This window comes from Lepisma saccharinum, chromosome 26, assembly GCF_977018435.1.
Source record: "Lepisma saccharinum chromosome 26, izLepSacc3.1, whole genome shotgun sequence".
NCBI lineage: Eukaryota > Metazoa > Arthropoda > Insecta > Zygentoma > Lepismatidae > Lepisma > Lepisma saccharinum.
Genome location: NC_139254.1, coordinates 53,898,922 through 54,187,279, shown reverse-complemented (window position 1 = coordinate 54,187,279; position 288,358 = coordinate 53,898,922). Strand labels below are relative to the sequence as shown.

At 37.7% G+C, this 288,358-nt stretch overlaps 2 protein-coding genes across 2 annotated transcripts; one reads left to right on the top strand and one right to left on the bottom strand.

Annotated features, from left to right (window-relative positions):
- The first annotated feature begins 39,976 nt into the window (after positions 1-39,976).
- Positions 39,977-63,028, top strand: LOC145979668 (adhesion G protein-coupled receptor L3-like). Its single transcript, XM_083112633.1, has 11 exons — positions 39,977-40,194; positions 41,015-41,421; positions 44,257-44,437; positions 45,723-46,035; positions 47,202-47,492; positions 50,038-50,153; positions 51,917-51,983; positions 57,011-57,149; positions 57,942-58,057; positions 59,876-59,957; positions 61,767-63,028. Exons 1-11 carry the CDS (start codon positions 39,977-39,979, stop codon positions 62,000-62,002), a joined length of 2,166 nt encoding a protein of 721 aa, XP_082968759.1. The 3' UTR covers positions 62,003-63,028.
- Positions 63,029-156,461: 93,433 nt separating this feature from the next.
- LOC145979813 (para-nitrobenzyl esterase-like) lies at positions 156,462-276,848 on the bottom strand. The gene is made up of 12 exons (XM_083112831.1): positions 276,588-276,848; positions 255,831-256,073; positions 253,438-253,590; positions 236,709-236,853; positions 201,112-201,297; positions 181,411-181,601; positions 177,913-178,090; positions 171,814-171,906; positions 165,310-165,413; positions 163,097-163,232; positions 159,960-160,074; positions 156,462-156,900 (listed from the first exon to the last, which is right to left on the bottom strand). Exons 2-12 carry the CDS (start codon positions 256,023-256,025, stop codon positions 156,741-156,743), a joined length of 1,656 nt encoding a protein of 551 aa, XP_082968957.1. The 5' UTR covers positions 256,026-256,073; positions 276,588-276,848; the 3' UTR covers positions 156,462-156,740.
- Positions 276,849-288,358: the final 11,510 nt, after the last annotated feature.

Sequence of the window (288,358 nt, the reverse complement as noted above, 5' to 3'; positions counted from 1 at the left end):
TAAGTAATAACCGTTTCAAGATTATTAGCTGGATGTCTTGCATAAACGAATTCAATAGCGACACTAAATTGGAAATGCAATATTTACGTCTTTTGTCATTTGGTTTGAGTTGGTGTTTTAAGTCCACTTTATGCACAGTAAAGCTAATCGGGACTGGACCTACAGTTTAAAGTGGGATCCGAACCACTTGTGCCTCCACCGGGTATCGAACCCGGGACCCCTTGATTACAAGGCAATACGTCTTTTGTCATTTTCACATTTTTAAACGTAATTGGAAAATTATTGTCTTCCTTTATTTCCCTCAAATTCCTGCCTTGCCTCTCTAATAAATTCTGACGCTTGAATTTTGAAATACGAAAAGTCTAGCATATTTCACTTACAGTAGTTTTCGGGGTGATAGTAAACTTTCTTTAAGTTCCTTAGCAACGTCCGTTTCCATGGTGAACAACAAGTACCGGAAACTCTCTAAATATTTGTTTGTTATTATACCTCTAAACATTTAATTAAAACAACCACGATATAAATATATTCGCATTGAGTTTACTAATATAAGTACCTATACGTAATTGTACCTGGGCTGAAACTGCTTATGTAGTAGATGTCACCCTTGTTTGAAGCACCTTTTTTAACCAAAAGTTGATTCATCTTTTGTTGATCTGTGAGAAATATAATGTATCTCGACAATTAAGAATTGAAGGAAACAATGTGTGCTGAAAAAAATGCCCGTGGCAACGGTTGCTAAGGACGTGAGAAAGGGCATTTTCACCCTTAAGGAAGGGCCGATTGAGCGATTTTTGAATTTTCTCGGTCTTTTGGAACGATTTCATGGGGGGTCGTAATCGGGCGTTTTTCGCCTCCGGGGCTTCCTTCATGGAGAACATTTATGTCAGTGAGTCAGTGAGTCAGTGGTGGGATTGGGGCTATATATATATTGGATGAAAAGGAAGAGAGGACAAGAAATTGAAACCGCTTGGCATCAGAAGAAGTGTGCAGCAGGGGCATTCTGCCACAAAAGAAGTGATGTAAGTCAGGTGACAAAAATAAATTTTATAAAGAATATGGAGGACAGAATAAAGAAAATATGCAGGAAAGAATGTGAAAAAGAAGGCAAAATAAATAGCCTATGGAAACAGCTGGAAAAGAATGGTTATGAGAAGCAGGATAGACTGGACATAAACAGAAGAAGGAAGAAAAGGGGCAGGGGAGAATTGGAAGAGAAAGAAAAAGAGAGGAGGTTTGGAATAAGGAGTATGGGGAAGACCACAGAAAAGATATGCAAAGTACTTAGGAAAGCGGGCATTAAAACTTACAGGAAGGGAGGGAGAAGCATCTTAGGAATAGCGAAGAATGCAAACAAGAAAAAGGAAAACAGAGAAGAGGAAAAGGAAGGGATTGTCTACGAAGTGAAATGTAAAGAATGTCAGAGTGTGTGCATAGGAGAAACGAAAAAGAGGCTGAAAGACAGGTTGAAACAACATAAGGATGATGTACGACTTAAGAGAGAGAGAAATGCGATATTTAAACACACGAGAGAAACAGGACATGACATAGAGTGGGATGAGGCTAAGCAGATAGGAAGGAAGAAGAGAATAGTAGTGAGAAAATGGAATGAGGCCAAGGAAATAGAGAAGAAAGGTGAAGAAGACACAATGAACTGGAATGGGGGACTGAAGTTAACCAAATATGGAAGAAGGTGTTGCAAAGAGCGGATAGGACAAGAGAGAAAGAGGAGAGGAGAAGGATGAAAAATGAAGGAAAAAGAGCGTGAGATAAAGAGTCCAACCAAATTCTCTTTCAGGTGAATGTACAGTTGACAAGGGAAAGCCACCTGCTAGAAAGTTCCAGAACAACTTTCTAATAGTCTGGAGGGAGTAATGTTTGTGTATATATAATGCCCTGTTTTTGTACCTTGTTACATTTGTACTTGGTGCAGAGTCTGAAGAAGACCTTGCTAGAAGGTTGAAACGTTACGTTTAGTTTATGTTTTTAATAAAATAAATTTTCGCCTTGGTCACCATATTTAGTTTTTCACAACTTACATGAGTGTTGTGATAAAGCACTTACTTTTACTATTCTGCCTCGGCACATAATCAATGAGGAAACTGAATATAAATATTTGTGGCCGATTTTGTTCGCTAATCAATCAATTTCAGGACAGCAAGTTATCATGTCTGGCACCTTCAAGTGAATCATTCATTAAGTGTTGACACGAGTCTCTTTCCTGTAACGGATGTCTCTGTTAGATTATAATATGGTACTTATGATCCCGTCACCTAACACGATCTTAAGAGATGATACAAAGAATATACTGCGATCCCAATCTTAACATCGTGACGGTGGTGGAACGTGCTGTGTTATCGGTTCAAGAACGCACCAACTGAAGTTCCAATTTCCAATTTTGGTGTGGGTATAGGTGTTCCTTAGGGAGTGTCCCTTCATTAACTTCATACAATTCTCATCGCCGAGACAAGAGATGTTCAGCCTCCGGAGGCCTTGCCTCAGCATCAGTCTCGGCCTCCGGGAGCCTTGCGAGGCTGAGGCCGTGTGAGACTGGAGGCCGAACTTCAACTAGGAGGTAGTGTCTCGCGACGCCGAAATCAAATGGACATCTCTGGCCGGGACTAGTCAAACAAGTGACATAAGAAGATGCAAAATAACAATGCAAATCCGAGCAGATTTGCACTAGGTCGGCAGCACGAAAGCAATTTAAATACAAATGCAATTTTAATAATCGCATGCGATTGCACCTGTTGCAAAAGGCAAAAATTGAAATAAATAAAACTAATACATTAATGGCGATATTCAATTTAATTAAGGAGATTTAAGCCAGAATAAAAATTTAATTTAAAATATAAAGAGAGGTCCTTATTATTATATAAAATGTATTATATTAAATTAAATTATAATTAGAAATTATCTCACGAAAATTTCCTGCTAAAAAAAGACCTGTTAAAATTTGAATTGAAAGACATATCCCTATAAGTGAACCAAAATTTCATAGGGAACGAATATTGAAATGAAAATGTGCTAAATATGTAAATACATATTTAGTTATTTTCACAAAAATGTGGAGTTAAAGATAGACTTAAAACTATTAAAAATACCATATTTAATCATATAAGACACTACACAAGCTACAGTAATATACATTACGCTTACATTGATATTAATTGTAAAACCACAAAGTGTGTTTTCATCTTCTATTTCTATAAAAATCAATAACACAATTTTGTTGTAATTGTTCTAACGTCAATCTCCTTCTGTCGTCTATTAAGATAGATTTATATTAACCAAAACTGTGTTCAATATCGCAAGAAGTAATGGGAGTGTATTTACAAATAAAATTAAAAAATAAAATAAAAGTTGAATGTTTCGAGTATACATGTCGTGATGCGCCATGTTAACAGAAAACACAACTGACATCAAGTGTATACATAAATATGTATTTACATGTAAATCCTTTCCCTGCTAATAAATATTTGGAGGCACAGAAACTTGAAGCATGGAAGAAAATATGTGTGTGTATGTATGCACGTACACTTCTGTTCAGATAAAGTGGCACACTCGTTTGAGTTCAAATTCAGCTTCGGTGGCAATCGAGTGTGGCGGTACACCCGAAGTAATTTTTTTTCGGAAAACAGCACTCTGCAGTGTTGCTGACTAGAAAGCTTTTCACCGAATGTAGAGAATTTTACGACTTGCCGAGTGTAAGGAAACGGTTAAGGAAAGCCATGAATTGTAATTATTAATGCAATACAGTGTCGAATTTTACATTTAAAATACAGGGATAAGTTCCGAAAAAATGCTTGAAAAATTAAATATGCAATAACAAAATTTTAAAAAAAAACTTACTCAATTTCTTCACTTGTTGGATAGTGTTGCCCACGAGATGAGACTTTGGCCAGTCTCGTCTCGTGGAGTCTCGTGGAAATGCTGTCTCGTCTCGAAAATATTCGTTTGTCTCATGACACATGGTCAATCTCGTCTCGTTTCGAATTTTTAAAAGCCTGTCCCGTGGACAACACTATTGTTGGAAAAGCTCATCTTTTTTGGAAGCAGATGGGAGAGGATGATGGTTGTATTAGCCCCTCCCCCGCTATTATAAAGTAATTGTAAAATCGAAATTCAAGATGCGAACGGGAGGAAATAAACAATAGTATCCATAGGCGTAGTTAGGTAGGGGCTAGGGGGGGGGCTAAGCCTACCCAGAACCAGTCATTAGCATACAAAAGGCATGTTGACATATGCATAAAATAATTAAGAAAAGAGAAGCTGCACACAAAAATTAGATAATTCTCATGAATTATTAGGACCCCACACATTCTCGATCTCGGCCATTTTGAAGGTGGTGTGATAAAAAACCCAAAAATGTAATTAGTATCTTTGTTTACAGAACTCTTGTATAACACTTATACTCCATGAGGCCTTAAAAAGATCGCTTCGTGGGCTTGCAGCAGACGACAATATGGGGGTGTGTCTGCGAGAACCAATCAGGTCCGCGAATGAGGGAGCCCGGTTGCCACAGCTAGCTCGCTGCACCCTTCTGGAAGGGTGAGTGACCTCTGCCTCTTGCTACCTCGGCCTGTTTGTTCGGCTGAGGAGCAGACGACACGAGAGTATCGGCAACAGTGTGCGAGCGACGTCTGCTGTTAGCCCGCGAAGCGCTCTTTCTAAGGCCTCCTCCAGTATAATTTCTTTATCTTAAATATTACATGTCCATCCTTATGCCTCTTTCACATATATGTTATGTTCTACGTTATGAACTATAGTTCATGCGGGACATTTAACTGCAATAAAAGATTGAGTCTTCGCCCCCGGTGACAAGAAGCTCGGTTTTCGGTCTGCAAACGGAAGTAATGTGGCCTATCCTGACCCTATCTCACAGAACTAAATATAAAAGTATATTTTGTGAAAATACCAATAAGATATCAATTTGACGGAACATTAGTTAAGATTCAACTATTTATCGAACCTTAAGACCTCCTCTTTCAAATGTTAAATAGATCGATCACACACGATCAGGAAAGATGATCGTATGAAATTGAGTCTCATTTTTTAATCATGCTGTATTATGATAAAATTATCCTCATTACAGTCAGTTCGTAAAAATAATTAGTAAACAGATATTTCATATTCTGATTAATACCCATAGAGCTTCTTCTTGAGAGGCTTGATGTAGTTTCTGTGCTTTGCATAAGTATATAAGGAAAAACTGGATAATATTGGCGCTAAAGAGATCATGAAATATTTCATTGAAAGTTGTGATAGAAGGAGAACCACCTTCAGAAAAGTCGAGAAGTTGAAATGTGCTACTTCATACTGCATTTCTGTGGCTGGAAGTTATATTTAAATATAGGTAAATAATGTTTAAAAATAACACGTGAATGTGTATAGTGTGAGCATGTTTGAAGATATTAAACTTCAAGAAAGGGCTGTGGGAACAAGTATTATAAATCGAATGTGATAATCAAATTTTCAATGAAAAGTTACATATAAAGTATTCTATTATATAATCACGTATGTAGTGAATTATTTGACTGTCTAATAAAGATATGTGTTTGTGTTGTCAGAGCTAGTAAATGTTATTGCAATTTTTCAAAGGTTAACTCACGTGTGTTCATTCTTAGGTCCTATTTCTGGACAAAAGCTCCCCATCCCCCCCCCCCCGGGCAAACCGAAAAAATCTTTATTTATATGCTTTGGTTAGCTTTGGGCCCTCCGAAATATCAGAAGAAATCTGCGCCTATCCTCTCTGTATCTTTCATCAATACAGTTGCTCTATCTTTCTCTGTTGGAAGTGATAATACAATTATGCCTTGTTTCCATGATAACCAAAAATTCAATATGAGCAGAATTTATTTTATTTTAAAACATAAAACTAAATGTTACGTTTCAACCTTCTAGCAAAGTCTTCTTCAGACTCTGTACCAAGTACAAATGAAATTAGGTACAAAATAGTGATGCATTATCTCATTCCACAATATATATATACAAAACATCACTCCTCTCCAGACACAAGATTATTAGAAAGTTGTTTATCTGGAACATTCCTTTCCAGGTATTCCAGCAGGTGCCCTTCTCCTGTCAACTGTTGTTTCACCTGAGGAGTCCAAGCATGTTGGATCAAACAGTGATTTGGAATGAGATGTTTCGTTCCCGAATGAACTTTCATCAAGATCTTTGGCCCCTCCCTAATCAGAGGGTTTGCGCACGCCTGTGTTGTAGACAATAACTGGAATGGTAACAAAGCCTTGCTGCTGGAGGCCGCCTTCTGCTTACAGAGATCCTAACGATGTCCATCTTCTGTCAACCTGGTAAACAACCACACCAGTTGGGCGAGTGACAAAAGTACAGGGTGTCCCAACAGAATGTGATAGTTATCAAACCAATTTAGTTAGAAAGTAGTTTGCAGGAAGAAAGTAACATCATAGAAAATCCTATAGAGGTTTAACGTTTTGAATATAACATCACTTTAGTGCCCACCCTGTCAATCTGTGGATAAAATCACCCATGTTAGCAGCAATATATAATAAAATTCCATTTCATTGACACTCAATAATGGACACGTGAAGAGCGACAGGGCTGGTGGATTGTAAGCTTCCATTGTTGTAAATATTTTCACCTTTTTGGAACTATTTTAACTGTTAGTCAGTCAACAGTTTTCTATGGAATGGCGGAGACGTGCTTGTACAGTCTTATCGAAACTTACGCTTAATTTAATTACATATCAGAGAAAAACTAAATATGCTGACCAAGGCAGTAATTACTGCCTTGGTCAGCATATTTAGTTTTTCATATCATGGAAACAAGGCTTAATTGTGTTATAACATATCAGAGGTAAGGGGTAATTATAAGATATTAGTACTGATTTTGTTAGTATTATAATTTGATGGTTATGACATATCTCCCCGTGAAGTTTGATATCCTCCAGCAGGAAAGTGGCTAGATTCAACATTGGATGACACACGCCCAGCTCATATTAACTATTGCCAATGAATTTCTAATATAAAATTGACAATTTGCACTTTATAAAGACGAAAATCAGCAAGCATAAGATAATATGGATAAGATTCAAGTATTTAGATGGGCATCCAGGGGCTGCGGCAGGGGTTGTGAACGGGTACTTGCGCACCCCTTAACTTTCTTCCGCACCCCGTTTTCAAAACCTATGTTCAACCGAAAACACTAATTCTTACAATGTCATATTATATCATGTCGTCATATCGAGCGTTGAATGCTAGATTTTCAAGAGAGTCCCTTGTTATTGTATAGAACAGGCTATTCTGTAGTCTGAATGGCCACATTTACTTTTCCGTATTGGCGGCAGTCGCTATGAAGATTAGCGGCCGCTGTCTTTCTGTTGTCGCATTGTTGTTAAGAATTGGTTATTCAAGTGATCTGTTTGCATTTTGGATATTGTCTATAGCTGGGGACTTCGATTTTTTGATGTAATTATTTTTTAAAAAATCGGTGTTATTTTTCCTTCTTTTCGGTGAACAGTTCGCGTTTATATTTTAGTATTTTTTACAGTCAAATATAGCTACACAAAACTATACCTTCATCCTGCTTTTAAAGTAGTATTTTTAATTGTTCGCCATGGTTTCATACACTGGAAACGACTTTTTAGGAAGTAATTTTCCATTATTTCTCGCGCGACAGATACCGATGTTACGGTTCCCGTGTGACGGTAAGTGGGCACTCGATCTCCGCCAGAAGCTTACCACTTCCCTCCGTAATGCAAAACCTCATCGTCGCGATTAGCTAAATAACAAAAATCAAATAATGTCAAATCTTCAGTTTCATTATCATATTATCAGATGCCTACTAAAAGTTGATTGATATTTGATGTAACGGTTAAAGGTTGCATGCGCATTTCATGCTTTCCTTATTTTCAACATTGCACCCCCAAAATGTTATTCTGAACCTCCTCAGCACTAGATGGTTAATCCTGGCGCCGCCGCTGAAGGCATCACTTTTATCTCTTTACTTTGATTTATTGAAGCAATTCCTGATTATTACTTCCCAGCCTAGAGCGATAAGCATGGTAATATCGTCACTCAATACTCACTACTTAGACAGTGCCTGGTGAAGGGAATTGTGTCTTCAGAAGCTCAGAATGAAAGAGTGGCATTAGTGCTATGTTGGTGAAGAAAGCATCAATTGAAGATTTCACTTGAAATTTTTACATTAAAGTCATACATAGAACTCGAGGATATTGACTTGTGCCGATTTTCATCAAAGCCATACAAAGATTGAGATTGACTTGTTCCGAGTGTTTGTTTTAAAGCAATACAGTCACTCTTAATAACTTGATCAGCACATGATGGTGATATGGTAGTGATGTGATTTTTTATATGTGCAGAAGCTTTACACTAAACTATAGCACCGCAGAAGTAAGTGTGCAGTGATAACACAAGAACCAAGATGGCATTATTACATTCCAGTGCAAATGCACTTGCACTTGTGTGGATCCTACTTCTATACCCCAGCACACATGGCCAAGGTTAGTAGTAACGAGGACCTATGGACAGCCAGAGTGACTTGGCAGATTTACGCTACCAGCATCAAACCTAACCTACCTAACCTATCCACGTTGGCACATAATAGCATAAATAAGCATGTAAATAGGTTAGGCAGGTTAAGTTTTGCTTGTTTAAGCCTACTTGGATAGGTTAGGCAGGTGAGATTTGGCGCTGTTAATATTTCCAAGTTGTTAAGGCTGTCGCTGGCCGGTCGTTAGTAGTGAGTTTTAGTTTCTGAAACTTACAGTGGAGTATAAAAAAAATAGATTTGTGAAGAGCACGATAATGTGATTGATTTGTTATCATAGAAGATTGAAAATATAGCAGTAGCGAATTCAAGTGAGGCCAGTGGCACTTTTGCCCCCGCACTATCATAAACCTTATGTACCAAGGGAAATTAAACTCTAGTTCTGGCACCTTCCCCCCCTCAGTTTTGAAACCCAATCGCCGCCACTGAGTCACGCTATTAGGGGCTACAAATGTGTGAGGTTAGGCGCATCGATTAAGTCACTTAAACAGAAGCCACCGAGTATATTTAACCCACACATGACAACATTGCAATTAATGCTGAATTATTGCTTTAATCTAAGAAGAGCTAAGAAAAATACAAAAACTTCACCGAAAAATTATTCACTTTAAATTAGCTAATCTTTATGTTTACATATTTGGAGCATGCCTTTTTATTGCAATAATCTGTGAACTTCTAAGAAGTTATGTATAACACAAGGACTCCCTCCCGTATGGTATAATGGTCAGCACTTTTATATTTGGTGTAAATGATCCTGGATTCGATTCTCGGCGGTAGCCCCAAAACCAAAATTTTGGCTCTGATCCACCGTCAACAATTGGGGAACTACTTGAAAAGAGGAAGTACCGGGCTTCGGTCTCGAAAGCCAGAAAACAGCGGCGATGGGACTCGATACGCTGACGCAAGCATTTTGACTTATCCTAACTGTCGTAAATATGGAGTTTTTACGCTGAATTCTAATAGAAGCTAATTCGTAGAATAAGATATGGAATTTCCAGATTTTTGGAATAACTCGAGAGAAACGTTTGCATAAGAACTTTCCATGCACGTGAATTCTAGTACAGCAAGGCCAGTAGTGCTGGCCCACAGAATTACAATTGCAAAATATTTATTTTTGCTTGTAATGTTGTTATAATTATTCTCTACCATCCAGTGTCGGGTCTACAAATCTTGGGCCTCCCCGCAAAATATTACCAATGGCCCCTCTACATACCATTACTATATATATATATAGTGTGTGTGTGCGTGTGTGGGTGTGTGAGTGTAATTCTTGATATCATGTTGACAAAGACACATATGAGGACATAGAGGGTGATTCAAAGTTCCTTTACACCCTCTATCAAAAGTAAAGGAGTTAGGTTGGGTACAATTGGTCATGATAGAAACAGTTTAGGCTTAAAGGGAACCACATTTGTGGCCGCCATATTGAATTCGACTCAAAATTTGCAAATGGGAAAGGGGTGATGTGATATACATATGACACTGTTTTTCCACACCTGGAAAATGATACATTTGTTACAATCATGCAGCCATAACTTTCTCCTCATTATTGATAGGTTGAAGAAACCTCCATCACTGCATTTCTCGCGAAGCTCTAGCCTGACTACAGGCTTTGTCCCCGCATAAAGCGGCTATAGGGCCCACCCAGCCTCAAATCAAATGGTACCCGAGGGTGGAGGATAAGGGCGGCCGCAGCGGTACTGATCACATCACCTCCAAGTTGGCCTACATCGAAAATATGTGAGGCCCTACCCCACATACCATAAATACGCCTTCATGGCACGGTGTTATATGTACAGGGAACATACCTTTACCTGTATACATTGTATTCGTTTCTGTGCCCCTGAGTAACTATGTTTATTTTTTACATACGCATATACGAACCCTCTACTATGTCAATGGTTTAGGGCCCCCTAAAGGCTTACTTGCATCAGCATCAGTATTGGGTTATGACCCCCACCAACCCCTCCTTGGGCACTCCACTGAAAGTAGGCTATTTATTTTGGAGGGTCAAAGCTGGTGGGATATATTATTTTTTGTTTCCTTTATTTTCCACGTATTGTTTTGTTTGTTTGTTTGTTTTTCTTCAAGAAAAGACATTCGTTGAAGTAGATGTGAGGCATGCACAGCAGAAGAATCAGCATGTTTTGATAGGATGTGAGTCAAGCCCGGAATTGATCTGGGCATGGAGAATCTGCTGTCATTCTTCCTTTGCCTAATATGCCGAGAGTAGTGACTTGTAACTTGTAAAAATGTTCGTTATCTATGACTGGAAATGGAGTGTTCTGTAGGATTTTTAACTGGAGAGGACTGTCTTAATCTTAGCAAACTTAGTGAATATGATAAAATACTTCTTAGGTCAAGACTACAGGTTAAACAAAATATGCAAAAAGCATTGAAAAAGTTTTTTATATGGTAAAGTATGTTGTGATCTTCAGATCTATGTACCTATTAAAGAAAAAGTTAAGAAAGGGGATTTTTTAATCAATTTTCATCATATGGTAAGGCAAAAAAGTGTGAAGTAAGCCTTGTACCAGTTAAATCAATATGCCTGACATATTGGAGTAAAATTTTCATATCTGGAGAAAGTGACTCACTTAAATGCCAGAATGCAAATGATGTCTTTGTGCCACCCCAAGTAAAACTAAAGGAAATGCATGAAGTCTGTTCTGTTTTTGATGTATATTCTGTCAAAAAAGTGCCGGGAATTGTTAAATAAAACGCACAATTTTAATTTATTCATCACTGTTTATTTTGTCGCCTTCAAAGTAGGCCCCATTTGATGCAACACACATATGCCAGCGTTTTCTCCAGTCTTGGAAACACTTTTTATAGGCGCTTTCCGGTATGGCCTTCAGCTCCTTCCACAAATTTTGCTTTATGGCTTCAATCGAGTCAAAACGTGTACCCCGGAGCGGCAATTTTAGTTTTGGAAACATAAAGAAGTCACACGGAGCCAGATCTGGTGAATACGATGGTTGTTTGATGGCATTTATTGTGTTTTTGGCCTTACATTCGGTCACAACTGTCGCTCTATGCGATGGCGCATTATCGTCGTGTAAAATCCACGAATTGATCTTCCACAAATCTGGCCGTTTCTGACGGATTTTCTCACGCAAACGCTTCAATACGGCCAAATAGTATTCCTTATTGACCGTCTGTCCCTCTGGAACGAATTCATGACGCACAAAACCACGAATATCGAAGAAAACAATGAGCATCCCCTTGACTTTTGAGTGACTTTGACGTGGTTTTGTCGGTTTCGGTTCGTTTTTTGTCCTCCATTCTGATGACTGTTGACTTGTTTGCATGTCAAACTCGCAGACCCATGTCCCGTCACCAGTTATGATGCGTTCCATGAATGTGGGATCAGAATTGGAGCGATCCAGCATGTCTAAACAGACTTGCTCACGGTACTGTGTTTGAAGAAAATTCAGCTCTTTTGGAACAAGCCGTGCGGCGACGCGTCTCATGCCCAAAATATCCACCAAAATCGAACAAACAGACTCGTGAGAGATGTTAAGGTCAGTAGCTCTCTCTCTTAAGCTGGAATGGCGATTATCGAGCACAATTTCCTTCACTTTTCGATGTTTTCATCGGTTGAAGAGGTCGAAGGTCGTCCAGAACGAGGCATGTCTTCGACGATCTCTCGGCCCTCCTCGAACGCTTTGTACCACTCGTAAGCCCGTGTTTTGATAAACTGATTCACCATAAGTCTTTTCTCACATTTTTAGCGAGTCAGCACACGAAATTCCGTTCGCAACACAAAATTTAAGGCCAACTCTTTGTTCAATGATTTCGTTCATTGTAAAAATCGTGATGCACTACTGAAGTGGACTGAATTAACCTGCTGGTGTAAACAAACTGGTTGACAGATCGCGCTCATGTTTGGCATAGTAATTAAGTACAGAGCTACCAACTTACGGAAAAAAAATATTTTTAAAAAATCATTTGCGCGGGCCTTTTAAATTACAAATTCCCGGTACTTTTTTGACAGAAGGCTGTTTCAATGCTGAGGAGGCTGATTGCAGGAAAAAAACAAAGTGCTCTTACTCAAAAAACTATTCACATCATACAAGGAGTGCAAAGGAAACTGAAAGTTGCTTTTCACAAAGTATTAGAACTGAAGAAAGGGAAGGCAAATTATAAGAGGGAAAATATAAATTAGCGAAAACTAATGTTGAAAAGGTGAGAATCATCAGATTGATTGCTACCAATTGATCAAGAAAAAATATTTGTGATGAACTGAAGGTTTCTAATAATTTACTTAGGAACTTAGTGAAAGAACAAAGAATTCAGCCTGATTTGACAAAGAGAATGAATAGGAAACTGGAGCTGACAGCACCAACTGGTCATGGGTACCTAATAAGTCAAACCTTTTGCAATGAGATTTCGCAAATCTTAGCAAACTTAGTGAAAATGATAACACTTCTTAGATCAAGATTACAGGTTAGACACAATATGCAAAAAACATTGAAAAAAGTTTTTTATATGGTAAAGTATGTTGTGATCTTCAGGTGTACCACTTAAAGAAAAAGTTAAGAAAGGGTTTTTTTAAAATCAATTTGCATCATATGGTAAGGAAAAAAGTGTCAAGTAAGCCTTATAACAGTTAAATCAATATGCCTAACATGTTGGAGTAAAATTTTCAACTGGGCATGGGTACCTAATAAATCAAACCTTTTGCAATGAGATTTCGCAGATTTTCAATTGTCATACCTTGTAATTTCAATTTATGGTAAGTCAAGTATTAACACCTTATGTTATTATACCTTCTGAGGCTTTAGTTAACCCAAATTTAATAAAGAAATAGAAAATACTTCATTATTCTAAGTAGGTATGGGATGTAGTTTAACCATACTTTGCAACGTCAGAAATTAGGTGACATACTTTACCTCATATTGACCAAAACGAGTTGAATCTAAAAGTTTAGATTTTTACTGTGAGTTAGGTGCATGCAGGGCTTCTTTTGTGCCTATTTCAGAATTTTTCAAGAGGACCCATCTGAGATATTTAACCCAGGAAACTGTCAAAATTCAATGAACGGCCATGTTTTGAGCCCATGCTGTAAAAAAGGGTTGCATTTCCAAGCAATGAAATTTTATTTACAGACACCCTGCAGGCAGGTCTACACATGGAAAAAATATCAAGCCTTAGACTAAACCTCTTCATTGAAAAAATCGGGCTTAAAAATCCAATTTTTTAACTATTGTTACCACAATTTCCACCATAATTTTTATACTTACGATGCAATTTTTCGCAAAACATACTTGAATATCATAGAAAGTATACTTCATTAGCTACAAAATGAATTTTGTTTCAGGTCTCTAGCTCTAATGGTTTTTGAGATATTAAGGTTTGTGAAAAGTGCTACATGAGCCAAAAAAGCCATGCGCCATGTTGGAAAAGTGGCTACCCCAGGAGAACTAAAGACAATACATTTTTTTGAACATTGGTTTTGATATCTAGAAACATGTACAAACGTATGTACTAAAGATGAAAATTTTCTAAAATGGTCATGCAACTAATTATTTTAAATTTGGTTGATTTGATATGAAATGACCCTACTCTTAGCACCATCTTGTAGCGATTTGATGAAACATCTGTATTTCGCCCAAGGGAAAGCAGGACATGAAAATGGGACTAAGTGACCTTGAACAATCCAATAGCAGGCTCCTTCTATGAAGGATACCTTTAATCCTCAATCGCCAGGAACTGAAAATCAGTCGCAGTACACCTGGCCTCAGGGATGTCGGAAGCGGGTGGCAGGGGGCGACTTGCCCTCCCCCCCTCAATCATCATCATCAGTCTGATATAGAATCAAAAGAGGGAGGTTTCACTTAGGATAGAAAAAAACGAGACTAGAGAAAAACAAGTATCGTCACGATATACCATCAGATCTTTGTCCTTTCTGTTTTAACGCTGCAAACTTTGGAGTGGGAAGGGAGGAACTTTCGTTTCTTGGTCATTTAGATTTATTAAAAGTTTACTGTTTGTTTTAAACTACATGTTAAGGTCTGACGGCTTAGTTTTAGACCTCAGAGAGAGGTAACAACATTTATTCTTATGTTCACGCGTGATTTATTTTTATATGGGGAGGGGTATTTGTTTAGCTTTAGGTGTCAAGGTTGAGGCATCATCGATATTTTAGACCTTTCGGGAGGGGGGGGGGGGGTACGATCGTTCCTTACGCCTTCAGTCTTAGGTTCTTCTCTCGAATCTGAAACATCTGACAGGGACATTGATGTGAAAAGACAAGTAAATTTCGGACTGATTTCATTCAAATGCCAGGTACCTAGCTGCTATGATAATTACAAATCAAAATATCTAATTTTATAAAAGGTGGCGTGGCGTGGCATTGCGATTTGCCCCATATTTGATACCCCGACGCTTTCCAACCACGCACTACATTTGAAAGTCTTCGTTGCAAAACTTTATCCTAGCAAATTCTCATTTCTTAATCTCAATCTTTGAATAGCAATCTAAGATTTGAAAATATCAGTAAAAGGTGAACGAATCTCTTTTCTAATTTTTTTTTACGTCATCTGAAATGTGATAAGAGACTACTTATCTAGTGGCTACATGAATTCCAGTTTAAAAACTCCATATTTGCTGCCGGACCCTGTGGCCGAGTGGTTAGCAAATCGCGCTGCTACGCCAAGGGTCTCGGGTTCGAATCCCGCTCGGACTTGGTTTGTGAATGTCCATTCATCAATTTCATCATTTCATCACTCATCCCCATCTTCGCAAATTAGCGAAGAGGCACAAAACGCGAAGTAAAATAAACTAAATCAATCAATCAAATCCATATTTGCTGCATTTATCGTTGTTACAGTACCTGACAAAATAGAACTTTACCTATATCGTCCATTCATCGTCATCGTCGCGATTAGCCCAAAGCGGAAGATAAACGACGAAAAATAAACTCAACATTATCTTCCTCTCACCCTCTCTTACAGGTTAGCTAACAGTAAGAATAAACCAAATCAAATAGCTAAGTCAATAGAGCATTGATTGCCTGTTAAATTTATTTATCACCGCTTGTTTGTAGTTGTTTTACCAGGGCGGAGAGGATAATAGGAGGAAGGATAGAAAAAAGAATCTAAAACAGTACCATCGAGCATTCGTCTCGGTTGAGTGTGAAATTCTAATAAAAAGTATTTGCTTGTCAGAAATGTATATTCAGTGGCGTCGCTGGAAGGGTAAGCACAGGCGCGTGGACAGGGTAAATGGGGGGGGGGGAGTTGAGATCATGTTAGAATATCCAAAAGTGTAGTACTAAATCTAACATTAAATTATTTGTTTTTAACTCGTTCATTCCTGTATATAATTCTTCTTTAGTATGCGACGTTTTTTGTTAACACTATACTACGATTTATAAAATGATGAAATGCTAAATGAGAAGAAGGGTAAAATTTCTTTGCACCACATTGATCGAAAAGTTTCAAAAACATGGATTTTCTCAATACTACTACTTTTAAAAGTAGCACGTTTTCTTTGACTGATTGATTTGTTGTTTAAAGTCCACTTTATGCACAGACATGCTATACTGCAGGAGGCCTTAGAAAGAGCGCTTCGCGGTCTAACAGCAGACGTCGCTCGCACACTGTTGCCGATACTCTCGTGTCGTCTGCTCCTCAGCCGAACAAACAGGCCGAGGTAGCAAGAGGCAGAAGTCACTCACCCTTCCAGAAGGGTGCAGCGAGCTAGCCGTGACAACCGGGCTCGCTCATTCGCGGACCTGATTGGTTCTCGCAGACACACCCCCGTATTGTCGTCTGCTGCAAGCCCGCCAAGCGATCTTTTTAAGGCCTCATGGAGTATAATCGGGACTGGACCTACAGCTTAAAGTGGGATTAGAACCACTTTGTCATGTGCCTCCACCGGGTATCGAACACGGGATCCCTTGATTACAAGGAGAGGACGTTACCACTACTCCGTCGAGGAGGCCTTGAGCGCATTTTCAGTAATGTTACTAATGATTAAAGGAATTCCTCAATACCATCGCGCGCCCGACCCTGTGGCCGAGTGGTTAGCACATCGCGCTGCGACGCCAAGAGTCCCGAGTTCGAATCCCGGTTGGGCTTGGTTGTTTGTGAATGTCCATTCATCAATTTCATCATTTCATCACTCATCCCCATCTTCGCAAATTAGCCAAGAGGCACAAAACGCGAAGTAAAATAAACTCAATCAATTAATCAATACCATCCTGCTTCACTGTATGCGAAGATCGAGTACCAGGAACGGATGGAAAATTGCGAAAATTATTTTAAGACATAATAATTCAGTTTTATTGTATTAAGATCCCGTATCACCGCTGGTGACGATACCTAAGAAATAGGTTCTTGCGTCGACCTTCTGTGCTCGAACAGTCAAGTGTGTGGCATTTAAATTTTACCGAGTTAAAGATCAAATATGAAATTAGTTATGTCGCGAAGCCTCTTTTTAAATACATTATTTATTACGTAGTTTTCCTTATCTCAATTTCGTAAAATTCACTTGCTCGCCAATTGTATGTAATAACTTAAATCAACATTTTAAAGCACAAGAAAGCTTCAACTGTTCTTCTACAGCAAAGAAATGAAACTGATCTTACATAATTTTCTTTAGAATGTCTGTAGTTTTTCGACGTACAGAGCAATGTACGTAAATTTTAACTTCGACTTTTCTAAGCTGGTCGCACTAGCCGTTTCCCCCTCTGTACCGCTCGCGCTGAACCCCGCCCCCCCCCCCCTCCACACTCCTCAGCCGTCCCTGTTTTATTTCACAATCGGCCAGTCTTCCAAGAAAACCGCATGCTGAGAGCTAGGAAAAGAAAAAAGAAGGCAGGGAAAGGTTTTGGGGGAGAATTAATGGTTTGGGCGATGCTTGTAAACAGTTCTTCACTACGCTATATCCTAATACTAAATCACGATGGGGTTGTAGTGCAATGACAACAGTGAAGGACGGGGGATTTCCCAAGTATATTGTTCACAAATGGGAAGGGCTGGTTGCACAGACTGAAGTACACCTTTACAAAGGGTTTGCCTGCAAGAGAAAAATTGTGCCAAATTATAAGTTTTTTCAAGTGACAACACGAAAGTCCATTACCAAGGAATTTTTTTGAGGGGGAAGGTGACTTTACCCAAAGGTTTTAGGTAAATATTGTGTAAATTCTATCTGGTGGTGGATTATCAACCAACCACGCAAATGAATGACTTTTTAGCTGTCGATCATAAATAAGTTCAATGAACGTTCATTGTCAGTTTGAGATATTTCTGAGGGTCAATGGTAAAAAATACTTGATGATCTGTTATGGAAATAGTGCTATTTTTAAACATTTTGAACGTCCGTTCAATTTAATTTCGAATTTGACTCCTTTCATGATTTGTAAGTAGGGGGATAAAATATATTTGCTTAATACTTTACTGCGTTTTTTTATCACCAATTACATATATATATATATATATATATATATATATTACAGTCGGACCCAAATAAATCACAACATAAGATAGTTCTGTGTCATCATATACAAAAATACTTTTAGGCATAGATCTTATGTAAAATAAAATACATTAATTATATGTTGTTTTTTCTTTTCCAAAAACATTATTTAGTGGAATAATATGACAGACTTACAATTGATAATGGCCATACAAAATACACCATAAAAATTTCATTCACTTTCAACTTTCTGGGGCCGGCCACCGTGGGGGCGTGGTTAGCACATCGCGCTACGATGCCAGGGGTGTCCCGCGTTCGAATTCCGGCTTGGCCGCGGATGTTTGTGAGTGTCCATTCATCAATTTAATCATATCATCACTTATTCCCTTCGCAAATTGGCCAAAAGTGTCACAAAAAGCGAAGTAAAATAAAGCAAATCAATCAACTTTCTGGATATACGACAAATAACACTATTTCTGTATAAGGAATTTTAGGCGTGCTCAGATCCTCCGATTATGGGGAGCATGGGCCTTGATAAGAATTCAGCTGACGAAATAAAGTCCTCATTCTATCTCACTGTTTTTATTACATTGATGGGAACAAAACAGGGTCGTGTGTGTCCCGACCCACCTAAAATCACTTTATTAGATGAATTTCAACTTCAGTGGCACCATTGTTCTCTGCTGGCGCTTTATTTTACATCTCTGTCGTTCAAAGAATAATGTACGTATAAATGTGGTTTAGTACCGCAAATTCAAAAGAACTACACATAATTTATTCATGTGCAATATATGGGCAATTTATTCTGCAGACACATACAGATAATACAACTAAAGAATAAAATATGTGGAGGTGTTAATAAGAAATTTGCTAGTGGGAGGGTCCAATTACATAGGAAGTAATACACTACCCTTTCCTTACGTAGTTAATTGTAACTTTCGTAGGTTTAAAAATAGTATTTACTTTTATTTCTATAAAAGCATAATGTTGTTTAAGAACGGTTATTAGATTCCTCTGCACTAAATTTCTAAGTGAGACCATTAAGGGGCAACTTCTCCCTTCCCCCCATTTACTCACCGTATGCAAAGAGTGTGAATACTTTTTTGCTGAAATGGGAAAATGAACCACAGCAAGAAACTAATGAAATACGTCTGTTTTTATGAACAGCTGCAGAATCATCTACAAACTTGAAATTCACAGTTTTGCTAGCTTGTACTCATTGGACGAAATACATACAGCCAGGGATGGAGCTACAAGGAGGTTAGGGGGGATGAAACCCCAACAACATATCTAAGCTCCCTGTAGTCCCCAGATTTTTATAGTACGGTAGACGCCTTGCGATCGAAAATTAAAGAAGTAGAAGCTATCTTAAGTAATATTTTACATTATAAAACTTGCTTAGGGCAAGGCCATTGCAATGTTCAAGTACATTTCCTGCTTTTATAAGATCGCAAGATTATTACAACCTGTTGTACGTAAAATCGTGGTTGGAGGTGGCAGCTGCAGATCTGCATGGATCAACAACGGACATTGATTATTTAATACGTACTAAGTAATTGTTAAATCACAAGTCTCCAAACTTGCCAAAACAATTTACAGATACTCTGCTGCCTATCTGGTAGGTGGATGTGTTCAGTGGCTGTGGGATTGCTGTTTGGTTGTTGGAGGGTCAAACGATGATGATAATACGATGCCTACGAAATTAAATGTTAACAATTATTATCCTATGTAAATCATGTCACTATTTTTGGTACGAGTGTAAAAATTAATTTTTATAAGTTGGAGGATGTTACCAATTGTATTGTGAAGGTAACACTGAGAGAACAAACATATTTTCACTGCAAATTCACCTACACTAGGAGACAAAAGCATTGACTATCAATATCATTGACATAAATCAATGGATACAGTTGCAGCTCTCGCACTGGGCAGATGTGGTTAGTAGTGAAAATAACTACCAATAGTTTTATATGTGTTTCACATCTGATTCTTCTCCATGGAATAGAAATTGGCCACTCGTCATAAATTATTTTCCAACGTCATAAATAATAATTTATTAACATGTAGGCCTAGGCTTACAAGGAATAAAACTGCCCAAGCTTGCTGATTTTTGCACTAAATTGCAATTTTTAGTTGCACAAAGGCTAATCGGGACAAAACCTACAGCCTATACTGGAATCCGAGCCACTTAATTAAATGTGCCTAACCGTGGATCGAACTCGTGACCCCTCGATTACAAAGCATCATTATTACCGCTAACCGAGGCGGGAAGATTCACTTATAATCTTTCTAATTATTAACATTTAAGAGTTAGTTAGTTTCTGTAGTCTTTTAATTCCTTAATGTCGTATTTTTGCCTCTCGGATGTTCTCAATAACAAAAATAGATGTAACGATGAAAGGATTGAAAAAACATCGCTGACAATTATGTTCATTGCAAATACTCGAATGAGAAACTACAATCAGAAAAGCTGCCCCCCGTGGCGGAGTGATTAGCACATCGCGCTACGACGCCAGAGGTCCTGGGTTCGAATCCCAGTTTGGGTATGGGTGTCCATTCATCAATTTCATCATATCATCACTCATCCCCCATATTCGCAATTAGCCAAAACTGACAGAAAAGCCATGTAAAGTAAACTAAATAAATCAATCACTACAAACAGAAAATAAACTTGACGGTTCTTGAGATGTTGAACGTCCTCCAACTTTCACACCTATTCCGGAAATTGGAAACACCATTTGCAGAGGATAATAATTTTACACATTTAACTCTATGTATAACCTATAAAACCAAATAACAATCTCACAGCCACTGAATAAATCCACCTATCAGGTAGGCAGGAGAATATCATGTCAATTTCGTGACAAGTTTGGCGACTCATGATTTAACAATTTCTTAGTTGATCCAGGCAGATAAGCAGTTGCCCTGCCCTTTCACGATTTTAGAACACATCGTAATAAGGTAACATCTTCCTGAAGTAGGAAATGTACTTGAGCATTGTAATGACCTTTTATGAAAGTTTTATAATGAAAAAAAAAATTCTCTTGTTTCGGTCGAAATGCGTCTACTGTACAATACAAATCTGGGGGCTAAACTATTTTGACGGACGGACTCCAACCCTCACTACCCCCTTTAGCGCCATTCCCGAAGTTCAAAAGTCCTCTTAGAATTTATTAAAGGAATATGAACCTTCCAAATAACTGCATCACACACAAACACACACAAACACACACACACAAACATGTCTTCACTATTTATATGTATAATTAAAAAAAAAAGAGCATATCTGAGAAAACATCGGCACACATTTATTTCTAATTCATTTACAACATGTGCTTTGGAAATAAAAATTAACCTCGTACAGTCTTTATCATTTCAGCCAGTATATCTACACAAAGGTCATATTTTATTAGTTACACTAACATATCGTGCTGTAAGTAATATTGTCCACGAAAATTTACACAACCAAAAAAGTTTAATTTCTTTGTTGCAATGTTTCCTCCTAGAAAAACTAAAGTACAACACTCGAGATTATTCCCTTATTAATTAAATAATTTACAATTAAGTCTCACGGATAAAGTTAGCACTTTTATGTATTTAAAACGCTACCGCGTCTTCTATTCACCTCCGGAGCGGAGTGATTCGGTTATTTTTTACATGCATGCTCGGATCCGGAGAGATAGTTCTCAACTATGAATAATAGGAGTGTACAGTTAACAGAATCAAGCATATCTGGAAACTAGTAAGCTGCGTGAAAACTGACATACGTGTATTTCAGGATAACTATGATAGATATGAACAAGAAACTGTATTAGCCTTATCTGCGGATGTTTGAAAAGTCCTGTAGTAAATTCACAAATTCGTCGTTCCGGTTCAATATGAGTAATATGCATTGGCTGTAAATAGTTTTAATTGTATCGAAAATGCTAAAAGTACACATTTTACTAACTACACGACTTTCCCAATGATTCCAAATGGCTAACTTGGAATGATATTCATGTGCATTAGCACTGACCTCCGTGATGGAGTGGTTAGTACATCCGGGAGTTCGAATCCCGGCATGGATGCTCTTTGTGAGTGTCCGTTCATCAGTTTCATCATATAATTCATCCTCAGGCGGAGCACAAAGCACGACGCCTTAGGTTGCCCTCTAATCACGGACGTTCGCAGATTTTTCCACAAAGGGACAAGAAAGGTACTTTTCCATGGGGCATATTACCCCGATACTAGTGCTGTCCCCTAAAAAAACAACACTTGAATTTGAAATTATCGCATTCCTGCGTCCCCATTACATAATAATTAATGTAAATTACTATGACTGAAATCTAATTATACTTGTGAAATATATACTTTTAGGTTGACCTTCGTTTTCAAAGTGTGGTCATCATTGCCCCCCTTCCAGACGTTCCATGCCCCTATATTATTATACTTTCACCTAGAAATTTAGTGGAGAGCAATATTGTCGCTGTGATTAAACAATATTATACTCTAAAAGGAAATGGCGCAACCACAAGGGGACAGGGGGGCATTGCTTATGCCTTTTCCCAACCTTGGACGGAAATCAATTATAGGGGGAGGCATACATTGAAGTAAAAGAAAGCAAGTCTAGCAGAATCTACTAGTAGCAGGACAAAAGGATACTCAAGACGGAATTAGTTTTCACGTCCATCTTGCATTATTTCTTCCAGACGGTCAGGATCACTTGCAGGGGGTTACAGAGGGACAATTGTCCCCTCGATTTTAAATTTTATACAAATAAAAATACTTTTTGTAAAATTTTCTTTCTCGCTTCGCTCGCGGTACCTGCTTTTCTTGCAGTCTTGTCAACTTCCGAGCCGTAGCTAGGAAGTAGCGGGAGTTGGCCCTGGGCGCCGAACAATCTGATTGAGAAAATTTGTAAAAGAGAATGCCATGCAGTCCCATGAAATTTTTTGCGCTTAATTAAATCAATACTGTTTTCAACTTTCAAAAATTTGGATCGAAAAATTTTCTTGCTCGCTTCGCTCGCGGTTTCTTTTCTCCAATATATTGTAGATTACCAGAGAGAAAGTAAGAACAAATAAGTAATTCAGACAGTTGCTGCTATAACAGTTTGGTTTGGAGGAAAACGAGCGCTCACATTTCAGAGACAATCTATATAATTCTTGCTGTTGGTTTGTTAAGGGGCGGATGAATAGATTACGTAATGTATTTAAATAATATGTTAATACCTAGGTATATATATATATAATATACACGCGCGCGAACACACACACACACACACATATATATATATATATATATATATATATATATATATATATATCACATCAATGCAAAATAGTAAAACAGTGAGATAAAATGAGGTTTTTCTTTCCCGATCTGACTGAATTTTCAAGGCTTATCAGAGGGTCTGCGCACGCCTATGATGTTGGTACATTCTTCTAATAATAAAAACAAATTAAAATAACTGTAATATTAAATTAATAATTAAAATATTAATTAATATTGTTATTACATGAATGGGAAAAATACGGCATAAGAATAGGAATATAACCGCACGTATTCATTATCTAGCTCATGAATAGTTCAGATCGCTTCAATTTGTATAAAATCAACTGCCCTGGCAAGGTGATTGTGAAACAGATAAGGAATTGAATATTTATTGAATAACGAAAAAGGATGTTAGATCCATTTGACGAAAAGAAAAGCTCTAAATTTAATATTTAAGCATATTACTTAAGTAGTGGTGTGCATAAATCTTATTTGATACAGTCATCCAAAGTTGTTTGACCCCAATGTAGTCCTTCCCTTAGAATATGTTTGACGGAAATAATGCTCTTTCGATTATATGACAGATGCTAAACAAAGCAAGCATATTTACATTATTTAATTTTATAACTTCGTAAGTCTCTCGTGGAAGATTCAGACTCCCCTAAATAGTCCTTGGCTCTATTACATGTAAGTTGTATTGCGATGTTCGTCAATGTGTGTTTTTCTTCTTTCAGACACTCGGAAAAAGTTTTGTCTTGTCGCAGTAAAACTGTCGGGGTAATAAGCGTGAGGGGCTGGAAAAAAAAAAGGTCCGTTATGGTCAGACTCTGGCCTGCATGAGTGGGGGGAGAGTAGCGGACAGGGAACCTTGTGGTCTGCTTCTTTCGACAGAGCAACCCTCCCAACAGCAAAGTCTCAATAGGTCTCCCACGCAATGGATTTGCCTTCAAAGGGGGAAATGGAATCAATATTGGTAAGACTAGGAAGAATAAATGACATCTGTTCGCTGCTTTTTTCAACCGACGCTGATACGGGATCTTAAGCGACGTATAATGGAATTATAAGTAATAAAATAATCCATAATGGAGGCCTCTGGACCACCTCATATGAGGCTTCGATTAAATGTATAACAATAAAATATAATAAGCCATTTAATAATAACTTGAATTTGAATTTGAATTTAAAATTTTGGGTGCGTCAGCACTAAGGCTATTTTGCACCCGTCACATTATACGAGGTCCAGCCCCTTATCGTTACAAATAACAACTCTAACGTTGCAGAACTAAAACCATAAAATATTAAAATGTTCTGACTTTCGTTAAAAGCTGAGGCTGCAAAGGGGCACTCAGCACAAATAAGGACAAAACACAGGACAACACAAACAAAATTATACTGGCCATGGGGCCAGTCGTCAGAGCCTCGTTAGTCTGCCGTCCAGGGTGTACTAACGTGGAAGTGAGGTTGACATTTGGGTGTACTACGTGGAAGGTCACCCCGTACACCCCATTTAATAATAACTGCAGTGTATATATATATATATATATATATATATATATATATATATATATATATATATACAGGGTGACCTGTAATTAGATGTATTCCATCAAAGGGGTTAAAGTAGAGACAATTTTCAATAAATTTGACCATATGATACCCCGCCCAAAAATTAGTAGTTTTCGAGATAATCAAATTTCTATTGTTTTCTTTTTAAATGACATGAAAGAAAATCCACATGAAAGACTTAGTTCACAAGACACCGGTAAACTCGCTAGAAGAGCTCAGGGAGAGGATCTTAACAGCTGGTCAACACATCAAGGACACCATCACATCACGAGTTAAGAGACCAAATGTCCGTAAAAACCTGCGTGTCTGCATTCGTAACGGAGGTGTCCACTTTGAGGAAGACGTGTAATGTTTTTTTTATTTTGTTGTAAATTGATTCCATTCACATGAAGATGAATGAAGTATTATTTCTAGAACACAAATGTGAATGTTATCAACATTTGTACCTTGTTGGATAGCTGATGACACAAGGAAGTAATTTAAGTAATTTGTACGCTTCGTGTCATACCATTTTTGTTATTAATACGTTGCCAAGTAAACTAAGAGTGTTTTTTTTTCATTACTTGTAAGTTTAGAGCCACCCGTTACTTACATGTGATTGTTATTTGGGAAAAACTTTTTTTTTAACGAACCACTTATTTGTTAGCTATCAGAAAACGCTGAAATATGTGCCATACAATGAACTGTTTTTTCTCAATTCGTATTTTTATGTGGAAAATTGTAATTTAAAAAAAACAATAGAAATTCGATTATCTCGAAAACTACTAATTTTTGGACGGGGTATCATATGGTCAAATTTATTGAAAATTGCCTCTACTTTAACCCCTTTCAGGGAATACATCTAATTACAGGTCACCCTGTGTCGCAAAACAAGTCATAAAAACAAGTAACTTTTCCTAGCGAACTTTACCTCGAAAGCGCTTAGTTTCGACGCTATAAGCGCTTAAAATCTATCCTGTATGTATGCAACCCAACAGAGCAAACGACCGCTCTGACATAACTTCCAGGGGCGCGCGGCAGGGTTGCCACTAGCGTCACTTGGCAGTCTTACCTGAGCAAAATACGAATTAGTAATGGTACTTGCGGTGGCGACTGAAATTCAAAAACGCTCATTACGAAAAGTCTCCATCGTGTTTCCAGTGTTATGCAATATGAATAATCCCAAGAGAGGCTTACGACAGATGTTGATGAAATCGATCAATGAGCAAATGCTAACATAGTATGCTATCCGCCTGGTTTCGAACTGGGATTATTCATATTGCATGGCACTCGAAACACGATGGAGACTTTTCGTAATGAGCGTTTTTGAATTTCAGTCGCCAGCGCAAGTACCATTACTAATTCGTATTTTGCTCAGGTAAGACTGCCAAGTGACGCTAGTGGCAACCCTGCCGCGCGCCCCTGGAAGTTATGTCAGAGAGGTCGTTTGCTCTGTTGGGTTGCATACATACAGGATAGATTTTAAGCGCTTATAGCGTCGAAACTAAGCGCTTTCGAGGTAAAGTTCGCTAGGAAAAGTTACTTGTTTTTATGATATCTACCAGCACGCAAGCGTTGTTGAAGTTGTTTTGCGACCCCTGTATATATATATAGGGTGTCATTTTAATGGCGGCCACGAAGGACAATCGTATAGAGGACATAAAGACAAACAACTTTTCTCCGTAACATTTTTCTCGTTGGTGCTTCGTTTCGGCGCTAGTCGTTCAAACAAGGCCCTTTACCGCCTGAATGCTGGCAACCACACACATTTGATTGCATTTGAGACGTCATTTCCTGTCGTGAAGTGATGCGCTCCAGAGTTGCGAGGAACACACATATTCTATGAAAAATGACGTAGCTACAATCAGCTACATTATGTACCGTAAAACAAAACGAGAAAATGAGTTCTGTAATTCAACAGGAAGTGAACAAACGATACAAAAAAATGTAGAAATAAAATTAATTCAAATGGAAGTGGTAATATCGAATTTTGTCTCAGCTTACGTGTCAAATATCGGGTGGCCAGAATTAAAGCTACCCAACTCAAAACCCTCTGCAGCGTGTCTGAGGCATCGTAGAACTCTGAAATTTGGTGAATCCACTATGCAGACCATGGGGAAGAGAATGGCCATAAAAAAAGTAGTTCAATTTTCCGCCATCAGGTTGAAATGTGGCGCTGTAATAATGAAGTCCTTTCGCATGACCCTAACTTCGCAGTGCAGCTGCACTATTACTACCGTTCTGATAAAACAACTTCACCAGCAATGCAAGTTGTCTCTTATTTAATGGCATGGTGATCACTTCCGAACTTTTGTTCATCACTTACGTTAAGTAATTTAGCTGAGTTATTAATTAGAAAGACTTTCGTTAGCGGCTGGAAGTTGCGAGAAAATAATCTCTCGTTTATTGCAAGATTGAAAGGTAAAGGCAAATCCATAACCAATTGGAGCAGTTTACGTCATTATTACAACCTATCATAGAAATACAGCGCCACATTTCAACCTGATGGCGGAAAATTGAACTATTTTTTTATCGCCATCCTCTTCCCCATGATCTGCATAGTGGATTCACCTACTTTCAGAGTTCTACGATGCCTCAAACAGGCTACAGAGGGCTCTGAGTTGGGTAACTTTAATTCTGGCCACCCGGTAGTTGCAAATCTCGTTGCCAATTTAGCATCTACAGTTTAGTGTATCCACCTCGTCCTTCTGATATTCGTTATCTGTAGTACACTGAACAGTTGGCAATATAGAAATGAAGAAACTTAAAATTCCAAAGGTAAGTAACACGTAACGTAATGTATATTCACGGCATTATACAGCAAGGGGCAAAAATGGTTGAAATTAAAGGATTTTAAGTAATACAAAAGCAAGCTCTCTGTCCGACGACTATGTTTATTTACGCACCAGATACACATGCAATACTTTGCAACTGTGAATATGGCAGTATATTCGCGGCTAGTTCATCATTAGGTGTTTCAGCCATAATGTAACAATGTGAACCTCGGATACTTCCGTTATCAGCACTACAATACCACAACGCATGTATCAGGACAAATGGATAGTTCAAACCTGTAGGTAGATATTGTTACGCGCCAACATAATTTATAAAATTCAATGATTAATGTGTTAATGTAAAAGAAATATTTGTGTTATTCTATAACATCATAATTTGTTTGACGCAAATTTGTAGTCTGTTGCAATGGTTTACTGACTAACCTTGAGATGTTTGAGTGTTAGATACTAAAGTGTAAATCACCAACCCTGAGACCTTCTGTAAACAAACGGTCTCACCGATTCGATGTATCACTCCGCGTCAGCTGATTCACGACCGCAATCAATCATCTGCTGTTACACTCATAGTTCGCCGCACCTATTCATTTTACATAAGAGCCTCTGAATGTGAGAACCCGCTCTCAAAACATCAGACGAATATGCAGCCGCATACATTGTTACTCTCCCGGTCATTCTCTCTTTCATAACCCTTAAAACTGCAGACACCGACACACCACTGCACTGGGATACCAACTTAACCACTTCATTTACTGGTTTCTCAGGATACCACTCACAGAACGTTACATAAATATTGAGTAGAATCTGTTTCTCACCCCTTTTCAAAGGCTGTCCTTGCTGAAGTTTTGAAAACAAGCTCGGAGAACACGGAGACCTTCTCGCACGCATAGAACTCTCAATGTTATTTTTCTAAGGATACGTCAGGCAATATTACTAAGTTGCACTACTTCCTTGCTGTTCACATGATTATTTTTAGAAAACAACCAATGTTATAAAATATCATTATGTACATGAATCTCTAAGCTCATTGAAAGTTACAATGCATATTACTACAAAATGTTCACACTTATCTTGCCTTGCCATGTCACCAAGTTATTTTACAAAGTGCACTATATTTGGTGGAACAAAAATCGTTATTAGGATGCTTGTCAAAGTTTCCAACCGCAATAAATTTACGAACTTTCTTTGTCTTGTTTTGATCATCATCATCAATATATTTATTGGACTTACAGCAATGCATATGGCTGTTTATGCCCATTATATATTTTATTTACATAAGATACAATTTACATAAAATCTACAAACAAATTTCAAATACACTCCTATCTATATCATCCTTAGAAATATACATTACCATGTTATATCATTTTGTCTAAAAAAATGCAAGTAAAATATATTCAATTCACATGCAAGAAAGAAGCCAAATTTATGGGAAATGATTACTGGTGCAAAGAGTTAACCATAAAGGTGAAGCATTAAGTAAAAAAAGGAAGAGCATTGGGTTTAAAGTGAGACGTCATTTGCGGCAGCGTATCCCATACTACAAATTGGCCATCGTTTTACCTTACGTAATGAATCCTGTAACAAGGCTGGATTTTCATGTGGATTATTTTACTTCTATAAGTTTGCAATGCTTTCTGCATGTACGTGGTTTTGTTTACAGAAGGTCTCAGGGTTTGTGATTTGAACTTTAGGTGATGTGATTTATTGATTTTGACGGCTGATGAAAGCTAATTTTAAAATTAATGTTTTAATTTGTGTACTCGAGAAATAATTTCAAGATTAATACAGTTTTACTTCTAACAAGAAGTTTATTTTCGAGTGCAAGTGTGTGATCAGCTGAAATTTTAAGGTATTCTGACTGAGCGAGATTTAAGATATTTTACATAAAAATATCCGTAAGTTATTCCAACGTCTGAAGACGCCTTATAGTAGTCTTGTGTTCTCCGAAATGGATTAATACTAGTAGTAAGTATATCTACTGAGTTTAAACCGGAAACGTGACAATATCAACAAAATTCGATATTGTGACTTCCTTTTGAATTCGTTGCTTTTTCTAAAATTTTTCGTATCGTTGGTTCTTTCCACTTCCCCTGGGATGACTGCGGGTCTTCTAGCTCGTAGGCTGTTTCTCGCAGATGTTCGGTCTACTGGACGCGTTCCTATCTTCGTTTTGAGTCATTCCATGCGAAATCAACACAGCCTTTGACCTGACCACCTCCGATTTTCATGAAATTTTGGGAAGTGGAAACTATGTATGGAACTTAGTAAATATGAAAATTTTTAGTCTCATGCGTCTTGTAATTGTTAAATTATTCAAGGTCAAAGTTCGCATAAACTGCCCTTTTTGAGCCCGCTTAGCTATACTAAATGTGCTGTAACTCCGCCCCTATTTGACCTAGAAACCTCAAATAAAGTTTATTGTACAGGGAATTGAACACGCTTTCCAATGATATGTTACAAGTCTACATTTTGGTAAAAATATAATTTTGTCACGTGACCTTGACCTTTGACCTTGAATATCTCAAAACATGTCATCTCCAAAAATCGTGAAAAAAAATATATTTGGTCCCTCATGCCATACTCTAAAACATATATATATGACGCAGAAAATGACGTCACGGATACGATCAAATATTGTGTTGGTTTGGCAGCATTCAGCCGGCATTTGTTTTGATGTCCTCCACAGTATATGTTTCTGTGGTCCGTGGGCGCCATTAAAATAACACCCTATATAATTATATAGTACATACATACACACATACATATGTGGAGGGAAGAGATTGTAAAAGATTGGTTGGTGGATTTGAAAACCTGCCCCCTCACTCCAAAATAAGTTCCGACGTTGCTGCCCGGCCTCAGAGTAAACAGTAGGAAAAAATGTTGTCCGATGGAAAATTAATCGCAACTATGGGGACGGATGACAATTAGATTAAATTGATTATGGGACGCTCACAAAGAGATAGCCATGCACAGACGAGGACTCGAACTCGAAACCTAAAGTGGAGAAGGTCATCAATAACTCTCGGCCACGAACTGGCTTGTGATTATTTGTAATTGCTAAGGAATATTTTTTGTTATATTCCTAATACCTAATAGCTTTTTTGGACACTTACTTTCTGAGTGACATTAGATTCAAAATTCGTTCTGCGCGGACTTGGTTTACATTCACTGTTTTCTTTGGGGAGGGGAAACACCTAGTTCACATCGTAGAGACAATCACGGGCCATAGTTGAAGTGTAACGTGTTAAATACTATATACGGAGATCAGTTGGACACGGTAATTGTGATTCGCAAGTTACATTTTCCCTACTCAGATTCGTCCAAATTTGATCCTAATGGATAATCTAGAAGCAACGCAAAATGTTTGTTGATTTACGTGTATTCACAATGACTAATGAAACCTGGATCCACATTTTTTTAAAAATTTTTAAAATCTTGGTGATGGAATTTGCGTCTCAATACGAATGAATTAAATATTCACTACAATGCGATCGCTGTAGAACCTTAAAACGAGTGAGTATAGAGCGACCACAAACAAAAAAACTTCGGCTAAAATCGTTTCGCGCACCTTCCCCTCGATCCGTTCAGCTCGGGCCATAGAAAAGCATGTTCACCCAGTGTTGCCACAATCTCTTGGCACAATTTCCCTCTGCAAGGAGCAAAATGTCCATTATTCGACTATTTTTTCCCTTCAACTAAGAAATCATGTTTAATAATAGTAATAATAATAATAATAAATAAGTAGTAGCTAGTATTTTCATTGGTCCACGTTCGTATTAACGAAAAATGTTAAACAATCCTGAAATCTTACATAATCAGGCCAGGTCCATAGAGTCTTAAACTCAATGCAATGTAAATAAGAAGTGACAGAAAAAAAAAAAATGTGAATCTGGAAGTAGATCTTAATATAATGTGTTTTATATAGTCTGATGTCTTCAAATTTCCCTTCGTATTTTTAATCGAAATTCCCTTTTCTCTTTTCGCTTAAAATTCGGTAAGAATTTCCCTTCAGAAAGGGTAATTTCCCTTCATGTGGAAACACTGGGTTCACCCTGCCCCTCTCCGCGTCGAGGGAGTACGGTGCACACGAGTTGAGGGTGTGCGCCGATTTCTTTGCCTGTGGTTCCACTGTAGTATTCGTATAAAGAGTGTGGTAGGAAGTCCAGTAGGTGAAAAAGTATGAAAGAAAGACGTGTAAGTTTCTATGTGAAAATACCTACCTCCGTGGCGGAATGGATCGCACAGCGCTAACCGAGTCCAGGGTTGGAATCCCGGCCTGAGCATTGATGCTCTTCGAGAGTATTCATCATCACTTATCTTCATCGTCGCTATGAGCCAAAATGGCTTAAAATCGACGCTAAATAGCAAAAATAAAGAAATCAACGTAATCATGTCTACTATTTGCTGATCTTGCAACAACACAGCATATGGTAAATAACTAACTGCCACAAATTTGGAAGTAATAAGTAGGTGAAAAAACAAGGTAAATTTCAAATTGCTTGGGAGCAAATTATGGATTTGTATTTACAGGGAAGACAAACGAATACCACTACTCATTTATTGATTGATTTAGTTCATTTTAGTCCTTTTTTCTGACACATGTTTTTGATTGATTGATATGCGTTTTAAGTCCACCTTATGCGCAGTAAGCTAATCGGGACTAGACATACAGTTTAAAATGGGATCCGAACCACTATGTGCCTCCACCGGGTATCAAACTCTGTGCCACTTGTGGCTAATCGCGAAGATGAGGACGAGAGACGGAATCGAAAAGTTTTCCAGGCCTTTAAAGCGTCCAGTACTAGTTTGCTACATAACTGAAAAGGCCACTTAAGAACCGGTCGACGACACGGGTCCCGGGTTCGAATCCCGGCCGGGAAATGGGTGCTACCTTCACCAATTTCATTATCACTCATCCTCTTCATCACGATTAGCCAAGAGTGGCAGAAAAGCGACGCTAAATAAAAATAAATATCAAAATCGAACTTAACAATTTCATGCTTACCATTATCTTTGCCGTAGACTGTACCGTGTAACCAACTAGGCGCGTGAGTGCAGAGAGCGTCAGAAACTGCAGCGAACTAGACGGGGATCAAGCTGTCCTTGAGCACGCAAAGTTTCTAACCAACCACGTATAGGATCAGTTGAAGTTATCTTTGATTTCATAATTCTTAGTAAGACATATCATTTAACAATCGCACTTCACAACAAGGTATATCCATATGAGGTAGGAACACTAAGACCCATGATATTGTGTTACAAAATGTTGGGGGAGATTTAGTTATGAAATTATTAACATGATAATCGATTATTCGTAAGCTTAGAAGTGAATAAAACTACATTATTAAATTACACTGAAAAAGAATAATCATGTGCATTAAACGTCCTCCACTAATTATTTTACTTTACCACAGATGCGTACATCAAAAATGGAAGCACAACGCCCATCAACGACGGGAGCACAACGCTCATCGACGACGGAAGCACAACCCCCATCGAAGACGGAAACACAACGCCCATCGAGGACGGGAGCACAACGCCCATCGACGACGGGAGCACAACACCCATCGACGACGACAGCACAACATCCATCGACGACGGAAGCACAACATCCATCGACGACGGAAGCACAACGCCCATCGAAGACGGAAGCACAACGCCCGTCGACGACGGGAGCACAACACCCATCGACGACGACAGCACAATGTCCATCGACGACGGCAGCACAACGCACATCGAAGACGGGAGCACAACGCCAATCGACGACGGAAGCACAACGCCTATCGACGACGACAGCACAAAGTCCGTCGAAGACGGAAGCACAACGCCCGTCGAGGACGGAAGCACAACGCCCGTCGAGGACGGAAGCACAACGCCCGTCAAGGACGGGAGCAAAACACCCATCCACGACGACAGCACAACGCCCATCAAAGACGGAAGCACAACGCCCGTCGAAGACGGAAGCACAACGCCCGTCGAAGACGGAAGCACAACGCCCGTCGAGGACGGAAGCACAACACCCACCGACGACGGGAGCACAACACCCATCGACGACGACAGCACAACGTCCATCGACGACGGAAGCACATCGCCAATCGACGACGGCAGCACAACGCCCATCGAAGACAGGAGCACAACGCCAATCGACGACGGAAGCACAACGCCCATCGACGACGATAGCACAACGTCCATCGACGACGGAAGCACAACGCCCATCGACGACGGCAGCACAACGCCCATCGAAGACGGGAGCACAACGCCAATCGACGACGGAAGCACAACGCCCATCGACGACGGGAGTACAACGCCCAACGACGACGGGAGTACAACGCCTAACGACGACGGGAGCACAACGCCCATCGACGACGGGAGCACAACACCCAGCGACGACGGCAACACAACACCCATCGACGACGGGAGCACAACACCCAGCGACGACGGAAGCACATCAGCCATCGACGACGGAAGCACAACGCCCATCGACGATGGCAGCACATCACCCATCGACGACGGAAGCACAACACCCATCGACGACGGAAGCACAACACCCAACCACGACGGCAGCACAACACCCATCGACGACGGAAGCACAACACCCATCGACGACGGCAGCACAACACCCATCTACGACGGAAGTACAACACCCATCGATGACGGGAGCACAACACCCAACGACGACGGAAGCACAACGCCCATCGACGACGGGAGCACAACACCCATCGACGACGGCAGCACAACACCCAACGACGACGGAAGCACAACGCCAATCGACGACGAAAACACAACGCCAATCGACGACGGAAACACAACGCCAATCGACGACGGAAGCACAACGCCAATCGACGACGGAAGCACAACACCCAACGACGACGGGAGCACAACACCCATCGACGACGGAAGCACAACACCCAACGACGACGGAAGCACAACACCCAACCACGACGGGAGCACAACACCCAACGACGACGGAAGCACAACACCCAACGACGACGGGAGCACAACACCCATCGACGACGGGAGCACAACACCCATCGACGACGGCAGCACAACGCCAATCGACGACGGAAGCACAACTCCAATCGACGACGGAAGCACAACACCCATCGACGACGGGAGCACAACACCCAACGACGACGGAAGCACAACACCCATCGAGGACGGAAGCACAACACCCATCGACGACGGCAGCATAACATCAAACGACGACGGAAGCACAACGCCCATCGACGACGGAAGCACAACGCCCATCGACGACGGGAGTACAACACCCATCGACGACGGCAGCACAACACCCAACGACGACGGGAGCACAACGCCCATCGACGACGGAAACACAACACCCATCGACGATGGGAGCACAACACCCATCGACGACGGGAGCACAACACCCATCGACGACGGGAGCACAACACCCATCGACGACGGGAGCACAACACCCATCGACGACGGAAGCACAACACCCAACGACGACGGAAGCACAACACCCATCGACGACGGAAGCACAACACCCAACGACGACGGGAGCACAACACCCATCGACGACGGCAGCACAACATCCAACGACGACGGAAGCACAACGCCAATCGACGACGGAAGCACAACGCCAATCGACGACGGAAGCACAACACCCAACGACGACGGGAGCACAACACCCATCGACGACGGGAGCACAACACCCATCGACAACGGGAGCACAACACCCATCGACGACGGAAGCACAACACCCATCGACAACGGGAGCACAACACCCATCGACGACGGAAGCACAACACCCAACGACGACGGAAGCACAACACCCATCGAAGACGGCAGCACAACATCCAACGACTACGGAAGCACAACGCCAATCGACGACGGAAGCACAACGCCAATCGACGACGGAAGCACAACACCCGACGACGACGGGAGCACAACACCCATCGACGACGGAAGCACAACACCCAACGACGACGGAAGCACAACGCCAATCGACGACGGGAGCACAACGCACAACAACGACGGCAGCACAACACCCAACGACGACGGAAGCACAACACCCATCGACGACGCAAGCACAACACCCAACGACGACGCAAGCACAACACCCATCGACGACGGGAGCACAACACCCATCGACGACGGAAGCACAACGCCCATCGACGACGGAAGCACAACACCCATCGACGACGGAAGCACAACGCCCATCGGCGACGGGAGTACAACGCCCAACGACGACGGCAGCACAACGCCCAACGACGACGGAAGCACAACGCCAATCAACGACGGAAGCACAACGCCAATCGACGACGGAAGCACAACACCCAACGACGACGGGAGCACAACACCCAACCACGACGGCAGCACAACACCGAACCACGACGGCAGCACAACACCCATCGACGACGGAAGCACAACGCCAATCAACGACGGAAGCACAACGCCAATCGACGACGGAAGCACAACACCCAACGACGACGGGAGCACAACACCCAACCACGACGGCAGCACAACACCGAACCACGACGGCAGCACAACACCCATCGACGACGGGAGCACAACACCCATCGACGACGGGAGCACAACACCCATCGACGACGGGAGCACAACACCCACCGACGACGGGAGCACAACACCCATCGACGACGGGAGCACAACGCCCATCGACGACGGGAGCACAACGCCCATCGGCGACGGGAGTACAACGCCAATGGACGACGGAAGCACAACACCCAACGATGACGGGAGCACAACACCCATCGACGACGGAAGCACAACACCCAACGACGACGGGAGCACAACACCCATCGACGACGGCAGCACAACACCCATCGATGACGGGAGCACAACACCCATCGACGACGGAAGCACTACGCCCATTGTCGACGGGAGCACAACGCCCAACGACGACGGCAGCACAACGCCCATCGACGACGGCAGCACAACACCCAACGACGACGGAAGCACAACGCCAATCGACGACGGAAGCACAACACCCATCGACGACGGGAGCACAACTCCCATCGACGACGGCAGCACAACACCCATCGACGACGGAAGCACAACACCCATCGACGACGGAAGCACAACACCCATCGACGACGGAAGCACAACACCCATCGACGACGGGAGCACAACTCCCATCGACGACGGAAGCACAACACCCAACGACGACGGAAGCACAACGCCCAACGACGACGGCAGCACAACACCCATCGACGACGGCAGCACAACACCCATTGACGACGGGAGCACAACACCCATCGACGACGGGAGCACATCACCCATCGACGACGGGAGCACAACACCCATCGACGACGGCAGCACAACACCCAACAACGACGGAAGCACAACGCCAATCGACGACGGAAGCACAACACCCACGGGCGACGGAAGCACCACCACTACAACAAGTCATTCTTCCGCTTCAAGTAAGCAGTGATTTTTTTGTTTTTGTGCACTAAGTATCTCTTACAATAATATCACTATTTGTGTTTATGTGAGCCTGTGGTTATCTGCCCGCTTGCTTTTTTCACCAATTTATTTTGCTTCAATTATATTATCAGAAAATTATTATATTTTTACTTTCAAATGAAATTCAAAGTTAGTTTTTTTTAAGTTGCTCTAAGAAAGCATGAAGAGTATAATTACATATAATCAAGAATATCTCATTGTATAATTGGAAACATTTTTCTCATTATTTTTTTCGTTAGTATCATTGTCGTCATCCCGTTTCTAAGTTTCATGAATACATAACAAAGCAACTAAATAAATCTCAACGGACTGTTGTCACGTAATAATTAATATTGCAGAGCTTTAATTTTCGTAACGTTTTTTAAATTATTTTGACTTGTTATACACTGATGTTTCCACAGGTACGAAAATAGTCCTCACCATTATTGTTGTTCTTATTATTAATATATTATTCTGTTACATTTCATCTTATTTGATTTGAATCTTTTTATGTAAATATTCCGTTTTGATATGTAATGAATATTTATTAATCTTTGCTGATTATTAATCTACTAATATGCATTTCCTTTCTTTTCTACATGATTTCTGCTGGGTTTTTTGATGAAGTTGAAGCAAGAATGTGGCCCTTAAATTCTTCATCTCTTACAAACCCACATTGATAATAATCGTAAAAGTATGGTCACAGTGTATCCACTATCATTACAAGTTTTACACTGTTTTACACGGCAAAAAACGAGTCTCACAACATTATGTAAATAGGTGTAAGGTGGTTTCACTGGGGCAGAACTATTCGGGCCTGTACGGCTATGCCTCCCAGACCACCTTATCGCACCAAATCACTTTTATTAGTCTGAATTCGATGTGCAGTGCATTCTGTGTACCTGACTTCTTGCGTTGTTTTTATAACTATAACGTACATTTGATGATTCTCTTTCGAACGGGAATCATTGTGATACACGTGAGTCAATAACTACCATAATCGCGAGCATAAAATTGCAGAGCAATCCCAAAGCACTAAATATAATTTTTCGATATTGTAAATACCCACAACTAATATGGACAAATTTAGAAAATGATTCAAAGCTCCTGTATTTGAGGGGCGCTGAAGTGGAACCGCGACTGTCGATGTTTCAGAACATTAGAACACATTTGGACACAAATTTATAGATAATCCCTATGAAATAATGCACTTATTCCAGCCATACCAGCAGCGTCTGTTTATACAGTGCGCTCGCTTTGGCTCTGGGCCTAGAAAGCGCGTGACATGGCGCAAATGCCGACATTTTCGTCCCGTAACATCTCGTTTATTTACGCACATATCTTTAGCATATAGACAATTATATTTATATTGCATAAGGAGTATTAACCTATGTTGTAAGAGTTGTTCAAATTTGTTCACGAGCTATCTCGGCCCAGAGCCAAAACGTACTATACAGAGCATTCCCTGACATTCGCTACGAGACTCGGCAGCAAGCGACCCGGCATCAGTGCTTGTCTTTACCGGTGAACGGGGTCCCGGTGAACGGTGAACAGTCGCACGCTACAGTCTGTTTCTTTCGCTCTCCCTGCCTTCGCTCTCTTTCCCTTTCTGTTGACGTTGCAGACTGACGCCAGTATAATCCTCCCTCGGAAGTTGTGTTGTGTCGTGTCCGTGTGTTGAAGATTGAAGATTGTGGCTTAATATGGCACCACAAAAGTTTATATTACAACAAAGGATTTATCTTGTCGAGTGTTAATTCGGAAAGAGGAATTGTGGAGAAGTGCGACGACGTTTTGCAACGAAATTTCCTGGTGTTCCCGTTCAACATAGGACCACTATATTAAACCTCGTAAAAAAGTTAAGAGTAACAGGGTCAGTTCTGAATAAAAGTGAAAACAAAAACCCACGTGTACTTACTGAGGAAAAACTCGATGAGATAGAACAAAGGTTAGAACAGTCTCCTCGAAAATCTATCCGCCGCCTCTCACAAGAAACGGGTGTTTCAAATACCACAGCATTTAGAGCCGCTAAAATTCTTAATCGGGAGAATTACAGTAGACGGACTTGAACGTGTAAATTCCAATTTCCTTCGGAGATGCCAGGAATGTGTTGCAGCAGAGGGACATCATTATCAACACCTCCTGTAGTCAAGGTTAGTACACAATATGAAAACTGTAATTTTAATAGCCGACTCTAGCGACTGTCGCGGACCCCGTTCACCGGGAAAGACAAGCGCTACTGCCGGGCCGCTTGCCGCCGAGTCTCGTAGCGAATGTCAGGGAATGCTCTGTATATACAGCTATATATATATATAATAATGAACTTGCGACCGTGGGAAATTTTCATCGGATGAGTCCTGGACTGGACATTGATGTTCCTTTGTGAGTGTCCCGTCATCAATTATCAAATCATCATTCATCCTAACCGACGTCAGTAATGAGAAGGTGCAGAAGAGCGACAAATTTCCAACAGTGGTGGAAACAGTGTGAGAAACTTGCCACGTCTCCTCCCTCTTCCAAAAACTCATTAATCCACTCTCTTCATCTTCCCCAATATTTTTAATAAAGGATTTTCCAATATTAACTCTTCGTCGGCTATTTCTACACAATTTGTTTTTATGCAATGTGACCACAAGTCTTTTTTGAGAAACATCCAGCTACTTACAGTCACGAAAATTGATTGATGAGAGATCCAAACCTGATCCTCCTAACCTAACCACATGTGTATTATTAGAACTAGGCGGAATTGTAATTGGAATAAATGCATATGTGGTTAGGTTAGGAAGGACAGATTTCTTGCTCTTAGCAATCAATTATCGTGACTGTAAGCAACTGGATGGACCTCAAGACAGACCCATGTGACTACCACATCGACAGTACTTCCGTCAGTCGAGCAAGGGCTAATCGAAACTGAATCAAAATGTGTTCGAACGGTAAAGACACTGAGACGATGACGTAAAACGGATACGAAGTTCTAAATGTATTATTTTTACATTGCAGCCCCAAAAACCACCACAACTCCTGCACCAAACGCTATTCTTTGTCCGTCTCTGACAGTTGATGCCTACGAAGAATATGTATGGGACAAGGCTCCCCCAGGAGTTGTAATTAGCGATTGCCCCAAGGGAACGGACGGACATGCCACCTGGGAGTGTGGGAACGACGGAAAATGGACCACGCCTTTCCCTGACCTAAGGTAAGATTTAGTCTGGCACACAGGAGTGCGTACACCTAACTTGGTAGTTTACCTTCGTCACCATTTTAATGTTTTACTAACTATTGGGGGTGAAGCCTTGAAAAAAGTTCAGTCTTTGAAAGAAAAATGACATTCCGACCATCACTGTTTTACAATCTTTGATGCGTACAAAACAGGGGAGTATCTACGGTGGTCAAGAACACCAAACATTTTACTTCTATGCACATTTAGTGTAACTTTAGCCGTTATAATATATATGGAATACCTTTCATGAGGAACTGGAATTCATATTTCCTTCATTTAACGCAAGCCGAAATTAAAACTCTTCTTAATTAAACTGAAGCTAAAAGTTTCAAATGGCACACGGTTTTGAACTGTATGCACACATCTATTTACAAATATTGGATAGCATATGAAACACTGTTGATGGAACATTAAAATGAACTTCTGCAGTATTGCGAAAATATCCTCGCCTATAATATTACTGTTCGTTGTAAAAACCTCCACTTTGAATCTGACACATCCAATTACATAAGCCCCTTCCCCCATTCCTTGGAAGTTCTAATATTTATTAACGGTGGTAAAATATCTCTAAACTGAATTTCTAAGTGAAAATATTACCTGAAGACAAGAAACGTAGTGCTAGAATAAGTATAGTTGAAAGCACTAGACGGTGGATAATATTAATTAGCATACAATTGTAGAACCGTTGTCACTAACAGTAAGAGAATATAATGTGTTTGTTCAGTATTCCGGACGGTCACACCTACATGAATTCCATCTTTGCAATACAATCTGATTTCCCTCAATATTATTTCAGTGGCTGTACATCTGAAGCTGTAAACAACGTAACTAATACTAATTTAACTGACTACGACAATATGGTGGAGGCAGTGGAAGATCTGAATGACGTGGTTCAACCTAATACAACCTCTGGTGACCTGGCCAACATTGTGGACAGAATAGACGACGTTCTGCAAGCGCAGGAGTCCAGGTTGCAAGACGCCAACACAACCTACGCTACCCACTTGGCCGTCACTTACACCGAAGCGTCCACCAAGCTGGTCAGCGACACTCTGGACAAGGTGACCAGCTGGCTCGGCCTTCCCGAGGGCAAGAGGAAGGAGAAGTTGTCCAACCTGCAGAGCACCATCGACAAAACGGCGGACCTTCTCGCACGGTACCTTGGAGAGGAGGGCTCCCAAAGTTTCACCAGCGATAATTTCGGTAAGTTACTAACAGATATAAATACTAAAGCCCATACTTTTTACGGTAACTTATTCCACTTATGTAACTTATTGAAGTACAACCGACAGTGAAGGTCACGGTAGGCAAGGGTGTACCTAAGGAGGGGTTTATGGCTTCAATCCTGTCAAATACTTTCAAATGAATAAGCATTTATTCTGCCACTTCTTTTGTAATGCAATATTTAAATCATAATGTTCTGAATATTCTACAAATGGACTTGACTTGTTAAGAAAACAACTGAGGGCCCTGTGTATTCTAATAAAAACTTTAGACTTTATATTCACTCAAATAATGAGAATATATCTCGAATAATTCAGAGGATCTCCTGTAGAATAAATGAAACTAATTTCATGTTGCCAATCACTATGGATGTGTGGATCATAAAATTCGGAACCGGGCTCGGAGAAGACATCTTGTCCGACATCTAGAGTGCATAACTCTCGTCAGAAGTTCCTTTTAGAATGTGTAATTTTCATTTCAAAAAGTGCAAGTCCTGATTCGAACTCAAGTTCGGTATCTTTGACATAGCTCGAGACGAAGCCGACCGGACGCGTATCTGTTTTCGAGCCAGCACCTGTTCTTCTGAGAAGCGCTGTTGTCACTTTTACCTGCTGCGTTTAGACATCCAAAACAAACTACGACGACGTTACACACCCAAGGCCTCCATGTTATATTAAAAAAATAGCACAACACAATAACACAACCTAGCAAAAGATAACCACATCCTCACGTTATGAAATCTCTAAAGAAACTGAATTGGCAACATCTTATTTACTCCACGTGGACTTAACAAGAGATGTCAGTTCCTAAAACGGACGCTATTGGTGGGAAAGATTTGAGGAGAGAATATACTGGGCTCCACGTGGACTTGACAAATGATTGTCAGAGGGAAACTGATCTTCCGTAATTTCCTTTGAAGTAAAGTGGCGTTCCAATCAGAACTTGCACCATGCCCAATCAGGCACGGCCAGCAAATCCCCTAGCGTCTTGGACTTGGTGGTAACAATGTTAACTACGACGGCACGAACGCGGTACATTACCCAGGACACCAAGAATGGCGGCTGTGACGGTTTTTCTCGTGTACTGAATTGTTGAGCGTAGTAGCTTCACAGCCGCTGGATGTAGTACACACTGTTGTTGCTTCCAAGTATTCGGGTACTTATCAAACCAGCGACGTACAGTTTTCTGATGAGCTTGCAAGCTACCGTGTCACCTATTCCCTTTTCCGATCAAGAAGAGCAACCCGTGTGTTGCAAGCGGAATTTTATCTAACCAGAGAAATGTTGCTCTTGTCATTGCCTTGATTGGGTCAGTGTGCTTGAACTGAGGCTTGGTTCGTACTTTGCCTTTTGATGCCCGTTCGCCTTCCCATGACAATAGACATATGCAAATTGTCCATCATCACGTTCATTGACTCTGTTTTCAACCAAGTGATGTCCAAGATTTGAAACTGAATCGATAATAGGCAGAGGACTATTTGGAATTTTTTAAGAGAGAGGACCATATGTGCTTGAATTCTACACTAGGATCACTTTAAGGTTTTGGACTATCTCCACTACCTACACTACAAATCAAACATCCACAAAAATACTACCTAAGTTCAAGGGGCAGAAGAATCAGCTCAAATCCGGCAACACTCAGAAAAGAACAAGACATATCGTAGATACAATGAAACTCAATAAAAGAGCCATTCACAGCCAAGTAGAGAAGCGGCGAAATAAAAGACTGACTCAAAAGGCACAGTATCAACACCATACTTCTCTGGGTTATAAGAAAAGATAACTAGAATTGGTTCAAAATTCCAACATCATTTCAGCAGTAAGAAGACACCAGAAGACAAACCAGAGAGCTCCATATAATCCAGCAAAAACTGCGAATACACAACACATCATGTGAATGTGGGGGAGCTTACACAGGAGAATCAGAATGCCCTATACAGAAAAGAATAGATGAACACAATCATTACACATCCAAATGCAAAACAGATAGGTCAAAAATAGTCGAATATGCATGGGTGTGAATCACATAGAATTCAGTGTTGCAACGTAACAGTACTACACATAGAACCAAATGAGACTCTAAGGAAAATCAAAGAAGCAGCCTTCATAGCAGCGTGTTTCCCTGTGTGTGTTAGGTTTCGATGCACAGCTGTTGTTTTTTTTTATTTCCGCACCTATCTACAAGGACATCTAGGAATGACAGACGTTTGTTTAATTCCTTTTCCATAGTAAACCTACTTGATATGCTGGAGAAAATTTGGTTGTGTCCACGTGGCCATATTACTAAAGCATTATCTACATACCTAATGCATGTCTTTGGCTTCCTGGTGCTTTGGATGAGAGCTGTCTGTCTGTTCATGTCTTGTAAAATCACAGTCTGTCAAAGGTTCGATCCCCACCAGCGGCTGAAGAAATTTGTTCACTTGAAGACCACAGAAGAGGTGTTCTCTACTGCTAGGGAATGCAGCTAAAGCACTAGACAATGAATAATGTTCAATTAACAATGCATGCTAATGTAGAACCATTGTCACTAACATTCAGAGAATTATTAAATGTTAACGATTTATATTACCTGTTCACAAGTTAAATGGGTTAATATTATATGTGTATATAATTACTTGAGTACATTTGAATTTTAAAAGCTTATATTTTAGTTCAACTGATCATTTGTACTATTCTTCCTTCTGATCTGAGTATTTTCATTCAATCAAACTGACTGAAGAAGTCGTTTGAAATTTCCCTTGCCCTGTGCATGTGTGTGTGTGTGTGTTTTATATTAATCAGTGCGAGTTTTCTGAAATGTTTAACCATCCAGAGATGACCGTTGAGAAGAAGAAACCCAGCTACTACCAGGAGAATCCTCCGACCTTCCAGCAAGAGGACAACTCGGTGCAGCTTCCGAAAGAGATATTCGACTCGATGTCCGACGATTGGGCAGGAGTGTCCTTCGTCTCGTACAAGAACTTCCATTGCTTGATGGACACAGCGTCGGCTTGGTAAGTAATTGACGGAATCAACTAAACAAAGGTTGTGTTGTTTCTCAGTGACATGTCCAGTAATTTCATTGGTTGGCAATGTTTTCACCCCTGGACATGTGCAAGAATGCCGCTCCCCCCCCCATTTATTTTTCTGCTGTTGCTGTGGACAGAGCATAAGCTATATTACTTAAAAACCGCCGTATGGGAGAGAAATCAATATTTCAACCTATCTGCAATTGATTCTGGATCAAAGGGCACTTTAAGTGCATAAAATATTACTATAATTCTTTGAATTTTCAAGCTACAGCTGCATTGTCCTAGAACATAAAGTTGAAATAAATTAAACTACAATAATCTATGGTTTTCCTACAGGCTTCTTCATTACAATCACCAACATTTACTGATTTTATAGTTTCTTGCATCTTTGTTGTTGTCAACATCGGATGATAGAGTTTCTACCCTTCATTTTAATTAAAGAGAGGAGTTGCTTGCACCCGCGAAAGCACGAGCATGCAGGGAGATACATTCTACCATCCCTCTTGGTGGATCATCTGACTACCACACGGAAGATACAGGTTCGAATCCCGGAACAGGTGATCTGGACCAGGGATTGTTCCAGTCATTTCTCTGTTTCTGCACGGCTCTGAGGGCCACCCAACCTCGTAAATGGGTACCTGCGGGGCAACCCTGGCAGGTAAAGGCGGCCAGGCGTGATGCTGATCACATCATTCCAACTGTGGTCGAGATCAAGAATATGTGGAGCTCTACGTTTTCACATCACCCCATATGCCTACATGACATGTGTGCACAGGGGTACCTTTGCCTTTGCCATCCCTCCTCTACGTAATCTTCGATGCCTCCCCTTAAATATGCCACTGACTGTCGTGGTATTTAAATAAACGTTAACGAGAGAACCCATTACGATTAAATCAACTTGATGCAACGGCTCTTAAAGTGACAGGGTCTAGTAAGAAGCTTTTTACTGGTCGTTGTATCGAGTCCCATCACCGCTGTTTTCAGTCTTTCAAGATCGTTGTTACGCACGTTACCGTTGCTTCCAGGTAGTTCTAAATTGTCTTCACGATGATAGGTCAACACCGAAACTTTGTAAGAATCGAACCTGAGACAGTTTCTACCTAAATCAAGAGCGCTAAACATATGACTACAAAATGAGCTTCATGCTATTTAACAACTTTGTGAAAAATAAGATGATGCTATGTTACCGAGGTCGATAACCAAGACATTCCACCATTATGGTCAATGTACTTTCCCCACTGAATGTTTTTCCTTCTTCCCCAAACAGTACATCCCGTCCGCAGACTGCCAACGATGCTGGGTCTTCGACGGAGCAGTTCCTCAACTCTTACGTCATTGGAGCCAGCGTGGCCGGACACAAAGTGACGGATCTCTCGGCCAAGGTGCAGCTGAAGATGAAGCCTCTCCTTGGGTCCTCCAGCGGCCGGCTGTCAGCGCCCTCCTGTCGCTACTGGGAGCCCAACATCAACTCCTGGAGCGAGGCGGGATGCGAACTCAAGAGCTACGACGACACCGGAGTGGTTTGCGAATGCAACCATCTCACCAATTTTGCTTCCATGAGTATCTTCCTCGATCCTCCCGTAAGTAATTTCTTTATCTTGCACTCTGCAGTAAGCATTTTGGAATTGAATACCTTCAACTGTTGTTTCTTGTTGATACACTTGTTAGGGGTGTAAAGGAAGGCCTTCTGCAAAAACACCCAAAAGTCCTTCACTTATTGCAGGACAACGAGGCTCTGGTGCGTGTAATCACAGCCAGAATAATCCCCTGGGGAGTCTTGTTGTACTGTGTTTGTCCTTGTGTGTGTTGAGTACTTCATTACAGCCTTGGCTTCTACCCTAGGTAAGGTGATTTTCGCCTGAGAGAGAGTACAGTTACAGTTCTTGATAAACAATGAATGAATTAATTAATTAATTTTAAGAACTGAGTAAAGAACTTTTAACTGAACTATTTTATTTTCATGTAAGAGGTTTGCTCTTAGCTTTGTTTGAATTAAGTGGCTTATTGCCGTATTGTGTGACAGGCAAAAATAGTATATCAATCAAGCTACATTCTGTTTTCATAGATCGGTTTTCACTCATCCTTAGAAACTCACATCTACGTTGTATTTCTCCTTTCTCTTTCTTCATTATCTTCCTCTGTTATTTATCCTTATTGCATTCCTCCTGTCCTAAGAGCCATATCATTGTGACCTATCGAACCTCATTATATCTACTGCTATTTACTTATTGCAATCCTTGGATGTTCATTCTTCCCCACTTATCGCGTTCTCTCACCAGCCCATATATGCGTTAATCTGCTTTGTTTTCGATACACTCTTCTCAGCTGTTGTGGGCTATATTGGCCATGAGTCGGCTTATGGTACGTTCCGAGTGAAAACAATTTTCAGCCAGTGTATGAGGCCCGTACTCGCACACCATCTCGAGGAAATCCGCGAGCTACGAATGAGTAGCGTAACCCAGTCATGGGAAACCTACAACTACTACTTGAGGTTCGTCGCGCTGACCACACATCACCCTGTAACTGGTTGAATGATCGCCCACCTCTGCTGAGGCATGTGGAAGTGAGGCCGGCAGTCGATAGGCAGGCCCTGGCCCTCATAGGCTGTTGCCACGGGATATTATATTTAATGATTGAAATATCTTAGCAAAATTTCTTTTAGTTCATGGAATATTTGTTTGCATCTTTACGTGATCAGCTGAGAACAGTTGTCTGAGATTATAAATGTTGATATTCTATTTCGCAGCCTCCGCTTCCTTGGTACATTATACTAGGCACGTCCATAGCAATCGTCTGCTTCGGCCTGTGCCTTCTCATACTGACGTTCACCAAAGGCCTGAGGAAGGAGAGGGACTCAGTGGTCTGGCACCTCTGCTTCTCGCTGTTGGTCGTCGAAGTGGTCCTGGTCTCCGGGTTGGACAAGAACGACAACCCAGCAGCGTGCACGGCGGTCGCTGCTCTGCTCCACCTCTTCCTGCTCTCCTCCTGTGCCTGGATGGGCTTTGAGAGCTTCAGCGCCGTCAGATACAGCAGCAAGGTGAGAAGGAGTTCAGAATAACGTAACACAAGCGACATGTTATTATTAGTATAATTTTGGTACTCAGGTTTGTAGCGTGTTAAATTTTCCGACTGAGAATTTATCTGCAAATGCATGTTTTTGCTGAACAGAAAACATATTTCAGAATAATGGTTTTCTCATGAGTTTTCACAGAAATGTTCCACAACAATGATAATTAATGATGATGCTGCATTGTGTACGGGAAATATCGCACAACTTGCTTTATCATAGCCTAATAGATAAAGCATATGTTGCACCAAAATCATCAATTCACCTCAAAAAGCAGAAGCACAATCTTCTATGTAACTTTAGGCAACAATGAATAACAATGGACACTTTCACTGCATCGTAGCACCCTTAGCTCCGAACACAAAGGGTAGTTCCCGAAGTATGTGATGCTACAGTATTCTTCTGTGTATGCTCGGGTGCGAGAACCAACGATAAAAGGTACTGTAAGCCCGTCGGTGATTTTCCCCTATGTTGCACATTTTGGAAATTTTTGCGATTAATGAAGATTTTGTTTCACGTATAAAGTGCATATTTTCTTAGAATTTATAAGGATTTTTACATATTTTAGCCAAATATAAGGCATGTAAAATTTGATACCAACTCTGGAATTATTCCAAGAAGCATGCCCTAAAATAACGCCTAGCAACCATATCGAATGTTGCCAACATGAAATAGGCTTCAATCACGTCGGCTAATTTTAGACACACTTCTCTGCCTACATAAACCTAGATAAACGTACGAGATTGTCTACTGTAAGTCTTGAAAAATCTTGTTGAATTTTTCAATATGTGTTACAATTATTGTATATATAGTTTTCATATAACATATACAGTTAAATGGAATGTTGAAAATGATTCGTATAGAACTAATGCTTAAAAATATACTTCATTATTTTCTATTCATGTGCCATTCTTACATTAATCAACATCTACTTTCCATTGTATTAATACTTTCGACCACATTATTTTTTTGTTGTAGTCAGTATTTAAAAGCACAGTTCGTTTTTTCAGTTAACATTAATATTTTTTCTGTTACTTATTGAAATTTTTAATAGTAATGAAGAATTATGGTTTGATAATATTATATAAATAAAATTTATTCTTCAAAAGCACATTCCCGATGAAGAAATGTCATGTGTGACGTAATGTTTCTAATATAATATAATGGTTTAGTCTACTTTGATTTTTTCCTCCATACTTTCATGTTTCATGAACATTAGTGTTAACTTTACATTATCATTACTAAATTATTACAACAGCCGCCTTGCAGCTCATGCATGCAACACGTTCTACGAATTATATAGATAACATAGAATAAAATAACTTAAAAGTAATATATATATATATATATATATATATATATATATATATATATATATATATATATATGAGAGAAGAAGAGAGATAAAGATTATATATATATATATATATATATATATATATATATATATATTGATGAAGGAATTGGGAGCATAAAAGTCGAAACATTAATTTGCCTCAAACATCGCTCAGAAGCTCGCAAGTTGAACGCTCATTCACCCCACATTCCACCGGATGCAGAGCCGAGCAACTAGAATTTTCCACTCGGCTCTGCACAGTCAGCAAGGCAACGGCCCTCGCCGGCGGTGAGTGCACCTCCACTGTAAATTTCCATCTGCATCCAGGGATACCCCAGGTGCACAGTGGAGGTGCAAAGTCCAACAACCTATGACTCAAATCCAATGTATAAAACCGCTGGAGACAGTAAATCGATCTCTCACTTCGCTCCAATATCACCACCAAACTGATCGACGAGAAGAGGACGACGGCCTGCTGAGAGATCGCGACAGTACGAGGCGGCAACAAGCGAGAAGTCCATAGCAGTCCGGATTAAGCCAACCGAAGAATCTGCAAGAATAAAACAAGTCGCCGAATTGCCTGCCGTCTCTTATCGTCATCTTCGATCTCTCCAGCGGACACCTGTCACCGTCGCCGACGCCAGAAGCCGAGGGCCAGACCAACAGCAATGGGTGAGTAGCGTTCAACAACACAGGCTCCCAACAATCCTTCATCAGCCTCCTTAAGGGTAGAGGTGGTTAGCCAAGTCAAACTTAAGACCTACTGTATTTATCTGAGCTACGTCCCGGCGTGACTCGATCCCGTACCTTACCCGACGTCACGCTACAATATATAATCTTTATCTCTCTTCTTCTCTCACATGTACTGAAGCCCACGAAAGATGATGTCGAGAAACCTTAGTCGGTAACATTTTTCATTTAAGGAAAATTTCATGAAAAGTACTACTACCTCATTTGTATTCCTAAGATAAATTCTATTTGTCATTTGGGATATTTATTATATTCTTGATATCGGTCACATTCCAAACTGGTATGTTGCTATTGGAAGCTTTAAAATGAGTATTCCTTATAGCTATAAATTGACACATCCCTCTTTCAGCAACTTGTTGAATTATTCTGTACCCTCATTTGAATATGTAGATGCTACAATCATTCACATATTTCTGTATGTCTTTCTAGGTTTTGGATGCAAAGTCCTCCATGTTACAAGTAGTCCTTGCTTATGGACTGCCTCTGATCTTCGTTGCAGTAACCTTAGGTGTGACAGAAGGGGAAGGTTATGGAACCAATGACTAGTAAGTATTTAAAAGACAACAATAATTTCTATCAATAATAATTAAGAAATGGAGCCAGCAGAGACAAATTGGACAGCGCAATGGAATAATAAGATATATCTTCTACGCAGCTCAAAGTGTAATTTGAAAAGTTCACGGTAGATTTCAACTCAACCACATTAAGAAAGAAAAGTTTCTTGTAAGTCCACTTTGAACCGAATAAGGAATGGGTTTACAGTAGTTTAAAATTAGATCCAAACCTACATTTGCCTCCAGCAGGGATAGAAGGGACCTCTTGATTTACAAGGCAATGAAGTGATATGCTACGTCATCGGAGATGCATACAAATCCGCCATATTGAAGTGCGTTGAATGTCATTGCTGAAATCAGTGCGATACTAGTCCTCCAAAGATCCTAGCTGCGTAAAAGGTTAAACCTAAACCTCTAAATCTACGACAGAGATTCGCTAACACACGTATGAGACAAACAAAGGATATTGAAAACAGCAAAGGCACAATGTATATGTTGAACTGCATTAAATTCGTGTTCTGAGCCTTTTTTAACACGAAAATTCAATATTTTGTGAGATTGAATAATTTGAATAAACAAAGCAGATATACCACATTTCAGCTTTCGATGACTATATCAATGCTCAATATGACCAATCAGTGATTGTTTTTCCAACAACTCTGGAAAATGTAGTGAATGAATTTCATGGTAGACACTTTGTCTATAATATCTTTGTCGTCCACTGTATAACAGTGTAAAAACTATTTCCTGAAGTAAAGTTCAACGAAAAGGAATGACCTTGTTGTATTACTACTTCGTGAATTGTACGTATATCAATGACATCTTCCCCAGAAAAAAATAGTTTCGGATGACTCCAAAGCAATTAGTTTATAGAGGAGCGAATGTAGTGGCGTCAATTTACAAGAAAAGTAGAGTGGGGCTACTTTCGTAACATTTCTGGTTGTTGCGCATTTGCAGCTTGAGAGGGAGTCGTAACTCCAGAAGGATCCAATCAACATGTAAGCCGCTGACGTCATCCTAAACCAGCCTCTCTCACTAACGCACTTACTCGCTTTGTAGACTCATGCAGTATATTGGAGATCAGACTCTAATTTATCCCTCAAAACAAATTCAAACAAATGCTTAGGTGTTTCACCCGTCCTGTAGAAATCATGAAATAAGTTCAAATGTCCTTCTTGGCAAGAGTAAACAATTAATGCATTTATTTAACATTATGTTTCGAAGACCAAGTCATCCCCATATTAATAATAGATTTTTCAGGGTGGTGTTAGATATCAACTCCATGATGACAGTCAATACTGAGCTCACTATGCCTCAACTATCTCAGTCAGTCATTTTTGCTTCATTATGATTTCCTCGATGCATTTTAATTCACTTACTTGTATTTAACAGAAGGCTTCATTCTGTACTTTATATATACACAGTATCTATGCGTAATATCCTCAGATAATGAGTAACATCAGTCAGACTAATACATTGCTTGACTGGTTATTTTGTAAATTAGTTCATGTCAGTAAATAAGCAAACTATTACCTGGTAAGATATGTTCAGTCAAGAAAGAATTAACGTAATACTTATTAAGTTAATTCTTTCTTTCCGTGAGGAAAAAAGGGGAGCAAATGAATAATGGGCTAGATGGTAACACACCACAAATAAATTCAAATCTATGAATAAGCGAGTATTTTAGATACATTTCATCTATAGTACGTACAGTCTATTTGATGACAGATTCATATGAACATTTTCTTTTTCAGTTGTTGGCTGAGTTCAGAAAATGGATTTGATTGGTTATTCATGGGGCCCGCTGTAGTAATAGTAGGTGTAAGTATATATAACTCATTTTCTGCTGTACATATTAAAGCAAGTGAAACATCATATTTCTTTTTTGTTTTGAAATTTTTCTTATGTTGGTTTAATTGTCTACCAGCGTAAAACTTTACCAAACTGGTATAATTTACTCAGACTTTTAATTAATTCTGTGAATATTTATGCCAAGGTAACTTAATATACTATAAGGTAGCGCCATCCGAAAATTGCCGATCATGCACGAACGCGTGACGTCATGTGGGAGGATCGGTTATGCTCGGTGCCCCTTCGGTTATGTTCGTTCGGGGCTTGGCAGAAGCAAACGGCCGCTATCATTTCTATGCGAGTTTCAGAGAGGGAAAGTGTTTCATTACTTTGAGGGGTAAATATTAATTATCATACTTCGGGATGGTACTGAGGTATTCCTTTAATGATTAGTAACATAATTAAAACATGCTACTTTTAAAAGAGGGGAAAATTGCACATGCAAAAGTATTGTAAAAATTCATTTTTCTGAAACATCATCGATATATTACAAAGAAGGTTGTCCGTGTTCTAATTAGAATTTCAGATTTCATCATTTCATAAATCGTATTATGATTTTAATAAGAAACGTTGCATGCTAAAGAAGAATTGCATAGTGAAAAAGTTACAAAGAAAGAATTGATTGACAGATTTGGTTTATTCTTGCTTTTTTAAATCGGTGTCTGTTGTCTTTTTTAAATATGAAAGGAAAACCCATAAGAGATAGTCCCCCCCCTTTCTATCTCTTTCTTTGTTTCCACAAACCGGCCTCCTTGGCGTAGTGGTTAGCACATCGCACTTCAACGCCAGAGGTTTGGGTTCGAATCCTGGCTTGGGCATGGATGTTTGTGAGTGTTCATTCATCATTTCATCACTCATCCCTATCTTCGCAAATTAGCCAAAAGTGGCACAAGAAACGAAGTAAAATGAAGCAAATCAATCAATCAATATTTGTTTTCACATATACTATCACATTTACTAAATTCTCAATTTTCCCATTAAGGACAAATCAATATCTTGCCCGATTGGATTCGAAACCGGGACCCCTGGCGTCGAAGCGCGATGTGCTAAGCACTACGCCAAGGAGATCGACAGAGGCCTCCGAGGTACTACGGGCTCACAGAAAGTCACAGGAGTACTATCGGATTATAAATTATGGATATTAGAGTTTGGATAATAAATAAATAAATTATATAATATATAATCTATAAATAAAAAAAACACCCGTTCTTTATTTATAGAATCTCAAAGAGAGCGATAGTTTGCCAAACTAAAAAACAATCCTATCTTGTTCTCACGATAATAAAAATAGAAGGCATAATAAAAAATGAATTGGTAACTATAGATTGACACAGAATTGAATAAGCTGAATTTTGATGTAACTCGTTTTTATGTGGTTCTACTGATTAACTTTTAATTGGAGTCCAAACTTGAATAACCGTAATTTCTAATGCGATAGTAGCCCGGTATAATCTATTTACAACATTTAACACAATGCAGTACAAATGCCTAATATTTAGTTTTCTGACTAAATAGTTCCTTCTTATTCATTCAGAACGTTGCAATTATTTCCAGGAACATTTCAAATTTTACATAACATCAGAAAGTATTAAAATTATACTGATATACTTAAAATCCAATCTTTACCATTCACCATAATGTAACTTTATTTTTGAAGTTATCAAGTGAAAGAAGCAATATACAATCTAGATAAATTTTTACTCTGCATTTGATACTTACTCTAAATTCGAAAGAATTCCCAACCTTCTTCATATATTTATTTACTGTACAATAATTTACGTACGGATCAAAGTTCCACATGCAAAAAAATTTTGAAAAGTTTTATGTGGAGGAAGAATGATGAAATTGTTTGTAAGATAGTAGTTTCAGACTTTGAAAACGCAATTCCAGTTTGTAATTTGCAGATATTTTTAATATCTCTGATTCAAATTTGGCTGCAAGTTATCGTTGTCATAGTTCTAAAAAGTATTTTTTCGTATTAAGAACTTTACATACAAACGCGTGCTGAAGATGAGTCAAAGTGTACAAGTACTAATTTAACTAAGTTAACCTACTCGAAATACTTGATGAGTACTAGGAACATCAAACTAAAATGTCTTAACCTACTAATTCAAGCCTATAGAAATAGATTTTTGATCACACGGTAAATGAAACGCTTTGAGAATATCGATGAAAATATCTTAGTTTAATTAAACAATACAGGAGAAAAGTTACATGAACTCACAATGATTGACCGTGCAAGTGTACGAATTAATATTCGTTAAAGGACTTTGTCCGCAGATTTTCCATTTCCATTCCCTTGTGTGTCTGAGTTGTATAACCCGAAAATATACTCCAAGGCTGATATGCGACACACATTTGTACATTAACGAAGTAACTTGCATTACACTAATCTTAGATCTTCCTCTTTTTGACAGAAATGTACTACAAAGAAATAATGTAACATCCATTGGTATATATTGAGTACAAGGGTACAAAATTATTCACAATATATTTGTGAAATACCAAAATTGAACAAAGTTGAAACATTTTGATGATGGGTGTAATATTCACTCATGCAATATTTACCATCGTGCATACAACTCTATGTAACTCGAATTGAAGATGTACTAAGTGAATTTAATTTCCAATAGCTTGGAAGTTAGTACGCGATCTTCGAAATGCATATTTCCGACAACGTTCTTCACGATAATATGAACATACAAATCACAATCAACATCGGTCTGTGTTAAATGAATTTGTTAATAATTATAAATCCGACTTACATAAAATGTACATAACAAATCAGTTAGGCTCACTACGTACTTCGCACTAATTGAACACATTTTCAAGATATTGATGACTTTTCTTGTGCTACTGTCGGTTAGGTTACGTTGCAGATTTTGGACTTCTTTATTCAGTTAAAGCAGGTTGATAGAGGTTGTTTGTAATCTTTAATTTATTTGCTTCGTTATGCAGACGTGTGTTTCTCCTTTGTAAACCATCGAATATGTTTTCCAACAACGAAACATTGCTTGCAGTTTGTGCATATACCTTCGTCTATATATTTTTCTCTTTTCTGGCAGCATAGTCTTTAGCTTCTTTAGGGCACGTCTCCTTATTGCATATCTTTCGTAGCGTACAGCTCTGCAAACCTTATCAGCACGTCCTACAAGCGAAGCATATTGTGAAGATAAGTGTTTAGGAGAACTACACCATTTCCTCAATTATTTGGTACTAAAGTTATTGGATGTAATTTTAGCGATGGCACTGCAGTTGGCTTCAGCACGTTCTTTGGTGGAAAATACAGAAATTCTGCTTTTAGATCTCGCACATAGTCTTCTTCACAATAATTGGCACTGCACACTTGCATTTTTTACATTTCGTCTACAAGCATGAATCCACTGTTTACTTACGCAATTATCGACTGGAAATTATGATATTTTATGCCAGTTCCTTTAGTTTTCTGGTTATAGTGTTCATAGCTTGCTACAGCACAATTAGACATGATTGCAGTCTACAAGTACAAAAATACAATAAAAATAAATGGAACGCTACAAAATCAACAACCTGCTTGTTCCGATTTTTGCGACGTGTTAGTAGCTAAATGTACCCCGCACCAAACTTACTGCACATAGCAATGAGCACCGTCAAACCCGATCCTCCCAGATGACGTAATGCATACGTACTTCACATAGCAACGAGCACCCCCTGATATTTATGCATATTCGCTGTGTCTAAGTTGTCTAAAATTGAAATTAAAGTAATCCTAGTAAGATTAAGCTAGTTTCAAAGTAAGGTACAGGTGGTGTTCTGTCATTGAGAGGCGAGTAATTTAAGTTCATAATGTGTATTAAATTAATCCATACTCACAAAATATTGACCAAAGAAAGTGGAATACATTCAATGTGGGACTTATGAAACTTATTTTAAATGCTTATGTTGACAGTCATGAATAGTTTTCTTTTCTTTTTCTTTTTTTCTTTGTTTAGGGAAGATAGTTAAAGGATAGTAAGTCAACGTCATGTGTAAAGGTTATAAGGATTATCATAGTTTATATTCCTCCCTTCAATCGGACTTCTCAGATTCTAGGAACCAAGAGTACCTTACTTTACACTACCCATAATGCATGTAGAAAATCTTAGGTTGATTTTAACATTTATCTGTTCGTATTCAGTTTTCATATCACATGACATAATGCAGTAATGGAGTATTGAAATAATATACTTCAAGTACGTTCATATTTTAATCTTCCGCTCTTTGAAAAATGTCAACACACTCATGCATGATAATCAATACAATTAACATCAATAACGTAAAGCACAACAAACAAAATTAACGTCAACTTACATTTTGTTTCATCCAAATTCATGCAGAAAACTTCGAATATTCTCGATCAACTCAGCAAAGTTTTATTGAACTTACAGCTTAACTTATGGCTGTTTATGCCCAGCATACATATTCTCGGTCATCATTTTGCTTTTCTTTACAGTTTTCAATACGAGTATGTAGGTTAGTCGTTGTAATGTTAAGCGTATGTCGTTAAAATAATGTGCTTGTAATACGTAATATAGTTAAAATCTTTGTGATCACTGGCACGGTCATTATAGTCAGTTAAATCATGTACAGAAATAATTCCATACGTACAGTGGGAGACAAGTATTGCATGGCAAATTGCCCATGACAATTTTCATTAATTTTTCTCTTGCATCGTACGAGTATATATCTTTAAGAAATAGATGTTTAAGTATGTTGATGCAGAGGCTGTAAGCATCTTGTTTTGGTGTTTTGTTTCAGTTCTTGAATCTCTCATTGGATAAAAGTAATAACAAGAGCATGGTGCTCGACAAGTTGTTTGGTAATACTTATGTATCACATTGTACTACCAAGTACTGTTACAATTATAAATTAGTATTCACGTAGCTATCTTTGTGTATTTCACATTAGATAGTTGTGCTGACTTGTAAAAATGAGTTGTTAATTCGGACTTCAAATACAATTTCCTATTCTCTTTTCAGACATGTGCTGTACTGCTTCTTGTAGCAGCAGGACTAGCCAGTAAATCTAGAAGAAGTATGGCCAAATATAGTAGATCAGCTTCTCTACTTCTGATGCTGGTACCTACGTGGGCCATCTGGATTTTCTATCTGCGGAGCCGTAAGCATACTGATTTTTACTGTCATTTCTAGCTTACCATGAGAATTGGAAGGGTGAGGACTGGAACTTCCCTGGTATCTTCTCACCCTCCTATTACCTACATAAAAAATTTCAGACTTCAATCATCAGACTTAAAACGCCAAGTCTTTTACCTCTGTCAACTTATGAAACAAAATGTCCTAGCTAATCCTAATATGGCGTCGTGCTCAATATTCAGTTCAGTTTCCATCTAGCAATCTCTGATTTCATCAGAGGTATCTAATCATAACGTAAGATTTCTGTTAATGTCTCGGAGTGATCGTTGGGTCGCTCGGCATCATGTGCAAGCAGTTATTTTACGTCACTTTGCTACCTCTTGGGATAATCGCGACAATGAGGATGAATTAAGAAATGGATGGTGGGATATGTCTCAACCCCATTCAAACCTGGAATCTCTTGTTTCGAATGGGAGAACTACCTTGTATTGCATGGTTTTTCTCATCTTGTAAGGTATAATGCGCCGATTATTGCCAATTATACAATCATAACAGTAATTCGTATTGTTCAAAAGCATATGAACTTGCAAGAAGTACTCACTACTTAATATTTTTCTATGAAACATCGTTATTTTGTTTTTAATTTTTTTAGGCACCTGGAGTTTCGTTTCAAAGCCTTCTTCGGTGCGTTAGCATGCCTGCATTATTTAGCTCTGTAAGGAAGTGTGTACACTAAATGAATATTTAATTAATAATAATTTAAACTCTTTACACTGGTGAAACTTCGTCAATGTAAAATCCACGCACCTTTTTACAGCAAATTCTATTCTTGGAGCTGTGTTCGCCTTCTGGAACGCTCTCCTTGGCATTTACTACATAACCTTCCACTGTGCGATGGACAACGAAGTGAGGAAGAAGATGAAGAAATTATTCGTAAGTATATAACACATGTCTAGGTTTACCAATACAATGTAGTTCAAAATACACTTACAAGTGATCGAATGTATGCCAAGATCTTCAACAAACCACGGAAACAAGCCGCTTTGTTGCTCAACAATGGAAAACAAAAACTTGAAAGTTTGGATAAAATATTTTAAAATTACTTTTGCATTCATGATAGAACAGTGGTGTGTTATGCTACTATTTAGGGTTTGTACATATAAGGTAGTTTAGACCCTCTTGTTTTATCACCCAGTTCTATATTTTGCTATCGTTTCCTGAAATAATTCTTCCTTTTATTGAAAAATTGGTCAACCGAGTAGAATTATAACCGAAAGAAGCCTAAATGTAAAAAATGTTTTCTCGTGTCCAAATAGCCTATTTGTGAAAAATATTCAGCTGGATTCCTGGTTTGAACTAACAAAACCCTTTTTTTGTTCTGATTATGTGTAATAAATATTCAGATTAGATCAAGTTGTAATTCATACGTACTATTCATTCCTTATCTACAATACTATCCTAATCAAATAAACGCGTCCAGATGTTGTCCTGTTCACGTAAATAACGTAGCACTGATGTCCGTAACATATCCAAGTGGTTCATAGAATATCCGGGAAACATTCTTGTTGGATATGAATTGATTTCTCTTAGATAGGAATGAATATGTAACGGACATAGGATGGATGTCTCCTGGATGAATATTTGTATATCTATGGGTCGGTGGGCGTTCAATGAATGTCTGCTGGATATTCCTGAATATTTATTGGATATACATAACTTCAACACGAATATCAAAGATACATCTGTTACATGTATCTTGTGTCCGTTGAACATTCTGTGCTTCGTAGTCTACTTTCAAGAACTTTGGAGAATAAAAGTTTTTGGATACAGTGGGGGGAAATAAAATATGAATATCTCAATAATAAACCAACTCAAATCATAACAAAAAATGTATGATCTTTTCCTACTAACAATGGAATATTTTTGTCAAAATATAGAGATGACATCACCTCAGAGCAGGAACACTACTTGAGAGTTTCTTCACAACCAGCAATCCCAATCGTCTCAGACACACTAGCCCCGTACAGTTCGCTAAACTTTCGCTACACCAGGAATAGTGCAGATGCATCCCAGTGTCAGGCTGGTGCAAGGAAATTGCGTTCAACGAAGTAGAAGCTGCACCAAAGAATACACCAACGCAAGTGAGTTATATGGTGCAACACCAACTCGTCTACCTCGTTGGTTTGGGGTCAAGTAGTGTATTTTGTGTCTACCACATTTGCACCAAGTTCTGGAGCGGTGCAATGTGTGGTGTATGATCAGGTGGTGCGTGCTAACTAATCAAACGAACGTTTGATTGTTTGAGTTTAAGTCCACTTTGTGCACAGTAAGGCAAATCGGGACTGGACCTGAAGTTTAAAGTGGGATCCGAACCACTATGTACCCCCACCGGGTCTCGGACCTCTTGATTACAAGGCGACGACGCTACCACTGACCCATTGGGGAGGCCCTAAAGGGAACATCTAAAGCAACAGATATGCATTTGTTGAATCCTCTGAAGTTGAACACCGCTATTCGTCTTTTTGGTTAAATGTGATTTCCTTGCAACAGCCTGATACAGGGATATACCTGCACTACACCTAGTACCAAAAAGTGCTGAGAACTAGACGGGGCTATTGTTACCATGTTAAACATGGTAGCATCTCAAAGTTCCAGCAAACATTCCCCCTCAAAACAATTTCCACTTCAAACGCTGGCTCAACGGTAATGCATACTTGCAAAATCCTAAAATCGAGATACCTTTGCTTGCAGGTTCAAATGGAATGGATGAGTGCTTATTCGAGTTCCAATTCCTCTGATGACGTTACTTCAGAAAGGCTATCCCAAAAGATGCGTGAGTATCACTTTCGTGAGTAATTCATGGAGCAAATAATAGAAAAGGTGGATTGTCCGGGAATTTTGAGTTGTGTACGAGTTATGCTCTTCTTATCGGCTACTTTCACACTTTGCCATCTTGCATTTGATGCCTTTTTCTTTTTATGTAGAAAACTGGATTAAAGTGGGAACTCTACTGCACACAAACCAAAACGTTTGTAATGATATAGATCACTAGCCAACATTAGTATAGTTCTTAATACTTTGAACAAGTACAGTATTACAAGGAACAGGAACGTATTGTACTAATTGCCGCATGGCATACAGTAAATGATATGAAACAACAACATGTTACTATTAATATGTGGTTCTTAACATGCTGATCACTTCACACACAGCTAGCTGTAGGTAATGCGGAGATTAGGCTATATGACTGGTCAGCCCTCAATTTTTCAGATGAGTTCAAGAGATTGTGTAATGCGATAAGCAGAACGACTGAAGTTGCTCTTACAATCAGAAGCTGTAAATAACATGAAAATTTCATTAAAAAAATATTCGAAATATAATTGATGTATTGCTCTTAATATTTAATTACAAACCCTATTTTGTTATAAACCCTTTTGTCCATCATATTTCTCATATATTTACATTCAACTCCTTTCACGTTGCCCGGAATTTCAGTTTTCGATTACAAATATGTCGTGAATAGCAATAATATATTTAATATAAATTTATATTTGTAATTCTATATATCAAGGAGTGCTAGATATGAACTAATTTTGGTTCGTAGATTCAGTGATTGAGTTGTTCTTTTAAGTCCATTTTATCCACAGATAGGCTAATCGGGACTGGACCTACAGTTTCAAGTGGGATCCAAACCACTATGTGCCTCCACCGAACATCGAACCCGGGACCTCTTGATTACAAGGCGGTGATGTTACCACTACGACATCGGGGAGACCTTTTGATTCGTATTAAAGCATTCCAGTCTAAAATATTTTCTTCGCTTTGTACTTTTCATGGAGAACGTTTTTATCAATCTCCTAACTTAAATTAGATTGTCAGAACAGTTAATCTTTATGGATTATCATATTTTTATTTAAAGAATCTGAGCTCCCCATAGCTAACACACTCTCGACTTCAGAGTGAGTTCTGGAAAAAACATCAAGCTTTCAAACGTTAACGTCACTTCCATCGCGTAGCATGTTCTGACTGGCGTTAGCTCTCGAAAGCTAGGAATTTTTCTCAGAACCAGTGGCGGCGAGGGAGCGGCAGTTGCCCTCCACTTTTCGCCAATTTTGCCCCCGCACTATACTAAACCTTATCTACAAAGGCAAATATACTGTCTTTGCCCCCTCCCCAGTTCTGGCACATTGGCCCCTCGGTTTTGGAACCCAATCGCCGCCACTGCTCAGAACATACTCTGAACATGAGATTGACGTTAGCGTTATGTGAGTGACATAAGGTCTCGAAACCTGGGCTTGTATTTCAGAATTCTTCCTCAACATGAAATTGTCTTTAGCCTTCAAAAGGTCACTCTGAAGATGAAAGTGAAGCTGGGTATATTTTGTCTCCAAAGCTTGAGATAATTTTCAAAATTCACCCTGCAGCCCTGAAGATAAGAATAGTGACATCAGCTCTCGAAAGCTCGGAAAGTTATCAGAACACAATCGTTCCTGAACATCATTTCAATCTTCATTTGTTTGATCTTGATTTTATAACTTTCGTGTGACATTCTTCATAACTGTGGCTCTTGTAGAAAACACATGAGTTATTTCTAGATTGGCTACAAATATCATTGTACACCAGGTTTGCCTATAATTCACAGACCGCTGGCAGCGAAGAAGTGAAGAGGACAACATAAGAAGAAACAATATGTCGTGGTCATCACCAGCGGCTCCAAATGACGACATTTTCACTTTTGGAACTGAAGACGCCGGTGGCCAGTCTACGTCCAGGAACAGTGTGAGGAATCCAAAGTTGCCACGTCTGGCGGTAATAAGCGTCGATCCAAACGGACGGAAATTCAATCTGAGTTCTTCACAAACACGAACAGGATTCTAGATGTTTGTTGCAAAACTTTACGTGTGTCAAGTGAGGAAAAAAAATGCCTTTTCTCGAAGCATGTAGTGAGGAAGAACAAACGTGCAAAGAGCAATTCCAGGGGTAACAGAGTGACAATTTAGAAGCAGTTTCTTTCTATATGATTCATGAAACATGTATTGAAAATCATAACCCAGGAAATTTACAAGCAGTAGTTTTTCTTCGTGCATGGCAAATTCTTCAGCATTACATAAAAATAAATTTCAAGGTAACAGACTGACTCACTTGGCAATTTAAGAATACATTTTCTGAATCAAAGTTAGTGGAATACAACTTGACGCAATTTTTTACCGACAATTTTTTTAAAGTTTAGAAACGAAGTACGTTCGTAATCTAAAGATGATCTCCATTAAAATAATGCACAGCACATTGCTCTTCACTGGTATATAATTTTGACATGAAGGTTGACATTTTATCTGGAATTGCTCCAAAACCAAAATCAGCATTAGTTCTGATAGTGAGTGCAATATATGCATTACATTCCATCCATAACTACATAACGTGAAATACTTCTGGTTAGGACTTCAGGCTTTAAATATTCATATGAATAATCATTATAAGCAATTTAAACAGACTTTGGGGTTTCACTGTATGATTATTTGATTTTTTAATACTTTGCATATCTCAAGCGATGCCTTGAAACAAATCGTCCTCTATATACCAATACAATTTTCAATGATTTTCGAAGATAAGCATTTCTTCCACAAGAATAGAAAATAAAACAAAATAAAGTATTCAACACAAGATAATTGTACTGAAAAATACATCTTATTTTGGTACATTACACCACGATCTATATATTGGGACTTCCGCGAAGTGTTTTCCATAATTATAAATAATTAACACTAACTTTTTATGTGGTTGAAAGTTATATTTTACTGTTCTGCACATTAATTCCATCTGCAAAGAAATAAATAAATTATAGGATTCCTGAATAAGTACGAACTTTAATTTTGAGGGTCAACTATAAATCCTCTTGTTATTTTACTATACTTACATAGCAAAGGACATGATATGTCAAAATATTTGACAAGCAGACCTAGTTGAAATGAAAATGTAGTTTACAGTTACACAGTGCAGTAGGTTAGGTACTCAATTTTCAATTCTGCGGTAAAATATTACGCGTGTTTTATTTTCTGTAATCTATATATGTATTGTTTTCAACTCCATACTGAAAATTCTGTCTACTGTTTTCAGTAGATCGATGGGTGTTTGAAACACCTATTGCTTTCAGTTGATGAACTTAACTGCTAATGTTTCCTACTCTTTCCAGTAGCCGAACTGTGTCTACTGCTTTTAGTAACTGAACTGTACTGCTAATGTTTTCTACTGTTTTTGGTAGTCCAACTGTGTCTACTGTTCTAAGTAGCTGAACCGTACTGCTAATGCTTTCATTAACATAATTGTACAACTAATGTTGTTTTATTGTGTTCAGTATATTGCTATATGAAAACAGTACCATTATCAGTAATGAATATAATTTCTTATCTATACAACTGAAAATGCAATGGAAAATCATATAAAATAAGTAAAATATGTGTATGGTAAATAATGTGGAATTTGCAACTTAGGAATACTTTAACACAATATAAAAATCAAATATAGTGAACACATTTTTGAGTGTGTAGCTTCATTGTAGTAACGCATCTGAAGAAAATTTAGAAACATACTTTTTTAGACATAAATCGACATATTGTTCTTTTTATATTCACACGAAAACAGCAAAAAGTTAATTTAATCAAAGACCTGACCCTAAATGCTCGAAAAACCAAAACAAGCAAACACTGTTGATTACGTTGATCAAAAGATTGCTCCTTTCTCCAATTACATTAAAGAGACATAACAATAATCATGGAAATTCCATGCTAAAAAAATTAACTGATGTGATTGTGTATTCAAACTAATAGCTGCTTTAAGGCTGAGTTATTTCTTAAGAAAGAGTTGTAGTAACTTATTCATTAAGATATATCGAACTTCAGTAGTATTCATTAGAAAAACAGTTTCAAAATCCAATTCATAATCAGTGAAAATGCGGTGTCAAGAATGAAACAATCTGTTCTTAAAGTCAATAAATGATGTTATAATATATTGAGCACGTATTATGCATTATTATTAATATAGTTTTCTCAGTACAGTAGCTATACAGTGGGATCCATGAGTATTACCGTGCAAATTGTCCATCACAATGTTCGTGCACTTTATTTGACCCAACAAGAGCTTCAAGAATTAAAAGAAAACCCAAAACAAGCTGTTGACAACTTCTTCATCAGCATACATAAAAATCCATAGTTTACAAACACATAGGATGTAAGAGAAAAATTAATGAAAATAGTCAAGGGCAAATTACAGTTGGGTTTCAGTACATTTCATGGTACACAGTAGAAAGCATTTGAAAACAGTAGAATTTGTCTACTAGGTTTGCTCTGTATACTGTAATTATATCTAGTCAAGTGTTAAGATATTTCAATTAAGAATTTTATATTACTAATTATGTATATAAACTTATATTAATTATTTTTGTTGTTTGCGATGTAATATGTTTGAATCATCACGTTTGTAATTCAAGAAATACAAAATACTATGTGGAATTCTCCCTTCTTAATGATTTTAATAGCACACGCTAATATAGGACAATATATTAATTTGTTTTAGGTGCTGTTCAATAATAAAAATCTGTATTTTTAAGAGGAATAACAAAAACTTGGAAAGAAAATTATGATCTGTTCCACAGTTGGTGGAATTGTATACCTAATGTAAATAAAATTATGTACAATGTACAAAGTTTTCAATTCATTTAATTCGGTTTCAAAACTCAAGGAAAAATCAAATACTCTCCTTCATTTCGTAATAAACTGACAGCGAGAGTTGTTGCTTATATCTTGCTTCTGTCAAAGCAAAGCATATTAAGGAGAATTGTATTTCTATTTTATCTGGTACCCCTCTGGAGAAAAATACTAACTTACCTAACCTAACTAACTTTCTTACGATATATGTCAACTCTTCTTTCATCTGAGTATTGATTAAACATAGCCAGATGTCGAACACAACTGGTACTGCTGTCTGTCACGATGAATGTTTTGCCAGTACATGTACATGTAATTTTAGAAAACAAACTTATGACATATGACTATGTCATAATTTGTCCCATAAATCATCTGTAATGCATAAAAATGTATTGTTCTTTTATCAATTCGAGAAATACCCACAGATCATAGCTACACATAGAAAATTATTGCAACCAACTCCATAGCTGTCTATATTCATGTTGTTTTTACTCAGTAAAAACATTTTTACTCCTTAGTTGCAGGTTTCTGCATCTTGCAACGCTACACTTCACAAATGCAATCGCTTTCTTAGTTCTTTGTCCAAAGATTTTGATTTATTTGGTATATTTTACTTTTTGTGCCACTTTTGGCTAATCTCGAAGATGAGGATGAGTGATGATATGATGAAATTGATGAAAGGATACTCATAAAGAACACCCATGCCAATATATTGATCATTTTTTATGCCTATTTGCCCGCATATTTGAGAAGTTTTTAATGCCTATAAATCTGTACACTACTTATGACTAGACCTCGGATTGAGAGTTTTTAACCTATTTTTTTCTTTGCAGGTAAATAAGAAATAAGTCATGTCATAATTTCATTAAAAAACGCAACAACTGATGAAGTTTTAAAACGCCTAAAATAACCTATTTTGCTTGTTACAACCTATTTTACGTTAATGCGCCGAAATCAAATATTTTTAATAAAGTTTTTTATGTATTTTTAAGGATTTTCGTATCACACAGATGTACTTGCTTGCTTTGGTACCGAAAAAATTCCATGACTAACGTGTTTGAAAAGAAAACTTTGTCAATTTCTAACCTTCATGATGTCTTTTCTTTTTTTTTTCAATGCTCTAAACAAAGTAAAATATCTCGCCACTGTTACCTGCATGCTCACTTTCGCGTCAGGTTAGTGCTTTGTGGCATTCACACCTTGCTACGTAACGTTTCAGTATTCAAATTTGCACCAATCACTGTTTCTGTTGGTATAAGATGGTCCTCACAGACAAAAGACTGAGTTTAATTGTGGATAACATGAAAAAGATTGTTATGTATTCAGGGTCTGTAGGACCATGATGGAATTTAACTATAATTTCCGTTTTTCAAGGCGAACTTTAAAAAAACTCAAGAGTACAAGCAGTTTTTTTCTCTATTTCAACCTTACGTATTACCGCCTCTCACCACACACAAATATATTAACAATATAAAAGGTCTGTACGATTCCAATGTACCCAAAAATTGAAATTTTGTTTTTTAACGATTGTTAAAGCCGTTTTGAACCATTTTACGTTTTTTGGAGATATTTCAGGCTTTTTCGAGCCTAATTTAAGATTTTTAGAACCTATTTTAAAATTTTTAGAGCCTAATAGAGTTAAAATAAACTGGAAACGGTCATAAACAACAAAATCTTCATAAACTATCCAAGATATTTCACTTTCTCTAGGGGGTACAGAGGGTCAAGGGTACCGATACAACCCGCTATCCAGTGATTGGGATCCCACTTTATTTGTGGGTCCAGTTCCGAGTACCCTCTCTGAACTAAAGTGGGCTTGAAACGAAAGCATACTCTGCTAAAAAAAAAACGTTATTAAAATTCTGATCTCCGGGAAACATCTCAAATTAGTTTATTTTGTTATTTTTCACATTCGTACTTACCTATTCTGCATTGCTAAGGATTCTTTAAGGTGGGATTTCGCTTTTTTCACGAAAATAGTTTCAATTTTCCACATATCGAGTAATTATTGTTCGTTGCTTTTTCGCTTGCGTTACACACAAAATGGCGGGCAAATCTTGACTAGCGTTGTCTATCATCAGTGGGTATGCAGTGTTTTCAACCTTCTACACCGAAAAATACCTACTTTCGTGTTACTGATTTTGTATTTTTTTCTCGGGTTCGAAAACTCCACGAACCATGCACGGATAGCCCCACACACAATTTACGGATAGCTCCACAAACCATTCATAAGTACACAAACCATTCATAAATAGTTCTACGAACCATGCATGGCAAGGTTATGTTAGGTTAGGTAAGGCAAACATAGTTAAAATTGTCATCTTCTTGCAAAACAACGGCGTGGTTGGGAAAACTGACCGGGGGTTACGTCATCAAACGCACGGAACATATGATTCACGTAGTGGAATGTAATGGAGGCAAGAGCTTTTGTGCATCGGAGAGACATTACTGTCGAAAATACATGATTTACCGGCCGAATAAATTGAACGAAGGGAGAAAACACTTCCACGACCTTTCAAAAGTTACAGAAACTCAGTTGCGTAAGTACTTTCTCCTGTAAAGTTGAAGAAATTCGTTTCCCGGAGATCAGAATTTTACCCAAACTTTTTACGAGTCCAATTTATGCACATAAACGTAGATAAATCGGATCAGAGCCAGTTCACTTAAGCCAGCCCCCGTGGTGGAGTGGTTAGCACATCGGGGTTCGAATCCCGGTCTGGGCATGACTGTTTGTGAGTGTCCATTCATCACTCATCACCATCTTCGCAAATTAGTCAAAAGTAACACAAAAAGAGAAGTAAAATAAAGCAATTTAATCAATCAACCAAACCAGGTCACTTAAATATGCCCCATTCGGACGTGCGTTCCCCAATATTATCATGTGGCAGCACTAGGTTGTCGTCGAGTTGCAGTACCACACAATAATAACAATACTAAAAGTATAGCATGGTGAATAATAATACAAAAATTGAAGTTATTTATCTTGTTCCAGTTCCCAGCCGGCACCTTCAAATGGTCTGACGTGAAGCATGGTCAAACACAATTTCTAACTTGTTCCAGAGTTGGGAAAATTAAAGATATTATGCTCACCGAACAAGTCGTAAATATCAGACGAGATTAAATATAAAGACATTTTACACAGCATAAAATCACCGCTTTCGATCGTCGATTCGCTTCGTCGTTCATTTGCAAAACAACACCACTTCAAACTATGGAGTTACGTGGAAAACTGCCTCGTATACTTGACTTCGCGAAGAGACATGTCACGTGATTAGAACCACGGCGAAGTAATAGTCATTCCCGGATTCTCTGGAGTAAGAGAACGCGAACTCGTTCTGGGCGCATGTTGAAGGGTGTGCGCCTCGTCCAATGAACGCGCGGAGGGGAGGGGCATCCACGGGAGGGGGCGACTCGACTGGTACATTCGCGGTCCAGTAGTTCCGTAGTAAACATGTCAGCTCGCAAGTCTAGAGGAACTCTGTATTCAGGAGAGCGCCGCATAGTGTTGAATGTGTTCGAGAACAACTTGTTTGAAAAGTTTAAAACATATGGCTTTGTTTTTTACAATGTTTAAAACAAAGTGTTTTTAACATGTTTTTCAGACTTGTTTAAAATACATTTTGATACATGATGTTTCATAGATTGTGGTTATTTGCATATTTTTTTGAAAATGTATGTTTAATTTTTTTTTTTTTTTGTTCTTCGTAGCATCAAAAGACAAATAAACGTGCAATATTGTTTGTTATTTGTGTAAAACAATACACTGGCCATTGTTAAGGATAAAAGAAGAAATTGGCAGCAGAAAGCGTTTTGCTTTACGACCGTTACACCGCGCAGCACTTCCTTTCATCCCGCAGCCTTCCCCACCCAGTCTGGCTCCGCCCACAAGGTTTCCCCTCTGCGCGTCCCTTCTCCAGAGAATCCGAAAAAGCAGTATAGAGCAGTTGTACGCAAAGTAAGTTTCTTGTTGAGGTCACCAAACAGTAAGTTCCTCGGTAACCCAAGTTCGAAGCTCGACCGCCAGACGGCGCTGATGATGTAAACAGGGCATTCTAGCGTTACGTGTGCGATATTTACACATAAAATTTAAGGTTCTAGACATGAGATTGGATTAAAATATTCATAATGAACTGATTTCATAGAATTGTGAAGTACTTTGTTGTGTCTGCTACCAAATATAACAAATGAGTATAGTTACATGGCATGATGAAAAGCATTAACTAGAATGTGTAACGCGTGTGACGCTTTAAAAATATAGCAACTTTTTACTTCATTTGTCTGTGAATAATGTAGGCTACAGATGCTAATAATTCTTGTTGGTGAAATATGCAAATTATATGAAGTCACAAACATTTAAACCTTAATGGAATTAAAAACTAATCATTCTCAGATTGACTCATTTTCTTATTTACATGAAGTAGGACAATTTTTCGTAGAATGACGCATGAGGTATCGCCAAACCGTGTGACTCGTGAATGGTCAGCATAAGTTCCCGTATTAGCCTGGGCAGTCCCTTTCTTTAAAATCTCTGTCCTAATTTGTTAAAGGTATAAAATCAATAAATAAATGAATAAGATCTTAGGTGGGCAGGCCATGTGGCACGGATGGGATACGAAAGAAGAGTTGACAGGATTCTTGTTGGGAAACCTGATGGTAAGAGACCTTGTAGGAAAGCCAAGACGAAGATGAAGGGATAACGTTGAGATGGACCTAAAGGGAATCGGTAAAGATGGAAAAGATTGGATTGATCTTGCACAGGATGTGGACAGATGAAAGGCTTGTGTTGCTCCAGCCATAAATCTTCAGGTTTAAGAAGGCTAAAGAGTTAGTTAGTTACTTATAAAACGGGACGCCAAAATATCCCTTTTCTGTCACAGTGACTTATCGGCAAGGAATTTTAGCAACAATACACCTTCTCTACAATTATTATGGCCTATGGCATAGCAACACAGTCATTCACATCTGACTACAGCGAGGTTCATATTAAAGGTCTGCAGTTATGTGGCACAATGTGCAATATTCCAATTTTCCAAAAATATTGGAGTATCTTCTCTGTTTATCTGGAACTAATGCCCCCGGTGAACGAGTGCTTTCGTAGGTGAATGATTTGTGGACAAGTGACAAGAACGCTCGTTCAGTACAAACTTTGAAAGTTATGTTGATTAATATGGTGGACTTTTATCGCACGTGTGTAAACTTTTCCAAAATGTTATTTTAAAAGAACGATGTACTGAAGAAGATACATTCATCGGCAAAGTAATAATGAATGGCTTCTAATTCTAAAGGACTGCGTGGTTGGAGTGCAGTGCATATCACCATATTATGTAAGTTATTTACACAGTATTTATTTATTAAATTAGTTTTCAAACATAAGTATTTGTGAAGAAACAGTTTTGTTAAAATGTGTTCATATTGCCAACCCGTTTGTACTTGGTCATTTTATAAATAGAATCAAGTAATGATCTCATCATTATACGTTTATCCTCGAGAAATGTCCATTTTATTGTTTTAAAAACGTGGTCGCCTTAGGTTAGCTACATGCTGAAGGTGCTGATTTCACCCCTCTCGTAGGCTGCGGACAGCTCAGTATTTCGAAAAGCATTATAACAATACGTTAGAATCATTCTTAGTATGCAGCGAAACTCTCGTATCAATAAAGGTGACGAATATTAGAGATCGAATCAAGAAAGCTGGGGGGGGGGGGGAATGCCCCTTTAATGCTGGTCATGTGCATCCGTACGACTTGGGCGACTGCTCAGGGCGCCACCTTCGGAGACGCCAAACCGTGCCTTTGAGTAACGCTAAAAACTTTCTAATTATAAAAGCTTGGCTATTTGCTTTTTAAAGAGCTGGATTTATGTAGACAAAAAATAACTGCAGCTACTGCTACATAGCATAATAAGCATATTGCAACATCATGTAGCAATCCAAGCTAAAAGGTGGCTGTTATTTTGATATTAATATGCTGGTATTTAAATAAATATTTATTTATTTATTTATTGATAGAGCTGAAGAGGCCGAGCCCAATTATAGTGCTATAATTACATAATATTACTACAATAGATTCACTGCAGTGTTCCAGTAATAGTATTTTTAAAATTGCATAAACTCATTGCAAAAATATCAATTGCGTTATTTACACATGAAATTGTGTTGAAAGAGTTGCACGCTCTCCACACCGGAGAGCTAGAAAGAATTGATGTTTTCGCTCTGTGGCAGTGGAAGATTTTGTGCTCGGGACGTGTTTTGGAAATGGGAACATTAAATGATACGGCTGATAATAAGTTGGAATCGTCTATTATACCGTTAATTACTTTATATAGAAAGAGCAGATCATTTACTTGTCGTCGGAGTGCTAGTTTGCTGAAGTTGGTCTCTTGAGACTAGATTATTGTATGAATCGAATGTTGGATATTCTCCACAGGCTTTGAATTTGAGATATCTAAGAAACTTTGACTGAATACGTTCCAGTTTATGAATTAAGTCTATTTCAGTGGGATTCCAGATTACTGACGCATATTCTAGTTTTGACCGTACGAGGGAGTAGTAAAGTATATTCACTGGTTCTATTTTCGTGAAGTCGTGTCTTGACCGGGTTATAAAACCTAAGTTTCTGAAAGCGTTGTTAGTAACAGTTTCAGTATGCTTATTAAATTTGAGCTTGGTGTCGAAGGTCACTCTGAGGTCTTTAATTTAATTTTTGCGCATGATTTGTACATTTTTAATACGGTATGGAAACACACAAGGTGCTTTGCGTTTTGTGTAGGTGGCTACGCTGCATTTTGTTGTGTTAAGATCCAACTTGTTATTTTTACACCAAGAAATAACTCTGCCTACATCTTCCTGTAGTTTCAAGCAGTCGTCAGAGGTAGTTATTTCGTAGAAAAGCTTAAGATCATCGGCGAAAAGCAACTTTTGAGAATTTTGTATGCAATTTGGTAAGTCGTTGATAAGTAATAAAAACAAAATCGGTCCTAGATTGGACCTTGGGGAACACCAGAATGTGGCGTGAAGGAACAACATTTGATTTACCTGTATATTACAGTTTGCGTTCGATCGGCTAAGTATGAAGCTAAGAAATTTAAAGTATGAAGTGAAAAAATATTGAATGATGCAATTTTCTGTAGTAATACCGGGTGTTTCAGAAGGCTTTCCCTTATTACAAGCTTTATACATATCCGATATATGCAATGCAGAGATGTGAAAGTGGTGCCAAAATGTTGGAAAACTAACCAAGTTTATTTGTTGCAGGTTTCAGTAATGTGGCTGTAGTGTAGCAGTGTCAGTGCCAAGGAATCCGGAATTAATGCTCTTGACATCGGGTGGCATCTTTCCACACAATGTTTCTTGGACTTGACAGGATTTGGGAATGAAGATAAATTCCATTTTTTTATACCAACTTATTGATGGCAGATATTCTAGACGAAAGAATTCTGTACATTTGAAAGTTCCTCTGACCGGGTCTCGTGATACCAGAGGACATGCTGAGCTTTTTCCTGATTTGTGAACATTTCCGGTTTTCTGGGCACTGACACTGCTACACTACAGCCACGTTACTCAAACCTACAAAAAAAAAAAAAAACTTGGTTCGTTTTCCAACATTTTGGCACCACTTTCACATCTCTACCTTGCATATAGCGGATATGAATAAAGTTTGTAATCAAGGAAAGACTACTGGGACACTCTGCATATATTATGGTCAATTTTGTCAAATGCCTTAGTAAAATCGGTGTATATTGGATCAACTTGTCCTATGTTATCTAGTACATTGCATGCGTAATGGGTAAAGTTAGCTAAGTTTGTTACGGTAGACCTGTTTGGAGTAAATCCATGCTGATAAGGAGAGATAACTGGATTGACGTGTGCTAACATCCTCTTGTAAATAATTTGTTCAAATATTTTAGCAAGACTAGAAAGGATTGCTATCGGTCTATAATTTTCTAAGCTTGATCTTTGGTGAGACTTGGGGATAGGACAGACTGACGATGTTTTTTATCTTGAAGGAAAATAAACATGTTCCTTAACAGTAACACTTAAAGTGTTTGAAAAATTAGTCTATTATTTATTCTAGTTAAAACCATAAATATATAGGGCATAGCCATAGGGGGAAAGTAGGGGTGGAAATGTTATATTTTACTGTGTTTAAAAGAATTGCTATAACAATTATTTTTTTTAATTATAATAAAGGCTGTCCGAATTGAAACACCCTAATTTCAAATACTTATATTAAACATAATGTACAGGCAAGAACAGTCTGGTAGTTGGTAAGTTGGTAAATGGTAGCTTAGCTGTGGAAATTTTAAATAGGTAATGAAAAGAAAAGGATTCGTTTATTTTGCATCGTCCCAGGGGGGTGAAAAGTGAAAATGACAACCAATGCTAAAAAAGCGCAAATTGTGTAGTGGTACGCAGAATTGGGATCCATTATTGCAGTTCAACGACGGTTTCGTGCAGAGTATCACAGAGGCCCTCCCGATGCCAAAAGAATCAAGGCGTGGAAAGCAGCGTTTCTAGAGACAGGATCTGTCGCTAAGCGGCATGGTGGTGGCCGATCACCAACATCAGAGGAAAACGTTCAGCGCATTACAGATGCATTTGCACGAAGTCCCAAGAAATCCGTTCGTAACGCGTCACGTGAGATTGCTCTCCCAAATTTTGTGTACGAACGGATTTCTTGCAATAATGGATCCCAATTCTGCGTACCACCACACAGTTTCCCCTTTTTCAGCATTGGTTGTCATTTTCACCCCCCCCCCCTTCCTGGAACGATACAAAATAAACGAATTGTTACTATTCATTACCTATTTAACATTTCCTTAGCTAAGCTACCATATAACACCTACCACACTGTTCTTGCCTGTATATTATGTTTAATTATAACACCATTAAGCCTTGTTTCCATGATATAAAAATTCAATATGCTGACCAAGGCAGTAATTTAATTTTATAATATAACATAAACTAAACGTAACGTTTCAACCTTCTAGCAAGGTCATCTTCAGACTCTGCACCAAGTACAAATGTAACAAGACACAAAAACAGGACGAAGAAGAAGAAGACCTTGCTATAAGGTTGAAACGTTACACTTTAGTTTATATTATATTATAAAATTAAATTACTGCCTTGGTCAGCATATTGAATTTTTATATTATGTTTAATATAAGTGTTTGAAATTACGGCGTTTCAATTCGGACACCCTGTATGATGCTATCTTAAATTTTTAAAATACTTTTTCATTGCTTTTTGGAGGTGCATGTGTGTGAATTGTACGTTCACTTGCTTTAGAACGGCTTTAGATTAAATCCTTGGCATTTTTATTAATATTTTTGCTACGATTGAGTTCTACCTTGTAAAGTGGCACATCACTATGATGTAAATATAAACTTGCCAGTCAAGAAATTACCAAGAAGTTGAATTATAGGAGTCTGTGGTTACAGATGTGATTGTGTAAGTGATTTGTTGCAAAGATAATTTTGTGTTCTAAGTTAGAATTTGAGACTTTATAGTTTACTGTTTGAATATTAGTGTCGTTCTAAATATATGTGCGACAATGTGAACATTAATTCATGAAAAAATCTAAAGGCCGTAAAGCCAAATTTGCTGGTACAAAACCAGCTGAATCCAACATGGACACGGACATTAGTGCCATGGAACTTTCCAGCAACGTGGAAATCATAACTTCTGTAGAAGAAGTTAATAAGTTGAATTCTCAGTGTAATAATATAGATTACACCCAACAGATTAGTAAATCAAGTTCCAAAGAAGTTTATGAGCAACAGGTATTGAAGTACAGAAGTAATCATTTAGGTCCGTATGAAATATTTGTGAAATCTAAACATCAGGATGCCTCAGGTGGAAATGGCAAAGGAAACATTGGTCAACTTCACATTTTAAAATTAGGCCAAATAGTCAGCAAAGAAAATATTAGAGGTTTGAAAGAGATAGATAGCCTTGGGAAAAATCTAGCTAGACTTACATTTACGACATCTAATTATGCAAATGATTTCCTTTCGAATCCATTACTGTTACAGAATAATTGGGAAGGTTTTGTTCCATCACACCGAGTACGAAGAATGGGAATTATGAAAGATGTACATCAGTCAATAAGTGAAGATGAAATTTTGCAAAATATAAATTCATCAACAGCCAAAGTAATAAAGGTAAAACGCATTGTGAAGTATAAGTACGAGGATGGTACTCGAGTTGCTGTTCCAACTCGAACGATAATTGTAACATTCGACTCGCAATCGTTACCACAATATGTCACACTGTTTTACAAAAAGTTTGATATTGATAGGTACATTCCCTTGATTAAACAGTGCACTAATTGTTTTTATTATGGGCACTTTAGGGCTAATTGCAAAAGTAAATTAAAATGCAAACGCTGTGGTGAGAATCACGAATCGTCCTCTTGCACAAATAAGATCAAGTATTTCCATTGTAATCAGGAGCACACTGCAATTGACAAAAACTTCCTGAAAAACAACGCCAAAAGGAAATAATCAAAATTATGACAGTTCAGAATGTTACGTTTAACGAAGCTATGAAGAAAGTCCCAAAAATTAACTATATGTATGGATATGAACAGATATCTACTGGCCATGTTCAGGAAATAGAAAAGACAGTAATGCCATTTAAATATGCTTCGATATCTAACAATTCGAGTAGCACCTCATATCATAATAATATAATACAAGATCAATACAGTGTATCTAATAAAAGGCCATTGTACAGTTCAAAGAAAGCTGGAAAATATTTGGAAGAGACTGAGTCTTCTCAAGGAAAACGCCAGAAATCTTCTCAAACATTGAAACCATCTGGACAAAATGAATATAAAAAGAGAATGACAAACCCTGATTATTCTTTGTCAGGATCTCGAAAAGACAATGCTCCGGATTTGTCGACAACATGCCAACAAAATAAACTATTTGTTCTTGCAGAGGCAGCTCAAGCTATCCAGCCAAATCGGGCACAAGAACAAAATTCTACAAAATTCCTAAATAATTTTTCATTATTTATAGAACAATTATGTAGCCTAGCAGGGACTTCGACATTGAACGTTAACCAGGACTGGACTTGCATTGCTACAAGTATTTTGCAATACTTATTTCAACAACCAGCATGCCAGACAAAGTCTTGAAAATATTACAATGGAATATACGAAGTTTAATTCCTAATAGACATAATTTACAACATATTTTATCTTATTTTTCTGCAGATGTCCTTCTTATACAAGAAACGTGGTTGAAAACTGACTCAACATTGAAGTTTAAAGGTTACAATTGGATAAGAGATGATCGTTTAGATGGATACGGTGGTTCAGCTATAGGTGTTAAAAGAAATATAGAGTATGACATTATTTTGTTTCAAAATATAAACAGTCAAATTCAGATTACAGGTGTTCGGATTGCTGATACGTTTTATGTATCAATTTACTGCCCTCCCACAGTGCACCTCCCTGTTACAGTGTGGCAGAATATCGTTGGGCAGCTTCCACCAAACACTTCATTTGTGCTGGCAGGGGACATTAATGCACACCACCCTATGTGGGGCTGTTCTCTAACTGATCGATCAGGTAAAGATTTGTATAATTACTTGCAAGATTCCTCAGCTGTATTACTCAACGACGGAACACCTACAATAATCTCAAGACCTACTGAACAGCCGAGTGCTCCAGACATAACTATTACCTCAAATGATATAGCTTCAAAAATCCATTGGAGTGTATTAGAGAAGTGTTACAACAGTAATCACATGCCAATTATGATAACCTTTCAACATAATAAAAATATAACGTGGTTTACTATGCGCTCTGAACAAAAGAATAGTCAATATATTACAAGAAGGGTTGAATGGCAGAAATTCTCCGGAAATGTAAACAATGCAATAAAGAATAAATTGTTGAAACAAGAAGTATCGTATGACACATTGGTGTCTCTCATTCGACAAGAACAAATAAATGCAACAGTATCTAATTTTGGATCTAGAAGAAAAGTGACTCCGTGGTGGACAACGGATTGCCAGAAATGGGTAAACGAACTACAAAAAGCATACATAAATTATAAGGAGAATCCTACCATCAATCATTTTATTAGATATAAAGAAATTGCAGCAAAAACTCAGAGGTTCTAAAGAAATCAAAATCATACTTTTGGAAGTCATTTTGTTCTACATTAACTAAAGATTCTTCTATTTCAATGACTTGGAAAATAATAAGAAGTATGTCCAATAATAATACTTGTCATTATTTTGGAGGAGATATCAATTCAGCCTGGATAAAAGAATTTCACCGCAAGTTGACACCAGATACGGTTGAAACTAATCTTTGTCAATTGTTAAACTCTATGAAATATACAGAAACATCCACGTTAGAATCGCTATTCACTATGGATTAATTAGAATATGTTGTTCATAAACGAAAGAAAACGTCTCCGGGTTTAGATGGTATTACATACGAATGTATTCAACACTGGCCTTTGAATGGATATGAAATTTTACTAAATACATACAATTCAATATGGAATAGTGGAGAAATTCCATCACAGTGGAAAGAAGTGGTGATAATACCCATATTAAAACCAGGTAAACAATGAGGAATACATACGAACTATAGACCTATTGCAATGTCATCATGCCTTGCTAAATTATATGAACATTTAATACTGAACAGACTCACATGGTGGGTCGAATATAATCAGAAATTACCGAAACATCAGATGGGATTTAGGAAAGGAACTGGAACAGTAGATGTATTAGCGACACTAATTTTAGATATATGGCTATCTTTCATCCGGCGGGAATTTTGTATCGTAGTTTTTCTCGATCTAAGTAGCGCATGTCTGTCAACCTGTAGTAGCACCATTTTGAATTCGAAAAATTCCTATGCCAGGATGATCTATGGGTTTTGTATAGTTTTGAACAACCTTTAAAAAGTTTTGAATCCGATTCAGTTTTTCGTAATAACGAATTCAAAAATGCTACTACAGGTTGACGCCTCAGTAGCACTTTCACCAAATTCAACGGAAACGATGCCATTTCGTAGTCTAGGTTATGTATCGTTTTGAACAACCTTCAGAAAGTTTTGAATCCGAAGGACAACTTCAAAAATTCAAATTCAAAAATGCTACTATAGCAGCACTTGTTTTGAATTCGAAAAATTCCTATGCCAGGATGATCTATGGGTTTTGTATAGTTTTGAACAACCTTTAAAAAGTTTTGAATCCGATTCAGTTTTTCGTAATAACGAATTCAAAAATGCTACTACAGGTTGACGCCTCAGTAGCACTTTCACCAAATTCAACAGAAACAATGCCATTTCGTAGTCTAGGTTATGTATCGTTTTGAACAACCTTCAGAAAGTTTTGAATCCGAAGGACAACTTCAAAAATTCAAATTCAAAAATGCTACTATAGCAGCACTTGTTTTGAATTCGAAAAATTCCTATGCCAGGATGATCTATGGGTTTTGTATAGTTTTGAACAACCTTTAAAAAGTTTTGAATCCGATTCAGTTTTTCGTAATAACGAATTCAAAAATGCTACTACAGGTTGACGCCTCAGTAGCACTTTCACCAAATTCAACGGAAACGATGCCATTTCGTAGTCTAGGTTATGTATCGTTTTGAACAACTTTCAGAAAGTTTTGAATCCGAAGGACAACTTCAAAAATTCAAATTCAAAAATGCTACTGTAGCAGCACTTGTTTTGAATTCGAAAAATTCCTATGCCAGGATGATCTATGGGTTTTGTATAGTTTTGAACAACCTTTAAAAAGTTTTGAATCCGATTCAGTTTTTCGTAATAACGAATTCAAAAATGCTACTACAGGTTGACGCCTCAGTAGCACTTTCACCAAATTCAACGGAAACGATGCCATTTCGTAGTCTAGGTTATGTATCGTTTTGAACAACCTTCAGAAAGTTTTGAATCCGAAGGACAACTTCAAAAATTCAAATTCAAAAATGCTACTATAGCAGCACTTGTTTTGAATTCGAAAAATTCCTATGCCAGGATGATCTATGGGTTTTGTATAGTTTTGAACAACCTTTAAAAAGTTTTGAATCCGATTCAGTTTTTCGTAATAACGAATTCAAAAATGCTACTACAGGTTGACGCCTCAGTAGCACTTTCACCAAATTCAACGGAAATGATGCCATTTCGTAGTCTAGGTTATGTATCGTTTTGAACAACCTTCAGAAAGTTTTGAATCCGAAGGACAACTTCAAAAATTCAAATTAAAAAATGCTACTATAGCAGCACTTGTTTTGAATTCGAAAAATTCCTATGCCAGGATGATCTATGGGTTTTGTATAGTTTTGAACAACCTTTAAAAAGTTTTGAATCCGATTCAGTTTTTCGTAATAACGAATTCAAAAATGCTACTACAGGTTGACGCCTCAGTAGCACTTTCACCAAATTCAACGGAAACGATGCCATTTCGTAGTCTAGGTTATGTATCGTTTTGAACAACCTTCAGAAAGTTTTGAATCCGAAGGACAACTTCAAAAATTCAAATTCAAAAATGCTACTGTAGCAGCACTTGTTTTGAATTAGAAAAATTCCTATGCCAGGATTATCTATGGGTTTTGTATAGTTTTGAACAACCTTTAAAAAGTTTTGAATCCGATTCAGTTTTTCGTAATAACGAATTCAAAAATGCTACTACAGGTTGACGCCTCAGTAGCACTTTCACCAAATTCAACGGAAACGATGCCATTTCGTAGTCTAGGTTATGTATCGTTTTGAACAACCTTCAGAAAGTTTTGAATCCGAAGGACAACTTCAAAAATTCAAATTCAAAAATGCTACCATAGCAGCACTTGTTTTGAATTCGAAAAATTCCTATGCCAGGATGATCTATGGGTTTTGTATAGTTTTGAACAACCTTTAAAAAGTTTTGAATCCGATTCAGTTTTTCGTAATAACGAATTCAAAAATGCTACTACAGGTTGACGCCTCAGTAGCACTTTCACCAAATTCAACGGAAACGATGCCATTTCGTAGTCTAGGTTATGTATCGTTTTGAACAACCTTCAGAATGTTTTGAATCCGAAGGACAACTTTAAAAAATTAAAATTCAAAAATGCTACTATAGCAGCACTTGTTTTGAATTCGAAAAATTCCTATGCCAGGATGATCTATGGGTTTTGTATAGTTTTGAACAACCTTTAAAAAGTTTTGAATCCGATTCAGTTTTTCGTAATAACGAATTCAAAAATGCTACTACAGGTTGACGCCTGAGTAGCACTTTCACCAAATTCAACGGAAACGATGCCATTTCGTAGTCTAGGTTATGTATCGTTTTGAACAACCTTCAGAAAGTTTTGAATCCGAAGGACAACTTCAAAAATTCAAATTCAAAAATGCTACTATAGCAGCACTTGTTTTGAATTCGAAAAATTCCTATGCCAGGATGATCTATGGGTTTTGTATAGTTTTGAACAACCTTTAAAAAGTTTTGAATCCGATTCAGTTTTTCGTAATAACGAATTCAAAAATGCTACTACAGGTTGACGCCTCAGTAGCACTTTCACCAAATTCAACGGAAATGATGCCATTTCGTAGTCTAGGTTATGTATCGTTTTGAACAACCTTCAGAAAGTTTTGAATCCGAAGGACAACTTCAAAAATTCAAATTAAAAAATGCTACTATAGCAGCACTTGTTTTGAATTCGAAAAATTCCTATGCCAGGATGATCTATGGGTTTTGTATAGTTTTGAACAACCTTTAAAAAGTTTTGAATCCGATTCAGTTTTTCGTAATAACGAATTCAAAAATGCTACTACAGGTTGACGCCTCAGTAGCACTTTCACCAAATTCAACGGAAACGATGCCATTTCGTAGTCTAGGTTATGTATCGTTTTGAACAACCTTCAGAAAGTTTTGAATCCGAAGGACAACTTCAAAAATTCAAATTCAAAAATGCTACTATAGCAGCACTTGTTTTGAATTCGAAAAATTTCTATGCCAGGATGATCTATGGGTTTTGTATAGTTTTGAACAACCTTTAAAAAGTTTTGAATCCGATTCAGTTTTTCGTAATAACGAATTCAAAAATGCTACTACAGGTTGACGCCTCAGTAGCACTTTCACAAAATTCAACGGAAACGATGCCATTTCGTAGTCTAGGTTATGTATCGTTTTGAACAACCTTCAGAAAGTTTTGAATCCGAAGGACAACTTCAAAAATTCAAATTCAAAAATGCTACCATAGCAGCACTTGTTTTGAATTCGAAAAATTCCTATGCCAGGATGATCTATGGGTTTTGTATAGTTTTGAACAACCTTTAAAAAGTTTTGAATCCGATTCAGTTTTTCGTAATAACGAATTCAAAAATGCTACTACAGGTTGACGCCTCAGTAGCACTTTCACCAAATTCAACGGAAACGATGCCATTTCGTAGTCTAGGTTATGTATCGTTTTGAACAACCTTCAGAATGTTTTGAATCCGAAGGACAACTTTAAAAAATTAAAATTCAAAAATGCTACTACAGCAGCACTTGTTTTGAATTCGAAAAATTCCTATGCCAGGATGATCTATGGGTTTTTATAGTTTTGAACAACCTTTAAAAAGTTTTGAATCCGATTCAGTTTTTCGTAATAACGAATTCAAAAATGCTACTACAGGTTGATGCCTCAGTAGCACTTTCACCAAATTCAACGGAAACGATGCCATTTCGTAGTCTAGGTTATGTATCGTTTTGAACAGCCTTCAGAAAGTTTTGAATCCGAAGGACAACTTCAAAAATTCAAATTCAAAAATGCTACTATAGCAGCACTTGTTTTGAATTCGAAAAATTCCTATGCCAGGATGATCTATGGGTTTTGTATAGTTTTGAACAACCTTTAAAAAGTTTTGAATCCGATTCAGTTTTTCGTAATAACGAATTCAAAAATGCTACTACAGGTTGACGCCTCAGTAGCACTTTCACAAAATTCAACAGAAACGATGCCATTTCGTAGTCTAGGTTATGTATCGTTTTGAACAACCTTCAGAAAGTTTTGAATCCGAAGGACAACTTCAAAAATACAAATTCAAAAATTCTACAGTAGCAGCATTTGTTTTGAATTCGAAAAATTCCTATGCCAGGATGATCTATGGGTTTTGTATAGTTTTGAACAATCTTTAAAAAGTTTTGAATCCGATTCAGTTTTTCGTAATAACGAATTCAAAAATGCTACTACAGGTTGACGCCTCAGTAGCACTTTCACCAAATTCAACGGAAACGATGCCATTTCGTAGTCTAGGTTATGTATCGTTTTGAACAACCTTCAGAAAGTTTTGAATCCGAAGGACAACTTCAAAAATTCAAATTCAAAAATGCTACTATAGCAGCACTTGTTTTGAATTCGAAAAATTCCTATGCCAGGATGATCTATGGGTTTTGTATAGTTTTGAACAACCTTTAAAAAGTTTTGAATCCGATTCAGTTTTTCGTAATAACGAATTCAAAAATGCTACTACAGGTTGACGCCTCAGTAGCACTTTCACCAAATTCAACAGAAACGATGCCATTTCGTAGTCTAGGTTATGTATCGTTTTGAACAACCTTCAGAAAGTTTTGAATCCGAAGGACAACTTCAAAAATTCAAATTCAAAAATGCTACTATAGCAGCACTTGTTTTGAATTCGAAAAATTCCTATGCCAGGATGATCTATGGGTTTTGTATAGTTTTGAACAACCTTTAAAAAGTTTTGAATCCGATTCAGTTTTTCGTAATAACGAATTCAAAAATGCTACTACAGGTTGACGCCTCAGTAGCACTTTCACCAAATTCAACGGAAACGATGCCATTTCGTAGTCTAGGTTATGTATCGTTTTGAACAACCTTCAGAAAGTTTTGAATCCGAAGGACAACTTCAAAAATTCAAATTCAAAAATGCTACTATAGCAGCACTTGTTTTGAATTCGAAAAATTCCTATGCCAGGATGATCTATGGGTTTTGTATAGTTTTGAACAACCTTTAAAAAGTTTTGAATCCGATTCAGTTTTTCGTAATAACGAATTCAAAAATGCTACTACAGGTTGACGCCTCAGTAGCACTTTCACCAAATTCAACGGAAACGATGCCATTTCGTAGTCTAGGTTATGTATCGTTTTGAACAACCTTCAGAAAGTTTTGAATCCGAAGGACAACTTCAAAAATTCAAATTCAAAAATGCTACCATAGCAGCACTTGTTTTGAATTCGAAAAATTCCTATGCCAGGATGATCTATGGGTTTTGTATAGTTTTGAACAACCTTTAAAAAGTTTTGAATCCGATTCAGTTTTTCGTAATAACGAATTCAAAAATGCTACTACAGGTTGACGCCTCAGTAGCACTTTCACCAAATTCAACGGAAACGATGCCATTTCGTAGTCTAGGTTATGTATCGTTTTGAACAACCTTCAGAAAGTTTTGAATCCGAAGGACAACTTCAAAAATTCAAATTCAAAAATGCTACCATAGCAGCACTTGTTTTGAATTCGAAAAATTCCTAAGCCAGGATGATCTATGGGTTTTGTATAGTTTTGAACAACCTTTAAAAAGTTTTGAATCCGATTCAGTTTTTCGTAATAACGAATTCAAAAATGCTACTACAGGTTGACGCCTCAGTAGCACTTTCACCAAATTCAACGGAAACGATGCCATTTCGTAGTCTAGGTTATGTATCGTTTTGAACAACCTTCAGAATGTTTTGAATCCGAAGGACAACTTTAAAAAATTAAAATTCAAAAATGCTACTATAGCAGCACTTGTTTTGAATTCGAAAAATTCCTATGCCAGGATGATCTATGGGTTTTGTATAGTTTTGAACAACCTTTAAAAAGTTTTGAATCCGATTCAGTTTTTCGTAATAACGAATTCAAAAATGCTACTACAGGTTGACGCCTCAGTAGCACTTTCACCAAATTCAACGGAAACGATGCCATTTCGTAGTCTAGGTTATGTATCGTTTTGAACAACCTTCAGAAAGTTTTGAATCCGAAGGACAACTTCAAAAATTCAAATTCAAAAATGCTACTATAGCAGCACTTGTTTTGAATTCGAAAAATTCCTATGCCAGGATGATCTATGGGTTTTGTATAGTTTTGAACAACCTTTAAAAAGTTTTGAATCCGATTCAGTTTTTCGTAATAACGAATTCAAAAATGCTACTACAGGTTGACGCCTCAGTAGCACTTTCACCAAATTCAACGGAAATGATGCCATTTCGTAGTCTAGGTTATGTATCGTTTTGAACAACCTTCAGAAAGTTTTGAATCCGAAGGACAACTTCAAAAATTCAAATTAAAAAATGCTACTATAGCAGCATTTGTTTTGAATTCGAAAAATTCCTATGCCAGGATGATCTATGGGTTTTGTATAGTTTTGAACAACCTTTAAAAAGTTTTGAATCCGATTCAGTTTTTCGTAATAACGAATTCAAAAATGCTACTACAGGTTGACGCCTCAGTAGCACTTTCACCAAATTCAACGGAAACGATGCCATTTCGTAGTCTAGGTTATGTATCGTTTTGAACAACCTTCAGAAAGTTTTGAATCCGAAGGACAACTTCAAAAATTCAAATTCAAAAATGCTACTGTAGCAGCACTTGTTTTGAATTCGAAAAATTCCTATGCCAGGATGATCTATGGGTTTTGTATAGTTTTGAACAACCTTTAAAAAGTTTTGAATCCGATTCAGTTTTTCGTAATAACGAATTCAAAAATGCTACTACAGGTTGACGCCTCAGTAGCACTTTCACCAAATTCAACGGAAACGATGCCATTTCGTAGTCTAGGTTATGTATCGTTTTGAACAACCTTCAGAAAGTTTTGAATCCGAAGGACAACTTCAAAAATTCAAATTCAAAAATGCTACCATAGCAGCACTTGTTTTGAATTCGAAAAATTCCTATGCCAGGATGATCTATGGGTTTTGTATAGTTTTGAACAACCTTTAAAAAGTTTTGAATCCGATTCAGTTTTTCGTAATAACGAATTCAAAAATGCTACTACAGGTTGACGCCTCAGTAGCACTTTCACCAAATTCAACGGAAACGATGCCATTTCGTAGTCTAGGTTATGTATCGTTTTGAACAACCTTCAGAATGTTTTGAATCCGAAGGACAACTTTAAAAAATTAAAATTCAAAAATGCTACTATAGCAGCACTTGTTTTGAATTCGAAAAATTCCAATGCCAGGATGATCTATGGGTTTTTATAGTTTTGAACAACCTTTAAAAAGTTTTGAATCCGATTCAGTTTTTCGTAATAACGAATTCAAAAATGCTACTACAGGTTGACGCCTCAGTAGCACTTTCACAAAATTCAACAGAAACGATGCCATTTCGTAGTCTAGGTTATGTATCGTTTTGAACAACCTTCAGAAAGTTTTGAATCCGAAGGACAACTTCAAAAATACAAATTCAAAAATTCTACAGTAGCAGCATTTGTTTTGAATTCGAAAAATTCCTATGCCAGGATGATCTATGGGTTTTGTATAGTTTTGAACAATCTTTAAAAAGTTTTGAATCCGATTCAGTTTTTCGTAATAACGAATTCAAAAATGCTACTACAGGTTGACGCCTCAGTAGCACTTTCACCAAATTCAACGGAAACGATGCCATTTCGTAGTCTAGGTTATGTATCGTTTTGAACAACCTTCAGAAAGTTTTGAATCCGAAGGACAACTTCAAAAATTCAAATTCAAAAATGCTACTATAGCAGCACTTGTTTTGAATTCGAAAAATTCCTATGCCAGAATGATCTATGGGTTTTGTATAGTTTTGAACAACCTTTAAAAAGTTTTGAATCCGATTCAGTTTTTCGTAATAACGAATTCAAAAATGCTACTACAGGTTGACGCCTCAGTAGCACTTTCACCAAATTCAACAGAAACGATGCCATTTCGTAGTCTAGGTTATGTATAGTTTTGAACAACCTTCAGAAAATTTTGAATCCGAAGGACAACTTCAAAAATTCAAATTCAAAAATGCTACTATAGCAGCACTTGTTTTGAATTCGAAAAATTCCTATGCCAGGATGATCTATGGGTTTTGTATAGTTTTGAACAACCTTTAAAAAGTTTTGAATCCGATTCAGTTTTTCGTAATAACGAATTCAAAAATGCTACTACAGGTTGACGCCTCAGTAGCACTTTCACCAAATTCAACGGAAACGATGCCATTTCGTAGTCTAGGTTATGTATCGTTTTGAACAACCTTCAGAAAGTTTTGAATCCGAAGGACAACTTCAAAAATTCAAATTCAAAAATGCTACTATAGCAGCACTTGTTTTGAATTCGAAAAATTCCTATGCCAGGATGATCTATGGGTTTTGTATAGTTTTGAACAACCTTTAAAAAGTTTTGAATCCGATTCAGTTTTTCGTAATAACGAATTCAAAAATGCTACTACAGGTTGACGCCTCAGTAGCACTTTCACCAAATTCAACGGAAACGATGCCATTTCGTAGTCTAGGTTATGTATCGTTTTGAACAACCTTCAGAAAGTTTTGAATCCGAAGGACAACTTCAAAAATTCAAATTCAAAAATGCTACTATAGCAGCACTTGTTTTGAATTCGAAAAATTCCTATGCCAGGATGATCTATGGGTTTTGTATAGTTTTGAACAACCTTTAAAAAGTTTTGAATCCGATTCAGTTTTTCGTAATAACGAATTCAAAAATGCTACTACAGGTTGACGCCTCAGTAGCACTTTCACCAAATTCAACGGAAACGATGCCATTTCGTAGTCTAGGTTATGTATCGTTTTGAACAACCTTCAGAAAGTTTTGAATCCGAAGGACAACTTCAAAAATTCAAATTAAAAAATGCTACTATAGCAGCACTTGTTTTGAATTCGAAAAATTCCTATGCCAGGATGATCTATGGGTTTTGTATAGTTTTGAACAACCTTTAAAAAGTTTTGAATACGATTCAGTTTTTCGTAATAACGAATTCAAAAATGCTACTACAGGTTGACGCCTCAGTAGCACTTTTACCAAATTCAACGGAAACGATGCCATTTCGTAGTTTAGGTTATGTATCGTCTTGAACAACCTTCAGAAAGTTTTGAATCCGAAGGACAACTTCAAAAATTCAAATTCAAAAATGCTACTGTAGCAGCACTTGTTTTGAATTGGAAAAATTTCTATGCCAGGATGATCTATGGGTTTTGTATAGTTTTGAACAACCTTTAAAAAGTTTTGAATCCGATTCAGTTTTTCGTAATAACGAATTCAAAAATGCTACTACAGGTTGACGCCTCAGTAGCACTTTCACAAAATTCAACGGAAACGATGCCATTTCGTAGTCTAGGTTATGTATCGTTTTGAACAACCTTCAGAAAGTTTTGAATCCGAAGGACAACTTCAAAAATTCAAATTCAAAAATGCTACCATAGCAGCACTTGTTTTGAATTCGAAAAATTCCTATGCCAGGATGATCTATGGGTTTTGTATAGTTTTGAACAACCTTTAAAAAGTTTTGAATCCGATTCAGTTTTTCGTAATAACGAATTCAAAAATGCTACTACAGGTTGACGCCTCAGTAGCACTTTCACCAAATTCAACGGAAACGATGCCATTTCGTAGTCTAGGTTATGTATCGTTTTGAACAACCTTCAGAATGTTTTGAATCCGAAGGACAACTTTAAAAAATTAAAATTCAAAAATGCTACTACAGCAGCACTTGTTTTGAATTCGAAAAATTCCTATGCCAGGATGATCTATGGGTTTTTATAGTTTTGAACAACCTTTAAAAAGTTTTGAATCCGATTCAGTTTTTCGTAATAACGAATTCAAAAATGCTACTACAGGTTGACGCCTCAGTAGCACTTTCACCAAATTCAACGGAAACGATGCCATTTCGTAGTCTAGGTTATGTATCGTTTTGAACAGCCTTCAGAAAGTTTTGAATCCGAAGGACAACTTCAAAAATTCAAATTCAAAAATGCTACTATAGCAGCACTTGTTTTGAATTCGAAAAATTCCTATGCCAGGATGATCTATGGGTTTTGTATAGTTTTGAACAACCTTTAAAAAGTTTTGAATCCGATTCAGTTTTTCGTAATAACGAATTCAAAAATGCTACTACAGGTTGACGCCTCAGTAGCACTTTCACAAAATTCAACAGAAACGATGCCATTTCGTAGTCTAGGTTATGTATCGTTTTGAACAACCTTCAGAAAGTTTTGAATCCGAAGGACAACTTCAAAAATTCAAATTCAAAAATGCTACTATAGCAGCACTTGTTTTGAATTCGAAAAATTCCTATGCCAGGATGATCTATGGGTTTTGTATAGTTTTGAACAACCTTTAAAAAGTTTTGAATCCGATTCAGTTTTTCGTAATAACGAATTCAAAAATGCTACTACAGGTTGACGCCTCAGTAGCACTTTCACCAAATTCAACAGAAACGATGGCATTTCGTAGTCTAGGTTATGTATCGTTTTGAACAACCTTCAGAAAGTTTTGAATCCGAAGGACAACTTCAAAAATTCAAATTCAAAAATGCTACTATAGCAGCACTTGTTTTGAATTCGAAAAATTCCTATGCCAGGATGATCTATGGGTTTTGTATAGTTTTGAACAACCTTTAAAAAGTTTTGAATCCGATTCAGTTTTTCGTAATAACGAATTCAAAAATGCTACTACAGGTTGACGCCTCAGTAGCACTTTCACCAAATTCAACGGAAACGATGCCATTTCGTAGTCTAGGTTATGTATCGTTTTGAACAACCTTCAGAAAGTTTTGAATCCGAAGGACAACTTCAAAAATTCAAATTCAAAAATGCTACTATAGCAGCACTTGTTTTGAATTCGAAAAATTCCTATGCCAGGATGATCTATGGGTTTTGTATAGTTTTGAACAACCTTTAAAAAGTTTTGAATCCGATTCAGTTTTTCGTAATAACGAATTCAAAAATGCTACTACAGGTTGACGCCTCAGTAGCACTTTCACCAAATTCAACGGAAACGATGCCATTTCGTAGTCTAGGTTATGTATCGTTTTGAACAACCTTCAGAAAGTTTTGAATCCGAAGGACAACTTCAAAAATTCAAATTCAAAAATGCTACCATAGCAGCACTTGTTTTGAATTCGAAAAATTCCTATGCCAGGATGATCTATGGGTTTTGTATAGTTTTGAACAACCTTTAAAAAGTTTTGAATCCGATTCAGTTTTTCGTAATAACGAATTCAAAAATGCTACTACAGGTTGACGCCTCAGTAGCACTTTCACCAAATTCAACGGAAACGATGCCATTTCGTAGTCTAGGTTATGTATCGTTTTGAACAACCTTCAGAAAGTTTTGAATCCGAAGGACAACTTCAAAAATTCAAATTCAAAAATGCTACCATAGCAGCACTTGTTTTGAATTCGAAAAATTCCTAAGCCAGGATGATCTATGGGTTTTGTATAGTTTTGAACAACCTTTAAAAAGTTTTGAATCCGATTCAGTTTTTCGTAATAACGAATTCAAAAATGCTACTACAGGTTGACGCCTCAGTAGCACTTTCACCAAATTCAACGGAAACGATGCCATTTCGTAGTCTAGGTTATGTATCGTTTTGAACAACCTTCAGAATGTTTTGAATCCGAAGGACAACTTTAAAAAATTAAAATTCAAAAATGCTACTATAGCAGCACTTGTTTTGAATTCGAAAAATTCCTATGCCAGGATGATCTATGGGTTTTGTATAGTTTTGAACAACCTTTAAAAAGTTTTGAATCCGATTCAGTTTTTCGTAATAACGAATTCAAAAATGCTACTACAGGTTGACGCCTCAGTAGCACTTTCACCAAATTCAACGGAAACGATGCCATTTCGTAGTCTAGGTTATGTATCGTTTTGAACAACCTTCAGAAAGTTTTGAATCCGAAGGACAACTTCAAAAATTCAAATTCAAAAATGCTACTATAGCAGCACTTTTTTGAATTCGAAAAATTCCTATGCCAGGATGATCTATGGGTTTTGTATAGTTTTGAACAACCTTTAAAAAGTTTTGAATCCGATTCAGTTTTTCGTAATAACGAATTCAAAAATGCTACTACAGGTTGACGCCTCAGTAGCACTTTCACCAAATTCAACGGAAATGATGCCATTTCGTAGTCTAGGTTATGTATCGTTTTGAACAACCTTCAGAAAGTTTTGAATCCGAAGGACAACTTCAAAAATTCAAATTAAAAAATGCTACTATAGCAGCACTTGTTTTGAATTCGAAAAATTCCTATGCCAGGATGATCTATGGGTTTTGTATAGTTTTGAACAACCTTTAAAAAGTTTTGAATCCGATTCAGTTTTTCGTAATAACGAATTCAAAAATGCTACTACAGGTTGACGCCTCAGTAGCACTTTCACCAAATTCAACGGAAACGATGCCATTTCGTAGTCTAGGTTATGTATCGTTTTGAACAACCTTCAGAAAGTTTTGAATCCGAAGGACAACTTCAAAAATTCAAATTCAAAAATGCTACTGTAGCAGCACTTGTTTTGAATTCGAAAAATTCCTATGCCAGGATGATCTATGGGTTTTGTATAGTTTTGAACAACCTTTAAAAAGTTTTGAATCCGATTCAGTTTTTCGTAATAACGAATTCAAAAATGCTACTACAGGTTGACGCCTCAGTAGCACTTTCACCAAATTCAACGGAAACGATGCCATTTCGTAGTCTAGGTTATGTATCGTTTTGAACAACCTTCAGAAAGTTTTGAATCCGAAGGACAACTTCAAAAATTCAAATTCAAAAATGCTACCATAGCAGCACTTGTTTTGAATTCGAAAAATTCCTATGCCAGGATGATCTATGGGTTTTGTATAGTTTTGAACAACCTTTAAAAAGTTTTGAATCCGATTCAGTTTTTCGTAATAACGAATTCAAAAATGCTACTACAGGTTGACGCCTCAGTAGCACTTTCACCAAATTCAACGGAAACGATGCCATTTCGTAGTCTAGGTTATGTATCGTTTTGAACAACCTTCAGAATGTTTTGAATCCGAAGGACAACTTTAAAAAATTAAAATTCAAAAATGCTACTATAGCAGCACTTGTTTTGAATTCGAAAAATTCCAATGCCAGGATGATCTATGGGTTTTTATAGTTTTGAACAACCTTTAAAAAGTTTTGAATCCGATTCAGTTTTTCGTAATAACGAATTCAAAAATGCTACTACAGGTTGACGCCTCAGTAGCACTTTCACCAAATTCAACGGAAACGATGCCATTTCGTAGTCTAGGTTATGTATCGTTTTGAACAGCCTTCAGAAAATTTTGAATCCGAAGGACAACTTCAAAAATTCAAATTCAAAAATGCTACTATAGCAGCACTTGTTTTGAATTCGAAAAATTCCTATGCCAGGATGATCTATGGGTTTTGTATAGTTTTGAACAACCTTTAAAAAGTTTTGAATCCGATTCAGTTTTTCGTAATAACGAATTCAAAAATGCTACTACAGGTTGACGCCTCAGTAGCACTTTCACAAAATTCAACAGAAACGATGCCATTTCGTAGTCTAGGTTATGTATCGTTTTGAACAACCTTCAGAAAGTTTTGAATCCGAAGGACAACTTCAAAAATACAAATTCAAAAATTCTACAGTAGCAGCATTTGTTTTGAATTCGAAAAATTCCTATGCCAGGATGATCTATGGGTTTTGTATAGTTTTGAACAATCTTTAAAAAGTTTTGAATCCGATTCAGTTTTTCGTAATAACGAATTCAAAAATGCTACTACAGGTTGACGCCTCAGTAGCACTTTCACCAAATTCAACGGAAACGATGCCATTTCGTAGTCTAGGTTATGTATCGTTTTGAACAACCTTCAGAAAGTTTTGAATCCGAAGGACAACTTCAAAAATTCAAATTCAAAAATGCTACTATAGCAGCACTTGTTTTGAATTCGAAAAATTCCTATGCCAGAATGATCTATGGGTTTTGTATAGTTTTGAACAACCTTTAAAAAGTTTTGAATCCGATTCAGTTTTTCGTAATAACGAATTCAAAAATGCTACTACAGGTTGACGCCTCAGTAGCACTTTCACCAAATTCAACAGAAACGATGCCATTTCGTAGTCTAGGTTATGTATAGTTTTGAACAACCTTCAGAAAGTTTTGAATCCGAAGGACAACTTCAAAAATTCAAATTCAAAAATGCTACTATAGCAGCACTTGTTTTGAATTCGAAAAATTCCTATGCCAGGATGATCTATGGGTTTTGTATAGTTTTGAACAACCTTTAAAAAGTTTTGAATCCGATTCAGTTTTTCGTAATAACGAATTCAAAAATGCTACTACAGGTTGACGCCTCAGTAGCACTTTCACCAAATTCAACGGAAACGATGCCATTTCGTAGTCTAGGTTATGTATCGTTTTGAACAACCTTCAGAAAGTTTTGAATCCGAAGGACAACTTCAAAAATTCAAATTCAAAAATGCTACTATAGCAGCACTTGTTTTGAATTCGAAAAATTCCTATGCCAGGATGATCTATGGGTTTTGTATAGTTTTGAACAACCTTTAAAAAGTTTTGAATCCGATTCAGTTTTTCGTAATAACGAATTCAAAAATGCTACTACAGGTTGACGCCTCAGTAGCACTTTCACCAAATTCAACGGAAACGATGCCATTTCGTAGTCTAGGTTATGTATCGTTTTGAACAACCTTCAGAAAGTTTTGAATCCGAAGGACAACTTCAAAAATTCAAATTAAAAAATGCTACTATAGCAGCACTTGTTTTGAATTCGAAAAATTCCTATGCCAGGATGATCTATGGGTTTTGTATAGTTTTGAACAACCTTTAAAAAGTTTTGAATACGATTCAGTTTTTCGTAATAACGAATTCAAAAATGCTACTACAGGTTGACGCCTCAGTAGCACTTTTACCAAATTCAACGGAAACGATGCCATTTCGTAGTTTAGGTTATGTATCGTCTTGAACAACCTTCAGAAAGTTTTGAATCCGAAGGACAACTTCAAAAATTCAAATTCAAAAGTGCTACTGTAGCAGCACTTGTTTTGAATTCGAAAAATTCCTATGCCAGGATTATCTATGGGCTTTGTATAGTTTTGAACAACCTTTAAAAAGTTTTGAATCCGATTCAGTTTTTCGTAATAACGAATTCAAAAATGCTACTACAGGTTGACGCCTCAGTAGCACTTTCACCAAATTCAACGGAAACGATGCCATTTCGTAGTCTAGGTTATGTATCCTTTTGAACAACCTTCAGATAGTTTTGAATCCGAAGGACAACTTAAAAAATTCAAATTCAAAAATGCTACCATAGCAGCACTTGTTTTGAATTCGAAAAATTCCTATGCCAGGATGATCTATGGGTTTTGTATAGTTTTGAACAACCTTTAAAAAGTTTTGAATCCGATTCAGTTTTTCGTAATAACGAATTCAAAAATGCTACTACAGGTTGACGCCTCAGTAGCACTTTCACCAAATTCAACGGAAACGATGCCATTTCGTAGTCTAGGTTATGTATCGTTTTGAACAACCTTCAGAATGTTTTGAATCCGAAGGACAACTTTAAAAAATTAAAATTCAAAAATGCTATTATAGCAGCACTTGTTTTGCATTCGAAAAATTCCTATGCCAGGATGATCTATGGGTTTTTATAGTTTTGAACAACCTTTAAAAAGTTTTGAATCCGATTCAGTTTTTCGTAATAACGAATTCAAAAATGCTACTACAGGTTGACGCCTCAGTAGCACTTTCACCAAATTCAACGGAAACGATGCCATTTCGTAGTCTAGGTTATGTATCGTTTTGAACAGCCTTCAGAAAGTTTTGAATCCGAAGGACAACTTCAAAAATTCAAATTCAAAAATGCTACTATAGCAGCACTTGTTTTGAATTCGAAAATTTCCTATGCCAGAATGATCTATGGGTTTTGTATAGTTTTGAACAACCTTTAAAAAGTTTTGAATCCGATTCAGTTTTTCGTAATAACGAATTCAAAAATGCTACTACAGGTTGACGCCTCAGTAGCACTTTCACAAAATTCAACAGAAACGATGCCATTTCGTAGTCTAGGTTATGTATCGTTTTGAACAACCTTCAGAAAGTTTTGAATCCGAAGGACAACTTCAAAAATACAAATTCAAAAATTCTACTGTAGCAGCACTTGTTTTGAATTCGAAAAATTCCTATGCCAGGATGATCTATGGTTTTTGTATAGTTTTGAACAATCTTTAAAAAGTTTTGAATCCGATTCAGTTTTTCGTAATAACGAATTCAAAAATGCTACTACAGGTTGACGCCTCAGTAGCACTTTCACCAAATTCAACGGAAACGATGCCATTTCGTAGTCTAGGTTATGTATCGTTTTGAACAACCTTCAGAAAGTTTTGAATCCGAAGGACAACTTCAAAAATTCAAATTCAAAAATCCTACTATAGCAGCACTTGTTTTGAATTCGAATAATTCCCATTCCAGGATGATCTGTGGGTTTTGTATAGTTTTGAACAACCTTTAAAAAGTTTTGAATCCGATTCAGTTTTTCGTAATAACGAATTCAAAAATGCTACTACAGGTTGACGCCTCAGTAGCACTTTCACCAAATTCAACAGAAACGATGCCATTTCGTAGTCTAGGTTATGTATCGTTTTGAACAACCTTCAGAAAGTTTTGAATCCGAAGGACAACTTCAAAAATTCAAATTCAAAAATGCTACTATAGCAGCACTTGTTTTGAATTCGAAAAATTCCTATGCCAGGATGATCTATGGGTTTTGTATAGTTTTGAACAACCTTTAAAAAGTTTTGAATCCGATTCAGTTTTTCGTAATAACGAATTCAAAAATGCTACTACAGGTTGACGCCTCAGTAGCACTTTCACCAAATTCAACGGAAACGATGCCATTTCGTAGTCTAGGTTATGTATCGTTTTGAACAACCTTCAGAAAGTTTTGAATCCGAAGGACAACTTCAAAAATTCAAATTCAAAAATGCTACTATAGCAGCACTTGTTTTGAATTCGAAAAATTCCTATGCCAGGATGATCTATGGGTTTTGTATAGTTTTGAACAACCTTTAAAAAGTTTTGAATCCGATTCAGTTTTTCGTAATAACGAATTCAAAAATGCTAATACAGGTTGGCGCCTCAGTAGCACTTTCACAAAATTCAACAGAAACGATGCCATTTCGTAGTCTAGGTTATGTATCGTTTTGAACAACCTTCAGAAAGTTTTGAATCCGAAGGACAACTTCAAAAATACAAATTCAAAAATTCTACTGTAGCAGCATTTGTTTTGAATTCGAAAAATTCCTATGCCAGGATGATCTATGGGTTTTGTATAGTTTTGAACAATCTTTAAAAAGTTTTGAATCCGATTCAGTTTTTCGTAATAACGAATTCAAAAATGCTACTACAGGTTGACGCCTCAGTAGCACTTTCACCAAATTCAACGGAAACGATGCCATTTCGTAGTCTAGGTTATGTATCGTTTTGAACAACCTTCAGAAAGTTTTGAATCCGAAGGACAACTTCAAAAATTCAAATTCAAAAATGCTACTATAGCAGCACTTGTTTTGAATTCGAAAAATTCCTATGCCAGGATGATCTATGGGTTTTGTATAGTTTTGAACAACCTTTAAAAAGTTTTGAATCCGATTCAGTTTTTCGTAATAACGAATTCAAAAATGCTACTACAGGTTGACGCCTCAGTAGCACTTTCACCAAATTCAACAGAAACGATGCCATTTCGTAGTCTAGGTTATGTATCGTTTTGAACAACCTTCAGAAAGTTTTGAATCCGAAGGACAACTTCAAAAATTCAAATTCAAAAATGCTACTATAGCAGCACTTGTTTTGAATTCGAAAAATTCCTATGCCAGGATGATCTATGGGTTTTGTATAGTTTTGAACAACCTTTAAAAAGTTTTGAATCCGATTCAGTTTTTCGTAATAACGAATTCAAAAATGCTACTACAGGTTGACGCCTCAGTAGCACTTTCACCAAATTCAACGGAAACGATGCCATTTCGTAGTCTAGGTTATGTATCGTTTTGAACAACCTTCAGAAAGTTTTGAATCCGAAGGACAACTTCAAAAATTCAAATTCAAAAATGCTACTATAGCAGCACTTGTTTTGAATTCGAAAAATTCCTATGCCAGGATGATCTATGGGTTTTGTATAGTTTTGAACAACCTTTAAAAAGTTTTGAATCCGATTCAGTTTTTCGTAATAACGAATTCAAAAATGCTACTACAGGTTGACGCCTCAGTAGCACTTTCACCAAATTCAACAGAAACAATGCCATTTCGTAGTCTAGGTTATGTATCGTTTTGAACAACCTTCAGAAAGTTTTGAATCCGAAGGACAACTTCAAAAATTCAAATTCAAAAATGCTACTATAGCAGCACTTGTTTTGAATTCGAAAAATTCCTATGCCAGGATGATCTATGGGTTTTGTATAGTTTTGAACAACCTTTAAAAAGTTTTGAATCCGATTCAGTTTTTCGTAATAACGAATTCAAAAATGCTACTACAGGTTGACGCCTCAGTAGCACTTTCACCAAATTCAACGGAAACGATGCCATTTCGTAGTCTAGGTTATGTATCGTTTTGAACAACCTTCAGAAAGTTTTGAATCCGAAGGACAACTTCAAAAATTCAAATTCAAAAATGCTACTATAGCAGCACTTGTTTTGAATTCGAAAAATTCCTATGCCAGGATGATCTATGGGTTTTGTATAGTTTTGAACAACCTTTAAAAAGTTTTGAATCCGATTCAGTTTTTCGTAATAACGAAATCAAAAATGCTACTACAGGTTGACGCCTCAGTAGCACTTTTACCAAATTCAACGGAAACGATGCCATTTCGTAGTCTAGGTTATGTATCGTTTTGAACAACCTTCAGAAAGTTTTGAATCCGAAGGACAACTTCAAAAATTCAAATTCAAAAATGCTACTGTAGCAGAACTTGTTTTGAATTCGAAAAATTCCTATGCCAGGATTATCTATGGGCTTTGTATAGTTTTGAACAACCTTTAAAAAGTTTTGAATCCGATTCAGTTTTTCGTAATAACGAATTCAAAAATGCTACTACAGGTTGACGCCTCAGTAGCACTTTCACCAAATTCAACGGAAACGATGCCATTTCGTAGTCTAGGTTATGTATCGTTTTGAACAACCTTCAGAAAGTTTTGAATCCGAAGGACAACTTCAAAAATTCAAATTCAAAAATGCTACCATAGCAGCACTTGTTTTGAATTCGAAAAATTCCTATGCCAGGATGATCTATGGGTTTTGTATAGTTTTGAACAACCTTTAAAAAGTTTTGAATCCGATTCAGTTTTTCGTAATAACGAATTCAAAAATGCTACTACAGGTTGACGCCTCAGTAGCACTTTCACCAAATTCAACGGAAACGATGCCATTTCGTAGTCTAGGTTATGTATCGTTTTGAACAACCTTCAGAATGTTTTGAATCCGAAGGACAACTTTAAAAAATTAAAATTCAAAAATGCTACTATAGCAGCACTTGTTTTGAATTCGAAAAATTCCTATGCCAGGATGATCTATGGGTTTTTATAGTTTTGAACAACCTTTAAAAAGTTTTGAATCCGATTCAGTTTTTCGTAATAACGAATTCAAAAATGCTACTACAGGTTGACGCCTCAGTAGCACTTTCACCAAATTCAACGGAAACGATGCCATTTCGTAGTCTAGGTTATGTATCGTTTTGAACAGCCTTCAGAAAGTTTTGAATCCGAAGGACAACTTCAAAAATTCAAATTCAAAAATGCTACTATAGCAGCACTTGTTTTGAATTCGAAAAATTCCTATGCCAGAATGATCTATGGGTTTTGTATAGTTTTGAACAGCCTTTAAAAAGTTTTGAATCCGATTCAGTTTTTCGTAATAACGAATTCAAAAATGCTACTACAGGTTGACGCCTCAGTAGCACTTTCACAAAATTCAACAGAAACGATGCCATTTCGTAGTCTAGGTTATGTATCGTTTTGAACAACCTTCAGAAAGTTTTGAATCCGAAGGACAACTTCAAAAATACAAATTCAAAAATTCTACTGTAGCAGCATTTGTTTTGAATTCGAAAAATTCCTATGCCAGGATGATCTATGGGTTTTGTATAGTTTTGAACAATCTTTAAAAAGTTTTGAATCCGATTCAGTTTTTCGTAATAACGAATTCAAAAATGCTACTACAGGTTGACGCCTCAGTAGCACTTTCACCAAATTCAACGGAAACGATGCCATTTCGTAGTCTAGGTTATGTATCGTTTTGAACAACCTTCAGAAAGTTTTGAATCCGAAGGACAACTTCAAAAATTCAAATTCAAAAATGCTACTATAGCAGCACTTGTTTTGAATTCGAAAAATTCCTATGCCAGGATGATCTATGGGTTTTGTATAGTTTTGAACAACCTTTAAAAAGTTTTGAATCCCATTCAGTTTTTCGTAATAACGAATTCAAAAATGCTACTACAGGTTGACGCCTCAGTAGCACTTTCACAAAATTCAACAGAAACGATGCCATTTCGTAGTCTAGGTTATGTATCGTTTTGAACAACCTTCAGAAAGTTTTGAATCCGAAGGACAACTTCAAAAATTCAAATTCAAAAATGCTACTATAGCAGCACTTGTTTTGAATTCGAAAAATTCCTATGCCAGGATGATCTATGGGTTTTGTATAGTTTTGAACAACCTTTAAAAAGTTTTGAATCCGATTCAGTTTTTCGTAATAACGAATTCAAAAATGCTACTACAGGTTGACGCCTCAGTAGCACTTTCACCAAATTCAACGGAAACGATGCCATTTCGTAGTCTAGGTTATGTATCGTTTTGAACAACCTTCAGAAAGTTTTGAATCTGAAGGACAACTTCAAAAATTCAAATTCAAAAATGCTACTATAGCAGCACTTGTTTTGAATTCGAAAAATTCCTATGCCAGGATGATCTATGGGTTTTGTATAGTTTTGAACAACCTTTAAAAAGTTTTGAATCCGATTCAGTTTTTCGTAATAACGAATTCAAAAATGCTACTACAGGTTGACGCCTCAGTAGCACTTTCACCAAATTCAACGGAAACGATGCCATTTCGTAGTCTAGGTTATGTATCGTTTTGAACAACGTTCAGAAAGTTTTGAATCCGAAGGACAACTTCAAAAATTCAAATTCAAAAATGCTACTATAGCAGCACTTGTTTTGAATTCGAAAAATTCCTATGCCAGGATGATCTATGGGTTTTGTACAGTTTTGAACAACCTTTAAAAAGTTTTGAATCCGATTCAGTTTTTCGTTATAACGAATTCAAAAATGCTACTACAGGTTGACGCCTCAGTAGCACTTTCACAAAATTCAACAGAAACGATGCCATTTCGTAGTCTAGGTTATGTATCGTTTTGAACAACCTTCAGAAAGTTTTGAATCCGAAGGACAACTTCAAAAATTCAAATTCAAAAATGCTACTGTAGCAGCACTTGTTTTGAATTCGAAAAATTCCTATGCCAGGATTATCTATGGGTTTTGTATAGTTTTGAACAATCTTTAAAAAGTTTTGAATCCGATTCAGTTTTTCGTAATAACGAATTCAAAAATGCTACTACAGGTTGACGCCTCAGTAGCACTTTCACCAAATTCAACGGAAACGATGCCATTTCGTAGTCTAGGTTATGTATCGTTTTGAACAACCTTCAGAAAGTTTTGAATCCGAAGGACAACTTCAAAAATTCAAATTCAAAAATGCTACTATAGCAGCACTTGTTTTGAATTCGAAAAATTCCTATGCCTGGATGATCTATGGGTTTTGTATAGTTTTGAACAACCTTTAAAAAGTTTTGAATCCGATTCACTTTTTGTAATAACGAATTCAAAAATGCTACTACAGGTTGACGCCTCAGTAGCACTTTCACCAAATTCAACGGAAACGATGCCATTTCGTAGTCTAGGTTATGTATCGTTTTGAACAACCTTCAGAAAGTTTTGAATCCGAAGGACAACTTCAAAAATTCAAATTCAAAAATGCTACTGTAGCAGCACTTGTTTTGAATTCGAAAAATTCCTATGCCAGGATGATCTATGGGTTTTGTATAGTTTTGAACAACCTTTAAAAAGTTTTGAATCCGATTCAGTTTTTCGTAATAACGAATTCAAAAATGCTACTACAGGTTGACGCCTCAGTAGCACTTTCACCAAATTCAACGGAAACGATGCCATTTCGTAGTCTAGGTTATGTATCGTTTTGAACAACCTTCAGAAAGTTTTGAATCCGAAGGACAACTTCAAAAATTCAAATTCAAAAATGCTACTATAGCAGCACTTGTTTTGAATTCGAAAAATTCCTATGCCAGGATGATCTATGGGTTTTGTATAGTTTTGAACAACCTTTAAAAAGTTTTGAATCCGATTCAGTTTTTCGTAATAACGAAATCAAAAATGCTACTACAGGTTGACGCCTCAGTAGCACTTTTACCAAATTCAACGGAAACGATGCCATTTCGTAGTCTAGGTTATGTATCGTTTTGAACAACCTTCAGAAAGTTTTGAATCCGAAGGACAACTTCAAAAATTCAAATTCAAAAATGCTACTGTAGCAGAACTTGTTTTGAATTCGAAAAATTCCTATGCCAGGATTATCTATGGGCTTTGTATAGTTTTGAACAACCTTTAAAAAGTTTTGAATCCGATTCAGTTTTTCGTAATAACGAATTCAAAAATGCTACTACAGGTTGACGCCTCAGTAGCACTTTCACCAAATTCAACGGAAACGATGCCATTTCGTAGTCTAGGTTATGTATCGTTTTGAACAACCTTCAGAAAGTTTTGAATCCGAAGGACAACTTCAAAAATTCAAATTCAAAAATGCTACCATAGCAGCACTTGTTTTGAATTCGAAAAATTCCTATGCCAGGATGATCTATGGGTTTTGTATAGTTTTGAACAACCTTTAAAAAGTTTTGAATCCGATTCAGTTTTTCGTAATAACGAATTCAAAAATGCTACTACAGGTTGACGCCTCAGTAGCACTTTCACCAAATTCAACGGAAACGATGCCATTTCGTAGTCTAGGTTATGTATCGTTTTGAACAACCTTCAGAATGTTTTGAATCCGAAGGACAACTTTAAAAAATTAAAATTCAAAAATGCTACTATAGCAGCACTTGTTTTGAATTCGAAAAATTCCTATGCCAGGATGATCTATGGGTTTTTATAGTTTTGAACAACCTTTAAAAAGTTTTGAATCCGATTCAGTTTTTCGTAATAACGAATTCAAAAATGCTACTACAGGTTGACGCCTCAGTAGCACTTTCACCAAATTCAACGGAAACGATGCCATTTCGTAGTCTAGGTTATGTATCGTTTTGAACAGCCTTCAGAAAGTTTTGAATCCGAAGGACAACTTCAAAAATTCAAATTCAAAAATGCTACTATAGCAGCACTTGTTTTGAATTCGAAAAATTCCTATGCCAGAATGATCTATGGGTTTTGTATAGTTTTGAACAGCCTTTAAAAAGTTTTGAATCCGATTCAGTTTTTCGTAATAACGAATTCAAAAATGCTACTACAGGTTGACGCCTCAGTAGCACTTTCACAAAATTCAACAGAAACGATGCCATTTCGTAGTCTAGGTTATGTATCGTTTTGAACAACCTTCAGAAAGTTTTGAATCCGAAGGACAACTTCAAAAATACAAATTCAAAAATTCTACTGTAGCAGCATTTGTTTTGAATTCGAAAAATTCCTATGCCAGGATGATCTATGGGTTTTGTATAGTTTTGAACAATCTTTAAAAAGTTTTGAATCCGATTCAGTTTTTCGTAATAACGAATTCAAAAATGCTACTACAGGTTGACGCCTCAGTAGCACTTTCACCAAATTCAACGGAAACGATGCCATTTCGTAGTCTAGGTTATGTATCGTTTTGAACAACCTTCAGAAAGTTTTGAATCCGAAGGACAACTTCAAAAATTCAAATTCAAAAATGCTACTATAGCAGCACTTGTTTTGAATTCGAAAAATTCCTATGCCAGGATGATCTATGGGTTTTGTATAGTTTTGAACAACCTTTAAAAAGTTTTGAATCCCATTCAGTTTTTCGTAATAACGAATTCAAAAATGCTACTACAGGTTGACGCCTCAGTAGCACTTTCACAAAATTCAACAGAAACGATGCCATTTCGTAGTCTAGGTTATGTATCGTTTTGAACAACCTTCAGAAAGTTTTGAATCCGAAGGACAACTTCAAAAATTCAAATTCAAAAATGCTACTATAGCAGCACTTGTTTTGAATTCGAAAAATTCCTATGCCAGGATGATCTATGGGTTTTGTATAGTTTTGAACAACCTTTAAAAAGTTTTGAATCCGATTCAGTTTTTCGTAATAACGAATTCAAAAATGCTACTACAGGTTGACGCCTCAGTAGCACTTTCACCAAATTCAACGGAAACGATGCCATTTCGTAGTCTAGGTTATGTATCGTTTTGAACAACCTTCAGAAAGTTTTGAATCTGAAGGACAACTTCAAAAATTCAAATTCAAAAATGCTACTATAGCAGCACTTGTTTTGAATTCGAAAAATTCCTATGCCAGGATGATCTATGGGTTTTGTATAGTTTTGAACAACCTTTAAAAAGTTTTGAATCCGATTCAGTTTTTCGTAATAACGAATTCAAAAATGCTACTACAGGTTGACGCCTCAGTAGCACTTTCACCAAATTCAACGGAAACGATGCCATTTCGTAGTCTAGGTTATGTATCGTTTTGAACAACGTTCAGAAAGTTTTGAATCCGAAGGACAACTTCAAAAATTCAAATTCAAAAATGCTACTATAGCAGCACTTGTTTTGAATTCGAAAAATTCCTATGCCAGGATGATCTATGGGTTTTGTACAGTTTTGAACAACCTTTAAAAAGTTTTGAATCCGATTCAGTTTTTCGTTATAACGAATTCAAAAATGCTACTACAGGTTGACGCCTCAGTAGCACTTTCACAAAATTCAACAGAAACGATGCCATTTCGTAGTCTAGGTTATGTATCGTTTTGAACAACCTTCAGAAAGTTTTGAATCCGAAGGACAACTTCAAAAATTCAAATTCAAAAATGCTACTGTAGCAGCACTTGTTTTGAATTCGAAAAATTCCTATGCCAGGATTATCTATGGGTTTTGTATAGTTTTGAACAATCTTTAAAAAGTTTTGAATCCGATTCAGTTTTTCGTAATAACGAATTCAAAAATGCTACTACAGGTTGACGCCTCAGTAGCACTTTCACCAAATTCAACGGAAACGATGCCATTTCGTAGTCTAGGTTATGTATCGTTTTGAACAACCTTCAGAAAGTTTTGAATCCGAAGGACAACTTCAAAAATTCAAATTCAAAAATGCTACTATAGCAGCACTTGTTTTGAATTCGAAAAATTCCTATGCCTGGATGATCTATGGGTTTTGTATAGTTTTGAACAACCTTTAAAAAGTTTTGAATCCGATTCACTTTTTGTAATAACGAATTCAAAAATGCTACTACAGGTTGACGCCTCAGTAGCACTTTCACCAAATTCAACGGAAACGATGCCATTTCGTAGTCTAGGTTATGTATCGTTTTGAACAACCTTCAGAAAGTTTTGAATCCGAAGGACAACTTCAAAAATTCAAATTCAAAAATGCTACTGTAGCAGCACTTGTTTTGAATTCGAAAAATTCCTATGCCAGGATGATCTATGGGTTTTGTATAGTTTTGAACAACCTTTAAAAAGTTTTGAATCCGATTCAGTTTTTCGTAATAACGAATTCAAAAATGCTACTACAGGTTGACGCCTCAGTAGCACTTTCACCAAATTCAACGGAAACGATGCCATTTCGTAGTCTAGGTTATGTATCGTTTTGAACAACCTTCAGAAAGTTTTGAATCCGAAGGACAACTTCAAAAATTCAAATTCAAAAATGCTACCATAGCAGCACTTGTTTTGAATTCGAAAAATTCCTATGCCAGGATGATCTATGGGTTTTGTATAGTTTTGAACAACCTTTAAAAAGTTTTGAATCCGATTCAGTTTTTCGTAATAACGAATTCAAAAATGCTACTACAGGTTGACGCCTCAGTAGCACTTTCACCAAATTCAACGGAAACGATGCCATTTCGTAGTCTAGGTTATGTTTCGTTTTGAACAACCTTCAGAATGTTTTGAATCCGAAGGACAACTTTAAAAAATTAAAATTCAAAAATGCTACTATAGCAGCACTTGTTTTGAATTCGAAAAATTCCTATGCCAGGATGATCTATGGGTTTTTATAGTTTTGAACAACCTTTAAAAAGTTTTGAATCCGATTCAGTTTTTCGTAATAACGAATTCAAAAATGCTACTACAGGTTGACGCCTCAGTAGCACTTTCACCAAATTCAACGGAAACGATGCCATTTCGTAGTCTAGGTTATGTATCGTTTTGAACAGCCTTCAGAAAGTTTTGAATCCGAAGGACAACTTCAAAAATTCAAATTCAAAAATGCTACTATAGCAGCACTTGTTTTGAATTCGAAAAATTCCTATGCCAGAATGATCTATGGGTTTTGTATAGTTTTGAACAGCCTTTAAAAAGTTTTGAATCCGATTCAGTTTTTCGTAATAACGAATTCAAAAATGCTACTACTGGGTTGACGCCTCAGTAGCACTTTCACAAAATTCAACAGAAACGATGCCATTTCGTAGTCTAGGTTATGTATCGTTTTGAACAACCTTCAGAAAGTTTTGAATCCGAAGGACAACTTCAAAAATACAAATTCAAAAATTCTACTGTAGCAGCATTTGTTTTGAATTCGAAAAATTCCTATGCCAGGATGATCTATGGGTTTTGTATAGTTTTGAACAATCTTTAAAAAGTTTTGAATCCGATTCAGTTTTTCGTAATAACGAATTCAAAAATGCTACTACAGGTTGACGCCTCAGTAGCACTTTCACCAAATTCAACGGAAACGATGCCATTTCGTAGTCTAGGTTATGTATCGTTTTGAACAACCTTCAGAAAGTTTTGAATCCGAAGGACAACTTCAAAAATTCAAATTCAAAAATGCTACTATAGCAGCACTTGTTTTGAATTCGAAAAATTCCTATGCCAGGATGATCTATGGGTTTTGTATAGTTTTGAACAACCTTTAAAAAGTTTTGAATCCGATTCAGTTTTTCGTAATAACGAATTCAAAAATGCTACTACAGGTTGACGCCTCAGTAGCACTTTCACAAAATTCAACAGAAACGATGCCATTTCGTAGTCTAGGTTATGTATCGTTTTGAACAACCTTCAGAAAGTTTTGAATCCGAAGGACAACTTCAAAAATTCAAATTCAAAAATGCTACTATAGCAGCACTTGTTTTGAATTCGAAAAATTCCTATGCCAGGATGATCTATGGGTTTTGTATAGTTTTGAACAACCTTTAAAAAGTTTTGAATCCGATTCAGTTTTTCGTAATAACGAATTCAAAAATGCTACTACAGGTTGACGCCTCAGTAGCACTTTCACCAAATTCAACGGAAACGATGCCATTTCGTAGTCTAGGTTATGTATCGTTTTGAACAACCTTCAGAAAGTTTTGAATCTGAAGGACAACTTCAAAAATTCAAATTCAAAAATGCTACTATAGCAGCACTTGTTTTGAATTCGAAAAATTCCTATGCCAGGATGATCTATGGGTTTTGTATAGTTTTGAACAACCTTTAAAAAGTTTTGAATCCGATTCAGTTTTTCGTAATAACGAATTCAAAAATGCTACTACAGGTTGACGCCTCAGTAGCACTTTCACCAAATTCAACGGAAACGATGCCATTTCGTAGTCTAGGTTATGTATCGTTTTGAACAACGTTCAGAAAGTTTTGAATCCGAAGGACAACTTCAAAAATTCAAATTCAAAAATGCTACTATAGCAGCACTTGTTTTGAATTCGAAAAATTCCTATGCCAGGATGATCTATGGGTTTTGTACAGTTTTGAACAACCTTTAAAAAGTTTTGAATCCGATTCAGTTTTTCGTTATAACGAATTCAAAAATGCTACTACAGGTTGACGCCTCAGTAGCACTTTCACAAAATTCAACAGAAACGATGCCATTTCGTAGTCTAGGTTATGTATCGTTTTGAACAACCTTCAGAAAGTTTTGAATCCGAAGGACAACTTCAAAAATTCAAATTCAAAAATGCTACTGTAGCAGCACTTGTTTTGAATTCGAAAAATTCCTATGCCAGGATTATCTATGGGTTTTGTATAGTTTTGAACAATCTTTAAAAAGTTTTGAATCCGATTCAGTTTTTCGTAATAACGAATTCAAAAATGCTACTACAGGTTGACGCCTCAGTAGCACTTTCACCAAATTCAACGGAAACGATGCCATTTCGTAGTCTAGGTTATGTATCGTTTTGAACAACCTTCAGAAAGTTTTGAATCCGAAGGACAACTTCAAAAATTCAAATTCAAAAATGCTACTATAGCAGCACTTGTTTTGAATTCGAAAAATTCCTATGCCTGGATGATCTATGGGTTTTGTATAGTTTTGAACAACCTTTAAAAAGTTTTGAATCCGATTCACTTTTTGTAATAACGAATTCAAAAATGCTACTACAGGTTGACGCCTCAGTAGCACTTTCACCAAATTCAACGGAAACGATGCCATTTCGTAGTCTAGGTTATGTATCGTTTTGAACAACCTTCAGAAAGTTTTGAATCCGAAGGACAACTTCAAAAATTCAAATTCAAAAATGCTACTGTAGCAGCACTTGTTTTGAATTCGAAAAATTCCTATGCCAGGATGATCTATGGGTTTTGTATAGTTTTGAACAACCTTTAAAAAGTTTTGAATCCGATTCAGTTTTTCGTAATAACGAATTCAAAAATGCTAATACAGGTTGACGCCTCAGTAGCACTTTCACCAAATTCAACGGAAACGATGCCATTTCGTAGTCTAGGTTATGTATCGTTTTGAACAACCTTCAGAAAGTTTTGAATCCGAAGGACAACTTCAAAAATTCAAATTCAAAAATGCTACTATAGCAGCACTTGTTTTGAATTCGAAAAATTCCTATGCCAGGATGATCTATGGGTTTTGTATAGTTTTGAACAACCTTTAAAAAGTTTTGAATCCGATTCAGTTTTTCGTAATAACGAATTCAAAAATGCTACTACAGGTTGACGCCTCAGTAGCACTTTCACAAAATTCAACAGAAACGATGCCATTTCGTAGTCTAGGTTATGTATCGTTTTGAACAACCTTCAGAAAGTTTTGAATCCGAAGGACAACTTCAAAAATTCAAATTCAAAAATGCTACTATAGCAGCACTTGTTTTGAATTCGAAAAATTCCTATGCCAGGATGAACTATGGGTTTTGTATAGTTTTGAACAACCTTTAAAAAGTTTTGAATCCGATTCAGTTTTTCGTAATAACGAATTCAAAAATGCTACTACAGGTTGACGCCTCAGTAGCACTTTCACCAAATTCAACGGAAACGATGCCATTTCGTAGTCTAGGTTTTGTATCGTTTTGAACAACCTTCAGAAAGTTTTGAATCTGAAGGACAACTTCAAAAATTCAAATTCAAAAATGCTACTATAGTAGCACTTGTTTTGAATTCGAAAAATTCCTATGCCAGGATGATCTATGGGTTTTGTATAGTTTTGAACAACCTTTAAAAAGTTTTGAATCCGATTCAGTTTTTCGTAATAACGAATTCAAAAATGCTACTACAGGTTGACGCCTCAGTAGCACTTTCACCAAATTCAACGGAAACGATGCCATTTCGTAGTCTAGGTTATGTATCGTCTTGAACAACCTTCAGAAAGTTTTGAATCCGAAGGACAACTTCAAAAATTCAAATTCAAAAATGCTACTATAGCAGCACTTATTTTGAATTCGAAAAATTCCTATGCCAGGATGATCTATGGGTTTTGTACAGTTTTGAACAACCTTTAAAAAGTTTTGAATCCGATTCAGTTTTTCGTTATAACGAATTCAAAAATGCTACTACAGGTTGACGCCTCAGTAGCACTTTCACAAAATTCAACAGAAACGATGCCATTTCGTAGTCTAGGTTATGTATCGTTTTGAACAACCTTCAGAAAGTTTTGAATCCGAAGGACAACTTCAAAAATTCAAATTCAAAAATGCTACTGTAGCAGCACTTGTTTTGAATTCGAAAAATTCCTATGCCAGGATTATCTATGGGTTTTGTATAGTTTTGAACAATCTTTAAAAAGTTTTGAATCCGATTCAGTTTTTCGTAATAACGAATTCAAAAATGCTACTACAGGTTGACGCCTCAGTAGCACTTTCACCAAATTCAACGGAAACGATGCCATTTCGTAGTCTATGTTATGTATCGTTTTGAACAACCTTCAGAAAGTTTTGAATCCGAAGGACAACTTCAAAAATTCAAATTCAAAAATGCTACTATAGCAGCACTAGTTTTGAATTCGAAAAATTCCTATGCCAGGATGATCTATGGGTTTTGTATAGTTTTGAACAACCTTTAAAAAGTTTTGAATCCGATTCAGTTTTTCGTAATAACGAATTCAAAAATGCTAATACAGGTTGACGCCTCAGTAGCACTTTCACCAAATTCAACGGAAACGATGCCATTTCGTAGTCTAGGTTATGTATCGTTTTGAACAACCTTCAGAAAGTTTTGAATCCGAAGGACAACTTCAAAAATTCAAATTCAAAAATGCTACTGTAGCAGCACTTGTTTTGAATTCGAAAAATTCCTATGCCAGGATTATCTATGGGTTTTGTATAGTTTTGAACAATCTTTAAAAAGTTTTGAATCCGATTTAGTTTTTCGTAATAACGAATTCAAAAATGCTACTACAGGTTGACGCCTCAGTAGCACTTTCACCAAATTCAACGGAAACGATGCCATTAAGTAGTCTAGGTTATGTATCGTTTTGAACAACCTTCAGAAAGTTTTGAATCTGAAGGACAACTTCAAAAATTCAAATTCAAAAATGCTACTATAGCAGCACTTGTTTTGAATTCGAAAAATTCCTATGCCAGGATGATCTATGGGTTTTGTATAGTTTTGAACAACCTTTAAAAAGTTTTGAATCCGATTCAGTTTTTCGTAATAACGAATTCAAAAATGCTACTACAGGTTGACGCCTCAGTAGCACTTTCACCAAATTCAACGGAAACGATGCCATTTCGTAGTCTAGGTTATGTATCGTTTTGAACAACCTTCAGAAAGTTTTGAATCCGAAGGACAACTTCAAAAATTCAAATTCAAAAATCCTACTATAGCAGCACTTGTTTTGAATTCGAAAAATTCCTATGCCAGGATGATCTATGGGTTTTGTATAGTTTTGAACAACCTTTAAAAAGTTTTGAATCCGATTCAGTTTTTCGTAATAACGAATTCAAAAATGCTACTACAGGTTGACGCCTCAGTAGCACTTTCACCAAATTCAACGGAAACGATGCCATTTCGTAGTCTAGGTTATGTATCGTTTTGAACAACCTTCAGAAAGTTTTGAATCCGAAGGACAACTTCAAAAATTCAAATTCAAAAATGCTACTGTAGCAGCACTTGTTTTGAATTCGAAAAATTCCTATGCCAGGATGATCTATGGGTTTTGTATAGTTTTGAACAACCTTTAAAAAGTTTTGAATCCGATTCAGTTTTTCGTAATAACGAATTCAAAAATGCTACTACAGGTTGACGCCTCAGTAGCACTTTCACCAAATTCAACGGAAACGATGCCATTTCGTAGTCTAGGTTATGTATCGTTTTGAACAACCTTCAGAAAGTTTTGAATCCGAAGGACAACTTCAAAAATACAAATTCAAAAATTCTACTGTAGCAGCATTTGTTTTGAATTCGAAAAATTCCTATGCCAGGATGATCTATGGGTTTTGTATAGTTTTGAACAATCTTTAAAAAGTTTTGAATCCGATTCAGTTTTTCGTAATAACGAATTCAAAAATGCTACTACAGGTTGACGCCTCAGTAGCACTTTCACCAAATTCAACGGAAACGATGCCATTTCGTAGTCTAGGTTATGTATCGTTTTGAACAACCTTCAGAAAGTTTTGAATCCGAAGGACAACTTCAAAAATTCAAATTCAAAAATGCTACTATAGCAGCACTTGTTTTGAATTCGAAAAATTCCTATGCCAGGATGATCTATGGGTTTTGTATAGTTTTGAACAACCTTTAAAAAGTTTTGAATCCGATTCAGTTTTTCGTAATAACGAATTCAAAAATGCTACTACAGGTTGACGCCTCAGTAGCACTTTCACAAAATTCAACAGAAACGATGCCATTTCGTAGTCTAGGTTATGTATCGTTTTGAACAACCTTCAGAAAGTTTTGAATCCGAAGGACAACTTCAAAAATTCAAATTCAAAAATGCTACTATAGCAGCACTTGTTTTGAATTCGAAAAATTCCTATGCCAGGATGATCTATGGGTTTTGTATAGTTTTGAACAACCTTTAAAAAGTTTTGAATCCGATTCAGTTTTTCGTAATAACGAATTCAAAAATGCTACTACAGGTTGACGCCTCAGTAGCACTTTCACAAAATTCAACAGAAACGATGCCATTTCGTAGTCTAGGTTATGTATCGTTTTGAACAACCTTCAGAAAGTTTTGAATCCGAAGGACAACTTCAAAAATTCAAATTCAAAAATGCTACTATAGCAGCACTTGTTTTGAATTCGAAAAATTCCTATGCCAGGATGATCTATGGGTTTTGTATAGTTTTGAACAACCTTTAAAAAGTTTTGAATCCGATTCAGTTTTTCGTAATAACGAATTCAAAAATGCTACTACAGGTTGACGCCTCAGTAGCACTTTCACCAAATTCAACGGAAACGATGCCATTTCGTAGTCTAGGTTATGTATCGTTTTGAACAACCTTCAGAAAGTTTTGAATCCGAAGGACAACTTCAAAAATTCAAATTTAAAAATGCTACCATAGCAGCACTTGTTTTGAATTCGAAAAATTCCTATGCCAGGATGATCTATGGGTTTAGTATAGTTTTGAACAACCTTTAAAAAGTTTTGAATCCGATTCAGTTTTTCGTAATAACGAATTCAAAAATGCTACTACAGGTTGACGCCTCAGTAGCACTTTCACCAAATTCAACGGAAACGATGCCATTTCGTAGTCTAGGTTATGTATCGTTTTGAACAACCTTCAGAAAGTTTTGAATCCGAAGGACAACTTCAAAAATTCAAATTCAAAAATGCTACTATAGCAGCACTTGTTTTGAATTCGAAAAATTCCTATGCCAGGATAATCTATGGGTTTTGTACAGTTTTGAACAACCTTTAAAAAGTTTTGAATCCGATTCAGTTTTTCGTAATAACGAATTCAAAAATGCTACTACAGGTTGACGCCTCAGTAGCACTTTCACAAAATTCAACAGAAACGATGCCATTTCGTAGTCTAGGTTATGTATCGTTTTGAACAACCTTCAGAAAGTTTTGAATCCGAAGGACAACTTCAAAAATTCTTATTCAAAAATGCTACTGTAGCAGCACTTGTTTTGAATTCGAAAAATTCCTATGCCAGGATTATCTATGTGTTTTGTATAGTTTTGAACAACCTTTAAAAAGTTTTGAATCCGATTCAGTTTTTCGTAATAACGAATTCAAAAATGCTACTACAGGTTGACGCCTCAGTAGCACTTTCACAAAATTCAACAGAAACGATGCCATTTCGTAGTCTAGGTTATGTATCGTTTTGAACAACCTTCAGAAAGTTTTGAATCCGAAGGACAACTTCAAAAATTCAAATTCAAAAATGCTACTGTAGCAGCACTTGTTTTGAATTCGAAAAATTCCTATGCCAGGATTATCTATGGGTTTTGTATAGTTTTGAACAATCTTTAAAAAGTTTTGAATCCGATTCAGTTTTTCGTAATAACGAATTCAAAAATGCTACTACAGGTTGACGCCTCAGTAGCACTTTCACCAAATTCAACGGAAACGATGCCATTTCGTAGTCTAGGTTATGTATCGTTTTGAACAACCTTCAGAAAGTTTTGAATCCGAAGGACAACTTCAAAAATTCAAATTCAAAAATGCTACTATAGCAGCACTTGTTTTGAATTCGAAAAATTCCTATGCCAGGATGATCTATGGGTTTTGTATAGTTTTGAACAACCTTTAAAAAGTTTTGAATCCGATTCAGTTTTTCGTAATAACGAATTCAAAAATGCTACTACAGGTTGACGCCTCAGTAGCACTTTCACCAAATTCAACGGAAACGATGCTATTTCGTAGTTTAGGTTATGTATCGTTTTGAACAACCTTCAGAAAGTTTTGAATCCGAAGGACAACTTCAAAAATTCAAATTCAAAAATGCTACTATAGCAGCACTTGTTTTGAATTCGAAAAATTCCTATGCCAGGATTATCTATGGGTTTTGTATAGTTTTGAACAATCTTTAAAAAGTTTTGAATCCGATTCAGTTTTTCGTAATAACGAATTCAAAAATGCTACTACAGGTTGACGCCTCAGTAGCACTTTCACCAAATTCAACGGAAACGATGCCATTTCGTAGTCTAGGTTATGTAATCTTTTGAACAACCTTCAGAAAGTTTTGAATCCGAAGGACAACTTCAAAAATTCAAATTCAAAAATGCTACTATAGCAGCACTTGTTTTGAATTCGAAAAATTCCTATGCCAGAATGATCTATGGGTTTTGTATAGTTTTGAACAACCTTTAAAAAGTTTTGAATCCGATTCAGTTTTTCGTAATAACGAATTCAAAAATGCTACTACAGGTTGACGCCTCAGTAGCACTTTCACCAAATTCAACAGAAACGATGCCATTTCGTAGTCTAGGTTATGTATCGTTTTGAACAACCTTCAGAAAGTTTTGAATCCGAAGGACAACTTCAAAAATTCAAATTCAAAAATGCTACTGTAGCAGCACTTGTTTTGAATTCAAAAAATTCCTATGCCAGGATTATCTATGGGTTTTGTATAGTTTTGAACAATCTTTAAAAAGTTTTGAATCCGATTCAGTTTTTCGTAATAACGAATTCAAAAATGCTACTACAGGTTGACGCCTCAGTAGCACTTTCACCAAATTCAACGGAAACGATGCCATTTCGTAGTCTAGGTTATGTAATCTTTTGAACAACCTTCAGAAAGTTTTGAATCCGAAGGACAACTTCAAAAATTCAAATTCAAAAATGCTACTATAGCAGCACTTGTTTTGAATTCGAAAAATTCCTATGCCAGAATGATCTATGGGTTTTGTATAGTTTTGAACAACCTTTAAAAAGTTTTGAATCCGATTCAGTTTTTCGTAATAACGAATTCAAAAATGCTACTACAGGTTGACGCCTCAGTAGCACTTTCACCAAATTCAACGGATACGATGCCATTTCGTAGTCTAGGTTATGTATCGTTTTGAACAACCTTCAGAATGTTTTGAATCCGAAGGACAACTTTAAAAAATTAAAATTCAAAAATGCTACTATAGCAGCACTTGTTTTGAATTCGAAAAATTCCTATGCCAGGATGATCTATGGGTTTTTATAGTTTTGAACAACCTTTAAAAAGTTTTGAATCCGATTCAGTTTTTCGTAATAACGAATTCAAAAATGCTACTACAGGTTGACGCCTCAGTAGCACTTTCACCAAATTCAACGGAAACGATGCCATTTCGTAGTCTAGGTTATGTATCGTTTTGAACAGCCTTCAGAAAGTTTTGAATCCGAAGGACAACTTCAAAAATTCAAATTCAAAAATGCTACTATAGCAGCACTTGTTTTGAATTCGAAAAATTCCTATGCCAGAATGATCTATGGGTTTTGTATAGTTTTGAACAACCTTTAAAAAGTTTTGAATCCGATTCAGTTTTTCGTAATAACGAATTCAAAAATGCTACTACAGGTTGACGCCTCAGTAGCACTTTCACCAAATTCAAAGGAAACGATGCCATTTCGTAGTCTAGGTTATGTATCGTTTTGAACAACCTTCAGAAAGTTTTGAATCCGAAGGACAACTTCAAAAATACAAATTCAAAAATTCTACTGTAGCAGCATTTGTTTTGAATTCGAAAAATTCCTATGCCAGGATGATCTATGGGTTTTGTATAGTTTTGAACAATCTTTAAAAAGTTTTGAATCCGATTCAGTTTTTCGTAATAACGAATTCAAAAATGCTACTACAGGTTGACGCCTCAGTAGCACTTTCACCAAATTCAACGGAAACGATGCCATTTCGTAGTCTAGGTTATGTATCGTTTTGAACAACCTTCAGAAAGTTTTGAATCCGAAGGACAACTTCAAAAATTCAAATTCAAAAATGCTACTGTAGCAGCACTTGTTTTGAATTCGAAAAATTCCTATGCCAGGATTATCTATGGGTTTTGTATAGTTTTGAACAATCTTTAAAAAGTTTTGAATCCGATTCAGTTTTTCGTAATAACGAATTCAAAAATGCTACTACAGGTTGACGCCTCAGTAGCACTTTCACCAAATTCAACGGAAACGATGCCATTTCGTAGTCTAGGTTATGTATCGTTTTGAACAACCTTCAGAATGTGTTGAATCCGAAGGACAACTTTAAAAAATTAAAATTCAAAAATGCTACTATAGCAGCACTTGTTTTGAATTCGAAAAATTCCTATGCCAGGATGATCTATGGGTTTTTATAGTTTTGAACAACCTTTAAAAAGTTTTGAATCCGATTCAGTTTTTCGTAAATACCAATTCAAAAATGCTACTACAGGTTGACGCCTCAGTAGCACTTTCACCAAATTCAACGGAAACGATGCCATTTCGTAGTCTAGGTTATGTATCGTTTTGAACAGCCTTCAGAAAGTTTTGAATCCGAAGGACAACTTCAAAAATTCAAATTCAAAAATGCTACTATAGCAGCACTTGTTTTGAATTCGAAAAATTCCTATGCCAGAATGATCTATGGGTTTTGTATAGTTTTGAACAACCTTTAAAAAGTTTTGAATCCGATTCAGTTTTTCGTAATAACGAATTCAAAAATGCTACTACAGGTTGACGCCTCAGTAGCACTTTCACAAAATTCAACAGAAACGATGCCATTTCGTAGTCTAGGTTATGTATCGTTTTGAACAACCTTCAGAAAGTTTTGAATCCGAAGGACAACTTCAAAAATACAAATTCAAAAATTCTACTGTAGCAGCATTTGTTTTGAATTCGAAAAATTCCTATGCCAGGATGATCTATGGGTTTTGTATAGTTTTGAACAATCTTTAAAAAGTTTTGAATCCGATTCAGTTTTTCGTAATAACGAATTCAAAAATGCTACTACAGGTTGACGCCTCAGTAGCACTTTCACCAAATTCAACGGAAACGATGCCATTTCGTAGTCTAGGTTATGTATCGTTTTGAACAACCTTCAGAAAGTTTTGAATCCGAAGGACAACTTCAAAAATTCAAATTCAAAAATGCTACTGTAGCAGCACTTGTTTTGAATTCGAAAAATTCCTATGCCAGGATGATCTATGGGTTTTGTATAGTTTTGAACAACCTTTAAAAAGTTTTGAATCCGATTCAGTTTTTCGTAATAACGAATTCAAAAATGCTACTACAGGTTGACGCCTCAGTAGCACTTTCACAAAATTCAACAGAAACGATGCCATTTCGTAGTCTAGGTTATGTATCGTTTTGAACAACCTTCAGAAAGTTTTGAATCCGAAGGACAACTTCAAAAATTCAAATTCAAAAATGCTACCATAGCAGCACATGTTTTGAATTTGAAAAATTCCTATGCCAGGATGATCTATGGGTTTTGTATAGTTTTGAACAACCTTTAAAAAGTTTTGAATCCGATTCAGTTTTTCGTAATAACGAATTCAAAAATGCTACTACAGGTTGACGCCTCAGTAGCACTTTCACCAAATTCAACGGAAACGATGCCATTTCGTAGTCTAGGTTTTGTATCGTTTTGAACAACCTTCAGAAAGTTTTGAATCTGAAGGACAACTTCAAAAATTCAAATTCAAAAATGCTACTATAGCAGCACTTGTTTTGAATTCGAAAAATTCCTATGCCAGGATGATCTATGGGTTTTGTATAGTTTTGAACAACCTTTAAAAAGTTTTGAATCCGATTCAGTTTTTCGTAATAACGAATTCAAAAATGCTACTACAGGTTGACGCCTCAGTAGCACTTTCACCAAATTCAACGGAAACGATGCCATTTCGTAGTCTAGGTTATGTATCGTTTTGAACAACCTTCAGAAAGTTTTGAATCCGAAGGACAACTTCAAAAATTCAAATTCAAAAATGCTACCATAGCAGCACTTGTTTTGAATTCGAAAAATTCCTATGCCAGGATGATCTATGGGTTTTTAAAGTTTTGAACAACCTTTAAAAAGTTTTGAATCCGATTCAGTTTTTCGTAATAACGAATTCAAAAATGCTACTACAGGTTGACGCCTCAGTAGCACTTTCACCAAATTCAACGGAAACGATGCCATTTCGTAGTCTAGGTTATGTATCGTTTTGAACAGCCTTCAGAAAGTTTTGAATCCGAAGGACAACTTCAAAAATACAAATTCAAAAATTCTACTGTAGCAGCATTTGTTTTGAATTCGAAAAATTCCTATGCCAGGATGATCTATGGGTTTTGTATAGTTTTGAACAATCTTTAAGAAGTTTTGAATCCGATTCAGTTTTTCGTAATAACGAATTCAAAAATGCTACTACAGGTTGACGCCTCAGTAGCACTTTCACCAAATTCAACGGAAACGATGCCATTTCGTAGTCTAGGTTATGTATCGTTTTGAACAACCTTCAGAAAGTTTTGAATCCGAAGGACAACTTCAAAAATTCAAATTCAAAAATCCTACTATAGCAGCACTTGTTTTGAATTCGAAAAATTCCTATGCCAGGATGATCTATGGGTTTTGTATAGTTTTGAACAACCTTTAAAAAGTTTTGAATCCGATTCAGTTTTTCGTAATAACGAATTCAAAAATGCTACTACAGGTTGACGCCTCAGTAGCACTTTCACCAAATTCAACAGAAACGATGCCATTTCGTAGTCTAGGTTATGTATCGTTTTGAACAACCTTCAGAAAGTTTTGAATCCGAAGGACAACTTCAAAAATTCAAATTCAAAAATGCTACTATAGCAGCACTTGTTTTGAATTCGAAAAATTCCTATGCCAGGATGATCTATGGGTTTTGTATAGTTTTGAACAACCTTTAAAAAGTTTGAATCCGATTCAGTTTTTCGTAATAACGAATTCAAAAATGCTACTACAGGTTGACGCCTCAGTAGCACTTTCACCAAATTCAACGGAAACGATGCCATTTCGTAGTCTAGGTTTTGTATCGTTTTGAACAACCTTCAGAAAGTTTTGAATCTGAAGGACAACTTCAAAAATTCAAATTCAAAAATGCTACTATAGCAGCACTTGTTTTGAATTCGAAAAATTCCTATGCCAGGATGATCTATGGGTTTTGTATAGTTTTGAACAACCTTTAAAAAGTTTTGAATCCGATTCAGTTTTTCGTAATAACGAATTCAAAAATGCTACTACAGGTTGACGCCTCAGTAGCACTTTCACCAAATTCAACGGAAACGATGCCATTTCGTAGTCTAGGTTATGTATCGTCTTGAACAACCTTCAGAAAGTTTTGAATCCGAAGGACAACTTCAAAAATTCAAATTCAAAAATGCTACTATAGCAGCACTTATTTTGAATTCGAAAAATTCCTATGCCAGGATGATCTATGGGTTTTGTACAGTTTTGAACAACCTTTAAAAAGTTTTGAATCCGATTCAGTTTTTCGTTATAACGAATTCAAAAATGCTACTACAGGTTGACGCCTCAGTAGCACTTTCACAAAATTCAACAGAAACGATGCCATTTCGTAGTCTAGGTTATGTATCGTTTTGAACAACCTTCAGAAAGTTTTGAATCCGAAGGACAACTTCAAAAATTCAAATTCAAAAATGCTACTGTAGCAGCACTTGTTTTGGATTCGAAAAATTCCTATGCCAGGATTATCTATGGGTTTTGTATAGTTTTGAACAATCTTTAAAAAGCTTTGAATCCGATTCAGTTTTTCGTAATAACGAATTCAAAAATGGTAATACAGGTTGACGCCTCAGTAGCACTTTCACCAAATTCAACGGAAACGATGCCATTTCGTAGTCTAGGTTATGTATCGTTTTGAACAACCTTCAGAAAGTTTTGAATCCGAAGGACAACTTCAAAAATTCAAATTCAAAAATGCTACTATAGCAGCACTTGTTTTGAATTCGAAAAATTCCTATGCCAGGATTATCTATGGGCTTTGTATAGTTTTGAACAACCTTTAAAAAGTTTTGAATCCGATTGTTTTTCGTAATAACGAATTCAAAAATGCTACTACAGGTTGACGCCTCAGTAGCACTTTCACCAAATTCAACGGAAACGATGCCATTTCGTAGTCTAGGTTATGTATCGTTTTGAACAACCTTCAGAAAGTTTTGAATCCGAAGGACAACTTCAAAAATTCAAATTCAAAAATGCTACTATAGCAGCACTTGTTTTGAATTCGAAAAATTCCTATGCCAGGATGATCTATGGGTTTTGTATAGTTTTGAACAACCTTTAAAAAGTTTTGAATCCGATTCACTTTTTGTAATAACGAATTCAAAAATGCTACTACAGGTTGACGCCTCAGTAGCACTTTCACAAAATTCAACGGAAACGATGCCATTTCGTAGTCTAGGTTATGTATCGTTTTGAACAACCTTCAGAAAGTTTTGAATCCGAAGGACAACTTCAAAAATTCAAATTCAAAAATGCTACCATAGCAGCACTTGTTTTGAATTCGAAAAATTCCTATGCCAGGATGATCTATGGGTTTTGTATAGTTTTGAACAACCTTTAAAAAGTTTTGAATCCGATTCAGTTTTTCGTAATAACGAATTCAAAAATGCTACTACAGGTTGACGCCTCAGTAGCACTTTCACCAAATTCAAAGGAAACGATGCCATTTCGTAGTCTAGGTTATGTATCGTTTTGAACAACCTTCAGAAAGTTTTGAATCCGAAGGACAACTTCAAAAATACAAATTCAAAAATTCTACTGTAGCAGCATTTGTTTTGAATTCGAAAAATTCCTATGCCAGGATGATCTATGGGTTTTGTATAGTTTTGAACAATCTTTAAAAAGTTTTGAATCCGATTCAGTTTTTCGTAATAACGAATTCAAAAATGCTACTACAGGTTGACGCCTCAGTAGCACTTTCACCAAATTCAACGGAAACGATGCCATTTCGTAGTCTAGGTTATGTATCGTTTTGAACAACCTTCAGAAAGTTTTGAATCCGAAGGACAACTTCAAAAATTCAAATTCAAAAATGCTACTATAGCAGCACTTGTTTTGAATTCGAAAAATTCCTATGCCAGGATGATCTATGGGTTTTGTATAGTTTTGAACAACCTTTAAAAAGTTTTGAATCCGATTCAGTTTTTCGTAATAACGAATTCAAAAATGCTACTACAGGTTGACGCCTCAGTAGCACTTTCACAAAATTCAACAGAAACGATGCCATTTCGTAGTCTAGGTTATGTATCGTTTTGAACAACCTTCAGAAAGTTTTGAATCCGAAGGACAACTTCAAAAATTCAAATTCAAAAATGCTACTATAGCAGCACTTGTTTTGAATTCGAAAAATTCCTATGCCAGGATGATCTATGGGTTTTGTATAGTTTTAAACAACCTTTAAAAAGTTTTGAATCCGATTCAGTTTTTCGTAATAACGAATTCAAAAATGCTACTACAGGTTGACGCCTCAGTAGCACTTTCACAAAATTCAACAGAAACGATGCCATTTCGTAGTCTAGGTTATGTATCGTTTTGAACAACCTTCAGAAAGTTTTGAATCCGAAGGACAACTTTAAAAATTCAAATTCAAAAATGCTACTATAGCAGCACTTGTTTTGAATTCGAAAAATTCCTATGCCAGGATGATCTATGGGTTTTGTATAGTTTTGAACAACCTTTAAAAAGTTTTGAATCCGATTCAGTTTTTGTAATAACGAATTCAAAAATGCTACTACAGGATGACGCCTCAGTAGCACTTTCACCAAATTCAACGGAAACGATGCCATTTCGTAGTCTAGGTTATGTATCGTTTTGAACAACCTTCAGAAAGTTTTGAACCCGAAGGACAACTTCAAAAATTCAAATTCAAAAATGCTACTATAGCAGCACTTGTTTTGAATTCGAAAAATTCCTATGCCAGGATGATCTATGGGTTTTGTATAATTTTGAACAACCTTTAAAAAGTTTTGAATCCGATTCAGTTTTTCGTAATAACGAATTCAAAAATGCTACTACAGGTTGACGCCTCAGTAGCACTTTCACCAAATTCAACGGAAACGATGCCATTTCGTAGTCTAGGTTATGTATCGTTTTGAACAACCTTCAGAAAGTTTTGAATCCGAAGGACAACTTCAAAAATTCAAATTCAAAAATGCTACCATAGCAGCACTTGTTTTGAATTCGAAAAATTCCTATGCCAGGATGATCTATGGGTTTTGTATAGTTTTGAACAACCTTTAAAAAGTTTTGAATCCGATTCAGTTTTTCGTAATAACGAATTCAAAAATGCTACTACAGGTTGACGCCTCAGTAGCACTTTCACCAAATTCAACGGAAACGATGCCATTTCGTAGTCTAGGTTATGTATCGTTTTGAACAACCTTCAGAATGTTTTGAATCCGAAGGAGCAAGAGGAGCAAGGTTTCACACTTCATGGATGGAAGCAAACGAGCAGCAAAACTTTTTGAAATGTAATTTTAGCGTTTAGAATCTATTTTGTATGTATGCAACCCACCACAGGAAACGACCGCTCTGACTTAACTTCCAGGGGAGCGCGGCAGGGTTGCCACTAGCGTCACTTGGCAGTCTTACTTGAGTTAAATACAAAAGAGTAATGATACGAGGGTCACTATTTATATTTTGAGCCTTGGCAACACTGATTGAAGTTAGGCGCAATTTGACGTTTGCACGGAATCGTCTGGCATTATTGACCATAACGTACTTCAAATGTTTTGTCAATAGCTTCATTTGTGTTGTTTAGGTTGCCTTGGAGATTGCGCGACAACAATAAAATGGAATTAACTCGTGAACATTTTCGTGCGATGATTTTTTTACGATTTTCGACGTGGATTATCAAGTCAAGAGTGCATCGATCAACTTACTTCCACATTTGGCGATGAAGCCCCTTCCTTTGCCACTGTGAAACGCTGGTATAACGAATTTAATCGTGGCCGCCATTCGCTCACCGACGAGATTCGCGAAGGTCGTCCACAATCAGTTGTTGTTCAAGAAAACATTGATGCTGTGCAAAACCTAATACTGCAAGATCGTCATGTGACATACTGTGAGATTGAGGCAACCATAGGCATTAGTTCCACCAGCATATATAAAATATTACATGATCATTTAGCTGTGAGAAAGGTATGTTCTCGTTGGATCCCACACAATTTGACAAAAATTCAAAAAGACGCTCGCGTCAATTGGTGCAAACAAATGCTCAATAAATACAATCGTGGTGCTTCAAAAGACGTATATAAGATTGTAACAGGTGACAAATCATGGATATATGCATATGAGCCGGAACGTAAACACCAGTCGACTGTATGGGTGTTTCAAGATGAATCCAATCCAACAAAAGTTGTTCGCGCTCGAAGCACATCGAAACAAATGGTCGCCTGTTTTTTAGGGAAAACTGGTCATGTGGCAACTGTGCCTTTAGAGGAACGTAGAACGGTCAACTCTGAATGGTACACAACAATTTGTTTGCCAGAGGTATTCGGTCAAATACGGAAAACAAACAAACGCCGTCGGATCATTCTTCATCAAGACAATGCCAGCTGTCACACATCTCGTCTAACAACCGACTTTATGAACAGTCAAAAAATCGAATTGATGGATCATCCGCCGTTAAGTCCTGATTTGGCACCCAATGACTTCTTCTTGTTCCCGAATGTCAAGAATAAATTGCGTGGACAACGATTTTCGTCGGCGGAAGACGCCGTTGATGCGTTCAGAAACCATATTATGGAGGTGTCTCAAGAAGATTGGAAAAACTGCTTTGGCAAATTGTTCGAACGAATGCAAAAGTGTATTGACCATAAAGGAGAATACTTCGAAAAACAATAAAGCAGTTTTCAATGCCAAATTCCTGTTTTTTCATTGTTAGGCTCAAAATATAAATAGTGACCCTCGTATTTGCGATGTTGTAAGAATTACATATTTACAGTACTTATTAGAATCAACACTCTTGACAGTGGTAGCGTCATTGCCTTGTAATCGAGGGGTTCCGGGTTCGATACCCGGTGGAGGCTCAAGTGGTTCGGATCCCACTTTAAACTGTAGGTCCAGTCCCGATTAGCCTTACTGTGCATAAAGTGAACTTAAAACACCAACTCAACCCAACTCAACACTCTTGAATTTCAGTCCTCATTTATTTGAAATCCTTTGCATTGGTAAGTTTGTAAGTACTGTAAATACTACTTACAACATCACAAATAACATTATTCTTTTGAATTTAGCTCAGGGAAGACTGCCAAGTGACACTAGTGGCAACCCTGCCGCGTTTCCCTGGAAGTTATGTCAGAGCTGTTGTTGCCTGTGTTGGGTTGCATACATACAGGATAGATTTTAAGCGCTTGTAGCGCAGAAACTAAGCGCTTTCGAGGAAAAGTATATTAGGAAAGGTTACTTGTTTTTATGATATCTACCAGCACCCAAGCGTTGTTGAAGTTGTTTTGCGACACCCTGTAAATTAAATATAAAATTGATTTAACTTCTGATTTTCCTGTGTTCAGTACTGTCCTTCACTTCTCAAAGTTCGGGCCTCCCCGATGGCGCAGTGGTAGCGTCGTCGCCTTGTAATCAAGGGATCCCGGGTTCGATACCCGGTGGAGGCACAAGTGGTTCGGATCCCACTTTAAACTGTAGGTCCAGTCCCAATTAGCCTTACTGTGCATAAAGTGGACTTAAAACAACAAATCAACCAACCAACTTCTCAAAGTTCTCTCGATCCATCCAAATAGGAGTAGCTACGTCTGTCCATCTTGAAGTGCTTCCGAGTTCTAATTTGAAGAAATCCTACTTTCAAGAAGAATTACAAAACAACCCTTTTTCTAACTCCACCTTTTAGTCTACAAGGAACTGACATGTTTCCATTTTCATACTGGTGCTAATGCAGGCCCAGACTGGCCCACCGGGACACCCGTCAAAATCCTGGTACGCTCTCTCAATGCCTTTCCGAAAACACATTTTTGTCCCCACGTTTTTGTCAACTCCTGGCAATCAGCGCCCTGTTGAGAAAAATTGCCACCGACCTCTTGGCAGCCCCAGTCCGGTGTAGTGATAATGCACGTGTTTCTGGAGAACAATTAACAACATCTTGCAGTCACGGTAGCACGTAACACATTAACAGAATAACGACTTACCTTCTTCCGTTTGGAAACTGTTTTTGGGGAAATGTTTACTGGAATGTTTTCGATTCTGTATGATTGTATTGTCTGTCTCAAAACTATAAGTAACTATCGATCTAACAACACATCGCTCTTAACAATTGGGTCGTAATTTGAGACGGAGTGGTGGACTATTGCGGTAGTGGTTTAGATTTGTCATCATTGGATATACTATATGAGTCAATAAGTTGAATTGTTCTACAACTCACACCTAGTATCAAAAAATAAAAGAGACGTTTAACGCGGCAGAGTTGAAACCTTTCAACGCCTTTACATAAATGGCAATCACACTGTATTTTTGTCTCCAGGTCTGAAACTTCTATTTTAGGGATTTCTTTGTATTGGTATGTGCGCCCGCTCGTGTTCGTATTTTACCGTATATCTTCCTGCACTCTATGGAAATATAAAAGTATCGTTCTGTTAATATTTACTACAATTGGTCCACTTTGCATGTCAAATGTACGCCTAAAAAGTATATCTGACTGTACTAAAGGAACGTGGAAAAATTCTATAGGCTGAATTGAATTAAGTAAATGTATCGAACAGAAAGCAGTGGTCATTATTCAGCTGATTAGAAAGTACTTTCGTTTCTTGTTTTTCAAATTGCCTCGATACACTTATCGCCTTTAAAGAATGGTATCGAAGGTGTCGTTATTGAGATTGAACCCAAGTCTTAGGAATGTTAGGAATGTTTCTGTTAAGTTTTCTTTAAAACGTATTGTTGAATTCAAAGAACATCCTCTGTGGGATTTTAAAAACATTATTTTAGAAATTTCAGATTCTCGCCCGCAATAGCAGAATAAAAAGTTCGGTAGGGGAGACTGTTGTCCTATGGAACACTTCTAATTTACATTTAAAGTGTATATTGTTTACAAACATTACCTTCTTCTTTAAAATAATTCAAAGCACTGTGAACATATTCTACAATATTGTGGTAGTTAGTTCACTTTATCTGCGCTCTTGTAAACATTTTTTAAAGAGATGAAAATTGTTTAAAATGGGTGTGTAATGGTGTAATATGAAGAAGTGTAGTTACTGGATATTACTTCGATTCAGTGCCGCATCTACAAGCCGCAAAACCCCGCAGTGCAAGGGGGGGGGGGCGGAGACAAGCAAGCCTTTAGGGGGCCCTCAGCCATTGTCATAGTGGAGGGTTAATATATGCATAGGCTATGGAAAAAATACAAACTTAGTTACTCAGGGGTACAGAAACGAATACAATATATACAGGTAAAAGAAAAGTTATATTCCCTGTGCATATAGCACCGTGCTATGAAGGCACATTTAGGGAATGTGGCCTCACAGATTTTCGATGTCAGCCATCTTGGAGATGATGTGATCAGCACCACGCTGCGGTTGCCTTTACTCCCCGGCCAGATTCCATTTGATTTGAGGTTGGGTGAGCCCTAGTCGCTTTATACGGGGACAAAGCCGGAAAAATTACGACATTAGATCACCCACCCTGGGTCTCCCGCGTGGCAGTCCGACTAGAATCAAATCAGGCTAGAATTTTACGAGAAATGCAGAGGTGAAGGTTTCTTCAACCTATCTTTAATCAGGAAAAAAATATGACTGCATGATTGTAACAAATGCATCATTTTCCAGGTGTGAGAAAACAGTGTACTATATACGATCAAATAACCCCCTTGCCATTTTTTAAAAAATTGAGTTGGGTGGGTGTGTGTAGATGGGTGGAGGTAGGGGGGTAACCTTTGGTAATATTTTGCGGGGGGGGGGGGAAGACTTGTAGATACCGCACTGCGTCTATTGCTTGATAAGATGTAAATTTGTTTCAGAAGACTATGCTGCAGGCCTTCTTTAACTCAGATTTTTTTTAAAATAATTTTCCGAAAGTAAATACCGTACTTACACAATTCACACAAAAGATATTGTAGGAATTTTTACTACCTATGAAATTATATATATTGTAACTTTTTGTATTCCATCACTAAGAAGAATTGATATTTTCCTCATTGTATGCATATATAAATGAATTAAAAAGGTCACATACTTTTATGAGATAAATTATTTGCAGATAGGTATTTCTATTTCAATTTAATCGCCTGGTTCAGTCCCGATTAGATTGTTTTAACAAACTTCTGAGTATAGACTCAGACGAGAACAAACACAAACAAGGAGAAGGGCCTCACCATACACAAGACGAAACGAGATTGTGACAAGTTTCGACTCGTCTCATCTCGGTAATATTTCGAATAGGTTGTGAGTTTACTATCTGAGTAAGCTTGTAGGTGTGTGCCAGTAGTTTCCAAGACACACAGGTTTCTATTAATTGAAACCTCGCATGCACTATCTCTTTTATCTATAAATTAGGTGTGCTATTAATTCCATGTTAATTGCTTAAAATCTAGTTTTGTTATCACATGGAACACAAATTAACATCATTTAAAGTTAAATTCTAAAATCAAACTATAAACATTCAAAGTTAAATTCTAAAATCAAACTATAGGAAAAATCATATAAATCTGATGATTAGACAAATGAATGGGACTGTTCCTGCAGGTCTGATGGTTAACCAGTTGCTGTGTGAAGGGCACTGGGATCCTTGGACTCGATAAAAAGAAACGTTTCTATTGATTTCTCTCATCTGATAAAGCTAGATTCATAGCATTGACCCCGCTTTCACATTCAGCTGTAGATATTGTTACAATTTCGATTGGATTCACAAAGTCTTTGCGTGTGTTGGCAGTGTGATTTATATTTTCTTTGTAAATGTGATAATATATAACATGCTTTCGCTTACATTAAACTTCACATTTTCACATAAACGAGGTACTAACATGTCGCTATAAAACACGCGTTGACGCTCATCTGAATGTTATGTATCTGCATTCAACACAAATATATCCAGAATATTATATATATATTTATTTTGTTCAGTGTCTTCAGGACATATATTACATAGTTTGTTACATATTTGCTGTTATTTATGTCACAAACCAACTTTTACTGTAGTCGGGCCCCTTGGGGGAGTAGTCAGCAAATTGCACTACGACGTCAGAGGTCCAGGGGTCCCGGATTCGAATCCTGGACTGGGCATGGATGTTTATGAATGTCCATTCATCAGTTTCATCATAACATCTTTCATCTTCGCAATTAGCCAAAAACTGGCACAAAATGAAGTAAAATAAATCAAATAAAGAAATCAACTTTTACTCTAATTAACAAATTAAAGTAAATAATTGGAGCTTTCTAATTCAATTAAGATATAAGATAACTTTATCAAACAAAAACCATAAGTTATCAAATGGTCTGCTCTTTAATTTTGGTTATCTTCAGTTTTAGTGCACAATTCACCGTTTTCGAGATATTCTTTTTTTAAATTTTCAACGTTAAATCTTGGCGCCCTTTTTCAAGATGTCGTCGAAGTTACAGATTAGAGAGTTGTAAACTCTTCAAAATCGGATTCGTCACATTTTTTTTTTTTACTATGGAGGCAGTTAGTTTCATTTCTGTTGCAATTAGTTGCCCAGACGACATTACTAGACTAAGTTCTAAGGTGTATCACTCAATGTAGCATATACTACTGTCAGATTTGTTTTATACCTGTTCTCAAATCAACCCCTAAATGAAACGTACACCAAACAGACATTACACTTAACTGTATAACATACCTTATTCCCACCAAAATTGAAGATCCGCTTTGCTAGGTATTCGAAGTCAAAGGTCACATCATGAAGTGTGAAACCTTGCTCCTCTCCTACGGACGGCTATAGTATAACTTGGGTGTCACTTGCACTTGTAAAGAAAATTTTCCATATTTTTCAAAATTGTCGCATGAATTAAACTATATACTCTAATCTGTTCCCTAAATGCTAACTTAGTACACCCTAGACTGCATTTTGCGGACTAACAAACCTTTGACATCTGGACTCAAAGCCAGTATAATAATCTAAATGATACAAATCATTCATATCAATTAATGTAATTTGCTTGGTTCACCTAATATACTAGTATAACTTAAAGAGAAAAAGTCTACAGCGAGCAACTGAAATACATGGACAGGGATACAATGAAGGCAAGGAAACTTTCATTTGATTTATTTTATTTCGTTTCGGTTTTCTGCCACTTATGGCTAATCGCGAAGATGAAGATGAGTGATGCTAAGATGAAATTGATTGAAGGAACACCTATTCCCAGGCCGGGATTCAAAACCGAGAAACGAGCTGTGCATTCCGCCACCGAGACCGGAGCTAGGGAAACTCAAGAGGGAGAGAAATAGGGAGATTATGTGAAGATTGAAACAGGAGAGATAGGAATGGTAGACAAGCTGCTTTACAACAGGTGACAACATCGAGTCCCTTCCCTACTTCTTTCTAGATTGGAATGGATAGAGATACTAAAAATGAGACAGTTAACAAGAACATTAGAAAAACGGTGAAAGCGGAAGAGAGGGCTGTAATACAATTGATTGATTGATTGATTTGCTTTATTTTGCTTCGCTATTTGTGCCACTTTTGGCTAACTTGCGAAGATGGGGATGAGTGATGAAATTGATGAATGGACACTCCAAACATCCATGCCCAGGCCAGGATTCGAACCTGGGACACCTGGCGTCTTAGCGCAATGTGGTTGGATTACAAGCAGAGGACAATGGTGGAAAAGGGTAAATAAGAAGTGATGCAGCAGCAAAGAGAAAAGGCAAAAGAAAAACAAAACAAATAGGAGAAAGAATGAGAGTAAGAGGGCCAGAGAATACGTGCTTGTAAAACTCATAAACATTATATCTGTCCACATTATTTTATCAGTATTTCGCTCCTGCAATCCGGACAAAATTATAAGGCGTGGCCCCTTTTCTAAGGTACTATCAACTTCAATATTACGTGTTAAGATGAAACAATTTCTAGTGTAATATGCACAGTCCTGAGTGTATTAAGGAATGAAAAATTCAACGGTAGAATTTGTTGAAACTTATCCTGAGTTGCAAATTTGAAGAAACGTTTTTGAATTCGTCATTTTGAAACACCGATTGGGTTTCAAAACCTTTCAAAGGTTGCTCGAAACAATACAAAATCCACAGATCATATTCGTTTAGGAATTTATCGAATTTAAAACAAGTGCTGCTATAGTAGCATTTTTGAATTTTGCTACGTCTGGTTCGTGGGTAAGTTAAGGTAAGGCAAGGCTCCACGTTATGGGCGCCACTAAATGCTACGCCCTTTGGGGGTACGTACTTGAATGTTCTTTACCACGGCTACAGATATCTTAATCTCAGGGGGATAGGTTCTTTATTCGAGAATTCCAAATAAGAAAGCGTTTTATAGCCAAGAGGATATAGTTAAATGCGGATCTATATTCTGAAAACTATACACAATACAGAGAAAATATATAGCGAAGCTTGTATATACATATATATGTGTAATCGAAAGCAAATCCTCTTCTTCTTTTCTTCTCACAATTTTGGGGAAAAGGCTTCTTCTTCTATTCTTCCTTCTAATTTGGGAAAAGGCTTCTTCTTCTTTTCTTCCTTCTATTTTTGGTAAAAGGCTTCTTCTTCTTTTATCAATCTCCTCTATGGTAATAGGAAGGCTTCTTCTTCTTTCATCAATTTCTTCTATGATAAAATATGGAAAGGCTCGTTCTTCTTTCATCAATTTCTTCTATAGGAAATAAAGGCTTCTTCTTCTTTCGTCAATTTCTTCTATGACAAAATATATGAATGGCTTCTTCTTTCTTCAATTTCCACTTTTTTTCTTTGGTAAAAGGATAATCTTCTTTTTCTTTCTTCTACCTTTTATGACAATCTCTTTCTTCTATTTACAAAATATAGTCATCCCCTTTTATTCATCGCTGTTTCTTATTTCCTCTATTCGTTGCAAATCATAAGGGAGAGGTTGGTGGACGGTAGCAGGCAAGACATCATGGCAGAATGTAGGGAGAAGGTAACGCTCGTCGCCGCACAACCGCCAGGGGTGTGGGTGGAATGGGGGAGAAAACGATATATTGATACGTGTACGTACCAGCAAAGACGTGGATTCGCCTGGTTCCTGCTAGGGGGGTGGAAGCAACACAAACTCAAGGGGCCGGACGGTCGTGCCATCTGCGCGTTATGCGGCGGAGAGGAGACGAGGGCTCACATCCTACACGAGTGTGTTTGGTCGGCACCCCTCAGACAACGCAAATGGGGGGACAGTGCAAGGGACAGCATTGAGCAGACCATCCAGGCTATATGTAGGGAGGAGAGGAGTGGTATAACGAATGTAAATATCAAAGCCCTGGGCTCCTATTTTCATGCAGTTTGGAGGGAGCGCAGGAAACTGCTGCAAGGAGTCAGTGAAAGTGAAGGGTATGGAACAGCAGGGGCTCAAGCATAGGTGAAGAGTGTAATGTAGTGTTGTGAAAATGAACAATCTCAAATGCAAGAAGAGGACCACATTGCTATTTATATATGTACATAGTATGTAATTATTTTCCAAATGTTTCTGTTTATAAATGTTTCTGAATGTATGATAAATGGGGTGCATGTTTAAGGTCGGGGTGTTTATGTAACAATATTGTAAGATACGCACAGCCGAAGGGCTCGTATCAATATCAATAAATATCAATATCAATATCAATATCAATTCTTATTTCTTCTTTCAGCAGCAATTCTTATTATCTTCTATATTCCGATGAGATATTCTTATATTCTCGATAAATTCTTCTATTTGTATCTTTCCACAGCAACTTCTTATTTCTTCTATTCTTCTTTGCCACTGGAAAAAGTCTTATTTCTCTCATTTATCGCAAATATTTCTCTATACCATATCTCTTCTCAGTAAAATAGACAAATCATTATGCTGCATTCCTTGTAGAGAATTGAACCAAAGCTATAGAGGATTTTTAGGGGCGTCTAATCTGACAATAGAGCCTCCTCCTAAAACAACAACCAAGGGAAATAACCAGGATCGCTAATAACAAGCGCTGCCGATGGCCCAGTGCGACTAATAAAGAGCGCAACCGTAAAGTGTTTCGGGGCGTCTAATTTGACAACAGCGCCACCGGGGACAAGCAACCAAAACATGGCGACGTTCTCCTCGCTAGAGATTCAAAAAGATATAAATTTCTGAATTAATTTGCTCACTTAATAACTTTCCTAATTGTTTCATATATTATCTTAATTTGCTATATATAACTTTTTATTCACTCCTTCTATAATTTTTATAATCTAACTACTAACTAACTCCCTAGCCTTCTTAAACCCGAAGGTTCATGGCTGCAGCAACACAGGCCTTCCATCTTTCCCTATCTTGAGCAACTTCTATATACTCTTTTCCATCCCTACCGATTTCCCTTAGGTCCATCTCAACGTTGTCCCTCCATCTTCGTCTTGGCCTTCCTACAGGTCTCTTACCATCAGGTTTCCCAACAAGAATCCTGTAAACTCCTCTTTCCTCTCCCATTCGTGCAACATGGCCGGCCCACCTAAGTCTTCTTGATTTAATTATTCTAATAATATTTGGACATGAATACAAATTATGTAGTTCTAAATTATGTACCCTTCTCCACCCACCTGTCTCCTCATCCCTTTTAGGTCCAAAGATTTTCCTAAGGATCTTATTTTCAAATACTCTCAATTTATGTTCTTCTTTCAATGTAAGGGACCAAGTTTCACACCCATATAATACTACAGGCAAAATTACTGTTTTGTATATTTTAACTTTTAGTTTCTTAGATATTAAACGAGAAGGCAAAAGTTTATGAAGAGAGAAGTAACATGCATTTCCTGAATTAAGCCTACTTTTTATTTCCTCTTTAATATAATTTTCATTTGTTAATATTACTCCTAAGTATTTGAATTTGGAAACTGGTTCAAACGAGTTGTTATCAATAATTAGATTTTGATTATTACCTAACACTTGGTTTCGGCCTGTAAGCATATATTTAGTTTTCTCTTTGTTAACTTCCAAACCTATCTCTTTAGCAGTTTTGAAAAATATTTTAGCATTATTCTTAATTGTATTCGCATCATCCCCCAGTAAGTCTACATCATCTGCATATGCTAACAACTGAGTCACACCATTTAATTTTAGTACTTCTTTAGTTTCTTTTACCTTCCTAACAGCATATTCTAAGGCAAAATTAAAGAGCAAAGGAGATAATGCATCTCCTTGTTTTAACCCATCATGAATTGTAAATTTGTCAGACATACTAATACCCAAACGAATTTTACTTTCTGTTTCACTGGTGCATATTTTTATCATACTAACAAGCTTCTTAGGTATTCCAAACTCTACTAATATATTATATAATTTATCTCTTTTGACCGAATCATATGCTTTTTTGAAATCAATGAATAGCTGATGGACATTTTGATTATATTCCCACTTTTTTCCAAGTGTCTGTCTGATGTGAAAAATTTGATCTGTAGTTGATCTGTTACGTTTAAATCCACATTGATAATCACCTATAATTTCATTAGCATATGGGGTTAGTCTTGTTAAAAGAATGTTAGATAATATTTTATATGTTGTTGAGAGTAGAGAAATTCCACGGTAATTATTGCAGTTCATTTTATCACCTTTTTCAAAAAAAGGAACAATTATGGATTCTTTCCACTGTTGAGGGGTTTCTTCTTTATTCCATATTAAACAAATTAATTTATGAATTTGACATATTAATGAATTTCCACCATATTTAATTAACTCAGCTGGTATTAAATCAATGCCAGGTGCTTTGTTATTCTTTAGCCTTTTAATAGCATCTTTAACTTCAGTCAAGTTAGGTTCTGGAACTAAAGGTTCTGCTGTGTGGACTTCATTTACTTCTGATTTATCTCCTACATGAACATTTAAAAGGTCATTAAAGTAGTTCTTCCATCTATTTAGAATATCGCTTGGGTCAGCTAGAAAATCACCGTCTTTATCTTTTATCAAGTTTACTTTAGGTTGCCACCCCTTTCTAAACTCATTTACACCTTTATATAAATCTCTTGATATTTTTATTTTTGCTGTTTGTTTCAATTTCGTTAATTTTGCTTTTCAAGTAATCTCTTTTTTTCTACTTCTAAACGTGCGGTTAACTTCTCGCTTTATTCTATTATAATTGCTTAGATTTGTATCATCAGAGTTATTTAGCCACCTAAGTCTAGCCTGATTTCTTATTTCTACTAGATTATGACATTCATTATCAAACCATGGCTTACTTTTTCTCGGTTTATGGTATCCTATACTTTCTTTAGCTGCTGATTCTATTGCATTACGTATGTGCTCCCAATTCTTATTTACGTCTGTTTCATTTATGTTTTCATCATCATTTAAATCCTGCAAAACATCAAATTTATTTGACAGTTTAATTTGGTAATCTTTCTTAATTCTTTCATCAGTAAACTTTCCTGTATCAAATTTTAGAACTTTTAGATTTTGTTGCTTATGATTTATCACTGAGAGTCTTTCTCTTAATTTAGCAATTACTAAATAATGGTCACTGGCACAGTCAGCACCTCTATGTGTACGAACGTCAATTATACTAGTATGCCTTCTCTTATCAATGAGAATATGATCTATCTGATTATGAGTTTTACCATCTGGAGAAGACCAGGTATATTTATGGATATCTTTATGTTTAAAAGTGGTACTTTTCACAATTAAATTCTTTGAGGTTGCAAAAGTAATCAATCTTATACCATTATTATTACTTAATTCATGAAGACTTTCTCTACCAATCGTGGGTTTAAATGTCTCTTCTTTGCCAATCTGTGCATTACAGTCACCTAACAGAATTTTCATATCATACTGAGAAAATTGATCAAAGACCTGTTCTAACTCTGTATAAAAATCATCTTTAGTATTATCATCTTTATCTTCCGTTGGTGCATGTATGTTTATTAAAATAATTTTACACCACCTACCCTGTAAAACTGCATATGATATCCTATCATTAATAAATTCTACTGTTTTAAGAGCCGAGATAATTCTATTATTTATGAAATAGCCTGTTCCAAAATTATGATTTTCAGTACCACCATAGAAAAAAGTATAATTTTTAGTTTTACAATTCTCTTCTCCTGGCCACCTAACTTCCTGGACAGCTACTACATCTAATTTATACTTAACTATCTCATTAACTGTACACTGAAATGCTCCAGGCCGGTAAAGGCTCAGAACATTCCAGGTGCCTAATTTAATATCCTTATTCCTAATGTAGATCTTATCCTTAGTCCAGGGACCTCCCAAAGTAGTCCCCACCCGGAGATCCGAACGGGGGACTATTTTACCTCCGGAATATTTTACCTTGGGAACATCCATGGCCTTATATTGCTGTTTCTTGACATATTTTTTTACAGTGCAGAGTTGTCAGCTCTTCGCCTAACCCCCAATATGAATGGAGGAACTACTACACAAGACAAACACAAACACATTAGACAGCACAATTACTACACAAGACAAACACAAACACATTAGACAACACAACTACTACACAAGACACACACACAAACACATCACAACTATAACACAATATAAACACAAACACACCACAACTACTACACAAGACAAACACAAACACATTAGACAGCACAAATTTATTAATCAGGAAAAAAAACATTGACATAAGGACTGAAGTGAAATCGCAAACATTGGTTATTGACGCAATAATACGTAATTTGATACTTACAGAAACATCGAAGGCTACTTATAGAGCAGATCAATCCGACAACTCTTCTTTGAAATAGTTATATGATGCTGGGGTCCCGGGTTCGAATCCTGGCTTGGGCATCGACGTTTGTGATGTCTATTCATCAATTCCATCATATCATCACTCACCCCACTTTCGCAAATTAGCCAAAAGTGGCACAAGCAATGCAAAATCAACCAAATCAAATCAAAAAAGTTCCATGATGCTGTCATAAAGTGAAGTTTTTCATTTGAATTTGAATTTTTGGGTGCGTCATGGTCATGGTCCATATTATCCACATCTGATTCAACACGTTTTTTTTTCACCCGAAAATAGAGTGAAATATAATAATATATAATCTTCCTTTATATATTTTTCATTTACTATAATATATATAATCGCTCTTCTCCGCCGCTAGTTTGTACAATGAGCTCAGCTCTTCTTTATATGGCGTGCTGCCATCTATCGTCGCTTCCGAGAAACCATTCCTTCTTGCAACTTTCATTGTGTCATCGAAACTGGCACGTGACAATTTGAATTTTTGAAGATGTCCTTCGAATTCAAAACTTTATGAAGGTTGTTCAAAACGATACATAACCTAGACTACGAAATGGCATCGTTTCCGTTGAATTTGGTGAAAGTGCTACTGAGGCGTCATCCTGTAGTAGCATTTTTGAATTCGTTATTACGAAAAACTGAATCGGATTCAAAACTTTTTAAAGGTTGTTCAAAACTATACAAAACCCATAGATCATCCTGGCATAGGAATTTTTCGAATTCAAAACAAGTGCTGCTATAGTAGCATTTTTGAATTTGAATTTTTGAAGTTGTCCTTCGGATTCAAAACTTTCTGAAGGTTGTTCAAAACGATACATAACCTAGACTACGAAATGGCATCGTTTCCGTTGAATTTGGTGAAAGTGCTACTGAGGCGTCAACCTGTAGTAGCATTTTTGAATTCGTTATTACGAAAAACTGAATCGGATTCAAAACTTTTTAAAGGTTGTTCAAAACTATACAAAACCCATAGATCATCCTGGCATAGGAATTTTTCGAATTCAAAACAAGTGCTGCTATAGTAGCATTTTTGAATTTGAATTTTTGAAGTTGTCCTTCGGATTCAAAACTTTCTGAAGGTTGTTCAAAACGATACATAACCTAGACTACGAAATGGCATCGTTTCTGTTGAATTTGGTGAAAGTGCTACTGAGGCGTCAACCTGTAGTAGCATTTTTGAATTCGTTATTACGAAAAACTGAATCGGATTCAAAACTTTTTAAAGGTTGTTCAAAACTATACAAAACCCATAGATCATCCTGGCATAGGAATTTTTCGAATTCAAAACAAGTGCTGCTATAGTAGCATTTTTGAATTTGAATTTTTGAAGTTGTCCTTCAGATTCAAAACTTTCTGAAGGTTGTTCAAAACGATACATAACCTAGACTACGAAATGGCATCGTTTCCGTTGAATTTGGTGAAAGTGCTACTGAGGCGTCAACCTGTAGTAGCATTTTTGAATTCGTTATTACGAAAAACTGAATCGGATTCAAAACTTTTTAAAGGTTGTTCAAAACTATACAAAACCCATAGATCATCCTGGCATAGGAATTTTTCGAATTCAAAACAAGTGCTGCTATAGTAGCATTTTTGAATTTGAATTTTTGAAGTTGTCCTTCGGATTCAAAACTTTCTGAAGGTTGTTCAAAACGATACATAACCTAGACTACGAAATGGCATCGTTTCCGTTGAATTTGGTGAAAGTGCTACTGAGGCGTCAACCTGTAGTAGCATTTTTGAATTCGTTATTACGAAAAACTGAATCGGATTCAAAACTTTTTAAAGGTTGTTCAAAACTATACAAAACCCATAGATCATCCTGGCATAGGAATTTTTCGAATTCAAAACAAGTGCTGCTATAGTAGCATTTTTGAATTTGAATTTTTGAAGTTGTCCTTCGGATTCAAAACTTTCTGAAGGTTGTTCAAAACGATACATAACCTAGACTACGAAATGGCATCGTTTCCGTTGAATTTGGTGAAAGTGCTACTGAGGCGTCAACCTGTAATAGCATTTTTGAATTCGTTATTACGAAAAACTGAATCGGATTCAAAACTTTTTAAAGGTTGTTCAAAACTATACAAAACCCATAGATCATCCTGGCATAGGAATTTTTCGAATTCAAAACAAGTGCTGCTATGGTAGCATTTTTGAATTTGAATTTTTGAAGTTGTCCTTCGGATTCAAAACTTTCTGAAGGTTGTTCAAAACGATACATAACCTAGACTACGAAATGGCATCGTTTCTGTTGAATTTGGTGAAAGTGCTACTGAGGCGTCAACCTGTAGTAGCATTTTTGAATTCGTTATTACGAAAAACTGAATCGGATTCAAAACTTTTTAAAGATTGTTCAAAACTATACAAAACCCATAGATCATCCTGGCATAGGAATTTTTCGAATTCAAAACAAATGCTGCTACAGTAGAATTTTTGAATTTGTATTTTTGAAGTTGTCCTTCGGATTCAAAACTTTCTGAAGGTTGTTCAAAACGATACATAACCTAGACTACGAAATGGCATCGTTTCTGTTGAATTTTGTGAAAGTGCTACTGAGGCGTCAACCTGTAGTAGCATTTTTGAATTCGTTATTACGAAAAACTGAATCGGATTCAAAACTTTTTAAAGGTTGTTCAAAACTATACAAAACCCATAGATCATCCTGGCATAGGAATTTTTCGAATTCAAAACATGTGCTGCTATAGTAGCATTTTTGAATTTGATTTTTTGAAGTTGTCCTTCGGATTCAAAACTTTCTGAAGGTTGTTCAAAACGATACATAACCTAGACTACGAAATGGCATCGTTTCTGTTGAATTTTGTGAAAGTGCTACTGAGGCGTCAACCTGTAGTAGCATTTTTGAATTCGTTATTACGAAAAACTGAATCGGATTCAAAACTTTTTAAAGGTTGTTCAAAACTATACAAAACCCATAGATCATCCTGGCATAGGAATTTTTCGAATTCAAAACAAGTGCTGCTACAGTAGCATTTTTGAATGTGAATTTTTGAAGTTGTCCTTCGGATTCAAAACTTTCTGAAGGTTGTTCAAAACGATACATAACCTAGACTACGAAATGGCATCGTTTCCGTTGAATCTGGTGAAAGTGCTACTGAGGCGTCAACCTGTAGTAGCATTTTTGAATTCGTTATTACGAAAAACTGAATCGAATTCAAAACTTTTTAAAGATTGTTCAAAACTATACAAAACCCATAGATAATCCTGGCATAGGAATTTTTCGAATTCAAAACAAGTGCTGCTACAGTAGCATTTTTGAATTTGATTTTTTGAAGTTGTCCTTCGGATTCAAAACTTTCTGAAAGTTGTTCAAAACGATACATAACCTAGACTACGAAATGGCATCGTTTCTGTTGAATTTTGTGAAAGTGCTACTGAGGCGTCAACCTGTAGTAGCATTTTTGAATTCGTTATTACGAAAAACTGAATCGGATTCAAAACTTTTTAAAGGTTGTTCAAAACTATACAAAACCCATAGATCATCCTGGCATAGGAATTTTTCGAATTCAAAACAAGTGCTGCTATAGTAGCATTTTTGAATTTGAATTTTTGAAGTTGTCCTTCAGATTCAAAACTTTCTGAAGGTTGTTCAAAACGATACTTAACCTAGACTACGAAATGGCATCGTTTCCGTTGAATTTGGTGAAAGTGCTACTGAGGCGTCAACCTGTAGTAGCATTTTTGAATTCGTTATTACGAAAAACTGAATCGGATTCAAAACTTTTTAAAGGTTGTTCAAAACTATACAAAACCCATAGATCATCCTGGCATAGGAATTTTTCGAATTCAAAACAAGTGCTGCTATAGTAGCATTTTTGAATTTGAATTTTTGAAGTTGTCCTTCGGATTCAAAACTTTCTGAAGGTTGTTCAAAACGATACATAACCTAGACTACGAAATGGCATCGTTTCTGTTGAATTTTGTGTAAGTGCTACTGAGGCGTCAACCTGTAGTAGCATTTTTGAATTCGTTATTACGAAAAACTGAATCGGATTCAAAACTTTTTAAAAGTTGTTCAAAACTATACAAAACCCATAGATCATCCTGGCATAGGAATTTTTCGAATTCAAAACAAGTACTGCTATAGTAGGATTTTTGAATTTGAATTTTTGAAGTTGTCCTTCGGATTCAAAACTTTCTGAAGGTTGTTCAAAACGATACATAACCTAGACTACGAAATGGCATCGTTTCCGTTGAATTTGGTGAAAGTGCTACTGAGGCGTCAACCTGTAGTAGCATTTTTGAATTCGTTATTACGAAAAACTGAATCGGATTCAAAACTTTTTAAAGGTTGTTCAAAACTATACAAAACCCATAGATCATCCTGGCATAGGAATTTTTCGAATTCAAAACAAGTGCTGCTATGGTAGCATTTTTGAATTTGAATTTTTGAAGTTGTCCTTCGGATTCAAAACTTTCTGAAGGTTGTTCAAAACGATACATAACCTAGACTACGAAATGGCATCGTTTCCGTTGAATTTGGTGAAAGTGCTACTGAGGCGTCAACCTGTAGTAGCATTTTTGAATTCGTTATTACGAAAAACTGAATCGGATTCAAAACTTTTTAAAGATTGTTCAAAACTATACAAAACCCATAGATCATCCTGGCATAGGAATTTTTCGAATTCAAAACAAATGCTGCTACAGTAGAATTTTTGAATTTGTATTTTTGAAGTTGTCCTTCGGATTCACAACTTTCTGAAGGTTGTTCAAAACGATACATAACCTAGACTACGAAATGGCATCGTTTCTGTTGAATTTTGTGAAAGTGCTACTGAGGCGTCAACCTGTAGTAGCATTTTTGAATTCGTTATTACGAAAAACTGAATCGGATTCAAAACTTTTTAAAGGTTGTTCAAAACTATACAAAACCCATAGATCATCCTGGCATAGGAATTTTTCGAATTCTAAACATGTGCTGCTATAGTAGCATTTTTGAATTTGAATTTTTGAAGTTGTCCTTCGGATTCAAAACTTTCTGAAGGTTGTTCAAAACGATACATAACCTAGACTACGAAATGGCATCGTTTCCGTTGAATTTGGTGAAAGTGCTACTGAGGCGTCAACCTGTAGTAGCATTTTTGAATTCGTTATTACGAAAAACTGAATCGGATTCAAAACTTTTTAAAGGTTGTTCAAAACTATACAAAACCCATAGATCATCCTGGCATAGGAATTTTTCGAATTCAAAACAAGTGCTGCTATAGTAGCATTTTTGAATTTGAATTTTTGAAGTTGTCCTTCGGATTCAAAACTTTCTGAAGGTTGTTCAAAACGATACATAACCTAGACTACGAAATGGCATCGTTTCCGTTGAATTTGGTGAAAGTGCTACTGAGGCGTCAACCTGTAGTAGCATTTTTGAATTCGTTATTACGAAAAACTGAATCGGATTCAAAACTTTTTAAAGGTTGTTCAAAACTATACAAAACCCATAGATCATCCTGGCATAGGAATTTTTCGAATTCAAAACAAGTGCTGCTATAGTAGCATTTTTGAATTTGAATTTTTGAAGTTGTCCTTCGGATTCAAAACTTTCTGAAGGTTGTTCAAAACGATACATAACCTAGACTACGAAATGGCATCGTTTCTGTTGAATTTTGTGAAAGTGCTACTGAGGCGTCAACCTGTAGTAGCATTTTTGAATTCGTTATTACGAAAAACTGAATCGGATTCAAAACTTTTTAAAGGTTGTTCAAAACTATACAAAACCCATAGATCATCCTGGCATAGGAATTTTTCGAATTCAAAACAAGTGCTGCTATAGTAGGATTTTTGAATTTGAATTTTTGAAGTTGTCCTTCGGATTCAAAACTTTCTGAAGGTTGTTCAAAACGATACATAACCTAGACTACGAAATGGCATCGTTTCTGTTGAATTTTGTGAAAGTGCTACTGAGGCGTCAACCTGTAGTAGCATTTTTGAATTCGTTATTACGAAAAACTGATTCGGATTCAAAACTTTTTAAAGGTTGTTCAAAACTATACAAAACCCATAGATCATCCTGGCATAGGAATTTTTCGAATTCAAAACAAGTGCTGCTATAGTAGCATTTTTGAATTTGAATTTTTGAAGTTGTCCTTCGGATTCAAAACTTTCTGAAGGTTGTTCAAAACGATACATAACCTAGACTACGAAATGGCATCGTTTCTGTTGAATTTGGTGAAAGTGCTACTGAGGCGTCAACCTGTAGTAGCATTTTTGAATTCGTTATTACGAAAAACTGAATCGGATTCAAAACTTTTTAAAGGTTGTTCAAAACTATACAAAACCCATAGATCATCCTGGCATAGGAATTTTTCGAATTCAAAACAAGTGCTGCTACAGTTGGATTTTTGAATTTGAATTTTTGAAGTTGTCCTTCGGATTCAAAACTTTCTGAAGGTTGTTCAAAACGATACATAACCTAGACTACGAAATGGCATCGTTTCTGTTGAATTTTGTGAAAGTGCTACTGAGGCGTCAACCTGTAGTAGCATTTTTGAATTCGTTATTACGAAAAACTGAATCGGATTCAAAACTTTTTAAAGGTTGTTCAAAACTGTACAAAACCCATAGATCATCCTGGCATAGGAATTTTTCGAATTCAAAACAAGTGCTGCTATAGTAGCATTTTTGAATTTGAATTTTTGAAGTTGTCCTTCGGATTCAAAACTATCTGAAGGTTGTTCAAAACGATACATAACCTAGACTACGAAATGGCATCGTTTCCGTTGAATTTGGTGAAAGTGCTACTGAGGCGTCAACCTGTAGTAGCATTTTTGAATTCGTTATTACGAAAAACTGAATCGGATTCAAAACTTTTTAAAGGTTGTTCAAAACTATACAAAACCCATAGATCATCCTGGCATAGGAATTTTTCGAATTCAAAACAAGTGCTGCTATAGTAGCATTTTTGAATTTGAATTTTTGAAGTTGTCCTTCGGATTCAAAACTTTCTGAAGGTTGTTCAAAACGATACATAACCTAGACTACGAAATGGCATCGTTTCCGTTGAATTTGGTGAAAGTGCTACTGAGGCGTCAACCTGTAGTAGCATTTTTGAATTCGTTATTACGAAAAACTGAATCGGATTCAAAACTTTTTAAAGGTTGTTCAAAACTATACTAAACCCATAGATCATCCTGGCATAGGAATTTTTCGAATTCAAAACAAGTGCTGCTATGGTAGCATTTTTGAATTTGAATTTTTGAAGTTGTCCTTCCGATTCAAAACTTTCTGAAGGTTGTTCAAAACGATACATAACCTAGACTACGAAATGGCATCGTTTCCGTTTAATTTGGTGAAAGTGCTACTGAGGCGTCAACCTGTAGTAGCATTTTTGAATTCGTTATTACGAAAAACTGAATCGGATTCAAAACTTTTTAAAGGTTGTTCAAAACTATACAAAACCCATAGATCATCCTGGCATAGGAATTTTTCGAATTCAAAACAAGTGCTGCTATAGTAGCATTTTTGAATTTGAATTTTTGAAGTTGTCCTTCGGATTCAAAACTTTCTGAAGGTTGTTCAAAACGATACATAACCTAGACTACGAAATGGCATCGTTTCCGTTGAATTTGGTGAAAGTGCTACTGAGGCGTCAACCTGTAGTAGCATTTTTGAATTCGTTATTACGAAAAACTGAATCGGATTCAAAACTTTTTAAAGGTTGTTCAAAACTATACAAAACCCATAGATCATCCTGGGATAGGAATTTTTCGAATTCAAAACAAGTGCTGCTATAGTAGCATTTTTGAATTTGAATTTTTGAAGTTGTCCTTCGGATTCAAAACTTTCTGAAGGTTGTTCAAAACGATACATAACCTAGACTACGAAATGGCATCATTTCCGTTGAATTTGGTGAAAGTGCTACTGAGGCGTCAACCTGTAGTAGCATTTTTGAATTCGTTATTACGAAAAACTGAATCGGATTCAAAACTTTTTAAAGGTTGTTCAAAACTATACAAAACCCATAGATCATCCTGGCATAGGAATTTTTCGAATTCAAAACAAGTGCTGCTATAGTAGCATTTTTGAATTTGAATTTTTGAAGTTGTCCTTCGGATTCAAAACTTTCTGAAGGTTGTTCAAAACGATACATAACCTAGACTACGAAATGGCATCGTTTCCGTTGAATTTGGTGAAAGTGCTACTGAGGCGTCAACCTGTAGTAGCATTTTTGAATTCGTTATTACGAAAAACTGAATCGGATTCAAAACTTTTTAAAGGTTGTTCAAAACTATACAAAACCCATAGATCATCCTGGCATAGGAATTTTTCGAATTCAAAACAAGTGCTGCTACAGTAGCATTTTTGAATTTGAATTTTTGAAGTTGTCCTTCGGATTCAAAACTTTCTGAAAGTTGTTCAAAACGATACATAACCTAGACTACGAAATGGCATCGTTTCCGTTGAATTTGGTGAAAGTGCTACTGAGGCGTCAACCTGTAGTAGCATTTTTGAATTCGTTATTACGAAAAACTGAATCGGATTCAAAACTTTTTAAAGGTTGTTCAAAACTGTACAAAACCCATAGATCATCCTGGCATAGGAATTTTTCGAATTCAAAACAAGTGCTGCTATAGTAGCATTTTTGAATTTGAATTTTTGAAGTTGTCCTTCGGATTCAAAACTATCTGAAGGTTGTTCAAAACGATACATAACCTAGACTACGAAATGGCATCGTTTCCGTTGAATTTGGTGAAAGTGCTACTGAGGCGTCAACCTGTAGTAGCATTTTTGAATTCGTTATTACGAAAAACTGAATCGGATTCAAAACTTTTTAAAGGTTGTTCAAAACTATACAAAACCCATAGATCATCCTGGCATAGGAATTTTTCGAATTCAAAACAAGTGCTGCTATAGTAGCATTTTTGAATTTGAATTTTTGAAGTTGTCCTTCGGATTCAAAACTTTCTGAAGGTTGTTCAAAACGATACATAACCTAGACTACGAAATGGCATCGTTTCTGTTGAATTTTGTGAAAGAGCTACTGAGGCGTCAACCTGTAGTAGCATTTTTGAATTCGTTATTACGAAAAACTGAATCGGATTCAAAACTTTTTAAAGGTTGTTCAAAACTATACAAAACCCATAGATCATCCTGGCATAGGAATTTTTCGAATTCAAAACAAGTGCTGCTACAGTAGGATTTTTGAATTTGAATTTTTGAAGTTGTCCTTCGGATTCAAAACTTTCTGAAGGTTGTTCAAAACGATACATAACCTAGACTACGAAATGGCATCGTTTCTGTTGAATTTTGTGAAAGTGCTACTGAGGCGTCAACCTGTAGTAGCATTTTTGAACTCGTTATTACGAAAAACTGAATCGGATTCAAAACTTTTTAAAGGTTGTTCAAAACTGTACAAAACCCATAGATCATCCTGGCATAGGAATTTTTCGAATTCAAAACAAGTGCTGCTATAGTAGCATTTTTGAATTTGAATTTTTGAAGTTGTCCTTCGGATTCAAAACTATCTGAAGGTTGTTCAAAACGTTACATAACCTAGACTACGAAATGGCATCGTTTCCGTTGAATTTGGTGAAAGTGCTACTGAGGCGTCAACCTGTAGTAGCATTTTTGAATTCGTTATTACGAAAAACTTAATCGGATTCAAAACTTTTTAAAGGTTGTTCAAAACTATACAAAACCCATAGATCATCCTGGCATAGGAATTTTTCGAATTCAAAACAAGTGCTGCTATAGTAGCATTTTTGAATTTGAATTTTTGAAGTTGTCCTTCGGATTCAAAACTTTCTGAAGGTTGTTCAAAACGATACATAACCTAGACTACGAAATGGCATCGTTTCCGTTGAATTTGGTGAAAGTGCTACTGAGGCGTCAACCTGTAGTAGCATTTTTGAATTCGTTATTACGAAAAACTGAATCGGATTCAAAACTTTTTAAAGGTTGTTCAAAACTATACAAAACCCATAGATCATCCTGGCATAGGAATTTTTCGAATTCAAAACAAGTGCTGCTATAGTAGCATTTTTGAATTTGAATTTTTGAAGTTGTCCTTCGGATTCAAAACTTTCTGAAGGTTGTTCAAAACGATACATAACCTAGACTACGAAATGGCATCGTTTCTGTTGAATTTTGTGAAAGTGCTACTGAGGCGTCAACCTGTAGTAGCATTTTTGAATTCGTTATTACGAAAAACTGAATCGGATTCAAAACTTTTTAAAGGTTGTTCAAAACTATACAAAACCCATAGATCATCCTGGCATAGGAATTTTTCGAATTCAAAACAAGTGCTGCTATAGTAGGATTTTTGAATTTGAATTTTTGAAGTTGTCCTTCGGATTCAAAACTTTCTGAAGGTTGTTCAAAACGATACATAACCTAGACTACGAAATGGCATCGTTTCTGTTGAATTTTGTGAAAGTGCTACTGAGGCGTCAACCTGTAGTAGCATTTTTGAATTCGTTATTACGAAAAACTGATTCGGATTCAAAACTTTTTAAAGGTTGTTCAAAACTATACAAAACCCATAGATCATCCTGGCATAGGAATTTTTCGAATTCAAAACAAGTGCTGCTATAGTAGCATTTTTGAATTTGAATTTTTGAAGTTGTCCTTCGGATTCAAAACTTTCTGAAGGTTGTTCAAAACGATACATAACCTAGACTACGAAATGGCATCGTTTCTGTTGAATTTGGTGAAAGTGCTACTGAGGCGTCAACCTGTAGTAGCATTTTTGAATTCGTTATTACGAAAAACTGAATCGGATTCAAAACTTTTTAAAGGTTGTTCAAAACTATACAAAACCCATAGATCATCCTGGCATAGGAATTTTTCGAATTCAAAACAAGTGCTGCTACAGTAGGATTTTTGAATAAGAATTTTTGAAGTTGTCCTTCGGATTCAAAACTTTCTGAAGGTTGTTCAAAACGATACATAACCTAGACTACGAAATGGCATCGTTTCTGTTGAATTTGGTGAAAGTGCTACTGAGGCGTCAACCTGTAGTAGCATTTTTGAATTCGTTATTACGAAAAACTGAATCGGATTCAAAACTTTTTAAAGGTTGTTCAAAACTGTACAAAACCCATAGATCATCCTGGCATAGGAATTTTTCGAATTCAAAACAAGTGCTGCTATAGTAGCATTTTTGAATTTGAATTTTTGAAGTTGTCCTTCGGATTCAAAACTATCTGAAGGTTGTTCAAAACGATACATAACCTAGACTACGAAATGGCATCGTTTCCGTTGAATTTGGTGAAAGTGCTACTGAGGCGTCAACCTGTAGTAGCATTTTTGAATTCGTTATTACGAAAAACTGAATCGGATTCAAAACTTTTTAAAGGTTGTTCAAAACTATACAAAACCCATAGATCATCCTGGCATAGGAATTTTTCGAATTCAAAACAAGTGCTGCTATAGTAGCATTTTTGAATTTGAATTTTTGAAGTTGTCCTTCGGATTCAAAACTTTCTGAAGGTTGTTCAAAACGATACATAACCTAGACTACGAAATGGCATCGTTTCCGTTGAATTTGGTGAAAGTGCTACTGAGGCGTCAACCTGTAGTAGCATTTTTGAATTCGTTATTACGAAAAACTGAATCGGATTCAAAACTTTTTAAAGGTTGTTCAAAACTATACAAAACCCATAGATCATCCTGGCATAGGAATTTTTCGAATTCAAAACAAGTGCTGCTATAGTAGCATTTTTGAATTTGAATTTTTGAAGTTGTCCTTCGGATTCAAAACTTTCTGAAGGTTGTTCAAAACGATACATAACCTAGACTACGAAATGGCATCGTTTCTGTTGAATTTTGTGAAAGTGCTACTGAGGCGTCAACCGGTAGTAGCATTTTTGAATTCGTTATTACGAAAAACTGAATCGGATTCAAAACTTTTTAAAGGTTGTTCAAAACTATACAAAACCCATAGATCATCCTGGCATAGGAATTTTTCGAATTCAAAACAAGTGCTGCTATAGTAGGATTTTTGAATTTGAATTTTTGAAGTTGTCCTTCGGATTCAAAACTTTCTGAAGGTTGTTCAAAACGATACATAACCTAGACTACGAAATGGCATCGTTTCTGTTGAATTTTGTGAAAGTGCTACTGAGGCGTCAACCTGTAGTAGCATTTTTGAATTCGTTATTACGAAAAACTGATTCGGATTCAAAACTTTTTAAAGGTTGTTCAAAACTATACAAAACCCATAGATCATCCTGGCATAGGAATTTTTCGAATTCAAAACAAGTGCTGCTATAGTAGCATTTTTGAATTTGAATTTTTGAATTCGTTATTACGAAAAACTGAATCGGATTCAAAACTTTTTAAAGATTGTTCAAAACTATACAAAACCCATAGATCATCCTGGCATAGGAATTTTTCGAATTCAAAACAAATGCTGCTACAGTAGAATTTTTGAATTTGTATTTTTGAAGTTGTCCTTCGGATTCAAGACTTTCTGAAGGTTTTTCAAAACGATACATAACCTAGACTACGAAATGGCATCGTTTCTGTTGAATTTTGTGAAAGTGCTACTGAGGCGTCATCCTGTAGTAGCATTTTTGAATTCGTTATTACGAAAAACTGAATCGGATTCAAAACTTTTTAAAGGTTGTTCAAAACTATACAAAACCCATAGATCATCCTGGCATAGGAATTTTTCGAATTCAAAACAAGTGCTGCTATAGTAGCATTTTTGAATTTGAATTTTTGAAGTTGTCCTTCGGATTCAAAACTTTCTGAAGGTTGTTCAAAACGATACATAACCTAGACTACGAAATGGCATCGTTTCCGTTGAATTTGGTGAAAGTGCTACTGAGGCGTCAACCTGTAGTAGCATTTTTGAATTTGTTATTACGAAAAACTGAATCGGATTCAAAACTTTTTAAAGGTTGTTCAAAACTATACAAAACCCATAGATCATCCTGGCATAGGAATTTTTCGAATTCAAAACAAGTGCTGCTATAGTAGCATTTTTGAATTTGAATTTTTGAAGTTGTCCTTCGGATTCAAAACTTTCTGAAGGTTGTTCAAAACGATACATAACCTAGACTACGAAATGGCATCGTTTCCGTTGAATTTGGTGAAAGTGCTACTGAGGCGTCAACCTGTAGTAGCATTTTTGAATTCGTTATTACGAAAAACTGAATCGGATTCAAAACTTTTTAAAGATTGTTCAAAACTATACAAAACCCATAGATCATCCTGGCATAGGAATTTTTCGAATTCAAAACAAGTGCTGCTATAGTAGCATTTTTGAATTTGAATTTTTGAAGTTGTCCTTCGGATTCAAAACTTTCTGAAGGTTGTTCAAAACGATACATAACCTAGACTACGAAATGGCATCGTTTCCGTTGAATTTGGCGAAAGTGCTACTGAGGCGTCAACCTGTAGTAGCATTTTTGAATTCGTAATTACGAAAAACTGAATCGGATTCAAAACTTTTTAAAGGTTGTTCAAAACTATACTAAACCCATAGATCATCCTGGCATAGGAATTTTTCGAATTCAAAACAAGTGCTGCTATGGTAGCATTTTTGAATTTGAATTTTTGAAGTTGTCCTTCGGATTCAAAACTTTCTGAAGGTTGTTCAAAACGATACATAACCTAGACTACGAAATGGCATCGTTTCCGTTTAATTTGGTGAAAGTGCTACTGAGGCGTCAACCTGTAGTAGCATTTTTGAATTCGTTATTACGAAAAACTGAATCGGATTCAAAACTTTTTAAAGGTTGTTCAAAACTATACAAAACCCATAGATCATCCTGGCATAGGAATTTTTCGAATTCAAAACAAGTGCTGCTATGGTAGCATTTTTGAATTTGAATTTTTGAAGTTGTCCTTCGGATTCAAAACTTTCTGAAGGTTGTTCAAAACGATACATAACCTAGACTACGAAATGGCATCGTTTCCGTTGAATTTGGTGAAAGTGCTACTGAGGCGTCAACCTGTAGTAGCATTTTTGAATTCGTTATTACGAAAAACTGAATCGGATTCAAAACTTTTTAAAGGTTGTTCAAAACTATACAAAACCCATAGATCATCCTGGGATAGGAATTTTTCGAATTCAAAACAAGTGCTGCTATAGTAGCATTTTTGAATTTGAATTTTTGAAGTTGTCCTTCGGATTCAAAACTTTCTGAAGGTTGTTCAAAACGATACATAACCTAGACTACGAAATGGCATCGTTTCCGTTGAATTTGGTGAAAGTGCTACTGAGGCGTCAACCTGTAGTAGCATTTTTGAATTCGTTATTACGAAAAACTGAATCGGATTCAAAACTTTTTAAAGGTTGTTCAAAACTATACAAAACCCATAGATCATCCTGGGATAGGAATTTTTCGAATTCAAAACAAGTGCTGCTATAGTAGCATTTTTGAATTTGAATTTTTGAAGTTGTCCTTCGGATTCAAAACATTCTGAAGGTTGTTCAAAACGATACATAACCTAAACTACGAAATGGCATCGTTTCCGTTGAATTTGGTGAAAGTGCTACTGAGGCGTCAACCTGTAGTAGCATTTTTGAATTCGTTATTACGAAAAACTGAATCGGATTCAAAACTTTTTAAAGGTTGTTCAAAACTATACAAAACCCATAGATCATCCTGGCATAGGAATTTTTCGAATTCAAAACAAGTGCTGCTATAGTAGCATTTTTGAATTTGAATTTTTGAAGTTGTCCTTCGGATTCAAAACTTTCTGAACGTTGTTGAAAACGATACATAACCTAGACTACGAAATGGCATCGTTTCCGTTGAATTTGGTGAAAGTGCTACTGAGGCGTCAACCTGTAGTAGCATTTTTGAATTCGTTATTACGAAAAACTGAATCGGATTCAAAACTTTTTAAAGGTTGTTCAAAACTATACAAAACCCATAGATCATCCTGGCATAGGAATTTTTCGAATTCTAAACAAGTTCTGCTATAGTAGCATTTTTGAATTTGAATTTTTGAAGTTGTCCTTCGGATTCAAAACTTTCTGAAGGTTGTTCAAAACTATACATAACCTAGACTACGAAATGGAATCGTTTCCTATGAATTTGGTGAAAGTGCTACTGAGGCGTCAACCTGTAGTAGCATTTTTGAATTCGTTATTACGAAAAACTGAATCGGATTCAAAACTTTTTAAAGGTTGTTGAAAACTATAAAAACCCATAGATCATCCTGGCATAGGAATTTTTCGAATTCAAAACAAGTGCTGCTATAGTAGCATTTTTGAATTTTAATTTTTTAAAGTTGTCCTTCGGATTCAAAACATTCTGAAGGTTGTTCAAAACGATACATAACCTAGACTACGAAATGGCATCGTTTCCGTTGAATTTGGTGAAAGTGCTACTGAGGCGTCAACCTGTAAGAGCATTTTTGAATTCGTTATTACGAAAAACTGAATCGGATTCAAAACTTTTTAAAGGTTGTTCAAAACTATACAAAACCCATAGATCATCCTGGCATAGGAATTTTTCGAATTCAAAACAAGTGCTGCTATAGTAGCATTTTTGAATTTTAATTTTTTAAAGTTGTCCTTCGGATTCAAAACATTCTGAAGGTTGTTCAAAACGATACATAACCTAGACTACGAAATGGCATCGTTTCCGTTGAATTTGGTGAAAGTGCTACTGAGGCGTCAACCTGTAAGAGCATTTTTGAATTCGTTATTACGAAAAACTGAATCGGATTCAAAACTTTTTAAAGGTTGTTCAAAACTATACAAAACCCATAGATCATCCTGGCATAGGAATTTTTCGAATTCAAAACAAGTGCTGCTATAGTAGCATTTTTGAATTTGAATTTTTGAAGTTGTCCTTCGGATTCAAAACTTTCTGAAGGTTGTTCAAAACGATACATAACCTAGACTACGAAATGGCATCGTTTCCGTTGAATTTGGTGAAAGTGCTACTGAGGCGTCAACCTGTAGTAGCATTTTTGAATTCGTTATTACGAAAAACTGAATCGGATTCAAAACTTTTTAAAGGTTCTTCAAAATTATACAAAACCCATAGATCATCCTGGCATAGGAATTTTTCGAATTCAAAACAAGTGCTGCTATAGTAGCATTTTTGAATTTGAATTTTTGAAGTTGTCCTTCGGATTCAAAACTTTCTGAAGGTTGTTCAAAACGATACATAACCTAGACTACGAAATGGCATCGTTTCCGTTGAATTTGGTGAAAGTGCTACTGAGGCGTCAACATGTAGTAGCATTTTTGAATTCGTTATTACGAAAAACTGAATCGGATTCAAAACTTTTTAAAGGTTGTTCAAAACTATACAAAACCCATAGATCATCCTGGCATAGGAATTTTTCGAATTCAAAACAAGTTCTGCTATAGTAGCATTTTTGAATTTGAATTTTTGAAGTTGTCCTTCGGATTCAAAACTTTCTGAAGGTTGTTCAAAACGATACATAACCTAGACTACGAAATGGCATCGTTTCCGTTGAATTTGGTGAAAGTGCTACTGAGGCGTCAACCTGTAGTAGCATTTTTGAATTCGTTATTACGAAAAACTGAATCGGATTCAAAACTTTTTAAAGGTTGTTCAAAACTATACAAAACCCATAGATCATCCTGGCATAGGAATTTTTCGAATTCAAAACAAGTGCTGCTATAGTAGCATTTTTGAATTTGAATTTTTGAAGTTGTCCTTCGGATTCAAAACTTTCTGAAGGTTGTTCAAAACGATACATAACCTAGACTACGAAATGGCATCGTTTCCGTTGAATTTGGTGAAAGTGCTACTGAGGCGTCAACCTGTAGAAGCATTTTTGAATTCGTTATTACGAAAAACTGAATCGGATTCAAAACTTTTTAAAGGTTGTTCAAAACTATACAAAACCCATAGATCATCCTGGCATAGGAATTTTTCGAATTCAAAACAAGTGCTGCTATAGTAGCATTTTTGAATTTGAATTTTTGAAGTTGTCCTTCGGATTCAAAACTTTCTGAAGGTTGTTCAAAACGATACATAACCTAGACTACGAAATGGCATCGTTTCCGTTGAATTTGGTGAAAGTGCTACTGAGGCGTCAACCTGTAGTAGCATTTTTGAATTCGTTATTACGAAAAACTGAATCGGATTCAAAACTTTTTAAAGGTTGTTCAAAACTATACAAAACCCATAGATCATCCTGGCATAGGAATTTTTCGAATTCAAAACAAGTGCAGCTATAGTAGCATTTTTGAATTTGAATTTTTGAAGTTGTCCTTCGGATTCAAAACTTTCTGAACGTTGTTCAAAACGATACATAACCTAGACTACGAAATGGCATCGTTTCCGTTGAATTTGGTGAAAGTGCTACTGAGGCGTCAACCTGTAGTAGCATTTTTGAATTCGTTATTACGAAAAACTGAATCGGATTCAAAACTTTTTAAAGGTTGTTCAAAACTATACAAAACCCATAGATCATCCTGGCATAGGAATTTTTCGAATTCAAAACAAGTGCTGCTATAGTAGCATTTTTGAATTTGAATTTTTGAAGTTGTCCTTCGGATTCAAAACTTTCTGAAGGTTGTTCAAAACGATACATAACCTAGACTACGAAATGGCATCGTTTCCGTTGAATTTGGTGAAAGTGCTACTGAGGCGTCAACCTGTAGTAGCATTTTTGAATTTGTTATTACGAAAAACTGAATCGGATTCAAAACTTTTTAAAGGTTGTTCAAAACTATACAAAACCCATAGATCATCCTGGCATAGGAATTTTTCGAATTCAAAATGGTGCTACTACAGGTTGACAGACATAAGTAGCGCCTATGATTCTGTCCTTCCAAATATACTGTTACAAAAATTGGAGAAAATGAACGTTCCACGTAATTTTATAAAAAGTATTCTTGGATTATTATTGGCACGTAAGTTATACATTCGATATGGAGGACAGTTATCCACCGCACGTTATACACATAAAGGTCTACCACAAGGCGCAGTGCTGAGTCCCATGCTATTTAATATGTACACGGCAGATTTAGGCTCAAAAATTCTTCAACACACTCGTCTATTACAATATGCAGATGATATTGTTATATACACTAGTAGTAAAAATATGCAAGAAGGGGCTCAAAAAATTCAAAAATCTCTGGATGAATTATCATCATGGTGTGATATCAATGGAATTGAAGTAAATCCAGATAAGTCTTCGGTGGTAGTTTTTAATAAGAAGAGATCTCATTCATGCATATCAATAAATATAAACGGAAAAACTATCAGTCAACAAAGAAGTCATAAATTTTTGGGACTTATATTAGATGAAAAACTTAAATGGAAGTCACAAGTAGAACTGGCACAATGTAAGGGATCTCAAGTGTTTAACATAATAAAAATGTTGACAGTTAAGAAAAAGTGGGGTGCTGATCCTAAATTATTACATCAGATCCATAAACAGATGCTAAACTCAAGACTAGAGTATGGTTCCTTTATGTACAATGATAATCTAAGTTGGGCTTTTAACACGCTATCTTCTATCCAATATAGCAGTTTATCCAGGATTTATGGCCTTTGGAAAGGAACTCCAAAACAAGCAACTTTCGTAGAAGTGGGAGATCCACCATACAAACTTAGAGTTAAATATCTTGCGAGCAAATTTTTACTTAAGAAAATTGCCAACACGACATCTCCGATCATACCAAAACTTCAATTGTTAGACTCTTTGATGCTCAACAGACGTACAGCAAAATATAAATCCAGATTACCTATACTATATTATGCTTATAAGGACATTAATAAATTTCAAGCTAATATTATTCGTTTACCTAATGCACCATGCTTCATGACAGACTACTTCAATATGATATCTCCCATGAGAATTCATTTTCCTGCCTACCCAAGTAGAGTTTTCAGAAAGACAATCCCTACAATTTCAAATAATATATATCAAGACTACATACATTCAAAATTACAATGTGAATATCACATATATACAGATGCTTCAAAATCAACGTCTGGAAAAACAGGAGCAGCATTTTACTGTGATAATTCTGCAGAATTCAAAATTTTTCCTTTGCCATCGTATCTGTCCATTTACATTGCAGAAGCTTTTGCAATACGACAGGCATTGCTTTATGTACAAAAGAAGTTAAATTCAGTTCTAATTGCAACCGATTCAGCCTCTGTGCTAAATTCTTTACAGTTTGCATCATGGTCATGTCATACGGAATGGTACATTGTTAACATAAGAATACTCACACTGAAATTAACGAGATTGGGATATGATATCAACTTTATTTGGACACCTGGACATTCTTTAATAGAAGGGAACAATATAGCAGATACTTTGGCAAAATATGCAGCGAATCAAACAATCCAACGGCCGCTTTCAATAAAGATTCCGTCCGTAGTTTTGGAATCACACACTAGAAAAATATTATTTACTGACTGGCAAAGCTTGTGGACAAATACTGGCACTCAATGCGGTAAGGCCTACTATTCTATACAAGAAAGAATTCCAAAGGATTGTTGGTTTAAACAGATTCAGCTCTCCCGGAGTTCCCTCACAACTATAATGCGCTGCAGGTTAAATCACACTATCGCCGCAGCTCACCTTTACAAGAAGAATTTAGTGACTTCACCAGTTTGTTTGTGCAACGAATATACTGCAACTCCAAACCACATTATATTTCAATGCAAACTTTATGAAACTTACAGAGAACCATTTTTACAGGAATTGTACAGGAGTGGACATCAAGCGCCACTGACACTGCCTTGTTTACTGACTTCACCTTCATCCTCGGTAATCCATATTCTTACAAAATATCTTAATAAGTCTAATATAATTCTGTAAAAGTGTAATGAAATTTGGAAACTATTTATTATGAAACGAATAATTGTGAGTAAATATTAAGTGCATACATGTATATAATACCAATTGATAAATTGTTAACTGGTGCATGGATTTTGTCCACAACCAATAAATATTTTATAAAAAAAAAAAAATACCTTGTAAAGTGAAGAAATAGCATTTTCATGTCATAGCATGTTGCACAAATAGAATCGGGTCTAATTTCCTTAGAATTTTGCGTAGCAGAACAAATCAGAAGCAAGTTCTAGGTCACGAGTGAGATGTGAACAATGTATCACTTCATATTTTTAGAAGCTGATAATTATTCAACCGAGAGGAATAACGTTACCTACAAAGAATGTGTTAGGTACAAATCAATGTCGTTTCTTAAATACACACGTTATAGCGCCTACAGCACAGGTATTGATGAATGAATTAGTCAATTTTAAAAACTGGGCAGTGGCTCATGGATGGAAATATCTCAACATACAGGTGCGATTGATGGTTATTGAATTGAATTGAATTGAATTGAATTTAAAATTTTGGGAGCGTCAGCACTTAGGCTATTTTGCTCCCGTCACAGTATACGGGGGCCAGCCCCTTACCTCTACAAATAACAACTCTAACGTTGTATAACTAAAATTATAAAATCTTCTGACTTTCGTTAAAAGCTGAGGCTGTAAAGGGGCACTCAGCACACATAAGGACAAAAGAACAGGACAATACAAACAAAATTATACTGGCCATGGGGCCAGTCGCCAGAGCCTCGTTAGTCTTAAGTCCAGGGTGCACTAACGTGGAAGTGAGGTTGACATTTGGGTGTACTACGTGGAAGATCACCCCTTACACCCCTGATGGTTATTGAAAGTTACAAAAAAATGTGTAGAGTTTCAGTTTGTGTACACGATATCTCGTCAATTACCGTATTTGCCGGTGTATAAGACGCACTTTTTTCTTTTAAAAGTAGGTCTGCAAAAAAGGGTGCGTCTTGTACGCCTATACTCAGGAAGAAGGAAAAGGCCTAGCATTTCGCAAGGTTGTGAATGAGTCAAAGCTTCATGGGATGCTGTGAAATGGTTAAATCATTGAAGAAGTGTGGCGTTAGTAATTCACTGGATGTATAGAAGACAATTTGTTGTATGACGACTCACATTCTCATTTAGAAGAGGTTTCAAGTGATTCTTCATTTTGCTCTGGAGATGAATGTCTAATGAATGTCTGGGTTTTGATGAAGATTGAAATGTAGTCTTTCCTAGTTAGATCAGGTAAGTAGAAAGTAGATGTAAATGTTATAATTATAATATTAAGTGATACTGTTTTGTCCTAAAAAAAATGTGTACAAAAAAGTCTTATGTATACGACTAATGCTCCCGTGTCTTATATGCCAGCAAATACGGTAAATAACCATTTCCTCTTTTGAATTACATCTCTTCCTCTTTAAATTTATTTGGAAGGATCATAGTGGGTTATGGTTGCACATACTGATAGAGCAACTCAATCTGAAATGGAGCTATTTTCCATCCGCTGGCCTCCTAGTGCTACGACAATCAACTTCAGGTTGGAATTAAACATAAACTTTATGATTTTCCCCATTAGTACATGCAACTCACGTTCACATAAATTACTTATGATGGGTGAAATAACAATTAGGAAACGTCAGACCATTTTGGAATTACCCTCTCTGTGCTTTTATTGCATTTTTGCTAGAGCTTTCTTTTTGATTAGTTTATTGGTGAAAGTATATTAAGTCTCTAGCATTCTTAAACCCGAAAGTTTAAGGCTGCAGCAACACAAACCATCCATCTGTCTCTATCCTGAACCAGATCAATCCAATCTTTTCCACCGATTGCTTTTAGGTCCATCTCATCTTGTGAAAGAATGTGTACTTAAATTACCTGTTCTATTAGCTGTATGGCTAAAGAGACTGCTCGCATACGGAAGGACATTGGTTCAAATTCAACGCCCAATCATCTTGACAGCGCTTTCCTCAGTACATTCATTTTTTTTTTAATGTAGCGATACTTTAAGTAAAATTAGGAACCCTTCCTTTGCTTTCTTTCCATCTGTACTCTTATCTTCTTCGTTGCGGTTAACGTAAATTGCAAATAAGTTCAGTTAATTAAATCAGTCAACGAAGTAACTTAAAGTGGTCAAATAAATTCCGGTCCCGCTTCATCATTCTTATGAATGTCATTCGATTAGGCACGAATATTTCAGGAGATCCGAACTGTTTCAGAAATAATAATAATAATAATAATAATGTTTAAATTAAAATACTTTTTGATCTATTTGCAATAATAGATATTACGTTAATTAATATTGTATAGTTATTATTGCATGAATAGGTAGAAAGACAGCATAAGAATAGAGATATAACATCACGTTACGTGTAGTTAAGATTGCCAATATTTGCATTTAAACACAACCGTCCCGGTAAGGACATTAATGTCAAAAATATTAAAAAATATTTATTGAATAACAAAAGAGGATGTTAAATCCAGTTGACGAAAAGTAAAGCTCCTGATTAATATTGTATGCATATTATTATAATTAGTAATATGCATACAATTTATTTAGAGCTGTCATTCAAAGACGTGTGATCCCAATCTACTATAATCTTTGCCTTCGTGTAAGTTCGACGGAAAAAAATAACCCTCGATTGTACAACAAATGCTAAACAAGTATATTTTCATTATTCAATTGTTGTATTTGGTAGGACTTTCGAAGGGGATCCTCTTCATAAATATCGCCTTTCCATCATTTATCCTCCTTTCACCTCTGAAAACAAAATAGAAGAGAAATAACTAACAAGATTTATGTTTATTAATATCAAAAGATTCATTTATGTAAAATGTTTTAAATACTGTACATTCGTAACACCATTATACAGTGAGCGTTATACATACACATAGACAGAAAACGAACAACGTAACTCTATATGAACGTACTCCTGACAAACAATCCATATATGCCCATCCTTATGGCAACATTTTTCACAAATCTTGCGCCTTAGCGAAGAATTGCTACAAAACTTAAGCTAGTCATTTGTTCTACAACTATCAGACACTTGTAAAATGTTTATTAAATCTTAAGCAACTTCATTGGGTCTATCGTGGAAGTCCTTCTTTGGAAGAGATTGTGTACTCCTTCTTGAAGTTCTTCTGAATAGTGAATTCCTCGTCGATCCTCATGTAAAGCTCGTTTTTCTCAGTATAGGGTAACCAGTTGGGAACCCCATTGACTGGGGTGCTGGACGGTGTAGGATCACTGCAAGAAGTAATTCAACATAAACAGTACAATTAAGAGAAAACTTGGGCCGTGTCCGAAAGATCAAGACCATACTTGAAGCGAACATACTTCGGGAATGGTCTCGCAGTTCAGTCTTGAAGCCTTTGACTGGAAGTGAAAGTCTTTGGAATTATACTTCCACTAGCAGTACTTAATACTATCAGTTGATAAAACTAGGAACACGTTGCTTTTCTTGCGCTATAAACAATTCATTTTCACAATTGAAAACACATATCAAGTTAATAAGTTCATACTCTAACATTTCCACACAATAGAAGGACTACAACCAACACCTGGCTAACTTTCCACTTCCATGATTTCAAACAAGTGAGCAACAAGCGAATGAGTCTAGGAAACAAGTGTGCACTGTCTGGATTGGTCGTTTAGTTGGAGTTATAGAACTGCACTAGGTGACGTCAGTTCCGACAAGACCATACTTCAAGCCTGCTTTTTGTACCTTTGGGACACAGCCTTAATTAGGTTAGTACATGTTACTTTTCGCTACATAAACTCGTATCGTCTCATCTAATATCAAAGTACCTAAAGGTGGAGATATACAAAACAGTACCTTTGTCTGTATACGAAACTGGTCCCTTGCACATAAATAGAAACATAAATGAAGAATGTATTTGAAAATAAAATCGTACGAGATATTTAAGCACAAAAATGGTGGAGAACAACGAGAGTAGGCGGATGGATCGAAAGAGTCAGAGCTGCCCTTGACCCAATCAAACAAGGTTCAGTACCAGGACGACAATTTACTGTTGTTTTGCGCTGGGTTGCCAAACTTAACAGCGGGAGCGCTTTAGCAATTGGGGATGAGTAACTTTATGAAATATCACACTGATCTTCCCGACCATTTTGGTTCAAATTAGAGCTGAGAGCGGATGTTGACTGGCCACGACAATCCTCTGCAGGGATAAAAATTTACCTCTGTTACAAGGAATACGATTTTCTGACGGCGGGAAATTCTTGTCAGGGGTGAAAATTTATCTCTGTTCCAAGGAATTCTGTTGGCGGGGAATTCCTGCCAGGGATAAACATTTACCTGTTCCAAGTAAAACGATGTTCTGTTGTCGGTTGAATTCCTGTATGATTGATTTGATTGATTGATTTGCTTTATTTTACTTCGCTTTTTCTGCCACTTTGACTAATTTGCGACGATGTGTATGAGTGATGACATGATGAAATTGATGAATGGACATTAACAAACATCCATGCCCAGACCGGAATTCAAACCCAGGACTCCTGGCGTCGTAACGCGATGTGCTAACCACTCCGCCACGGGGGCTGGCTGCCAGGGATGTAAATTTACATCTGTTATAAGGAATACGAAATTCTGTTGTCAGGAAATTCCTGCGAGCAATGTAAAGGTAAGAATTTACAATATAGAGAATGTCTCCCATTTCGTTAATATTTGGTATACTAACTAATTTTGGCCTTCTAATCACGAATCTGTTGTTAAAATGAGTGGGTCACGTGTGCAAATTGTACATTATTATGCATTTTATCAACAGATTCGTGATTAGAAGGCCAAAATTAGTTAGTATACCAAATATTAACGAAATTGGAGACATTCTCTATATTGTAAATTCGCTCCGATGTTAATTTACCTCTCTTCTAAGGAGAACGATGCTCTGTTGGCGGGGAATTCCTGCCAGGAATGTAAATTTACCTCTGTTCCAAGGAATTATGTTGGCCGGGAATTCCTGCCAGGGATATAAATTTACGTCTGTTCCAAGGAATTCTGTTGGCGTGGAATTCCTGCCAGGGATGCAAATTTACCTCTGTTCGCAGGGATACGAGGGACTGTTGCAGGGAAATGACTAGAGGGATTAAACTTGACCTCTGATCGCAAGGATAGCAGTCTGTTGAGGGATGTTACGTTCCCGGTGTTTATCACTAAATATACTTACTATTACTCTTTTCCGGATAACACAAGACGTTCCAGCCTACTACGAGGCCACCGCAGACGTGGGAAGCACTAAAGGGTTCTTCTTTATGAACAATATCTTAATCTTACACAGTCAGGATTCCATAAAACGTCTGCACAACTGCATTCACAAATAAAAGTCATGCTTGAGATAAAAGTGTATTAATCTAAAAAATATTGCTTGAGTATACTAACTAAATTATTCATTTTAAATTAATTTACATCAGCCATGTAGCCATCACATTATCTAGCAAACAAAATCGAAATTTGTCATACAACGACGCAGCTATTTCTTTTTATAATTAACATATTAAACATTGAATTGTGTAAATTGAGTGCGGTCGTAACACGAAGGAATACCTGGAGGAATGAAATTTACCTCTTTTCCCAGGAATTCGAGTACCTGTTGAAGATGAATGAATGAAAATTTACCTCTGTTCACAGGGGTACTATTGTCTCTTGGGGAAATCCCTGCAGAATTTCCCTATTAATTCGAACACTGCTTGTATGCTAAGTAGTTGGATACATGTTGCCTGTGTATGCTGTAAAATATTCTGCTAGTGTTGCTAAGCAAGATGAAATGAAACTGAAACAACACTTCTTCACTTCACCCATAAATTCGCTAAGTGCTGCACATGCTCCGTGATGTGGGTCTAATGTGGGGCACATCCAGGTTAGGTATTGTAGGTTAGGAATTGTTAGCTTAGAAGGGACAGGTTTAGAGCTCTTAGCAATTAGTTTTAGTGACTGTTAGCAGCTGAATGTGACCCACATCAGTCCCCATATGCGTAGCAAAGCACAGATCCAATCAATGAACTGTGAATTATGACGCTTCTGTAATATCTTATCACTCACGAAGTTGGCATTCTTGGAAAAAACAACCCTTCTCGAGCCATTAATTAATTTCCTAGAGGGAGTAAACTGTGAATGAAAAGTATTTCAAACTTGCTTATTGGACGAAGCTTTATAATACAAAGCACAGGTTGGGTTACATGCTACAATCGGTCAAAACTAGGACTGAGTTACTTTTAAAACACACTATATAATCAAATATTGTTTAAAGAAGAAATTGGTAAATTGAAGTAAATTATGATTCATTACTTACCCGTAAATAACAAAGTTAGTCCATAAATCTATGACTCTCTCTGATACCTTATCGCTTATGGAATCTAGATAGAACCATGGAAAGAAATAGGACAGCTCATCTCCATGGTCAACTCCTGTGGAAATAAACAAATGTTGCATCTCAAAGGATAAATATTAACATGGCATTTCGAAAATTGGAGCCTTAGTTTTACGATCGAACTGAATCAAGTTTCTAACGCCCTGGCATTATGGTATGCTTTAATTTAAGCAAATGATGGTTAGCTAATAACCTGGATGTTTCACTCTAAGTGAGAATCTTAATTTTTGGACACATTTGTGGTTACTGAGCAAATTTTTAAATGTTTTTTCACGAACTGGAAATTGTTGAGTTAGTATCACTGTGCTCCTTGCTCTCTCTGTAATAACTATTTGCTAAAGTTATTATGGCATGCTAGAATTGACAATACCGGAAGCCTCTATAATTTGTATTCTACTTTATATACTCACGACGGTGGTTTATCTGATGTTCACATGTTGGGGTGAAGTGAAGAAATTAACTATTGAGCTGTAGGAGTTGTATAATAATCATCTTCATTTTGGCATCCATTCTCCTTATAGAAGTATGTAAACCATGTTTGTTGACATAAACAATTGACGATCGCAATCGGTTACGCTGTCTACAGCGTTGCAAGACTGTTGACTTGAAACTGGATCGTGCAGGAATGGCGGAAGATAAGAGTAAGAAAGTTTTAATGTATCACAAATCGTGAAATGGAGTATGGAGGAGGATGGACGAGGACTAATTATGATTCAACGTAAATATATATGCGAATTTCAAATAGAATTCAACTTTTTTTAAATCATGTTTTCATTCGTATTTTTCAATGTTTTCATTAAAAGGGACTCTATAGAAAAAGGCGGGTAGCCGGAGCGTAGCGTAACGGAGCGGAGGCGAGGCCGCGGTAGCTGTAGGGGGCGGTATGTCAATTACCCCAGGGGCGGAGCCCGGAATCGGGGGCAATTAATACTACTTTTTTTCCAATTCCGATTCTTTAGTTACCTTAAATTTTACATTTATGGAATCCTTAATTCCAAAACTTTCCAACCATGTATCAAAATGGCGTCTTCCGTGTAGAAACCTTGAAGATATAGTACAAGGTGGTTATAATTAAAGTGACGGTGTTCAGAGTGCTACAGCACGGGCTGTAATGAGAGTAGCAGTCTGAAACTTCGTAGATATGCTAATGAAGCAATGCGCTCGCGAATTATGCAAAAAAAAATATAGTTCCAATTCTCGCCACCAGGGTACAAAACGGCGCTGTAAGCAGTCAAAACGTGGAATTTTCCGTAACTCTGACGTCAAAGTCGGTGAAATTGCCTAACCATTGTGAGAGCTCCCTGGTTGTTGTTGGTGACGCTTGTTGCAATTTCCTTTAGTAATGTTCATGTAATTCGAATAGTGAAATTGTAGCGATATTTTATTACAAAGAGTATTGTTTTCTGCGATTTATAGTGTTTTTCCTGTAACTATACCATGTTTTGACTGCTTACAGCGCCATTTTTCACCCTGGTGGCGAGAATTGGAACTTTTTTTTTTCATAATTCGCGAGCGCATTGCTTCATTAGCATATCTACGAAGTTTCAGACTGCTACTCTCATTACAGCCCGTGCTGTACCACTCTGAACACCGTCACTTTAATTATAACCACCTGGTACTACTAAATTAAGATTTTTCAATCGGTAAGTGATCGCAATTTAGCAAGTAGGTTAGTTTAGGTTATGTTATGTCGTGGTAATATCAAGAACATATATTTTTGGTTTTGAAACGTAAAATATTGCGATAAACATTATTTTCGTGGAAAAATCCAGAGTTTGTGTTCGGATCAGGGAGAGCTAAATTTCACTTATTTCGCAATTTCCAGACGTGACCCCTAAATTTTAACTTCATATTAGTGATTAGAAGGTCTCATTTAGTGTGTACGCGAAATATTAACAAAATCGGAGAGGCTTCCGGTATTGTCAATTCGCTCCTTATGGCAAAATGTGTTATGTGAAGATTATGGTTGAAGATGTGTTTTCTTTTTGGGAACTTTGATAAACTATGAGGACTATATCAAGGTCAAGGACTATGAGGTACTTTCTAGTGACACTGAATGAACTGAACTATATAATACCTTATTCGAAGACTGTTAACTGTGACAAGAAGCTTTACAAGGCAGAGAGAATTAAGTAAGGGTTTGTTTCAAGTTACATATATCTCAGATTTCGTGAACGCAAGGTACATTCCTGCTTCTAGCCTAGACCGAACTCAGAAATACGATTGGCAGATGTTAATACATGCTACCATTTATACAACTGGCCCCTTTTCGGAGACCGCGCGAGATCCATGTCAAGATTGTAGTATCTTCGGTACAAGTTTCAAATGTTTAATGATTTTTAGCAAGTTTTATAGAAGTATTGGGCAGTGTTTTTAGAATATTGGTAACGATTATGGGAGTACGTTTGAAGCTTGGTGAAACTAATTAGTGCAGTAAAAAGCTTCACTAAGTATTAGTTAGTGGATAAATTATGTTTTGAAATGTAGCATATGCGAGTGTCCGCAGTTTGCAGTGAGCAGACATTCTTGGTGCTCGTTCATCTCAGACACGGAGATTTGGCGGATTTTCAGGTGAGGGTCGGAAGAGGTTTCACACCCAAGCCCATATGTTACGTAATCATGTTTCGGAAGCATTTAGGGACGAAGAGCCCTCAAACTGATCCACCTAACCTAACAACATTTAGGGATATTTTATTAATGTTAAGAATGCTAAACCTGACCTGTCTAACCTTTACAACTAAAGCATTTAGCGACATACTATCACTTCGCACCTCAGCACCTCACGTACGTGTAGTGGATGGCAGCGGCAGTTCGTATCCAAGACGACAGTAATCAAATGGCTGCTAGCAAACAAAGAATCATGTATAAGTCTAGGGAAGGGAAAAATTGTTCTCCAGACAAGATACAAAAAGCAATCACTAAAACTCTGAAGTATGTGCTAGACGTAAATACAAATCGAACCATTTAATAATTAGCTGTATAGTATGTATATAATATGTACGTATAGATGTCAAGATTTGGTCTCCGCATATTATAATGATTTTTAAACATTATCTTACCTATGACGTCATATTCATTTGGCAGCCGTGGGTGATATCCGAAGTAGTCGAAGGCGTAGAAATAGGTGTCACAGAAGCGGGAGTTGATTTGTGCAGCTCTGTAAGTAGGAGCCTTCATCCAGAGGGTCCCCAAAAGCTAGAACAAACATTTGTTAAGATCAGTAAATATGTAAAACTTGAAAGCATAGTTCGATTCCAGATTCTCTATACATAATATATGATACTAGAGGTAAAGTATTTAACCAAAACGCTTTGCATTATCATTACCAGACGCCATCAGCCGCGTCGCCTGATAATGTTCGCATGAGCACGTGAACACCCATGCATTATGTTTTAAATTACGTGCATATTTAATGCACACATACATACGAGTATATTTATTCGGAAAAATACTTTTACAATTACTCTGACGCGACTTCTTTCACGTCTGATAACCTTTGTAGATGGTTGGTAACACTGACTCTCACGGTGTTCAACGGAGGGCTTTGAACACAATTGCAGTGCGTGTTGCATAAAACTGACAGCCGCAGATATATATACCCCGCAGATATTCAATTCGCTGTGCGAACACATGGTGGTGCGAACCCTGGTGCAAGCGATAATACTTCTTACATTCGGCACCAGAGTGCAGCATATACAAGGCATGTCTAGTAGGACTGGAAAAGGTCTGCGCTACATAGTTGCAAACTTTAGCAAGAAGTCGCTAAACCTGGCGGATTTTAAATTTCAGTGGGCGCTAAAAATCACGGAATAATGACGAGCGACTTTTCTTTAAAAACTAGTATGTAGGAGTTACATAATATCTTTCGAGGTTTATATGATTTACAAATGTGCGTCTAAGGACAATTCAGACTGTGCAACGTATTTATGCCAAGAAAATAGACGTATTTCATGCCAAGAAAATAACTCTCACCAACTTAAATTGCAAAGGAAAGAGCAGACTACATTGACATCAATTCAATGCGCATTTTCCTAGTAACTATACTCAATGTAGTATGGGACCCTATGGCCTAAATAGCTATTACCTTACAAGCAACCGAGCGTCGCAAATGTTATATACGCCTACATTCTGACTTGAGCGCCGCGGAAAAATATTGAAAAACTAAAAGCGTCGTGAAGCGAAGAAGTTTGGGAACCCCTGCTGTAAATTGTCAAAAATCAATCTCTCTGAACTATGTCAAAATGATGCTAGGAGAAAAAATACCAAACATGAGGGAACAAGGAATATGAGCAATGTCACATTGACTGATACTTCAATCATAAGCATCGCAACCGAGTTTTTGTGAGCGGCAGGGGGGGCATTCTGTATAATACACAAGTATCTTAATATACAAAATACATTTTTTTCTGGACTGGTCGCGTCCTCCCCTCTGTCCCGCTAAAGATGTACGTGCTTTCAATGCTGAATGAATGCCGTTGGTTAACATATGGTCCGTGTAATAAAAAGTAGATTGCGAAGTATGGTAGTTTTGCATTGAACATACCTGAGATTGCACGTTGTACTAATAACTTTGGACTAGCCATTACTAATTATAAATAACGTAATGAAAAGGGTGTTACTTGTATATAAAAAAATGCATTACTTCAAATATAGCGTGATTTTGGGGGAAAATTTCTGAAAATAAGTTGAACTGTTATTCTCACTTTTTCAATTGAAGATGAAGTTACAAGGGAGAGGAGTAAATATACAGTATAAAGAAAATATATTATTGTGAACATCCGGATGTGAACCGCACGCGACGCCACTGGACGCCATATAAAGGCGTTCTACAAACTTTGTTATATACCATTAGTATGCTGTCTGTACCGCTTCAAGAAACGTAATAACAAATAGGTAATCAGGTCTGTTGCCATTATAATTAAGTCGGACAAGAGCTGGCGTCAGTGTTTGAAATCACCATTTAGCTACTGTTAATTGTTTGATTGATTGATTTGCTTTATTTTACCTCGCTTTTTTGCGAAGAAATGATGAAGAAATTGATGAATAGCGCACAGAGACTGGGCTAGTATATGGACCTACTCATTTTTGAGAGGAGTAGGTAATGGTTAAACTAATCGTCCTTCTCACATTCTCACCCACGATGTTGCCACTACCTGGACTTTCTCAGATGAAATTTCTTCTCTGAGAATGAAGTCTGCTCGCAAAGCTTAAAGTAAAAGGTTAGAGTAATCCAGCGTATGTTGGGATTAGTATATAAAGTCGTAATACTTACATCTAAAACTCCAGGTATCAGGTCAGAAAAGTTACCATAGTGGACATTTCGGAAGTACTTCTCCGTCATGGCATCGACAAGTCCCTGTCCTGGATCCAGATAACCTACAAGATACAAATAATTATATTTATTTCCATATATATATATATATATATATATATATATATACACGTATTTTCACATAAAAACTGCATAGACACCTACATTTAAATTTCGATTTGAATACCCTTTCCTAATAAAAGGAAAAATTACTCGTATATCTACGAAATATTATTCAATTCAACCATATACACCTAAGGAAACTTGGTATCAACATATTAAACTTTGCAGAAACCCATTAATAACCCTTTTTAGATGTCGGCTAAATTAAACCCTCGCCCAAAAATACTTATATACTAAGAAGATTCTAACACCTCCATGCTGTCAATGTCATGGAGAATTTGATCATCTTCATTTTTTAATGTTGACTCTATTCAACTTCTAGTGATTCTTTCTTAAGATAATTAAAAGAAATAGGGTCATACGCCTTAAAAAATCCAAAAAATAATAACAATTATATTACTTACCAATTATATTAAAGATAAAATATTACAAAAGCATCTAAATTATAACAAAAGCCTTTTAACACCGGGGAAAATGTAACTGGTGCGAAGAAATAAATTTCGAAGAAAGAAATAAAGCATAACAAAAATCACTCACTCACAGTTCTGTAACTATGGTAAGTAGTAAATAATCAATGCCTCCCATGTACTGTTAATTGTTGTAACAATTGAATGATTAATGCAGATTTTTTCAACGCTAAACAAAGAATTTGTAATGTTGGTAACCATTGTCAGAAGTAATTTATAATTGTGAAAGCAAAAAAAATTAATATTTTTTGAAAATTTGAAAACAATCGTTTCTGCTGCCCTGTTACAAGTTACGTTAAAATTTATTAGTCTGCGTGTTAACTTACAAAAAAGTTATGTAAAAGTAAATGTTTCACATTTCGATGTTATTACTAAGCACAAAGATAATAGATAATAATTATAAATTGCAGTTGTGTGCACTATAAATATATTTTTAGGAAATGCATCATCAAGCTTGCATTAATTAGTTTATCTGTGTAATGACCGTTATTACTTTAGAAACCGTTAGGGTTATTTTTACGGTAGTTGGGTGGAAGAAGAAATTACCAGTCTTAGTCCGTGATTTCTTCAATCAACTTTACAGTATATTTCCAACGAAGATTAATTACAATTAATGGAAGGAAAATACAGATAAAATCTACTACTGCTTAAGAATAAGGAAAAGGAATACAAAGTAAGGGTAGAAAAATTAGGGTGGTTGATATATAGACCCATGTGATCCCATCATATCATAGATTTATACGTGAGGCTGAATCTACTCTAACTCTGGAAGAATTGGCGAAAAAGGGGTCTTGAGTCGTAATTCTTCTACAGTATTTCGTTCAACATACTAGTTCTGTATTGCTAAGTTAATTTTAAAAGCCTACGTAATTCTATATTTTACATATAATTGTATATATTAGAGAAGAACGTCTAAATATGGGGCCCACTTTTTATTTTGTCATTTTTGGAGGAAAAAAATAATATATCAAGCACCTGCCTTTAAAATGCATATCTATGAAATACGTATATACTTAAATGTAATAGCATGCTAATGTATAGAAGGTCTCCATTTTTAAAAAAAAGAAGCAATTTCCAAAAAATTGTAAAATGATGTATTTCAAAATTGTGGTCTAATTATGGGCTACTAGTGGCAATATCACAAAAAGCAATAAAAATTTAAAGAAACAGTCATTTATCGTTAAAACATTATAAAATTCATATTTATGAATAATCTGTTGTTTTGAAAATCACGCGGAATGGGAAAATCGAAAATAAGAAAAACATGCAAATATTTGTTGAAAATCTGATCTCAGCATTAGACCTCATGTCATAGCCCATATTTAGACCATCACGCTATTTTTCTTCTTCAATTTATTGTCGCTCTCTGTGGTACATATTTCACAAACAAATCATGGCATTATAAAAGCCCACATTTGTTTTATGTACCGCTAATATCATAACCTATACAAAGCAGATCAGAGTTTTCGGAGGTCGCAATTCTACAACATCCAAGGCAGAAACGAACCACCTTTTTCTCTTGGGAATTGGCGCCGCAACCTTTGTCCTTGACAGATAACCAGTTCCCGTAGCCTCTGCCAGACTGCAGCACCCGGGAGCGCTGATAACTCCAAAACCCATATTTAAACCTTCGCCTGCAAACATTTGAGAAGATATTGATATGATATTCCTCCGCCAAGAAACGAAAGATTTTTTTTCCCTGGATGGCTCAAAATATCACCTGCGTGTTTCGTCACACTGGGAAATTAAATATTTTATATTTTACTCACTATTATACTGTTTTGTGCAAGGTTTGGAAACTCGGTTCATTCAGCAAATTATGGATCCATTCACTCGACTACAAAGGCTGGTCCCAGCTAGTTTGGTGCACTTTTTGACTCTCCTTGCACTCTCGCGTCCAGTTAGTTGTAAAGTGTAACACAGAGTCCACTTTGTCGATTTGGTGTCGCGTAGTGTATTTTGTGTCTCCACCGTTTGCTTTTATAAACCTCTTGGAGCAGGCCTCTTCTCCAGGAAGGTATCAACTCCCCCCGGCACCTACTGACCTGTTGGGTGAGAATCAGTCAAGACAAGGACTTTATACATCTTTTCCTACTCTTCCAAAAATAGGCAGTAGTTAGGCTGGGCTTGTTAAACGTCCAGGAATTTCAAATAAATAAAAATTCCGGTCCAGGAGAGAAAATCAGCAAGCGTAAATGTGTTCTGGACCGTGAAGAACCTTTTTTCCCGATTAATTTAAATACGGTCCAGGAAACTTTTTTCCAGGATCAATTTAAGTACGGTGCAGGAACCTTTTTTTTCGAATCAGTTTAAATAGGGTCCAAGTTCCGTTTTGAAATGAAACAATACGCAATTTGGATCGAATACGGGCCTGACGATTAACAATTATTCACTTGTGAGCATGAAAGACTAATCCAGGTGCTACCCGGTGGAGGCACACAGTGGTTCGGATCCCACTTTAAACTTTAGGTCCAGTCCCGATTAGCTTTACTGTGCATAAAGTAAATACCAAACCAATCAAATCAAATAATAATCCAGGTGCTGGCTGTCTCGAGAATCTAAGGTACAAGGTAGGAATGGGCGAAACGCAAACGCTGCAGTCACGTTACCCCTCTCCATGTAGTCCCATTCTATCGCGCGCGTTCCTTCCCTTGGTTGTAGCAACACTGGCCGTCCCTGTTGTGATATCTGTTGGGAACACAGCAGCCTCACGTTACCTCATCGACGGCTCCTATTGGCTTCGGGTCCTGGATCGGAAGCCAGAGTAACACGTGATGGGTTTGTTTGAACTCAATGTGATCGCCACACTAATATAGTCCATTGCGTTATGTACGTACATGTACAGTAACTCTTCCACAAGGGAGTTTTTGAACGTGACCCATGAGAAAACAACAGCGTTACGATTTTTTTCCTGCGATACGGTTTCTACAACCGCAGTGTGACATTCCAGTGTAAACGTACTCGCGCGTATTTTTAGAAGGAAACTTTTAATCGGTCAATCCTTGTCTACGAATTGTAAATAAATCCCTGACTGGGAGAGAAAATCAGCAAACGTAAATGAGTTCTACCTAGGGAGACAGTGTATAACCTTTCCATATTTAAAGCATTTAAATTCGGAACCTTTTTCTGGATCAATTTAAATAAGGTCCAGGAACCTTTTTCAGGAAGAATTTAAATTCGGTCCAGGAACCTTTTGTCCAGCATCAATTTAATAAGGTCCAGGAACCTTTCTTTCCGCATCAATTTAAATAAGGTCCAGGAACCTTTTGTCCAGCATCAATTTAAATAAGGTCCAGGAACCTTTTTTTCCGCATCAATTTAAATAAGGTCCAGGAACCTTTTGTCCAGCATCAATTTAAATAAGGTCCAGGAACCTTTTGTCCAGCATCAATTTAAAAAAGGTCCAGGAACCTTTTGTCCAGCATCAATTTAAATAAGGTCCAGGAACCTTTTTTCAGGAACAATTAAAATACGGTCCAGGAACTTTTTTCAAATAAACAATACGCAACTTGGACCGAATTTAAATTGTGCGATAAAAAAAGGTACCGGCCCTGCAGCGGAACCCATTACAATTTATTGGTTCCTGGACCTATAACAATCCTGGGCTGGAGAGCTCATGTGAACTAACAGTTCTCTACCAATGCGTATTGGACTGTGCACCGTTTGCACGACGTCCTGGAGTGGCGTACACAGTGGTGTTTGCTAACGTTCTACATGCTAACGAATGAAATGTAAGTTGAAAGCAATAGACAGGTATTTGTTGAATATTTTGAACTTGGTTGAACACAATTTACTTGCACCAGCCTGATACTGAGGTGTTCGTTCACTACATCTGGTGTCAAAAAATGTAGTGAACTAACAGAGGTCACTATTAATCTCGTTCAGTGTAGGAAGAAAAAAATTCATATCGTAACAGATCGTTTCGAAGAGGCCGAAACGGAAACTGTACGAGCAAAGAAGATCGACTACCTTCCAGGAATAAGTTATTGTATTCGCTCAGGTGGTTGCAAGTGTCGAAGATCAATGTCGTATGAAAATTGTAGAAACTAATAAGAAAGTTTTCAGTGATTCCTGTAACAAGCTGCTCACAAGGGAGGTTTCTCCAAGGTGAATTACATCATGTCAGCACTTAGGTCAACCATGATCCAGGAAAAACTTAACTTCATCTTGTTATTAATTAATTAATCGTAATGAAACTATACGATCTCCCCTGATTAAACTTACCTTACCTTCCCTGACTAAAATTGACGTAAGGAAACCTCACTTTCTCCGACCAAACTTGACACAAGTTAACCTTACCTCTCCTAACCAAACTTGACACAAGGTAACCTTCTCTCCCCTGACCAAACTTGACACCAGGTAACCTTAACTTCCTTGAGCAAACTTGACACAACGTAACCTTACCTCCCCATGACGAAACTTGACACCAGGTAACCTTATCTCCCGTGACCAAACTTGGAACGAGGAAACCTTACCTCTCCTAACCCAACTTAAGACGAGGTAACACTACCTGCCTTCACCAAACTTGACATCAGGTAACTATACCTCCCGTGACCAAACTTGACACAAGGTAACCTTAACTCTCCTAACCAAACTTGACACCAGGTAACCTTACCTCTCCTTCCCCTGACCAAACTTCACACCATATAACCTTATCTCCCCTGAGCAAACCTGACACAAGGTAACCTTACCTCACCTGACTAAACTTGACACCAGGTAACCTTACCTGCCTTCACCAAACTTGACACCAGGTAACCTTACCTCCCCTGACCAAACTTGAGACGAGGAAACCTTACCTCCACTGACCAAACAAGACACAAGGTAACCTTACCTCACCTGACTAAACTTGACACCAGGTAACCTTACCTGCCTTCACCAAACTTGACACAAGGTAACCTTACCTCCCCTGACCAAACTTGAGACGAGGAAACCTTACCTCTTCTAACCAAACTTGAGACGAGGTAACCTTACCTCACCTGACTAAACTTGACACCAGGTAACCTTACCTGCCTTCACCAAACTTTACACCAGGTAACCTTACCTCCCCTGACCAAACTTGAGACGAGGAAACCTTACCTCCACTGACCAAACTAGACACAAGGTAACCTTACCTCACCTGACTAAACTTGACACCAGGTAACCTTACCTGCCTTCACCAAACTTGACACCAGGTAACCTTACCTCCCCTGACCAAACTTGACACAAGGTAACCTTACCTGCCTTGACCAAACTTGACACAAGGTAAACTTCTCTCACCTGACCAAACTTGACACAAGTTAGCCTTACCTCCCCTGATCAAACTTGACACAAGGTAACCTTACCTGCCTTAACCAAACTTAACGTAAAGAAATCTTATTTGCCCTAATCAAACACTACTTAAAGAAACCTTACCTAGCCAAACCAAACATGTAGGAAAACATTAAGTTAACCACCGAACTAGACTTCATTAAGAAAAGGAATACCTAAGGAATACCGAAGGTACCTAATCGCACCATCTAACTTAATGCCAGGAGTCTATCACTACTAAACTTAAGGCAACGAAACGTCACGTATCAAAACATAACGTAAGCAAGCCCAACCTAACCATTATATCTTAATCAAAATTAACTTAACACAAAACAACAGTTAAAAAATAACTAACGAAGTCTGCCACCAAAACGTATTCTAGCTAAAAGAACCAAGTATAAACCTGACAAAAGTCTATACTACCTTAATGAAACAAACATAACCTAAGTGATATAGCATACAATAATAACGTAATTTAACATAACCAAGCTAGTTCTGACTATTTGTTTTCTATTTTTCGTAGTGCATGTAAACTACCCTCCAAGCACAAAGGACTTACTCTACACTGTACCCAATGTGTCACACTTACCAACACTCCTAAGTAGAGACTCAACCAGCTCGTCTTCCAAAAACTTGCTATCGTTTCGTAGATGATTGACTTCGATAAAATCAGAAAATACCCCTGGAAATAAGAAATAAATTTGAATGAGAGGTCGATTTGGAACTAGAAGAAATGAAATGACAGATTGATCCTTCAGGAATAAATTAATGAAATTCTCCCTTGCACTGTGTAATAATTTTATTTGTTTCTATTTCGGTTCTATTACGCCGCTTGGTCTCACTGCAGAACATGGGCTGCCTTTTCCCTCTAAATAGACGAACGAAATTTATATCCCCTGAAAGTACGTACCTTCTACTTCCATTTTCTGGTGTTCCTTTTACGATTACTATTATATTATTGCCCGTAAAAAATGTTTTTCCTGCTACTAAAAGCAATGCATTTCCCCATTTGTTCGCATCCATATTGTTTACGCACTCAAGTGTTGTGCGATAAGTGAGACCCTTCGTTTTGCGGAATTCGAGTTGATTTGTCGCTCCGGATTCCACCCACAGATGCTTAGTTTCTTTCATTATTTCAGACGAGGAATGCTTACAAGGTTAGGTTAGGCCTGTTAGGTTGGGTTCCAATAGCATAAATACAATGAAAAATGTTTTTCCTGCTACTAAAAGCAATGCATTTCTCCATTCGTTCGTGTCCATATTGTTTACGCACAGTTTCTTTCATTATTTCTTCGAGGAATGCCTACAAGGTTAGGTCAGGCCTGTTAGGTTAGGTTTCATTAGCATAAATACAATGACTAATTATTATTTAGGCTAAGTAAACTAAACTTAGCTACCTAACAACACAGGCATTTTTTGCTTTCACTACATTTGTGCAGGAATATGCCTTTTCCTTCTCTGCTACGATTTCAATACCGCCCAACCTGAACACGTTTTTCTGGTTTTTGTAAAGAAAAAAAATTTTCCGCACTTTAAAACTTACTTTTCCCGATTACTAACTACAAAACGTTACCAAAAAATTATGAACCGCGTTCCTCCTAAGCAGCCCATATTCTGCAGTCTTACCCGCCGCTTTTCTACCTCATGGTGCACTCTAATACCACACAAGGTTAACCTTAGGTACCCTGAACCGCTTATGAAAGGACATTGACGGAAAAATTCGTAGTACGTGAGATCACTCATAAAGGAGTAAAGTCCCGTATACATCTATGATTATGGCACATACATTTTACGAGGTGTGATCAAAAGGTTCCCGGAATGACACTTATGATCTCGTAAAAGTAGAGATGTGGCACGTGTATCACACTTGATGATACGTGGCAGGTGAAGCGACTGTGGTGACTGCCCTAAAAGAGCAAAATCCTTACACTTCCATATGGCAGAATGGCGAAATTCAAGAAGATGCGACATCAAGTTTTGGCGGAATAATGCAGCCCATTGGTGACACAGCCGCCATAATCGCCTGATCTAGTGCCTGTACGTTTCTGGTTGTTCCCTAGTCTCGAAATGAGATTCAGCGCTGAACAACAATACAGCGTGGTTACAAATTATTGGGCGATTTCATAAGGCTATATTTTCACTAATATTGAACATCAATAAACATCTTAATGTCAATTGAGAGAGGGAAGTTTGAAGTTTTCGAATTTGTCATGTGATTTTATTTGTCTTTTTTTGTGTGTGTGTGTGTTGGAGAAATGGCTGCGCTGCCAACCGGTCGTAGCTGGTGTGTGATTGAATATGCACGAAGAGACAGTGTCGATGCTGTTCGGCGGGCATTTACACGGCAATTTGGACGTCGAGCTACCCCCGCTTCGTCAATCCGTAGGTGGTTCGAACAATTTCGCGATAGAGGATGCATCTGTCATCAAGGAAAAGGACGCGCAGGGAGGCCAAGTGTAAGTGAAGAGACCGTCGACAGAGTCCGTGAACGTTTCACACGGAGCCCTCAGAAATCAGTGCGGGGAGCAGATACCAACACGCGCTGTCATTAAGGTAGAAAGTGACAGCCCAAAAGTAAACGTGTTTTGTGCCGTTTCTGAGAGACGTGTGTTTGTCCATTTTTTTTTCGCCAAGAACACTATCACGGGAAACGCGTGCCTGGACATGTTGGAAAGTTGGTTAATGCCACAGCTCACGGATGAGGAGGAACAGGTGTTCATTTTCCAACAAGACGGGACCCCTCCACATTGTCATACGGATGTCCGGGGTACCTAAATCGACACCTGCCAGGTAGATGGATTGGTCGTGCAACGGCCGCAGACGACACATTCTGCATATGGCCACCACGTTCACCGGACCTCACAGTGTGTGATTTCTTCCTGTGGTGTTTCGTCAAGGACAATGTTTACATTCCTCCACTTCCAGCTACACTGCCAGAATTTAGATGCCATCGAGAACGTCACGACAGACATGCTTGGGAGGGTTTGGCAAGAATGGGATCACCGCCTGGACGTCTGCCGTATTACACGTGGGGCTCACATTGAGTACATCTAAAGTCAGTAAAAAAAACTTCAAACTTCCCTCTTTCAAATGACACTAAGATAATGTATTTATCTTCAGTATTAGTGAAAATATATCCTTATGAAATCGTCCAATAATTTGTAACCACGCAAGAAAATGCACTACTTACAAAAGCCGGGTTTCAGTAGTACTTCCATTGTGGTTGGAGCAAGAGGAACAATACTTCGATTAAGCTTCCATTTCGATACATTTTATGAGCGAACTTTTCATTACTACCTCGTATATGTTGTTTTGTCATTAGTATTAGGAGTTCGCTTACTGTCTACGGTATATCACTCTTAATTATGGTTTACACGTTAAAGCTAAGAAACAATGCCACATAGCCTCTACAAAACCATTCGTGGCATTGACCTTGTCAGCTTCTTTATTTTCTCTCATTAGTTAGCGAATTAATGGTGCATACACTCGACAGGTGGTATCCAATTAAACAGTTTCCCAGACCCAGATCTAGATTAGGTTGTGCAATTAATTAGTTGATCACGTAATATTATGTCAGTTGCCATCTTTGATAACCAACAATGGCCTTGTTCGTTGCCCCACTTTCCAAAGGGCATTTCCCACGACAGGTCACGAAAATGAATTTGAAGGGGAAGAGGTCCAGGATTCAACATATTTCTCTATTAGAGAAAAGTGGCATATGAGCGAAGTAAAATGAACCACATCAATCAATCCATCAATCAAAGTATCATAATTAATTAATATTAAAGAAACACAGGTTTACATTGGACTTACAATTCTGTCATGTCAAAAGGCTATGTATCTTGAATTTTCCTAAAAGAACAAAAGGTTAAATGTGTGGACATAGAGAAAAATAGCTAACAAATTAAATGAAAGTAATAACATTAGTTATTAAATTCGTGTGAGTACGCTTAGCATTAATGTATCAAGAACAAACAAGAATTGCGTTTTGATAATTCTGTAAGAAGTTACTCTCACATTTCGCTTGAATAGTGTTGCAAAAAATATAAGATTTTCGTAAACAAATATGTTGTAATTGCTGAGTTTTTAAAAATAAATATATTTTATGGAACAATAATTTCTTACATTTGATTTATAAGAAATATAATGAACTAATTCCTTGTGGTTTAAAATTCCCTCAAATATTTCGGCGTGTGAAAAGAATGATTGATTGAGTTGCTATTTAAGTCAATTTTATGCACAGCAAGGCTAATCGGGACTGGACCTACAATTTTAAAGTGGGATCCGAACCACTGATAATGCCTCCACCGGGTATCTAACCCGGGACCTCTTGATTACAAGGCAACGACGCTACCACTGCGCCATGGGAGAAGCCCGACGTGAGAATAGAGAATAGCATATTTGACTGGTGTATTACCAGCCTAAGTGTTGTTAGCTTAGGGTGTCACGAGGTTAGGGGCAATGGATTCGAATCCTGGATAATGCATTGGCGTTTATTCGTTGGGAATGTGCTGGCGATGTATTTAGAAAAGTTATGTAAAATAACCAGAAGTACAAGGGCAAGATTTGCAAACGAACATTGTATAATATTGAAAATGAATTAATGCACTGTGACTGTAATTTGGTGGGGGCACGTGCCTCTCTCAAAAAGGGATGGCGAAGTATTCTAAAAAGTACAGTCCGGCTGCCTTTGCCGAAACCATGATCAGAAGTGCGCACGCGCCAACTGGACGTGTTCAGTGTCAAAATAGGGGTGACGGCAGAAATCACAGACCTCAAATTACAGTCTGGAAACGATAAGGTTTTGTTTGAAGCCGTGCATAGTCCTGGGGCTAGAAATATGGCGGATATGCACATTTGAGCTTGATAAGTTTTCATTTTTGTGAAGAAATTATTGGTACTCATTAAAGTTGACCCATAAAAAAAAGTTCAAGTTTCCGGTCTGGTATACATGGTTACTTGGTTAACGTCCACGATCTGAAGAGAGCTGCCGCCACGAACGTGGGTTGGGGTAAAAAGCGGGCGAGTTGTTTTCGTCCAATCACACTCAACCTTCTGCCATTGGGCGCTGCTGTCATTCTGTTCGTCTACTCCAAGTGGAGTCTCAGTCACATGACCGGATACGCTGTTGCCGCTCTATCCAACTTCAATGTGGAGACCGTGGGAAGGTGCTTGTGTGCGGAGGGACAAGGTGGAGTAGAGTAGATGTGTGGCAACACTGTGCGTTGAATGTGATTGTTGCAGTTTGTGGGCGCGCTCCGTTGACTTCAAAGCCAGCCGGTCGTTAACGTAGCTAGCGTGTCGACTATACCTGGAGGTCTGTTGCAGAAATGACATTTTGGGAAGGTAAGGGTTCCGTGAAAATAGTTTGATGTGGAAACATCAATGAATTAAGTAAATATATGTTTCAAGTTATGGCCCTAAACGAAATCGGTAGGGACGGAAAAGAGTATATAGATCTTGCTCAGGATAGGGACAAATGGAAGGCTTGTGTTGTTGCAGCCATGCTCATTCGGGTTTAAGAAGGCTAGAGAGTTAGTTCAAATTATGGAAGGGTTCAGAATTAAAATAAAAACAAGAACATCTATATAAACGAAATATCACAGTGTAGTTTAGCTGGTCCTTCTACCTGCTTCCCCTCTCGCGTTTGGAATAGACGTTTCCAGTCTTCCCTGGCTGGACTGTATAGATAGCATTATGTTACAAGCAAGGTTATTAGAAGGTTACAAGGAACAAACATGTTCAAGCAATCTCTTTCCAGGCAGAACAATAAAACAAAGTTTAGCACAAATACATTAATCTGGCCTATATTTAGCACACACTGAAATAAGTCGACGTCGAAAATCAAATTCAGAACTTATTGATTACAAGGCAATAACTTTAACTGGTTAACTGATAACTAGGTAAAATATTTAAGATGTTTGTGATCTTCTCCTGAGGCAATAAATTCTCAAGCTTATCTCTTTATTTCTGTACTAAGCATTGCTAATATAACGTAGGACTACTACTATTTCACAAAAGCTACAAATATATCACCTTAGAACCAAGGGATCCTGGATTCGTTTCCTGGTGGAGGTACAGTCACGGACAGTTCTGGATTGTTCTAACTACACAATAGAAACTCAATGGATTCGCTACAACCCGTGACTGTACATTGTACAGTCAAGCCAGATTTGTTTATTTAGCCCTAAAACTGACCCCTGTAATTAGGTTAATGTGTTAGGCTGTTTCAATATTGAAAGTTCTAACTTACTAACTCTCGAGCATTCTTAAACCCAAAGGTTTATGGCTGCAGCGACACAAGAGTTCCATTTGTCCCTATCCTGGGCAAGATCAATCCAATCTTTTGCATCCTTGCCGATTTCCATTAGGTCCATCTCAACATTATCCCGCCAGCTTCGTTTTGGCCTTCCTACAGGTCTCTTACCATCAGGTTTCACACAAGAAACTCTTCTTTCCTCTCTCATTCGTGCCACATGGCCTAACCATCTAAGTCTTCTTTATTTAATTATTCTAATAATATCTGGACATGAATTCAAATTGTGAAGTTCTAATATTGAAAGGTCTACACATTATATTTCCAATATTGCATCTAATATGTTTACATATATGCTGTGCCCTTTCCACAAAAAAATCTAGATCCACCTATGTTGAATGCAATTAACATACTGACGTCATCAGTACTTACAAGACAAGTAATAGATTCCTTCGTGCTTGTTGACTCCCGCTATCAATGGCACTTTGGTGAAATTCCCGCTCTTGAACAGGAGAACAGGATCCTGTTCCATAAACTTCTTGGTTCCCGCTTTTTGGATGACGGCGCCCAAGCCACCTCTCCCGCTGTAACCACGAACTCTTTCCGCCTCCTGGGCAACAGAAACAATATCATTTTGTTAGAAACAATAAGTTGTGTCATTGTTGAATTCAACAATAATGTCTGTATAAAACTGCGAAGCCAAGGAACGCCGGACGTGCTTGATGTGATTTTGATTGAAAATGTAGTCACTGACAGTGGCGTCGCTAGGCCATCTGCTTTGGGGGGGCTGCAACCAGATACATGACTTACTACTATTGTAAATATTTTTAATGTTTGAAAATAGCAAAGTGATTAATAATACAATAATATATAACAAGCATAAGGAATTAAAACTAACATAGATTTACTGCATTAATTATTATGAAAACAGATGGATATTCTTGTTCTGCTTTTCTAATGCTGGTGAACTATGTCTTTATGTATCAGCTGTACTCTGCGTTTCAAAATTATCAATAACACAATCCACACACAATTCATGGCACTCTTCCTTTTCCGATTTTCGATTCAATCGCTTACTTCGAATAATAAATTTGTCCATTGTTGTACGAACAACAGTAAATGTCACAAAAAGCTTTGATAACAAACACACAATATCACAAACTCCGTAACACAAAACGCACCACTACCGTTTCCTCGCGTAGCAACCGTTGTTTGTTTTAACATAAGTTAGTTAACGGTCTAGTCGACAATCCAAGCCTCCTCCGAACATTAAATTTAATGCTAAGAAAGATATGTTACGCTTCAGGCAAATCACACACAACAGTGCACCAGAATTCGTCCATTCAAATTATAATAAAGTAGATGAAGTTTTTCATTAAGTATAATGTTGGAGAAACGTTGAAACGTTGGAGACTAAGCATTTCATGCAGTTCCTGTCTGCTCATCAAGAAACATGAAGAATAAACGAAATAATAAAAAAAAAGTAAAAAAAGTAAAGTTTTCTCCTGTGCATAGCACCACGCCATGAAGGCGTATAGGGGGTGTGGGAATAACGCCCCCACTTTAATTTATCCATGTCCAGGAAAGAAGCATTACAAGACGCTAGGAAATACACAAAAAGCACGCACACACCCTTACTTTCTTAGTCACGTTGGAAGCAGATTGCTTTGATTTGTGAAGTTTTATTCCATCATTAGTATTGCTTTCACTTCTTACTATGTAATATGTTCCATTCATTTGCAATGCGTTTTCGTACCATGCCTTTTTTATTTATGTCGCTGCCACCCTGAAGGGAAGACGAGCTGGCTGCACACGGCGACAACAAGCAGGTCAGTTTCGCATTCGTCAGCCTTGCAGTCTTCTCAGCTCCCAACTGTAACTTTAGTAGACCACCTGCCATACTCACCCGACCTTGCCCAAAATGACTTCTTTCTTCACACGAAGATCAAACAAGTTTTGAAAGTAAGACATTTTGATGACATTGAGGACATTAAGGCTAATAAGACGGCAGATCTGAAGGCCATTCTACAGGGTGCTCCATATGTCTTGTTACCCCCTCGAATCAATATCTTGTTATCTCTAATTCAGTGTTTCTTTTGAAGAGATGGCTGACACAAGCTCCTACAATGTAGAAGAGCGCCTTGTCAGTGTTTGGGCCCATGAACGTCCACATACCAGCAAGACCATGGAGGATGTGCGACGAGATTTCACAAGACGATTCCAAAAAAATGCACCACCAAAAGTGACAATAGTGCGTTGGGAAAAGAAACTGTTTATGTTGGGATGTATCAAAGACGAACCGAGGCCTGGAACCAACTAAAATACATAACACATGTGCAGGAGAGGAGGCATCTGTGCTTCGGTCACCACAGAAGTCACTGCGCAAACGGTCTGCTGAGCTTGGAATCCCGAAAACAACAATGTTACAACACACGAAGAAATCCTTTAAACCAGCAAGCGTCAACGAGCTCAGTGATGATAACATGCGTAGACGACATGCAGCATGTGGAAGAATGTTGGAGGTATTTACGACACTCCCGCAGCGGGCTAACCTTTTATTCTCCGATGAATGTGCAATGTATCGAAGTGCACGTGCAAGGAAGGTGTATTTCTGGTCCAAGGAAAATCCGTATTATTACGAAGAGCTGAAAAACAACCCCCCACATGTGATGCTCTGGGTCGCTATGTCCGCTAAACACTTGATAGGTCCCTGTTTCTTCGATGGCGTAGTCAATCAACACTCCTATCTCGCCATGTTACAGGCATTTTTTGTTCCACAGCTACAAAGAATGAATCTCCTGGGACATTCCTGGTTTCAACAGGATGGAGCACCGCCTCACTATGCCATCGCTGTCCGGGAATATTTAAGTGAAGTGTTTCCCAATAGGTGGATAGGACGTGGATCGGTACATCATCCCGTGCCTCTGGATTGGCCTCCCAGAAGCCCTGATCTCTCGTCTTGTGACAATGTCCTCTGGGGCATTATTAAGGAAAAGGTATCACAACAACAATACCAAAAAACAGAACAATTAAAGGACGCTATTAGGGCAGCCTTTCAGACAACAATCACGAAAAATTTGCTTCGTAAAATCTCACACAGGTCATGGCGCCGTGTCATTTTGTGCCATGAAAATAATGATGGTCATACTGACCTTTTAGATGCGTGAACAACATCCTGGTTGACACTGAATCCATACGTCTTACAAATTGTTATATTGTTATTATCATAATATAAAATTATGTAAAATTGTTGGTGTCACACGACATGTGGAATGAATGGCTACCTTATACTTCATTATATTATATTGTATTATTACAAAGTTGTATTATTATCAAGTTATGTAAAATTATGGGGGTTACAAGACATATGGACCACCCTGTAGAAACAGGGTTCCAAAATTGCTTCGAAGGGTGGAGTAGGCGCTGGCATCGGTTTATAGCTTCTCAAGGTGAGTGCTTTGAAGGTAACCACAGCGCTATTCAACAATAAGATATATTTTCTAGGATAAAGTTCGCGAACTTAATTGTCAGACCTCGTATATGTGTTTGTATATGAGAATATATATAATTATAATTATAATTATGAATGTCTTCATAGAGATATGTATCTCGTTATACTTATGTAAATATAATTTATTAGATTTATGCACTGCACAAATTTGTACTCGTAATCTTCACGCAATTATTAGTGTAGTTGTGTTTTTCTCTTTCTTTCATCTTCTGTTGTATTGTATTGTTATAATTTTAATTTTTGAGTTGTTTTTACTCTATGTACTCCTATTGTAATTGGAGCCAGAGCCCTGTTATAGGTGATAAATAAATAAATATGAATTTTCTTCTTATACAATTCGTCACGAGAGTGCACACAATACCACCCCCACCAACTCACACACACACACACAAAGCGACAAAGTAATTGAAATGGCCTACCGAATAATCCAAGGATGACTTTATCAGCCGCAGCGGGTGAACTTTCTTCAAGCACTCTCCGACCTTTTTCAAATCCTCGTCGCCGCATCCAGCCGCGCGGGCGATTTTGGTGCCGTGTGGCACAGGGTCCCGCTCGATCTCGGTGGCACCAAGGAACGACCCGCTCTGGAATATGATCCGTTTGAACAATCCTGGAATAAAAAACAAGAAAGAGCTTCTTACAAGTTGCGTAAGTGACAAACACAGGCAGGATTTGTTTATATTTTGGATTTCCTTGGTTATATTTTTTTTCATATACAAAGAAATATAACCCATGACATCTACAAGTAGTAGTCGTTCGTATGCATAGCAATTTTTTTTTCAAATGTATTCTGCTAGCACTATAATAAGTTTGAAGGTAACAGACTGACAGAATTGGTAATCAGTGAATCTGGATTTCATGAATGAAAATGAGTGGAACAGTACTTCATGAGGTAATATTTAAAGACAAATTTTAGAGTTTAGAAATAGCATACTGTATATTCTCAACCAAACGATGTTCTCCTTTACAACAATGTACAGTCAACGGCAATACTGAAATACTCGCTTCCCTGCAAGACGTTATGTGTGTTGCATAACTCTACGGCGGTGGTAGAAGTTGCCACTTATCGCCATAGAGTTAGGCAACACTCATACCGCATTGCAGACAAGCCAGTTTCAGAACCTATGTGTATCCTATTTTATTGCCGTTGACTGTACAATACATTGCTCTTCACCGATGTAAAATTTTGACCATCAAGGATGTCACTTCTCTGGAATTTCTCTTTCACGAACTAACTGAAGAAAATACATTTCTTTCCGAGAATTATGGCATTTTTCTTTAACCTGCTTAAGTCAATAAGTACCTGGTGGCCAGAATTTTACCCAACTCAGAGCCCTCTGTAGCCTGTTTGAGGCATCGTAGAACTCTGAAATTTGGTGAATCCACTATGCAGACCATGGAGAAGAGGGTGGCGATAAAAAATTCCGCCACCAGGTTGAAATGTGGCGCTGTAATAATGAATATTGAAAAATATAAATCAGGTGTACAAATCTTTATTCATGGTTTCTGCCAGTACAGCAGTGTTCAATATGCCTGCCAGCAATATTACTACCGTTCTGATAAAACAACTTCACCAGTAATGCACGTTTTTTTTTTTATTTAATGGCATGGTGAATACTTCAGAACTTTTGTTCAGCACTCACGTTAAGTGATTTAGCTGAGTTATTAAGAAAGGCATTTGTTAGTGGATGAAAGTTGTGAGAAAATAATCTCTCGTTTATTGCAAGATTGCAAGATAAAGGCAAATCCATAACCAATTGGAGCAGTTTACGTCATTATTACAACCATCATGGAAGTACAGCGCCACATTTCTACCTGGTGGCTGAACATTGAACTATGAAACGTACTTTGGTCAAAAGAACATGATTTAACTACCAGAGCACTAATAATAAGTTCACATGGAAGACTCGAAAGCATACACGTGATGCCTCTCAGGGTATGGGGTAATATCTCTCTTCGTTCGTTGGTCAAAACAAATCAAAGTCAAGTGTTCGCTAAGAGAAAAGAATTATATTTTACGTCTTAGCAAAATAAATACTTATGTGCATAAAATCCACTTCAGTCAAAGAAATAACAGCTTCTTACAATTCAACTTAACTACTCTTCTAAAACTCGAAGTCCGAACTCCTCAGTCAAGACAAAAGACACTCGTAATTGCCATGGCAACAGCTCTTAACAAGATAATTATATACAGGTTAGTCACTATCCTGACATTATCAGTGATAGGTAAATTACAGAAATTAATATTAAAGAACAATAAACATTTGCACAAGAAAAGATAATTAATAACAATAGATATTAACAATAAATATTTGTGCAATGGGAAAGGACGTGTCAATTGCCCCCTCCCAAGAAAAATCAAAATCGACGACGAACTGGAAAACTTTCAACAGTCTAGGAGATTTTGGATTCAATCTCTGGAAAACAGTCTACCATTCTTCATGTCTTTAGTTCACAGGTTCCGAGATAAAACTGGACGTTTGAAGAAAGATTCATTTTTTTTTTTAGTATAGCATGGGACTTCTGATACATCATAAATAAACTATGACACTTCATACAACTAAGAAGACCAGATCAAATAAACATTCAGCAGCCTATTCAAATATGCTCTCGTTCTATAACATGTCGTAACCACAAACTCATAGAAAACGTTTCCAGTGCCACGCCTTTCCAAAGACACCTTCCTATTGATCGTGAAGATTTCAACTTAAATCGGTACTTCGTTCCATTTTCAGTAATTTTACTGGAATCAATCTTCTTTTTCATATCTTCTGGTGAAGGAATCCATTTCTAATGGCTAACTTTAAATTTCCGGACACTTATTTACTTGTCTACGGAATTATTCTCTTCTAGCTCCTTTTAAATCGACACTCCATCCACCATTAAATATAATATTCTATGTATAAGACTGATCTCAGTTATATACTTTCGCAGAAACGATTAACCAACAGCAGCTCTTATGGTAAATCTTTAACAATTAAGATTTCCATTAGAATGATGCTTTCAGTAGTTTCGAGCACTGAGTTACACTTTCCTACAAATTCAAATTCTGAATTCTAGTTCTAGCTCACTGAATTTTTATACTTAACGATCTGCCTTAATTTACACAAATTCTGATTTGTTACAAATATCAGCATAATATCTTTGTCACCAGACTGTAAAATCTCTCTTCTTGCCACCAGTTCCCTCCGAGACTGCCTAACATAAGGAACGTTTCTATGTCAGGCGAGGGGTGAAATCCCGCACCTGGTCCAGATTAGATCCGGTGTCCCAACAGAAATTCCTCGCTACTGCCACACTACGCTGTTGCTCAGCGCTGGGATACGGTTCAACAATGTCTGTCTGCACGCCGCTGTTCGTCATTTGAGTCCTAGGAGAATTATTGTTATCTCTCGGTGGAGATAAACGTTGTTGACTTGGCGAAGAAAACCCGCTATTAGGATACCGTCTATCGTAAGGATTACCTCTGGAAGCTGGATATTCTCGTCGTGACCTAAAGCGACGCTGCTGATGATATCGATATCCATTTCTTGAATCTGAACTGTCAATTTGGTTGCTGTTGTTTTGCTGCTGAACTAGGCGAACTCTAGACGTTCTTTGAACATCTCTGCTGTTTTGTTGAGAGCCAGTTTCTCGTCTCCATGTAGACCGCCAAGCATCTTGTTCCTCTGCTTGCTCATATCTCTTAACAAAATCCGCTAAGAGATCCACGGTGTTCGGAGCATGAGCCAAGCACAATTGCTTTACTCTAAAAGGTAGCTGTCCGATGATTAGGTTAACTACTTCCTGCTCGGTGTAATGATTACTCAGATTCCTATAGGCAGAGTACACAGACCAAACGTATTCCTCCACATTGTTATCATTCTGCTTATTGTACCGCCTAGTCCTCACAGACGCCAATTCTCTCTCTTTCGCTTCTGTTGAAGCAAAACGCTTCTTGAACTCTCTGCAGAAATCGGAGTAAGTGCGGAAATCGTTCTTATGCGAATAAAACCAGTGATAGGCCTTTCCAGTTAACAAACGTGGAATGATTTCAAGCCTATAATGTTGAGGAATCTGTAGAATTTCAAGGTTTGTATTCAATTCCTTTAAATATATTTCAGCTGAAGTAGCGATAATATTGCCGTCGAACTTTCTCATAGAATTGATGTCTGCCATTCTAGGAGTTACCCCAGTGTGTAACATGCGTGAAGCAGGCTCTCTTCTGTTTCTTCTGCTGCGAGCAGTTGATTCACTGTCTGAGGAGCTGGATTCGTTCATCTTCTTGTACCTCTTTTTCCGTGACGTTTTTCCTTGTAGGTTTGAAGCTTCATCTGAACAGATGGGATAAAATGTCGATCTTCCAGAACCTTCATCAACACGGTGGATTTTAGGATGATCAGAGTTCGTCTGGATCTGTAACCTATTCAGCTGATCAGAAATATGAACAATTTCACTACAGATATGACCAACATCTGAGGAAAATTTGTCTTGCTTAGTTTCAACTGTTTTCCTCCATTCTTCGTCAGCTTTTCGGTATCCCTCGGTTTCATTTATATTCTCAGCAAGTTTCTCTGCCACTTTGTGATTAATGGTATCTTCTAACTTGTCTGTGATAACAGTTACCTGGTGATTCACATTTTCAAACACTTCCTTTCTGGACTGCTCTGTTCTTCAGCGATTTCCTTACGAAAGTTACCCTGAGATTGTTCAACCTCTTCTCTCAACAGGGCAATTTCTTTTTGCACATTTGATTTCACTTGTAGAGAGTTTGCTTCACATGTCTGACGAAAGTTAACGATCTCTATTTGAATGCTTTCTTTTATCTTCTGTTGATTTTCTTCCATTTTTACAGTCAAATTGTCCAGTCTCTGTCCCACCTCCAAAGCAGATTCTGTGAGTTTTGAATAACCCTGTGAAAACTTCTCTTCTAAGCGCCGTTCTGATTCCACCAGATTTCTACCACTTTCCTCTAACTTTAAGTTCAAACTGCGTTCCAACATGGCTACATTCTCCTGAAACTTAGCTTCCAGATTTCTGGAACTTTCTCTAATGTTTTCCTGAATTTTTGTTTCCATAGCCCTTGTACTTTCCTCCAACATAATCCGTATTGAAGAAAGCAAGTTTGCTGTAACTGGAACAGACTGCACTGGAGATTCATTTTCCTCAGCCGACGATTTACCTGCACTTCTCAACATCTTCTTATCCATATTCTTCTAGCACAGAATTTCCATCACAATCACAAATCAATTACTCTTCACGAACACACACAAAAATGAACACCACTAACGAAACAACAGATTTCGAGCCCCGCGTTGTTGCGCCAAAATATTGAAACGTACTTTGGTCAAAAGAACATGATTTAACTACCAGAGCACTAATAATAAGTTCACATGGAAGACTCGAAAGCATACACGTGATGCCTCTCAGGGTATGGGGTAATATCTCTCTTCGTTCGTTGGTCAAAACAAATCAAAATCAAGTGTTCGCTAAGAGAAAAGAATTATATTTTACGTCTTAGCAAAATAAATACTTATGTGCATAAAATCCACTTCAGTCAAAGAAATAACAGCTTCTTACAATTCAACTTAACTACTCTTTTAAAACTCGAAGCCCGAACTCCTCAGTCAAGACAAAAGACACTCGTAATTGCCATGGCAACAGCTCTTAACAAGATAATTATATACAGGTTAGTCACTATCCTGACATTATCAGTGATAGGTAAATTACAGAAATTAATATTAAAGAACAATAAACATTTGCACAAGAAAAGATCATTAATAACAATAGATATTAACAATAAATATTTGTGCAATGGGAAAGGACGTGTCAACTATTTTTATCGTCATCCTCTTCCCCATGGTCTGCATAGCGGATTCACCAAATTTCAAGAGTTCTACGATGCCTCAAACAGGCTACAGAGGGCTCTGAGTTGGGTAACTTTAATTCTGGCCACCTGGAAGATGATAACAACTATGACAAATTGTTTATGTAGTTCTTGAAAAAGTAATGAACCATGTCGTCCAAGTATCTTCCTCCTATTCATCCTGCAGTGTAGAGAGGTGGCTGAGAAAAAACGGTCCAGAATCGTCAATTTTGTCCAGCCATCCAAATAGAAAATGACGATGAGCATTTTCAAAATATCAACGACCATGTTTAACATAATTCATGGAATTTTAATATTTCAGTTTTTCTTTACATAAATACATTTATGGTGCACCTAACTGCAATTTATAACCATTATCTATATTTATACAAGATAAAACATTACAATTTAAATTAAAATTAACGGCGACGTCCCGTTTTTTTTTAAATTGACAGCAGGTGGTTAAATTTTAACGGTAGATTAGTTTAAAAGTTAAGAGTAATTTCTAACAATGTGCCTGCATGGCTATGCTTAATAATGCTGGGAATGTATTTTTCTGTTTTCATGCTTTGATGGTTAAAGAGTTATGGATTTTGAATCATTCTGTAAAATATTAAGTAGAGTTCTAAAGTTGTTGACCTACAAAATGTCTTTAAAAATGTATAAATTATTTTTTTAAAATTTAATACTAGCTGATTACCCGGCGTTGCCCGGGTATTTATTTGTCCCAATCTTCTATTAGACAGGAAAATAATGAATTCTAACTGTAGTTTAAATGTGATCGTGAATGTCACCAATTAGCTTAGCGACTCCGAAAACTATGGATTCGACACTAATGTAGGTCATTTTTGACATTTTATTTTTCACCCCCATGCGGATAGGTGATAAACTTTGAGTTGAACGACATTCGGAGTGTCACTATTCACGTTAGCGATCCAGAAAACTATGGATTCCACACTAATATCGGTCGTTTTTGATTATTTTTACATGTTAACCCTTCCCACCCCTAGGGGTGCCAGGGGTGTCTTACCCCCACAGTATTTCTTTCCAGGTTGTAAGTCATATGTGTACCAAGTTTGGTTGAAATTTGCTCCAAGAGTTCGAGAGTTATGCCGGAACAAACATACATACATATATACACACATACATCCATTTATATATATAGAAGATGTAGGCTAAACTTGAATATTTCACACATGCAGGTCCTTCTGAAAGTGCTTTATTAATTCTAGGCAACTCGATATTTGGGGGGTTTAATCTGCAGAAGGTAAGGAAAATATAATGATCTTCAACTTTGCCTTTCCTTTACTTCCTATCCCTGTTCTTAGATCTGTTTTAAAAATACAACTAAAATGCACAAATACAAAAACGGTTAGTGGCAGGTCTCTGGCTGAGCGCAATAAGTGACAGACTTTGGGTCGATCTCGCCACTGAAGTTCATGAGTTTGTATCGTGACCTGGGCATAGGTGTTCTATGCGAGTGACCCTTCGTCAATTTAATCTAATCATCACCTATCCTCACTGTCGGAATTAGCCAAAAGCGCCAGAAAAGCAACGCTTAAAATGACAAAATTACAGTGAATGTGTATATTCCCTGGTCTTGATACTGTAGACGGTAGGGCAAGTGTGACTTATACAAGTCCCTTGTACACTTCGCAACTTCTTATTTGACCGCTCTGAAAAATTTCAAAGTCCGGAATTCGTAAATTTGGCAGCATAGCTCTTCAGAGCCAACTAAGAGTAGCCAACTTTGCAACATTTCTTCTTCCTGAATGAAAACGCTCGTGAATTTTTTTTCATTCTTTCACATTCCATAAAGTAAAGATACCCTAAAGCACTAATAAAATACATGAGTAGACAAAAAAATGTTAAGTAGAAATACGAATGTTGAAAATATTTCAAGATTCCTCGCTCTGAATTTGAAAAGAGGTAAATTTATGTGCATTTTGAAACACTGAACAAGTTCTCATCCACTTGGAAAGAATTGCCGTCACATTTGAATGCAAGGAGGCAAATTCATGATGATTTTATACGAAATTTTTATGAAAGATACCTTGCACAACACCAAACGATTCTGCAAAGTGTGTCTTTTCCTTGGTTATTGGCGAAAAATGGTTCGAAACTCCGGCACAAGGTTTCTTCAACTGAGATCAACGTGCTTTACTGAGGTTTTCGTTAGAAATCTCCTGGAGTAGTTGGTTAGATGACAACACTTTTCATTTTTTACTGTTTTCGTCAAGATCGAAACATCGTAGGTTCAAATCCCACCCCTTCCTGATTATGTTTTCTTTTTTATTTACCGAATACGAAGTGTTGTAATAACGTAATATAAGATTATATGATATTACTGTAAATATTTATGCGATGCATACTCAGTGGCGGCGATTGAGTTCCAAAACTGATGGGGCAAGGTGTCAAAACTGGGGGTTTCCCTTGGGAGATAAGGTTTAGCATAGTGGGAGGGCAACTGTTCCTCTACCCCCCCCCCCGTCTAATCGTTGCCACTGTGCATGCCTCAAGTAATATTTCTACTAATGTTCTTAAACTTTCAGTGATTGGCAGGATGTAGGAAAAACTTATCCTTTCATTCAGCTGTCATAAGTTATGTTAACACATACGCGTATTTAAGAACTTATATGTCATTAATATCTGTTCTTAAACAGGATGTTGTAATCAAGGGGTCCCGGGCTCAACACCCGGTGGAGGCACGTTGCTTCGGATTCTAGTTTAAAATATAGATCCAGTACCGAATAGTCTGTCTGTGCAGCAAGTAGACTTAAAACAACAATAGAGAAACATATACAAATCAGCGGCGTATACTCTGGGTCATCTAGGTAATAGCAGATGACCCGGCTGTATTTCTTTTTTTTTAAAAAAAAATGTATATATATACACATTTCTTCCCAATTTTCTTCCAAACCAATTTCGATGCATACATTTCCTTGCTTCCAGCGCGCGAATACTTCCAATCGTTTGCCGCCGAATGTCCGGGAACCTTTCTCCAGCCGGTGGAATGTCTACAGGGAATCTCACCCTGACGTCATTCCTCCCGCTTCCCTTGCAACCCTTGGCGAGGAGGGAGGAGAAAGGAAAGAGGGGGAGGAAACATTGCTTTTCAGGCGCGGTGATTCCGTGCCCAGGGTAAGCTCCTTCTTGTGAGAGTCCACCGGTCGCACTCTCAACCTTCAGAGCCTCTCCATTCCCTCCGCTGAATAGGGAAAACATACCCGGTAGAGTGCGAAGAACAGGAAAACTGAATGACATGGGCAAACCAATTCTACGCTAATTTTCACTTTACATTTGCTTCTGTCTTGCTGATTTCTGTTACTTGAACATAAATTTATCAAAAGGGAAAAACTTAAATATTGAAGATGAAGCAAACTGAATTAAAATTCAAAGCTTAAGAAATTAAAGCACCTATTTGCTGACTCCCCCCAATCCTTGTATTTACAAAAATAGTGATTGTTTCTCCTCTCTAATCTTCAAAAGCAGCGAGAATACTTCTTTCACGGAACTGAATATTTTTTAAAGGGAAAGATATGAAAAATAAATTATATATATTAGTTAATTTAAGTTGGCTGACTACCATGCTCAAGGTCCCGGGTTCGATCCCCGGCCGGTTCAAATCCGGGAACTTTTCTAACGGTGGAAGCGGCCTCGGCGCCCACCCAGCGTCGAATAACATGGGTACCTGGGGGAAAACCTGGGGGGTAAAGGCGGTCAGGGGCGTGATGCTGATCACATCACCCCCACTCACGACCGGATCAAGAAAGTGTAGGGCGTTACCCCCACACCCCCTATACGCCTTCATGGCGTGGTGCTATGCACAGGGGAACACTTTACCTTTACCTTTGCTATATTCCGCCTGTTTAGATTAATAGTGATGAAGATGAACGAATTAAACATAAACGAAAAAAACACATCAGGCACGTAACCAGGTGGAGGACTCGGGGGGGGGGGGCTGAAACCCCCCCTCCCCGAAATCCAACAAATATCTAATTTAAAAAGTGTATAGTGATAATTAATTTTACTTCATTAGCAGGATTAAACACTTTGCATAATACGTTGTAATAATCTGAGATTCATCTTCAGGACTTCTAACCCCACTGTTTCAACTTTATGTGGCGGCTGCTAATAAGGGATGATCCCCATCCCGAAATAAAATTCTGGCTCTGACCTGCAATGATTCGAACTTTTAAAAACCTGTCATTTCGAGCTCGGAAAGGGATTTTTTTTTATCATTCATAGGGAATTTCTTTCTGAGCCAGGAGCACAACAACAGAAGTTTGGCGCGTGAAACTGAATGCGTGTAGTCGTTGGCTTCGTGTTTATTATTTATTAAGGTGTTAGTGTTTGTCGTGATAGTGCTGTGTTAAAGGGTAATGGATGTGATACAAGAGTTGCTGGTGAAACCTTTTGGAACAAGATCTTTTCAGGAGAAGTTGCAAATTGTTAATACAGGTAGGCCAGTGTCATCGCTTGAACTTATTTCTACACACAAATACAAAAATCGGGAATATGTGAGGCATATTCGCAAGCAAATTATGACAAAACACCATGGTTGACAGGAAGTATAAGTGTTAATAAGCTTTGCATTTTTGTTGGCCGTGCTTACTTTTCGGGGCTGAAAAGAATGTATGGACGCGTGGCTGATACTGTAATCTTTGCAACACTTGTGTCAAACATGAAAAATCCAAAAGTCACATAACTTCCTTTGTTAAGCTGCAATCTTTCGCAAAGACACGTATTGACGTGAACTGGACAAACAGCGTGCTTTGGATGTGGTACGGCACAAGTGATCGGGTCCTGGAGTAAGTTGAATTTTGCACTTAAATTAATATTGCGGGTTTTTATTTCACTAGTGCACGTCTTTCATTTTATATTTCACAGGCTGTTTTTTATAGCTTTATAATACTGTCTTGTTTTATTATTTGAAATTCTACACGTATAGTAAACTGCAATAACGAGAATTAATTGATTGTGATCGTAGCAATAAGACAAATATTCCGACACAATATTCCTAAATCCAATATGGAGCTTGACATAAATTGCACGGAAACTTTTGGAGTTTGAGGATCAAAAGGTCGGAGATTACCCACTCGTTAGAACCAGCATACACCACTGATACAAATAGAATGTTCTTTGCTTGGAAGTTACGAGTGAGTAGCGTAACCCGGTCATAAAAATCTTCTATAACGGCTTTGGGCTCGACGTGCTGACCCCACGTCACCTCATACCAGTTGAAGAACTCACACCTCTAGGTAGAATTGTGGGAAGGAGACTGGCAGTCGGGAGATAGGCCAAGGCCCTATATGCTCGTCAATACTCGTCAGAAATTCAATCAAATTCATTCAGCTGTGCGTCATAAGTTGTGTTAACACACATTATGAGTCAATAATAATAAGTTAAGAAATTGACAAGACGTTTCTGTACTGAAGGTAACTAGAGGTTGTTTTCTTGTAACGTCGTTACTGTGTCCAGCTCGGCATTGTGATTAAAATTACTCTATCTGCATGTTCACTTTCCTCTTACATAAGTTTTCCTTTCGCGAAAACATCGTTCCATAGTTTCCAGTTTCTCAATATATTTTTCTATGAAGTGTTGAATATAATTCTAGCCTGCTTTCCACAAGCTACACAACTTCTCTCTCTCTCTCTCTCTCTCTCTCTCTCTCTCTCTCTCTCTCACTCAGAGGTGCAATGTAACATAATTTAAGAAGGCCATTGTTGCACAAACGATAAACGAACATGTGTTAAATTCGGTAAGATCAGCAGGTAAGGGAAGCTCGATTTTAGCTGCAAATCAGTGCCTTCGTTACAGGAAAATCCCCAACAAAGCAAGGAAATAACTAATGAATGGTTATGCTTTACGATCTTTAGGGTTAAAAATAGGTGATCTAAATCTTTAAAAGAAAACCGTTTTCCAGATAGAATAGGTGTATGCATGAATAGAAAACAAAAATTAAGATATTGTATTAGCTGTGGAGTTCATTCTGTTGTAGCTTTGTGGCACATCCGGTAAAGGCACCCATTTCCAGTTCCACTTGTGTCTTTGATTAGGGTTCGAGCCTCACTTCATCTGGATATTTTTATTTATATTGAGGCCTGTAAGACAATAATATATGAAAGGTTCCAAATTATTTCTTACACGAGTGTATTTTTTTTTTAATTTGTTAGTCCTGAAAAGGACCGTTTTTGGGAAAATTGAACATTTATTTAATATCTTGTCCAGTAGCCACCTGCATCTATGACATGTCTCAGGCGTCGAGGAACGGATTGCACAAGATGTCGAATATACCTGTGCGAAGTGCACACTTCATTCCAGGCATTGTTGACGTGGTCAAATAGTTCATCACTTCTGCGAGGTGGTGGATCGGGCCAGCTTTCTTTCAAACATCGAACGACCTCGGCCCACATATTTTCAATTGGGTTGATGTCGCATCCCATGGGTGGCCAGTCAATTAGATGTATGTCGTTTCGTTCAGAAAACCAACGCTGAACGATGGCTGAATCATGGATGGAGGAGTGGTCTTGTTGGAAGTCAATATTTCCCTCGGGATACAAAGCTCGCACGCCAGGAACCATAACATGCTCCAAAATGTGCACATACTGTATCCCGTTGAGACGTCCTTCTATGCGGTGTAGGTCACCTCCGCCACCGAGAGATATCCAACCCCAGACAGGCACGCTCACGCGTCCACGCCGACGTGAGTTAGCAAAAAAATGGGGATCAAATCGTTGTCCTTGACGCCGGTAGACCAGAACCGGACCATCATTTGCAGTAGAAAATACTTTCTCGTCTGAGAAGATTACTCTATCCCAAATCCTATCAATATTTTCTTCAGCAAATGCTAGCCTATCAGTTCTGTGTGCATCCGTCAAGACCTCCTTCTTTGCTGCCCTTCGTGCCCGTAAACCAGAAGCAGCCAGCCTCCGCCGAACTGTCTGTGGGCAACCAGGAAAATCGGCCCTTGCCTTTAGTTGAGTGGCTGACTGGAATGGATTGGCTTCACACTCCGCTAGCAGCCGATCGTCTTGCACTGGTGTCGAAACACGGCCCCAGCTCTCGCGTCTTTTCCGTGATGCCTCACCAGTTTCTTCGTATCGAGCCCACCACCTCCTTGCTGTCCGTGCTGGAACGCCATACTGCTCGCCAGCTAAACCAGGTGACAATCCAGCTCCCTCGATCAAACCGATCACTCTTTCTCTTGTGGATTTGTTGTAGTGCTCCATTCTTCGCGAGGTTGAAGAAAGAAATGTTGCATGCCTCTGTTTAGAGCGTAGTTCAAAGGAAATAAGGTCTTCTATTGGTGTAGTTAATTACGTGATGCTGCAGTTGGTTCAAAGACGACTTCCAATTACATTCAGCCATGAAAAGTTTCGTACGAATTCATACCAGAAAAGGATGTCAAGAATAATAAAATAAATTTAACCATTATTTACAATTACATTACTTTCATTTAACAAATAAATAAAGAATAATTATGACAAATGTGCTACAACGAGTGCTCTTTACATCCATGTGCAAAAGTATTTGGTATTACTAAACACGCACACACGTTCGGAACATCTGTAGCGTAGTTGTAACGTTTCAGACAAGCATACATCTTCTAACGTTCATCTTTTCTCTTTGAGGTATTGGTTCAAACCCGGCTCAGCTTTCACGTTTTTTTTTTATGTAATACTTAGTAAAGTTTTTGTCACAATTTTTTCGTCCACAAAAAAAACAATAAAAACAATAATTAAACGATCTTCTCCCCAAAACAATAATTGCAACATCATATTTATTCACATAATAAATCTATTCCACTCATAAAATTGATTCCTTCGGGTCTTAATGCAACATCACCGAAACATTCAAGTTTCAATGTTCATGTTGGAAATTGAACAATAAACAGTTTTGGGGACACATTGCTTTATATAAAACCTCATGTTATTATAGAAATATACACAAGACGTCGAATGAAAGTATGCGTAAGGAATACTCTTGAAACTCTAGAGTTGTAATCATGCGATTTGTTTTTCATAGAGTAATCTGTTATATTCAAGGTTAATTATTTCAAATTTTTTGTATTCAGTAAATATCGTACTTCTGTGTTCACTTCAACAGAAAAGAAATTGAGCGGCTAGGATTTGAACCTGTGATCTTTCATTTTAGATAAAAAAAATACACGTCTTACCAACTGTTCTACAAGGAAATAGACAAAAAGTTTCCTAACATGGTTGCGGCAACAACCACCTGCCAGTGCTCCAAACATTTCTTTGCCACAGATTGTGGATAAGTTCCTCTCTACACAAATGCCCGGTATTTTGCAGTGTATTTTAGCTCAAATTTTGCCTAAACTCATGCGAACTTTGATGAAGAGGATTTACCGGGATATCAACGAGGTTATTTCTGGATAGGCTTCCGAGGTTTCGAGAGCTCTTTTATCTTCAGGGATTGAAGGGATGACTGATAACGTGCTTGTTACTGGCAAGGGTGTCGTAACTGCGATTCCTCATGCTGCCGAATTTTATTTTCGGAAGGAGTATGGCATCGGACGTAAAATATATATATACTGTTCATGGATGATCTCTCTGTGTATATCAGGAGGTGGCAGTAATGATGAAGCGTTTAGAATTTTCGGAAACCATTTCAATTATATTACTGAATCACGTGCCACGTGGAATGGCAGAATCAAGTAACGTATAAGCAAGTCTGAGGGTGGCTGTTTTGAATATTGCGAATTTGGTGGAAAGTTCGTTAGATATACTTTCTGTTGAAATAACAGTATTATTTTGTTGAAATTAGACAAGTATTTTGGATATAAAGCAGTGCCGAATTAATGATCATTCTCAAGTTTTGCATTTATTAGATGTCACGTAATATATAAATAGTTATTAGTAGATTTTTATCGCATCGGCCTCGGTCGCAAAAGGTATTTACTTACGTTTATTGGGGATTTATTATTAGATTTAGATGCATTGGAAGATCGAAGTGAGGGGAACAAGAACAGTCATTACTAAATAAACGACATCACATAACCAATCTTAGCGAATTGAATACATTAAACTCTCCCGTTCGTTACAAAAATTCAATACATCAATGTAGTGGATTATTTCCTATTATAATTGTGTGTGTTTGTGTGTTAGTATTTTGAAATAATTAATATTTTAGTTGTGGAGTGAAGAGCGTACACAATACTTATCTTAAATTCCATTACTTGATTGATGATTTGGTTTAATTTACTTCGCCTTTGTGACGTTTTTGGTTCATCGCGAAGATGAGAATGGGTGATGGGATGATGAAATTGATGAAGGAACACTTACAAAGAACACCCATGCCTGACCAGGATTCGAACCCAGGATTAAATACCATTACCTACAGCATCCTGAATGCATACATATTATATGTAAATTAGTCATAATGTGTGTTAACTCAGCTTATGACGAATAGCTAAAATACAAAAAGTTTTAACCTTAAATCCTGGCAAGCAACTGAATAAGCATTAACCTTCTTAGGGAGAAAATGTGCAGAAGAGACATCCCTTGAAGTGTGCATCGGATATTTTACAGTGTTGAAATATCAATTGTCTCTGTTTAGCACACACACACACACACACACACACACACACACACACACACACACACACACACACACACAAAAAAAATAGAGGGTGGGATTTGAACCCGCGACCTTTCAAGTATGTTGAAAAATATGGATACCAGCGTCTAACCAACTGCTCTACGTTAACTTAATGACAACATTCCCTTACAAACACGTAGATGTTTATGATAAAATCGATCTTCCTGTGTTCCAGCATGTTTTCTCCACAAGTCGTGAAATAAATGATTTATTTTAGATCTGTTCGATATTGTGCAGGGCATTGTAAATAAAATGTCGCATAAACTCCTCAGAAATTTGCCTCTTTCTACTCAAAGTTGATGGCGATTTACTCCAGGTGGAGAAAACCCCTGTTCAGTGTTTCAAACGTATGTGATATCAAGTCGAGCACGCAGAATTGTTACAATTTCGCACGATTCTCATTCTTATTCTTATTTCAATTTACTATTTCAGTTTCAGTGTGTATTATATTAGCGATTGATAGTTTATAAGTTCATGGAATGTGCGAAATTGGAATCCTTTCACCGCAGCGTTTTTCGTCTAGTTGAATGACGAACTCAAAGTTGGCTACTCTCAGCTGGCGCTGAAGTGCAATGTTGCTAAGTTTACGATTTTCGGACTTAGAATTCTTTCGGGGCGGTCAAATAAGAAGTTGAGAAGTGTACGTGTGCTCCAACTTGGCAGGAGCGTTGCGTCAACTCGGAGGTCATACACACCTCCGAGTATAAAAGAGCGAGACGCAACGTCTCAGGCCTCTCATTGCTACCATCGGCTGTCAAACGTAAAATGTACAACTGGACTTATCGAACTGGAGTCGACACGGCGGGATTTACGGCTGAGGAAGGTGAGTGAGTGGTAATTGCCTCACCGGTTACAATCCCTCCAAATAGAAAGATTATTATTTTATGTATACGGATGGATCAAAAAGTAGTGAAACTACTTTCGGAGGTATGTGCTTATGCCCTGGTACCTGAAAATTAACCCGGGGCGTCAGTTCCGCGAATTTTACCGATTCCCCCGCTTTTCTTTGATTCATCCTTTATTTTCCATTTTCATTACAATAATTCACTGTCACATTGGCATGAATGCCTCAGTGTGAAGAACCAAATTTGTTCGGTTTTCCTGAACAAAGTTGGTTTTACATCATTCTACAAGGAAAGAAGATTAAGATAAAGGTTAGTAATAGTAGGAAGTAAATATGTGTTAGTGTTTAACATTAATATTATTTATGAATACAATTCTCCATATTTCCACTACCGAACATACTAAAGTACCCGATACTTCCCAGGAAAACTCCCTACTTCTTTCCTTCCTGATGATGTCCCGGGTACCAACCGTCGTACCGATGTTCATCCCAGTCCGACCAACTCTTGCTGGTCTCCTGCAAGTCTCCCTGCATCAAGCACCACTCGTTCTTTCATATCCCTTCCTAGTATTAATACTTACATCTCAAAGCCAATAATACTGTCACTATCTCAAACATAACATACTAGACCCTGCTTAACATTCATAGAATCGTGTTAATGTCCATCCCTCATCTCATTCATCAACACTAATGTACACGACACACAATAAATCTTATCCTAACAAAACATTACCCACCCAATTACACACTTATGTAATTTCGTACCTACTATTAAATATGCGAAACGAGGCCACGGTCGTTTCATTAAGTGTTTACCAATCTCCCAGTTGCCGTCTCTATCGCCCCGAGGTAATAGGTGTGAGCGAAGCTAGGGGATGGAAAGGAACACTTTCTCTACGCCTCTAGCCACGGGCGGGGTAAGTTCCATCTTCCCTTCTGTCTTAAGCTCCGCTGCCATTCTCAAACACGATGATGTTGGGCCTATGAACGTATTTCATTTTCGTTGTTTAATTTTGATCTGGTCGTGTCCGTATCTTAATCGCAGTCCTTTGCGGGGACTAGATGAGCGAGTGCCAAGCCATCAGGGCTACGACACGATAAGCCCTGACTTGGACCTCGCGAATTCTGGTGGCTCTGAAGCGAAATCGGCGAACTTGTTGCGGACTCTCTGTGACGCGGATTGTTACTCCGTGTTTATACGTGCTCTCGGCGATCTGGTAAATAACGAAAATTTGTTCCGGGTAAGTCCGGTAGGCTAAAGGACCTCGCGCACTGAGAACGGAACAGAACGGTCGCTTCCGGCGACCGGATTTTTTCCGTCTCAGTGCGCGACAAGCTTAAGCCATGGACCTTTGTCTCAAAAAGGACAGTTCTTTGAAAATGTATCTAAAGGGTGTTCCGTATTGGACGCCGAATTAGAAAATTAAATAAAAATAGGGAAAATATCATGAAAATAGTTATATTTCACATATATGTAAGCAGTAACATCTCCCATTTGCGTATGAAAGACAATGTCAGGCATATGTCCACCACTACTGAGTCTGCATGCATTTATACGCTCCACAAAATTATTGATAACCCTCTCGCAGATGTCTGTCCCGATGCCTCCAATCACCCGTATTATTTTCAGCTTTCAGTTCCAAAAGGGTTCGTGGTTTGCTGGCGTACACCTGTGATTTCACAAACCCCCATAAGAAGAAATCACAGGGTGTAAGATCACATGACCTTGCCAGCCATTCCTGGTCACCACTTTGGTAAAATGTCTTCACAATAAGAACACGTTGCTCAATCGTAAACTGTTCTGTATCGTAACCACAACAAACGAGTCAAAACAATTGAGGCTACATTAATCGCCATGACAACAGATACCAACATTGGTAAGAACAGCTCTGCCAACCTCGAAACAAAACAATAGCACTCGATTCAAATTCGGCGTCCTCTACGGAACACCCTATAGTTTAGAAAAGCCACTACGATATGATAAATCCCGAACAATTATATGTGTTTATAATATCTTGTAACGACCGCCATGTTAGGCAAATTTCAGTCGTATATTGGCATTTATCTTATTCGTATACTTTCAAGTTAAGAACTTGGATTAAATTATTTATACTTAATTGTTTTCATAATTCATGTATATATTTGTGTTTTATCTTATGTTATAATATTATTCGCGTATTTTTGCAACATTTATTCAGAATGTATAGGCTAATAATTATCCCAAATAATATATGCAACGTTTTCATTGTTTTTCAAATCCAAAATGGCTAGGATTATTACTATCCTTATTTTCCTGTAGTTTACGGTTATTACAAGCATAAGAAAACAGTTTTTCTTTGTGACGTTTCAGGAGGACACACGCTCCCTTCATAAGACATTTATTTTCATTTTGACTAAAGATACAGTTATAACAACGGTTAGTAATTTTTTAAACAAAAAGAATCCGTTATATAACATTGACAACATCCATTATATAACGGATTCTTTTTGTTTAAAAAATTACTAACCATTGTTATAACTGTATCTTTAGTCAAAATGAAAATAAATGTCTTATGAAGGGAGCGTGTGTCCTCCTGAAACGTCACAAAGAAAAACTGTTTTCTTATGCTTGTAATAACCGTAAACTACAGGAAAATTATTCTATAATGCAAGCAATGCGTACATACAAGAAAAATTATTATTACTATCCTTCACGCAAATTTTGTTGTTTAAGCACAAGTTAAATACATTTCTTCTTAATATCGATTTTTGTTCAACAATGTACAAGATTAAAGTAATTTGTCTTCGTTATAAACTAAATCTTGATTTAATCATTTTTATGTGCAAGAGCAAATATGATTTATTTGATAAAATCAGTTTAGTTATTTCTATATAGTTTAATATTGTAATATTATAGCAAAGTATTTCTATCTCGTTTTCAATAAAATATCGTTTTCCTATTGGCTGTTTATGTTAGGAGTGGGGGAACCACGCTACGTGTTTTTGGGGATGTAAAAACTTCCACGTTGGCATTTTTAATTGTTGCCAACCTGAGCTTTAGCGTACTATCGCTAATTAACATTGATGTGTTATATAAATTATCAGTTTTTCTTGTGTTATTTTATGTTACGAGTTTGTATTATTCTAAGATAAAACAATCTGTTATGCTGCGCCTCGCGCTTGAGGTAGCAGTTGAGGTCTTGCTATTAACTGTGAAGGCGGTGCGCGGACTCTCGTGTTAAATAAGTTGCTTATCACTGCCTACGAGACTGCAGGACCCAACAAATTATAATTTTAACTTGTGCGAATCAGTATGTACGCGCGCGATTCGTGATTAAAGATTTTGGACATTTTAATTATAAAGTATTTGAATTTTATTTACTGTCACGTGTCGCAATTCGGTGGTTTCATTCCTGGAGGAAGGGTGGATCGTCTTAGTCCCGAACCCTGGGTGAGAACTCGTGCTTCCAACTGACCATCCGGAGCAAGGAGCGGTGTGTTGCCAATTCGGATCTCCATACCCTGAAGTTACGAGTGGTGGCACGTTGCAATCTTCAACGGCAAATAAATTTCCTTGCATTTAATTTAGCTATTTTGTGACAGAAAGTAAGTATACGGTACTATGAGACTATTACATTAAGCAAGGAACCTTCACTGTGCATGTGTGCAAATTGATTTACTTTTCTTCGCTTTTCTATCACTTTTGGCTAATCGCAAAGATGAGGATGAATGATGATAAGACGAGATAGATGAAGGGACAACAGAACGCAACACGAACTCCACATGAACAGGCCAAACGTTCAGTGGCACTTCGTTAAATGGACTTACCTTTTGCAAGAGGGCTGACCATTAACAGATGAGCACTCGTAGACCCTGACCCTTCTCCAACCAAGGTGACGTCATTAGAGTTTCCTCCAAAGCTGCTGATGTACTTCTGCACCCACTGCAAGGCGAGGACTTGATCCAGAAACCCTGCGTTCCCTGGAACTTCCTCCGTGTGGAGCGAGAGAAAACCTGCAACGAAAACGCTTATGATAACTGAGCGTCACCGACTGCATTTCCATTAAGTGAATGTAGCTACATTAATGTAGCCCCTTTGAAGGCGTATTTGTAGTAATGTTGTCGCCTGGTAACATGGGCGGAGTTTGAGCTTTTGCTTTGGGGAGGGGCAGACTCTGGGAGAATCATAGGCTATGATGTACCTGAGGGTTGTTAAATATCCCCTAGCTTATAAGGGGTCCGGAGACCTTCCCCCGGAAATTAAAAAACAACAACTTAAAAACTGAGTTTTAGTCCTTTTAGATTTGAAAAAGTTAAATTTCCTCGCTTAAGTAAACAAATATTAATTAGTATATTGGTTTTCATTTTTAAAAGAAGCAAAACGGTACGATTATTGCACTTTGCATTTCATTAATTTTTTATTGATACAATACTCGTATTACTTTAAAAAAGTTACGGTACATAAGTAAGCTTCAGAAATTTTAGAAAAATTACATTGGAAAGTTTTTTTGATGCCTCAGCAGTAACTATAGACTCACCACAAAGTCATTTCAAGTTTTTCTTTCTTCAAACTGTACACATCAATCAAATCGTCTAAGACCCGCTATTGCGGCGCAATTACTGCACATGCCATCATGCCAAATGTCAAGATTTGCGGTATGGCTTCATAACAAAAATGTAGTAATTCAACTTATACATGTGTTATCTTTTTAGTATTTTTTAAGTTGGGAGGCAGGCTTCCCCTGGCCCCTCCAGAACTCCGCCTATGCCTGGTAATCAAAGTAGCCCGGATTGAATGAGTGAATGAATGGTTTAAAATATTTGGGTATGTCGATTATACAACATGTGCTGTACGCGAAATCCGGTCCGTAGAGGACCATAATGAACGATGAATCCTACCCGATGAGGACCAAAATGGACGTGGATCCTGGTCGGCCGGATCTAAATGTAAGCGTACCGTTATCTTCTTGGGACTTGTAAAGAAAATACAGGTGCACACTGATAACTATAACTACGTATTATAATTTATACACACAACACGTAATCACACTTCCCTGCACTCCTGTCTAGGGAAAACTGTTTACACTAAGTTTGCAACTGGTGTCACAATAACACGCCACTAATGAAACGTAGCCACGTTAGGCTTACGCTATCCATAATTGTCCGCGACGGTTTCCGGTTGTTGTCCGAGTGGCTTCTCCACGAACACTGAAAACTGGAGAGTGCAAAGATATGGCGGTAACAAGACACCGCGCTCAGAATGAATCAACCAATGGGAGTGCAGGTTCCTTAAAGTATTTGATATACACAAACAATTGAAGTCATATGTGAATATAAAATATATAAAGACAGAACAATCGTGGTTAGTTTTATAGATAAATCTCCAACATGCGCTAAACAAGTATATTTACATTATTCAATTTTAGTACTTGCTAAGTCTTTCTGGGGGAGTCTAGACTCCCTGGCCCCCTAAATACAACCTTGAACACAGCTATACCACATTGCAGTATTGAACTAGGCTACTGGAGGGAGTACATATATTAAAATTTGCATACGACTGAAGAATATTTTCAATATAGTGAATCTTTATGACAGTTTTCAAAAATCTACAAAAAGAATTGGGTCTAATTTGGAAGTTTATGGCACATTGGAGAGCATAAGATATTCACATCATCTGTACATTACAAATACGTAACATTCAATCCATTATATTGGAATACACTTTTACAAAAGACATTAGTAGTAATAAATGTTCATAGTTGGCAATTTGAACTGCTCCTTTCGAAGCGAATAAGACAATCAGTGTCGAACACATACAAATCTGATTTTCACTTTTTAAACTGGATATGTCGAATCGTTCGATTCTGGTCGAGTATACTGGGAATTGTTCGATTTATTTTTCCTTTCCTTCTCACGTCCCATACTCTCTGCTTTTCCTCTTCTTTCTTCTCTCTCTCTCTATCTCTCTCTACTTTTCATCGCTCTCTCGCCACTGCAGCTTCTTGTTCCAGTCCCCTATACCTGGTGGCCAGAATTAAAGTTACCCAACTCAGAGCCCTCTGTAACCTGTTTGAGGCATCGTAGAACTCTGAAATTTGGTGAATTCACTATGCAGACCATGGGGTTAAAAAAAGGTAGTTCAATTTTCTGCCACCAGGTTGAAATGTGGCGCTGTAGTTCCATGATGGGTTGTACAAATAATCAAGTTAAATGATTTAGCTAAGTTATTAATGGGATAGACATTTGTTAGTGGCTGGAAGTTGCGAGAAAATAATCTCTCGTTTATTGCAAGATTGCAATAAATCAATAACCAATTGGAGCAGTTTACGTCATTATTACAACCCATCATGGAAGTACAGCGCCACATTTCAACCTGGTGGCGGAAAATTGAACCTTTTTTTATCGCCATCACTTTCCCCATGGTCTGCATAGTGAATTCACCAAATTTCAGAGTTCTACGATGCCTCAAACAGGCTACAGAGGGTTCTGAGTTGGCTAACTTTAATTCTGGCAACCCGGTACATGGATGTTCTTTGGGATTGTCATCAATTCCATCACTCATCCTCATCATAAGGATTAATTAAAACTAGAAGAAAAGTGACGCTAAATAACAAAAAAAAAGCCTAAAATGTCTCTCCTTCTATGTATCTTCTTCCTGTCTCTTGTTAGTTATATCTCTTTCTGTCTCCATTTACTATCCTTCATTTTTTTCTTAGAATCAACATAACAGTCTGGCATATCCTTTCAGCTGTAAACTAGGTTTTGAACGGTGAAAATGAGACATATTTACGGATAGGACCAAATTTCAGTTCTTCTTTAACCGACGGTTTACTCTGTAGGTCTAATCCCTAGTCCGCAACCTCTGTCTAAATATATCAAGAACTATATTTGTTCAGTTATCTGATTGAGGTGACGTGGTCTAGATGCTTTCCAGATATGTTTGCAAGGACTTGGACAGTAGAAGGTAAATACGATAACGGCTGTTGCTATTTAATATTCGCAATTAATTTGCACGTACTTATAACTAATTTTCACGTACTTAGAACTAATTTCCACGTACTTATAACTAATTTGCATGTACTTAGAATACTTTACATTTATGTATTTGCATGTTAGTAGTACAGTGCCCGGGTTCACAGCCCTCATTTGGGGCTCGAATCATCATGTGGGGCTCAGTGTTGCCAACTCACCCCACGAAAATTTCACCAACTGATATTTTGAAGTTTTTTATGATGTATTTGAGGACAGAGTTGACACTGTAGCCTTTTATGATGTATTTGAGGGCAGAGTTGGCAACACTGTGGGCCCACTGAGCCCCAAATGATGTATATTTTGAGGGGCAGAGTTGACAACACTATGGGCCCACTGTAGCCTTTTATAAGGGGGTCTAAGCCCTGTTTACATCTGGCAACACTTCCGTATGACAGAGTTGGCAACACTGTGGGCCCACTGTAGCTTTTTATGTCTGGCAACACTGCCGTAGACAGAGTTGGCAACACTGTGGGCCCACTGTAGCCTTTTATAAGGGGGGTTTATTGCCCTGTTTACATCTGGCAATACTGCCGTAGACAGTTGGGTTCACTGTAATCAAAGGACCTGAGGGGTCCGGCCCTGTTTACATCTGGCAACACTGCCGTAGGAGTTGGCCTGTGGGCCCACTGTAGCTTTTTATGTCTGGTAACACTGCCGTATGACAGAGTTGGGTTCACTGTAATCAAAGGACCTGAGGGGCCCATGCACCTGTCTGGCAACTGCCGTAGACAGAGTTGGCCTGTGGGCCCACTGTAGCCTTATGTATTTGAGGACAGAGTTGGCAACACTGTGTTATTGTAGCTTTTTATGAGGGGGTCTATGGCTTTTTTATATTTGCCTACCCACTCTACAAAAATTCTACTATATGATTTTTCACAGGCTAAGCTAACCTACAAATAGTGGCAGCACTGACGAGGCTCGAATTATTATTTGAGGCTCGAAACGAATCGCTAAATATAAAATAAAATAACAATGCCTATGAACCTGTTTGGCTTCAGGAAGCAGGCTATGGAGGTATCCGCCCAAAGCGCACCATCGCCACCTGCGAGCTGGGACCTGTTACCCTCCCTATTATCTAAACTCAACGGTTTGTTGATTATACACTTGAATAGCATCCTGACCCAGTACGACGAGGATGTGGGCAAGATTTTCTACATATTCAACAACAACTTGAATTATTACCAATTCCCCATCTCCGGCAAACTGCAGTTTGACATGAATCCCGAGAATAAAGGAGAGGCCAAAATTTCCTCCGGCAAGAACATCTATCGCATCAAACACGATAGGATGATTTTTTACTGTAAATTTTTATTAAAGGGCCTGAGGGGCCCATGTACTCTTTATGCCTGGCAACACTGCCGTAGATTTTTTGACAGTGTTGTTAACCTACTAGGTTTTTTACTGTAAACTTTTATTAAAGGGCCTGAGGGGCCCATGTACTTTTTATGTCTGGCAACACTGTTGGGGGCAGAGTTGGCAACACTGCGGGCCCACTGTAGCTTTTTATGAGGGGGACCTATTGCCCTCCTGTTTATGTCTGGCAACACTGCCGTAGATTTTTTGACAGTGTTGTTAACCTACTGGATTTTTTTACTGTAAATTTTCATCAAAGGACCTGAGGGGCCCATGTATTTTTTGTCTGGCAACACTGTTGGGGGCACAGAGTTGCCAACTCTGTGTTACTGTAGTTTTTTTATGAGGGGGGTCTATGGTTTTCTGTTTATGTCTGGCAACACTGCCGTGGATTTTCTGACAGAGTTGGCAACACTGTGGGCTTTTACTGTAGCTTTTTATGTCTGCCAACACTGTTGGGGGCCCAGTGTTGCAAACTCTGTGTTGTCGTAGTTTTTTATGAGGGGGGTCTATGGCCCCCTGTTTATGTCTGACAACACTGCCGTGGATTTTCTGACAGTGTTGTCAACCTGGGTTCACTGTAAATTTTTAAAGGGGCCTGAGGGGCCCATGTATTTTTTATGTCTGCCAACACTGTTGGGGGCACAGAGTTGGCGACACTGTGTTACTGTAGCTTTTTATGAGGGGGACCTATTGCCCTCTGTTTATATTTGGCAACGCATCCGAAGAAAATTCCACTATATGATCTTTCACTGGCTAAGCTAACCTACAAATAGGAATTGGCAACACGAGGCTCGAATTATTATTTGAGGCTCGAATTATTATTTGACGCTCGAATCATTATTTGAGCCTCGTCGGTGCTGCCTACCCATCCGAAGAAAATTCCACTATATGATCTTTCACTGGCTAAGCTAACCTACAAATAGGAATTGGCAGCACTGACTTATAAACCCACTGGGTCCTCTTGGCATGTTTTTTCATGATGTGTTGCTAGGCTATTGAGCATCTTGGCGTATACAATGTATATATTTTGAGAGGGGGGGTTATGGTTTTTTATGCTGTACGAATACTGAAAGCTTGACAGTGACAACCAACAGAGTAGGTAAACCTACATCCAGGAACTGGCAACACTAGTTTCTGACAGTGAATTTGAAATAAAATATTAAACAAAATACACTGGGGGAAATAATTGTACAACAATTTGTACCTAATTGTACAACTTAGGCTGTGTCCCCTTGTAGTACGGTTGTTACTTTTCTCGCCAGGTGCCAGCCCGAACTTCACCCACAGCGCTCTGGGGCGCAGGCGCACAGTGCGGAAGCAGAAGGTAGACGCCAAACAAACATCACAATGATTTCCACCTATTTACTAGTTATATTAAAAATGTAACGTGCTACTTTATCATTTACAATTTTTCTATATTCAGTATTATCGATAAACTGTTAAAGTATCACTGAGTTTTATATTGTTTAATTAGTAAATGTTAGAATATGGCTGCCAAGCGCAGGGTCACAGCGAGTTCAAACGTGCATCTGTCGCGCCTCTCCGCTCTCCCCTTCAACTCCACGTTTGCCGCGAATTCGGACAACAATGAAAGCACATGTTTTCACGTTCTCGTAATACTAACCTTGCTCCACTGATTTTAAATTGCTTCCATCCGCTTTTTTTTTTCTGTGTTATTTCCGTATGCACGCAACATTTGCTTTCAATAGTATTATCGCTCAGAAGCAGAAGGAGTGTTAGTATAGCAGGCTCCGAGTTTACAATTTATTAAATTAAACAATAATTTATGTAAGAATATACTTGTACTTACCGAACACAAAATAAAAAAGCACATGTGAATGTTTGCGTGTGTTTATGTTATATGACGACTGAGTAAAAAATAATGTAGGTCAAACTTTTTCAACACCCAACCATTTTAAACGTCCTCGCGTAGTAATACGATTTAGCTCAAGACGTTTAAAAGAGTACTCTTAGTCGACAAAGCTAATTGCTAGGGCCCTTATATTACTAAAATATTCTTTAATTTGCATATTTCTCATACCGCCATATGTTGTTCTAGTTGACTTCTTCCAAAAAAATGCTAATTAGCGAGAGTTAATTAAGCAAGGCAAGTAAAAGAAGCAAAATAGAACATATGTGCCGGCGTGAGAATATGTAAAAAATCGATTCAGAGGTGGATTGAATTAAAATTGGAGGATATTTTGCATTTCCCCCCCCCCCCCCTATAATGTACAAAACATTTACCGTACATAATTTTTTCTATTTACAACAGTATAAAATAAGAGGAATGTGTGACAATATCCATATTAATTAGTAAGGTATGTTGTATGCTAGGTTAGCTAACGCTGGACTTGGAAAATTTTCGATTGATGAAAAAAAAAAATTGGGTTCTATGACGACCTATGTTTATTTTGGTATGGGTGGACAGAGGACACCGAGACTCGACCGACATACTAAACCCGACCTCTCTACGCGTATTCTACGTTACCAAAAAAAATCGACAAGGGGAGATTTTTCGATAACTCTTATTTTTTGCAAAATACTTAGGTTTTTTTTTTTGATAGACGACAACGACGGAGTCATCAATGAGTAAACATCTGAACTCGGCGAACAAGTCAACTTCTGCAAATATTCCCCGAGTGTGCGTGCGTGTGTGTATATGTGACGTCGACCTGTTAAGAATGAAAAGGGGTGAGAAACAGATTCTACTCAATATTTATGTAACGTTCTGTCAGTGGTATCCTGAGAAACCAGTAAATGAAGTGGCTAAGTTGGTATCCCAGTGCAGTGGTGTGTCAGTGTCTGCAGTTGTAAGGGTTATGAAAGAGAGAATGACCGGGAGAGTAACAATGTATGCGGCTACATATTCGTCTGAAGTTTTGAGAGCGGGTTCTCATATTCAGAGGCTCTTATATAAAATGAATAGGTGCAGCGAACTATGAGTGTAACAGCAGATGATTGCGGTCATGGATTAGCTGACGCGGAGTGATATATTGAATCGGTGAGACTGTTTGTTTACAGAAGGTGTTAGGGTTTGTGATTTAGACCTTAGCTTGGATATGTTATAACTTTTTTTTTTATAGAGAAAAGAGAGAGAGGGTCATGTAACTGGTGATTTGCTTGGCTAAGGGGAATTTTCTGAGAATTTTTTCTATTCCAAATATTTTTTGTATGTGTGTGTGTGTGTGAGTGTAGAGATTTATGCGCTTATGTATGTGTGTAAACATTAAGGCATTGACTTGTTAAGAATGTTACATCAATAATACTGTCTCGGGAATGTTATGCTTTTTTTTTTCTCTATAAAAAAAAAGAAATTTGTGTTGATTGTTTGGTTAAAAAGAATTTTCTAATTATTTGTTTTGTCACAAGAATTGTTTGCATTCCAAATATTCCTAAGTGTTTGCATAAAGATTGATACATTTACAGCTATATATGTGCATTAACTTGTTAAGAATATTACATCAATAATACCGGCTCGGAAATATCATGTCCTCTTCCTCTATAGAAGGTCATATAAAATGTGCTAATTGGTTGGCTAAGGGGGATTTTCTGATTAGTAAATTGAGGTTATAAATACGTACGTATAAAGGTTTTGCTAATATGGAATGCTAAAGCTCAGTATTTGGCTCTCTCAGGGATTCGAATTCTATTAGGTTAAACAGCATAGAAAATTTCACAGCAAGACTTCTCATATTTACTGACGATATTCTTAACAACCTGTGTTGTGATTCCACTATAAACTGTATACAAAATATGCAGTTCCTAGAATAAGATGGACGAGGCTTATGAACCTCGACCTATACAACTTTGGCCTGTTTTGTTTTGTGGAAATGCTGTGAAATGCTGTCTGGTCTCGAAAATATTTGTTTGTCAAAGGGACACATGATCAATCTCGTCTCGTCTCGAATTTTTAAAAGCCTGTCCCGTCTCGTCCCGTGGGCAACACTAGCTCTGAGTACAGTTTTGTTCCAAAACAAAATGGCGCAAAATGTCCATGAGTATTTTTATTCATATTTCTTTCACATTGTATGTGCTTTTACTCTGTGGGTTTAGTACAGGTGGTATTACAAAATATACCCTGTGCTTTATCGACGGTTTTGTTTAGTTCTCGAGCCTAACATTGGGCACTCTGGATACATGTTTCTTTGGAACACGAGCGTCGTTTGTTAGCCATGCTTTCGAGTACTGCAAGGGCCTACATGTAAACTAATTGCACTCGATTTCCTAATGGGCAGAATTAGAGCACGTGATCATAAAATGCATGTTCAGCGTCTCCAACGTAGCTAATTTAGCACCCGAGACTAAATATGGCTGATAATTTTATTTCACATAAATAAGTGCGTGTTTTAATTTGAAATCCACCAAAAGTTGGTTTACGGATTTCAACACATGGTTATTTTGATACAGCGGTTGTGACGGATTTAACGTTGCGTTATTCTAATCGATTGCATTACAGGCGTCCGTCTGACTGCTACGTAGGAGAGACAGGTTCGATTCCCGGGGAGTGGGAATTTTTGCCTGCAATGTTGTTTTTTAAGTCCACTATGGCAAATGTGTCAATTAACTGAAATTGAACAATATTTTTTTATTTCTTCATAAATGTACATGAACGTACAAAAAACTTAGGAAATGGTGCACTGTTTTTTGTAAACATAAAGTAAAAAAGTAAAGTGTTTCCCTGTGCATAGCACCACGCCATGAAGGCGTATAGGGGGTGTGGGGGTAACGCCCCACACTTTTTTGATCCGGTCGTGAGTGGGGGTGATGTGATCAGCATCACGCCCCTGACCGCCTTTACCCCCCCCAGGGTTTCCCCCAGGTACCCATGTTATTCGACGCTGGGTGGGCGCCGGGGCCGCTTCCATTGTTAGAAAAGTCCCCGGATTTGAACCGGCCGGGGATCGAACCCGGGATCTTTAGCATGGTAGTCAGATGCGTTACCGACTGAGCCACCGCGGTAAACATGCAGTAAATTTTTTGATAAGTGATTTTAGCTTACTATATTTTTGTTTTTTTACTCCATCGATACCAGGGACAGTGTAGAAATATCCGTACAATTCCCTCCATACAATCGGTGATGTGACAAGAAGTTCTCTGGGGAACTTTCGCTGATAATCTACGAGGTGCGGCAATTAAATAACGAGACTGCGCACCTCCTGTCGCGTAGGATAGTGGGGGGAGGTAGCTATTGATGTGTTGTTGATATTGAACCTTCACGCGCACCCACTGTTTGTTTCATGATTCTGAAACCTTTTTTTTATCTTTGCAGGCTTGCTTGAAGAGGACAGTGTTCTGTACTAGAGCCGGAATCATGGTGGATAATAAAGTTGAGCAGCGCATTAACATCAAATTTCTGGTGAAATTTTAAAAAACACCGACGGAATGTTGTGCAATGTTAAAAGAGGTGTATGGTGATAATGCTATGTCACGTGCGCGAGTGTTCGAATGGCACAAACAATTTTCAGAAGGGAGGGAGGAGGGTGAAGATGATGAACGTCGCGGCCGCCCTGTGAGTTCAAGAAAGGACGACAATGTTCAAAAAATTCATGAACTTGTGCGGAAAGACAGACGTCTGAGCATTCGGATGCTCGCAGACATGATGAACATTAACAAAGAGACAGGAAGACAAATTTTGCATGAGAATTTAAACATGAGAAAAGTGTGTGCAAAAATTGTTCCGAAAAACTTCTCTCAGGACCAAAAAGACAATCGAAAGATCATTTGCTGTGATGTCATGGAACGACTCAAAGCAGACCCAGAATTGCTAACACGTGTCATCACTTGTGATGAAACATGGATTTTCCAATATGATCCCGAGACCAAGCGTCAATCCATGCACTGGAAGACTCCCACATCGCAAGAATGAAAAAAGCACGAATGAGCAAGTCGAAACTGAAGGCAATGCTCATTGTTTTTTTTTGTTTTTTTCGATATCAGGGGTATCATCATGACTGAATGGGTGCCTCAGGGGTCAAACGGTGAATCAGACCTACTACAAAAAGACCAGATTTGTGGAAGAACGATGCATGGATCCTTCACCAGGACAATGCACCTGCCCATAATGCCCTTTCTGTGAAGCAATTTTTAGCCGCCAAGCGTATTCCTGTGCTCGACCATCCTCTGTATTCCCCAGACATGGACCCCTGTGACTATTTCTTCCCAAAAGTGAAAAGTGCATTGAAGGGAACACATTTTCACTCCGTGTAAGAGGTGAAACGAAAAACGGCAGAGTTGTTGAACAGTGTGATATTTGATGACCTACAGCATTGCTTTGAACAATGGAAGACACGTATGCAGCTGTGTATTGATAGGGGAGGGGAGTATATTGAAGGGGATACCAGTCAATTGTAACTTTCTTGCAATACATCACAGTTATGACACCAGTCTTGTTATTGAATTGCCACACCTCGTATACTCCGGCCGTTGTAGCAACCGGTGTCCATTCACAGCGCAGATCGGTTATTTTGACAAAATCCTGTTTCCCTGCTGGCTGCTTTGGGGAGGGAGATTTATAATGTTGCCGCTTCTTGCCCAAGCATTAGGCCTAATTGACCGCGAGTTCCTTAGTAGGTAAACGCGGCAACAGAGGGTCACTGCCATAAAGGCGGCCCCCGCGCCGCATATAAAGGCGGCGGGAATGTAGTGAAGACGAACGAAAAGAATGATTATATGGTAAGCGTCAGGGGTTGCAACGTTTAGAAAGTCGTTGATTTTGTTTCTATATTTTCCGTCGTTGGGTTTCCTCGTCATGTCGATCGTCGCGAATCCGAAATTGTCACTGTTCCAGCAAGAAGAGCAGCGTTCCGAAAATTGATTGATCAACAGGCCGTTGAGTTTAGATAACATGGAAGGTAGAAATTCGTGATCTGCCGTGCGGTGTACAGTCTCTATTGTTTGCTTTCGGAAACCAAAGAGATTCATTGTCCTGAAAACAACGTTGAAACGTTTCGGTAAACGTTCTTAAACGTTGAAACGTAGCGTAACGTAGCGTAGCCTTTCACGGTGTATGTTAACCTCACAAGCAGTGTTGCCAACTCGGGGCGAGGCTCGAATCATCATTTGAGGCTCGAATCATCATTTGAGGCTCGTCGGTGTTGCCAACCCACTCTACAAAAATTCTACTATATGATATTTTGAAGCTTTTTACGGTGTATGTTAACCTCACAAGCAGTGTTGCCAACTCGGGGCGAGGCTCAAATGATGATTCGAGCCTCGCCCCGAGTTGGCAACACTGCTTGTGAGGTTAACATACACCGTAAAAAGCTTCAAAATATCATATAGTAGAATTTTTGTAGAGTGGGTTGGCAACACCGACGAGCCTCAAATGATGATTCGAGCCTCAAATGATGATTCGAGCCTCGCCCCGAGTTGGCAACACTGCTTGTGAGGTTAACATACACCGTGAAAGGCTACGCTACGTTACGCTACGTTTCAACGTTTAAGAACGTTTACCGAAACGTTTCAACGTTGTTTTCAGGACAATGAATCTCTTTGGTTTCCGAAAGCAAACAATGGAGACTGTACACCGCACGGCAGATCACGAATTTCTACCTTCCATGTTATCTAAACTCAACGGCCTGTTGATCAATCAATTTTCGGAACGCTGCTCTTCTTGCTGGAACAGTGACAATTTCGGATTCGCGACGATCGACATGACGAGGAAACCCAACGACGGAAAATATAGAAACAAAATCAACGACTTTCTAAACGTTGCAACCCCTGACGCTTACCATATAATCATTCTTTTCGTTCGTCTTCACTACATTCCCGCCGCCTTTATATGCGGCGCGGGGGCCGCCTTTATGGCAGTGACCCTCTGTTGCCGCGTTTACCTACTAAGGAACTCGCGGTCAATTAGGCCTAATGCTTGGGCAAGAAGCGGCAACATTATAAATCTCCCTCCCCAAAGCAGCCAGCAGGGAAACAGGATTTTGTCAAAATAACCGATCTGCGCTGTGAATGGACACCGGTTGCTACAACGGCCGGAGTATACGAGGTGTGGCAATTCAATAACAAGACTGGTGTCATAACTGTGATGTATTGCAAGAAAGTTACAATTGACTGGTATCCCCTTCAATATACTCCCCTCCCCTATCAATACACAGCTGCATACGTGTCTTCCATTGTTCAAAGCAATGCTGTAGGTCATCAAATATCACACTGTTCAACAACTCTGCCGTTTTTCGTTTCACCTCTTACACGGAGTGAAAATGTGTTCCCTTCAATGCACTTTTCACTTTTGGGAAGAAATAGTCACAGGGGTCCATGTCTGGGGAATACAGAGGATGGTCGAGCACAGGAATACGCTTGGCGGCTAAAAATTGCTTCACAGAAAGGGCATTATGGGCAGGTGCATTGTCCTGGTGAAGGATCCATGCATCGTTCTTCCACAAATCTGGTCTTTTTGTAGTAGGTCTGATTCACCGTTTGACCCCTGAGGCACCCATTCAGTCATGATGATACCCCTGATATCGAAAAAAACAAAAAAAAACAATGAGCATTGCCTTCAGTTTCGACTTGCTCATTCGTGCTTTTTTCATTCTTGCGATGTGGGAGTCTTCCAGTGCATGGATTGACGCTTGGTCTCGGGATCATATTGGAAAATCCATGTTTCATCACAAGTGATGACACGTGTTAGCAATTCTGGGTCTGCTTTGAGTCGTTCCATGACATCACAGCAAATGATCTTTCGATTGTCTTTTTGGTCCTGAGAGAGGTTTTTCGGAACAATTTTTGCACACACTTTTCTCATGTTTAAATTCTCATGCAAAATTTGTCTTACTGTCTCTTTGTTAATGTTCATCATGTCTGCGAGCATCCGAATGCTCAGACGTCTGTCTTTCCGCACAAGTTCATGAATTTTTTGAACATTGTCGTCCTTTCTTGAACTCACAGGGCGGCCGCGACGTTCATCATCTTCACCCTCCTCCCTCCCTTCTGAAAATTGTTTGTGCCATTCGAACACTCGCGCACGTGACATAGCATTATCACCATACACCTCTTTTAACATTGCACAACATTCCGTCGGTGTTTTTTAAAATTTCACCAGAAATTTGATGTTAATGCGCTGCTCAACTTTATTATCCACCATGATTCCGGCTCTAGTACAGAACACTGTCCTCTTCAAGCAAGCCTGCAAAGATAAAAAAAAGGTTTCAGAATCATGAAACAAACAGTGGGTGCGCGTGAAGGTTCAATATCAACAACACATCAATAGCTACCTCCCCCCCACTATCCTACGCGACAGGAGGTGCGCAGTCTCGTTATTTAATTGCCGCACCTCGTAGATTATCAGCGAAAGTTCCCCAGAGAACTTCTTGTCACATCACCGATTGTATGGAGGGAATTGTACGGATATTTCTACACTGTCCCTGGTATCGATGGAGTAAAAAAACAAAAATATAGTAAGCTAAAATCACTTATCAAAAAATTTACTGCATGTTTACCGCGGTGGCTCAGTCGGTAACGCATCTGACTACCATGCTAAAGATCCCGGGTTCGATCCCCGGCCGGTTCAAATCCGGGGACTTTTCTAACAATGGAAGCGGCCCCGGCGCCCACCCAGCGTCGAATAACATGGGTACCTGGGGGAAACCCTGGGGGGGGTAAAGGCGGTCAGGGGCGTGATGCTGATCACATCACCCCCACTCACGACCGGATCAAAAAAGTGTGGGGCGTTACCCCCACACCCCCTATACGCCTTCATGGCGTGGTGCTATGCACAGGGAAACACTTTACTTTTTTACTTTATGTTTACAAAAAACAGTGCACCATTTCCTAAGTTTTTTGTACGTTCATGTACATTTATGAAGAAATAAAAAAATATTGTTCAATTTCAGTTAATTGACACATTTGCCATAGTGGACTTAAAAAACAACATTGCAGGCAAAAATTCCCACTCCCCGGGAATCGAACCTGTCTCTCCTACGTAGCAGTCAGACGGACGCCTGTAATGCAATCGATTAGAATAACGCAACGTTAAATCCGTCACAACCGCTGTATCAAAATAACCATGTGTTGAAATCCGTAAACCAACTTTTGGTGGATTTCAAATTAAAACACGCACTTATTTATGTGAAATAAAATTATCAGCCATATTTAGTCTCGGGTGCTAAATTAGCTACGTTGGAGACGCTGAACATGCATTTTATGATCACGTGCTCTAATTCTGCCCATTAGGAAATCGAGTGCAATTAGTTTACATGTAGGCCCTTGCAGTACTCGAAAGCATGGCTAACAAACGACGCTCGTGTTCCAAAGAAACATGTATCCAGAGTGCCCAATGTTAGGCTCGAGAACTAAACAAAACCGTCGATAAAGCACAGGGTATATTTTGTAATACCACCTGTACTAAACCCACAGAGTAAAAGCACATACAATGTGAAAGAAATATGAATAAAAATACTCATGGACATTTTGCGCCATTTTGTTTTGGAACAAAACTGTACTCAGAGCTAGTGTTGCCCACGGGACGAGACGGGACAGGCTTTTAAAAATTCGAGACGAGACGAGATTGATCATGTGTCCCTTTGACAAACAAATATTTTCGAGACCAGACAGCATTTCACAGCATTTCCACAAAACAAAACAGGCCAAAGTTGTATAGGTCGAGGTTCATAAGCCTCGTCCATCTTATTCTAGGAACTGCATATTTTGTATACAGTTTATAGTGGAATCACAACACAGGTTGTTAAGAATATCGTCAGTAAATATGAGAAGTCTTGCTGTGAAATTTTCTATGCTGTTTAACCTAATAGAATTCGAATCCCTGAGAGAGCCAAATACTGAGCTTTAGCATTCCATATTAGCAAAACCTTTATACGTACGTATTTATAACCTCAATTTACTAATCAGAAAATCCCCCTTAGCCAACCAATTAGCACATTTTATATGACCTTCTATAGAGGAAGAGGACATGATATTTCCGAGCCGGTATTATTGATGTAATATTCTTAACAAGTTAATGCACATATATAGCTGTAAATGTATCAATCTTTATGCAAACACTTAGGAATATTTGGAATGCAAACAATTCTTGTGACAAAACAAATAATTAGAAAATTCTTTTTAACCAAACAATCAACACAAATTTCTTTTTTTTTATAGAGAAAAAAAAAAGCATAACATTCCCGAGACAGTATTATTGATGTAACATTCTTAACAAGTCAATGCCTTAATGTTTACACACATACATAAGCGCATAAATCTCTACACTCACACACACACACACATACAAAAAATATTTGGAATAGAAAAAATTCTCAGAAAATTCCCCTTAGCCAAGCAAATCACCAGTTACATGACCCTCTCTCTCTTTTCTCTATAAAAAAAAAAGTTATAACATATCCAAGCTAAGGTCTAAATCACAAACCCTAACACCTTCTGTAAACAAACAGTCTCACCGATTCAATATATCACTCCGCGTCAGCTAATCCATGACCGCAATCATCTGCTGTTACACTCATAGTTCGCTGCACCTATTCATTTTATATAAGAGCCTCTGAATATGAGAACCCGCTCTCAAAACTTCAGACGAATATGTAGCCGCATACATTGTTACTCTCCCGGTCATTCTCTCTTTCATAACCCTTACAACTGCAGACACTGACACACCACTGCACTGGGATACCAACTTAGCCACTTCATTTACTGGTTTCTCAGGATACCACTGACAGAACGTTACATAAATATTGAGTAGAATCTGTTTCTCACCCCTTTTCATTCTTAACAGGTCGACGTCACATATACACACACGCACGCACACTCGGGGAATATTTGCAGAAGTTGACTTGTTCGCCGAGTTCAGATGTTTACTCATTGATGACTCCGTCGTTGTCGTCTATCAAAAAAAAAAACCTAAGTATTTTGCAAAAAATAAGAGTTATCGAAAAATCTCCCCTTGTCGATTTTTTTTGGTAACGTAGAATACGCGTAGAGAGGTCGGGTTTAGTATGTCGGTCGAGTCTCGGTGTCCTCTGTCCACCCATACCAAAATAAACATAGGTCGTCATAGAACCCAATTTTTTTTTTTCATCAATCGAAAATTTTCCAAGTCCAGCGTTAGCTAACCTAGCATACAACATACCTTACTAATTAATATGGATATTGTCACACATTCCTCTTATTTTATACTGTTGTAAATAGAAAAAATTATGTACGGTAAATGTTTTGTACATTATAGGGGGGGGGGGAAAATGCAAAATATCCTCCAATTTTAATTCAATCCACCTCTGAATCGATTTTTTACATATTCTCACGCCGGCACATATGTTCTATTTTGCTTCTTTTACTTGCCTTGCTTAATTAACTCTCGCTAATTAGCATTTCTTTGGAAGAAGTCAACTAGAACAACATATGGCGGTATGAGAAATATGCAAATTAAAGAATATTTTAGTAATATAAGGGCCCTAGCAATTAGCTTTGTCGACTAAGAGTACTCTTTTAAACGTCTTGAGCTAAATCGTATTACTACGCGAGGACGTTTAAAATGGTTGGGTGTTGAAAAAGTTTGACCTACATTATTTTTTACTCAGTCGTCATATAACATAAACACACGCAAACATTCACATGTGCTTTTTTATTTTGTGTTCGGTAAGTACAAGTATATTCTTACATAAATTATTGTTTAATTTAATAAATTGTAAACTCGGAGCCTGCTATACTAACACTCCTTCTGCTTCTGAGCGATAATACTATTGAAAGCAAATGTTGCGTGCATACGGAAATAACACAGAAAAAAAAAAGCGGATGGAAGCAATTTAAAATCAGTGGAGCAAGGTTAGTATTACGAGAACGTGAAAACATGTGCTTTCATTGTTGTCCGAATTCGCGGCAAACGTGGAGTTGAAGGGGAGAGCGGAGAGGCGCGACAGATGCACGTTTGAACTCGCTGTGACCCTGCGCTTGGCAGCCATATTCTAACATTTACTAATTAAACAATATAAAACTCAGTGATACTTTAACAGTTTATCGATAATACTGAATATAGAAAAATTGTAAATGATAAAGTAGCACGTTACATTTTTAATATAACTAGTAAATAGGTGGAAATCATTGTGATGTTTGTTTGGCGTCTACCTTCTGCTTCCGCACTGTGCGCCTGCGCCCCAGAGCGCTGTGGGTAAAGTTCGGGCTAACACCTGGCGGGAAAAGTGACAACCATACTACAAGAGAACATGCAGATTCAGACGACTTGGACGTGATTTTGATGGTATGTGAGAACAACAGAAGAGAACGGTACGGAGCGCTTGCCAATCCGGACACGGCCTAAGTTGTACAATTAGGTACAAGTATTGTACAATTAGGTACAAATTGTTGTACAATTATTTCCCCCAGTGTATTTTGTTTAATATTTTATTTCAAATTCACTGTCAGAAACTAGTGTTGCCAGTTCCTGGATGTAGGTTTACCTACTCTGTTAGTTGTCACTATCAAGCTCCCAGTATTCGTACAGCATAAAAAAACCATACCCCCCCCCCCTCAAAATATATACATTGTATACGCCAAGATGCCCAATAGCCTAGCAACACATCATGAAAAAACATGCCAAGAGGACCAGTGGGTTTATAAGTCAGTGCTGCCACTATTTGTAGGTTAGCTTAGCCTGTGAAAAATCATATAGTGGAATTTTTGTAGAGTGAGTAGGCAAATGTAAACAGAGGGCAATGGACCCCCCTCATAAAAAGCTACAGTAACACAGTGTCGCCAACTCTGTGCCCCCAACAGTGTTGCCAGACATAGGTACATGGGCCCCTCAGGTCCTTTTATGAAAGTTTACAGTGAAAAACCCAGTAGGTTGACAACACTGTCAAAAAATCTACGGCAGTGTTGCCAGATATAAACAGAGGGCAATAAACCCCCCTTATAAAAAGCTACAGTAGCCCACAGTGTTGCCAACTCTGTCTACGGCAGTGTTGCCAGACATAAAAAGCTACAGTGGGCCCACAGTGTTGCCAACTCTGTCATACGGAAGTGTTGCCAGATGTAAACAGGGCTTAGACCCCCTTATAAAAGGCTACAGTGGGCCCATAGTGTTGTCAACTCTGCCCCTCAAAATATACATCATTTGGGGCTCAGTGGGCCCACAGTGTTGCCAACTCTGCCCTCAAATACATCATAAAAAGCTACAGTGGGCCCACAGTGTTGTCAACTCTGTCCTCAAATACATCATAAAAAACTTCAAAATATCAGTTGGTGAAATTTTCGTGGGGTGAGTTGGCAACACTGAGCCCCACATGATGATTCGAGCCCCAAATGAGGGCTGTGAACCCGGGCACTGTACTACTCATGTTTATAACTTTTATGAATATATAATTATTTATTTTATGAAAAATATGTATATAGAAGGTAATTAGAGATACTAAACGCTATGCATATGATTTTATATTCATTACTGCAAAGTATGTAATGTATGAATCGATAATATTAATGTTTATAATATTGAAAATAAGAGTTTATGGTTTATGAACCGCTTTGAATGGTGGTAATGGGTGTAGGTACAGGTCCAATTACGAAAGAAGACGGTCCCGGTACTCGAACCCGCGATATGCAACGGTAATCTTTATTGTGTACTATGCAATAATTTCATTATGTTATGAAAGACGGTGGTCTCAGACGCTAGATAGAATACTGTCTCCGAATCTCGACTCTGCGGTGAGGGTAGACAGAGAGATTGAATTAATATTCCGCACAGGTATCAAGAATGAAGCCTCTGTTAATGTAGGTCAAGGCGAAAGGGTTGCGGGCGAGACGGTTTGTTGTTGTGACGGGTGAAATACACGACAAGTCATTTTGGGGAAAATAAATTGGTTAGAGATACGAACCGCTTCGATTTCAGGTGGAAAAAGAAAATGTATCACGGGGTGATTGTGTCCCTTGAAAAAAGACAAGAGATCGTAAAATGCTAATTTTAAAAGTCTCCCGCTAAGCGGAAAAGTCCGTCTGTGTGTGGAGCGATACGGGCAGTCAAATAGTAATCGCCAAACCAGGTAGAGAATTTGGACGAAAAAAAGGATTTTAAGTTAAAAGGACATGAGCTGAATGTGATATAATTCAAGGCGGGTGGATGTAAGAAATTTATCTAATGGAAAGAGAGGCTGCGGTTTTAAATTTGGACGTGTAGAGTTAACGAGGCAGCGTGAATTTAAAGGGATTGTTATTTCCCAGTGTGGAAAATAAGGGTGGCTGGAAAAGGCCTTGAACCTTTGGGGTATTTAAAGTTGGGAATCCGAATTTGTCCGCACATTTTTGTTATTTTTCTACTGTGCTTGCTGGTGTGTTTGTCTGCTGAGTTTTCTGTTCTTCACGATGATGATTCATATTGTAAGTATTGCATTTTTCTATCTAAGTACAAGTGTTATACGAGAATGAAATCTGACTAGTGTTTTATCCGAAATACAAACTAGCTAGTCAAGTTCTGTCTCGGTTGTGTTTTTTTTTTGTTTTAGCGGCAAAGTGTTTAGCGTGGCGAGACGGAATAAAAGTGAATTGTAGTAACAGTCGCGATTAATGTATTTGAGATTTGTGCAAGATCCCTAAGAAGGATCGAACCTAGGACCGCTTCCACCAACAATATTAGTTTTTTTTTACTCTACATGTAACTATAAACCTTTTATTTTTTAAAAGAAATAAAACGCACAAGTCTACTACATACAAGTTTATTGTTCTAAAACTAATCTACTACAAAATAAATACAGAGTCAAAGTAATTTTACAAAAAGGTTACACATAGCGTTAACACAACGCTTTACAGTTTTTTATAAGTCACCTTGTACACATGTTGTAATACATAGCGTTCACACAACGCCTTTCACTTTTCTCAAGCAAGATTGTACATAGATAGTAAACAGTTTTAACACTACGCTGTTATATTTAGACACTAGGAAACCATATTCAAATGACAGTGTTAGTTTAATAGAAAGTTTTTTCTCTGGACTGTCAAGCTTGACACGCCAGAAGTTTTTTTTATTTTTCTCACACCAAGTTTATGTTTTGAACATGTAAGGTTGGGATAATTTTCTACTATTGCTTGTGCAATAGTGAAAATAAGACACTGGTCTTCGATGCAGTATTCGCTGCAGGCACACTGTAAATTAATTAAAGGCCCTTGAGAATTTTGTCCATACAATTCTGTCATTTCTTTTTAAGTCTGTTCCAAACAATGACAGAAAATAGGTTAGGGGTAACTCACGGCACATATAATGTAAAAACATAATACAACCTTGGTGACAATGAAGTTCGACCAGAAAGGAATACGTGATTAAATGCACAGAGGCATAGGCGGTGGAATGGGTGACCCTCAGAAGTGACGCATGTGTGTAAGAGGAATCGTGTGAGCAGGCAAGAATCGTGATCCCAGCATGTTGCACTCAAGGTCACGTAAAGAACGAAAACTGGGAACTATACGCGTGACATTGAACTTCGACCAGGCACCAGACCCATACGGTAAATTTCAGATAGTGGCGCATTCGACGGAAGCATGACGTCACGGACACGATAAGGGAGTCCGCCGTATATAAGCGCGTGCTGTGCACCGAGGAACCGCAGTGCATCATCACCATGGCCAGGGGCAAACCTATTGACAACACCGTGAGGAGAAGTGTGGTGGAGTTGCAACGGGATGGACTCAGTGAACGGGAAATAGGGCGCCAACTGAACTTACCCAAGTCAACCGTCCACTGCATCATCAAACACCACCAAAATACGGGTACTACAGAGCCAGGTAAGGCCCCCGGTCGAAAACGCCTGCTGAGCGTGCGTGACCTACGGATATTTAGGCGCTATATCCAGACCAACAATCATGTTTCTGTGGCCGAATTACGACTGTGGACTCGAGAACGCTTTCACATTGAAGTGTCAACCAGAACTATTCGCCGTTACCTACAGCGATGCGGTTACCGAGTGTACAAGGCGAAACGTAAACCCTTCCTTTCCATGTTGAACAAAGGCAATCGACTACGGTTGGTACGAATGTACCGGGGATGGACATTTCGGCAGTGGAACAGGGTTTTGTGGACGGACGAATCCATTTTCAATGTTGTGTACGGGAAATACGGAAAACAGTCATTTGTCGGAAGGAGGAACAGAATGAAGCAAAATGTTATGCACGTCGGGTACAGAAACGTGCGTCAGTGATGGTATGGGGATGCATGACGGCATCTGGGGTTGGCCCACTACACGTCCGTGAGGGCATTGTGAATGCACACGCCTATACACGCATACTGGAGCGGAATCTTCCCACGGTGCGAAGGCACCTGTTCCACAGGCGGCGTCTCATCTTTCAACACGACAATGCCAGGCCTCATACAGCGCGGCTGACAAGATAATGGTTGACTCACCATCACGTGCGAACTCTGCCATGGCCACCATCGAGTCCCGACCTCTCGCCGATTGAGAATGTGTGGCGTGTTCTTAAGCGACGTGTGCAACAGAGGGGACCCACGACAGTGGCTGCTCTTATCGCCTGCCTGCAGGAGGAATGGCACCGCATCGATGTGGAATACCTTGAACGACTCGTCCGCAGCATGCCCCGACGCATTGCCACAGTTATTCGCCGACGGGGCGGCGTCACACCATGGTAAACAGGATCCCCTCTAACAGTGGTCGAACTTCAATGTCACCTGTAGATGGACGAAAATGTTTTATTTTGTGTGGACACCATACATTGCTGCGTTGCAGCGGAAATTTATGTTTCCCTTTGTTCCATGTAGCCTGCTGAATAAAATATGTTCAGCATATGCATGTGTTCTCCTTCTTTCACAACGCACTCCTATATTTGTGACTGGTCGAACTTCATTGTCACTAAGGTTGTACAATAAATTCCACACATGGATGAGTTTGGGTTTTGAACCACCGTTTCACTGATGCACCATGAAATACAGTTCTTTTTTATAAATTTTAGTACATTTGCACTAGGAGGCTGACCAAAACTATCAAAGTACAGGGCCTCCTTATCACTGTTTATAAACAAACTTGTCCAGTGTATCCCTGGTCCAGATTCATTGTCGGTGTTAATAATCAATGCAGCAGGCAATTGCACACTTTTTGGCAATGTATTATTAGCAAAAACACCTCGAAAAATAAAAGACAGACATTTGTCTGATTGAACAGTTTTTTCAATTTCAATGTTATTCATTGTTCACTATCCTTCACAATTTCGAATAACAAAGTTCATCGATAGGCCATTCGAGAGAATGCTTGTTTTGTGTTTGCCACATATTTTCGTTTTTTGCTCCAATATCTAAAGTATCCGATTCGTAAGGTGGTAGAAATATCCATGATTGCATACTATCTGAGTCTGCATCGACAATAGCTAGTTCTTTAGGAATAAAGTTGCCAGAATTGTCTCGGAATCCTTGAAAATCAACGACAGCCCTCATATTGTGATTCGTACTCCTTCCAGGCTGGTACTCAACTGATTATTATTTTGTATTATCTGGGAAAATACCTCTGTGTTTGTCTATTTGGAGTAAAGAGTCGAATTCTCCATAAATAATGCACGTGACCGCCGTAGGCAACGGAGCAGAGAATAACAGTTTAGCACTTACACTCCCATCGCGTAATATGTCCCAAGTAGAGTTAATTTCCATTGTGGGTGAAAGAATAAAGGAATACAAAGCAAATCCATTATCAAAATCTTCTCGGGAGAGACTATTTCCTGTATCCTGGTAATGTATTCCCGTTCCAGAGAATAAATTGTAATATGCTTGGATAATATTTTTGTCTGTGAAGTTTGGGCAGAGAGGTTGGTTTGGAATGGTTCTAGTTCCAACTTGGAGATTCAATCCGAAATGATGGAAATTAAAGGGGTTTTTATGTATTTGACCATTGAAAGCTGAATTTTCAACAAAACCTAATATTACACGTTTAGGAACAGTGCCTAAAAATATATTATCTAGATTATAAGAAGTAATATTTTGAGGGATAGTTATTGATTTTACTTCCACGCGTGTAATTGGGTATTTAGCTGTAGTAGTTTCAAGAGCGTTTGCATGAGCAAGACCTATATCTGGAGATACAGTAACTCTTTTTACATAAAGAGAAATGTCCTGTATTTCTACACGATAAGAAGAATTCTCGGCGGCCATCAATGAAAATGCATCGTTTGATCTATGTAATTTAATTCTCATGGACACATTGTTCAAGAGAAGACGAGGTTGGCACATAAAATCAGAATACAGTCGACCGTACATGTCGAATGACATACTTTGCGCAGCAAGACTCATTCGTTTTTCAATTCCTTTATTTTCAGTTAGATTTTCTAATTTTCCAGGCGTTTCGCGATACCAGAGAGAAGCAGTGAGATGAGATTTCTTAGCCTCATTAGAATAGTTGAGTAATGTTTCAATGTATGATCTGTAAGCGTAACACCCTGCAGAGGACGAAATCAATTTGTCATTTAACGAAACGTCGACCTGACTGAATGCTGTATGTAGAAAATTGTTTCCGGGGGCAAACCAGGTTATCGGCAGCTAAGGCCGTGCCATCTGGTTTAGTTATTTTACATTTTAGGTACAGATAAATGTGTGCGGGATCAATGTATTCCCCACTGTCTCCAGTAATGGCAAACTCGACTGGACTGTTACTAGTTAAAGATGAAATGGGACGATACTCCACTAAACAAGAATTTTCAATGCTAGTTTGAGTTAATGGCAGAGAAAACAAATCCAATTCTGTATTTGTGCATTCCGATGAGTTACAGTTTACTAACGACATGGTAGTTAATTAGCTAATATATCTCTGTGTACCCTTCGCCTCTTTTTGCGTGACTGGCAGGTAATAAATGGAGGTTCGAATTTTATACTTTTAGCCTTTCGTTTCTGTCTCCCTTTACCTGAAAGAATCTGACAAATTTTTCTCTCCCCCTTTTCACGAAGAGCTTGTCCCGCCTGATTTACACGATCTCTGAAAGATTGTTTGAGAGGCCTGTTTTGTAAAACATCCCCAACAAATTCCATTCCCGAATGTAAAGCTTGCTGGCCAATTGCTCTAGCTCCCTGTTTTAATAAAGGGGCCGCAAAACGAAACAAGCTTTTAAATATTGAACCGGGGGCTCCGTGGCCTTTCTGATACGGAGGACCGGAAAAATAAGGTAAACCTGTTCCCGCCTAGTTGAGATAATAATCTCGATACAACTGACGTCTATCGTATCTCATTGTCGCTTGAAATGTAGTTTAACACTCAGATCTCCGAAGGCAAATGAGAGTTTACGACCTGTGTTGTCTCTTAAAACTATTTCTATTGTATCAAATAAATATTTCGATACAGGCATATAATGAACGGGGTTAAATATTATAGATTGTGACCGGCCATAAGGGACCGAAGAAAATGTAAACATTCTTAAAAGAGGTGCCTTTGTGTCTCCTACAAACTGGTAACTGAGTACATTAGTGTATACTAAAACCTGCTGGGGATAACCGATATTTAGGTTGGTTTGTTTCGAACTATGCTGTTGTTTAACAAGATTTCTATTTGGTTCGAATCCTAACTGCAGAGCCAAAATATCAGAGAAGTTCAGTGTAGATAATTGTGCATTGTATTTTCCCTCAACAATATTGCTGGACGGGTTATAACCGAATCGAAAAAGCCCTTCTCCAATATGATCTTGATTTAAAACTTGTAAAACAGAGTCCACACTTGAATAATATCCAGGGGGAACAATTGTTTTACCGCTCTGTTTACTTGACTGATCCGACTCTTGGTTATAAAAAGTCCACATAATTTCATTTTGTCCTTTTTGAATATTAAACAGACTGTTTGTGAAATGAATTTCAGACAGACCCACTAACCAGCCTCCAGACTCGAGCTTAACAGCATTAGAAAGTTTAGTTAAAAAATGAGAAGGTGTATTAGTCGGAAAAATATTTTTGGATGTATTTGAAACCAAAGTTACATAGTAATCATTATCACTGCCTTCAGAAATCATTATTCCACTTTTTTAAAATGTAATGTAACGCTTGACGCTCCAAACTCAAATAGAAGCAAAGTTCCATGCTCTGTTTTTAATATAATTTCAATTGTTTCTAAGTAACGCTTCTCGACTTTTAGATACTGCCTGGGCTCAAATATATAACTTTTTATTGCTCCATATTCATAATCAACCACACTAACCGTTCGTATTACGGGACCTATATTTGCTTGATATTTGACAATATCTGTGCATATGTTGATTTCACGGGGGATATGATAATCTAAATTACAAGGATAAATAGAACTTGATCTTGCCGTACCTGGACCAATAACCGAATGTATAGATATTTCTGACTTAGGAGTATCCAACGAAAAACCAAACACTGGAGCTAATTGTGGAGATATATACAATTTCATAATTTCATCTTCCTCTAGTGTTGTTTGTGTATACATACTATGCGTGGACAAAGTATAGCCAAATCGGACATGTTGAGCAAGCAGTTTTCTTTTTGAAGGGGGAATATTGTTTAATAATAATGGAATATTGGAGTAGTAACCTTTAGGAACTATACTTTCACTATAAAAAATCTGGTCCTTCTTTTTCGGTTTAAATTGATATGAAATGCTATTTGTATCGGAAACAATATTATAAAAACTCCAAGTTAAATGAAGCTCTGTGGCCGCCACCACCCATTGTTCATTTAATTCTATTGGTTCGCTCAGCTTAGTACGGTAATGTGCTATTTTATTATCAGGAAACAAATTCAAGTTTACATTGGAAGGTAATGTAACATAGAATTCGTCCAGCGGCATAATGGCAACTAACCTAAACACGCGTAATATCTGATTTATGTACATAACTTGCACATGCGAGGGGGTAGTTTTTCCATTTTACTAGAACAAAATCTCCCTTTCGTTTTAGAATTTTCTCGATAGTAAATGGCTTGTCTGGATCAATTTTATTTTTTTGTAATTCTGGTTCATAGAAAATGCCCTTGACAGGATCGTTACTCCAGTCTTTTATACGATATGTAGGGGGATCAGTACTCATACGATCACTAATTATAAAAATTTCCTCTGTCCAACTAGGTAGATATCCTTTCTCGAATTTCATTTTGGCTTTACTTATCCTTACGTAGTTACCAATATTAAATTTAAATTTGATATTATTGGTTTTTTGACTTGTATTGTTTCTAGACTGAGACCAGACCTGCAGCGCATTATTTTCGCTCACTTCAACAGGAGCCATTTTTATAGAACGGTGATACGAGTGATTATATGATTTTACTACAACGGGGAGAATATCTACATAACGATACGTATTATTGGCTGAGAAGTGTTTATACAATTTTGATTTTAAAGTACGAATAAATCGTTCCACTACTGCTGCCTTTAGTTCTGAATAAACGCTATAATGAATAATATTGTACTTGTCAAACACTTTTTTCACTTGAGCGTTATAAAACTCTTTTCCTTGATCTGTCTGGGAGTAAACAGGAGGATATTCTAACATGTTTATAATTTTAGTGATTGCTTTTGCCATAATTTCACCCGTTTTGCTTTTCACTGGTATACAGAACGCTTGCCTTGAAAACACGTCAATTGCACAAAGTATATAGCGCATACCGTCATTGTATTTGGCGATATTCTGCATATCTGCCAAATCCATTTGCATAAGTTCCAGGGGAAAAGTAGTTTCGTAACGTTTACGTGGGAATTTTTTCTAACTGGAACATATAAAGTATATGCATCTTGTTTTGATAGCCACTGAGAAATATTCTTTCGTGATTGCGTAGAATGTTTGGATAATTTTTCAGTATTGGAAAATGAAGTCGGTAGTTCATGTGCATAATACAATGTTTTAAGATCCATACTTTATATATCTTCCCATATAAACTCAGCTTTCCTATTTCTTGAAGGGGGTGGGGGCGTGCGTGTAACTATATATTCTATGGGTATGTTTAGAGAATGGAGGATAGATTGGAACTGATCTCTCCCGACAGGATTTTTACTTTTCTTACGGGGGCGAACAGAATCATTAATCAGATCGATGATATTTGAACCCTGAATTCTTTTTCCATTTATGTACACTGTTCCATATGCGTCCCAATTTATATATTGAGAAGAGAATAGTCTTTTAAGTAAAAGTTCTGTTTTTTTCTGAACAGTTTTCGGTACTGAAGCAAGAATTTCTTCCCTGAGAGTAACACTAGGAGGGGGGTCGTCTTGTTGCACTGGTGTACTTATTTGTGGAGGCTTATTTTCTTCTTCGATCAATGGTAGGTGTGTGGGAATAGGCTTAGTAAAATTAACAAATAGTCGAAGTGCGTGTTGGTAAAGTTTCCATTTTTCACTTTCCCCTATATCTTCACGTGCTAATATTGTACGAATATTAGAATCTAATCTTGATTCGTGTCTCTCAGCTTTCTCAACGGAGGCATGCATATTAGTGGCAAAGTCCTCGGGAACAAGAATCATTTTTCTCACGCTCATTGTGAAAACAATGCACTACCTAACGCTGATATAATCGGACCGATTAAAAATGGTAAAAAGCCGGCGCCTTTTTGAATTAATATTTTTTTTATTTTTGAGCAAAGTGCCCTTCGCCGCTAGTTTATGCAAACTGGCCTTATACTTTTGAAGCTTGGTTTTTTGTACCCCTGAAAGCGGAATATTACCGCGTACTGTATTGGCTGCACATTGTCCTAGTACACGAACTAGTCCTGGTGTTGCTCGTTGCAAAAGGCGTTTCCGTTGAATAGGTTTTAATTTACACAATAATTTAAGTGCCGGAGCATGTTCTTTTAGTTGTGATGTCATTCTGACGTTCGCACAAGAAATGGTTTGTTTACATGCTTTCCAGTGGCATAAATAGCCATTTGTTCATCGGGGAAAATATGCGCCCTCATACGTAATATTTCAGGTGTATTTTGTGTTAAATCGAACATTAAATAACTGTGTGGTGTTTCAGTTGCATCTTGAAAAGCTTCCAAAACACTTTTACTATTGTCAGGTTTGAATTGTCGTGCTAAATGGTATATTTGGTGTTTGTCACGTGGATTTTTTAATATCACAAGATAGTGTGAGTTGAGGCTTATGTCTCTCATTTTAGCACCTTTGTGAAATAAGTTTTGTACTATAAAAATAACACTTATATTTTTGTGATGAGAATATTTCGTAAATATATCTGCGACAGCTGAATCTTTGCTGCTTTCATTCATTAGATCATCAATGACAATTAATCCAGGAGTTTCAATATCCATATTTGCTACATCAGGGATTCCTTCAATGAACTGAATATTTGTATTTTGGGTTAATTTTAATCTGGGAGGAACCGCACCATACGCCCAAGCAGTCCACACAAACTTGTGTAAACATTTTATGTTTATAAAATAGAAGCTTATCCACAAAAGTGTTTTTTCCACTTTGTGACGGCCCACAAACCATCATGGCAAAAGGGTGTGTAAAACGCAGTTCCATGTTGAACAACACACGTTCTCTGCTTGAAGCGCAGACACACAATGGGACATTTATATATTATCATAAGTTTTAAACCTAACTATAATCCACAAATTAATTTTATCTTTTCTTTTCAGGATGAAATAAAACGAGAATGTGAAATTTGTTGGATTACAGCATTCAGGGGGAAGAAGGCCCTCAGAAACCATATAAGGGCGGAACACCACCTTCGCCCGGTGGCCCCTCCCCTGTCGCGCCGGAGGCGGCGCAGAGAAGAAAAATGTAGTGTCTGCGCCAGGCGGCGCGTCAACGGGGAGTGCCCGTGGATATCGATGCAAATACAACTTTTACAGAGGGTCTTAGGCCTTTAAAAAGACAATAAAAAATAAAACAAAACACTCGTTTTTTATTTAGATTCCATATGGCACGGTCTCAAAATTTTCAATTTTTCTACGTTTTGTGTGGACTGCTTGGTGTGTTTTCTGCTCAGATTCAGAAACAATTTCAAAATTGGCTTTTCGTTTAATTTTACGTGGGTTCTCAACAACTCGCTTTTCAATTTCCCCTTTGACCAGTTGCTTAAAATAATCAAAATTAATCTGGAGTCGCGTTCTGTAATTCATGGTAATGCCCCTTACTTTAATAACATGTTTCTCATCCTGAGGATCATGTTTGTTCACCATTTTATATGCATAGTTTTTGGGACCACCACCCAAAAAACATGTAATTTGGTAGGGCTCTTTAATCTCATCCGTCATTTCACCAAGAAATGAGCCTGTAGGAATAAGTTTTTCATGTTCTCTTTCTACATAGAACACAGAGTCCGTATCCACGTAGTGAATACTTTTCTTGACTTTGTCCATAAAAGAATATAAGTGCATTCTTCCATAAGCAGTAATAAACGCAGAGACAAGTACATTTGAGAGTACTAACGGTTCATTTTTGCTTTCCAGATCAATATAATTCACTAATAAACAAGATTTGGAAATAGGGAAAACATTACTGATTTCATACTGCAGATTAAACACTATATCATGGAATTTCTGTTCTGTATTTACAAAAATAGACTTAGTTTTTAAAGTATTTTCTGAGAATTTCCCATACAAAGAATTCAGCAGAATTTTGGAAATAAAACGAAGCCCAGGGTTAGGTGCAATTTCATCTTTTACAAGTTGAATTCCCTCACGATCGAAATAATCTTGAATATACTTGTCTTTGTCATTTTCTGAACTGCAGCCGAAAGGATATCCTGAAGACTGTTGTTTCAGTCTAAGAAATGTGTCTACATAGTCTTTGAACACATTATCATTCTGGTGATCCGAAGAAAAATCCCAAATTTCATATATTTTGAGTATTTTGTACCCTTTTTTTACAGCTAGTTTCAGTTCTTCCGATACTCAGGTGCCATGTAAGTATCTTTCTTTATCTGCGTGTGAACATTGTTCTTGATTCTCGCTTTGTGCACAAGTTCTGCATAAAGCAAACATTAATTTGTTATTGCAGGACATGCCCAGTACTGGTAAATATAAATCTTTAGGGGGGAGAATATCACATTTTACAACCCCAAACACATTATCCAAGGTGGGAAACTCTGACGTGTAAATCACTGGTTTCCCTGTAGGCATTTTTCTTTGCTTCATCATTGCAGGGTAGAGGGAAACTACATCTAGCAGTTTCATGCTCGTATTTTCATTCTCTTGTTTTTCATAAACTGCTCTGAAAAGTTCAGTGCGTCCCCCATTAAAAGCTTGTTTTGGGATAAGTGGGTTATTCAGGGAATAACAATTCTCAGCAATAAATTTGCGTAATTCTGGATCTTTTTTAATTTCCTCATTGAATTCACATTCCCATTTTTCTACAACCTTGTACCCCATTTGCTCTAATATTTCTTTACGGGTAACAGTACGTTCGTACCTATGATCTATGGTCTCGCCAGTCTCGTTAAGAGACTTATCTCTGTTTTCAGGAAAACAAATCCGGCAAGCATGGTAGTAGCAACCTTGGAAACTATAAACAGTTTTGCTTTCTTCATGGAGCCCATCCAACTTATAACGTCCTATTTTAGCCTCCCCCAGATTCCCTGCGTGTCTTAGAGTGATCTTTTCAGTATTTTCCACCCACTTTAACCACTTAAATGCAATTAGAGACTGTTGGTCTTGTTCACGAAATCCAAATGGCGGAACTTTAATAAGAGTGTTTTCTTTCAGATATTTACTTCTAAATATCAAAGACGCTAACGACGCAAGAGTCGCACAGCGAACAAAGCACTGTATTCCAGTCAGATCTTCGATCAGATTAGAGAATTTAATACATGCAGCAGCAAGAATTTCCACATCTTTAATACAGTATTCGCGCAACTCTTTTTGAAAATCAAAAATTTTCCCTGCTTGGACAGTTTCCTTATGCCATTTTAGCATCTCTTCTCTTTCTTTGGGGGACTTGGAATCTATATCATAATATTGAATATCAGGGAATAGACCTACATAATTCTGATTTGCAGGGGTTGAAAACAAATACGGAAAATCGCCTTTCTGCAAATCTTCCGCTAGTCCCAGACTTGCAGGCAGATCTTTCAATTTCATGAGCATGAAATTCAACGAGTCCCTGAACACTATTTTCTTGGAAATAGACATCTCTATTATTTTCCTACCCTGTATAATTACGGAGGGGGTAATATTCTCTTTAGTAATCAGGTAATTTAAAACAAAATGTGAATCATATCGCCCTGCATTATGTACAATACACACAATTTTATCAAACCCTTCCCTCGGAGTTTGTATATATTGCATAAATTCTTGAATATTGGGGAAAATATGGACACGGGGACCACACCTCTCGCAGAAATCTGTATCAGTGTCTTTACACACATGACAGGCTTGCTTAGCAACAGCCAGATTAACTTCGTGTTTCTGGCTTTCCTCGCCCTCTACCAGCATACACTCAAAATCATAAAAAATGTAAAGAAACTTTGCACTTGGTTCGGGCTTAACAGGCTGAATATAGCATTTGTGTGCTGGCTCAACAAAAGCATTACAGCTTTTACAAAAGAATTCATCGCATTTGTGTGGTGTTTTGCGCTTTCTCTTGTTCACTACTTTGTAACAAACGTTACATTGGTGAATAGATTGGCAAACACTTGATTTCCGCCCTTCTGTGCGCAAATGATTTTCATAGCATTTCGGGGACAAAAATTTCCTATTACATGCAGTGCATTTTCTGGGAATAGTGTTAGTGGATTCATCACCATGACTGTTTTCACACAATGCACAATATCTAGTGCATTCAGTATGTTGATATTTATATCCAAATCCGACTTGACATTTTGGGCAGTAATAATTTTTCACAATAAGTGTGGGGACAGAATTAACTATATCAAAATGTTGATCGTGATAGAGTAAATTAATCTGTTTAGGGGCGAATGGTGTTGACCGGATAACTTCATACTCCCTTTCCCCCTCTTTCATTGAAAACACTACAATTTGGTACTCTGGACCCAAATGATTCTGAAATTTAACAATGTCCTCTACAGTGCATCCATTGGTTGGATCAACGCGTGCTTCATGGCATAACCGCATAGCCGCTTCTTTCAGCTTATTATCGTATCTACGAAACGAGTCGACTTTCTTAGTATTCTTGTCGACTTTGACTTGGGCAAATACAATAGCGCGTGGCAAGCATAAATTGTCATCGTTAGTCAAAACAGTGATAGCCCGCTGTCTCTGGTTAGGATTGTTTATTGATAGTAAAGGAGCGTATTTTCTGTAAAGGGGGTACTTTTTCTTCCCTCTACCGCGCTTGGGTTCGACAATATGCGCCATGCATTTCAAAGAGTTATCCACAAAAAAGGATTCATTGCTGTTCAGCACTTTGGTTACATAGTGTTGAATAATCTTGGGATTTAATGCCGAAAGGCGGCGCCAAGGGATATAAATATCCTTATTGGTTTCATTGCCGAAAATAATCAAACCAACCTTAATGTCCGGTGACACATCAAAGAAAATCTTTTTCATTAGAAATTGAAACATGGACCCAACCAAATATTCAGGGTCGCCCACAACCTGATTAGGTATTTCAATGGATACCTCCCGCCCTACCATTCCAAATCGTCTAAAATATCTTTCTCTTTCAGTCACAATTGAAAACTGATTTGCCCCCACCCCTAATTGACACATTGCTGTTTGCACTGTCTCACAGAAAAAGGTCGGATCACAAGAAGGGATATCGTCGTGGAACACAACTCTGTCACACATATCATAGTATGCATTAACAAGTTCTAGTGGGGAAGTATACTTTCCAGAATTAAAATTGTGTATAATTTCGTCCGAAGTACTCACCGCAGTGTGGTTAGCCTCGTTTGTGGAGCTTTTGGATGCCATCTTTCACTAACAGTTCCTTCCAGTCACACGTACAGAGACAATAGAATCACCTGTAAAAAATAGAAAAACTAGTTGTAGTACTTGTTCACATTACACATATTCTTTTTGGTTTGCATTGACTTTTTCTTCGGTTCATTATTTGGTTTACATATTATTTAGTTTTGGTTTAACTTTAAGTTGCTGTTTTAAGTCCACTTTATGCACAGTAAGGCTAATCGTGACTGGACCTACAGTTTTTAAAGTGGGATCCGAACCACTTGTTCCTCCACCGGGTATCGAACCCGGGACACCTTGATTACAAAGCAATAACGCTACCACTGCGCCATGGGGGAGGCCCACATATTATTTAAAAACACACTACATATATGTAACAATTCACTTACCTTAATTATAGCTTCTTTTGCGTTCTTTGTCTTCAAATCTCAGACAATAATCACAAGTTGATATCTTTTCTGACACAATGGTTCAGAAATTCTTCTCAAACTAACATCTTCTCGCTTTTACGCGTTTTTTATACTTCATAAACAAAACTGACGCTTTCTCTGATTGGTTGAAATAAAACCGACGCGTTTTCTGATTGGTTGAAATAAACCGACGCTTTCTTTGTTCTTGCGTTCTAGTTCACCTTGAACTTCTTCCCATCATCCTTTGTTCTAGTGTTCTCGGTAACCTTGGCCTACTTAGACAGAAACATGTTCCAGCATGCAAGCGACGCACAGTTTCAAAAAATTTGACCCTTGCTGCGCATTCCAGACATCCTTTGTTGTCTGGTTCAATCCCTCCCCTGCCCTACAGTATTGCATACCTTTCCCCTGTTCTTGCGTACTGGTTAACCTTGGAAAAACCGGTTCTGAAAACCTATCGACGCGATCTCTGATTGGTGAATCAGGTTCTCGCGTTCTTTCTTTGTTCTGACGTTCTGACGTCATTTGACCTTGACCGCACATCCCTCAAATTCCTTTCTCGTCTACCCTCACCGTCAAGTTGAGATTCGGAGACAGTATTCTGTCTAGCGTGTGAAACCACCGTCTTTCATAACGTAATGAAATTATTGCATAGTACACAATAAAGATTACCGTTGCATATCGCGGGTTCGAGTACCGGGACCGTCTTCTTTCGTAATTGGACCTGTACCTACACCCATTACCACCATTCAAACCGGTTCATAAACCATAAACTCTTATTTTCAATATTATAAACATTAATATTATCGATTCATACATTACATACTTTGCAGTAATGAATATAAAATCATATGCATAGCGTTTAGTACCTCTAATTACCTTCTATATACATATTTTTCATAAAATAAATAATTATATATTCATAAAAGTTATAAACATGCAAATACATAAATGTAAAGTATTCTAAGTACATGCAAATTAGTTATAAGTACGTGGAAATTAGTTCTAAGTACGTGCAAATTAGTTATAAGTACGTGCAAATTAATTGCGAATATTAAATAGCAACAGCCGTTATCGTATTTACCTTCTACTTTGGACAATTAGAAGAATGCCATCACCCAACTGATGGCTCTCGCACCTGCCCAGACCCCTGATGGCTCGGCACTCGCTGTCTCATGTTCCCCCAAAAGACTGCGTTTGTACAAACCTCAACGCTTTCTAATATTGACACTTGGTAAAAGTCTTGTTTAACAAGACTATAAACCAGGAAGCATGATACCAGATATTCCTGTAGGTAGTTCGTTACTAGAGCATGCCTGCATGAAATGGAAGGTTTCCCCAAGGGAGAAATCCTGCTAGACTGGATCTATTCTGAGGGGAAGACTACGCCTAGGCAAAAGACCAAACATGAGGCTATAATGTATTTGGAGAGTACGTTAGTGTCTCAGACGAGGTCTGCGCATTTCGGCGTGGTTGCCGGTTGACTCAGGTCGGGCACCACTTACCTCCGCGAGCTCCTTTGGGGGCGGGGTTTTTCCTTTATTTATTTATTTTTTAACCTGACCAGATTAAATGACAAAACGAAACATGTTTTCTAGAATGACAAACACAGGGAAGATGGAACCTAACCTGTTCGGGAACGTAGAGTCTCGAAATCCTCTCTCTCAAGACCTCCAGCTCTCCTCTCAAAGCGATCTGACCCCTCTCAGATCCCGGCCCTTTTGGTCTCTGCGTATTTCGCAATTGCACTACGCTTACCCTGGCAGTGACCGGACATTTACCTGCGAAACTCCTGTCTCATCGTCTTTGAATTGCGAGACCCATACCTGCACCGACAGACATTCCAAGAATTAAAAACTTTTATACTAACAACACAAGTTCAAAGTACTCACCAAATGGCCCCAGCCTGTACTGGATCGTGACGAGGACTATGTCTTTGTCCAGAAGGTAGCCAGGGACGTATGGTTCAGAGGACCCGTAGACGAAGGCTCCCCCGTGAATGAACACCATCACAGGATGGTTGGAGTCCAATCGCAGCTGAAAAAGAACAATAATTTACCACCAAGAATAACTGAAGATCTCAAACTTCCTATCTAACAAATGTAATCTATGTATGAGACGTAACTATAGTCACAAACGTATTGTTGCAAACCATTCTAGTCTTTAACAGCAATGTGCCTTCCAAACATTACGGACATAACATTATACTATAATGATCTTCTCCCTAGAGTAAAGAAGAAAATTTTGAATGAATGGTTCGATTGGTGTAGAAATGAACTTGTAACAGTTGGAGAATTATACAGACCATTTACTTAATTCAAAACACACAAACCATGGTTTCATCATGTCAGTAGTACAAGAAATGTAATTGTATTAATTAATAGACTGAGAACGGGTCATTTGTGTACTATGCAACATTTATGCAAAATTGGAATAACGAACAATAAGAAATGTGAATGTGGTTGGGAAAGTGCAGATTCACAACATATAATACTGGAATGCCCAAAATATAATAGAGAGAGAAATATCTTGTATAAAAAGGTTCAGTTTCCAACAAATTTGTCAAGCTAGGTTGTTAATCGAGATGTGGGAACAGGTTATAGTTTGTTATCACTTTTAAGTAAATGTAACAAACAATTGTAAAGGGTAACGTTTTTTGTTGTGGTGTTTTTTAATCTAATATCTATGAAATAAGGGGGAAAGACGGATATTTTAAAATGTAAAACAAGTATGTATACCTATTTTATATGTATATTGCAATGGACAAAAAATGGCTTAGTCTAAAAGCAGTTAGGTCGAAAATAAAGGAATGAATGAATAACATGCTGAAAGACCCAGCCATGAAATATAGCTTTCTAATAAACACATATTTCCACTATTTTCATTTTTAGTCATATTATTGTGTATAAAAATGGATACAAAAAAATTTTACTGTGACGTAGGAACTAAATCTTACAAATTTAATTTAAACGTATTGCTGAATATCAGTATTAAGTACTTATTATGAATCCCTTTATCGATGGACCTACCATCTGGTAGAACGTTTCAAACGACAGATTAGGTTTTACGGTCAAGAATATCGATGATTTAATCCGTAGTAGTCCAATGGTATTAGCTACTTCTAAACAAAATTGGAGATACCAGGCACTGTCAGCGCCATCAGTGTTTCAAATCCAGCATTGCGGTATCACTGACGAAGACAGTTTCACAATGGTCTAACAGAGGAAGCGAAAAATATGGTGAAAGTATCTCTGGTCGTCCATGGCGGAATGTTCTGACCAACGCTACGACGACAGGGGTCCCAGGTTCGAATATTCTTCAAAACATAGATGTTTGTATTTGTCTGTTCCTTTGAAGAGTACAAGTGACAATATAAGAGAAGAAAATAGAAAGAACGACTACGAAAATTTGGTAAAGCAATGGCAAGACTGAGACTTGGGTTCGAATCCTGGTGAAACCAGAATTACTAAAATATTCTGACTTCCATTAAAAGCTTAGGCTGTAAAGGGGCACTCAGCACACATAAGGACAAAAACAGGACAGCACATAGAATTATACTGGCCATAGGGTCAAACGCCAGAGCCTCGTTAGTCTGCAAAATGCAGTCCAGGATGTAAAGTCCGCGCGTTCATTATATCCCCAGCGCTTAACAAAGGAAGCAGTGCTCTTTGTTAAAAGAAACACCCAACCGGGCGATTTTCTCTTGAAGTAGAAGCAAACTGGAGTAGGAAAGCGATGTTGCCAAATTGAAGAAGAGATAAAGAGAAAAAGCAGAAGGAAAGGGTAAAGAGAAAAGAAAGAGAAACAAACAAATTTGGAAAGAGAAAAGAAATACAGATAAAGATTAAAGAGGGCAATATTAATAAAGACAGGAAAGAGGCACATTATAAATCCTCAAATTTACACTGAAAACCTTATCTTCACTTTCACTTTCGTCAGTTAAATTCTCCTGCCCAACAACGTTTGCTAAAGGATCCTGGTTTGTAGCCCACGGTCTCCACATGCTAATAACAAAACCAAAGTCTAATAAAAAAAACTAAAAGCACAACACTATAACAAAGCAACCAGTGGCGAAGCGTAGAGTTGCTAGCAGGGTAGGCACAAAAGTGCGATAATATCCTTTACTTGCTTAAATCTGTAAAACGAAAGGGACGGGGGCTATGTCATGGAGAGTGGTTCAATGTCTCTCCAGGCCGCTTTTTTACTTGCCAGTGGGGTGACGTTTTCAAAAGTGTTGTTACCGGCCATCAGTACGATAATGATGTCTTACACGTTCTCCTCCCGCCCACCAGATGTCATCGATCTAGATTTTTGTTCATTTCGTTTTCTTTTTTTGTTTGTATTTTTTCAACCCCTGATTTATGCACGCACCTCCAGAAAGAACTACCAATCATGAGACATCGCGAAAATCCAACGAATAGTGCTCAAGCCCTGTTGTCAATTCTTCATCACTTTTTTCTAAATGTATTTATTTATTTTTCAATGAGGTGAAAAGGGCTAGAAGAACCCCATAATTTTCGGGTCAGTATGACGTTTGTGCCGTGAGCAGACGACAGAATTCCGCACTTTCAGCGACTGTCAGTTTGGTACGTTCTACTGTTGCCAACTTAGTTTTTTTTAGCAAGACTTCCTCGCACCGAGGAAAACAGCATTGTTATCTGTTGTCTAACTAGAGGAATGGTTGTAGTTAATTCCAGTCTTGGCTTTCTAGATAAATGAATTTCTGACACCTGTATGTGCAAAAAAAAAAAAAAAGGTAAAGTGCTCCCCTGTGTTTAGCACCACGCCATGAAGGCGTATAGGGGTGTGGGGGTAACGCCCCACACTTTCTTGATCCGGTCGTGAGTGGGGGTGATGTGATCAGCATCTCGCCCCTGACCGCCTTTACCCCCCAGGGTTTCCCCCAGGTACCCATGTCATTCGACGCTGGGTGGGCGCCGGAGCCGCTTCCAACGTTAGAAAAGTTCCTGGATTTGAATCGGCCAGGGATCGAACCCGGGACATTGAGCATGGTAGTCAGACGCGTTACCGATTGAGCCACCGCGGCCACCTGTATGCGCAAGTAAACATAATTTAAATTTTGGATATTTTCGTCTCATTTGTTCTGCTCTATGTTAATCGTGACGATGAGAATGTATGGAAAATGAATTAAAGAGGATCAGGAAACATTGACATGACCACAATTAGGTCACCTGGCTTCGTAACGTATTAGGATGACCACTACGGGGCTTTCAAGAAAAAACATAGGTAAAAGTGATCTATCTCATTCAGTGTGAATACTTCGCATCCTAGTTTGTTCTACCCACCTTTCGTGATAATAGAACATAGCATCCTTGTTTGGGACCCTTCTATGATGGCAACACGAAAGGTTACTATGTAATAATGTAACATATAAACATGTTATAATAATTATAGTTGCTCGAGAGAATAGAATCCCAATTTCAGGCGCAATTTAGCTCTTTTCTGCCAAACAAAAGTGACAACACTGGCTTTTCCGCTAAACCTGAGATAGACATGGCCCCCGCAATAACCCCATAACACTCTTTGTCCTAAACCCAAGAAAAGTCTTCCCTTGCATTGTACTCTCATTGCCAGCCCTCTTCTCTTGTTATTCCTTCAGGATAAACGAAACTGCCTACCTCTTCGCTTGTGTCGGCTGCATAAAAAAATGTCTCGTTTAAACAACTTTTAATTTTTTTTAAATTTTGCTGTCACTTGCCATTGCTACTTGTAAAGGAAAATACAGTTGAAAACATTTTAGAAATTATTGTTATAAGAAGGAAACATGAAAGACCAAAAGTGGGTCCTACCTTACCGATGATTACATCTTCACTCGATTAAGAACTCAATTGTTCTTGCATTTTAGTCCAGCACTTTCTTGCATAAATCTGATCGCTGCACACGATATGAATCACAAACAAAGCTCTACCGCCACGAACCTCGCGCTCCGAGCCACGCTCCCTTGTAGCGTCCTGAGCAGGAGGAAAGTTTTCAGAGAGAGGAAACAAGCGAGAGAATCCCCGTTCACGTAATTATTCTACTTGTATTTCCAGTGAAAGTAAAACTACTTTGTAAATATAAGGCGTAACTAGCATTTTAATTTACATAATTTGGTATGAAGACTTACTTCACAAATACAATAAGTTCTTTAGACTTTCTGTTTACGCTACGGTGTTGGGTAAATCGACAAGACCATCAGCACTCTGACCAGAAAACGAGGTCAGAACTACAGTACTCCGTAATTTTCAATTTCACATACACTTGTCGATGAAAGGAAGGAAAACCTAAGTTTCGTACAAAATATGGAGAATGTACAATGAAATAGAAATCTCTCTGCACGAACACAGGCTAATGTTTATTTAAAAAAAAGCTGGTACACCACAAATTTCCAACCCTGGCGGAAATGCAGTGTTGCTGATATTCTGTTCGTCCTAGTGGGTAACACCGCGAGGCCGGCCTCAGGAGCACGTTATAAGCATACGTACAGTACTCGTAAGATTAGGCTTCCCGCATATAGGACGGAATGTGAAGAGAAGAGGCCCCAGCAAATGTGCCTCACTCCGTGGAAAGTTCGTATACTGGACAGGGTTAGAATTTTTTTGTAATTATCATAAATGAAAATCCAAACTTTTGCATTGCATTACATATGTTTTGACGAAATAAGTAAATACACCTTTGAAAGAGTAATGGCGTGGGTAGGTCCGGCCTCCTGGCCTCATAGGACGCTTCACCACTGAAAGCAACAACACAGCACCATAACACAACAAAGAAATAACACAACACAACTAGTTAACAATATCAATATCAACCTCGTACGTGACGCAAAAATAACGAGAGGCACACGCACCCGCCTGCTCTGTCTTGCAACTATAAGAAATGTAAATAAAATGTGGCAACGACGTCTGAGTGCACGCGCTTATCGGGAGCGGTTTGGCTATTGTTGACTAGTGTTGCCAGTGTTAAGTTTCATGATGGGAATATAATGAACGCGTGGACTTTTTTTTTTACTACGTGGAAGTAATGTTGACAATTGATTGTACTATGTGGAAGGTAACCCTTTACACCCAAAATTTTCACGAAAATTATGAATATTTACAACAGCCATTCAAAATATATTCCAAATACACTGGTGTCAAAAATGCAATGATAATTGTATTCGCAGCGCTTTATTCTAAGCGCAACCAAGCTATTCCGAAAGCGTAGATAAACACACCAAAGCTATCGTTGTTGTTGTGCTTGCTATTGACTCACACCGCACATCCTTTGGGGTTTTTAGTCATCCTTACTGCTATTTTTATCCTATCACGCAACATTTCGTCATGATGTTAACCCTGCTGGTAACAATGGACAGAAACAAAGGCCTTGAGTTAAGCAACAATTAACACCACATTACAGAGTTTCCGTAGTACCAAAATGTTAAATAAGCTGTGTGATGACCCTGAACAGCAGCGCAGGGAGTACAACATTCATCTTCACAAGTGTGCCCAGCTGTTCTTGTCGTACGGAATTCCACTCTTCCACCAATGAAGTCCTGAGCTCTTGAAGAGTCCGGGGAAGTAGCTGATGTTCCCCAATACGTCATCAAGTACGTCCCACCTGTGATCAAGAGATTTAAATCAGGCGAATGGCCTGGTCACTCCAAGCATCTGTTTCCACGTTAAATCCACGAAGGTAGCTCTATGTGGGTGTGCAACATTATGTGTAAACGACAAGTCTGGTCCCACTGTACCCCTGAACAATCGAAGGTATTCTTGTAGAATGACCTCCCGACATGTTCGAGCTGTTCCTCCTTCGAACACATGGACAAATGTACCCACACTCTGACACCATCATCTCCATAATGGTCACTGTTCATGATGCCGGCAGTATTGTGGTGACTATCAGGTTCTCTCCAGTTGAAGTAGTCGTGAATCATTCTGCAGACTAAGCCTGGACTCGTCTGAAAAGATAACACAGCAACGAAGTTCCTCTGTCCAAACAACATGTTCCGTGCACCAGGCTAGACGAGTTCGTTTCTGGGCAGCGGTCATTGGAATGCATACTGCAGGCTTACAGGCATACAACCCTCGATCATGTAACCGTGTAAAGCTCATGTACTCCGTCATTGCCGTTTCGCAGTTAGAGCCAAAACTCGATCTTCTTGTGCTGTTGCAGGTTTCGACACTCTGTGGAACAACCTGGTCCTCCGACACAAATATCTAGCCTAATGTTGCATGATGATCCTACCCCTCATAAAACTGAACCATATTCTAAAGGGAACAAGCAGTATCGTGTCCACAAACAACAAAACGTGACAAGGATCTAACCATAGGCGTCGCCAGAAATTTTTTTGGCCCGGTCACGCCATTAATTAAACTTAAATAGTAACTAACTAACTCTCTAGCCTTCTTAAACCCGAAGGTTCATGGCTGCAGCAACACAGGCCTTCCATCTGTCCCTATCTTGAGCAAGATCTATATACTCTTTTCCATCCCTACCGATTTCCTTTAGGTCCATCTCAACGTTGTCCCTCCATCTTCGTCTTGGCCTTCCTACAGGTCTCTTACCATCTGGTTTCCCAACAAGAATCCTGTAAACTCCTCTTTCCTCTCCCATTCGTGCCACATGGCCTGCCCACCTAAGTCTTCTTGATTTAATTATTCTAATAATATCTGGACATGAATACAAATTATGTAGTTCTAAATTATGTAACCTTCTCCACTCACCTGTCTCCTCATCCCTTTTAGGTCCAAATATTTTCCTAAGGATCTTATTTTCAAATACTCTCAATTTATGTTCCTCTTTCAATGTAAGGGACCAAGTTTCACACCCATATAATACTACAGGCAAAATTACTGTTTTGTATATCTTAACTTTTAGTTTCTTAGATATTAAACGAGAAGACAAAAGTTTTTGAAGAGAGAAGTAACATGCATTTCCTGAATTAAGCCTACTTTTTATTTCCTCTTTAATATAATTTTCATTTGTTAATATTACTCCTAAGTATTTGAATTTGGAAACTGGTTCAAACGAGTTGTTATCAATAATTAGATTTTGATTATTACCTAACACTTGGTTTCGACCTGTAAGCATATATTTAGTTTTCTCTTTGTTAACTTCCAAACCTATCTCTTTAGCAGTTTTGAAAAATATTTTAGCATTATTCTTAATTGTATTCACATCATCCCCCAGTAAGTCTACATCATCTGCATATGCTAACAACTGAGTCACACCATTTAATTTTAATCCTTCGTTAGTTTCTTTTACCTTCCTTACAGCATATTCTAAGGCAAAATTAAAGAGCAATGGAGATAATGCATCTCCTTGTTTTAACCCATCATGAATTGTAAATTTGTCAGACATATTATTACCCACACGAATTTTACTTTCTGTTTCACTGGTGCATATTTTTATCATACTAACAAGCTTCTTAGGTATTCCAAACTCTACTAATATATTATATAATTTATCTCTTTTGACCGAATCATATGCTTTTTTGAAATCAATGAATAGCTGATGGACATTTTGATTATGTTCCCACTTTTTTTCAAGTGTCTGTCTGATGTGAAAAATTTGATCTGTAGTTGATCTGTTACGTTTAAATCCACATTGATAATCACCTATAATTTCATTAGCGTATGGGGTTAGTCTTGTTAAAAGAATATTAGATAATATTTTGTATGTTGTTGAGAGTAGAGAAATTCCACGGTAATTATTGCAGTTCATTTTATCACCTTTTTTAAACACAGGAACAATTATGGATTCTTTCCACTGTTGAGGGATTTCTTCTTTATTCCATATTAAACAGATTAATTTATGAATTTGACATATTAATGAATTTCCACCATATTTAATTAACTCAGCTGGTATTAAATCAATGCCAGGTGCTTTGTTATTCTTTAGCCGTTTAATAGCATCTTTAACTTCAGTCAAGTTAGGTTCTGGAACTAAAGGTTCTGCTGTGTGTACTTAAATAGTAGAAATAATAATTATTATTATCACGGTTATGATTATGATTATACAATAATAACTATTATAAACTAATTAAACAAAGAAATGTTATTCTGTTATTATATGCTTGGGAACAGACTTCTACTCTATCCACCAAATGAGTGATTATACAGCAAAACTTTAACTTTTGTTATATTATTATTATCATCATCATCTTTTCACACATCATACAGTTGGTGTACTGAAATGCATATTACTACTTCCTTGTTTACTTTTACATACCATGTCCAAGAAGAAAAATAAATTTAGGGAATATTTTAGTAATGAAGTTTTGTTGTTAGACCTTGCACATAAAACTCTACTTTTTGGAATTTTGAAAACTGCAGAACCATTTATTCTTTGGTTTAATTGATAGAATATAAAAACCTAACCTGGTTTCTCTATTTTAGATTCATTGTTTTCGATCTAAGGCAGTTTCCACTCTGGTTCTTCTGTTCGAAAACTGACTGACTGAATTATTTCTGATAATTTCCAGGGGTAGTCGACTGACCGGTTGGACTTCCCGTTTCGACTTTCAAGGGTGTGACTTGCACCTCACTCACCTTTAAACCAAGATCCGCTTTGGAGCGCTACCTTATCGGAAAGTGAGGTGAAACCACAGCCCTTTGTCAAACAGGGTAAAAGGGATGCTTCTATTAAGGTCTTTGGCAGATGTTGCATTTATATCACATCAGTAATAATCCTTAATTTTTGGACACCAGTGTACATTAAATTCCATTTATTTGTTTTATCCCAGATAGCACGAAATCTTGTGGCAAGCTTGCATGTAGCTTGCTTATAGCTTGTTAAGTCAGTTGGATATCTCAAGCTTGAATCAAGCTTACAGTTGGCCTTGACAGGCTTATATCAAGCCTGCAGCTGTCTGTAACAAGCTCGTTGCAAAATTGGCATGTCAAGCTTGCTGCAACTTTAACTAGTTGACTTGATGCAAGCCTGATGCAAGCTTACAGCTTGCCATTATATGTTTGCAGCATGCTTGTTCACTTTGCATGAATAGCAAAAAGCAATGTTGCTATGCTATCTACGCGTAAACAACGATAGTCTACATTCTACACGTAGACTATTTTATACAAGTATATTACGTATTCTATGTAAACAACATGGCAAAAGGTCATAACTTAGCAAAGGGCGCCATGGAATTAAAATAAAATTATACTGCGTATCAGTTGCTGATGTGTAAGAAGAACTTTTCATACTTTTTCTTACAAATTCGAACAATTTCTCACCTAGGAAGATACCTAATATAGAAAACATTCTAGTGTTTTATGGGAAAAGACCACTCTTGCCTCACGACTGCCATCTGTTGTGGTTTTTTGCATACTATTTATCTTCCTCCATAGTTGATAGTAGAAGAGAAGAGAATTTTTTTTGTAAATAGGATTCTTTTCATTTCGTTAGGAACCAATACAGTTGAAAATGTCACTTTCCTTTCATGAAACCCTTGAAAATTAAGTTTAATGCACTTTAGATTGTCTACGTAGTATATGTAAACTACAACCCAATGTAATCTACGCCTAGATTACGTGTAGACAACGCATGTAGACGTAAACTTATAGTCTACGGCACATCACTGGTAATAACCATCTTTTTCCTCACAATTTCTGGATCGAAACTGAATTCCTTTATTTCTTTTCTTAAAAGAGCAATAAATTTTAAAGGTATATATTAACTTGATAAAATACTTTCCCAGGAAACTTTTAACACATGCAAATCGCTACCTGGCAAGCGTTGTTTCAGATGCTAATTGTACAACACCCTTGAGCGAGCACAACGACTCGCATCCGGCTTCGAGCGAAAAGCTTCCTGATTCCTTTATTGTGTGTAACCTAAAAGTGAACCTTGTTGGAGATTTTTATCTGGTTCGTGAGCAGACATGTTTTATTCCTACCGCTAAAACAGATTCGCGATTTAATTGCGTTCTTCTGTAAAACAGTTGGTGATTCGTCAATGAGCAATCCCCTGGTTCCCACAGAGAGAGCTTAAAATCTGTTTCCTTCTTAGGAAGCCGGTGCTTAATGCTTGTGTATGTTAATCTTACGGTTGGCTCTGAAGGTCGACTGTTTGTATGGTAATTAGAAAGATAGGCGGAGATGACTACATGTTGTACGCATAATACAACACTAAATACATCGTGCCACATTTCTCAATGCTTTGTCATTATCTTTTTCAAGAGTATACTGTACTTATACATGGAACATGATTTTATTAAGTAATTAGGGAACCAGTAACCAGTTTGCGAATTAATGTGGGTATGCCTGGGATTTCCCCCTGACAAAAAGAAATATCTCCGGCAAAATAAAATTATTTTTATCCCTGCCAGTGATGATTTTATTCCTCTCAAAGAAAATGGAATTGAAGGCATATCATTTCTTAACTATGCAAGAAAATTGATTCGTGTCCATTAATGGTCCAGTTATGATAGTGTGTCGAAAAGTAGTATGCAGCCTTTTGGGTTAAAGAAGGACACAATTCTGAAACTGACTAACGTCACGAAGCCAAGACATCAGAGAACTCATCGCATTCCAGCAGGCTGTGATGGCATAGTGTTGAAATTTTGATATTTTACATTTGTATTAAAGTGTTTACATGAAACTTGGAGACAGGTTACATGGACATAAGGTTTGAACTTGACAATAGTAATTTGGTCAAGTTTTCGGCGTTATCAGTTCGATAGCTCTTCTTGTGCATGAGTGTTTTTTGTTTTTTGTTTTTTTAAATATGTAACTATAGTAAGTGTTTCAAAATTGCATGTAAATGCTATCATAAGATTTAATGACCTTGGTTAGAACCAATGTTTTAAGGTACCTAGAACAGTAAGGAAATAGTTAAGTTTACTAATCGGTAACACATGCAAATGTGCTTACCTCCCCTTAATGAAATCGCAAATACGCCACTGAGTGGTAAACCCCCCCCCCCAGCAAAAATTCGCACAGTGGTTGTAACATCAACTATTTTAAGCAACTGCAACTAGTTACTTTGTATGTATTTTCCAAAATAAACCGTTGTGGAAACCCATATAATGGAATGATGCCCAGATCATGTTTTACACACACACACACACATACGAGAGAGAGAGAGAGAGGATGAGCCGAAGTAGCCCAGTCTGCAGGGCATATTCAATTTCCGGGTGGTTGATTTCAGATGCGAATTTTTCCAGCAATATCTTTCCATGGATCGGCTACTTGAGGGCAACACTTGGAGGTAAAGACGGCCAAAGCGTGGTGCTGATCGCATCACTTCAACAAATGGCCCAAGTTGTGAATGTGTGGGATCCTTTACATGCTGCAATGTGCATAGCGTAGTTTTGCATTATTTACATATATATATATATATATATATATATATATATATATATATATATATAGAGAGAGAGAGAGAGAGAGAGAGAGAGAGAGAGAGAGAGAGAGAGAGAGAGAGAGAGAGAGAGAGAGAGAGAGAGAGAAACAAGGGGAGAGAGAGGAAGTCCACCTATATTCTAATTCTATTTACTTGACTTCTTATTTTGAAGATCTCTCTCCATTCTTCTCAGTCAATAACATTTGAATTCCAGTCCCTTTCTTTATAACTCCAATTTGATTTTGGCGAATTTCAGCTTCTGCCTCTGTTTCGGTTCTCTAAATTATGTTTTCATAATTAATAATTAACGTTATGTGCTTAATCCTGCACTTCTGTTTCCTCGGACATCCTAGACTGTATATCTGGTGTTTCTTCTGTATGATTGCACTTCTTACTACTTTCCTTTTTGCTTCAAGAGATATTTTATGAATTCTGTAATGTATAAGGAAGGGATTTCCTATTTATATGTTGTTATCATTATTATGTCCCGCACCGTGATCGTCCGGTCTAAGGTGCAATGCTTTGGGCTCCGGTTACCAGACGTCACAGGTTCGAATATCCTGGGGGAAGCGTAACAACTTTCCCCCTGAGATTTCGGCCTGTGTCCGCCACCCATCATCGCGAGGAAATTGGAGAGCTACGAATTAGTAGCGTAACCAGGTCGTGAAAATCTATCACAACGACTGGGGGTTCGTCGTGCTGACCACACGTCACCCAGTGACTGGTTGGATGATCTCCCACCTCGGCAGGTGAGAGTGAGGCCGGCAGTCGGTAGGTACGCCCTGGCTCTCACGGTCTGTTGCGCTAAGGGTTATTATTATTATCAGTATAATACTCCCATGATCCTATCCCATCTCTGTTTTCGTAGCTTCTGACCAATCAAGAAAGCGATTGGTCACAAACAGCAGAAGATCGACACAAACTGAGAAAAATCTCTAAATTGTATGTGTGGTGATCAGTGATGTGCCGTAGACTATAAGTTTACGTCTACATGCGTTGTCTACACGTAATCTACGTGTAGGTTACATTGGGTTGTAGTTTACATAAACTACGTAGACAATCTAAAGTGCATTTTCAATGGTTTCATGAACAGAAAGTGACATTTTCAACTATATTGGTTCCTAACGAAATGAAAAGAATCCTATTTACAACAAAATTTATGTTCTCTTGTATTATCAACTATGGAAGCAGATAAATAGTATGCAAAAACCAACAACAGATGGCAGTGGTCAGGCAAGAGTGGTCTTTTTCACATAAAACACTAGAATATTTCCTATATTAGGTATCTTCCTAGGTGAGAAATTGTTCGAATTTGGAAGGGAGCGTATGAAAAGTTCTCCTCAAACATCAGCAACTGATACGCAGTATAATTTTGTTTTACTTCCACGGTGCCCTTTGCTAAGTTATCACCTTTCGCCATGTTGTTTACATAGATTACGTCATCTACGTGTAGAATGTAGACTACGGTTGTTTACGCGTAGACGCACATCACTGGTGGTGATTAAGAACAACGCTCGGAGATGGTAATACACTTCAACTGAAATTAAATATGGAATTTCTGTAATACATTTACACATTTTTTTTTATTATTTGGTCGATTCTCCGGTGGTACCAAGACGTGAAGTTGATGATAAGTTAAAATGTTAGGGTGCACTGGCACGTATGGGCATTTTGCATCCTTCAAGGAATAAGGGGGAAAATCCCCTTATGTAAACCCCTTACCTTAAAGTTAAAAAGGCTAGGTAGAGGGCTCCTTGAGCAAGGCTGAAAGTATGAAAGGTTATAGAAGGACTTTCACAAAACATACAAAACACATTAAAAAGGTGTAAAAACTTCCTCAGAAACAGTGTAAGAGGCCCGCTTTAAGAAGAAATCTAGAAACATTTCTTAAAACCTGTCATCATCTCCCAACATGGATGCTAAACAATTGGGAGAAGACCCTATCTATTCTCATCAATGAGGAACGTTTCAATCTTGGTCTGTCTGTAGTCTAAACAGCAAAATTTGTTCTAGATTTCATGTCAGTATCTAAAATCAAGTCTTGTCTTCCGGTATCTTTAAATGAGTTAGTTCTAGAATGTATCTTTCCGGTGCCGGTTTATAAATATCCAACCACCTCTGCAGGCCTCCGTGGCGTAGTGGGTAGCACAGCACGCAACGACTCCAGGGGTCCCACATTCGATCCCTGGGCATTGGTGTTCCTTTTTTGGTTTGTTCCTTAATGAATTTAATCATATCATCACTCATCCTCATCTTCGTGATTAGCCAAAAGTAGCAGAAAAGCGAAGTAAAATAAACCAAATCAAAACAAACCACCTCTATACATTTACATAAGGGGCAAAATGAAACTATCTTCATCAAGTGTAATCTTCTTATATATATACGTATATATAGGGTGTTTCGTAAGTTCGTTTACAATGCTTGAAAGGTGATTGTACGAGTGAAAATAAGGTGGAAAGTGCATGTAACGAAATTCCGGAAACGGCTTTGTTGCCGAGTTATTGACGATTGAAAACGTGGGAAAATGATTTTCCGAAGTGAATAATGGCAAGACGGGTGGAGAGAAGTCGTCGGTGTTGGGCGGTCCACTAAGAAATTGGGTACGCTCTTGTCAAAAAATCACGCGGCAATGTAGTGCAATGTCGGCGCAAGGGATTCCCCAAAGGACGCGAAAGAAGATGTTGACGGGAGTGGGGTTGGTGTGCGTTCTGCGTGAGCTGGTATCGACGAAAATTGGCATGTATTGAATAGCATCAAAAAACAAAGAAAATTTCCTGAGCGAAGGGCACCATGACGTAAAAACGAAAAAAATTAACTATCATAGGTTGCATACCCTGAAGGGCACACAGTATGCTTAATGGAGATGTGAAGGGAACCTCATCACAGACGGTTTTCAAAGTGTCCACCATGTACTTCCAAGCAGAGGCGACAACGGAGAATCAAGGATTGTCTAGTGCGACCCAACAACCTCGGCGTTTCTGCTATCGATGCTGCAGCTACATTGATACGGGCAACGAGGTTCTCGGCTGACCCGACAGGTGTTTCGTAAACGAGGCGTTTCATCTCTCCCCAGAGGAAGAAATCCAGGGGCGTAATATCAGGCGATGGAGTGGTCATGGCACAGGCCCTCCCTTGCCAATGCACTGGTTGTGGAATACGGTATTGAGGAAATGGCGCACATTCCGATCGAAATTTGAGGTTGCACCGTCATGTTGAAACCACAGTCTTTGTCTCAGTGCCAAGGGCACGTCCTCTAGTAGTTCAGGCAAAACCTCACTGAGAAATGCTTGATAAGTGGGTCCACATAGGCGAACAGGGAGAATGTACAGTCCAATCAAATGGTCATGCAGTATCCCGCACCACACATTCACTGCAAATCTGTGCTGATGATGTGCCACTAGCAGTGCATGTGGATTTTCATGTTCCCACACATGACTGTTTTTACTATTGAACACACCAATTTTCGTGAAGATAGCTTCATCAGTCCATAGTACCGTATTCTGAAAATTGGGGATAGTTTCAATTTGATGAACAAACCATTGGCAAAATTCGTCACGTGGGCCAAAGTCCCGAGGTAAAAGGTCTTGCACTTTCTTCAATTTGTACGGGTGCATTCCCTCTTCTGCCAGGACTCGCCACACATTCACATGGGAGGTGTTTCGTTCGTGGGCTAGTGCGCGCGTACTGGTGCCTGGATGATCCATCAATTCAGTTAGCACATCTTCCACAAACCGTCGTGTTCGCACACTTCGCGGTCGTCCAACTTCTCGACGAGGTGGCAACACTGATCCTGTTTCCCGAAGTCGAGTGTCTACAGTTTGAAATAAGGTGTGCGATGGTAACACCCTATTTGGAAACGTGCCCCATACAGACGCCTTGCAGCACGGCTATTACTTCCAGCCTCCCCATAAATCAGATGCATGTCCGACAGCTCTTGGGACGTGTATGCAGCCATCCCTTACACCGGGCTACAAGTGTTTATGGCCGTTAACGCTAGTACACTTCCCAGAACACGATAGACTGTGGCTAAGAGTTAACACGTAACACTGCTAGGTCAAATGCTTGCCCAACACTACTGTCCAAGAACCTCACGTCTTTCCATTCAACCGTTAATGTTTAACTACCTGCTGCTGGCACAGCACCTGAACACGAATGGCACAGACACGTGCGCTCCTTCATGAGGAAACCTACACGGTTGGCGCCCCTAGCGGGAAATGAAGTACTTAACGTCAGATCACACGGACACCCATCTGCCCTTCAGGGTATGCAACCTATGACAGTTCATTTTTTTCGTTTTTACGTCATGGTACCCTTCGCTCAGGAAATTTTCTTTGTTTTCTGGTGCTATTCAACACATGCCAATTTTCGTCGATACCAGTTCACGCAGAACGCACACCAACCCCACTCCTGTCATTGGGGAATCCCTTGCGCCGACATTGCACAACATTGCCGCGTGATTTTTTGACAAGAGCGTACCCAATTTCTTAGTGGACCGCCCAACACCGACGACTTCTCTCCCCCCGTTTTGCTATTATTCACTTCGGAAAATCATTTTCCCACGTTTTCAAACGTCAATAACTCGGCAACAAAGCCGTTTCCGGAATTTCGTTACATGAACTTTCCACCTTATTTTCACTCGTACAATCACCTCCCAAGCGTTGTAAACGAACTTACGAAACACCCTGTACATATAAATGGATGTATGTGTGTGGGTGTGTATATTTGTTTGTTCCGGCATGACTCTCGGACGCCTGGAACAATTTCAACCAAACTAGGTACACGTATCACTTGCAATCTGAAAATAATATTTTTGGGGTAAGACACCCCTGGCACCCCTAGGGGTGGGGTGGGAAGGGGTGACTGTATAAATAATCGAGAACCACCGATATTAAATTCCGCACAGACAGACATCCGTGACTCTATGCAATCCCGCACAACGTTAGTGTTTCTCGGGTTGTTTAACATTCAGGCTGTGTGCGAATGGAATCGACAGTTTTCGTGACACTCTCAACGCGGTTTATTGCAAATGTCTGTAACTTATCGGAAATTGTTAGTTTCTGTACCAGAAATGCGAAAACAAACACTTAAGGTGAAAATGACGTGTGGAATTCGAGATTACAAGAGCTTCGGGAAATTTCGAACATTTCGCGTCCCGAAAATTTCCCGACTTTGTCGTGAAATTGCGAATTTTTCTCGTCTCGAATGTCGGGATTTTAAAAAAAATTCCCGTCCCGACCCAAAAATTTCCGTCCCGCACATCCCTAGTTGAAACTATCGGTCATGTTAGACACTCACCGTGGTCGTGAACACATTGAGGTTGAGGCAGTCCTCGATGTCCCTCTGCAAGAACTGTAGCCCGTAGACCACCTCGTCATCCTCCTGGGGGCACCAGTTGCCCTGCCGCCTGGCGTCGCGGATCTCGAACCAGGGGTCGGCCTCTTCCGGGGGCTGGGGAATGATTAATTTGTTTAGTAATCATCAATATTTTAAAAACTCTGACTTAAAAACAAACATTGTAATTTTTTGTTACTCACATATGAACTTCGCTAAGAAAAGTTATCATCTTTCTCTTTATCTGACAAAATAAACAAGTAAGGAATATACATGTAAATACATATCTTCATAATAGTACAACTCGTTGCGACGCCAGAGGTCCAAGGTTCGAATCCTTGCATGGTTGTTCTATGTTAGTCTCCCTTCATTATATCATCATTCATCCTCATCATTAGAGGCCGCATTTTTATGTAATATCAAAGTACAAAATATGTACATAAATATGTAACAATAATTGATAAAATATGTACCTAAATATGTATTATCAAAGAATATGTAATATTAAAAGTAATCTAGTATCCAAGCAGTTTCAAGAAAATGCTAGATATTTATTTTATTTGAACACATTCAACATAATTTTAAGGACATAAGTTGTTCAAATTGAAATTTCTATCAAATTTATAAACTCAGAAAAGCTCAGCAACGTGTATTTATTTAAGAAACCAATTTTGTCAACTATTAATTACTTTTCACATCGGAAATTATTGTATAATATGTAAATATGTAACAGAGTTCTTTGTACCTTTCAAAACAAATTGTAAAAAAAAGCGTCTACAGACAAAACAATCGAATGAAAATAAATAGCTACTTTTGTACTTTTTGTGCAAGGGAACATATTGTGTAACTCGCTACGTACACACAGGAAAGTAGCTTTCTTGTCCAACGATGCCTAGTTTCTAGGTGCTTTGCCTAAACCTATAAGCGAAATGAAAATATGTAACCAGATGTGGGGAGGGGAGAGAAACTCCAGCATCTTTCCATAAATAACAGTTCCCGTGTTTTTTTTTCTTTTTCTACAGTCAATTTTAGGGGACCGTAAGCACCATGAATCTCATTGATTAGAAATATGACATCACATGAACTACAAATATTCTTCATCATGTTTCAAAAGATCGAAAATATATGTAAAAGAATCAAAAAAGGGAAAAATACCGAAATATGTTTCTTTATGTAAAGTAAGTTAGCAAATATGTAAAATTCTGGCAAATATTTCAAATATGTAACCAAACCGAGAAAAGAGTTTTTGTGTCTTGGAATATGCTAGATGTTCATCTGTTATTACACTGAATGATAAATTGATGAAATTGATGTTAGAAGAATCACAAGAAATCATGTTGTACCGGTGTGACTTCTTGTGAATCATCGGGTCACCCTCATGTTTCATACACCCACATGCATTAAAGAACCTATCCATTTTCCTTAAATCCAAGCGAATTTCTCAATTTGTCGCCATTTTGTACAGGCACTGCACTCGTGCTGCCAACTGGTGTGTCACGACGCAAACTTGGTGAGTTAACAGTAATTTTCATGATTCATTCATATCTGTATCGAATGAATCATTTATAGTATATACAGGGTGATTCTTTATGTAGTTTACAACTTCAATAATTTATAATTATTGATTGGAACCACATACAGACTTGGTTTATATGTCATTATGCAGCAAAACACTTCAAGTTTTTTATTAGAAATCTGTTATGGTGCAATGTGTGCACCGTTGGTCATCCTGGACACATCCCAACGAAAGTCAATTTCCTGCCAAACATTAACCAGCATTTCAGGGGTAACATTAGCGATGGCTGTTGTGATGCGATCTTGAAGTTTATGAAGATTATGAGGTAGGGGAGGGGTGTACACCCTATCTTTCACAACCCCCCCCCCAAAAAAAAAAAAGTCGAGTGGAGTGTTTCTTCGAACCAGAACACGCACTTAGCTCTTTCCGCACCAGTGAAAGCCATTTTCAACGATAGACCGGTGGCGCCGCATGTGATCAACTCCGCAACTACACACTACGTGAGTCAAAACTTGAAGTGTTTTGCTGCATAATGACATATAAACCAAGTCTGTATGTGGTTCCGATAAATAATTATAATTTATTGAAGTTGTAAACTACATAAAGAATCAACCTGTATATATGATACAGATACACAAGGTTTCCATATGTCCCTATGTTGGACGAGATGTTATCCAATTTTAATTACTTCCCCCCAACAGAGATAAAGTCTCCAATTACAGAATAAGGGTCTAATCGGCTCCCAAAGTGCCGAATTGATTGTAGAGATCAAAGCGATTTTGAGGGTTAAATATTCTAGCACCAGTGACCTTGGACTATCATGAATTGATTGGATACCAACCTGGAACCTCCTTGCCCCGCTGGGGGACTTTGCGTAGGGTATTCCCCTGAACTCGTACACCGTCCGGTGCTTCCTCGCCGAGATGGACGTCTTCCCCCGCACGGCCCCCAGACCAGGGATCTGGACGTACGGCCAGTCCTGGGCGAGGGTGGGCGACAGGATGGCGAGCAGAGCAGCGAAGGTTGCGGGGCCCATTTCCTCAAGCGGCAGATCAGACGACCATCACGCCGACACTTGGGTGGCCTGTAAAGTGCACAATTGTTAACTGCCTCACTCATAACTTGGATATTTAGGCAAATAAAATATTTATAATAATAATAATAATAGTTTTTCTTTTATTATGGTCATTTAGCCACTCTTGCAGCAACCCTTGTCAGTAAGAAAGTGAGAAAAAAGGAGGAGAAATCAGAATACAAAAAATATACAGGAGTAATAAAAGATCACAATAATACAAACACAGAGAAAGTTACATAGAATATTAACAGCGACGTTATTTCATTGTCTGATTACTCGGGCTCGGAAGTTGAAGACCTATAAAAAGACCTAAAAATATAAAAAAAGGGACCTTAAAACAAAAAAAAGGACGTATAAATGTGATCCAAATTAATTAATAACTTCAGTTTCAATTACATATTTAATATATATTTATATATGGTCGTATACATCGTGCTGAAAGCTTCAAAACAAGATAAAGTTGCCACTTACAGCGCGACCTTCCAGACACGTTACGGTTAGCGTATTTACAAACCCTATAGTGCTGCAGAACCAGAGGTATATAACACTTTCTTATTGGCTGTGTGAACCGGAAGTGTTTATGTTCCGTGTCCATTGTTCCTTGTCCATTGTTCCTTGTTTCTTCATTTACAGCAAAAGTATGGAAAAGTTAGACTTGTGATTATATATTAATAGTAATAAAGTTTATAAACAGTTTGTCGAAATTATGTTAAGAAATATATATAATAAAATATAATGTTTAAAATGCTATACGTTGGATATACATAATATTCTCAATACTCATTGGTAGTTACAAAGTTTGCACTGATGTGACTTTAAATAGGAAAATCATTCACTTCAAGAAGAGTTCTGATTTCTGTCTTCTAAAACATTAATTTAAATAATTTTGCTAAAAAATGAACCTTATTTTAAATGGGTTTCTTATCTTGTTGGGATGGATATCTGAAATCTACACTGTTAATTTGAACCCTGCCATCTAGCGTTAACTTTGAGGAACGCTGCATCAACTTCCGGAATGGCAGCCAATCAGTAGCCAAATATCGCTGGAGGTTCTGCAGTACTATAGGATTTGTAAATACGCTTACGGTTAATGGATCTTGTACCGTACCTGCTTCAGTCGTCCATAAATGTTTTTCTCTCGTTTCAGGGATGGTTCAAATATATTTATTTATTTCTTTACTACAGAAAGGATGTTTAAGAGGTGATGTGATGATCTGATGATTCGAATTGAGAATGGGCAGTAAAAACGTAGTTGAAAGAAGGTGAAGTTGCAAAAAAAACCGTTAAGACCTATAAAAAGGCTAAAAAAGGACCAATAAGCCAAAAAACGCCGAAAAAGGCAAAAAAGGACAAATAAAACCCACCTTTTTCTGGCCTACAATGACCCAAAATGAACATATATTATGTTGGGCCTCGTCTTCGGACACTAAGAAAAAAAAGGATATTTCCTCAACTTCCGAGCTCTACTGATTACCATGCGGAGAACCGGAATTTTTGCACCTGTTAAAGCGGCTCTGGTGCCCACCCAGTGTCGCAAAAAAGTGGACACCTGGAGGAAACTCTGGGAGGTAAAGGCGGTCAGGGGCGTGGTGCTAATCACATCACCCGCAACTTCGGCCGTGATCAAGAAAGTGTGGGACCCTAACTCCACACCCCCTATACCCCTTCATTCCGTGGTGTAAAGCGCAGGGGAGCACTTTACTTCTTGATGTTATTTCATGGTAAAGATTTTTGAGTTCTGTTTTTAAGATCACTTTATGTACAGAGAGGCTAATCGGGACTGGAAATACAGTTTTAAGTTGGATCCTGATCACTGTGCAATTTGCCTCCACCGGAAATCGAACCTGAACCCATTGATTACAAGGCCACTACGTCATCGAGGAAGCCCTTCACAGTAAAGAGAAAGAACAATATGAATTAGTAAGTAGCATATAATAATAATAATAATAAGAGAAAATGAAGAAAAATACAAAAACACAAAAAGATTTTCGTAAGTGGTGGCTCAGTCGGTAACGCGTCTGACTACCATGCTAAAGGTCCCGGGTTCGATCCCCGGCCGTTTCAAATCCGGGAACTTTTCTAACGTTGGAAGCGGCCCCGGCGCCCACCCAGCGTCGAATAACATGGGTACCTGGGGGAAACCCTGGGGGGTAAAGGCGGTCAGGGGCGTGATGCTGATCACATCACTTCCACTCACAACCAGATCATGAAAGTGTGGGGCGTTACTCCCACACACCCCTATACGCCTTCATGGCGTGGTGCTATGCACAGGGGAGCACTTTAATTATTTTTTTTGTAAGTAATCCCTTGCCTAGTATTCATTCTTTCCGTTTCTCTTCCAATAGATATTGCAAGCAAACTCGTAAATGAATGAAATATTATTACTCAATTACAAGTGGCAATACTTCTTTAACGTAATCGTTACTTCATATGTTTCCAAAAGGTATGGAGAAATGTTGTAAGCACATATAAAACATGCTAAGACATAAACATATGTGCAATAATATTTATTCAGTTGAATCAGTTTTTAAAATCTTTGGCCCATACATAAATGTGTATGTATGACTCATATGGGTATCGTGGCTAACGATGTCATCTTGTAATCCAAGAGGTCCTGGTTTTTATGCTCATTGTAGGTGCTATATAGGTCCAGACCCGATTAGTTTATCTTAGCATGAAGTGGACTTAAAGCATACAGGGTGTCCACATGACACCTCCCGGATATCAAATTTATTTTTTTTCTTTAAATTTAGTCCACTTCTACGTGGGCTCCTTTCGTAACCCTCAAAATGTCTAGCCGATACTCAATCTTAACCCATATGTGCACTAATAGTAATTTAATAGAGATGTGTTTACAGAGTTAGGATTTTTATTAATAAATTCCTTTAAGCCGTTAAAGTTACTAGTATGTCAGGGGTGATGGAGTTGATGGAATTCTCAATTCTCTTGTGGAGATCACGAAAGTCACATACAAGTCAGGATCCAACTTTAAACATGTAGATCGTTTCTTTTACATAAGCCCTCTGGACATAACCCCTCGGTGGCCATCTGATTGGTCCATCGCGATTTCCGGACATAATCTCTCTGGATTTCTTCTTATGGGGTTATGTAAAAGACACTGTCTGCACTATAGAACTACAGAAACGGCCAAATTGACCATTTAGGTATATTTTTGTTATCAAATACTCTACTCCTTTACTTCACCTTTAGAAAGCTTTTCTGAAATGTAGTTTACATGTAGATTTAAATCTTAGAATGAAGTTTGAAGTAATTGAGGGTGGGAGATGATTCTATATTCTACCTAGAATTACTATATCCTGTCCTTTTGCCCGCCGTCATTACTTATTAAAATGTTGAGTAGCATTTTCTACATATTGTTCTTTTGAAATCAATTGGAACGAGACTATGCCATTTCCCTGATAGCACGAAAGCTAGTGGCAAGTTGTCAGCAGCTTTTTTGTAGCTTGTCAAAGCCATTTGGATATGGCAAGCTTGAATCAAGCTGCCAATTGGCTTTAACAAGCTAAGCATGAACCTTGTCATGTCAAGCTTAATGCACGCTTACAGGGTGGCATTATATGCTGCAGTAAGCTTGTTCACTTTACATGAAAAGCTTGTTTCAAGCTTGAAGTAAGCTTACTATGCTAGCGGGTTCTTTTCTTAGGTTTTTTCTCCTTTTGCGTTATAATTCAAGTTATACCTAACGTCTACCATGCTTAAGTAAATGTAATTTCAATGTATTTTCATTCATCTTAAGTGCCACCTCAGGATGAAAGAAACACTTCTAAAAAATCCAAATTTCTAAGATTCTTGACTTCTATAAAAGTGAAATCAAAACTTTGTAGCAGAAAACTATACTAATGAACCAAATACTCAAAAGTTTCAAAAATAGATTTTATCTTACTTAACCAGTCCATTGAAATAGTGCGATCAAAATTACCGCTATTAGTAAGTCTAGGTGTTATGAAGTGTCTGTAATCCGAGTGTCAAAACAACAAACTTTGCCATGTTCTTTGCAATTCGAGTGAGTCATTATTCACTTGGTCCCTGGCTTTCTACACCAGTCGATACTCTGGCTATGGGTCACACAGTGAGAAGCCGCTTGCCAGACCTTGAACCTTAAAGGGCTTCTGCGAAACAGTTAATATTCCACTCAAGGAATTGAGGAAGTTTGTTCATTCATAGCTTCCATTGTAAAAATATTCACCACTGCCGATTTACATGACAAACACCCTGTTGGTGAGAAAAGAGCATGAAGCATAACCAAAAATATAAATAAAATGAACTATGATGGATGCATTACCACTGAAACTATCAAGGACAGTTCTCTCAACGCTTAAGGCTCGTGTCTATTAAAGATCTATAGTGTTTCCGTGGGATGGAATCTTAAAATTTCCCGGAGTTAATTACGCAATAACAGAGAAACGTTAAATGCCTTCTGCTCTCCGTATCCTGAACCACTTTCTTTATGCAACGCTCTCCAAGGTTTCTTGCTTGTAAGTGTGCGTTGAAACAATCAGAACAGTTTTTCATTTTCCATTCCTTATCGTCGTGGCTTTATTGTTGTTATCTTCGTGTTTGTTGTATTTCCAAATATATCATCATCCATTTTACATTGAAAAAAAAAACATAACTAAAATTACAGGCTCTAAAGTGACTGATACATTTTTACAAAACAGCCTTCTAAAACGTGCCTTATTTTCAAAATGTCAATTTCGTTTACTAAATTATTATATTGGCTGATAGTCTGTGGAAGGAGGAACTCTGTATGAAGCATAATCTTGGCTTCTGGCAAGTTAAAAGATGGGAGTTTATTGTTGTGCGAGACGGCACTCGAAAGTGAATTTCGTCGAGAAGGCTATCGCTTCCGATGTTACCATTGGATATTTTATACAGGAAAATATGGTGTGCCAATTTGTCTCTCGTGAGCTTCAGTTAATCTTCCAGATTTATTTTTATATATCTGTTATAACGAAAAAATGTCCTCCTCCGTGGCCATGCGGTATAAGGCACTGTGCTTTGTACACCGACTACGGGACGGCATGGGTTCTGGTCCGCCTGGGTTCAGTCTCTGTGTTCTCGGCCTATGTATAGGACCTGTGGCAACCCACCATCGTGAGGAAATTGGGGAGCTACGAGTGAGTAGCGTAACCCGGTCTCAGAAATCTCTTCTAAACGGCTGGGGGTACGACGTGCTGACCCCACGTCACCTTATTACCGGTTGAAGATCCCCTCCCCTCTAGGTAGGATTGTGGGAGGAAGACTGGCAGTCGGGAGATCGTCCTAGGCCCTTCAAGGGCTGTCGAGCCACGGGTTATTATTATTATTATTATTATTATTATTATTATTATTATTATTATTATAACGAAAAAATATATCTTGGTCAGTATGCAACGAAAGAACACACTTTGGAAACCGTTCTAAGAATTTATATTCTGATATAATAAAAATAACTGAAAACTGTGAAAACATATCAGGGAAAACTAGCCAATAACATTATGTAAAAGAGAAGGAAATCCGTAATTCATTTACATGGAAAGTTAATTAAAACATAATTGATTGATTGAGTTGGTGTTTTAAGTCCACTTTGTGCACAGTAAGGCTAATTGGGACTGGACCTACAGTTTAAAGTGGGATCCGAACCACTATGTGCCTCCACCTGGAATCGAACCCGGGACCCCATGATTACAAGGCGGCGAAGAATTAAAACATAGAGAAAGCAATCGTTCGCATTAGTGCTTTAAAATAAATTGTTTGTGAATTGTTGGTAAAGAACAGTAGTTTTATTACTAATTGGAAATGTTCTCGCTCTGTTATTGCTAGTACTATTTGGGGATGCGGAACGGGGTGCGAAGTATATTACAAGTAACGCCTTGCTCTCGTCTAGTCTCGCACACAGGGGAACTTTATATTTTCTTTCGTATATTTATGTGATTATTTTTGTATTTACTGTTGTAATTAAAGACGAACATTACTATTGACAATTTACCTAAATTTACCTAAATTACCACCGACAAAAGTATTTACTCTACTCTATTCATGATTATTCCATATTTATGACTAAATCAAACAGCAATTGTTTTCGACAACTTATAAAAGCTAAGTTCAGGCACTAAAGTACTCGCAGATGTGGTTTCCTTCGCTTTTCCCGGCTTCCCAATCGAGAAATGGGCACATATTTTCAATCCAATGAATCTTACGACGACCGTTCTATGTGCCTCCAGAACGTTTTCATATGCCTATTATTATTATTAAATATTATTATTAGGGAAAAATATAGCTGTTTTCATACCGAACCGGTCGTTTGAGATATGCAATTTATGACATTAAATCAAGTAAAGTGGACATATTTTGTTGAACCTTTTTGCACCTTTTCGTGAGATCAGCACATTTTCCCCTCTTTGATGCTTCAGCACCTTTTTGTTTGCCTTTCTTTCATGTTCTGTTACAAAAGTGGACAGAAAAATAAATGATTTTCACTCTTCTTGAGCAGCTATATAAAATTTTATAGTCTCATATTGTTGAGCAGAACGAGAGCTATAAAATAGTATAATATAGATTATAGATCCTCTACAGATTCACTGAAATTGATACACCAACTTCTCTTAGCCTATTTTTCAAGTCATGCATTTCTCCGATTCTTGAATACTGTTCTCCAGTCTGGGCCATGGCTTCCAACACAAATCTCTCTAGCATGGATTCCGTCCTCAGCTTCTTTACCGCCATTGTTCGTCATAGAATTCCTTCTCTGCGGCATCTTCAGAAACCTGACATCCTGACTACTTTGAACATTCAGTTACTGCAGACCCGACGCGATATGGCCGACATGAAACTTTTCTATAAAATCATCAATGGGAAATTAAGATCAGAATTTCTACTTACAGAATTCCTCTCGATCGACCCGAAACACTGAATTGTTCCACACCTCTACCGCTGGGCTTTCCCTTATACAGCGAGCGCTCTGTGTTCCACAGGCTGCCCCAGTTCTATGATAAACTACCCACACACATTGACATTTTTGCCGCTGAAAGTATTTTCCGATCTTCTCTAAGAACGAATATGTAAATCTTATGTTTGTTTTCTTATTTATGTCTTATCATGTTTATGTGTATCCTTTTTTGTTTTTACCTAAAACCATATTCACTTGTTCTTTTTGATTTATTAGAGTTTTCAGTGTATAATGGCCTTGCAAGTGCTGTATCTGAAACTTGGAATAAATAAATAAATAAATTATGTTATTCGCTACAGGTTTGAACAAAGAACATTAATGTATCTGTTTTAGGCCTGAATAAAGGCATTTTATCATCACCTTCCTCTGCATATTTTTGAAAACATTTTCAGGACCTTTTTTTTTCCTTTGCCTGCCATAATTTTGTACCTTAAAATCCGCTCCCTAATAATTATATACAGACAACGACTTTACGCACCCTACAGAAATATCTGCCTATGCTCATGATGGCTATTATACGTGTAGAGAAACACGGCGAAGAACTTAGAAAGATAAACCTTTAAGAAGACATTAGAAGAAGGACTTGCACTCACCATGTCGCTGTTCCCAAGTGATGTGCAAGGAGCGATGGCAATTAGTACCTTGTAAGGACACGCCTTGGTTTAATAATGGGACGAAACCTGTCCGACAAGTTACTACAACTAAAAGAACAAAACTTTAATCTGTCACGGCAGGTGTCGCTTCCGAATGAACTCCTCTGGGTGCAAAGGTTTGCACGAATATGCAGAGACACGTTTATCTGTCTTTCATCCGTGAAGGAAAAGTACTAGTTCTCAGGATGTCTTTGAATATCTTCTGCCTATGACCAATTTCTATAATGATCATTGAGTGCAATAAATTTAAGAAATACAGGGTGTTTCATAAGTAATAGCGAAAACTGACACAGTTGAAAGTGCACGATAATGGAAGAAAAAAAGTCTCAGTAAACATGGGTTTGCAAACGAGCCGTTTTCGAGATAATTGTGAATGTGTGGTTACAAGCCACCACTGACTTCATTGTTTGTAAAAGTCGTCCTAGTTGGTAAAATGTACTCTTCGCTGCTGTAAGGTTCCATTTTCACTACGCAGTCCAGCACAACTGACGTGACTCCCATAGTACGATTAGACTGTGTACTGATTGTATCCATCCTGTTTGATAACAACGCCACCTCTCGGAAATGTTCTGTTTTGTAAACAAAGAGCAAACCTCGGAACGCGCAAGGAGTAAAGCATTCGGTGTTTACAAAATGCAATCAGCGACGACTTCTAACCACACATTCGCACACATTATTAGCATTTTACCAACTAGGACGACGTTTACAAACAATGAAGTCAGTGGCGGCTTGTAACCACCACACATTCGCATTTATCTCGAAAACGGCTCTGTTGCGGACCCATGTTTACTGAGACATTTTTGCTTCTATTATCGTGTACTTTCAACTGTGTCAGTTTGTGCTATTACTTATGATACACCCTGTATATTTAACATGTTAATTTTTAATATTTGTAACTTCCATTATTGAATTATATCTGACAACGTCAACCTTTGATTTGATTTTTGTTATTGAGCGTCGCTTTTATTACGGTTTTGGCTAATCGGGACGATAAGTGATGACGTTGATGAGGACACTCACAAAGAACACCCATGCCCAGGCCGGGATTCGAACACGGGTCAGCTGGCGTTGTAGGGTGCTAAGCTAACTGCTCCGCCACTGTGGCCAGAGACAACTCCAATCCAATCGGTAATTTTAAAGTAATGAAATTATAATTTCCATACGTTTTTGTACACCTTGTTGAATAACAGTCACTGCTCTAAGTCTTTCAGTTAAGAAACTTTCCGTAAAACATCTTCCCAACTAGGATATTTCGCATAGGTATACCACACCTATTGCACTGTCTTTATATTGACGCATTCAAGCGTCCGTCCCTGCCACAGACCACTAAACTTCTTCAAGCATTCCCCCAGCTAGGAATTTCCCCTTCGATTGATTGAGTTGGTGTTTTAAATCCACTTTATGCACAGTAAAGCTAATCGGGACTAGACCTACAGTTTAAAGTGCTATCCGAACCACTATATGCCTCCACCGGGTATTGAACCCGGGACCCCTTGAGTACAAGGCAACGCTACCAATGCATAGGATTCTTGTTGGGAAACCTGATGGTAAGAGACCAGTAGGTAGACCAAGACGAAGATGGAGGAATAATGTTGACATGGACCTAAAGGAAATTGATAGGGATGGAAAAGAGTATATTTGTGTAGATCTTGCTCAGGATAGGGACAGATGGAAGGCCTGTGTTGCTGCAGCCATGAATCTTCGGGTTTAAGACGGCTAGAGAGTTAGTTTAGTTAGTCAGTTATTTTACACACTTTCCCTACCACTCTAGCTTCATCGTGACGATGAGGATGAATGTTAAAACGATGAACTATAGGAAAAAAGAAAACAATGAAACAGCCGTGTCTTTCCGAGGAAGAGAATGAGTTTTATGAAAATAAAAATGTTGATGTTATCCATTGTGGCATTTAATAGTATTTTTGGAACATTCTTCGTTCCTTGCCAAACTCACATTGGAAATATTTCAACGAATGCTAAATAGAGCTTAGAATTGAGACGTTCGTCATCTACGGTTTGCAGAATCTCTGAAATGAACATCAAGTAATTGATTTGATTGATTGATTTGGTTAATTTTATACTCCGATTTGGCCAATCACGAAGATAACGATGACTGATGATATGATGAAATTTATGAAGGGACACTCACAAAGAATAGGGTCATTCCATGTTAAGTAATCTGTGGGTCCCTGATCTACACTCTTCCATTTTTATGAAACTTCTACATTTGTGCCCAAGAGTTTCTGCTACCGTTGCACTATTTCAAGTACAACAGATGAGCTGCAGTGTAATATTTGAAAATTCTGTTCAAATATTCCCCTGAAAGATCCGAACAAAACTCTTAACGCACAGCTGTTCAGCACAATTACACTGTTTAGCTTTATATCGCTGAGGAAATCTGCCAAAATTCAGATGTGTTCTTAAGAGGCCTTGGTTGTTTTGTCAAACTACTTTTGCTGGGCGGAGGTTTCATTTGCTTTACGCGGAAAACTATTACGCTCTTTGCATCGACGTCCAGAAGGGGGGCAAGACGGGCCACAGCCCCCCTTTAAAATGAATGTCCATCTAAAAATTATATATTTCGCAAATAATTTAATTTCAATCACAGTAATTTATGTTAATTATGATAAATTCATTGAAGAAACATTATAATTTCAGACTGAAGCAGTGTTTTGTGAGTGGGCATCACTATTATGGGGGGAAATATGATTCCTTTGCCCCGCCTGGAAAAAAATACCTTGCTTGCCCCTCCCTGGGAAAAATCCTGCGGACGTCCATGGCTCTTTGAAATGTTTCGGTTTTAATGATATGACTGCTGCTACTTTCATGAAACATATGTAGGAAAAAGGTAGCTAATGCCTTCCCCTGCACAACATGCCATTAAGGAACAAAGGAGTCTGTGGAGGTAGGGAAAGGTGGCCAGATTTTTAGAACAACAAAACTGGACATTTTTCATGTTCTCTGAAGGGAAATCAGGACGGCAAAATGAACACATTTTAATATAAAAACCGCTTTTTTAAAAAATACTTATGTTTTAAAACTAATAAATACTGTTCAAATAACGCAATATGGTGACATGCACTTTACTCCAACCAAGCAGTCCTCTAGAATTAGAAGTCATTGATCGATATTTTGCCAATGAATCGATCTTCTTCAGTACATTCTTATTTTCAAATAAAATTTTGTAAAAGATAACGAAAGTTTGAAGATAACAATCTACTGTAAAGCACCACAAGCGGTGCAGACCTCTAATATAAACCGCCCTGTAGTCAGAGGTTGGTTGATTTAGTGTTTTAGTTTCAAGTCCACTTTATGCAAAGTAAGGCTAACCAAGACTGGACCTACAGTTTAAAGTGGAATCCGAATTACTATGTCCCTCCATCGGGTATCGAACCTGGGACCCCTTCATTACAAGGCGACGACGCTACCACTGCGCCATCTGTAGTCAGATGTGAATGACTGGATGTTACCAATGCCATAGTTCAAAGTAAAGCCAGCGCAGACGAAAGCATTTCCTTTATTCTTTTTTGCTAGCATAAATGCTACGTAAATGTTTCCAAAAATCTTATAACAGATAGCACTTTACATTAAAGCATTTTATGGAACATTTCGGTTAGCTGTTTCAATTACAATGTACAATACATACAGCACGAAAGGCACGTCAAGTGCTGTGTGCACGGTGTTTACAATTGAAAAAGCTGAAATATTCTTCCATACGTGTACAGTAAACGTTGTAAAGTATGTGTTTAAGCAGCGCCATTCTTCTCTACCTAAAACCATTTAATACGAAGCGATATTGCTCTCGGTCTTATAGTTATCGTCGTTTTAAAGTGTGAAGTGATACGTTCTTTACATCTCACGCGGCCGCCATTACAACTGCACTCGTGACGTAGAGGTCGCTTCTGATTGGTTACGCTACGAAAAATGCTACGGACCGAGCCTATCCTTGAGAAATGCCACGAAATATGCCATGGCATCTGAAATGCCATAGGATTTCTCACTTTACACTGTAGCTTTTTGGTCATGGCACAAACGTTAAGAAAAATGTTAAGGTAAATGCTTTCGTCTAAATCGGGCCTAATAGTAGAGAAGCTATTTTGTTGTTGCAGTAAATCTATGCCGATGAGTCATTGTCACAAAAAAGAGACATTTTGGTGTCCTGTTTTAAATTTTAAAAATCGGGACAGTTGCTCAAAAAGGGGACTGTTACGCGCCTGCCTCCCAGGTACTCAATTATTATAGACTGGATAAAAACAAAAGCCGCTCCATGCAGCGGCATTGCTACGAAAATTCCCACCTGAATCGCCCATCCGAGGAATCGAACCCGATGGATTTCAGAAGCTATATCGACTGGCCCACCTTGGTTCTAAACATTATACACACACAAAGGACTTTTTCCTGACGGTACGCAACGGTACGCCGTTCCAGCACCTTTCTATAGGGGACTAGCATTTTATTTCAACGAAAGATAGGTTTGTGTGTGACTATGGATGCACGATCATTTGTGAACACAATATTTGGAGTAGTTATTATTAAGGGGTTCTTCGCGATTAGCCAAAGGTGGCAGAAATGCGAAGTAAAATAAAACAAAATCAATCAATCAATTATTATGACGAATGCAATAACAAACAAACTTGAAGAGCAACCTTTCATCCCAGTAAAAAACGACTAGAAAGTACTATAAATGTGTATGTGTGTGTGATGGTCTGTGCATGCATGCGTGCGTCTGTGCGTGCGTGCGTGTGGAACAATGAAAACATTACTTTTTAAATTACTTACTAAATTCGAGCCGATCGAAGTGCAGGGTGCTAGGACGACAGGGGTCTCGGATTCAAATCTCGGCTTGGGAATGGGTGTTCTTTGTGAGATCCATTCATAAATGTCATCATATGCCTCCCCGATGGTGCCGTGGTAGCGTCGTTGCCTTGTAATCAAGGGGTCCCGGATTCGATACCCGTTGGAGGCATATAGTGGTTCGGATCCCACTTTAAACTCTAGGTCCAGTTCCGATTAGCCTTACTGTGCATAAAGTGGACTTAAAACACCAACTCAAATAATCAATCATAAATTTCAACATATCACTCTCCTTCGTGATTAGCCAAACCGGAGTATAAAATAAACCAAATCAATCAATCAATTTTTTTTTATTTCCTTCATTTTACTTCGCTCTTTGTGCCACTTTTGGCTAATTTGCGAAGATGAGAATGAGGGATGATATGATGAAATTAATGAATGGACACTCAGAAAGATCCATGCCCAGGCCAGGATTCGATGTAACGTAGCGTAGCGCGATGTGCTAACCACTCCGCCACAGGGGCCGGCAATCAATCAATCAATTAGTTTACTTAATGTTCATTTCGGAGATACTGCAAACCGTAGATGACCAACGTCCTCTCTTCATGGTAAGATGCCGTGCCTTCAATATATTCAAAGTAAAGATAATGAAAATATGCTATTAACTTTTGCGCTTAGGAATACTAAGGGAAAATGTACTTGACACAAATATTCCCTTGTTCCTCCGCGAACTTATTAAAAAGAAAAATAATAGCATAATAAGTTTACGACTTGCTTACAATTCCCACCTGTTTCCGTTGAGTCACGCAATTGTGCAAATGCCAAAGAAAACGGAACTTCTTGTTTTTCCCTTCGGGCGAATTTTTTGGTTCTCGGAAGTTTACGCCACGCTTAGTTGTGACCGTTTGAATGGTTGACGAAACCAACGTGACGTCAATGTCAGTTTTCGGGGCCAGCACGCAATTCAACAATGTCTTTACATACGTCAAAAGCTGCACTCTAAGTTCCAGAAGAAGCTCCGAGATAGCCTAGTGGTAACGTCGTCGCCTTGTAATCAAGCGGTCTCTCGTTCGATACCCGGTGGAGGCACATGGTGGTTCGGATCCACTTTAAACTGTAGATCCAGTCTCGATTAGGAATTCTGTGCACAAAGTGGACTTACAACACAAACTCGATAAAAACTCAACCCAGAATCTCGTCCGTCATTCTGTGCACCTTATCATCACCCTTCGTCATGTATTAAGAGTTAAGTTAGATCAGAGATCGTCAACTCCTCGAATTATTTCCAGAATTGAAAATACATGACTGATTGATTGATTTTGATCTAATTATTGATAACAACTCGTTTGAACTAGTTTCCAAATTCAAATACTTAGGAGTAATATTAACAAGTGAAAATTATATTAAAGAGGAAATAAAAAGTAGGCTTAATTCAGGAAATGCATGTTACTTTTCTCTTCATAAACTATTGTCTTCTCGTTTAATATCTAAGAAACTAAAAGTTAATATATACAAAACCGTAATTTTGCCTGTAGTATTATATGGGTGTGAAACTTGGTCCCTTACATTGAAAGAGGAACATAAATTGAGAGTATTTGAAAATAAGATCCTTAGGAAAATATTTGGACCTAAAAGGGATGAGGAGACAGGTGAGTGGAGAAGGCTACATAATTTAGAACTACATAATTTGTATTCATGTCCAGATATTATTAGAATGATTAAATCAAGAAGACTGAGGTGTGTAGGCCATGTGGCACGAATGGGAGAGGAAAGAGGAGTTTACAGGATTCTTGTTGGGAAACCTGATGGTAAGAGACCTGTAGGAAGGCCAAGACGAAGATGGAGGGACAACGTTGAGATGGACCTAAAGGAAATCGGTAGGGATGGAAAAGAGTGTATAGATCTTGCTCAGGATAGGGACAGATGGAAGGCCTATGTTGCTGCAGCCATGAACCTTCGGGTTTAAGAAGGCTAGAGAATTAGTTAGTTAGTAAGATTGATTGATTTTGATTTGTAGGTACATCAACACATAGCTTATTTTTACCCTTCACCCAATTCAGCGACAAGCCTATTATTTAAAACAAAACTGAGGACACACCCTAATACGAAAAGATGTCTATTAAAAACTTCCTCACACAACTTTTGAAAACAAATTCATTCATTCAATACTTTCCAGAATTAAAACTATAGTTTGACAAGAACTATACACCACATTACGATGCAAAGGTTCCAGGGTTGGAATCCCTGGCTGGACATGCGAGTTCTTTGTGCGCGTCTCTTCATCAATTTCATCATATCATCACTCATCTTCATCTCCGCGATTACGCAAAGTGGCAGAAATGCGAAGTAAAATTAACCAAATCAATGAATCAATCAAGAGCTATAGTGTTTCGGAGGATATAATCTCTTCACCTATTAAAATATGAGGCTGTAAAGAGGCACACTGTACACACAAGGACAAACACAGGACAATATTACTCCACAGAGAATTATCCTGACCGTAGATCTAGGCGCCAAATAACGTACCTACGTAAGTGGCATATGAATTCAATTTTGATATCTGAGTATGGCAATTAGGGTGTTGCAAAAATTAATGATTGGTACAACTGCACACAAATAAAATTTGGTAGGATTCATAGACGTAGCTAGAACTTTATATTTGGGTGTGCACAAAGAAAAAAATGAGGTCTTGTACCTTTTTAATAGCATATTTTGCAACACAATCACTTGGCTCTTTAACTGCACCGGTGTTTGTAAAGGAATATAAATTCACTAAATGAGTGTTGAAAATTTCTGAATATATGTAGTAGAAAAAATCAAATTGCATAGAAATTACACACACACAAAATGTTCATAAATGTTACATACAAATACATCAAAATACACGTCATCTATAATAACATACGTCTGTCAAAGGGTACAATGTTCTTAAACTCATCAATAACTTCATTTACATCAATAGACTAACCTTTTTCCTGTTCCACAAATAGCAAGAGCCAGATCCTGTTGCCGAGTGGTTAGCACATCGCGCTGCGACGCCAAGGGTCCCGGGTTGGAATCCTGGTCGGGCTTGGTTGTTTGTGAATGTCCATTCATCAATATCATCATTTCATCACTCATCCCCATCTTCGCAAATTAGCCAAGAGGCACAAAACGTGAAGTAAAATAAACTAAATCAATCAATCAATCAAACAAACAAATAGCAAGAGCAGGGCTTCCAATCTATCCTGCTCTGAGTTGCTCTTAATTTAGTTTTAACTTGGGTAAGCTTGGAGAAAGGTCTCTCACACGTGCAGCTTGTGACAGGTATAGAAGAAAAGCGCTGCAGTACAGAGTAGAATGCAGTAAATACCTTCTTTCTCCAATGACATCGAAAATCTATAGACACCCGTTTCATCAGCGATAATGCACACGTTTGCACCAAGTAATGACATTTTCAACTTCTTACAAACTTGAAATATCTGTCTTTAATTCTCTTTGATAAAGCAGCCCATTAGGGTGTGCCGTAGCTACACCTATGGTAGGATTATTTATGTTTACATATCAACAATTTTTCTTGAGAATGAATATTTCATTTTCATAATAGACTGATATGAAGGCAGTATTTTGAACGAAAAATATACACACACACACAAATATATATACACACACACACACACACACACACCTATATACGAGCGTTCCCTGACATTCGCTACGAGACTCGACGGCAAGCTGCCCGGCATCAGACCTTGTCTTTCCCGGTGAACGGGTCCGTGACAGTCGCTAGAGTCGGCTATTAAAATTACAGTTTTCATATTGTGTAGTAACCTTGACTAGAGAAGGTGTTAAAAATGATGTCCCTCTGCTGCAAGACATTCCTGGCACCTCCGAAGGAAATTGGCATTTACACGTGCAAGTTCGTCTACTGTAATTCTCCCGATTTTTCGCACAATACTCTCTTTTAACTCACGGATGGTGTGCGGATTGTCTTTGTATACTTTATTTCACCATTTTTCTTTCCACTTATATTCAGAACTGACCCTGTTACTCTAAACTTTTTTACGAGGTTTAATATAAGCGACTGTCGCGAACCCGTTCACCGGGAAAGACAAGCGCTGATGCCGGGCCGTTTGCCGCCGACTCTCGTAGCGAATGTCAGGGAATGCTTTATATATCACTGACTCTTTCAAAGATGATAATTGTTGTGAACATGATGGATAACCAGATTTTGTGAGTAATAGATTTTGTCTTTACGAGGAACCTCCTGCAAAAGTAAGTGTTAATGTCGAATTTTTTGACGCTGTTGCTACATTCAAAATTTACCTCAAAATGCTGAGAAGAAATGTAGCTGTAGGGAAATTTTCGCTACAACTACAGGAATTTTGTAGCTTCGGTACAGCTACAATTTTTCAAAATGCTGCAGCTACAGCTACAATCTTTTTTGTAGCGCGCTACTTCCGACCATTGGTCAATGGCGGCGATTAGGGGGCAAGGGGGCAGTTTCCCCCCAAATGTTTGCCACTTTTGCCTCCGCACTATGCTAAACCTTATATACAAAGGTAAATATACTGACTTTGCCCCCCCCCCCGGTTTTGGAACCCAATCGCCGCCACTGACCATTGGTTATGTCTGTTACCAAAACTTTAGGGCAGTAGCAGAAATTTTCATTGAAAATTTGCTATTACAATCCACACATCACCGTAGATTTAGACAACACGCATAGCTCCTTGCAGGGAAGTGAGCATTTCAGAATCTAGGCGTCACATTTTTAGTGCCGGTGAGTGTACATGAGCTACCAAGAGGGACTGAATTTATTAAGGCAAGATGGATCGAAATTATTCATTTTAACAGACGGTCTTGTCAATCTAAATAATTTTTGTGGCGTAAAACATGCAGGCTCTTGAACCTTAGAAAATGTTATTTTCTAGTATTTACTAATTGATGAAATTTCGCATTAGAAATTTTCTGCCAGACAGGTTGATCGAGTTGTCTTGCCTTGAGCTACTATTTCGCAGGTCTCTAAGTCCATCAAAATTTAATTTTATGTCTGGTAGTTACTGAGAAACCGATAGTGTACACAGACTGACGTATAGGACCAATGCATAAAGGTTCTCTATTTTTCAGATTTGCAGCATAGTACCTTAAAATTCTTAATTGTAAATGATACGCAAGTGATCTTTAATGTCAGGTACGTGTGAGACGGAAAATTATTCTAGAGCTAAAATCAAATCCGGTTGCTTCTTCCCTTCTGATTCTTCTATTTTCTATACTTTCTCTCTCTTTCGCAATGTTTATTCCCCTTCTCTCTTTCCTACTGCCTTCCTCGCTCTTTTTCTTTCCTTTTATATTTCATTCTCTCTTTTCTCTCTTTCTTTCTTTATCTATTTCATTCATTCTTTTCTCTTTCTTTCTTTGTCCTTTCTCTCCTTCTTTCATTTTCAATTTCATTCTTTCTTTTGTCTTTCTTTTTCTATTATGTTCATTCTCTTCTCTCTTTCTCTACTTCATTCCTTCATTTCTTTCTTCTATTTCATTATTTATTTTCTCTATTTCTTTATTCTCTCTCTTACTTTGTCTTTTCTCTCCTTCCTTCATTTCTATTTCATTCTTTCATTTCTCTTTCTCTTTTCTCTATCGTCCACCTACATATCTTTTTTCTTTATTTCTTTTTCTATTTCGTTTTTCTCTTCTCTCTTTCTTTCATTTTCTACTTCATTCCTTCCTTACTCTTTCTTTTTCTATTTTATTTTTCTCTTCTCTCTTTCTTCCTTTTTCTATTACGTTCTATCATTTCTTTCTTTTTCTATTTCATTTTCTTTTCACTCATTCCTTCTTTTTATATTTCATTCTTTCTTTTCTCTATCTTTCTTTTCCACTTCTTTCTTTTCTCTCTTTCTTTGTCTTTTCTCTCCTTTATTTTTCTTTCATTCTTTTTCTCTTTCTATCTTTTTCTATTTCGTTCTTTCTCTTCTCTCTTCCTTTCTTTTCCTACTTCATTCCTTCTCATCTCTCTTTCTTTTTCTATTCCATTATTTATTTTCTATCTTCTTATCTTTTATATTTCCTTCTCTCCCATTCCCTCCTCTCTCTCTCTCTCTCTGTCTGTCTCTCTATGTGGCATTTTATTATTTCTCTTTATTTTTATTCTTCCTCTTTCTCCCTCGATCGTCCATTCATTCTGTTTTATCTTTTTTTTTTTGTTTTCTCTTTTTTTCTCTCTTTTAATACGTTTCTCTTTTCTCTCTCTTTTAATACGTTTCTCTTTTGTTCTGTGCTTTTAATTTCTTCTGCCTACTGTATTTTAGATTACCTTATTAAGTCCTACATTGGTGTGGGACTTATAACCAACATGTTTCAGATTAATTCAAGAGGAAATCGGTCTTTCAGTTTGAAGCAGTAGTTTTCTATGTAGTTTTTACAGATAGTCTGATAATTAATGAAACATATATTTATATTTTACTTATAATTTCGTAACACTATGAATAGATTTTGCTGAAATTACTATTACTTTAAAACCAAACGCTATAACAGTGCAAAATTTTATTTTCTTTCTGCTTATCGTGAAGCTATAACTTATTGCCTTAACTTAAAATAGGTTATTAGCATATTTTAAAGCACCATACAATGCTCTGGAAGTGTACAATTGTCTGGAAATGAATTGTTTGAAATGTCAGGGAATTTGTTTTGCCAAAATAAGCGGGACAGTGTATCAGAATTTACAATTAATTGTAATGTTGCTTATAATCTCAGAGGGAAGGAAATTCTCTTACCCCGGTTGGTAATGAATTTTGCAATGCAGAGCTTGGTAACAGGTGCATGTCTGCAAAACTATATTTTGGGAGGGGTCTGAACCAAGTAATATTAATAGCAATAATATAATAATTTTTAAGTTATTGTTAATATATTAATATGTATATTAATAATAATAATAGGCCAGTAAATAGTTATTATTATTGTTTATTGCATGAACACGTAATAGAATGATATAAGAATAGAGATATGGGCCTTACAGATGGCGTAGTGGTAACGACGTCGCCTTGTAATCAAGGAGTCCAGGGTTTGGATTTGAGAATAAAGACCCTGATCATTAATTGTATGCGTATTATTATTATTAGTGCGTACGCATAAACTTTCGCAGGTACTGTCAAGGGAAAGTTTCTAATTAAAAGTCCATTTATTATGGATGAATATTGTATTAAGTCTGTTGAATGTTGGTCACGCAAATTGATTGATAGGCAAGGGGCATAAAAATTAATAAGAGGTGGGTCCTTAAATATTCAATTAGCTAATTACTTTAACATTTACTTAGGTACATGTGTGACATTTTACACACAAAATTTAAGGTTTTAGACATGAGATTGGATTAAAATATTCATAATGAACTGATTTCATGGAATGATGAAGTACTTTGTATCATCTGCTAACAAATGATAACTTCAGTATGATGGCATAGGCGGAATGCACGACAATCATAAACAAAAGTGTGTTACGCGTATGACGCTTTAAAATTGTAGCTAATTTTGTCTGTCAAGCACATACTGCAGATGCTAGTAACATTTATTGGTGAAATGTGTAAATTATATGCATTCACAAACATCTAAACCTTCATGCAATTAAAAACAATAATAATTTCCATATTAATTCACTTTGTTATTAACATGGAGTAGGACCACTTTTCATGGAATGGCCCACTTAATATTTTCACTTTTAATCGTAATTTTATTCTTATTTTTCTGCATAATAAGCTGTATAGTAACAATCTACAATAATTCTTAACTTTACGTAAGTTCTGCAGAAATAAATAATATTCATATTACCCAACAGTAAATATATATTTTGATTATTTAATTTTGGTTTTATTAAATCTTTCTGGAGGGGGTACAGACCCCCTGGACCCTCCTCTAAATATGTCCTTGCTTCAGGACCACATATTTTTGGCTCGTCTACCTCCCCTTTTAATTTGAACATTGTCCCAATACGATTAAGAGTTTTGAATATATTCAATTGAGAATCGTTATTCCTAAAATAGTACAAATACTATAGTATGAAATCTAGGATGGGCACACTTAGCCAACCCACTAAAGTCGCCACTGCAAATGTCTAAATGCACTAAAACTAAGTAAAGCCCAGTTTACATCGTGTACTCACCAGACTCGCGTCCAACCCTCTGTCAACTTGAAAACACACAAAAAGGGTAATCACAGCGTGGAACCAGCGATCTGATATAATTTACACGCCAGTGACATTCCCGTAATATAACGCCTCTAATTGCACAACAACGAGGCAGCAAAGGGAACGAGGTAAACGAAAGCGAAAACAAAACCTTCGCGCCAGTCCTTCAGTAAATCGTAAGGGTGACAGTTGAAACTCGCTCAAAGCTCGACCTTACAAGTGTGTCGACTACACACAGCAGAACTTGCAAAAGATCTACGGAGCTGCGGTTCTGGTTTGAAGCACAATTCACGTGACCCTGAAAACACTATCAGCTGACCTCCGGAAGAAAAGAAAAAAAGGGCTCGAAATTGTAAGATCTGTATCAGTATATGCTTACCGTTCGTTCAAGAATGGTGTGGAAAACCCACTGTGAAGTTCCAACGACCTTGTCTATTGCGTTTATTAGGAATTCCCGTACTGAAGGATTTTGCATTTTTTCCCTACCCTGCCAGTGAATAATTCCGGCTTACTTAGCCAACCGTAACGTTACGTTTCCACCCCCTTGTCTTCGTTATATATACCTTTTGAACTTGGTGATCTTGCATCGTTCCCAGCCTTTGTCCCGTCAAGTTTAATTGCTAATTGTTCGCGATCTTTCAAGAAGTCTCTCTCATGCTAGATGTGATGCTTGTTGCATCATCTTGTTGGTTGTTGAAGCAACAGGATGTAAGTGGTGCATTCTGTAACACGTGCAACATTGTTGAAATCATAGGCTGGCTACCACTTCACAAAATAGGGTTATTTTACAGTTGTACCAAGAAGCACTACGTCCAAATCCCGTGGTTGACAAAACAGTAATTTGTTTCAACCTATAGCAGTCACCGCAGACAAAAATGTGCTCCGTGAGAGATCAAATAATGTCAATTGTCAATTGAAAAATAAATTGCAAAAATGGTCAATTTTGATATGATAGTTGACGTTTTCCCTTCATTGAAAGCAACGAAAGTTCAACTCTAATTAATTTATTTCTGAGATATTGGTCGACTTTTATAAATATTTTGTAAATTTTAATTACAACAATGTGTAATACATAGTTAACAACAATGTTATATTTAACCTGCTCTTTAGTCGATATTGCAATCGTCGTCCATATCATTGCCGTGAACTACACCAAGAGTGATAAACAAAATAGTCCATTACTGGGACAGTTGTGAGAAGGGCATGTACAGATGCGAGTAATTTAACCCAACATGCCATTTAAAGATATTAGACAACTCTGAGTCAGAATCCTAATAACAGGACCGACACTCACTAACAGGCAAAACCCGAGATGATAAGACTTTGACCTTGAAGCAGAGTTGAAGAAAATTAAATTGCAAATTTTTCTGCCTTGTACATACTGCACACTGTATTATTTATTTCAATTATTACTCTAACCTTTATTTTCTTCTTTCACTTGTAGGCTTTTATTCTGATAACATATTGCTGAAATTTACTGTTTCAAAAGTACGATTAGTAGCAAAATTGCATTTTTTTAAATGTCCTTCAGACACTAAGGCTTACCTCAAATATTCTTAAATATGTTAAACTTTTTTAATCAGAAATACAAACTGTAAATATTCAAATACAACTTACATTATTACACAGTGAGTTTTTCTTTTGTTTCCTTGATTCAAAATTTGTAGGATATAAATGTCACAAAACATGGCATAAGAAGAAAATATTGAAGAATCAGTACTCGATCAGCCTACATGTGACATTTAAGACTAACATAAATATGTATTTTAAGATGTTAGTCAAGCGTTTACCTTATAATAAGAACACAGTCCATCCTTGTTTGATTAACAGATTCCTTATTAATCATTATTCTTAGAAAATAAGTCTTCTTGGCATTATGTTTTAAACGTTTTATTTGTCTACAACTTTTTTTTTTTTTTGGTAAACTTTCCGTATCCGGAAAACGGATTTCTTCAAATTTACAGGAGAAATTACTTACCGAATGCAGTTTCTTTAGACTTGTGGAAGTTCGGGGAAGTGTTTTCTCGCATCGTTCATTGAATTTTGCCGGTAAATCATGTATTTTTCGATATAAATGTGTAACCGATGCACGAAAGCTGTTGCATCCATTTCCTTCCAGCCGGATGTTGCCTGTGTGTGATGACGTAATCCCGGTCAGTGTCTCCAAACACGTGTTTTTGTAACTGAAGAAGGTACTTTTCCGCAAATGGTTTGTGGGGCTGTGTCAATGATTCGTGGGGCTATGTGTCAATGGTTTGTGGGGCTATGCGAGAATGGTGTGTGGGGCTACGCATTTTTTTCTAAATGAATTTTAAACTATTCTAACCTAAACGTGACCCAATCTAACCTAACCTTACCGGAAATGGTTCATGGGGCTATGTATGAATGGTTCGTGGGGCTATGCGTCAATGGTTTGTGGGGCTACGTAGGTATTTTTGGGTGGAGTGGGGTGGAAACACCGCATGCCGACTACGGTAGTGAAACTGTGACCGCCATTTAGCGGGTTACCAATGGGAAAAAGAAACGAACAAAACTTATTTCATACGTCGAAAATATAGATTATTATTATTATTATTTATTTATTTGTTCAGCACAGGATACATTTCCCAATTATGTCGAACATAATACACTGTGAATAAATAACAAGATAGAAGAGAGAAAAAAAAGAATACATGAAAGTATGAACGTCTATGTTAGAGGTCTGCACGGGCTCGGGCCAGGTCCTCGGGCCGGACTCGGGCCATAAATAACCAGAACTTCTCGGGCTCGGGTCGGGACCGGGCCTCGTGGCTATTTTGTTAGCGAATATTGTCATTGAAAAATAATTTTTAATTATTGAAATTATGGTTTACTTCGAGAATGAGAATAGGAGCATTTTTTAAATGTCCCATCATTTGAAGGACTGCACGACCTCAGCTTTGCCGTCAGGTGTGCACGCGTTTCACTGTCGCCAAGCTTAACCGCCACCCAGCCAGAGCGGCGCCAGGCGACCAGTCAGCAAAATTTGGGACTTCCCCTTTCCACAGCAAGAGAGTGTGTATCGTTCATTCGTCAGTCAAGTGCCGGTGTTTGTTGTTCTGTTGTACGCGCTCGGGTTTTGTTTTTACTTTCGAAAATTAACATAGAAGAAATTAAAACTAAACTGAAGGATGGGGAATATGTGTTAGTGGAGAATACGCGTGGAAAAAGTGACATTTGGAAAAAGTTTCGAGAGATAAAGAAGAGGGATAGCGATGAGAAGATTTGTGCTGTTCAGTGTATGAAGTGCAATGTGGTTTTAAGTTATTCTGCTTCGAAAACCGGTAGTTCTCATTTAAGAAGGCATGTTTGTAAAATTCTATCCTTTTTTCAGTCTTCCTCATCGCGTCTTCCACAAAATGTTAAAGATGAAGTTACAAAAGCATGTGTCTCTTTGTGTTGCAAAGATATACGACCTTTTGGCATTGTGCAAGGTGAAGGATTCATAGAATACTCTCAGATATTGGTTAAAATAGGTTCCCAACATGGTAATGTGAACATAAAAGAATTGCTCCCCCACCCTACCACAGTGTCACGTAATGTAGTGAAAGACGCTGAAATCCTCCGAAATTCGCTGGCTCATGCGGTGCAAACAATGATTGATAGGCGGGAGTGTGCTCCACTGATATGTGGAGTGATGATTTTAAACACATTTCTTACATAACTCTTACTGTTCATTTCGTTAATGAGAAGTGGGGGTTGTGTAGTAAAGTGCTCTTCACAGCAGAATTTACAACTGACCGGAAAACGGGAATGAACATAAAAAGAGAATTAAATCGAAAAGCAGTTTCAGTGGGTCTTGAACAAGGCAGCCTTTCTCAAATTGTTTTTGTAACGGACCAGGGAAGTAACATCGTGAGTGCCCTTCAGGCGTACATCAGATTAAACTGTTTTTCCCATCTACTTAACACAATACAGAGGAACTTATTCCAGAAACTCTCGGCGGAAGTTCATTTATCGTATATAGGCACACTGACAACAGAGATAAAGGACATAGTGCGGTACATGAAAGGACAGAGTGCGGTACATGAAACACACAGGTCTTACACAACATTTGAAAACTACCCTGTATCAAGAATGTGAAACTCGATGGTACAGTAGGATTGGCATGTACAAATCTTTTGATGTCAACTACAATGACATTGAAAATATTCTTATCGAAAGCCAGGAAGAAGGGAGAATGGCACACGTTCAACGAGATATCCTGAGAATGCTTATCGAGTTTCTGGAACCATTCAAAGACGCTTCTCTGCAATTAGAAGCAGATACATACCCCACACTACCACTTGTGCTTCCTTTGCGATTCAATTTAATACATCACCTTAAAGAACAGAATCTCTCAGATCCAGAGGATCTGTTGCAGTTAAAACAAATTGCATTAAATTTACTCGCAGAAAAGTTTGTTTTGCACAAATTTCATAAGATTGCTTGCTTCTTGTGGCCTAATTTCCGTCAGTTGAGAATGCTCGAAAATACAGAGAAATAGGAGACAAGACTCGACGTGTGTTCCTTAATACGGGATCTAAAGAGCAAAGAGCCAGAATCCCAATGTAAAGATCATTCTCAGCGAAATAGTTCTTCTGTCCCTTCTCAATCTCAAGTTGCCAAAAGACTAAAAATACTGGATTTCATGTGTATCGAAGATGAAAATATTGATGCCCGAAGTGAAAACGAGGCCGAAGAAATTGAAAAATATTTAAATCATAGTTATGGTTCGGTTGACATTAAAGACCTACTGGAATGGTGGAAAGATCACGAACAGGAGTTACCGTATTTATCGCGGCTTGCCAGACAATTCCTATGTATACCAGCTTCAAGTGCTAGCAGTGAAAGGAATTTTAGTCCAGCTGGGTTGCTGATCCAACAGAGACGAACCAGCCTCAGTTCTCGAAGTGTGGAATCTGTACTTTTTCTGCACAGTAACATGGGACACTAACCAGTAACCAGTCAGTAAGTAGGCCTACATCTTTTTTTTTTAAAGTAGCGCATGTTTTGTTAATATTTGTTTCACCAATAGTAGATGTAGCAAAAGTAACAGTATTTTTTTTCTCATCGATTGTTTACATTTTTTTATAACAGCTAGTTAACGAAGTACAACAGTGCCCATTTTTTTTTCAAATGCTGAATTGGAAAGTAATTTTAATTATGTTTTCGGGCTCGGGCCGGGCTCATGTTTACTTATTATCGGACTCGGGTCGGTTTCTTTTCCTCGGGCCTTACAATTTAGGCCCGTGCAGACCTCTAGTCTATGTACACAATATTTACATCAATTTATGAACTTTTTGTTGTCATTATCTTTTTTTCAGCACACTACGTGAGTCTGTGAACATATCAAAGTCTACAGTTTTTAATAGTTCATTCACCGTGTCCTGCATGCGCACTGCAGGTGAAAACCTATGCGTGTTCACCCTTGACCTCTCCGTGTAGAATAATTTTCGGTTTCTTGCACTGTGACGGCCTACATTAAAGTTTATACTTTCTAACAGTGCAGAACACTCACAGCCATGATTAATCAGTTTCTGTAAAAAAAATTAAAAAAAAATGACATCACTGACGACTCTTCTGTTGAACAAAGTTTCCAGACCGAAATGCTTGCATAGATATGTATAGTTCTTTTTTGTGATATTCAATGTTCACCTTGAAGCACAGCCATTTCACAAACTGCCTTTGGACGCTCTCCACTTCCTCTTGCCATGTTTTGTACCGTGGATTCCATATGGGACTGCAGTATTCCAGTACTGGACGAACGAGTGCGACGTATATTTTTACAACCGTAGGCACAGAGAAATTAAACAGAAAATTTATTCTAATGAAACCAACTAGCTTTATACACCTTTTCACTAAGGCTTGATAATGGGTGTTGAACGACAGGTCAGATGTGAAGTGGACACCGAGGTCAACGACAACTCTCGTACGCCTCACCGTCGAGCTGCCAATTTTATACTCGTGTGTAATGGTTGTTTTCTTGTTGGTGAATGACATTACGTTGCACTTATTCACATTTATAATCATTCCCGTCTGCTTACACCAGTTTTCGAAGGAGTTTAGGCCTTCCTGCAGCGTATGACAGTCATTCAATGAGCTGATTGAATAGTACAGTTTCATATCGTCTGCGTACATTAGAATATTCACTTTTTGCAGGTGGCTCAAAATATCGTTGACGAACAGAAGGAAAAGGTACGGACCTAAATTGGATCCCTGGGGGACTCCCGACGAAACTCTTCTCTCGGCCGAGGCGAACCCGTGAAAAAAGCGAAGTGCCACCTTCAGCAATGTTTCTCAATGCAGAATACGTAAGTAGGAATATGGAAAGTGACATAAATAGCGAGTTTCAGGCGTTTTCCGGATACGGAAAGTTTACCTTTTCTTATTCATGTTTAAAACATTGTTTAAAACATTAAGAACATGTTTAAAACAAAAGAAAATTGTTTGTTTTGTTTCTTTTTTTAAAAAATTGCGAACCTTGGACACTGTGCGAATTAGCGGGGGGGATACCGCGGATTTCCCCCTCACAAAACATTTTATCCTCAGCAAAAGGTAATTCTTTTTATTCCTGCCAGGGATAGTTTTATCCCCCTTTAAGAGAGGGAAATCTTAACTTTGTAATAAACACAATTGAAAAGTCATTCGCGTCCGTTAATGGTCCAGTTATCAAAGATTGCCCTGCCGAAAAGTTATGCAGCACTTGTTCAGTTTTCATGGCATAATGCATGATAATTTATAAGTATTAAGTGTTCATAAGAAACTTGTAGGTAAATTTGATGGGCATTAAGTGTGAACTTGGCAATAGAAATTTGGTAAAGTTTTCAGTGCTATGTTACGTGCCTGAACGGTCGAACTCAATGATCAGCATAGGAAGAACTAGTTGGCGGAAGCAACAATAGGTGGCAGCGCGACGAAAAAGAGGAAAGTAAATCGATTGATGAAATTAGAGGAGACAGAAAGTGATTATATCAAACAAAACAAATGAAAGATAATGAGTACAGATTAAACAATTATAAATATAAAATAAGAAACATAAAATAATAGAGAAATTATAATGATTAGCAAAATACTCATGAATTAGACATATAGGAAAGTAAGAAAGTCAAGATGTCGATTCGAATACGTGTATTTTATCTCTGGCGAGGAGAAACGCCTCGTTAGGTTTTTGGTTTTTTGCCCTTTTCTGGAAAAATACATTTATTTACCTAAAGTTCCGTCATAATGATTACAACATAGCCTACTCTTCATAATATCGGCATTAACTTTACATGTAATTGGTAAGATCAGTGTGTATATAAAAATAGAAACGTATTGTAGCTTTTTTCGCATTAAATGACTTGATTATAGAGGAAATATTTGTTTGCTACAAGCATTATTGAGGTTCAACGGGATTAGTCATCGGGTTCTCCTAAGAAGAGGCAACAACAGAGTAGTTCAGATAGATTCAGTAGCTAGGCTCTGGCCAACGTCTCACACTCATAGATCTATATACAATGGGATACGCAAGTATTTCTCGCAAAGCGTACATGTCTATTTTCATTCATTCTTTCCCTTGCATACTACGTGGTTTTAAGGAATATATTTTTACATTGGGGCAAAGATTGTCGCGAGCTCGTTTGGCGTCTCGCTTCATTTCTCGAGCTTCCACAGTGGCGCAACCACAGGGGGACAGGGGGAATTGCTCCCCCCCCCCCCCCCAGTCTTGGACCGAAATGAGTTCTAGGGAGGCAAACATTGACGGCCAAGTGTACTTACAGGGGGCAATTACCGCCCACAACTTCAAATTTTATGCAAATGAAAATACTTTTCATAAAATTTTCTTGCTTTTCTTAGTCTTATCAAGTACAGAATCGTAGCTAGGGGGCGGGAGTCGGCCCTGGGTGCCGAACGATCTAAATGAAAATAAGTTTTAAAATCGATTGATTGATTTGTGGTTTTAAGTCCACTTTACGCAAAGAAAGGCTAATCGGGACTGGTCCTACAGTTTTAAGTGGGACCCAAACCACTGTGCCATGTGCCTCAACCGGGTATCCAACCCGAAACTCCTGGATCACAAGGCGACAATGTTACCATTACACCATCGGGGAGGCACAAAAGTTGTAAAACAGAGAATGCGTTGGCATCCCACGAAATTATTTGCACCCTATTAAATCAATATTGATTTCAGCCTGCAAAAACATTGGATCCAAAAATATTCTTACTCGCTTCGCTCGCGATTTATCGTTCTTCTCTGTAATGCATTGTAAATTACCAGACAGAGAAATAAGACTTGTCTTAATTGATTATGTTTTAAATGCATGAACAATTGTTTTGAGGAAATGGAGAGAGAAAATTTGTGTATTTTTTGCTGTTGGTTTATTGTGAGATGGATGAATTGCTTGTGTAATGTATTTAAATAATATATGTTGTATATAACATGTATTAAAGAAACTTTGAATACGCTCCATGTTGCATATAATATGAAACATAGGCTATGTCATGCATGAAAGTTATACATGTTAATGTAAAAAAGAATTATATTTATAATGCATTTATCAAGCATTTCCTGTCTTTCAAAAATAGTTTGTGTGCTTGTTTTCCATTATTAATGTGAAATTGAACGTGTTGAAAAAATAATTCAAATCTTTTGTTCTAACACAAATGCTTAATTACCAACTTCTACCCTCCTTTTTTCATAATTTACAAGGTAATAACATCTTTGATACTATCACTACCACTACAAATAGTACTACTACTACTACTAATGATAATAATAATAACAACAACATTATTATTATTATTAACATTATTATTTTTAGCATTATTATTATTAACATTATTATTTTTAGCATTATTATTATTAAAATTATTATTATTAATAATATTTTTGGTATGTTTATTCTGTTACTTGCCCCCCCAGACAAAAATTCGTGGTTGCATCTCTGAGCTTCCATTGCACAAAATAAAAATAATAAATATGGCGATAGAAAATTTGCTTGGAAATTATGCATCCCACACTACTAGACGAGCGACCAGCGACAGCTACAGCAACTACAGGAGATATGCTGTCACAACAACTGTGATGACGTCCCATGTCTGCTGTGTATGCTGATCGTCAATAGTAGACAGGAAGTTTGAGGAAAGTCTAGCGTAATCTCGTTATATCAGCAAGTATACATGTGCCAAATAGTATGAAGTAAAACCACAATGTTCTTGTTGTAAGGAATGGGTAAAGAAAATGTTAGGCCACATGTTCTTATTATGATTAAAAGGCTTATTTGAAACAAAAGGAACAAGCTGGTTAATCATCTGAAGGCCGAACATCCCACGTTTGTTACGGTTCAGCGACACATCCGTTACCGAAGCATGTTCTCGTGTGGGCTCCCATCATCAACTATACCAACGCAGCACCTGGACAAAGACGATTACAAAACAATGCATAATGTGTTGCTCGAAAGCTTAACACTCGTCCTTGTACGTACCTTCTGTTAATCTTCACTCGGGCAATAACTCATGAGGAAAACATTCGCTTCCTCTCATGGATGGTTGACATTCCCCCTGTCGCTAAAGATGTTTTCCGGTCTTCATTTCTTTCATTTGTTATATTGATGTTCAAGGGCATTGGATTTAAGTATCTTTCATCACGATTTTTGGGAAGGAAATGGCCGTCATAGGCAGCACCATGAGTGAATCGTTGACTTTAGAAATTGGGTGGTTTTACGCGCAGAGTTGCCAGTCTCTGAGCCATAGATGTCACTAGAGAGGCCAAACAAAGAAGTTTCCCGCTTGAAACAAATTTAACCTCTATTCAGAAGAAAAATGTTGACGAAAGATTAAAAAAAAGACAACAGGGTGTGTAAATTGCAGCAGAAATACCAAATAAGAAACTAGGCAATGATAATTGTGCTGGACAACTATGTATCCTATCATTAGTTATTTTTTATGTTTTAGAAATAAGATTCCAAATATTACATTGTGTAAATGAACATAATTTCTACCAGCCGTAGGACCACCATTTACTTACCGTACGTTAACGGAACATCCTAGTATTTCGCTTTATCCAAATCTGCTTATAGTTTGATACATTCAAAGAAAACTCGGACGTCACTATTTAAAATTTCCATATTATTCACTTATTGATTTACAGTCTTTTGTTTCTTTTCCATTGCTATACTCAAAATATATATAGAAATTTATACATCGTAATTTTACATTATCAGTAATGTGATCATAATTAATTATACAATACATCATATTGATTCAACACAACGTTTTGCGAAGATAGCAAAATAGAAATCGATATCAACACAAATATATCATCGTGCGTATTAAACAATAAATAATAAATTAAATAAAAGAACGTATTTGGGTCAGTCACACTAGCATTTCCCAACTGATTATGCCGTCATCACAGCTGTGAAACAATGGACTAAATCGGTTGGTGGTGATTTTTACGAGTGGGACATAGGTACAGGCTCTTGTTCATCGCTGGTAAAAATGTGTAGAGAAAAGTGGTGATTACATAGAAAAATAGTGTCTTACAGCTGAAACTGTGCTTTGTTCAATAGTGTATTGTGATGTTTTGTATCTGCTGTGATTTGTCCGAAAAAAATTGGAATCATTACTTTCGGAGCAACCTAGTACTAATTCCTAAATTAGCTTAATAACATCACATTGGTTCCCTATTCATAAGAACATATTTGGGTCAGTCACACTAGCATTTCCCAACTGATTATGCCGTCATCACAGCTGTGAAACAATGGACTAAATCGGTTGATGGTGATTTTTACGAGTGGGACATACAGGCTCTTGTTCATCGCTGGTAAAAATGTGTAGAGAAAAGTGGTGATTACATAGAAAAATAGTGTCTTACAGCTGAAACTGTGCTTTGTTCAATAGTGTATTGTGATGTTTTGTATCTGCTGTGATTTGTCCGAAAAAAATTGGAATCATTACTTTCGGAGCAACCTAGTACTAATTCCTAAATTAGCTTAATAACATCACATTGGTTCCCTATTCATAACGTGAGCCGCTTTGGTGCATTTGCACTAGGCCTACTACATCGAGCCACAAATAACTAACTCTCTGGCATTCCTAAACCTGAATATGTATTACAGTAACGTTCACAGAAATATCTTCGGCAGGATAAATATAGTCCTTACTATCCCTGCTAATTTTTAAATATATTTTGCTCAAATGATATCAAATAAAAATGTTAATTTTCTTCTTGGTTTGTTTGCTTTTGTTCATTTAGTCAAAGGCATTTTACCAAAAACAGTAGTTTATCAATGCTTCGCTTGAGATAACACTTACTGATAAACCAGAATACTGTAAACAAGTCTTGCTATCCAGACACAGCTGTTTCAAACAAAGAGCTCATTTATTGTCTTTCGTGTGGTCCCAACAATGAATTTGTTTTCTCTTTTAATTGTTGCAGGTCTAGTTGCTTCTACTCTATCTCTATTGTAAATTGTAGAGCATTAAAAGTATGATCATATTTAGATACACGAAGACAGGCACGTATCCAAGGAGGCGGATTAGGGGGCTCGAGCCAATCCCCGAAAGTTTTCGGTTTACATAAAATGAGAATTTTTGTTTCTTGTGCTGTTAAATAAAATAATGTGACATTAATTTAAGGTGAGAAATAATTATCGAGGCAAGACGGAGAATATTCTATAACCCAGTTATTGGTAATAGCTCGTATTCAAAATGAGAATCAGGGGGCTCGAGCCCGCCCCCTCTCCCTCAGAACATTTTTCAGTTTA

Excerpts from the sequence above, each read along its gene's own strand:
- LOC145979668 (XM_083112633.1), top strand. The coding sequence starts at position 39,977 with ATGTATTATTTTTACATTGCAGCCCCAAAAACCACCACAACTCCTGCA. Across the intron at positions 47,493-50,037 it reads CCGTCAGATACAGCAGCAAG|GTTTTGGATGCAAAGTCCTC; the intron begins GTGAGAAGGAGT and ends ATGTCTTTCTAG. Across the intron at positions 51,984-57,010 it reads CCGCTGTAGTAATAGTAGGT|ACATGTGCTGTACTGCTTCT; the intron begins GTAAGTATATAT and ends TTCTCTTTTCAG.
- LOC145979813 (XM_083112831.1), bottom strand. The coding sequence starts at position 256,025 with ATGGGCCCCGCAACCTTCGCTGCTCTGCTCGCCATCCTGTCGCCCACC. Across the intron at positions 201,298-236,708 it reads GTACAGGCTGGGGCCATTTG|GTTTTCTCTCGCTCCACACG; the intron begins GTGAGTACTTTG and ends TTTTCGTTGCAG. Across the intron at positions 178,091-181,410 it reads AGTCATCCTTGGATTATTCG|GAGGCGGAAAGAGTTCGTGG; the intron begins GTAGGCCATTTC and ends TCTGTTGCCCAG.